The sequence below is a fragment of the Budorcas taxicolor genome, chromosome 14, assembly GCF_023091745.1.
Source record: "Budorcas taxicolor isolate Tak-1 chromosome 14, Takin1.1, whole genome shotgun sequence".
NCBI classification, from domain to species: Eukaryota; Metazoa; Chordata; class Mammalia; order Artiodactyla; family Bovidae; genus Budorcas; species Budorcas taxicolor.
In genome coordinates, this window is record NC_068923.1 from 61,996,904 (window position 1) to 62,285,261 (window position 288,358).

Sequence of the window (288,358 nt, forward strand, 5' to 3'; positions counted from 1 at the left end):
ATTAAATTTTTCATGAAGTCATTTTGGTAATAGCATTTTAGTTTCTGAGTCAAACCTGATTTGTAGCCTAAATAACCAAGTCGTCATTTGCAGGTGTGAAGATAATCTTACTAGATCCCAGTACTGTTGGTTTAGGTGACCTCTGCAGTCATCTGATTCTGAAACGACTGGGTGAAACTGCCACTGTGAAATGTCATGTCACCAAAAGCTCAAAAGAAATTCATGTTTGGGAACACAAGTAAGAATTAAAGATTTTAAAATTTAAAAAAAAAAAAAAAGAAATGTGTGCTGTGAGCTCGGTTGCTCGGTTGTGTCTGGCCCTTTGCAACCTGGGGGACTGTGGACTCTGCTAGGCTCCTCTGTCCATGGCCTTTCCCAGGCAAGAATGCTACAGCGAGTTGCCATTTTCTTCTCCAGGGGATCTTCCGGACCTAGGGATCATCTCCTGTGTCTTCTGCATTACAGGCTGATTCTTAACTCTGAGCTACCTGGGCAGCCTCGAAAGAATCATGGAAGCAGTTAATTTTAAATAAAACAGCATGGGGCCACTGTTCTCTAGGCATTGGGCCGCTCCTTTCACAGTTTGTCTCATCTATACCTCTAGTTGTTTCCTGGAGGCAACAGGTGAATGTCTAGAATATTTGTGCTTTGGTGTCCAGGAAGCGTAAGAAGTGGGGCCAGCCACCTAGTTCTTATTCTGCTTAAACTCAAGGTTCTTAAGCTCCTTTAGGTGACTATAATCTTGGACTTCGTGGTTCTCTTGGGGAAATAGTGGTAAATTATCATGTCACACAAACCTGGAGTGATTTCCATTGGATAAAATGTGATTATATTATGTCTGAAAGTGAAAGTGAAGTCGCTCTGTCGTGTCTGACTCTGCGACCCCATGGACTGTAGCCTACCAGGCTCCTCCTTCCATGGGATTTTCCAGGCAAGAGTACTGGAGTGGGTTGCCACTTCCTTCTCCAGGGGATCTTCCCAACCCAGGGATCGAACCTGGTTCTCCCTCATTCCAGGCAGACGCTTTAACCTCTGAGCCACCTATTATGTCTGCTTGTGCCTAAAAAACAAATAGTAAATGTCCCATGAAATACATTAACACACACTACTTTTGAGTTTTTCTGTTAACATTTGTATCCTGCTTGTTCATTTTTTTGGAAGCCACGTGATGATAGAAGCCAAAGTCTTAAGAAAATATTAACCATGTGGAAGGTTTAAAACTGAATAGAATTTTTACCTATTAACTTTTGGTGCAAGATGAGCAACACACATCATTCTTCAATGTGTGAGATGGAATACCTTATTACATATTAAGGAGAGCAATTACCTTAGGTCAGGGTAGAATCTGCCACACTTGATTTCAACAGAGCATTGTTCTGCCTTATAAAAATACTCAATTTCGATGTGTGGATTCTCTGAAAAAGCCACAGTATTGTTTGATTGACTGTTTTTCATTTCTTCCATCCAGTCTTCTCAGGTAAGCGGGTTCCTTTAACCCCTTTTCAATTGCAGTTTTTCTATTTGTTAAAATAGGGCAAATAGATTCGTCACCGTTTCAGTGAGGGCTAAGTGAGAAAATTGTGTGAGCCGCGAAATGGATGGCTGGTAGAAAACAGATAATCAGCAAGTACCGCACTCTCCCACCTTTACTCAGCCTGTCTCTGTGGTCTCATGCAGCTGCCACGTCCTAGTGATACACTGAGCCTGCAGACGTGTCTTTGTTTTGCCCCTTTCTGACCCCACACCCCCACCAGAGTCCAAAACAGAGATTGCTCTCCTGTTTGCTTGTATGTGGGCCGTCTGTTGCTGTTTGCTCCTGTTGTGGTCTCTGACCTCTATTTAATCCGTTTGCTCTTTCAAATCTCTTGTCCAGAACTCTTATTTTCTTCTCCCTTCATTTCTCTTTTCTTCTTTCTTCTACGAATACCATCTTGCTACCAGCTTGGCACATCCTGGCTCGGCCAGAGTAGCCAACGACAACATTCTACTCCGTTGGATGGCTTGATTTGCCCTCAGAGAACAGCACCTGAAAGGAGTCCTCTCCTTACATTAAGTGTCCTCTGGTCCTGGCAGAGCAACTTCTGACTCTCTGAAAAATCACACACACACACACACACACACACACACACACACACACACACATATGCACGCACATACGCAAAAACTTATTATCTGGAAAATGCATAAATCTAAAATCTGTTCTTCAGTGAGCTATTACAAAATAAAATACACCTGTATAATGGTCTCTCATGTCAACAAAGAGACACTGCTGATGCCCTCCAGGTCCCCTCCTGTCCTGTTCTTTTCCCTTCACCAGAAGTTCATCACTCTCCTGACTGCTCACACTTTAGATTGATTTTGTGTATTTTGAGACATTGCATGCATTAACGCCCAGCATTCATAATGCATTAAAAGTATGCATCTTTTTATGTCTGACTTCTCATGCTCAACATTCCCATTAGTGAAATTCATCCATGTTGTTGTATGTAGTTTGTTTTTATTGCAGTATAATATCCTATTGTATGACCATACATTCCACTGTATTTGGAATTTTTGAACCTGTTCTGTTGATGTACACGAGCTGGTTCCAGTTTTGCCAATTCAAATAATGATGTTGTGAGTATTCCTGCGAATGTGTGTGTGCGTACACGTGTGTGCATCCTCACATTTTTAAATTGAACTTCTGGTTTTATGTCATTCCAGATGCTTTAAGTTGCTAGGAGTCTGATCCAGATGTTTGAGATTTTACTGTATTCTTTTATATTCCAGCTTATTCCTTTAAAAGACAAACGTGTGTCTATTTTTATACACTATGCTATTAATAGAGACTTTTAGATTTTGGAATATTAGAAGATACGTGGTAAAAATTTTTGAATAAAATATATATGTATAAATGCATGTAGTTGTAAACATTAGTATATTAATATATCATAAATACATTAAGTACCATATGATATTCACATATAGGACAAATAATCATGCAGATATATGAACTTCTAAAATTCATTTTACTGATTACAGGCATTATTGCAGGTTTATTACTATATGCTGCTGCTGCTGCTGCTAAGTCGCTTCAGTCGTGTCCGACTGTGTGCGACCCCATAGACGGCAGCCCACCAGGCTCCCCCGTCCCTGGGATTCTCCAGGCAAGAACACTGGAGGGGGTTGCCATTTCCTTCTCCAATGCATGAAAGTGAAAAGTGAAAGTGAAGTCACTCAGTCGTGTCCGACTCCTAGCGACCCCATGGACTGCAGCCTACCAGGCTCCTCCATCCAGGGGATTTTCCAGGCAAGACTACTGGAGTGGGGTGCCATTGCCTTCTCCATATTACTATATAGAATGTACTTAATTTTTAATGACCTTTCCTCTAATTAAGTAATTCAGTCCACAAATATTTTCAGTATGTAAATTTATGTAGACATATATATGTATAGAACTCAAATCAACCCAACATAGTTGTGTGATTCACAGTTTCAAAAAAATAAATAAATTAAATAGTTCTTGCTTCTTAATACTTATGCATTTATTGCTCTGTGACCATAGATCCAGAACAATGATATCTGATTCTTTGTTAAGCCTTAAATAATGTCAAAATTAGTACTTTGAGTCCCTATGTGTTTTGATTTTGTTTGTTACTAGTTGTGTTAATGATGGGGCATCCCAGTTGGGCTCAGTGGTAAAGAATCCGCCTGCTAATACAGGAGACATGGGTTTAATGCCTGGATTGGGAAGATCCCCTGGAGAAGGGAAAGACAACCCACAGCAGTATTCTTGTCTGGGAAATTCCATGGACAGAGGAGCCTGGCAGGCTACAGTCCGTGAGGTCTCCAAGAGTCTGACATGACTCAGTGACTAAACAACAACAGTGTGTTAACAAGACCACTATAAAAACATTATCCTAGCTTTTATTCTTGTGAGACTAATGTCCAGAGAGTCAGGCCTTCCTCGAAGAGATAAACACTAGGTAGAACTTTCTAAGTGTGCTAATTCCCATCTATCCAATAAGGACTTTGGTGAGTGTTTATTCTGTTTGGTAGGCTAGCCTAGTGGGGAGGGCCATGTTAGTATCACTGAACTTTTAAAACCCTTGTATGTCCCTTGACTTAACGTGCTACGCTATTTCCCTCTAATGGTCATTATCAGAGTGTGCTGATACAATAATACTTTCATTGTTAATAATGAGAGTGTGTTATAGCCTCTGCCAATCGTTGATAATGTATAATATATAAATATGTGAATTAATTTTTATCAGTTTTTATTAACATAGTCACTGACTTCAAGGACATGAGTTTGAGCAAACTCTGGGAGATAGTGAAGGACAGGGAAGCCTGGTGTTTATGGGGTCTGAAAGGGTCAGACACGACTTAGCAACTGAACAACAATGCATGAATGGGTCTATTAATACTTTAATTGACATTGATAATATTAATAATGGTATTTTCTCGTCTGGGGGACTTTATAGCCTCCTGAGATGTGTATGTGCTTAGTCGCTCAGTCGTGTCTGACTCTTTATGACCCCAAGAACTGTAGCCCACCAGGCTCCTCTGTCCATGGAGATTCCCCAGGCAAGAATACTGGAGTGGGTAGCCATGCCCTTCTCCAGGGGATCTTCCCAACCCAGAGATCAAATCCAGGTCTTCCGCATTGCAGGCAGATTCTTTACCATCTGAGCCACCAGGGAAGCCCTTACTGAGGTAGCCTAAACCGTAAACAAATAATTACACTGTGTTGTGGCAAGTACTTCAAATGGAGACATGCATACACTGCCACAGATGATAGTGGAAAAGACTCAACTTTCGCCCAGGAAAATTGTGAAGACCTTTGTAGAAGTGAATCCAGGTAGAGACTTGAATAATTTGGTAGCTTTAGTCATGTGCTGGGTATTAGGAGGACAATTCAAAAGTTAGGATAACACTGTAGTCCATGAGAATGTTGAGAAGATTGTATATTTGCTTGCCACAAGGATAGAACCAATCAAGTACATTAAGTGCATTTGATGGTAATCTTTGTAAAATGTTATCAGGTAGTTTCAACAGTTTTATGTCTGTGAATGCCTTGCTTAATTATGGTTCATAAAAATGTTAGAGGATTTGTGAGAAATGCAATGGTAAACCAATTTTGGTTTTAGATTCCTTCAGACTTAACTCTTCTATGTCCTAAGCCTCTGACCTCACTCAGCAAGTTGATCTAACTTTTCTAAGTCTTAGTTACTTCGGCTGTAAAATGTGAACAATAATAGTATCTTACTTAAAGAATTGTTGAAAATAAAAATCAAAGGAGATAATACATTCCTGGCATAGTGCCCAGCTCATGGTAACAATGTAGGAAATCTTTTGTATTAACGAAAAATTTAGGTTATGATATACATTAACGTTCACAATTGTCAGCCTAAAAAGTCTAGTTCTGAATTTTGTTTTCTTTCAAAATTTGATTAGATTTTGAAGGAATTATTTGTAAAACACCCGAATCTGGAATTATATAAATATATATATATTTTTTCCTTTACTCTTGTTGTGACAGGTGTCTACAACAAGATTGACAGAGAAAAGAAATTACTAGTTGGGGTGCAGGTGGTGAAAATCTTTTCCAAAGATGTATGTGTATGTGTGTGTGTGTGTTTAGATAGATTCTTAAGTTTATGTTGAACTTGAATGTGAATACTGAATAGACTAGCTGTATAAAGTATTTAATGAGTGAGCCTGTTTCTGCCCTTATTAATCCTGCAGCCCCACTCATATGCATCACATCACCATTCTTTCTCGATTGGTGAATGGTGAAGGAGGCGCTCTGGGGTCCAAGAGTAACCTGAATACGTGCTGGTCCTCTCACGCTTGGCCCTCACTGTGACCTCACTCCTATGCTGGCTTTGAGTTTAAAATTAACTTCAAATTAATTCCCTGTTTCACATTTACTTTGGCATCTACCCAGCTATTTCTATTTTTAAATTTATTTTTAATCTTTTGTTTTCATCTTTGGGGGTAAGGGGAAACCAGTAACAGTAGAACAAAATCCAAGAGCCCAAGAAGCTAGAGCCTTTGATTTGCAAGGGTGATGTAGGGAGTCTGCCCTCCATATAGGTCGTTTCTCTTCTATATTACCCAGAAACACAAACCAGATTCTATCAAGCTTTATAGGAAAGGATGCAGTCACGTACTTAGTACTAAGACACATGTTTCCTGACAATGGTTCAGACATTAGTTCTATCTTTTATTACGAGTAGAGATGAATCTGGAAGCAGAGACTGAGCTGGGAGTGGGGTTTGCATGTGGGTTAGATCTATTCTGTCCAGTATTTTCAAGCAATTGAGAACCACTGATGCTACTGTAGAGTCCCTCAGTACAATTCTGGGTCATTCTCTAATCTTTGTCCACATACTGTAGCTCCCTAACTCTTTGCCATATTTCTGTTCCTAATTTTAATCAGATAAATTTTAAGTTATTAAAAAAATCCTTTATGCAGTTATATCTGTGTAAACTGTTAAGCTCAGAGATACACTGGGCTTATATCCATACATGCTTATGCATATATGATTTGGATGTCAGAGACTGTAATGTGCATTGATGTTTATCTCATGCATTTTTTTCCCTTGGCCTTCCAGCATGACTGTGATCTCTACCATTACACATTCGGTTGAAATACTGAATCTAAATCTTTAATGATAATAGAACATGATCTTCTTTTAATGTTTATAAACAGGCTGGAAAAAAATACAAAACCCTTCAAAATGGTCTACTTCATATCAAAACATCTCAGTTTTCTTGCCAATTAATGAAGGGATACTTATTTTGTTTTAAAACATCATGTATTATTTTATGTAATATTTTAGAAATTTTACATATGTGTAAGACAGGAAGACAATTACTGTACAGAGCAGCATCCGGCACCGGGCCCGGCAGAACATTAGTGTTGTTGGTAAATGGCAGTAGGTGACTTAAAGCCAAATGCGATTGGGAAATTCCAGTCCAAATAGAACAGACTTCCCCGCTGTATAACTCCCAGGATTTTTCAGAGCTGTAGTAGCTAATGTACACTGTACATCTGTGAAGAGGCAAGTATAAAGTATACAGTTTCCATTAAACTTACTTTGAACAAAGAACTTCCTTACATTTCTTTTTAAAAAACTAGTATCATTGAAAGAACATAGAGAAAATTCTTGAATTTCTTCTTGTCAGCTGTACTTAAGAAGTTATCATAGTAAAATTCCAGATAGAGCCTAGCTAAATTTGGGGTAAGCATGGGAAGACTGTCCTGAAATAATTGTTTATTTTAAAAGAAAGTCTTACAAATTATGAAGGAATTCTGTGTGTACTTTTTTTTCCCTACATACATAGAGCTTTTGTCATCCTAGGAGTCATAAAAAAGTGATTTAACGTATTCTACTATAATAAGTTGCTTTCCAGTTTTAAAATATTTTCTGTTTAAAACAGGACCAGTTTTCTTTGGAAAATTTCAATGTACTTAAAAAGAAAAAAAAGATGAATGATTCCATCCTGTGTCTGTAAAGTTTTTTTGTTTTCATTAGAAGAGAAAATGATGCTGAGTTGCTTACCTTAAGCATTTAGCAATAACTAGGGTAAAATGGGCTTCCCCAGTAGTACTCAGCTGGTAAAGAATCTGCCTTTGATGCAGGAGATCCCAGTTCGATTCCTGGTTCAGGAAGAAGAGGACAGTCTGGGAAGAGATATCATGGAGAAGGGATAGGATACCCACTCCTGTATTCTTGGGCTTCCCTGGTGGCTCAGACAGTAAAGAATCCACCTGCAGTGTGGGTAGACTTGGGTTCAGTACCTGGGTTGGGAAGATCCCCTGGAGGAGGGCATGGCAACCCACTCCAGAGGAGCCTGGTGGGGTACAGCTCATGGAGTGGCAAAGAGTTGGACCCAACTGAACGATTAAGCACAGCACACAGGGTGGTATATAAACCAGATGTCACATCATTAGTGTGTTCTTTGGGCTTTTCTGGTGGTTGTAAAGAATTTGCCTACAATGCAGGAGACTGTGTTCAATCCCTGGGTGAGGAAGATCCCCTTGGAGATTGGAATGGCTACTCACTCCAATATTCTTGTTTATAGAATTCCATGGACAGAGGGGCCTCAGTCCATGGGGTTGCGAAGTGTCAGACCCAACTGAGCAACTAACACACTGTGTTCTTCATTACACAGTGTGAAAGATATCCATCAGTACTGTTTATTAACTTAAATGAGCCTTTAAAAATACATTCTAAACAAAGATCCCTGGCCTCTTGGAACTTACATACAGAGCAGCAGACACTCTGAACTTACTTTTAATTCTCTTTATTGCCTGTATGCATTTGCTGATATCTCATGATATTTGTGCCTTACCTGGCAGGTTATTTATTGAACTGTTAGTATCTAATGGTGAGAGTTTTTAAGCTGCTTCCTTTGGTGCCTTAGGGATGAACAAGTAGAGGTTTTCAAGCTACTTACCAGTAACTTGTTGTTGCTATGTTAATAATAATGTTGTAAGCAAGAACCGTTAAATTTATGTTCCCATCACTGGCTATTTTTTGTATGTATATATATATATAGAAGGCAAGGGCACCCCACTCCAGCACTCTTGCCTGGAAAATCCCATGGATGGAAGAGCCTGGTGGTCTGCAGTCCATGGGGTCGCTAACAGTCGGACACGACTGAGCGACTTCACTTTGACTTTTCACTTTCATGCATTGGAGAAGGAAATGGCAACCCACTCCAGTGGTCTTGCCTGGAGAATCCCAGGGACAGGGGAGCCTGGTGGGCTGCCGTCTATGGGGTCGCACAGAGTCGGACACGACTGAAGCGACTTAGCAGCAGCAGCAGCATATACATTTGTATATATGCATACACATTTATATATATATATACACATTATTATGAGTTATATATGACATTTGTTAAATTTCATATTATGAAAAATTATATTTAACACAGAAAGTGAAGTTAACACAGAACTACATATAATATAAATTAATATTTTAAAATGTGTGTATGTGTGTGTGTGTGTGTGTGTGTGTGTGTATGTGTGCGTGTGTGTACACAAAGGACTTCCCTTGTGGCTCATCTGGTAAAGAATCTGCCTGCAGTGCGGGTGACCTGGGTTTGATCTCTGGGTTGGGAAGATCCCTTGGAGAAGGGAAAGGCTGCTGCTGCTGCTGCTGCTAAGTCGCTTCAGTCGTGTCCGACTCTGTGCGACCCCATAGACGGCAGCCCACCAGGCTCCCCTGTCCCTGGGATTCTCCAGGCAACACTGGAGTGAGTTGCCATTTCCTTCTCCAATGCATGAAAGGGAAAAGGGAAAGTGAAGTTGCTCAGTCGTGTCTGACTCCGTATTCTGGCCTGGAGAATTCCATGGACTGTATAATCCTTGGGGTCCCAAAGAGTCAGACAGGACTGAGCGACTTTTGCTTTCTTATATATAAAACCAGTATTAGCTCTCAATATCCTTCATGGCAATTGTTTTAATCTTGTATCTGGTTTTGTACTCTTAAAAAAATGAAGAAAATCGCAATGAAGAGTAGCCCTGGCTCTCCTCAACTAAAAAGAAAACCCGTGCATAGCAGTGAAGACCCAGCACAGCCAAAAACAAATGATTTTTAAAACATGAGCCAAAACTCTGCCTAATACGCTTGGTTAAGCAGTTATGTGACGATGGTGAGCATTCTTATTGAATTGTCATGGCATGCATCCGTTAGATTCACCATATTGTACATGCATGTTAATTTACCAAATGGATTTGCAGTGACTGATACAGATTTCTTATGGGAGGACTGAGACAGCTGTTTGCCAGTTACAGAGCTGGATTTAGGTAATTGAGACTTTCTTTTCAATTGAACAACAGATTGGAAAACAGACAAAGCAACATTGATATATTAAAAGTAAACTACCTTTAATATACAAAGATGTATTTTGGCAAATGCTAGGAAGAAAGTCAAAGGCATTCCTACAGAGCACAACACTAATTATTTTTGTTATCAGTAGAAATCCAATTTACATACAAATGAAATGTCAATTTCTCTCATAACCATCTAGATAAAGAGATGCATGCATACTTTTCCATGAGCTGTTCTTTTTGAACTGAAGTGCTATGTTTGGGTCTTTGCCCTTGGACCAGTTGGAACAGTCTCAGTTTAACAAAGAAGAAAGGATAAAGTTGAGCCTGGCTCAGGCAAACATGCAAAGTCGGATTGGCCTGTTTGAATCAACAGTTGTCATTGTAGATTTTTTTAAATTGTTTTTTTTTTTTTTTCTTGGAGAGGAAAACAAAAGGAAGAATGACATATGTATGGGCAATGAATAGTAATGTTTCTTAATTTGCTTAGTGAAATTGTGATCTTATTCAAATCAGAGTTTTTAATACATTTGCCTCTCACCTGTTATGAAGGGGAAAATAATGATCCTTTCTCTTTGATTTTCCATAATGTACACTTACTCTGTTTCAGTTTTCCCATTAATGAAGTAGGCGCATGCTTCATTTTTTTCAGGTATATCCTACAGTTTCATTTAGACTTTTAAATGTCTAAAAGTCTTTAAAGTCAAACTCCACCCCCCCCAGTTTTTTTTTGTAATTGTTTAATAGTAAGTACTTACTGAAATTCTTTCTCTAAGATGTATATATATACATGGATACTCATTTTGGCAAATATGACATTATTACTTATTTAGTCGACTATCTCCTTTTACCTAGACTAGTACATTTGATATGAGATATTTAAAATATAGAGCACATAGCATGATGAAATAAAAGCCTAATAAAATGTATTTGGGCCAGCATCAGAACTCTTTGAAATCGGATATCTAAATAGTGTGCATTTTATCTCACTAAAGCTCTGGTTAGTTCTAGTGTCCAGATGACTATTAATGGGCTTTGTGCTCTGAAGCATATGTTAATAGAAGTGATCATTATGGATTAATTTGATGTGAATTAATAAGAGATTTATTTGATGGGAGTTGTTTGAAGGTGATGACATTTAAATCTCAAAAGGATTTAAGATGTCCAAAAATACCTTTAAAGATTCAGGAATAATCAATTCAGAGAGAGCAAATTAAATAGACATGGATAGCAAAGAACAGAATTTGACATTGGGTTTATGAAGTCTGAAGCAGTTTACAAAAAAAGTGACCTACCATTGAAGTAGAAACAGAAAACTTTAAACTCGAGCAATTCTTGGGTTTGCGATTGGATAAACAATGTCCTCTTGCGTTTTATAGTTCACTTAAGCGATCTGATTTTGATCTGTATATACGGAGTAGACAGGATTCAAGTTTTTTCCCTCTAAACCAATGAGCAAACACATATGTTCTTTAAAAACTGAACTTTATATGTTGTTCATATGGAAGCTATCTAGTTTGCCAAGAGCCCAAGAGTCGACCTTCCTTTTATTTTGCTATCATTTGCTTAATTCTTTAAATTCTTTGTGGGGGACTTTTGATCAAAAGAAACAGTTTGCTTTTCTTTTTTTCTTCTTTCCTTTTTATTTTTCTCTTTAATAAACGCTACAAGAAATGTGTAGTTAATAACTCAATACTCTTGGGCTGTTGATACAAACAAGCCTGGAAGAAACATATATTAAGGAGAAGACTATCATATCTTTTCTTTTTGTGTTAAGCTTTGATTTTAAATCCTTGAGAGTTTTATGATCTGGAAAAACAAGAAGAAGATGTCATCTGGTATTATATATTATGATGATAAGAACTGCTACTTATAATTCAAATCATACTCAGCAGGATTAGAGATTGAGGTGAGATTACATCATCTTGCTTCTCTAATTATCAGTTTTGTTCAGGTTTTATGTATATTATACACATATACTATATATACATATATATATAAACCAAATTTCATATCATTAGTGTTTGTTCATTACATAGTTTGAAGGATATTCATCAGTACTATTTTTTAACTTAAATGAACTTTTAAAAATACATACTTGGAACTTGATGCATGAATCAGGGCACTCAAAATTGGTGCTCTGGGATAACCCAGAGAGATGGGGTGGGGAGGGAGGAGGGAGTGGAGTTCAGGATGGGGGGACACATGTGCACCCATGGCTGATTCATGTTGGCTTATGGCAAAAATCACAATTATTGTAATAAAAGTATTTAAAAAATTAAAAAAATACATACTTGGAACTTGGAGAGTGACACTCCAAAGTTACTTTTAATTCCCTTTCATTGCCTGTATGCATTTGCTGATTTCTCATAATATTTGTGCCTTACTTGATAGGTAGGTACTCATTTTAGGTTTTTTTTTTTGAGCAAAAGAAGTTCCATATAATTTTTTCTTTATTTTTTGAAAAACATCCTTCCTCTCTTAAACTGATGACAAATATTAAAAGTGAAGTCCTCTTGCTTTCTGTGTTCAGCAACCACATAGGTGATGCTGGATGTACAGTTGTTGAATGAATGAATGGAAGTTGGAGGAAATGGAGAAGTGAATGGTAGGTATCAGTGATATTTAGGCCACCCTTAGTTGCTGATGGCTTAGTGTTTTGTAGTCTTTCAAGGAAATTGAGTAATGGGAAAACTATAAAGTGCCTAAGCCATTAGCCAGCATCATCATAGAGTCTCAGAGGCAGAGTGCAGGTTAGAAATAACTTATTATAATTCCCTCGTTATACACATAAGTAGAGAGGTTCTGAGAAAGAAAGGGGCTTGCCCTTGATTACATCAGCAGATGATTTGAATCAGGTTCAGAAACTGGCTGCATGGTCTCTGTAACGCTTCTACCTTCTTAAAGAGGTTTTGATTCTTTACTGTGTTTAGGATCAAGTTGCCACAAAGAGCGTAGAGGAGTTATCTCTTACCTTCAAGGAGTTTCTCTTCAAATGGAACTGAAACTTCACCCTCATCTGCATTGAATGGTTGTGTGATCTCAGCTCTCTTTTAAAATTACTGTGAGAGTTTATTCCTTTGATAGGATATTTATTTTGATTATCTACGACAGGGTTATTTTGAGCAAGTGTATTCCATAAATATATGTGTGTACATGGGCTTTCTTGGTGGCTCAGTGTTAAAGAACCTGCCTGCCACTGCTGGAGACGTAAGAGACATGGGTTTGATTCCTGGGTCAGGGAGATCCCCTGGAGGGGGGCATGGCAACCCACTCCAGTATTCTTGCTTGGAGGATCCCATGGACAGAGGAGCCTGATGGGCTACAGTCCATAGGGTCTCAAAGAGTCGGACACGACTGAAGTGACTTAGCATGCACGCATGTATGCATGCATGTGTGTATACGTTTAGATATTCATATGGATGAAATAAAACTAAATAGTGGGCAGTTCAGAATATCTGGGTAATAATAGAAAACATATTCTTTTGGTTCTAAAGGTGCCATTTTGAGAACATAAGTCACAGTTGTTTATAGAAAAAAATTTTTTTCCTTGTATATTTAAGCATTTTAATCAGTGAGATAAAGTAGTTACTAGAATTCTATTTTAAGCTCTAATGCTGATTATTTCCACTGCATAAACCTGTCCAAGTAATACTGCAACACAGAAATAGTGTGGTATCCTTTTTCTTTCTTATAGTAAACTCTCTCACTAAAAATGCAAAGAAAACTTTTAGATTTAAGTTTTAAGATAGGAGGAAATAATAGAAATTGAGATTTTTTGCAAATGGGATTTCATATCTCAGTAATAAAAATTAATACAGATAGAGCATTTTTAGGGAGCTAAATTTATTTTGAACCTGCTTAGCTGTCATGGCACATAATAGTATTCATGAGTTAGTATAGGTGGAAAATGATATAAATATGGGAGTGCTCACTATCACCCTCTGCATCCCTAGCCAGTTCCCCAGTCAGTTTTTATCTCATAATTAAACAGAGGACTGAAGTTGTCACTTTTGAGCTTTGTAGTGCCATTCAGATTCTTCAGCTTCTTTGTCCATTCACTTTTTATTCATATATTGCCCTGTTGTCTAAATGACTGTCTATAGTGGACCTACTTTGATTGGCATTTTGAAATTTTGTGGGAGTCAGTGTGAGGAATATTGCTGTATAATAGAATGAAAAAGTTTAAGAGTTGCCAAAACTGATGACTAAGGTACACTGATGTTGATTATACATATATATATGGTTTCATAGGTGGCACCAAGGGTAAAAAACCCACCTGCCAGTGCAAAAGACTCAAGAGACAGAGTCGATTCTTAGGTTGGGAAGGTCCCCTGGAGGAGGGCATGGCAACCCACTCCAATATTCTTACCTAGAGAATTCCATGGACAGAGGAGCCTGTTGGGCTCTAGTCCATAGGGTTGCAAAGAGTCTAATACAGACTAAAGGACTTGGCATTCACATTCACACACACACACACACACACACACACACACACACAGTACATCTGTTCAATTATATTATGATCCTACCCCAAAACTTTCATTCAGACAATTTAAAAATGATGATATAAGGATGATTAAATGCTGGTTCAGTCATAGCTTTACAATTGTATTTATGAAAATGAAAATATAACACTTACAAAATAGATAAAAAGGTAACAGATAACGTGTAACATTTCTGTAACTCTTGGTAAGGTGTACTTAGATCTGATACAGAGTTCCTTATGACATTGCGATAGTTCTCTTCTCAGCCTCACGGTATACATACACTGGTACTACGAATCTGGAGGAAGCTGGTAATGGGTACCACTCCCTGTCTTTTAGCTGTGACTGTGCAGCATTGGCAGGTGTACTTTGTATCTTTTCCAGAAGCAGATCCCCTCTATAATTATTAATTAAGATGTTTTATCCCCACCCCAGTATAGGTAAGTATTGTGATTCTTAGGTTTCAGGGGGAGTTCAAGCTTAACTAATTTTGCCAACATCACAGTCAGCTGTGAAAATGACTTCTGTAATCTTTTATATCGTGTTCCTCCTTCTCCTGCTGCTTTATTAAAACCCAGCAGAGGGAGAAAATCTTGCCCAAGCTTTGCTCCTGCTTTTATCAGGTATCTTTCAAGCAGCCTGCAGTGCTGGCATATTAATGTATTTTAGGTGTGATCCATTCAAATATGTTTACATCATTTAGGAAGGAAAATTTTGTTTTGTTTTGTTTTGCAGATGTACAGATCAGCTCTCAAAATGTCTTCTGTGTCTTCTGAGCATCTTCTAAGACAATTGCATTAGCCCTCCTGCTAGTTGACTAATAGAATTAATAATTGTAAAAAGCACTCTAAAGCCACATGCCTTATGAAGTCAATGCTGGGTATGATTTTACAAGTATGTGATCTATTTTTTCAAGTGAAAATGTTAACTGGAAAAGTTCTTGGCACACAGTACAACATCATGCAATCTGTTATTTGTCTTAGAGATAATAACTTGAGGGTGGGTCTAGTCTTATGGTATCTAACTTATGAGTTGCTAGGGGAGTTTCTTCCACTTAAAAGTATTGCAAATGTGCTTATATTTACATAATATGTCATTCTGAAAAATTATGGCGATATCATTCCAGTAAAAAATTATTTTTTCTGTAACTACTTCAAAGTGTAGTCAACTAAATTAACCACGATTTTTTTAAAAAAGCAACTAAAAAGAACATGCCCCCTCCCTCCACAGCAAAAAAAAAAAAAAAAAACCCAAAAAACTAAGTGACCTTTCTGATGCTTCTTTGAAGTTTTAGCAGTTTAACATTCTTTGCAATGTATATTATTAAGGGCCTTATTCAGTGACTCATACGAGTTGTAAAGGTCTGTTCTTGGGTGGAAGAAGGCGCTGAAATTTGGAAGGATGATAATTTAAGCAAATCATATGGTCTCTCAATCAAGATAAATGCTTGTTGAATAGTTTTTTAACTATAACCAATTACTTCATGATGATAATAAATTAGCAAGATCCATGTATTTTTGGGAAAATATATTAATTTTTCAATTATTAGCACATTACTATCTGTTCATCTCTAATAAATGTTTTATCTTAGTTCCATTGCTAGTAAGATCTCACTGTTTTTCTCATCTCCTTGACCTTGATATGTGGGCACAAACCATTTTGGGGTTTCCTTGGTGGCTCAGTGGTAAAGTATCTGCCTGCAATGTAGGAAACATGGGTTCGATCCTTGGGTCTGGAAGATCCTCTGGAGAAGGAAATGGCAAACCACTCCAGCATTCTTGCCTGGGAAATCCCTTGGCCAGAGGAGCCTGGTGAACCACAGTCCGTGGGGTTGCAAAAGAGTTGGGCATGATATAGTGATTAAACAACAACAACAAAATAAACCATTTTCTTTTCATTTTAATGGAAGGATAATCTTAATGAATTGGATTATTTCACCCTCTTTTCTTCATGAATCCTGACTTTCATGTAGATTTTTGTCTTTTCTATATAGCTGATGTATGTCATTTTGGTGCATCACTGTTGGATTTTATTTATATCATGGAAGCAATGTTAAATCCAATGGAAAAACAAACAGGAAATTCTGGAGGGAAAGGCGTGATGTCATCACATTTTTGTATGTAGGAATGGCTGATACTCTGTAAATTCGGATTTCCTTTTCTGTAGGTCAAGTTAAAGCAGTATATTTTTTACTCAAACTCTTTTATTTTAGGCCCTAGCTTATTTCTCAAGCTTCCCTTTTATTCTCTTTTTTTTCTTTCCTTCTTCGTTTTCCCTTTGTTGACTACCAGTGAAACTGCCTTCCAGTCTTCCATTCATTGGTACAAGTTCCCAAGCACTGTCTCTTCTGACAGAAAAATAGAAGTCTCCTAAAATGTCAACATCAACAAATGAGACATTAAAATGCAAGTGTTATAAGAGAAATTATTTAACCAGTGTTCCATTTTTTTTTTTAAATGATGGTTACATGGCTTAGTTAACTTTAGGAGCTAGTGATAGTGACACCAAGGTAAAGACCACACTCCATCCCCTATCCCCGTGCCAGGCTGGCTTACATGGTTCATGACTATCACCTTCCCTTGAAACTGCAGCCTTTCATCCTATAGGTAGGCGTTTTCTTTTTGGTTGTTATTATTCTATGTGAGAGAGTCTATGGATATTTGATGACTGATGTTTCTGGAATATAAGAAAAGCAGTGTATTCTCTTAAGTACAGTTATACTATTTGTGACATTATTCAAAAAAGTGAATTTTTACTTTCTAACCAATTCCTTATTCTATCTAGTGAAAAAAATTTTGCATAAGCAGCTTTTCACAAGCAAAGATTTACCCGCATATCCAAAGCCAGTGTGGTTCTTCAGCACTTGAGAGAAATTATACATGAGAACAACTAAAATGTGCTGTTGATTTGGATTCTCCAGTAGAGGACATTTTGGATAATCATGATGTAACTATCTTAAATCTGCCCTTGTGGTAATGTCAGCTAGTAAAGAAGGCTTGGTTTATTGGTCTACAGGTGAATTTTTCTGAGAGACAGTTGGGGTGATGTGTACAGAGTCGTTTCAGTTGTTTGGTTGGAGAATTAAGGAACACAGGCCATGACCATCAGTTCTCCACAAGGCTTTGTTGCTGCATTCTTTTATTGACAGGATACAATTTGTTTCTTAGCTCCTTAGAGATAACTCCCTTAGAGTTCTGATTCATTAGACTCCCCTCAGTTTTCTTCTGTGGACCCTAAAGGCACAGTTGAGCTAGCATGTGAAGGTGTACCAGAGGCAACTGCTAACAGTTTGCCAGAATGACAATGTCACGTGGTTCACCTGAAGTCAGTTGTCAATTTCCATTGTGTTCCTAATGGTGGGATTGGTATTGTTTCCACTACACTGTGCCTGGAAACCTTAAGTAGGTTTCCATCATGCTGGATGGAGTACTAGCAAAGCCCAGCCTGGTCACTTTGATGTGTACCAGGTCCCCCTTCTTTCAGGCAAGCCCCCTCAAAAGAGGGCTTAACATAATTTATCGGTAGGGTAGAGATGAAACGTTTGTTATCCTCCATTCCTAAAAGTAAAGAGTCATTTTTCACTTTGTTTATAACATGCTCTTTCTGTCTTTTGACTCTGAGGATATTTTGGTTAAAACTATATTTATATCTTGGTTGCACGGTGTCTAACAGTATCGAGTTTCACTTTATAGTTGTTTATATACACATATACATATAATATAAATAAACACAAAATATATATTCTGTAAATATAAACAACTATATATACTCTATAAACATAACATGTGTACATATTACACATAGTATATAACATGGATAAATATAGACACATTTATCTATCAACTCTAACTGAAGAAAGAAACTGAGCAAAAAATGTAATTGCCAGGCAAGATTAACTTATAGGAAGGATAGAGCTAGTAATAATAGTTAATACCTTGATATTCATGAAACCATTTTAAAGTAATAAATGAGCCACCCTTTGTGACAAAAATAATTCTGAATGTAAATTGTTGGCTTCAGTTTCACTTTTATGCTATTTTTAAAACTGATTTTTTTTTCCTAGAGACAATTTTTTGTTCTGTGCCTTAAAAAGCCTTGAATAGAGTAAGGAAATTGTTCTCGATTAGATTACATGCTTGCAAATTTCAAATAACCCTGTATCTTCCTTCCCCTTGTGTTTTTACAGATATGGTCCGGAAAAAGAACCCCCCTCTGAGAAACATTGCTAGTGAAGGCGAGGGTCAGACCCTGGAGCCTGTCGGTACAGAAAGCAAGGGACCTGGAAAGAACAAAGAATTTTCTGCAGATCAGATGTCAGAAAATACGGATCAGAGTGATGCTACAGAACTGAATAATAAGGAGGAACATAGCTTGCATGTCCAGAATCCATCTTCTAGCAGCAAGAAGGATTTGAAAAGCTCAGTCCTGAGTGAGAAGGCTGGCTTTAATTATGAAAGCCCCAGTAAGGGAGGAAACCTTCCCTCCTATTCACATGATGAGGTGACAGAGAGAAATATGTTGGCTTTCTCATCTCCAGCTGCTGGGGGAGTCTGTGAGCCCTTGAAGTCTCCTCAAAGAGCAGAGGCAGATGACCCTCAAGATATGGCCTGCACCCCATCAGGGGACTCATTGGAGATGAAGGAAGATCAGAAGATGTCACCGAAGGCTACAGAGGAAACAGGGCAAGCGCAGAGTGGTCAAGCCAATTGTCAAGGCTCAAGCCCAGTTTCAGTGGCCTCAAAAAACCCACAAGTGCCTTCAGATGGGGGTGTCAGACTGAATAAATCGAAAACTGACGTACTGGTTAATGACAACCCAGACCCGGCACCTCTGTCTCCAGAGCTTCAGGACTTTAAATGCAATATCTGTGGATATGGTTACTATGGCAACGACCCCACAGATCTGATTAAGCACTTCCGAAAGTATCACTTAGGACTGCATAACCGCACCAGGCAGGATGCTGAGCTGGACAGCAAAATCTTGGCCCTTCATAACATGGTGCAGTTCAGCCATTCCAAAGACTTCCAGAAAGTCAACCGATCTGTGCTTTCTGGTGTGTTGCAGGATATCAGTTCCTCAAGGCCTGTTTTACTAAACGGGACCTATGATGTACAGGTTTGTGCTTTGTATTGTGATCTCTTTGTACAGGGAAAGTTATCAGTAATGAAATGTGAAATCTTACATGCATGTTAAAGTCAAGCTTCCAATATCGAAGGGGTAGCCTGCTTGATGAAGCAGAAGAGACAGACACATTTGTTTGATCCAAATGTGTGTTCAAGAGTTATCTTTAGCCTCTCATCATGGAAGCTAATCCCAACATTTCTATTAGGCTGGGAAAAGTCTTTTCATGGAATTAGCTAGGCTTCATATTTCTGAACATATTTCATGGTCATTTGATGTTTTCAGAGTCTTCCAAAAATGGCACTAATCTTTACGGTTTGACATGATAGTAATTCATGCTTTGTTCTAGTTTTAGATTATAAAAATTGGCTATAGTGTTTCCTTCAAGGAGAGTCTTTCCTTCAAGGAGAGTCTTTCCTGTGTCTTGGATGAGGATTTGATTTTACGCTGAACTGGACCAGAATTGGGTCACACTGGTGGGTGCAGAGATGTACTACTGAAAAGCAACATAATTGCAAATGAAACTTTGGAAATAAAATTTTACATTGATTCAGAAAGAAGTCAATGTGATTGTAAGTACTAGGGACACCAGAATGACCTTGGTGTGGACCAGTAAAGCATTCCTTATTGTATTTAAGGAAAATGGCAATTTATGAAAGCATTTAGTAGTAATTTAGATATCTACTTTTATTAAAAATGGCATACCTTTTTGATCTGCCCTCTGTATTAGTTTATGGCATATGTGAGATGAAAAAAGAATCTACCATTTGAAATAGAATGAAATGCAGAACGGACGCTTAAGTAATGTATTCATTTCATTTTAGCAATTTTAGTATAGTTGACACTGATGATCAGCTTGAGAAAGTGTATTAGTTTCTGTTATAGTCTGTAGATTTTTATTGTATTATTAGGCCAGGGATTTCAAAACATATTAGGTTTAATGTTAACCTTCTTCAGGAGTGATTAGAAGAAGTACCAGAGAACTAATGAAATTGCATCACACTTTATTTGACCTCCTCAATCCCTGAAAATATCAGTTATTTTTATCAACTCAGTAGTTATAACACATTTGTTCTAGACCTCTCTTTTGACCTAGTGCCAATTAAGAAAGGCAGGAGAAGAGGTTATATATAACAGGTAGTGAATATATTTTGCAATGCTTGTAAGAGGGATCAGAAGAGAAATTTCCACGTCCTTTAAAAATGTCAGAATGGCAGTCTTATCACTTTAAGGGAGAAATAAAGAAGATATAAAAACTCCAGTTTCATCTTTGGAAAGCTCTCTTAAAAATTCCATCTTACTTTGTGAATTTCCACAAATAGAATGATTTCTGTGGCGTAGCAAATTAAGCCAACATAGTTATTATGCATGAAAGCTACATGCTTTGAACTGCTGTCTTATTAAAGATCATTTCACTGTCTTATGTCAGATACACTTTGCTGTCAAACCATGATTGGAAAGCAAATACGTGTCTTAGATAAAAGGGTTAGAAGTGAATAATGTTAGTATGTGAAATGGTGTTTTACAATTAGTGAGGAATATGATGTTAATACCTGGATTTCCGGTCAGAGTTTCAGTTTGTTCACTCTGGGGACAACTTCTAAGGAAAGCTGATCCTGGCTGTCAGGAAGGCTCTGAAACCAAGATTACTAAGGGCCTATAGTTTGGAAGAATTTAGATTTTTAAACACACTTCCATTTCCCCCAAACAGTTATTTGTTAGGTTCCTAGTTATTTATAGTAAAGTTTATGTTTGGGTAGAATGAGCTGGACACTTTTCCTGGGCAGTGATTTTAGAAATAAAACAGATGTGGGAGCTATCTGAGTTTGAACTAATAGAACTAGAAAGAAAACAGCTGATCCTAGACTCTGCTGTCTCCTAAATCCTTGCGGCAGCGCCCAGTAAAGAAGACAGAAATGGTAGATCATCACATTCAAGGAGATAATCTTGTTAAAATAATTTTTTTCCCTCCCAAAGAGAAATAATATGGTTAAAAATTGGAAACAGCGATCTATGGAAAAAGTGGATGATTCTTTCGAAGCAATGATTGGAGAGAGAAACCAGCCTAAAGAGAGTTAACTTTCTTCAGTTTGGGAAAAGGCCACTGAATGTACTTTAGGCCAAATGCTAATCTTGAATACTTCATACACACACCAGATGTTGATGTAGAAACATGTCTGAAGATAAATAACTTATTAATATTTTTATGCTGAAATAAATATCAGATAGCTTCCCTATATGCGCAAATTGAATAAAAGCACATCTGAATTCCGCCCCCTCCTTTTCATCCACATATGTTTGTGTTGCTGAAATGCCATTTGAGAGGTTCTTTCCTTGGCATGTGAACTGTGTGGAGACTAAAAGCTGTAGGAAGTAAAATGCTGACTGTAGAATTTCTTTAATGCAGTTTTGTCAGAAATTGATAGCAAATTAATGGCTTGTGTGTATTCTGATAGAAAGATGTTGGTAAATATGAGGATTACAGAGAAATAGTCATTTCATTCCAGGAATTATTAAAGTTAATCTGTAATTTAAGCCAGTTGAAGTAATAGATGAGCAATTCATTCATCTTTTTCAATTAACTTTTTTTTTTAACATTCAGGACAGTTGGTGGTTAATGAGAGATTTATGACATTTTAGGCCAAGAAAAAAAGGAACAGAAGCCAAAAATAGAGGACTTAAGAACTCTGTGGCTTTGATCTATATTTTGGTTTGACATGAATGGTTTTAAATAATTTGAACTGACCTGAGTGCAGGCATGATATATAGGGTTGGGGGGAAAAGATATAACTGAAACAAATTTGAAGATTTCTAGTTTCAAATTCAGATTATTTGACATCTATTTGGCTTTAATAATTGAAGTTTGGACATGTTTGTAACTGACCGTTTCCACTTCTGTGTAAATTTTATTATACATCATGAAGTCAAAGAATTACAGATTTGTAAAAAAAAAAAATGTCAAATAAGAATGTCTTTTTCTCCTTCATAATCAAAAAATCTCCAGCCAGATAATGGACATCATTTCAAAGGTTCATCATAAAATCAAGACAGGCATTTCTGAGCCTGTTGAATTCAGATCCCTCTTGCCCCCCGCCCCTCCCACACCGTGAGGTAGCATACCCAGCCCTGAAATCAGAAGACAAATATTGATCTTTTCCAGGAAGAAACAAGGAAAGATATAATGGCTAGCTTAAGACTCATGGACTTGACCAGGATGTTATTTTCTCAATTTTTAAATTTCCCCTGCATGTTTTATCAATTACTGTGCTTAAATTTTTAAAAATAATGGATGCAACATGATGGATGCAACCCTTTATGTAATTTTTGCTACCTGTGTTCAGCCTTTAAGGCTCACCAATAATAGGAGAAGAGATTGAGCTCTTCTAAAAGTAATTACAGCCTCTTTCTTTTTAATCTGCTTTATTATGCTTGTATTTAAACCATTGCTGAGTGGAGGCCTGAGTTGTTAAACACGGATGTTGCTGTTTCATTGGGGCTTAATGTGCGGTGCATTAGGGTGTTTGCGTCATCTTTATGGGGGAGCTCTTAGCCCTCAGATCAGGTTATAAAAGCCGGAGTCTTGTCAAGTTGTGCTTCCCACGGGAAAGTGTTTAAGCTAGCTCAAGTTTATAAATGCTCATGATGTGTATGTTGCCTTTACATATTAGGAAACCTTCCCTATTATTCTGCATTATTCAGGCCTCTAAGAAGGGAGCTACAGGATGCCAGCTACTAAATTCATTTTAACCCTGAAAGAAATTTTTAAGGTTAGCAGAAGAATCTCAGTGACTGTCTTGTGTTTGAGCTAGGAGCACTACGTTTCTGTTTTATAAATATATTTTTAGCAGAATTGCACAGTATGTCATGTTAGAAGCAAGAAGAACAGATTTTCAAGCTAGGAAGTCATCTTCTGTATTTGTATTTTCAATATATTTAACTCTATGAGCTTTATAAGGTTCTTAACATGTTCCCATACACTCCTTTGAACAGGGGATTACAGTTTGGTCTGGGGAAAAAAGAGAAAAATCCAGAGAACATTCATCTCATTTTGGTTGATTTTGACTTTTCTTGAATTTTAACCTCCAAATATTTATTTATTTGCCTTCTGTTTCCTTTGATCTGGAGCAAGGGGGAAGTTGTGGAGCTTAGGAGGTTCTCTTGCTTTGTTTTTCTGAGTTGAGGACAATTGCATTTAAAAAAAACCAAAAACTGGTGAATGAGACTTGAATCACTTCAGATTCTCTCTAGAGTACAGAGTGTTTGGTCTGTGAAGCCATACTTATTTTTCAGGACTGTGTCTCTTTAACAAGTGATAAAGTGTGCAAAATAAAACATATGCTCAAGCTAAGGCTGTAAAAGCAAAGCAGAAGCAAAGTTCTGGCATTTACCAGGTTATTTTCATCATGAAGATAACTGAGCTGGATAATGTAGCCACCCGGGTAGAACAGAATAGTTTGACCATTTTCACTAATCCTTTTACCTGCATGATGGTTAAATCTCCATTGGGCTTTGTTACAGGAGGGTCAGACTGATAAATGTCAACCCTTCTTGGATTTTCAGTTTATTTGCTATCGTTTGGAGAACATGTATCACTTTCTTGACTGTTTGTATTCCTCTCTAGGCAGAATGTTTAGAAGAAGGAATCATGGCTATCCGTGCATTCAATCCAATTTAGCATTATTCAACTCTTAAAAAAAATTTTATCCCCAAATGGCATGTTCTGCTAGCCATATCAAGTCAGCAGATTATTCAGTGTTTTTGTTTCTTGGGTCATTGTCATTACAGCATATACACAGCTGTTGGAGACACAGACACATATGGAGTGTACTAACCCCAGGAAAGTTGGGAGAAGGAGAGCAGTTCTCTTTCATTTTCTGATTTCCTTTATGGAGTCTGTTTCTGAGAATCATTAGCCCGTAGACCTCTTGAGTTCTTCATGATAGGATTCTAAAGCTTAAAGTCAGTGTTAATAAGCATGTTCAGAATATCGAAGAAGACCTTGTTTAATTTTAATTCAAAATCAAATGTAAAATTTATTTTTCTGTATTACTTTAAATTTGACCAATCCTTCTTTTATTTTTTTAGCTTATATAATCAAAACTACATGTATGTCCTGTTTTTTCCCCCAATTTTGGATTTAGTCCTAATAATAGCTAGCATTTATTAAGGGATTCTTATATTTGCGTATAGACCTAAGCTCTGTACATGTATTAAATAACTCATCTTCATAAAAACCCTTGAGGTTGACACTACCATTATGTCCATTTTAGAAAAGGAGGGAGTAAGCGTAGAGGAAAGTAACCTGCCCAGGTTCACAGAGTTGTGGAAGTGGGTCAGTGGGATGTAAACCAGGGTAAATAGGCTATAGAAAATATCTTCACAACCGCTGTGATATAAGGCCTTCTCAACTGTAAGACTGAGTTTACTCCAACCAGAAAAGCAAACAGGCCAAGGGAGGAGATATAAGATGGTACGCTAGATCTGTTTGATTCATATTCTCTAGTCACATTGAATTTGGGGACTTCAGCGATTTTGCGAGACTTTGAATTTGGGGACTTTGTGATGGTCTCTTATCCAGTCTCTGTAGTGTGATGCTGCTTTATTTGAACTTACTAGCTTGGAGAAGGAAATGACAACCCACTCCAGTGTTCTTGCCTGGAGGATCCCAGGGACGGGGGAGCCTGGTGGGCTGCCGTCTATGGGTCGCATAGAGTCGGACACGACTGAAGCGACTTAGCAGCTTATGGTTGAAATCATTGAAAAGGTAATGAGTTTTGCTGATATGTCTTTTTCAATTACTGTGATTCATTTTCACTGGTACGTTGGCTACAGAAAATACTTCTGATAGAGTGCGTAAGGGCCAAATTTTGATTTCATCAATTAAGGATACAGTCTTTTATCCCCATATTTAGGGACACTTTGTCCATGTATTTGATATACTTCATATTCCTCTTGTTTGAAGGACTTATTTTTAGGAATTTATGAGTTAATAGATGATCTCAGAGTTGTATTCCCCTCTTCTGGTTATGAGGCACAATTTAGGTTGGTTTTTCTGTGAAGATTCAATGTTAAGGAGATGCATCCAGTTTCCATATGTTTTTAAAGTTCTGTAATTAGGTTTTATTCTTTGCCTACAAGTAAGTATAGGAATGGGTGTGGAGGCAGAGACGTTCAGAATGCCCTTAGCATGTCTAATTTGTGTCATTCCCCATCACGTGCTCAGAGCTGTGTGAAGTGTCTGGCTCCTAAAAGCAAAGTAAGTTGGGGCTACCATGAGGAACTTAGGAATTCTGCTTGTCCAGCATTGCTCCTTTAATATTTAGATGACCTGTTGATATCAAAGAGCACATGCGTTCTTTCATGTGTCCAGTAACATATTGGGAATCTTATAATAAAGAGTAGCTTATTCTAAGACCTGTTTTTCCAGCTGATGGGCAAGTCAGTTCAGTTCAGTTCAGTCGCTCAGTCGTGTCCGACTCTTTGCGACCCTATGAATCGCAGCACGCCAGGCCTCCCTGTCCATCACCAACTCCCGTTCACTCAGACTCACATCCATCGAGTTGGTGATGCCATCCAGCCATCTCATCCTCTGTCGTCCCCTTCTCCTCCTGCCCCCAATCCCTCCCAGCATCAGAGTCTTTTCCGATAGCTCTGCCTCGATATTCCATCTGGCATCTCAAAGTCAACACGTGTAGAGGTAAAGTTGTTAGCTGTTTTCCTGAAACAACTTTGTGTTCCTGTCCTTTTTTTTCTAGGTTCCTATTTTCAAGTCAGGCTGGAAATGTCAGTTGCCTTGGGTGTCTTCCTGATTTTTATCTCTCCAAACAATGGAACGATTTGTCCTGTCTTTCCTCTTTATTCCTTCCCCGGCTCCACCCTTAATGTTTTCTTAGCACATTCTTAATGGTTTCTTTGCTTATTTTCTTTCTCATTCTGTTTCCTTCTGTTCCTTTCCCTGCTCAACTCCTACCTCCTTCTCTCCTCTCCTTTTCCTGTTTCTTTCTGTTCTTTTCCCTCTTTCCTTCCTCTTTCTCTGTCCTTCCGTTCCTCCATCTCTTCTCATACCCTTCCTTCTCCCCTCCCTCCCTTCCTTCCTTTCTTTAATCTTTAAAAATTCCACTTATCAGTCTTCTTGTGTTTTGTAGAGTCTAAAAAACTAGATTATTTAAATTATACTTGCATAATTAAATTTTCCATAAATTTTTATTAAACATTATTTTAAGTATACTTGTATAATTCAATGTGACATCACTTTTCCAAATTCTCTCTCAGCCCCCAAATTCCTCCATGTTTCCTGAGAGCAGCCTGCACTGTATCATCCTCGTTTATGTTTTACTCATTTTGTTTCCTGTACCTGAAAGGCCTGTCTGAGATCACCACCTTTGAGTCTCACCCCAAATGCCAACTCATCTGTCCATAGCTCAGTTGTCACCTCCTTTCAGAAACCTTTGCAGACCAGTCAGGGTAAGTTAGGTGCTTTTCCTCTGTGTGATCATGGAACGTGGTACATCTTGAGCAGAAGTACATATTCCACTGTTGTCATTTATTTAGCTGGGAGTTTTCTGCACTGAAATGCAGACTGTTGGGGGTTTGGGATTTTGTCATTTCTTTGAGTCTTTTCAGTGCTTGGCATGTAGTAGGCATGCCACGAATCACCATTCCCTGAAGGAAGGATGTTCCACAGTGATTCAGCTCTCATTTCCCATTAAGACCCTCTTTAGAACAAACACAATTAATATTTATCTCCATTCTGAGCCAGCAGTGATGGCAAATCAGATGCAGGAAAGGAGTGTTATGGATAATGGACTCAGCCTTATCATCCACTTACACTGCATTTTCAGTTTTCTTTTGCATATTTTCTCCTAAGAGATTATCTTCTAAATTAGTGAGACTGACTTGAAGGTTTACTGGTTTTCTGTCTCTCCAAAACCAAATAACCATAGAAAATTAAATTGATATTATGCTGAGTAAAATGAGAAAAACCAGTTTGAGATAGACTGTTTATTACTGTAATCGAAAAAATTTATTATAAAAATGCAGATAATTAAGAATGGGCAGTATTTAACCCTTATATTTGCCCCTTCTACCAATTCAAGTTACGGATCCACTCCCCGCCCCGCCCCCGCCGCACCTGCCCAAATAGTTGGCTTTTGTAAATCCAAATGACAAGGTTGTTTATGGGATTTATTCTGGCTATATATATATATGTATGTGATATATGATAACACGAGACTGAGCTGATTGCCATTTAATTATGTTTGTTATTGAAATTTTAAATATTTAATTTCCATCAAAGATACATCGTTGAAGTGCACTCTATATTCTGCAGTGTTTTTTTGAAGCACTGTACAACACAGAAACACCCCCGATGTAGATTAGCGCTTTGATCCTGAATTTAGTTATTTTCAGCCATGATGGGCCCTGACAGATTTCTTTACATTATTTGTGAGTTTAGTATTTTAACAGTGATTTTTAACAACTTAACTTTTTATTGTCAAGAATTTACTTTTTTGATGATCAACCAGTAACCTCAAGTCCTTTTAAATTAGTACCCTCCTAATTGTTTCTGTTGCTATCAATTATAGTACTTGAAAATGAACCACATGTGAGGAAGTTTGTATTTAGTTCAAACAACTCTTTTTGTTCCATTGAAAATAAGTACATTTACTAAAGTGTCATTTTAAAGAGTTCTGAGGCTTTCAAAGATCCTTCCCTTTGACATATTCTTTTAGATATGATTCTTACTAGTTTTTGTTCCATATTATTAGAAGGAAAGAACTAAATTGAGGTTAAAGACCTTGAAAAAGAGTCAACCTATTATATTTTTAACTTCTGTAGTGAAACAATTTTGTGAAAAGCCATATGTAGATAAATTATAAATGAAAGATGTGGAACAAACTACATGGAAGGAAGAGTTTTTAGAACTGAGGTTAAAATAGAATAAAAAGATGTCATAGTCCTCCATCAGTAAAAAACAACTTATAATAAAATCTGTTCCTTTTCATGCCTTAACAGGTATCTTGGGTGTTTCTGTATAACTCTGATTCACAAGTGAATGGCTCCATAATCCGTTTGTTTTGGGTGAAAGATGCAATTTGTCTCATTGTTTAAAGAAGCCCATTTGTCATGTTGAGTTAATGACAATAAGGCTATGAGTTACTATAGCCCCCATATCCCAAGTAGGTGGGAGATTTCATATCTCTGGTAACTAATTCATTCATTCAAGCAAAGGGTATCGTTCTCCTGCTTACTTCCAAAGATGAATGAGATGCCATTCATTCGGTCTGGTCCAAAAAGGAATGTAAATGAAAGCATTAGCTTAGTAACAACTGAATTGAGCTTCTCTGTTTACAGTTAAGAATACTAGCAGTGACAAGTATTTGAGTTTGACTTTACTACTTCCCCTTCTGTTTAGTCATTTCAAGTGGCCGGGGAAATTCATGAGATAGTTCATTTTATTAAATAATAGTTTCATTCATGTGAATAGTACTGTAGAGTGTGCTGTCTGACATGGTATTCACCGGCTACATGTGGCTATTTATATTTCAGTTAATTAAATTTATGAAAGAGTCATTAAAACAACTTAAATTTAAAAAAAAATCAGTTCTTCATTTGCACTAGCACCGTTTCAAGTGCTTAATAACCACATGTGGCTAGTGCCTGCCATGTTCAACAGGGTAGACAACTACAGAACATTCCCATCAGCTCAAAGAATTCTAGACTGATCTAGACTTTGCAAATAACTTTCAAGTGCATTCTATCACTTGATCCTCCTAATAATCCTAAAAAGTGGCAAGGCGTACGGTATTCTTTCTACCCTTAAAGATGAGGAAACTGAGATTCCAGAAGGTTAAATAATGTGTCTTTTCACAGAATTCGTCTTGAGACTTCCCTTGAGAGGAAACAAATGTAAGTAAAGATAAACACAAATGAATAAAATATTTTCTCTATAAATTTTTATCATAAAATATAAGTATTTTTTAAAGAGCTTTTAAATAATTAATTAACTAATTTAGTTCTGGCTGCGCTGAGCCTTTGTTCCTGCAGTGGCTTTCCTCCAGTTGCAGTGAACAGGGCCACTCTTTAGTTGTGGTGCTCACGCTTCTCTTGGCAGTGACGTCTCTCGTTTCTGGGCGGGGTCTCTAGGGCATGCAGGCTTCAGTAGTGGTGCCCAGGCTTAGTTGCACCAAGGTATGTGGGAGCTTCCCAGATCAGGGATCACACCTGTGTCTCCTGCGTTGGCCAGCAGATTCTTTTCCATTGAGCCTCCAGGGAAGTCCTCAATATAGGTAATTTAAAAACAGAGGTGTGGTCTAGTTTGTTTACTTCTGATCTCTATTAGAGAGACAAGGTGTCAGTTTTGGCCCAAACAGAATTTGCAGTTTAAAAGGAATTTTAAAATGTGGATATCTGTATCTAAGGCATTGCTGGATTAACGGATTCTTATTAGAGTTCTGGTTAGCAAAAGAGGAAACATTAAAGTTTATACTCTTTATTCTGCTGTGATCTCTTTTTAGTATAGTCATAGCTAGGGAATAAGTTGTTTTCTATCACAATGTCTGGGTTCAACCGCTTGGAAAGTTGCAAATAATTCTCTGAAAGTGTAGGTGCTGTTCCCTGGCAAGAAGATTAAATAAACTTTTGCTGCAAAACATTGATTTTGCATTAACTGTTCTTGCTGTGTATTTGGGTTTAATCTAGAAAAGAGTTGTTTTAAGTCAACATTTGTGAATCATGAAATTAAATGGACATGGTTGATAGTCTTAAGTATGGTGTCCTAAAATAAGAAATTATATTTTATTTCCAAATGACAGTTAAATGATATACATCAGTCATATTTTGCCACATCTCTTATAATGTATAAAAATGGCCACAGATGTAGCCTTAAAATCTTCTTTTTGAAAGAGAAAAGAAATAGAACACTGAGTAATTATGTTTACTAAAGTTGACTTTTATAATATATAGGATATGTAATTCCAATAGTGTATTAACTTTTAATAATATGTAATACTAATGTGATTAAATACTGTTTACCAGGAAGGCAAATAGATAATCCATATATGTCAGTATTGTTGTTCTTTTCATTAAATGAGATCCTTGTGTTATTGGTTGTTTGAAGGACAGTGAATAATATGAAGGCAGTTTTTAGCATAAAGTATATAACCATTAAAAGCATCCTAAAAAACGGAGCTCGCTCAGTAGCTCAATACTTATAGAATCCACCTGCCAGGCAGGGGACACAGGTTTGATCCCTGGATTGGGACGATCCCCTGGAGTAGGGCATGGCAACCCACTCCAGTATTTTCACCTGGAGAATCCCATGGACAGAGGAGCCTGGCGGGCTATAGTCCATAGGGTTGCAAAGAGTCTGACCCGACTGAAGCAACTGAGCATAGCTGCACACTGTTTAGACAGATAGACACTACCAATTCAAAAAATTTAATACACTTTTCACAGTAGTTTAATTAATTCCAGACCAAAAAGTTTAACTGGCAGTTTTTGGTATGAAATGTCCTGTTCAGTCTTTCTTAGCATGGATTTTCTGACTCTTAAAGTTGATGTCAACTACTGAAAGAGATATTGTGATGCTTCATAGTCATTTTAATTCATTTCAAAATTTTAACTTTAGGGCTTTCTTAACACTGTATGAGCTCTTTGCTCAGCCCTTGCAGTGTGGACATGAAACATGAGGCTTGAAGATTGCAAAATCAAAGAAATAGTGATGATGTGTCGTGGTTTCTCAGGAATCCTTGTTCTACAAGCAATAGTTCAAAACATTTTCTGTTAGGGAAACTCGGCAACTCTGAAGAAACATGGTAGCTCGGAGAAGCATATTTCCATCTTGAGAGCTTCTACACTGGTTTTCTTTGCCTACATTAGAGAAGATGGGAATAATTTTGAATTTGTGCCTTTTGATTCAAGTTGAAGTTTCTGAACCAAGTACCTGAGTAGGTGGCATGCCATTGAAAGGTTTCATTTTGTTTTTGAAAGCAAGGTTCTTCTCATTTCTACTGAATTAGAAAATGGAGGAATTTTACAGTGTTATACATTACATTTCACTGCAAGTTTTATTTGCTTTGGTTTCTAAAATGCTAGTTAGAGTGGTGATTAGACTTATCTTGTGTGGTCTGGCCTCGACATCTTTTACACCAGTGATTAATTGTCAGATTGCTGCCTGGGAGGGTGCCCCCAGTCTTGCCCTTCCGATTAGATGATGCTCTGCTGTCAACAGACTGCAATCTGGGGGTTTGCCGTGGTAAATTTAGACATTGTCTAAAGTGAAACATTGTCGTCTTCGATTAAGGACTGTGGGAGTCCTTTGTAATTTATTATCTTAATGTACAGTAAATGTTGAGCCGTTGGTGTGTTCATGCACATCTTCTCAAACTGTAATAGTGGAAGTAAGTTTAAAGGTTGCCCCCAAGGAGGCAGCTGTTGACCAGAGAGGTTAAGTCATTCTATCCAGGTCATACCCCTCTTTAAGTGGCAGAATGGACTTCTGTCTTGGTCCTGTGCAATAGTGTACAGCCATGTCTCTCAATGTGCTAAAGGAATATTATTTGCATGTTAAGTAGAATCTTTTAAATGATTTTGAGATGCTTGAGACTTTTTCTCATGGAGTGAATTGGATATGAGCAGTGATCACACATGTCATTTTTGAGCAGCTGTGAAAGAAGGAAGAACACAATTATGCCACGTGCTTAATCTGTTACATCTGGTTGCTGGAAAATTTTTAAAAATTCCCCTGATTGTTAAAAAAGGAAATTTCTCCCCCTTTGGACCAGTTCTGTCAAAACTCCTTCAAACCATGAATTTTGACTGTTGGGTGCTGGCACTCAGTTGAGCCGCCTGGTATGGTGTACCCAGAGAAGAGTTTTATATAAAATGCCCTTTGAAGGCTGTGGTTGCCCTAGCACTATATACATTTTTTTAAAAATTTTGGATAGGAAACCAAGCTGTTGTGATTTTTATGGTGGAATTATTTTATTTTAGTCCTTGACTGTCCCCATAACCAGCTCATCAGAGCAGCTGAGTCTTTGCTATGAGACAGAGCCTTCATCAAATAAGGCTCATGAAGCTTTTCTTCATTTTATTTGTCCTAGATTGGGAAACATTTTATTAAATTCCTTACCTTAGTCCTCCTTCACCAAGATTTCAAGCCCAGCGATTTCATTTTACTTTCAGTCTAACTGCGTACTTGGGCTTTATCCATGAACCGTTTTGTGTGGTCATTTAGCACTTTTATTTTACCCGAAACATAGACTTCATCTTTGCAGCCTCATTGCCATAGGAACTGAACACAGGATTTCCTTGGAGGGCGCCTGCATTGAGTAATCTCTGAGCAATTGCCTCTGGTTTTGACAGCAACCCTTAGCTTTGTGACAAGAAATCCCCAGTGATTTGGATGCTTCTGCGGGATTTGAAGGAGGCAGTCTTAAAACCTCTAATTGAAAGTCATCTTCTTAGTCTTTTGTTTAAAAGTATATATTATTAACTCCTTTGAATTCATTATAGTACTTTTATTACTTACCTTCATCTGATACTTTGGCCAAAAATGTTTAGCATAATGAGCTTCTCAGAGAGTGGCTATTGAGTAATGAAGAGTGAATTTCTTTGGCTCTAATTATTCAAGTGATTTCATAATAAGCAGAAGCAGTATTGTATTTTTTGATGTAGAATACCTAGCAGTGTCGCCTCCACCCGCCTACAGAGAACACTGAATTAGTGATACCTTTAAAGTAACATCCATGTCTTCTCTGCCAGGTCACTTCAGGTGGAACATTCATTGGCATCGGCCGGAAGACCCCAGATTGCCAAGGAAACACCAAGTATTTCCGCTGTAAATTCTGCAATTTCACTTACATGGGCAACTCATCAACAGAACTAGAACAACATTTTCTTCAGACTCACCCGAACAAAATAAAAGCTTCTCTCCCCTCCTCTGAGGGTGCAAAACCTTCAGAGAAAAACTCTAACAAATCCATCCCAGCAGTCCGGTCTGGTGATGCTGGAGACCTGGGCAAATGGCAGGACAAGATCACAGTCAAGGCGGTAGATGACACACCCGTTGGTTACTCAGTGCCCATCAAGCCCCTTGACTCGAGACAAAATGGTACAGAGGCCACCAGTTACTACTGGTGTAAGTTTTGTAGCTTCAGCTGTGAGTCCTCGAGCTCACTGAAGTTGCTGGAACATTACGGGAAGCAGCATGGTGGAGCGCAGTCAGGCGGCCTTAATCCAGAATTGAATGATAAGCTTTCCAGGGGCTCTGTCATTAATCAGAACGACCTAGCCAAAAGCGCAGAAGGGGAGCCAATGACCAAGGCAGACAAGGGCTCTGGTGGGGTGAAGAAGAAGGACTTCTCCAGCAAGGGAGCCGAGGATAATGTGGTCACGAGCTACAACTGTCAGTTCTGTGACTTTCGATATTCCAAGAGCCATGGCCCCGACGTCATTGTGGTGGGGCCACTTCTTCGCCATTATCAACAGCTCCATAACATTCATAAGTGTACCATTAAACACTGTCCATTCTGTCCCAGAGGCCTTTGCAGCCCAGAAAAGCACCTTGGAGAAATTACTTATCCATTCGCTTGTAGAAAAAGCAATTGTTCCCACTGTGCGCTCTTGCTTTTGCACTTGTCTCCTGGGGCGGCCGGAAGCTCGCGAGTCAAGCACCAGTGCCACCAATGCTCGTTCTCCACCCCCGACGTGGATGTGCTCCTCTTTCATTATGAGAGCGCGCACGAGTCCCAGGCATCGGATGTCAAGCAAGAAGGCAGTCACCTGCAAGGACCAGACGGGCAGCCGGCTGTCAAGGAAAGCAAAGAACACTCATGTACCAAATGTGATTTCATCACCCAGGTGGAAGAAGAGATTTCCCGACACTACAGGTAAGCCATGGGTTGGTGGGGGGACGACATAGTCAGGAGAAAATGATAGAAATTATCCAGAGGGCTGACCCAAGAATTGTAGGGAATGATTGTGGTGACCGGGGGAAGTTATAGAACAAGGTTGTGTTCTATAAAATCATAGAAACTGAAGATTTCATGTTGCTAGACATGATAACCCTAGATTTTAATTGGGTCACTTATTTCAGACTGTTTAGACTTCTGTTTCATACCTGTTTTATACCAGCTACTGAATATATTTTAAAATTCACAATGATGCTGATAATGCTGATGGGTTTACCACAATTTGTTTCTTTGCCCTTGCTAAGTGTGACCCCGTATCCCATGACTTTTCATGAAGCAGCTTCCAGATGAAAGATGCCACCATAATACTTTCTATTCTCTGTTCCAGCTGGGAAACAATTCACTTGAGAACATATTGCTTATTTTGCTTTTCAGATGAAATCAGACATTCTTCTAGCTTAAAAAAAATTAAGTGACATCCTTGTTTTGCATACAGACGGTAGTCTGAAGGTGAGAATTGGGTTTCTCTACACTCTGAATGAGTAAAGCTGCTTAAGTGTTTCGGATTCTTAAATAGATGTAGGGTGTATTAATGTTTCCCTTCTCCCTTCATCCTGTTCTCATTGTAGACATTAACTTTTCCAATTAATCTTTCATGCTTTCTAGAGATGACTTAGAATTCATGTCTTTATTTATGTATTCATTCCTTAACTTACTCCAAAAATATGCACATTGCCAAGGCATTGATATAAAAAGGAAAAGAAGAGAAACATAGATGGTGCCCTTATGGAACTTATGGTTTAGTAGGGAAGATCTTAGCAGCTTATTGTAAGAGTGAAGAGTTTCAGAAAAGATGGAAGTGGAGAACACTGTGCATTTGGATATAGTGACAATATAGCCCAATATGGTAAAGGAGGAAATGTCTCCTCTAGGAAGGGGCATTTAAACTGAGACTGGGTTATAAGTAGGAATTAGTTCCACAAAATCTTTGTAGTATAGTGCATTCAGATAGTATAGTGCATTTTCTTGTCATTGTGCTTCTAAGCATCAAAGTAAAGAGCTTTATTTACTATTTTCAAGAGCTTTTCCATATGCAGATTCAATATCCTAGTTAAAAAGTCTAGTTATTTAAATGTTCACATCCCGAGATTTTGAATAGTTCCTCTCATTCTTTTCAGAGAAGGCAATGGCAACCCACTCCAGTACTCTTGCCTGGAAAATCACATGGATGGAGGTGCCTGGTGGGCTGCAGTCCATGGGGTCGCTAAGAGTCGGAGACGACTGAGCGACTTCACTTTCATTTTTCACTTTCATGTACTGGAGAAGGAAATGGCAGCCCACTCCAGTGTTCTTGCCTCATTCTTTTATAAGTTCTGTGTTCGTACTGGTGTATGTATGTTTTCTCAGTCACCAGTAATGAAGCAGTTTATGTCCAACAATAGGCTAATAATGTTAGATGTTAATTTGAAGAGCATCCTAATGTTCACAGTGAATCTAAATGTTCAGAAAACACTTCCTTTAGATTTACACTGTTTAATTTATAAGGTCCGCCCTGGGAAAAACACAGTCCTGCAATCAAATATGTGTTCACACTTGCAGTGAGTGTTTTTGGCTCTTTTGATGTTAGCTGCATGCTAATTTATTTCTGGGGCAGGCAGACGTTAACTTTCTTCCCAGCCCTGTTAGTATACATACTGTGCATATACATTGCTTAAGCGATACAAAAATTAGATAACTCATTGTTTGTTTTTTTTTTTAAGGAGGAGGCTTTTTTAAATCATGAAGATATTAGCTAATATACACACAAACACACACACAGATATATGTAGATACCTGATCCCTTGAATGAGTGACTTTTTTTGAGGAAGGTGAGGCCACTGCTTAAAAACTTGGCTGGAAAAATAGAGATTACATGTTTTGGTTAAACAGACAAAAATCTCTTAAGAAATAAAATATTAATAAAAATATTATTGAATAATCTGGGTTTAGTTAATATTCAGTAATGAAAGTGAGCTCCAGAGACTAGTCTCTGTTTTGTTCACTGTTGTTTCTGCACGATTTAGCGTAGTGCCCAGCGAAGTGATGGGTACTCACTGAGTATTTAAATAGAGGAAATCCCAGTGAGATTTTGCCTTCACAGTAGTTATGAATAAGTAAAAATCTCCATAGTGAGTTTTAGTTTAATCTTTGATTATTGAATGGTCTTGGAACCCTTCTGAGGACTCACAAAATGATACTATATTTTGAATGTAAATCAACCTCTCAGCATTTTATTAGATTAAAACAAAATTAGCACTGCTTGTCTCTAAAACATTATAATACTCTTGCACTTATTTTTAAAACCTAATGTAGTTTGTGTGGTCCTAGGTCCTTTAGGGTGCTGAGTAGTTTATCTAGAGTCAGAGTTCTTATAGAAATATTCTAAACGTGGACACTTAAGTTTCAGGAGTCACAGCTCAGTAAGAAGTATAAAGAGAGAAAAAACAAACAAAAAGAAGTATAAAGAAACTCTACTGAAAGTTGAACATTGGAGGCTCCAGGGATATAAAAGGAAGTAATCCATGAATGTTGAAAACATTATTTGCTATCAAAGCACTTTCCCAAAATGCCAATTTTGAAGATACTATAAGAGGAGATGTTTACTACATCACGACAGTTTCTAGTTAAATTTTTATTTATTCATATTACTCATGTTGGGAAAATTTTACCATAATTCTGTTATTACTATGGAATATTCTAGACTTTTGAGTACTTTATATACAAGGCTTACAATGTAATAAAAAGATAGCATAAGTGGGAAGCTATACAATGTGTAAAATGATGTAGCTATGAAATAGCTATAGCTGAGAAGCAAGAGAGTTGATTTAAAGCTATCAGAGAAAAACCTCAGTGAGGATTTCATCCCACGGGCCTTTTCCCAAAGAACCAGGTTTAATCTGAGTTGAACTTCCAACATTATTCAGTTAGTAAGTGAAATTTGACCAATTTGCCTTTCTTTATGTTTTATATTTACTTATGATCTCCCATACTTCACATCATGACAAAGTTGTTATGTTCCACTCTTTGAATTTGTTTCTCATACTCCATTTTTTTAAATATATATTATTTCATTAACCAGCCTGCCCATTCTCTAACTGACTTATTTTCTTCTTCAGAATTTTCAGTGTTATAATTTAATGCTTTTGGTGTTATAGGAGGAATATATCCGTACAAAGCAATTACACCAGATAACACATACTTCTTAGTGACATGTTAGATTTCCATGAATTAGGAGAAAAGCAACTATGCCAGATAAAACATACTTCTTAGTGACATGTTAGACTTTCATGAATTAGGAGAAGTTTCTGAAATTTTCTTTTCTCCCCTTCACCAAAAGGGAGCTAAACCCAGTCTGGGGAGAGCAAACGGGCAATGCAAGTTTGTACAGAGGGCAAATACTGACATTGGCATTGCAGTCATATTGAGACTAAGCCTGCGATCACTGGCAGAGAGAGGGTGTTGAGTTCAAGAGTTTCACTGTAAGCTGGCATCATGAAGGTGACTAATGTGATTCCATATTACTGCCTTCTTTTTGAGTCCTGTCAGAGGTATACAGAAATTTGTTTCTAGCAAGATACTCCAGTTTACACCTCCATGTTTTGGATGGCCCAAGATAAACCTCATATGAGCTCCCCATTAGAACAGGTCACTATACAGGCAAGGCTATAAATGCTACATGTGAAATCTGTAGAAAATGCAAATAATAGCTTTAGATACCCAGAAACTTCCAATCAACAGTTTTCATTGAGAAAATAATAATTAATGAATGTTTAAATAAATGAAAATTACACTTATAAATTGATCAAGCTACAAGAAACTATAAATAGCCAGGAATATTAAAAAAAGAAACAAAAGCATTTTTGAATGAACACTATAATTACTGAAGTTTAAATCATATGCATAGGAGAAGTAACAGATCGGCAAATGAATGAGAACAATTGAGTTAATCAAAAGTTAAATCTGGAGGTATTAGCCAGAATACTTTAAAGGAGGGGAGAGGGATGGAAAATATCAGTGGTGGTTATTAAGATATGAAAATACAAGATGTTCTAACATGAATCTAATTAGAGTCCCAGAAGAAAATAATATCGAATGGAAGATAGGCAATCAATATTTGTGGAGATAATGGCAGAAGAGTTTTTAACACTGATGTAAAACATAAGGTGAGGTGAAGTCACTCAGTGGTGTCCGACTCTTTGCAACCCCGTGGACTGTAACCTACTAGGCTTCTCCGTCCATGGGATTCTCCAGGCAAGAATACTGGAGTGGGTTGCCATTTCCTTCTCCAAGGGATCTTCCCGACCCAGGGATCGAACCTGGGTCTCCCGCATTGGAGGCAGACGCTTTAATCTCTGAGCCACCAGGGAAGCGATGAAAAACATAAAATACAGATACAAAGTAGGATACCATATACTATGTAGATATGTAGATTTTTCTTGACTTTTGATGGGTTTTGTTGTTGTTGAGTCACTAAACTGTGTCTGACACTTTGGAACCCCATGAACTCTAGCCCCCCAGGCTCCTCTGCCCATGGGAAGAATACTGGAGTATTTCCCGTGGAAGAATACTGGAGTGGGTTGCCATTTCCTTCTCCTGGGGATCTTCCCAACCCAGGGTTTGATCCTGTGTTGCCTACATTGGCAGGTGGATTCTTTACCACTGAACCACCTGGGAAGCCCAGTATAAAGCCTGTTTTATAATGAAATGATGAATATTTTATGTAATTCATTGACTATTGTATTGAAAGTGAAAATAAAGAATGGTTGGGTCCAGAATGGTTGTAACTTCATTGGTTGTTTTTCTCATGGTCACATGAATGACTGGGAGCTGGGGCACCCTGCTGAGCCCAGCACCATTGTATTACAAATCCTGTGTATCAACACCCCAGGAAAAGATCCAAATTAAAAATGCAAAGTACAGTTTGTACTGAATGCTTTTGGCTTTTGCACTATCCTAAAAGGTTGAAAGATTGTAAGTCAAGTCATCATAAGTAGAGGACTATCTGTATGCAAATAAATTCAGTCATAGACTGTTGGAGTAAAAATTATAATGCCAAGGCAGAGAGATTCCTTAGAGCAGTTAAAGAGAAACAACAGCTCAACTATTCAGAAAACAGTTTTTGGTTAATAGCAGATTTTTATCAGCAATAGTGGAAACCAGAAGAGAGAAGAATACTGTTCACAGTTTTGAAGGGGGAAAAAAAAAGTTTACCTAGCGTTGTCTACTTGTCAAAACTACCTTTCAAAACTAAGAGAAAAGACATTTTCACATAAACGAAGACCAGGGAATGGTGAATAATTATATTTAACAACCATAGCATGCCTAATTTATGCAATTATAAAGGGGTGGACTGAGATATTAGGCAACACTATTATGTTTATTTGCAGGGAGATTGATCAGAAGTAGGGTGTTCTAAGGTGCTTGAGTTGTCTGGAGTTAGAATTTTGTTATGCATATTTTATTAGTTTTAGGGATAGCTAGTGAAAGAGTGGGCTTTCCTGGTGGCTCAGAGGTCAAGAATCTGCCTCCCAACGCAGGCTATGTGGGTTTGATCCTTGGGTAGGGACGATCCTTGGGAGAAGGAAATGGCAACTTGCTCTAGTATTCTTGCATGGAGAATTCCATGGACAGAGGAGCCTAGTGGGCTACAGTTCATGGTGTCATAAAATAGTTGGACAGGACTTAACAACTAAATAACAGCAACAAAGGAAAGAGTAGGAGATGAGTACATGACTTCCAAAGCTCTAGAGGAGCAAAATGGACAACAAAATAGAGAACACCCATCAAATTCAATCTTTTTTTAATGGCAAAAGAGGATACATGGGGAAAAGTGGACAAATAGAATTTTTTTTAAAAGATGGTAAAAGGTCCATATATCAAATATCTTGAACCTGTGGGATTAAACTTTCCACTTAAAAATATTATCAGACATATTAAAAAAGAATATTTAACTAAAGCTCTGTATAGGTTACACACTTAAAGCATAAGGCTGAGAGTTTGAAAGAACAAAATGTAGCAAGTTATAGGAGCAAATACAGACCAAATAAAACTTGAGGTAGCTTTATTAATCTCATACAGTTTAGACTCTTAAAAAGCGTATGTGGGATAAGTCATTACCAATGAGAAGAGGTTCAGTTCATCAGCAAGATATATTAATTACTGATATATAAAATATGAATATAAAAATATATATGTGAGGCAAAAATTAATTAAGAATTACAGAGAAAATATGACGAACCACAAAGAATAAGACAAAAATATAAGACAAATAATTATGACAAAAAATATATAACAGGTAAAAAAATGGATAAAGTAGATAATATTTGCCAGTGCTTATGAAGCACAGGCTGGAATCAAGGTTGCCGGGAGAAATATCAATAACCTCAGATATGCAGATGATACCACCCTTATGATAGAAAGTGAAGACGAACTGAAGAGCCTCTTGATGAAAGTGAAAGAGGAGAGTGAAAAACCTGGCTAGAAACTCAACAATCATGAAACTAAGATCATGGCATCTGGTCCCATCACTTCATGGCAATCAACTGGGGAAACAATGGGGAAGATGGGGAGGAATGAATATGGGGAAACAATGGAAACAGTGAGAGACTTAATTTTCTTAATTTTCTCAAAATCACTGTGGATGGTGACGCAGCCATGAAATTAAAAGATGCTTGCTCCTTGGAAGAAAAGCTATGACCAACATAGACAGCATATTAAAAAGCAGAGATATTACTTTGCCAACAAAGGTCTGTCTAGTCAAAGCTATGATTTTTCCAGTAGTCATGTATGAATGTGAGAGTTGGACTATAAAGAAAGCTGAGTGCCAAAGAATTGATGCTTTTGAACTGTGGTGTTGGAAAAGACCCTTAAGAGTCCCTTGGACTGCAAGGCTATCCAACCAGTCCATCCTAAAGGAAATCAGTCTTGAATATTCATTGGAAGGACTGATGCTGAAGCTGAAGCTCCAATACTTTGGCCACCTGATGTGAAGAACTGACTCAAAGACAGGAGGAGAAGGGGACGATAGAGGATGAGGTGATTGGATGGCATCACTGACTCAACGGACATGACTTTGAGCAAACTCTGGGAGTTGGTGATGGATAGGGAAGCCCGGCGTGCTGCAGTCCATGGGGTTGCAACGAGTCAGACACGACTGAGTGACTGAACTGAACTGATGACTTTATAAAGTGAATTTATCAGATTCTGGCAATATCAGATGCCCATATTCCCAAAGATCACATAATTTCAACCCTCAGAAGGCAACTTCTTGTTTGGGACCACTAGTAAACAAGTGAAAAAATGTTCAGAGTAGCATTTTTTTAAAGAGCAGAACAACCAAAACAAAAATAAAAAACCGAAACAAACAAGAAAAGACCTCATAATTCATAAGAGATTAGTTACATGACTTGCAGATTTTTCATACATGGAATATTATGCAACAGTGAATTTGAATAAATGACAACTGAGTACAACGTGAATGTCTGTAAAATTTTGACTGAATAAAAACAAATCAAAGGCAGCTATTTGTAGCTTCACACCATTACAGAGTTCAAAAACCAGCAAAACAAAACTATATACATATATTCACATATATTTACAAATGTTTACACTGTATATGTGCATTACATTTATATACATACATTGAACTGCACCATAAATATTATTTTTCCTCCATAAATAATATTTTCCCCTTTTTGTATATATATGTGTACATAGACTGTATCAGTCTGAATCTCTGTATATGTGAAGAATATATATATATCATATTTTACGATTCTGTAATTATGTTCCAGTTTTCACTTTTTGCCAAACCTGTTTATAAATGTGTATATAATGTGTGTGTACACATGTGTGACTAACATTATACAATAAAATTTTAAGATAAAAATGAGGCATCAGTTCTCATCATATACATATACAACAAACAATTGAATAAATATTTAACTTCCCTTATCATCTGGCTTCCCTGGTGGCTCAGAGATTAAAGTGTCTGCCTGCAATGCAGGAGACCTGGGTTCGATCCCTGGGTCAGGAAGATCCCCTGGAGAAGGAAATGGCAGGCCACTCTAGTATTCTTGCCTGGAGAATCCCATGGACGGAGGAGCCTGGTGGGCTACGGTCGCAGTCAGACACGACTGAGCGAGCGACTTAACAACTGATGACTTATCATTAAGGAACTACTTGAAAATCAATGATATTGTCATTATCTACTTAACTAGAATGTGGAAAAATGTACATATTTTTTGGTAGTATATGTGATGACAAATATCTATCTGTTCAGAGTTAAAGTTTGTTAAACAGTGAATATTTTACACATAAAATATATATATCTCAGGTTGAAGGAAATAGCATTAGATGCAGTAGCTGATTAAAATAATGTAGCTACTCTACAATTTCTATCTTAAAAGAGCTCTGAGAAGGAGCATGAACTCTGTGCCCTGCTAGTTCTGAAGAATAGATTTTATGATAGGCACATAATTATCAACACATCTGAAAAAGCTAAGTACAGAGTGCATTAGTACAGTTTCCGAAAGGGTGAGTACCATAATAGTAACATCTACATTTGTGTCTTTTACGTGTCATGTTCTTTTGAACAGTACATAATAAATCAGTTGCCTGCAAGACTTTGAAATAAAGTTGAAAATTCCCATTGTGGCACAAAAAGTTACCCAGGATGATATAGTTCATTAAGAAAATAACCCACAATTGTATTACCTTTATTTGGACACATAATTTGTTAGAAATTTCAAATTTGATGGTCCTGAAGACTTTATACAAGAACAATTATTAAGTCTTGGAATAAGATGTGTTAATCATGATTTCCATTTCATATTATGTAAATTATGTATTATGTAATTTATTTCCCACATTTTGTTTACTGTCTAATGGAAAGATTTATCTTTCTATTTTGAACATTTGATAGGGACATCTTATTTTTGAAAGTGAATCATAAATCGAGATTTTTTTTTTCAGATATGACATTAGTTGTGTTTTCTCCTTCCATGTGAAGGTGAAATCACCCCACACTCTTCTAAAAAAAGGTCCAGCTACTCCAAATGAATAAATACTCATCAGATCATTTCATTTAAGAAATACAGGATGAGCAGCTCGAATGGAATCTTACTCATTCAGAATTTCTGTTTTCATTAGATTATATATTATCTACTGCCCTTTGCACTTGACTAAGGCTGAATATTCAATTTTCAACATTTAAAAGTTGATTGAACTGGTTATCCACCTACACATCTGTAATTCCTTTTCTTTTTGTCCCTCAAATACTCTCTTCACATGCTTTTCATTCCGACGTTCAGCAGCGCTGGTTACTTCAAGTGCCACACCTGTAGACTTAAGACACAAAATATGACTCATTTTATTAGCTGTCACATCTACTGAACTATATTTCAATTAAATCACTTCATTTACTCTGCTTTTGTGACAACTTATTTGTCGGTATTTGTTTACCTAGTTACCAAAAAATACCTTGAAGTCTTAGTGGACTAGTATTTATACTTTATTCATTTACTTTGATGTTCATTTAGTCATTGAGGCAGAAAAACTGTGCTTAAAATTACTGAAAGTGAAATACAGGTTGCTGGGTAAAGGAGAACTTTTTAAATGACGGCAAAAAAAAAGGAGAAAGGAGAAAAACAAAGTGCTGCTTAGAGCTGACTCCACAAATATTGTGAGCTGTTCATTATGAAAATTGAAATATACAGATATTATCAGAGTAGAGCAAAAGAGTAGCCTCTTAGCTGATTTTTCTAGAATTTAGAAAACCTCAGTTCTTTATGAATTGTGAAAATAATTTTTAATCTCTACTAATGAATGAAACACTTCTACTAGAATAAAAGGCACTGAAATATGAATGGATCTGAAATAAATGCTTTTTATAACACAGGAAAACTCTTGTCAAGTAGGATAAGGAAAAATCATTTTTTCTCTGCGAAATTTAAGTCACTTGAATCAAGTACGATTTGATTTTTTTATGCAGCTTGATCCAGTTTTCTCTGGAGGCAAAAGATGATTGTCTCTTTTATCAGAGTTGATTGTCTTCATTGTCTTTGCATTGGACAAATTGAGATTTTATGAAAGTATATCAGAAACATTGCATGGGACATACTTACACTAAAATATTTGCATATTTTCTGAAATTCACATTTAACTGGGCATCCTGTGTTTTATCTGACAGCCATGGCAGGGCTATCTACAGAATGATATCTTTTTTCTTCAGGTAGCATGAAGAGAGTGTTTGCTATCCAGATGGCAGCAGAGTATAGAATTTAAATGAACGCAAATATATTTGCAGTGTCTTTTAAATTAGTTTTGCTTAATGTAGCTAGAGATAGAAGTTCTAGAAGTTTTAAAGTAATAAAGACTTTATTCAGTGGGCCACTCAAAATATGCCATCTGCAAAATGTCTGTGTACTTCTTCGTATTTCTCTGCTGTGTTATGACTCTATGTATTAAGTCTAGTGTTCCCTGGGCTGTGGTGGTTCATTCCTTTGGTTATTAAATAAGATATTTATTGATGCTCTGGATGTTCTGGGTGGGGTGGAAGGATGTGTGGGCTTTGATCTTGATTTTCAGGCAATTACAATACAACTGTAAAGCAAGACCCACATGGTTATTTTTTAAATGAGAGCTTTTTAAGTGATGAAATAAATCTTTTTATGCCATCACTTAAATCAAAGGCCATTTTAATAAAAAGCAATGTGAAAAAAATCTTCAGAGGATGACAAAGTTTTGTAGCTCAGAAGATGGTAGGTTTACTCTTGGGTTGAGTCATTTGCGAAGTTTTTATGGATGAGAAGGTAGTTAAGGTGGATCTTGAGAAATGAAGGGAAAATTCTCTGAACCTTTTAGAGGTTTTTATATTAACACTGATAAAATGAAATGCATGTAAGGAGGTTAGAGCAGAGTCCAAACTAATGTAGTTTGTCAATGACTAAACTTTTACTCTTCAGTAATGTTTTTAATATTAGGGATTAAAAAAATCTTTTTATTTTTGGGGGAACACAGCAGTATGTTGAAGGTCTTTTCAGTTATTGTTGAGAGAGTAACACAAGTCAGAGAATATGCCCAAATCTTTCAGGAACTAGTTCCTGAATAAGTTAGTAACATTGCCTCTACCGTCTACCACGTACATATAGGAGTAACTGTGGACCTGAGCTAAAATGCTGTATCATGCCCTCCATATTCTTTTATGAATTGGCTTGTCTGTACTTCACATTCTTATTTTATGAAGTAGGGATGGAAATAGATACTTTGTGTGATTGTTGTCGGATAATATATATAAATGGCCTAGCACTAAAGAATACTGAAAGATGAGCCCCAAACAGTGAAATAAAGAAGATGAATTACTGTTTGGGGATTATGCTTGACAATGTCATGTTTATAGTTTGAGCTTATAAAGCTGTTAGGGTTGACTCTCAGAGGTGGGAGTATGTGCTTTAAGAGAGAAAATGATGTTGCTCATCATAAAGAATTCATTTGGGAATGTTCTTCTATCAAATACTGAGTATGTATACTGTGAGTTCATTCCAGTCTAACTAAGACTCATCTTGACTTATTTCTGACCATGGTTTCATGACTCCTGCTAGGTAAGGTGTGGTCTGGGAACCAAAAGCGTCAGCATCATCTGGGATTTTGTAAGAAACAGACTATTGGGTTCCACGCCAGGGTCCCGAAATCAAACCTTGAATTAGAATGAGATTCCTAGGTGATTTTTCTGAATGTTTAAGCACTAAAGAATACTGGGCTTAAGAATAACTGTTCAGATGTTAGCATAGGTGATTGAAAAGTTCATGTAGCACCTTTTGAAAATAATGCCTTTTTTTTTTTTTTTACTATATTTCTTATCATTTATTTGGTGAATATTATACAGAGAAAGAATTCCTTCAGTTCTCTGGAGTATTATGCAGCAAATGCCTTTTCTGCTTCACCTAGTGGTGTTCAATGGCCTGAAAGATGGAGTGCTTTAGCAGTTACTGCTTAATTGTCAAGCTTTGCTCTCTTTTCATTAATAGTAGTCACACTCAGAATATGATTCTAAATAACATAGAGAGTAAAGGCATTACCTGTGCTTTATTAGATTCAGTTGTTTAGAACCAGGATATATCTGCTAATGTAGTTTGTGACTAGCTCTGCATGAGTGTCCCCTGAAGACTGCTTAAAATTCAGATTCTCAGGTTATGCCCAGAGAGCTTCACTTAGGCATCTGTGAAATGCTGGAGACGTGGATTCGATCCCTGGGTGGGTATGATCCCCTGGAGGAGGAAAGGGCAACCCACTCCAGTATTTTTGCCTGGAAACTGCCATGGAGAGAGAATCCTGGTGGGCTATAGTCAGTGGGGTCGCAAAGAGTTGGTATGACTGAGCATAGAGCACAGAGGCTCTGGAATCTGTATAGCTAAGAAACTTCTTCAGTTGCTGCACTGAATGCATCCCATTTTGCAAAACATTGCTGTAGTTGGTCTTACTTCTGTCCATTAGAAGAACTTTCCCTTTCCCTCATGTTTTCATTTTTTATCCCCCATGTTTTCATTGTCAATATTGCCAGTGATTTCATTAATTTTTATATAAAGTTAAAAATTTAGGCAACTGAGGATAGAAAAACAGAACATCTGTCTGGAAGGTGGCAGTGAAGTCGCTCAGTCTTGTCCAACTCTTTGCCACCCCATGAAGTGTAGCCTACTAGGCTCCTCAATCCATGGGATTTTCCAGGCAAGAGTACTGGAAGGTAGTAGCCCTGTATTCTTGAGTTAATGTAGACGAAATGGACAAGACACTGTTACTCCATTTTACTTATCTGTAAAATAGGCTTTATACATCAGTGGAATGTGAGATCACTAAGGGTGAGTGCTTTGAAGTCTTCAAAAGAAAGGTGTGTACGTTAAGTTTGTTATTGCCACCTTGCTTTAATATCCTTCCTGTTAATATGTGTTTTTCTTTTCAATGTAAAACCCAGTTCTCACTGAAGACTTATCTCTACAGTTTCTGTCTTCTTCCTGCTTTATTATACAGTTGCATTCAGACAGTCCTCCAGTCCGTCTTGGTTTTACCTTGATCAATCAGAATAGGAGCTCCTCTGTGGGCATATCAGAACAGCTCTTGCTGAGACTCATAAGAAATCAGAGTTGTTTGTTGGGGTAGGAACTTGGAACTAGAAAACCTAGAAGTCCCAGACATCTTGTTTCAGTGTGATACTTTGTGATGAATTAACTGCCTAGACAAGACACCCAGAACTCTTTGTATATTTAGGTGGACTTGTCAGTCAAATACTGGCTAAAGGTTAAGTATATTCATCTTTGTTTGGTGAAGGAATAGGTTGGTTCAAGGATGTTTCTAGATTGCAGTGTAAAGTAGATAATTGATGGCAGATAATCTTAGTTACTGAGATATATTACTAGATATAGTGTGGTTTTAAACCACCTTACTGAATACACTCACAATGCATCCCCACCTCTGAAGATTGTAATAAAGCACAGGTAATGCCATTTCCATCTTTGTTATTCAGAATTTTAAGATTATGGATAATAATACTCATACTATTATTGAAAAAAGAGTAAGACTTGACAATTAAGTAAACTGCTAAACTGCCTCATCTTTGAGGCATTGAATACCACTAGGTGAAGCTGAAAAGGCATAAAATACATTCTACCTGGTAATGTCTTAAAGAATCTTCTAGGAAATAAACAGTTTTAAGAGTGATGTCTATCATGGTTAAGGTACATGGGAGAATAGAAACGAATGATACCAAATTACCGTTTGGTACAATACCAAACCAAAGTTTCAGCTCCTTTGAATGGAGTATGGGATGCAGATTCACATATAAGCTGCCCTTTGTTTAATTTTAGGATTTATATTGATTAAATCATATCAGAGATTTTCATTTTGCAGGTGAGGAAATTGAGGCTGGTTCAGTAAACATCCAAAGTTGCATATAGAGTAAAATACAGAGCCAAGACCGAAATTTAGGCATTCTGATTCTAGCATCTCTTAAGTGGACTAAATTGCTCCTCTAGTAAGAACTGTGAGTCCGCTGTTTTAAAATAATTTTGTCATGTCATACTCGAGAATCTTTTATTTCCTCTCCTGTTTGTTGAATCTTTCTCCTTGTTGCCCTGAAATGAATTGTCTTTATTTCTTGAAATAACATCACTGTAATTCTCGGGAACATTTGTCCTTTGGAATTTTTTGGTCCTTTGGTAGAAGTAGCAATGGCCGTTTATAGTTTTAGTTTATAGGCACGGATTTCATCACAGACTTTAAGCAGAGACTCCACCATGTCAGGGAAACCATTAGCATACTTGCCAGAGTAGGTAGTGAGCTCATTAGAACTGTCTTGGGATGTAGGTCAATCAGAGCTTTTGAACGTGCTTCCTGATGGTGGGTTTTGTTTATGTTTAATTTTCCGGATTGAATAGATCATGTGGTATATCTTCAGTAGGGTATTTCCTGGGTATATTTAGACTTTTAACCATTCTGATAATTCATTTTTATCTGTCTGATCAAGCTTTGTAAAGCTAAGCTAACAATTTGGGGATACAGTTCGAGTTTAGGAGTTTATATTCCATTGGATGATAAGCAGATATATAGTTAGTGGTAGGAAAGTTCTCTGAATGAAGTTCCCAGATATTCTAAGTCCGAGATTTTGGGTCTTGCCTATTGTCCTTTGTGATCTTAATTCTGTTTCAAGTTTTCTGGCTTTGATTTTGGTGGCAAGATTCATGTGTATATTTTCTCCTTAACAGCTGGCTTTTTTCACTTGAGAATAATTTATCTTAATATTATATTTTTATGGTCAATTCATTTATCATTTATTGTATATCTTCTTTTTTTACTTTTGCTGCTTAATGAAGAAAAATAAGAGAAAAAAGATTGAAAACAGCCTCCTTAAAAAGTAAAACTTTATCCTTATTTATTCAACCAAATGTAGGCTCTTAATGATAAGATAATCATGTACTGAGTTAATTGCTCTCAGCAAATATTGGTGGAGAGTTTGTTACATGTCTTAATACGTTTGAGTTTTGCTTCCTTAAAATGAGAATGCTGTTTTGGATTCTCAGCCATCAGACAGGTCTCGGAATGAAGTCATCTAATACGGAAACTATTAAAGTCCCAAAGCTATTAGAGCACACATTTAACTAAGCTACCCTTCTGCTTATAGCCTTACATTTGCTTCCCTTTCTCTGAAGACACCTATCTCCTTGCCATGGTCCACACAGCTCTAGCTGATCCTCAAGCTTGTTGATTATTAGCTTTCTCTTACTTATTCCTCTCAAACATCAGTGGCCTCTTATAGTATCTCAGATTTGCTAGAATGTACTGCCCTTTCCCCTCCCTCCTTCTCCTCCAAGGATAGCTCTTTTCTATCATTTCTTTGATGTGCTTCCCTCAGAAAGGCCTTCCTGGCATCCTTAAGGAGCCCTTCCACCCCACTTTCACCCCATCCATTTCATTCTTAGCGTTTATCACTCTTTATCCTCACATATTTATTTATAGTCTAATGTGAAGCTTGTCATTTCTGACTAGACTGTAAACACCAGGTGGACAAAGACTGCATGCCTTGTATTCCCCAGTGTGTACCCTGTGCCTAGCAGAGTAATACCGTGATGGTTATCTACAGATTACATAGAGGAGTACCTATTTTGCCTGAGCATTGAGCAATAGGTCTCAAAACTTATTTTGTTACTTTATTTCAAGTTGTAACTCCTAACGTATTATATCAATGCAGTAGCAAGTGTTTCACATGGTCGTTTAATTAGAGAGCCATGCAGGGTTTTTACAATTAAAGAATGTATGCCTCATTCTGAGTTGTTTGTGCACCTTTCCAGTATGCCTTTTAGGATACACTGCCTCTGTTCTTCTTTATTAAACAAACATTTGTCTTCATTTAACAGTTACTGTTCTGTCTTTAGCAGCAGGAGATGTTACAAAAGCCAACAATAAGGTCTCCTTGTTTTATGCCTTATAAAAAGAAAACACATACATAAACCCACATTCACACATCCTCCTTGAATGAATATATTTGTACAGCACCTATCATGCTGCTTGGCACCCAAGAGATACTCACTTGGTCGAATGTTCATAAGTCCTTAGAGTTAAAAAAACTTTGTCTTAAAAGTTTTTGAGCTTCTGATATATCTTACTTACTAGATTATATAGGGTGCATGCTCAGTTGCTCAGTTGTGTCTGACTTTTTGTATCCTGGACAGTAACCCACCAGACTCCTCTGTCCATGGGATTTTCTAAGCAAGAATACTGCAGTGGGTTGCCATTTTCTCCTCCAGAGGATCTTTCTGACCTAGGGATCAATCGAACCTGCATCTCCTGCATTGGCAGTTGGATTCTTTACCACTGAGCCTCCTGGGAAGCCCTAGCTTACATAGGGTAGTCAACTACATTTGTTTGATTCAGTGGATTTGAATTTATGATAGAAAAGAACATTGTAATCAGTTTGGCATAATTTATTTTCATTTGTATAAAGGCTGTATAGAATACTTCAGCACACTAGAAATGTATGTATATTTAGCGTGAAAAATATCTGTTTAGTTTAAATAAGCAGAAACAGAAAAAGTCCATTGATGATCTCAGGTGTAAAAATTTATGAATTGCTTTTAAATAATATAGAACTGATGATTATGCAGTCACGGTAAAATGAACAGAGCAGGTCCTTCAATAATAAAGCACATCAACCAGTTTTAATCGTGGCTCGGCTGGTGTGTATACACAGAAGTGTGTGTGTGTGTTCATATCCCTGCTATTGCTAATATAACAAATGGGAATAGTGCATGCCTTACCTCGAAATAAGAGGCCAGTTCAGTGTATGCCAGTTTCTGGGTGCTGAGAAGACTGTATTTTGTTCTGCCCATTACATTACAGGGGATAAAATTCAGGTGCTTGAAGACGATTTTTTTAAGCTGTCTGTGTGCTAGATTCCGAGTGACGGTTTTCTTCTCCTGCAGGAGAGCACACAGCTGCTACAAATGCCGTCAGTGCAGTTTTACAGCTGCGGAGACTCAGTCACTACTGGAGCACTTCAACACTGTTCACTGCCAGGAGCAGGACAGCACTACAGCCAACGGCGAAGAGGACGGCCATGCCGTCTCCACCATCAAGGAGGAGCCCAAGATTGACCTCAAGGTCTACAGTCTGCTCAATCCAGACTCTAAAATGGGAGAGCCCGTTGCTGAGAGTGTGGTGAAGAGGGAGAAGCTCGAAGACAAGGATGGGCTAAAAGAAAAGGCTTGGGCTGAGAGTTCAAGCGATGACCTGCGCAGCGTGACTTGGAGAGGGGCGGACATCCTACGGGGAAGCCCCTCTTATACCCAAGCCAGCCTGGGACTCCTGACCCCTGTGTCCGGCCCCCAGGAGCAGACGAAGACTCTGAGGGATAGCCCCAACGTCGAGGCTGCCCACCTGGCGCGCCCTATTTACGGCTTGGCTGTGGACACCAAGGGCTTCCTGCAGGGGGCGCCCGCGGGCGGAGAGAAGGCCGGCGCCCTCCCCCACCAGTATCCCGCGTCTGGAGAGAGCAAGTCCAAGGATGAATCCCAGTCCCTGTTACGGGTAGGAAGGTTTCATTTTTTAAAATAATCCTTTTTATCTTAAAGGGAAAGCTGGGGGAGCCCACATTCTCCAGAGTTAGTATCATGCATTTAACCAAGTGCAACTAAATGATGCGTGTCAATCTGGGGGTTTATAGGTAATCCGGCCGAAGTCGGAGGAAGCAGCTGCCGGGCGTTTGTGTGTACGCGACACGCACTTGATCGTGTGGGGTAGAAGCCACTTGTTTGTCATTGCGTTCAGCTCTGATTGAATGTTTGTTAGTCATTCCTGGTGGTTATGCAACACGGCGAGGGTGCTTTTGGAAAAGGGAGGCTCGAAATCCCAGAAGGATACATATCTGTTACCTTAAAATGACAAAATGGCTTTGAAGTTTTGAAGTGGTGTGACACAGTTGATGGTTAATAAGGAATGTAGCAGAGATGTAAATCACTAAGAATGCAAAGCCCTTGGTGAGATATGAATACAAAAATGTGGTGTTTTTAAAACTCACAGTATAGTTACATACACATCCTAGTTGTGTTATTGCAAAAAGGAGGGAAAAAAATGAGATAGACCTAAGTGTGAATGCTGTGAAGAGTATCCAAAGAAGAGAACCATAAATTATATATTATTGGGTTCTTGTAGGGAGAAAGACATAGTCCCACCTGAAAAAAAACAAAAGCTCTCTAAGATCCTTGAGCACTCTCTTCATGCTGTGTAGACTGTGACTTGTCAAGGAATATTTCAGATTTTGAAAATTCATGAGCTCCCAGTGGAGTGATACTTACTTTTTGCCTAAGGCACCACCACTTCAGCATCTCACCTTGACTCTGAGAAAGTTTTGAACTTTCAGGCTGATTTCAAAGCTTTGTTCCTGCATGGAAGGTAGGATCAGAAACACCGGATAACCTTTACAAAAGAGCTGATTAGGAAATACAGTTCAGCCAGCCCAGTGCTGACCTGGAAGTTAGAGACCACTGAGTTCTCTTTGGATGTATTCTGAGGAGAAAAATTACTTTTTCCAAGGGTGGCTTGGATGCTCTTCTCTCATTTCCTACAGAGTCTCTAAAGCCTCTCTATGAGTTTTCTGTAGTAGCATTAAGAAATGCCCCTTAGAGGAGCACTGCTGCTGCTGCTGCTGCTAAGTCGCTTCAGTCGTGTCCGACTCTGTGCGACCCCATAGACGGCAGCCCACCAGGCTCCCCTGTCCCTGGGATTCTCCAGGCAAGACCACTGGAGTGGGTTGCCATTTCCTTCTCCAATGCATGAAAGTGAAAAGTGAAGTCACTCAGTCGTGTCCAACTCTTAGCGACCTCATGGACCGCAGCCTACCAGGCTCCTCCGGCCATGGGATTTCCCAGGCAAAAGTACTGGAGTGGGGTGCCATTGCCTTACAGCACAGTTAATTGTAAAAGCTGTTACCTTTCCTGTCTGCAGTCAAGCCCTGAAGCTAAGGAAGGGCTTGAAAGCAGAAGAGGAGATGCCTTCTTGTGCACTGAGAGACAATCCTTCCTGCCTACCAGGAAGGAGCTAATTGAACTAAGTAACTCTGGAAAGAAGAGAAATAGTTTCTGTGCTTTTCAAGTGGGTACTCAATTTAGGGAGCTTCTTTCTTATAATATGCATTTTATCATTGTACATGCTCATCATTTTCTTAGGGAGTCAGAACTCTTCTGATCTCAAGTGGCTAAAAGCCAGGAAGGACATGCCCTAGGATTTTTAAATTTTAGGTTGCATCTTGACAGTGTGGTGGAATTGATGGCCTTACATATGTATCACCAGAGCTTCCATGCTTCCCCCACCCCTGCCTCCCACTTAACAATGTTTTTTCATCCATGACATCTTCATTTGGTATCAAATTATGTGACGCTTTTAGACTGTTTCTGGAATGTTACCTCTTCTGCCTCTCTTTGTATACACTTAAGAATCTGGAGTGAGCAGTAATTTATGAAGTAAATTATGAAGTAATTTATGATGCATTGCAGCCTAAAATCTGAGCAGGATTGTTCTATTCTTTAAGCAGCCTGAGGATGATAATACTTTTCAAAAAAAATTGTTTTTCTCAATTCCTCCACTTCCTTAATTCCCTGATTTCAACTTTCTGTTGCATCATTTCAACTGTCTTTTCAGTTCCTCTGCATTAGATGCTGAAGTAGGAAATCTTCAGCGAGAGGCTACCTAACTATGTTTTATAATGCCTATCAGATTCCTCACTGTAGGGTTTGTGATACTTAAAGGCCATCATCTACTAAATTTTGAGAGCTGACCCCCAGAAATATATATACATATATATATATATATACACACACACACAGAGACATATAATATATATATATTTTTAAAGTGTCTTGGGTCATTCTGTAATTTCAGTAAAATTTGAATCTTTAAAATTTGTATTTTCATTGGAATTGGCTCATGGTTTTGAAAGTCATCCATTTTATTAGACGTTTGGGACAGTAAGTGTTAGCTGATTTGATTTATTATGAAATATTTAGGGTATAACTGAATTTAAAAATTGTAATGTGCACATAAATTGCTGATTAACCTTTTAAGATGCTTGTAAGAATTAAGAAGCAGAGCCCATTCTGATTGTGAATTTGACCAGAATTTTACTTTCATTCTAATTGTGAATTTGACCAGAATTTTACTTTGGTGGTAAAAATTAGTGTCACTAAGTTACCATGGCAAATACATACTTCTCAGTTCTTTTCTCTGCCATTAGCCAGAGGAAACCGAAAAGAATATCGCCATCATATTTACTAAGGCCAAAACAAAGTACTTTAATTGTGTAATTTTCGAGGTCCCACAAAAATTTATAAATACACAATTGAAATATGCAAACAATTTAAATGTTTTAAATGAAAATTTATAGTGGTCTTTGTAAATATATATCTACAGAATATTATCCATACCTGAATTTAAATAGTAGAATGGAACTTGAAATTAACTTGCTGTTTGGCATGTTTGTTTCAAAATAGTAAGAGATTTAAGAAATGGAAAATAGATTTTAAAGTAATTTTTTAAATTAAGTAGTCTATCTGATATATCAGTAATAGAACAAGTATATTTATAAATACATTTATTCATGTAGTTTCTAATACTAAAATAAAAACTTGACCATCATCTTTGACTACTGTGCAGAGTGGTATCGAGAATTAAGTATGGAAAATATTAATTTGAAATAGTTTAACACTATGCTGGTAAATAATGGAAACATTTTTTAACACATTATTAACTGGGGGATTTTTGCAGAAACTAACGCCTGTGGCATTAATACATCTCCCGTCAATAATGTGTTAAGAGTAAGCTGACTGGAGATAGGGTTATGTTACAAAGCATGTAGTTATAATGTTGCTTGCAGTGTACTGGTTTTTCTGATACTTGTTTTTAACTGGTTTTAGTTATGAAATTTTGCTGCACTCCAAGTGAGGAAGGAAATATAAGAATCACAGAGAAGAGCTCAAGTTTCAAAACATTCGTTAGTTTTCTTCACTTCTTTTTTCTCTTTCCTTTTTTCATAGATCAGTGTTTGGCTTTTAATTTTATACTCAGTGGCAGCTCATATATGTGTATTTTCATTTGGTGTATGTCTTTAGATTTCCCTTGTATGAAATTGATCTTGTTATAAAAATGTCTAAATAATGTATGTGACCTGTGTTTATCATTGTGCTTTGAATATGGCAGGGAACACATTAACATAAGCTTCATCTTGTAAATTGTTTTATGAAAATTGGGTTTTTCTGTGGATTAACAGTATTTCTATAAATCATTTTTCCCTTTTATGAGTAGAAATATTAAACCCTGTAGATGCTTTGCTAGAAATAGTCCAAGTGTACAGGTAAACTTCAACTGTTCCTCTTTTAAAACTTCTAGATCTTGTAAAACATGAATAAGCTCCTGAAAATGTTTTGAATATGCATCATTGAAGTTTAGCTCCGTGAATAGGTTAACATATTTAATACTGCCTTGCTGAAAGCAAAATTAATTGGTTTTGTATTCAAATAGATGTTCCCTTCTCATTTTAAACTAAACAGCCTAGTATAGTCGTAACTCAGTGTAGTCAGGTGCTCTTTTCTGACTAGCATCTGGTAGAAATTTTATTTTCACAAGGGTGTTGTTTATTTGGTAGCTTTCTTATGCAGATGTAACTGTATTCATTTTATTATTTCCTGGTTGAGAAATTCTAGGTTTCATTCTTGTAATTAACGTTTTAGATTGGACTGTATAACACAGAAAGCTTTGTCTTTTAGCTGATAACCACATTAAAAGAAACCAAACACCCGTCATTAAATTTCACAAAGATTTTGCCAAAGTCAAATACATTTAAAAAAAAATTTTTAAATAAAATGCAGACATATAAACATTTGATTGGGAGATCTTTACTTTATGTAGTAAACTTCTCAATGTCATGTCAGAATAGAATGTCGCAGTCAGATAACTGATAGTCTCTAATTCTTCCATCAGTGCAAATGCCCTAGTTATCAGTCCACTCTGCTCTTGCACCTAGGTGAAATATAAATCTCTTTGTGATTGATTTTAGTTTGCAGTGTGCATTTATTTATGGAAGTTTGTCCAATTAGCACGTATATTTTGCACTGCTTGGTTTTGACAGAGATGTCTGGCCAGGGCTGTGGAGTTGAGTTTCATGTTCTGGGTGTTGAGATCCAAGTTGAACCATTGGCTCAAAGAAAGGGCCTCCCAGGATCCTGTTCATCTGTATCCCAGAGAGGATTACGATGCCAGCCATCCTCCCAAGAGTGCTGAGCAACTTAGTTAATTAATGTTTGTCAGGCCATTTGAGATTGTCAGATGCAGAGTTCTAGATAAGTGCAAAGGAGTATGATGATTTGTTCGTTTTGTAAATGTGATACCAAGACAGTACAAAGCAGGTGTTAATTTCCCTCTTTCTTCAGCAGCGTTAAATTTATAGTTTAAAGATTGTTGATACCGGACAGTCTATTGAGATGCAAAAATGTTCTTTTGGGGACAGTCCATTGGCAGCCAAACAGACGTTTAAACAAGCAACATTGTTGAATGCCTCTACAACCACTGACAGAAGATCGCAGGAACTTCTTTTAAACTAAAGATGATCTTTAGTGAGAAGTCTGATGTTTACTGTTTTGCTTCATGTTTAATGAAAATAGAAGCAGCTATCATTTAAGTATTGTTGTTTTAACAGAGTGTTTAGGTACATAAGTATTTTCCTGACGCCATTTGAATTTTTTACTTGCATATGTCAAATACCATAGAGAAGGTCTAAACCAGGACAAATGGGGAGTATGTACTTCCCTGATCATTAGCTAGGAAATAGTAGTTTATAAGCCATGTTGGTGAAGTTTCTTTTGAGGTAACTGTTGATATTTGTTTTGCCTAAGAATAAAATATTAAAAATCATTGACTCTATCCAGAGATGAACAATCCTTGTAAGATTATGATTTAAAACAGTATGATTTAAATTCAAGAATATAATAGGTTTATTTTAAAAATAGCAATCATTCATCCACTTAGTTTTTGTTTAATAGTGAACATAATCATTTTGTTTTTATTAAAGAAAAATCTAGGTAGCTTTTTTCCCCTTTATTAGCTATTTATCTTTTACATTTAATACACCATATTTGAAAGTAGATCACTACTAAAATCAACTTGATACGTATATGTTTGACCAGTGGGATTTTCTGTTATTCTACTTTCTTTCATTTAAGTCAGCTCCCCTGGCTCAAGTATTTTTTAAAAGTGCATTTTTTTTTCTCTTTTTTGTAACCTAGGCTTTTTGTGAAGTCTGGCATAGTTCTGCTGGCCCAGGTTTCTAAGGCAGGGGAAGCAGATGTATCTTTTAGTGAATTGGGCTGTAAGTTTGTAGTCACTGTGAAATGGTATCCTTCAGCACAGTTATCTGTTAATTATTTCCTGTATAACTATCTTTTGCTTGGCTTCCTATTTTTTTTCACAGACGGCATGAGTCAGAAGATAACAGGGCCCAAAAAGGACCCTATTGTTGAATGTTCTTAGATGTTGGAAGTGAACAGTATTCAGAAAGTGGCCCAAGTTTCAAGAGCACAGATGCAGAATGATTCAAAAGTGTGTCAGCCATGAGCTACACACAGCCTTGGAGTGAATCTTAATGTTCTGCTGGCAAAGTCCAGTCTGATGGATGGATGGATTTCATAGAAGTGTTGATTACTTAAAATCCAGGAAAATTTTTACCTTGGATTTCTGTGTGTTTTCTTATTTGCTTCCACCAAAAAAAAGAGAAAATATTGTTTTCATTGTTATATTCTTTTACTATCCTTTTCCTTTGATTCTGTTAGTGAATTTTCATTAAGTGTTTGTAGACAAGCATGTTGATTACTGGGATGGTCTACGAATAAACTCAAGGAAACTTGGCCAGCAGGACCTGGTGTGGTTGTGTTACTAGTTCAAGGAGATTCAGATAGTTTCAGTGAACTTCCAGGAAGCTGTTTCCTTTATTTTGGTGAAGCAGCATTTACATTTATGTTGTGTTGTGTTAGTTCCTCAGTGGTATCCGACTCTTTGTGACTCCATGGACTGGAGCCTGCCAGGCTCTCATTCATAGGTGTTTATGAAAGTGAAAGTGAAAGTAGCTTAGCTGTCTCCGACTCTTTGCGACCCTATGGACTATACAGTCCATGGAATTCTCCAGGCCAGAATATTGGAATGGGTTGCCATTTCCTTCTCCAGGGGATCTTCCCAATCCAGGGATCAAACCCAGGTCTCCTGCATTGCAGGCGGATTCTTTACCAGCTGAGCTACAAGGGAAGCCCTTATAGATGTTTATGTTTAACTATAATTTACAAGTAGAATAGAATCTCGATGATGACCTTATTTGGAAAAAATCCATAACATTCATCTTGTGATGTATTTTTATTCTGTTATCAGTGATTAGAAATAAGGCAAAGGAATCTTACTTTCATCTTATTTTTGTAAGGACAGGACATTTGTAAGTTGGGAGGTATCATCTCTCACACATAATTTTACATGTTAACCTGCCTTTTTAAAATGTTTCTCACCTTCCAAGATTTAATTTGGACATATTAATTATGAAAAGGACGAGTTGTTTCATACCTGGAAATTTACCTATCTGTAGGATCACGATTAACCAGCAAAACTAAGGATATACATCTATATTTCTAAAAGGGAAAATACAGTTTATAATGTTTAAATAAGAAAACACATGACTGATAGCATGTGTTGTCCCATGTTCAAGTTAACTGTCATCCAAACAGGTCAGTGTTAAGAGACACAATAAATAAATATTGCTTGGAAAATAATATCCTAGAAATATCTAATTAAGAATTAACTATTAAACTGAATTGACTGATGATGAATGCAGATAATTAAGAAAAAAGCAAATGATACTCATTAAGAGCTATTTCTTATGTGTATGAAAAATGACAAATATCTAATGGCCAGACAATGATACGATTTGCTTCCCTTATAGTACATGTGCAGTACAGTTTATTTTTTAGAGAATTTATTTCTAAGTAATATTTATGTTCTTAAGCAGAGTTGAATCATGTGTCTTAGTGAAAGCAGTTAGCTCAGATAGACTTACCTTTTGTAGGGGAAAAATCTCTTTATTTTGCTTGTTTTCGTTTTGCTTCCATGGATGATGTTTTCATTACTGTTTACAGTTTCTCAACCTAGTTTTTACATTCCTAGAGGTGTCTTGGATGGGGTGAATAATAGTATGGGCTTTGAGGGAATATAAGAGAGAAGAACTTAATTTTTCCTCTTAAAATATGAAATTTAATGATCTTTATTCTTACTTGTTGCTGAAATATTTACATTGATTCCATTAGAAAGTATTTTTCTTTTGTAGGATTTTCAGAATGTCAGATAGAATAGTCTTTCTTTACTACTTCTTAATAACTTATTAAAATGATAATTAAAAAAAAAACATTTTCTTGATTAACATTGAGTGTGATTGTTATAGCCTAAAAATACAGAAGCTCGTGCCTTTCTTAACCAATTAATGACATTTGTGAAGACATGTCTGTTGTCATTTACAAACAGGAGTTAAGTCAGACTTATATATAAAAATCTAAAAATTTACAAATGGAACATTTGAGAGAACTATTCCCCCTACTTGAAAATAATCATTTGCTTTAAAAATAAAACCTCAGTATAGGACTTTTAATATTTATTCCCTGAAATCTTAAAAAATGAAAATGTTACTTACTTATAACTTTTTAGAAGTCATCTGTTTTGCAAAGCATGCTACAATTGAAGCAATGTTGGCCATATTTTAGGAGATACACATTTGGTTAATTTAATTCCTCTTAAAAAGTCAGGAATTTACAATCTAAAATTTTCTTGATAATTCAAGAAAATATATCTACTTTGCCTGAATCATGTAACTGATTCAAGAAAAGTTGGAGGTTTTTAAAATGTGGTTTGTCCAAATGGTCAGTCTACAAATTAAATATCCAGTTACTATGCCTCTCAAAACTTTATGCTATAATATATCCAAATTATTCTTTAGTAATATGCTCAGCCCTCTCAAGTTACAGATGAGTTTGGAAGTGGGTGTGTTCCACCTTTAATGGAGTGTCTCTGGTTGTGATTCAGGCTTGAAAGGATTTTATTTTCCAGTAAAATTATACTTTATATTTTCTTCTTTACTTTTCTCTTGTGATGCAGTGGAAAGAGTACTGGATTGGAGGAAAAAGAGGCTTTGTGTTCTAGACTTACTTTGTGACTAACTAGCTGTGTGACCCTGGGTGAGTCACTCAATCTTAATGCCCTGTTTCCTTCTTTGGAAAATTATAGAGATAGAAGCATACAATTGCTCACATCTCTTTAAGATTGCAAACTCTGGGACCAAGCAAATTTTCTATAAAACCTTAAACATTTAGATCTGTGATACTTGAGTCAACTTTAAGACAAATATCTTAGTGATTCTAGTGTCCAAAGAGACATCATGTATTTGACATGCAAGTTTCTAATTTCCCTCTAATGGCTGACAACCCATAAATTATAAACAATGCGGTCTAAAATCTTCAACATTTGTATTATTGGGGCTTATCTTATACAAGAAAGCTCATTCTTTGACAATAACTTTGATTCAAAGAATCATGTTATTAAGGGGCCACTTATGAATGCCAATAAAGAGAAGTCTGCACAATGAGAAATAAGATAATTCTGGTGAGAATATGACATGTTTAAAGTCTATTTCCTCAGTTTCTTGGCATTGAGTGATGATGCCTGTTTTGTTCACAGTCAGATGTTCAAATCAGAATTTTGGATGCAGAAACTAATTTTAGTAGGTGGGGTGCAAATTTCTTATGAGTCCATGAATAGATTCTAATCCCAGCTGTTTCATTACAATTATAAAAATAAAATTGGCTGTGAATCATTCAAACTCTATTTAATGGATGTGAATAATTCAGTTTTGTCCCACTGAAATCTTTAAACTGTAAACCTATCTCAGATTCTTTATGCTCCTTCAGAGTTAATATCTCCAGCATTCTTACCTGGAGAATCTTGGACAGAGGAGGGGTGGGTTGCAAGAGTCGGACACGACCTAGCGACTCAACCACCACCACATTCAAGTATGAATTATTTGCAGTATTAATGGTCATGATGAAAAATAACATATTTGTACTCAGTCCCTGTGGGTTTCAGGAGAGGAGGTTGCCTCTAGGGTGGGGCTGATGATGAAAATGACAAGTTAGGGAAGGTCTATGAAAGAGAAAAGGATATCAGATTAGTGTTTGTTGACATTTTCTTTCCCATTAAAATATATATGTTCATTAGACATTTTGGAAAATATAAATAAGCAAAAGGAAGAAAATGACTACTCAACACTTTAATGTATCCCACACACACAAAAACATCCACATACAAACATAGATTTGTATGTTTATTTTTAAGTAGCCTTCAATTTCACTTTATAATAAATTATAAACATTTTTTCATATTAGTGTATATTCTGATACATCAGATTTACTGACTTCATAGTACTTCATTATGTACTGTACTGGTTGTACCAGAAAAGATGATTATTGATCCCCTTGTTGCCAGACTTTTAAGTTACTTCCAATTTTTGCTGTGGTAAATAGTCCTGCATTGAATATATTGTGACTACATAATTGTATCTTGCTTACAATTTTAAATTGTTCAAACTAGCTTCCCTAAAATCAGTTTTCTCTATGGGGTGACATAGTAGTGGAGTTAATGGCGAGTATAGGTTACTTTACCAGCCCTATGTGTATATATACTCTTCGAAAATGGGAAAACATTTTGCTCGTGAGAACTGCCTCAAAGTGGTAACTAGGAAATAACAAACCCCAACATTTCCTGTAAACATTATTATGGGGGAAAAGTTAATATGAGAGTTTGAATAAGGTACATTTCTGAAGCACCAACAGAGATTTAGTGATCTAGTTCACTTTTACGATTGAAAGATTCCTTAGTCATCTTGACATTCAAAGAATATTTAAATAGGGTAATGTACTGTAATGAGTCTTACAAGGTAAATATATATATATATATAGTATACATACATTATATTATACACATACATATATTTAAAATATACATATATCCTATATTTAATATTTAAAGGGATTTTACCGTCACCAAAACGATTCTTAAAGTTAATTTGTTTTGGCGATCACATAGAGTTAATGCCGGCAACTACTCAGTAAGGTACTTGGCACACACAGAAACTCTAAACTATTTGAATTTATTTTATTTTTCTCAAAGTTATTTACATAGTTTAAGGTAAGGTAAGAATGAAGCTCTGGTGTTAAAAGGAAGTGTAGAAAATCACTTTATTCTAAATCTCATTTTCATTTTCCTTTTCAGTCATCTCACTGCTATATGCAGAGTTCTTTCAAAGACTAGAGACTGTATGTATGTATAGTTCGTGAAATTTTAGCAATATACTCTTTTGTTTAGGGTTTTTGGTGCACAATTGGTTGTATGTGAATTTAAGTTAAGGATATACTCATTTAAATTAAGGATTTATTTTCAAGGAACCAACATGTTCTGGGATTCTCAAGGGGCACAGTGGTAAAGGATATGCCTGCCAATGCAGGAGATGTAAGAGATGCGGGTTCAATCCCTGGGTCAGGAAGATCCCCTGTGGAAGGAAATGACAACCTGCTCCAGGAATCTTGCCTGGAAAATTCCATGGACAGAGGAACCTGGTAGGCTACAGTCCATAGGTCACAAAGAGTCAGACACAACTGAACAACTGAGCATGAGCAACATGTGTTAAGCCAAACTAACCTAGACTCAGACTTGAAAGAACTAGAAATCCAAAGTAAATGATAACTTTGTAGAATAATTCCCTGATATATTGGTCTTTAATTTTTTTGTCCAATAAACAATAATTTAGCACCTACTTTGTTTCAGGAACCATGAAAGATCCTGTAAAGGGAATGGATATGAGTAAATTAGGGTTCTTACCTTCAGGTAATACACAATTATGTGTAGGTGATAAGCTCTGAAATTTTTATTTTAAAAGGAAATCAGGAATCATTAGGATTTGGAACAAATATATTTAGACAGACCTTTAACGTGATTAACATCTATCTCATTTTATATAGAATGGGGTGGATAGGTGGGCAGAATTGCAGACTGATTAAAGTCTACTCTGCTATCCCCTAGTCTACCCTCAGTTCAGTTCAGTTCAGTCGCTCAGTTGTGTCCAACTCTTTTTGACCCCATGAATCGCAGCACGCCAGGCCTCCCTGTCCATCACCAACTCCCGGAGTTCACTCAAACTCACGTCCATCAAGTCGGTGATGCCATCCAGCCATCTCATCCTCTCGTCCCCTTCTCCTCCTGCCCCCAATCCCTCCCAGCATCAGGGTCTTTTCCAATGAGTCAACTCTTTGCATGAGGTGGCCAAAGTATTGGAGTTTTAGCTTCAACATCAGTCCTTCCAAAGAACACCCAGGACTGATCTCCTTTAGAATGGACTGGTTGGATCTCCTTGCAGTCCAAGGGACTCTCAGGAGTCTTCTCCAACACCACAGTTGAAAAGCATCAATTCTTTGGTGCTCAGCTTTCTTCACAGTCCAGCTCTCACATCCATACATGACGACTGGAAAAATCATAGCCTTGACTAGATGGACCTTTGTTGGCAAAGTAATGTCTCTGCTTCTCAATATGCTATCTAAGAAAGTCAGTCTACTCTAGGGTAGTGAAAATGAGGTTAGTTTTGTAGATACGCTAGATGCAGAATATTTAAGAGTTGACAAAGTTGACACGTATGGGTGACCAAGAGGAGGAAAGTTGTGATGAATGAGGCTTAGAATTTGGATGATTGGAAGAGGGGACTAATCATAGCTAACATTTGATAATCACCAACTATGGGCCAGATTCTCCTTTCTGTTTGTAGTATCTCATTTAATCTTCATAGTAATCCATGACATAGAAGATATCTTTAACTCCATTTTGTAGAGGAAATAGGGCCTCAGAGAGATTAAGTCACTTGCCTCCTGAAGTCACCCAGCTAGTAAGTGACTGAGTCATGCCAGCCCATGTTCATATAGGCTTGGCTTCAAAGTCCACACTTTACTAAAGTGCTTTTCAATGAATGGTAGTGCTGTTAGCAGAACTCTGGTGTGAGCTATTTTGTGAGTGTTAAATAATGAAGCTAGTCTTACACCTACAAGGTTTGCAGGGCGTTCAGATGAAAATATCTAATGGCTAGCAAGAAATGCCTTCTCTTATGGGGAACGAGGGAGATGGAATGACTTCTAAATTAACCGACATTTATTTAATAATTGAATTTATGTTGAAAGCCTAGTTTGTACAAAATATTCTAGGAGTGACATCATCATGGACATGCTATGGATACTGTTTCTTGAAATCACTTGTAAACCAGTTTGGGAGATAATGTTCAGAAATATGATTAGGGTTTAAGGAAAGGCTTCCCTGGTGGCTCAATGATAAAGGATCTGCCTGCCAATGCAGGAGACCTGGGTTAGTGACTAAACAAAAACAACAAAAGGAAAGGAGTGCCAAGTGCCATGGAGTGGAACGAATTGTAGTATTTAATTTAATTTTTAGCATTTTTTATTGAAGTATATTTGATTTACAATGTTGTGTTAGCTTTAGGTATATAGTCCATTCAGTTCAGTCACTCAGTTGCATCTGACTTTTTCTGATCACATGGACTGCAGCATGCCAGGCTTCCTGTCCATCACCAACTCCTGAAGCTTACTCAAACTCATGTCCTTTGAGTTGATGATGCCATCCAACCGTCTCATCCTCTGTTGTCCCTTTCTCCCCCTGCCTTCAATCTTTCACAGCATCAGGGTCTTTTCTACTGAGTCAGTTCTTCACATCAAGTGACCAAAGTATTGGAGCTTCAGCCTCAGCTTCAGTCCTTCCAATGAGTATTTAGGAGTGATTTCCTTTAGGATAGACAGGTTGAATCTCCTTGCAGTCCAAGGAACTCTCAAGAGTCTTCTCCAACACCACAGTTCAAAAGCATCAATTCTTTTGCACTCAGTTTTCTTTATAGTCCAACTCTCACATCGTACATGACCACTGGAAAAACCATAGCCTTGACTAGACAGACTTTTGTTGACAAAGTAATGTCTCTGCTTTTTAATACACTGTCTAGGTTGATCATAGCTTTCCTTCCAATGAGCAAGCATCTTTTATTTTCATGGCTGCAGTCACCATCTGCAGTGATTTTGGAGTCCCCCCTCCCCACCAAAAAATCTTAAAACTCAGCATTCAGAAAACTAAGATCTTGGCATCTGGTCCAGTCACTTCATGGCAAATAGATGGGGAAATAATGGAAACAGTGAGGTATATAGTGATTCACCTAAAATGTGATTCACCTGTAAAGTGATTCATATGTATATGTATAAAACTGAATATATATATGTACATATATATATACACACACACACACTCTTTTTCAGATTCTTTTCCCTTATAGTTTATTACCAAGTGTTGAATATAGTTCCTTGTATAGTGTTATACAGTAGGTCCTTGTTGATTATCTATTTTATATACATAGTATATATGGGGCTTCCCTGGTGACTCAGATAGGAAAGAATCTGCCTGCAATGAGGGAGACATGGGTTTGATCCCTGGGTTGGGAAGATTCCCTGGAGGAGGGCATAGTAACCCATTCCAGTATTCTTTCCTGGAGAATCCCCATGGACAGAGGAGCCTGGTGGGCTACAGTCCATGGGGTCACAAAGAGTCAGACACAACTGAGTGACTAAGCAAAGCACATAGTGTACACACACACACACACACACACACACACACACACACACACACATAGTGGCATGCATATGTTAATCCCAAATTTAATTTTTTTAAGAGAAGAAAGTAATCTTTTCTTAATTGAGCCAGCAAGAAAAGTCTCCTGGAAGAGGTTTCTTATTGGCTGGTTCAAGAATAGTTGGGGTTTCAATAGATGGGCAAGGGATTACTGGGGTGCAAGTATGCAGTAAACCAACAAACAAGTGCTTTGGTGTTTGGAGAACTTGAGGAGCAATTGAAGTCCAAAAGCTAAGACAACTCAAAGGTGAGCTTTATAACTCTGGCTTAAAATATAGCATAGTAGGTGAGCCCTGCTGTAGAGTGACAGTTACTATTTTGACATATATGAGATTAAATTTTAAGGTCCTCGATATGGCCAAATTATTTGTTAATTGAAAGGATTCAGAAATTTGCAGAAACATTCATACCTCAGTGATCTTATTATTTGCACAATAAACTCAATGGAATGAATAAATTTTAGAGCAGAGTTGGGTTCTTTAAATCAGTCTGAAGTAAGAATTTAATTAATTCTTTAATTAGTATAAATAAGCAGCAGAAGCATCATTCTACTTTATATATGTATAGTGTATATAGCATACATGTAAATCACTTGTATTTAAATATAAATTAAAAATAATTCTTCATAGGGCCGTAATCTACATCTATTCAGAAGAAATATAAGTGAAAAAAACAACTTGAAAACCTGTTTAAAGCATATGCTGTACACACTGTACTAGTTTGATTGATTCATTATATATAAGAACTATTGTATTTTAGTTTTATTTATTGGTGTTCTGATTAACTCACTAATCATTTCTTTTAGCTTTAATCCTTCGGCTCATTTTCATGTCCTATTTAATGTATTTAGTCATTGAGAAAAGACAAATTCTTGCCTGTGATATGTCACCTGTTGTTTAATGGCTCAGACTGTTACATATCTTAATACTGTATTACATTAAGTCATTTTAAAAGCATTGCTTTTCCTTTTGTTTAAATTTCTTACTGTTCCCGGGATATTGGTAGGGGGGTTAATGGAAGTCTTAATTCAAATCTCCCAAGCTTCAAGGCTTTCAGTTTTTGTAAACAATTTGGATCTGAGAGATAGGTTTATGTCTTTTTACTCGTCTATTTACTGATTTAATGGTAATAAAAATAATAAGTTTTAAAATTTTTGTTGTAATAAGTATAAATTAAAATGCATTTAAAATCAACCACCATCCATTGTGTGATCACAGAATTTGTGGCAGTTTTTTAAAAAATTCACTGTAGCTAGATCATCATCTTTTAAAAGTAAACAAACTGTCTTCAGTGTACTGATATTCTTTTATTAAAGATAAGCCTTTTAAGTTCTATATCTAGACTGTTTCTAAGAGATTCTTTCTATACTCACAGGACTGTGAACTCTAATCATGACTCAATCAATCTCACTTGGTTCATAATTGCTAACCCCAAACCATAGGTGGGTAAAAGCTCTGAAATAGGTAAAGTCATAATACAGTTGAATTCTACACTTGGACCCATGAGCTTAGATTCATAAATTATCCATCTTTGTGACCAGACCAAACTAATTCTCCCATTTTGTGACTAGACACTGACTGCGCTATTCAGGTTCAGTTAGATGTCTTAACTGTTCTGTATTTAATGAATCAGATGAGTTTTATTTTTTATTTTTTTTTAATTTTTATTTTTACTTTATTTTACTTTACAGTACTGTATTGGTTTTGCCATGGCTTTGAGTTGGGATTCATATGGAATTGATCTCTAAGGACTAGTTTCCAATCCTTATGATTTTAATGTATGAATTTCATTGCAGTGTGTTAGGATTTTTGTGATATTCTCTGGACCTGAAATTGAGATCCACTGAAGTACTTCTGTGTGTGTGTGTGTGTGTGTGTTTCTGAGGTTTTTCCTCTGAAAGCCAAGGGGTATTTGGACAAGTTTGGAACACAATAGAGCAGTGATACGAGTGAAACAGCAAATACCAAATCTTATAATTTATCCCTTTGTGAATTTTTCTCACTTAATAGATTGTGGGCTCCTGAGAGAGAAGGGCTATGCCATTTTTATATTTCTGTTTCTCATCAGCCCTGACATATTGCTTATCTCATAGAAGGTCTAGAATCAATACATATTTAATTGAGTAGACTTCTATGAGGATATATGTACTTTTTTAAAATTTGAAAAAAAGAAAGTGAAAGTTAAGTCACTCAGTCGTGTCCAACTCTTTGCAACCCCATGGACTGTAGCCTACCAGGGTCCTCCGTCCATGGGATTTTCCAGGCAAGAATACTAAACCACCTTTTAAATTTCTGTGTGAGACTGCAGAACTGCTTGTATAATTTCCTACCATTAGGTTTATAATTACAGACATTAACATTTAAGTATCCTTTTTAGGACAAAAGGATTAGTTATTACTTATATGTATTTTTTCACGTATTTGGTGAGTTGTTTACTCTGAGTCAAAAAAATAATAAAAATATACCAGTTTGGGGTTTACATTAAAAATTGAGCTTTTTTGGACCATTTAAAATATGAACAGTTTTCTGATTTACCTGGTGAAATAGAGATTTCTCAGGGTTGACAGACTTTTTTGATATAGGAATCTACAGAATCAATCTGCCAAAGTGTTTCTGGGCTTAAGAGTTCCAGTGAAACCAGTTTATCTTTATTTTTAATTCACTTATCCAAAATGTATTTACTTTGTGTAAATTCTTTTTTTAAATGATAACTCTAAATTCCATTTTGGTTGAAATCAATCTTGTGCACAGCCAATGGTTTTATGGAGCATGAGGAATTGAACACTGAAGAAAGTTTCACTGTTCTCCACTGTTGCCTGTAAAGAAGGGGAGCATTACATACTGCGTTCAAAATAAGAGGGAATGGGCAATGGGACCCTTTATTTCAGTAATTTTATGATCAAGTTTGGATCAAAGGCTTATAAGACTAGAAAATGTGATGTGAGGAAGAGAAGGATATCATAGATGTTATTCCTTGAACATGGAGCATCCCATTTGCTAGAGACAAAACCCAGAAAGGAGAGTTTGAAAGCTTTTGTGAACTCAGGAATACATGTGTAGTTTGTACTAAAAACTTAATATCATCTCAATTTCCTTGCTTAGAAGAAATGAATTAAAGTATGAGTTGTGTCTGTGGAATTGAAATCTATAAAGTCAGAGAGCCTTGATCTTCAAATGGAGTTCTTTGTTTTCTTTGACCCTTGTAATCTGGGGAGAAGAGTGAGGAGGGGTATAACTGTAATGCAAGAGAAAGCTGGTGAGTTACTCTATTCTTAGCCCTGATGGTGTTGAATTTTGCCTAACTATAGTATTCCTCTGGTACCAGATTCATTGCCTTTCAGGGTTGGCATCCTACAGATAGGAAGGATTCATGAAGAAGTAGTCAAAATCAAGAAACTCTTTTGCTGCAGTCTTGCTCTGTACAGTTAGTTATTTTTGTCTGGGTGGTTTATAGAGATATAACTCCTTCAATCATCTAAATGTGATATAGTAAAAGTCATTTGCAGGAAGTGAAACTGTACTTGGTTACTTTTTTTCACTCAAAGGCTAATGTGATTAGCTCTAAAACATTTGTTCATCTTTTTATTCAGTATCTGAACTATGCCTATGGAAGACATATGGATTTAAATAGTACTTGGCTTACCATCTGCTGATAAGGGAAAGTGAGATGCTAAATCAGAGTGGCAGGAAAGTCTATTTCAGTAGAAGCTATTTCGATCTGAAATACTGTAGGCAATCTTACAGAGTATTTTAATTGGGATTATATTGATGTGTGTTAGTAAAAGGAGTATATTTGCTAGTATGGCTCAACTTAGATAATCATTAAATTTATTCAGAGATGTAGGGCAGGGCAAAATTTTCATCCCATTGATTGTAGCTATTTTCCCCCTAAAATAGTCATTTGTGGGAAAACCTTTCTAATTTAGTCTTTTGAGAGCAATGGTACATTGTATATGTCATACCAGAAATCAGAACTTAAAACATCAGCTTTTTAGATAAATTAATTAGATATTAAACAACAATTTATTCTTTTAATACATGCTTATTTGTTGAATATTTTATTGCAAACTGCATTTTTATAAACCCAGTTTAACTTTGGGGAGATTAGAAGAAGAAGAAAACAGAATATCTGTTTTACAATGATAAAATGCTGATATATAATGCTGAGAAATCAGTAATTATGCCAAATGTATGAGAGATGCGGGCTTGATCCCTTGGTTGGACAGATCCCTGAAGGAGGGTGTGGCAACTCCCTCCAGTATTTTTGCCTGGAGAAGAGGAGCCTGCTGGGCTCCAGAGACATATAGAGGAGCCTGGTGGGCTACAGTCCATAGGGTTTCAAAGAGTCGGTCATAACCAAAGTGACTTAGCACGCACACACATGCAAGCATGTATGTTTCAGGGTAAATTTTTGAGAATGTGAAGTCATGTAGGCGTTAAGAATTCTATGAAATACAGTATAGTTTGAATCATGTATAAGTATGTGCATAAACGTATATGTGTGTTTGTATATTATATATGTTTATAATCTTGATTAACTCTTACACCATGTCCATTTTTGTTTCTCAAGTTAATCTGTCATTCTTTTATAAAACATGTGTTTGGAAAATCACTTTTGGTTGAGTTGGTACATGGTTTCTGCCTCTTGAGAGAAAGTACAGTAAAAGGGTACTTCACTATGTCCAGGAATTATGCCAGTTGCCTTCACAGGCATAATCTCAGTTAATTCTCTGAACAACACTGTAATGCTGAACAGCTGCAACTCTATTTACAAGAAGGTGCAAAGGTATAGAGAAGTTGAGTAAATTGCTCCAAAATGACACAGTTAGTTAAGTTTGGAGGTTTTGTCCTTTGTGCATTGGGCTCAGTGCTCAGGCCAAGATGAATAAAAGTCCCTGACCTTGAACAAAATCTGTGAGATGACAGAAGCATAATGGTATGATGTTATTTTTTCTGGCTGCATCATGCAGGGTTTTTAGTTCCCCTGATCAGGGAGCAAACCTGTGCCACCTGCATTGGTTGGGAACATGGAGTCTTAACCACTAGACTGCCAGGGAAGTCCCAAAATGGGATGATTTTTAATGCAAAGGAAAAAGTGTAGCAGCAGAGAAGGCGGTACTGTGTGCAGGCAGTTATTTTGGTCTGAGACAAGACAAAGACACACTGGAGATGATGCCTGAACTGAATTTTGATTTGATGAACAAGATGGGACAAGAGGCCAGCAGAAGCCTGATGTGGGAGTCCTGAACTTGAGTCTGAGCTGTTTATCTAAAGCAGCACTTTACAGTCTAGTAGGAAGTTGCCACACATTTTATGGAGCACCTGAAGTGCCACTTGTTTGAACTGAAATAGGCACACCAAGATTCCTAAGACTGGATGTGAAAAAAGATCAATATTAAAATTATCATATTGTACAATTTTATATTAATTACAGTTTGAAATATGAGTATTTAAAATGTATTTACTGCAATAGATAAGCTTAATAATTTTGCTTTGATTCATTTAATTTGACTCACAGATTTAATAAAAAAGAGATGATTGAGTGGCTTGGAAACTTTAGCATTTTTGCAAAGTGTTACTTCTGTTGATACTTTTTTGTTGATGTGTTTGAGTTATTAAATTGACAGATTTTGGGTACACTGGTCTTTTTAAAGAAATTTTGGGCACCTCACCAATTTATTTCCACAGGAAAATATGAGTGAGGTCCTGAAATCTTATATATAATGCATCATTTCTTAGAACTGTTTTTTTTTTTAATTTAGAAACTTCACATCCAGTTTCTTGCAGGTAGGTTTATGGCTTTTCAGATATTTAAGACTATTTTCTACTCTGAAATAATTGCTCTTTTGAACTTAAATATTTTCTCAACTTTTTTTTTTTTTTTTTGCATAAGTATATATTTTTCAAGACGTGGAACCTCAGAAATTTCTGTTTTACTTTGTTTGGTACCAGCTGCCACCCCTGCCCCTGCCCCTGCCCCTGCCCAGCACCCACTGGCAGCTCAGATGGTAAAGAATCTGCCTGCAGTGCAGCAGACCAGGATTTGATCCCTGGGTCAGGAAGATCCTCTGGCGAAGGGAATGGCAACCTACTCCAGTATTCTTGCTTGGAGAATTCCGTGGACAGAGGAGACTGGCAGGCTGCAGTCTATGGGGTTGCAAAGAGTCGGACATGACTGAATGACTAACACACACAAAAGAAATTTATTACATGGAAATTTAGTACATTAATTTTCTTTACTAAGGACTCATAAGGATTAATTGAGAGATCTCAAACAGTCTGTAAACCCCAGATCTTACTGGGGTTGGCAAAATATAGGTCAGCATTGCAGGTTCTACCAAGAAGCTTTCCTTCCTTAGATTACAGGATGCAACTTCGTACTGAATGAACCCCATTCAGTTGACTTTGTGAAGTTCCACAGCCAGGTTTGGGTCTTAGACACAGAAAGTGTTTCTCAAAAGCGGTTGTTACATTTTGTAACTGTTCCCTCTTAGAAAGACCACAGTTAGGCTAGCAGCACAATATTGTCATTGATTTATTACAGACTAACCCAGGATTACTGATGAGTTAATGTCCTTTTCATATATCAGAGAAAAGCATTCTCCTATCTTTTTAAGTGAGAAAAAAACCAGGTTGCCATGTCAGTATTTGAATGTTGGTGATAGCTGATGGCCCACGCTCTGTAAACGCTTTTCTTATTTTTCCCCCCTCTTTATCTCCCATCTCCATTCTTCCTTTCATTCCCTTCTTTTAGCTAGTGTCTTGAGTATAATTCTATAACTACCCAGAAACTCTCTTTGCAAAGGAATGATTTGAAACCCAGCATCAGAGAGGAAATAGAGCCTAGCCTCTTACAACTAGGAGATCATTGATCCCAGTCCTTTCATCTCTACTGCTTCATGAACACTTGGAAGAGGAGTTATTTCACTTTGCTTTCCAGTCATCCTGAGAGAGTTGCAGGAAGTACAGGGAATCATATCCACTTTGTGGATTCGACAGTGGAAACAGCAATGGAATCAGTTCACATGAGAAGTCCACCTTGGTAATGAGAGGTATCTGGCATGCACTCTCCTCTACTGCCCATATTATATAGTTGTGACCTGGTGGGTGGTACCTATCTTAGCCAGGCTACTTGTTTCAGGGGTTTGGAAGAGACATTATGAACGCAGTTAGAACTTTAAGTCACTGTACCAGTGTTCCAAATTTTCTTTCTTGTATTTGCCTTGAATATGTTTCTGAATATATAGGAAGACTTTGTCTTGGATGTGTGTGTGTGTTTGTGTGTGTGTGTGTGTGTGTGTGTGTGTGTATGTGCACACAGTCAGTTGTGTCCGACTCTTTGTGACCCCCTGGACTGTAGCCCACCAGGTGCCTCTGTCCATAGGATTTCCCAGGCAAGAATACTGGAGCAGGTTGCCATTCCCTTCTCCAGGGTATCTTCCTGATCCAGAGATCAAACTCGCGTCTCTTGTGTCTCCTGCCTTGGCAGTCGGCTTCTTTACCACCGGCACCACCTGGGAAGCCCTTGTCTTGGATAGAGGTACCAAGTCACCACAATGTGGGCCTCTGATACCATTCTGATATTAGTGCTTTATATATTATAAATTAGCGTTTATAATTAACATTATAAATTAACTTACATTTTTGTCTAATTTTAATTTTTTTTTTTTAACTGAGCAACTTCCATCACTATTATAGAGAGTATTCTCAAAGATACCATGTTTACAGATTCTTCCAGGCTCCGTTCCTGGAAGTGTAATTTCTGTGTCAGAGGATATGCACATGAACACATGGGCAGGTAATGCTGGATTAGTCTCTTGTTTCTGGTATCAGCAGATGGTTGTGTCTATTCAGAATTTTGCTAGATCAGAATGGCATTGAAGATAGGAATGAAGAATCAATGGGTGGGAAAAAAAATGTGTGAAAGTAAGAATTCTTGTACTCACTTTTTCAGTTATGCTGATGTTTTAGTCCCTTGATGCCGTTTATCGAAGCCACTTCTTTTCTTCCTGTGGTGAATCATTTTATCCCTTGATCTTTCTGTCTTTAGAACAAGTATATTTTGGGTTTGACTGATAGCATATGACTTGACAGTGTCAACCAGCCTTTTCTTTCAAAAGTGCAAACTGCTACAGTTGTTAAGAATATTTAGGAACAAAAAATGTAAATTTTTTCAGATGAGTAAGATGTGCAGATGGATTTAAGGTAAAAAGTGAAAATGTAAATGCTGCAAATATACTTAAGTTATGGAAAGATTATCACACTTATCAGATGTCAGAGCAATGGCATTGTCTTGGTTTCTCAATTTTTCCTTCTGTTTTTCATCGTATTTTTTTTCTTTCATAGAACAGTGCAATGGATTTAGAGGTACTAGCCATTTTTAGCTACTTATTTTTGGAAAAGTTTTGATTTTTAACTAAACCTGGGTACATTGGAACTATATGCCTAGCCCGATTTTATTATCACTTCCGTAGCTGTCTTACATTTTTACAGATAGTCAGAGGCCCACATTGTGGTGACTTGGTGAAGAGTCATCATCCCTATTTGGAAGAATGAGTGGCAAAAGTGATGACATTCTGTTTCTTCTCACTGTTTTCTGATTTTTGGAGCACTGCCATTCTCCACATTTCCTCTGGCCCTAAGAATGCCAGCTGGCTATTTGCAAAAAGAAGAGGAAAGAAAGAAATGCAAAAACAACAACAAGAACCCAGAAACCATGGCTTAGGGAACCTGGATGCAGCCCTCTCTGAGTGCCCAGTAGCCTGGAGCTCATTGGCTAAGCTGTTTCTGCTGTTTTGATACTCTTCGCACCTGGATCCTGGCCATTTTCTATTCTGCCAACTGGCCTTGGTTGATAGATCAACTGTTCTCCTCTTTACTCCAGGCTTGGAGAAGCAGAAGTGTAGTTTCTCTCCATAGTTCTGACCTCCCTGCTTTGGAGAAGTCTTGTTGGAGATTTTATGTAATGAAGCCAGCCTGTCTAGATTGCTTCCATATAGCTCTTCTGATCATCTCCTAAGACCTCAAACAAAGGGGCTGCGTGACACGTAACCAGATAGACATGTACACACATAAATATGTACACACAAGCTTGTATAAATGATTGTATGGTTAGATATGAATGGGCACAATGCAGTGTGTCCGTTTGGCTTTAGGAGAGCATTTGATCATGCACTTGTCCACTTGTGTGTCATTGTAGAGGTATACCTCAAGGGAAAATAAAATTGCGAGGTAGACAGTGTTACTCATACATGAACTTAGAAATTCCTTCCGTTTGAAGTTTCAAGTTAATTTTTTTCATTTCTTTTAATTTGGTGTGATTAAAAAAAAATGTTGCCCTTTGGTGAAATCGAAATTATGGAGCATATGATGCTTTTTATTTTTTGGAGTTTTTTTTTTTTAATTGTACTGAATATGTGTATCAAATGGTACTGTGAATTACCTCAATAGCTTTTGCTCATAGGACCATTTTCTCAGCCAGCTCACCTTGGAAAGACACCTTCTGCAGTTTCCACCAAATTACAGAAGCCGAGACAATCGGGTGGAATTTTTTCTTTTCGTTTTGATTTACTCTGTGCTACTTGGCTTTGTAGTACTTGGCGAGCTCACTGACATATGTATGAAAGCACAGGCTCATGAAATGGAAAATAAAATCAAAACAGGAAACTCTACTATGTTTTGTAATAAAGAAAATAAGAAAAAATGCATTATTATTTTTTTTCCAATGCAGTTAAATCAAAAGAGACCGCTGATATTAACATTTATCTAATTAGTGTCTCTGCGGCGTAAAGCATCCTTCATCTTCATCCACTTCTTTTGACAGGTGTGTATTTTGTCAGACTTAACCAGCAGAATACACAGTTGGGATTTTGAAAATAGACTTTGCATCTTGTTGTAGGCCAGCCTGCTAAAAGATAGTGTTGGAAGAACCACTTGTGAGCGCCTTCTGAACTTAAAAAGAAAAACACCTGTGCTGTCAGCGGCGCTGCTTCCAATCCAGCAAACAGCTCACATTGTTATGTGCCATTTAACTGCTCTCTCTCTGTCAGCAGGAGTCTTTGTTTCACACCTGAGGGTTGTCAGGTCAGAGTCAGAATAAAACCCCAAAGTCTCTAACTTGAATTTCAACAGTGAATGAAGATGAGGATTTTTTTTTTTTCTTTTTTGCCAAGCCAATTTTGCAGTTCTGTGTATACCCAGGAGTCTCATATACCCATGTGGCAATACCGTGTTAAACATTATTTTTCCATAAGAATCTTCCTGTCACTCAGCCATATTCTAGAAACCTGGATGTTTATTAAAAATCTCTATTTATAGAATATGCAGAAATGTTTGACTGTCTTTGGTATGACCCTGTTGTTAACATTCAAGGGTATGTGCCATTATTTAGAAACCTATAAAAGTTACATCCATTGGGGTTAATGTTCAAAGCCTACGATGGATGTAGACAGTGGTCAGAGAAATACCCTTCTTCAAAAGGACAGACCTGTCTCATCAGTTCGTGTATGTGGCCTCTTGCTGTAGCAAATCGTGTTCCTCTTATCCAAGCCCGCTGCAGGAATGGACAGAAATCTGTCCATTCAATGTTGGGGTCCCAACATTATGAGGAGTTGGTTGAATTCAGCATTTTGGCACCCAAAACTGGAAGGAGATAATTGATGGCCCATACGGTATGTGTGTAATGGGTATTATCAGCTGTTTAAACATACACCAGTTATTTTCAAGCTTTCCAAACCCATCTGTCACCATATTGTCCAGTCACATGAAATAAATTGTCATTTCTCTCTGTATAAACTGATATGGTCCTAATTGACTTCTGCTTCAAACTTTTGTGTAAATAGACTTTCCATCATCAGGCTCTATTGTTTATTTGTTTCTGCTGTTGTTTCCCCTACCAGTCATTTATTGCAAAATTTTTGCACGTTTGAAAAAGGAGAAAAAAAAAAGCAGGTGAGGCTAGATGGCCACACCATTAAAAAGAAAGTGTTAAAGATACTAGATGTGGGATTAAAAGGCACCTTGTAAAAACGACAGCATAGATTCTTTTCTAACATGTATAGTTGAGTCAAGAAAAGCATAGTACATCTTCACTGTAAATCCAAATAAGGGTCTCATAGTGTCTCACTTAATCAGTGATATTTTCCTGTTTTCTTCTTCACAGTGTAAGGTGTGATTTGACATAAGTTCCTGGGCCTTTTAGCAATGTTGGCAGGCTTCATTCGTAACTGGGGAAGATAGGAGAGAGCTATGAGCACTTCTGTCTGCGAGAATGCGTAGGATGCTTCTAGTTCTCTAGAGAATTCTGTGGGGGCATTAGGAGGTGTGTAACTGAAGAGGAAAGTGCACTTTTTTTTTCCCCAGTGGTGGTAAAAGCAGATTTCTTGGTAACCGATTGATTCTCTGGTTCCTGAGTATGTTTTACCTCTGGCAATGTTAAATAAACCCAAGATTGCATTGGTTCCCCTCGGAGAGATATACTCCAGAAATACCCATTATCATTGCATGAGTTATCATAACACCTAATACCTCAGCTGGAGTTTAAGCGTTATGACAGTTAGGGGACTACAGTAAGTACAGTAAAGGCTTGGGAGGGCCTGTGAATACAAGTTTAAAAATCACGTGGTTGGCTCCCATAGAAGATTTAAATTGCTACAGTAAACGCCTGTGGTCACTTGGAAGTCTTAGATTTTCCAAGGAAATTAATGAACAAAGAGTATATCATTCTTCAGTTTCTATGAGTTTTCTTCTCTCTCTTTTGCATTTGCATAAGAGGAAATGAAACAGTACAAAATTTTAATTCTGCCCACCCCCCTTCAGCTAAACCACTGGTTTACTGATTATCAGAGGAGACTTTTATATTATGTTTTGAGCTCAGTTCCCTGGCTGCAGTTCACTCAACCTTGACGTAAATCTGAAATAAGTACTTTGTAAGGGGTTAGCCTTTTGTGCTGGGTGTGTGAGAAATCTTGCTGGACCAGGTTGGTCACAGAGAGCAGTGTCAAGTTGCCTTTCCTGAGGGGTGACTAAGAAGCAGCAGGAAAGCAAGGGGGAAATCTGCCAAAGCACACCCTCACCCTCCACTTCCAAAAGGTTTATTGTCCACCTTTGAAGGACTCCCAGTCCAGTTTCATGATAAGCATGTGTAGGGTGGTTATTTTTTCTTTTTGTTTTTCAAAAATTATCCAGTCATTGCTAGTGGGTACAGTGTGTCAGGACAGTAGACAAGAGTTTCATTCACAGAACCCACGTTTTTGTGTGGTGCTTGTTGAGGCTGGTTGCCTTTCCTTTAATCCATTTGATCGTGCTATTTGCCTTAGGTGATCAGCAACCTTTAATGTAAATCCTAGCCAATCTAATAAACCTAATGGAAAGAGAGGGGGAAAAAATGCATGAGCACACACACAGGAACCGTAGGCATGCCTTCATTGTTTATGTCTGTGTTGTCCTAGAGCGTAGATAAATTATATATCTCCTCCCCACCTTTGAAACAGCTGCTCTTCTTCTCTTTTAATTTTTGTTAAAGGAAGTACATTCTGTTGTCTAGAAAGAGAAGTATATTTTCTTATCAGTGCGCTGCCTCGCACTTAGAAACTTTTAAAAACATTCAAAATTTTGTTTAGTCCTGAATAGGGTCCATTTCCAGTTAGCCTGAAAGTTGTTTTAAATAAATCATGTTCCTAAAATCCAACCGAAAAATACTTTTCCCCTTCTATAAACTGCAGTACAGCTTTGGTGCAGCATTTTTTTTGGCAATCACACTGACTGACCAAAAAAGTCTCAGCTCTTTTTGGATAAAGAGAAGAAGGAATAATGCTAAGTCCAATTACAGATTTCTATTAAGCACCGACACTAAAAAAAATGATTTTTTAGTAAGAAACTTTAAAAAAATATCAAAAAATATCCCCCCAAAAGAACTATGACAAGAGTATTGATAAATAGCCATGTTCTTTCTCCATCAGAACAGTCAAGAGTCAAAGGGATATTGAGAACTTGAAAATACAGGGAATGGTCTCTCTGTTTCATATAAATACTTTTAAAACATCCTGCTGAGTTAGGATTTTCATTTTTAATATTATTGAGTTACTTAAAAAATCAAAATGTTTGTTAGAAGCATGAATTTTACCTGTTTGCAAACAAAAAGTACTTCTCATAATTACCTTCTTTGATCCTTTTATTATTCTATCAACTGTTTTTTGTTTTTTTTTTTTCCTTTTGGTCCACATTGCTAGAGTCTTGATGTATTGACATAGCTTGTTACTCAGGGAACTCTTACACAAGCACTAAAAGCATTTAAATCCTTTTTTGTCATTACGTTTTGAAAAATATTTTAGGATTTGTTGATCAAAATCTGCAAGTGGTTAAGGCACTTGGCTTCCTTTCCCTCAGCAAGCTTGGTTGAGGTTGATAACCACCAGCTTTTTTTTTTTTTTTCGCTAGCAATTGGAGACCTTTTTAGATGGTATATATATACTTTCAGTACTTCAGGATGTGCCTGGGAGTATTGTTTAGGGTGATCAGAACAGGTTACGTACTTTTCCTTGTATTTCTTGCTTTCTACCTTCAGTAGCTGTGCGTGATTTGAGCCAGTAACTTAAAGATGTATGTTGGGTGTGGTTGGATCTTGAGACATTATTCGTGTTATCCTTGTCACCTGTAGGAAGTTTCATTTAATCCATTTTGCTTGCATGGTCACCAAGGATAAAATTTTATTTTCATTACTTACTTTTGTTTTTTATACGCCTTCAAAATTGCACCCCATTTTGCTACTGGAGTTCTGTAGTAATTGAGGAAAAAATAAAAACAAAATGAAGTTGAGAACAAAATATCACCTTTCCTCCGACAGCTGATATAGAAGAATGTGGCTTGTCCTGTATTATTATTCAGACAGGCTTCCTAAAGTTGAACCGCATGGCTTTGTACAAGTAGCAAGTGCTGTGTGTGTGTGTGTGTGTGTGTGTGTGTGTTTATGTGCTCGCGCGCATGCGTGCATGTGTGCGTGAGTGTGCCAGGCACCACAGGCTTTATGTACAAATAGCCAAGATAATCCCCAGCCTTCATGGTGTTTTTAGTCTAATAGGGAGGATTAGCCATCATGCAAATGACTAGAATATAGGTTAATATTTGGTAAGTGTCAAAAGTGAATAATAAGCATTTCAAAAATAGATCTAACATTCACACTTATCTCACTTTCCACCATTTGGAGTTCTGTTTATAAAATGTTTTAAAACATTCAGATAGGAAAAAGTTGTGCTACTACAAAGAAATCATGGCATTGATTAATGTTAATGTTACTTTTGTCTTAATGAAAATAAAACTGTGCCTTTTGTACCCTGAGTTTTAGTAGATGTGTTAGAGGTGATAAGGAAAGGGAATGTCATTGTCAAAATGGTAAGGAAGTTTAGATTCCATCTTTTTAAAAATATTGAAGTATAGTTCATTTCAGGTGTACACCAAAGTGAAATCAGTTATATCCTTCTTCTTTACCTCCTAAAAGCAAGCTTTCTGCATTTGGGCTGAGGCTTTTTTTTGGTGTTCCCAACTCAGCAGGGACTTTCTGTCTGCTAAGCTGATGGTTCTTAATATTTCTCCAGTGAAAAGGGGAGGGAAAATAATTACTTGTTTCCTCACCAAGCTGTCTGCCAGGTAGCATTGTGAAAACACAAATATGCATATCTCTTTGGGGCATTTGTTCAGTCCAGTTTCTAAAAGACCCCTAAGTTCTGCCCAGAGCTGATAAAAGTAAAGTTTATAACTTAGCAGGCAGTTTACACCAGTTTACAAATTATTTTACCCACTCACAGTTGTCAACGTTTCTTTTAACTTTCCTTACAGTGCATGTAATTTTGCATTTGGGACTTCCCTAAAATGGATTCAGCAGCAATTCCCTGGAATGTTCAAAATAGTTCAAGGCACAGGGTAACCTAGATATTTAAACGGCCCCTTTACACCTTAGCAACGTGGTTGTTATGATTTTATGAAAACAGTCTTTGTTTCTTTTCTCTGCTAACTCCTGGCTTTAGTCAGCAAAGATTCCTCTGCCTCATTAATGTTGTAAGGACTCTAAATAAAATTTTTCTCCCTGGACTGCTTTTGGGACAGGCCAGATATTGATCGCTGATTTTAGCACTCATATTTTTCTGACCTGTTTTATAGTTGTGGGAAGTAGCTTTGGTAGATTTTGAATGCCCACAGTAATCCTTTTTCTATCTTTGGGAAATGATTTGTATAAGTATAAACTATTACTGAAAGAATCGTATAAAGAGACTTAAAATGCTGCTTACCCATCACGGGCTGTTATATAAAAACAACAGTTTGATGATTCACTTTTATATTAAGGATACGCATGGTGGGGGGGTATTGCACTTAAAACACAACTGTAAAGAATTTGAACTTTAGAATTTGAAATTTTTTGAGTGTTTGGAGATTGATGCCAAAGTTTATTTATAAACATGGCATTACCCGAAAAATGATGTCCTCTTGTGGTTCAAATAGGTTGATGCTGCATTTTTGCACACATTCAATAAACACATCAGCACCTACTAAGAGCAAGACTTTAGGCTGGGCACTGGCTAGTTGGGAGTAGACCAGGTAGAAATCGCTCTGCTCTTTAGGTAGTTACTTTGTTTTTGTATATCTTCACATTTAAGGCAGTAAACATAAAATATTTGTGGTGCGTGAGGCTTAATAATAAGTCAGAATAAGCTCACACCTACTTAAATCTTATTATAGCCCTAAAATTGACACTGTATGAATTGAGTGTTATCCAGAGAATCATTCAGTATGAAGATGAATGTCGAGATTTAAAATGCTAAAGCCTGGTTTTAGAAGACCAGTGAATAACATCCTCTCACTTGTGCATCAGTACTCTGAGTGCTGCTGGATAACATATTGATATGCAGATACCAAGCAAGGATGATAATAAATATGGCATTTTTATTCATATTAATACACTTGTGTAAAATAAATGGCTCAAACATCTTCATAAGATTTCAAAATGGATTTTGTCATTCATAAATAGTAATACATTTTGCAGTGCTGAAGCATTAACATGAAAGAGTAAAAGCAAGCTTTATCATGAGATTTTTATAGTGTTTAGTAGATTTTAAGACATGGGTATAATTCAAATAAAGCTCAAGCTCCTGTAAGGGCAACTAAAGACCACAGATATTCTAGCAGAAATGTTACCCTTTCAGATTAAATCTTTAGGTAGAGTGTCTGTAAAAAACAGTTGTTTTTAAAATCTCACCTCCCTGTCTTTTTTCCTTAAAAAAAAAAATGTATATATTAGCATTCCAAAGATTCTTGATCTTTTCTAGTATCAGCATTTGTTTTTACATTAGCAAGGTGCTTTCATGTATCTAGCAGGTTTGATTCTAGATAATTGGATGACCCTAAAAGCACATTCAATCCATCATAAAAATAAAATCTGTTACAGAAATTTATTTTTTTACAGATTCGCAAAATCTTAAATGTACAGAACCCCACTGACTAGATGGTAAGAAAAAAAACTAAGTATAGGCGAATATGGAGGAGTTTAAATCCATGAAGTGAATCTTATGCTATCACCAGTATTTTCTCATACTTAATTGCTAAAATGCTTTGCAGCAGTGAGAAATACTGAGGAAGAACGCTCTCTATGCCAGACTTTAACTTCGGATTCCACATAAGTCTGGTGCCAGGGTACCTAAGTGGATCTGGTCTCTGCTCCAGAGTCTGGTTTTCTCTGTGCATGTGTGTGTGTGTGTGTGTGTGTGTGTGTGTGTGTGTGTGTGTGTGTTAGTCACTCAGTTGTGTCTGACTCTTTGCAATCCCATGGACTGCAGCCCGCCAGGTTCCTCTGTCCATGGGATTCTCTAGGCAAGAATACTGGAGTGGGTTGCCAGTTCCTTCTCCAGGGGAATCTTCCTGACCCAGGGATTGAATCTGGGTCTCCGCCAGTTTGCAGGCAGATTCTTTACAGTCTGAGCCACCAGGGAAGAGCTGGAATAGCTGTATTTAAACACTGAGCTGCCATTGTTTCCTCTCCTTGTCTTCAGTTCAGTTCAGTCTTTCAGTTGTGTCCAACTTTTTACGACCCCATGGACTGCAGCATGCCAGGCTTCCGGCTTCCCTGTCCATCACCTACTCCCAGAGCTTACTCAAACTCATGTCCATCGAGTCGGTGATGCCATCCAACCATCTCATCCTCTATCATCCCTTTCTCCTCCCACCTTCAATCATTCCCAGTATCAGGGTCTTTTCAAATGAGTCAGTTCTTCACATCAGGTGGCCAAAAGTTTTGGAGCTTCAGCATCAGCCCTTCCAATGAATATTCAGGACTGATTTCCTTTAGGATTGACTGGTTTGGTCTCCTTGTTTACTGATTTCATTTATAATAATCTAAAAATTCAAGAGCTTTCACTAGAAGCCAATAGTAGATTTTATTTTATGAGCCTTTCTCAATGTTAACAATGAATGACTGCTGTCTTTATCAATAGTGTAAATTAATTTACTCAAATATTATTTACCATCATGTGCCCATTTATCCCTGGTCATAGGCCATAGTTTATAGACTATCCCAGAAAGTTTAAGCATATAATGCTTAATCTTTCATTTGTGTCAACAAGAAGGGCACTCCTAAACTGAATTCACAAAACAGATTCAGTTTAGGATTGCTCTTGTGGTTAGGAATCTGGTTCCTTGAGTCCCAGTGTTAGATTTTCTTGGTCACCACCACTTATGTATATCATAATTACTAATGTTACATTAAGATTTAGAAGTAGTACTTCTGTGTGTCATAGTGTCGCTGACATATGGGGCTTCCCTGATGGTCCAGTGGGTAAAGAATCCACCTGCAAAGCAGGAGACACAGGTTCACTCCCTGGGTCAGGAAGATCTCCTAGAGGAAGAAATGGCAACCCGTTCCAGTATTCTTGCCTGGAAAATCCCATGGACAGAGGAGCCCGGTGGGCTACAGTCCAAGTATTCACAAAGAGTCGGACGTGACTTAGCATGTACAAACACACAGTGTCACTGACAAGCGCATATTTCTTAGCAATATTCTTCCCAAATCTTGAGATGAAAGACAGACAATAGTTATGATGATTGAAGCATGCTGTGATGTTAGGAGCGGGCACAGTCATAGAATTTTCTGTTTACAGGTCATATTTGCTCATCTTCATGGGTCTAGTGTAGGCTTTTTACATTTGGTGGGGAAGAGCAGAAAGTTTCAATGTGGTTTCATTCATCCTCCTGTGAATTTGGAAACCGTGAGAATGGGAAATAGTGTCTTAAGTAAACAGTATATGTCAGTGCTGAACCTATATCCTTTGCATAGACTGACATATTAATTACCGGGGTCAGAGTTGCCAAGGCTATGATTGTAAGCATCTTGAAAATATGGCATGTCGGTGTACTTAGCATCATAACATTTTTAAAATGCCACTAGACATGGTTGAGATCCTAGGTAGATGATTTCCCAAATTAATTAGGTCTTGAGATTTACCAAATGGACGTTTGTGTGTAAAGGAGCAAAAAGTATCAGGAATATATAACAATAGGATGTGCTTCGTGGCTTAAGAAGCATGCAGTCTGTTTTGGAAGGAAGAACATAGGCCTGTGGATTGGCATAGGAATGACAGTGGCCCTCCCTTTTAATAGATATGGTATCAGTGTGCCAGTTGAATGTGGAAAGAACACAGAATAAAGGATATTGATTTTCAAGACCTGTACAATAAATGTTGGGATTGGAGCCAGAGTCAGTCCTACTAACTAGGTATGGAGGCTTTGCAGAAGTAGTGAAGTGAAGTGTTAGTTGCTAAGTCATGTCCAACTCTTTGCGACCTCATGGACTGTAACCTACCAGGCTCATCTGTCCATGGAATTCTCCAGGCAAGAATACCGAAGTGGGTTACCATTCCCTTCTCCAGGGAATCTTTCTGACCCAGGGATCAAACTCGGGTCTCTTGTATTGCAGGCAGATTCTTTGCCCTCTGAGCCACCAGGAAAGTCCTAGGATTAGTAGTAGCCAATATAAATAGGTTACTTTTTTGTCAGTAAAGAAAAAGAAATTGGAGATTTAGAATATCAAGGTTTTTCAAAACAACCATTCAAAAAAATGTATACCCTGCAGTTTTTTGATTATCGTTCTTAAAAGACCTCATTTTTCCAAAGACAAGTTCAGAACTTTTGGGGGGAAGCCATAATAGCCAACATGAACCTTGATATCTTCAGGTTGCCAGTATATTAAGTTAATCTTTTTTTCCCCTAATGTTGTAAACATTGATTTTAAAAAATACTGAATGGTTAATCTTTTACTGTCTGTATTTGAGATCAGTACGCAGAGTTGTTGGATTATATTGAAATCACACTTACTCTTTAAAGTTCTGTAGGAGGAATAAGCCTCATCTAGGCAGAAGGTGTTGTGTGCTGGCTGCTGGCTTGCATATGTGGAAATTGACTGATATAAGCTCCGCCCACCTGCCCACATGCTGATGTTATGTGTCAGTGTCCTGGCCCCTCAGCCTTAATGGGTTCACTGGGATGGGGGATAGATAATTACTTGCCAAAGGAATCTGATTTTTAAAAATTCATGGAAAAGGTCACAAGTGCTTGATAACATATTGGAAACATTATGAATGACTGTGAATTTTCCTTTTTCATTTTTAATCATTACTAAAGAACTCTCGGTGTCGAAGTGAGAAACACAAATGTCGAAATAATCTGTTTTCTTTACCCTGGATGCTCCTACGTTTGGAACGTGTGACCTGGTAGTAAAAACTCTTAATTGAAACTCTACTTAGTATTTTCCTGAAAGTTATAACAGCAAGGTTAACAGAGAGGGGAGGGGGAACAAAAACTGTCATTTTCACTGTTAATAAATCATTTGGAATCATCTGTTCCGAAGAGCTTGACCTGTGAAAGCTCAGTGCCTGTTGTGCTGTGTTTGCCTTTGACAGTTAATAGCGTCTAGGGTTCGGGTGTTTAGGGAATGTGATTCCTAAAGATATTTGGGGAAGCGATAAGGAGGTGTCTGTAACCACCAACTGGAAGAATGGCTCAGTGTTTGAGGTGGAACCGTTTATGTTCACCTCTTGGCCCTGCTTCATTCATGCTCGTTATCCAGCTGGTCTCCATCTCCCTGGTCCTTCCTTTGTCCCTCTCCTCACCTACCCCAGGCCTCCTGTTTCCCGTGTCACATCATCATACCTCTCAGAGGGCCTTCTCTGAACCTGTGCCACCTGGAGCGTCCGCCCATTTATCTCTGAGCTCCATTGACTTGCCTCTTTCTCTCATCTCTTTGGAAGACTTATCTCTGTTAATTTATTTCTGCTTCTATTATTACATTGATAACTCACACCTTTAACCAGACACTGAGGGGTGTGCTGTTGAACTGAGGTGAATCTTTAATTCAAGACAGTGTTACTTACCACCCTCATTTGCTGGAATGTGTAGCTGTTTTTGCACATAATGATTGCATGGATATCTCAGTTTAAGATTTAAAAATGAAGTACAGTTCAGCTTTGTCAGCTTAGATCAATTATTTTATGTGGCATGGTGTTTTATCATGTTTTTGGAGTAAGATTGGTTCTGAGAGAGGCGTGGTCTTTGAATTCAAGGCCATAGAAATGCCCTTCTATTGGTGCCTTGGGTTTAGAGTGGGGCTCTGTGTGGGGCTGGGAGGTCTGACTGTCTGGTCTTTTTTAAAGGTTGCTTTTTAAGATGGGTGGGCAGGTGGGGCGTCACCCCACGTCTACTCTGAGTGCTTGAGAAGAAGAAGCCTCTCCTTTTATTCATTAATGCCTAGGAATGCTGAGCCAGTTTTACAGATTTTCCTTTGTTTATTTTGCATTAAACTTAAGAATGCTTTAGAGGAATTAATTTGGTGAATAAGAAATACTATATTAATACTCACATGGAAATCTGTATTAGTATTCCATACTGTTGAACATTCCACAATATTAGCATTATCTATGTAAAATTAAAAATGTTTTCCTAAAAGCAGTAGACAAAGAAATGTGGAGGATTTTAGGAAAAAATAATAAATTCTTAAGTGTCTATACATTTAGAAATTGAGTTTAGCAAATATTTAGTTATCAGAGTCTGATAATACTAATTATACTAATAATACTGATAATAATAATTGTACAAGGAAGATCATGAACCTCAAATATTCCCTGTTTATAATCAGATCAGAAAATTAGATATTGTTTTTCCAAAGGCCAGCTCTTACTGTTAAAGAATTCAGTAATACTTATATTAATTTACTTACTTCTCTGCTGCTGTGAAAAAGAGGAAAAACATTCAGAGTTTCTGAATATCAGTAATGTCTATCATCATTATATTTTAACCTAGAAAAATAAATGGATTGGAAATGAATGCCCTTAATATATGTCGTGATGTTTGCACTTTCCTAATTTGTCTATTTACTTGTTTTTTATTGCTATTTATTTATAAAAGTAACCTCCACTTAGTAAGGAGGAAAATAGAATATTGCAAAATAACATTTATGATCACAAACAGCAATAATGCTTTTCTATTCTAGAAAGTATTAGTATGTTATGTATTTGTATGCTAAGAAAGGAAGAAATATGAGCTACTTTTTGAAAAATTGACATACATCTGTCTTTAGAGTGAGCTAAAGATTAGGAATGTAGCAAGGCTTTATTTACTCATTCCTTTTTTATTTTAATAAATAGGTTTTAGAGCATTTACTCTAAATGAGCCAGACACTGATCTGGGCATTAAAATTACAAATTGAAAGAGTGTTAGTTATAATAATGTAACAGAACATATACAGTTTTGATATTATTTAAAAAAATAATTTTTATGTAAAGTTACAGTTGTCCCATTATGATTAGGACACACGCTTTGAGTTCCTTTCGCTGTTGCAACACATTTGTAAAGAGGCTTCTCTTCTCTTGTTGTCGTTTAGTCACTAAGTCCTGTCTGGGTTTTTTGATCCAAGGGACTGTGGCCCTCCAGGCTCCTCTGTCCATGGGGTTTTCCAGGCAAGAATACTGGAGTGAGTTGCCATTTCCTTCTCCAGGGGATTTTCCCGAATCCGTGTCTCCTGCATTGGCAGGTGAATTCTTTACTACTGAGCCACCTGTAGAACACCTCATTTCCCTATTAGATGGTGATGCCTTTTTACACTTCAGCATTCTGAAACCAGGGTGGAGGGGGTGTAGCCTGTGACCATTGTACTAGGTCAAATTTGATTAGTCATTTCTTGGATAGACCTTCTCCACTGGATTTTGCCAGGATTAAAGTTTGAAGGTGAGAGTGCTTTGAAGAAAAAAGTAAGTGCTGACAGATACTGTGTCTTCAATCACTTGTGTAAAAGGGAGATTGTAAGCTTTACAAGAATTAAGTTGGAACACTTTTTGTAACAACGAAATTGTTACAGAAATTAAAAGAAGTGTTAATGGTATAGCTCAATGACAGTGCAGTTGTGAGTTATTTTTAGTTAACTGGCTAAAAGTTACTGTGCTGTAGTTTTGAATTTAAAATGCTAATTTATTTCTATACCCTAAGAAAGGGATGTATTACTGTAAACCACTGTCACCCATTGTGTAATATGGTTAGAAATTTCTGTTGAAAAATTATCCTTAAAATTCTTCGTTTAATATGCATTTTATTTTATACTCAATGATAACCGAGCAGAATTGCTATTTTCTTCTGATATGAACCAGCAGAACAGCTGATCAGAGTATATCCTATGTGTCTCTTTTTTAAAAGAGAAATGAAGTAACTCTCCCAAGAAATTCCAGCATTTTCAGATTACAAAGCACATTATGTAACTTCATACACTAGTGTGGATGTCAGGACATTCTTTAATTTTTTTGGAAAGGCCTTGTAGCACACTTAATCTGCCGATCCTTTCCGGGGGGAGGAAGGGTAGAAGCATATCCTGTTAGATTTGGTGACATAAAGGTCAAAAGATAAACTGTAAGTGATACCTATGTTTATTTTTTTGACAGTGTTAAATTAGCAACCCCTCAGACCTCTCCCGGAGAAGTACAACCTGAGTAATTGAACATGTCACTAGGGAGTATGCTTGGTTAAGCTGATTCCTATTATGTTGACTTGTCAGGGGCCAATAATTAAAGCTGAAGAGCTATGCTCATTAGTGTCTGCAAGATGATTCAAAGAGTAAGAGGGAGAAGTCCTTGAGGCACACCTGCAAAAGGCAGGCGTTGCATGGAGGTGAGAGCAGACAAACTGGCTTGCTTTTCTGCTGTGTTAGCGACCCAGCTCTAAAAGGGAGCCACTAAATTAAGTGTTGCAAATGTATTCCCCTCAGCTTCGATTTTAGAATGCATTTACTTCTGCCTTTGAACATAATTTTGTTCCTTGTAATCATATTCTGCTCAATTATGTTTTTAATGCTATATACGATGTTTTAGAAAATAGATACAAGTCTATTCAAAAGCACTTTTAAAAAATTTTATGCGAGTAATCATTTCATTCATTTTACTGGAAGCATCACAATAATCAAAATCTGCTTTGCTTCTTTGAACTCTCAGTACCCTGCATGTAAAGCATGTGAGTTATCCAGCTTTGATGATAAAGGTTTTAGCAGCATACATTTGTCACATTTACTTTGCAGAAATGGACATATTTAATGTATATTTAACGTGAACCAAAGCACATGTACGTGAGCTTTTGCTCCAGAGAAGCCTAGAAGAAAAGACAATATATATAGTAGGTGTAGATTTTAAACTTAATCACAACTTGAGCGAAGCTATGGGTTTTTTCTGGAACAACCCATATTTTCCAGCACTGGAATTGTATGGGAACTTGAATTGTGAAGCCATGAAAAGTTTTTGTTCCTCTTCTTTTGAAACTTGCCTTAGATAGGCTCAGTTTTTGCAACCCCATCATGGAATCATGGAATCCTTGCATACTTTGGAAAATTAGGACAGATAATTTGTTGAACATATATATTTTTTTCCTTCTGTAATCTGGTTTTGAAAACAAAAATGTCTGGGATTGGTGAACTAGCCTTTTTGTTTCCAGTGTTGTGTCTATGAAATCTATCCTTCATACTTCAGCTGGAGGGATGTACCTGTCTTTTTACAAGTCTTCAGAATTAAGGCTGGAGTCCCCTTAGCACAGAGGTCACCTGTATTATGTATCCTTAGGATTCAGTCTTGAGGAGGCTCTTTGTGAACCTGAAGTTCATGGAGCTTGTATCACTGAAAAACCATCTTAGAATGAAATTGTCTGTGTTTCTCTCTCCTCCAGTTGAGGAGCAGGGACTGATTCTTGTTAATGTTTTTTTGCATTAACAGTGGTTGAAGCGCAGTACAAGTTGGTTAAAGTTAGTCTAGGTGCAAAAGAGACCTTCAGGAATAGTTACAGATTTCCAAGAATACCAAGGGCTTTAGAAATCAATTAGAACAACCTCCTCCCCAGTGCCAAGAATTCCTTACATGATGTTCTTTAACAGAGCCTTACCAGGCTTGATAGATTTCTTGTGTTAGGAAGATTACTACTTTGCAAAGCAGCTGTTTCTTGATTGGGCAACTCCAGTTGATAATGATAACACATGGCAGTTAAAAGGACTGTACTGTACATGAATTTTCATTTTCATGAGTGAGGCACAGATTATTATCACCTTCCTTTTAAAGATAAAGATGCTGAACTTCAGAGAGGTCAAATGACTTCCCCAAAGTCCCACAGCTACTTCCTGGCTGAGCTGGCTTGCCAGGGGGAGGTGGGGGAGTCCACGTGTGTCTGACTTAAGAGCTGGAATGCTTGGCTGTTAAACCCACACCACAACTACCTCTCTCTGTTATTGTTACAAAGCTATTTTTGATGACTTTTCTTTCCAAAAGCCCACTGTTAGAGATATTTAAGACTCCACAAATTATTTGTTACCACTAGAAATTTTTCTTGATTCTTTTTTGGTAAACAACGAGAGGCTTTTGCCACATTTGTTATCCGTTCAAGCTTCTGAGGTCAACATCGCCCATCAGATTGTTGCTGCATAGTTGTAACTTGAAAAGCACTACCCCAAACAAGTGGCTTCCTTGAGCTTCTCCAGTTAAGCTCAATTTTACATTTACTCTTTCGTGTATTTTATGTCTTACTCTGAAGGGCTGCTTTTAAAAAGATATTGTAGTGAAAAGTCTGCTTGACCAAGATTCCTAAATCTGTATTAACTCGTTGGAAAAACTTGGGTGAGCCACACAATGAAAGTATAATCCTTTAGCTGTCAAAGGAGGGTGGGCGAATCCTTTTTCTTTGAATCTTCTAGGGTTGATATTATAAAGTGGCCTGTATATGAGAACACTTTTTATCAATGCATGTATTGAAACTTCTTGCTCTTCCTTAGAGGTGCTTATGGTATTGATGTTCTCACTTTATACAGTATGATATTTCCTATAACCTGTCATATTGGAAAAATAACCAATAAATAGTGCCTCTTGTGGCAATAGTACAATGTTGAGTACACACTCATTTTCATGAAGATTGACAGTGCTTGAATTTAAAAGGCTCTGTCCTAAGCCTTGAGCAGTTTCTCTTAAAGCTTCCTCATAGTGGGGTAGTTGGGACAGGTGGGCAGGATGGAAAGATGTTTAATTAAACATTTTCATTTTTAAGTGAATTTATTGATTAAAACTAGAAATAGTTCAGCTTCCACCCAACTCATAAATTTCAAAGATTTCTCTTTGCAGTAGAATGAGATAAACCAATTATATATTCGGCTCAGTATGTCTCTCATCTGTTCCTTTAAAAAATGTTAAAGCGCCATTGAACCAGTTTTTATGGTACTATTAATCAGTGTAATCAGTATTAATACACTACTTTACCAGCTCAGTGCCACTTGTCAGTAATATGACAGGGCAAATTTTACATCTACTTCACAAAGGCTTTCATCTATTGGGGGGAAAAAAAGGAGATCAGGATTTTAATTGTTAGCAATCAGAAGCCTATGTGATTAAGATTGGCATTCTGAACAAGACACATCAGAGATTTTATTGGCAATATTTTTCATCCCTTACTAATTCTTTTGTGAATTTGAATATAGTCTTATTTACCAATATCTTGAATCTTTAATTATAGATCCACTGGAAAGTAATACACCTGTTAGAAAGATAAAAGAATTTGATGTTCAGGATTTTCAAATGTGATTTCAACCTGCCTCCTTCCCCCTTATGTCTTGGTTTGTAGGTTTATAAAACATATGTTCCACTTCCTCAGTCCTCCAAGTGAATCTTACTGATTGGGTTTATAATAGTCCTACTTTAAGCTTTGATTTCTTTAGGTTTCAGCTTGTTATGAGTAAGTGTTTTCTGTGAAAATAGAAGTGATTCTTCGAGGCTGCTGCTGCTGCTGCTGAGTCGCTTCAGTCGTGTCTGACTCTGTGCGACCCCATAGACGGCAGCCCACCAGGCTCCCCAGGCCCTGGGATTCTCCAGGCAAGAACACTGAAGTGGGTTGCCATTTCCTTCTCCAATGCATGAAAGTGAAAAGTGAAAGTGAAGTCGCTCAGTCTTGTTCGCCTCTTAGTGACCCCATGGACTGCAGCCCATCAGGCTCCTCCATCCATGGGATTTTCCAGGCAATAGTACCAGAGTGGGGTGCCATTGCCTTCTCCGGATTCTTTGAGGAGCCACATGTTAATTTCTTTCTTGCATTTTTACCCTAGTACAATTTAACTTTTAGGTGATTATTTAGCTGTTCAAAGCAGAGAACAAGATCCAAACGAAAAATCCAGGTAAGTATAATAGGCCCAGAATGATGGAGAGATGGCCACCGTAAAGGCTACCACTGTTCAGGGGTGAAGCCTATACTCGTCTGACAGCAGATCCAGATCTCTTTACAGGGAATCTGATGCGAGAAAGCAGGGAGAGAAGAGGGAGCCAAAAAGTTCTGTTTTTCCCAAAGCTGATTGTGATGGTTGCTTCCCATCTTGACCACTGAATAATGTGTGGTGCTTTTAATGACCAGAAGACCAAGTCAGTTGCTTTAGATTCCAGAGCTAGTGTTAAGAGTTCACACCAAAGTCGCTCTGCAGCACAGCCCATGAACTTAAACCCCAAGCTTCACCGGCCCAGTTGAAAGCTAGAGGGACTCACTGGATGATGTCAGTTTAGCACAGAGAATGACAAAATAAGGGGAGGGGCTTCACTGGTGGTCCTGTGGTTAAGTATCCACCTTGCAGTGCAAGGGACACCCATTTGATCCCTGGTCTGGGAAGATCGCACATGCCGTGGGGCAGCAGAGCCGGTGTGCCGCAACTGCTGAGCCTGGGCTCTAGAGCCCACAAGCCACAACTACCGAAGCCTGTGTGCCTAGAGCCCGTGCTCTACAACAAGGAAGCCACCGCAGTGAGGAGCCCACGCACCACAACAAAAGGTAGCCCCCTCTCACTGCAACTAGACAAAGCCCCCGTGTGACACAAAGACCCACCACACCAGTAAATAAATCTTAAAAAATAAAATAGAGAGAAGGGAAAAGAGAGAACCTTCCTGCCTTGATTTAAAACAAAAAATAATGATAGTCATTTTAACAAACTATGGGTAATAAAAACATCTTTTGATTGTTTGCTATTTGATATGGCATTTTCATGATTTTACCAGACATGAATTATACTGTTTGATATATTTCTTAATTTAATTAAAAAGTAAAATTAAGTAAACTTCCTGTCATTTGGATGCTAGGTTAAAACCCTAATTTCTTGGAAATTACAAAGTCAGTGATAAACTTCAAATGTAGTTGACAACTGTACTGACAGTTTTATTAGTTAAACATTTGAAGTGGGCCTTTGTGGGGAGCATTAACACGGGATTCAGATTTTTTTGCTCAGAATTATTAAATAACTGCCTCTTGCCTGTACTTGTGGACATCTGTTGTCTTTTCACCATTCTTGATCTAGATCTAGAATGAACCTCTTCATGTTTAAAAGTTAGCCAATTTCCGTCAAGGTAGAAGTTGTTTATTCATCTTACAGCCATGTTATGCATTTAACTGCTTTGCCCAAGTTTATGATGTCTGTTTGTATTAAATAATTATAATTGTAGGTAATTTTGAAAAAATGTAAAGTCAATTTATGGAAGTACTAATTTAGCTAAACGTTAAAAGCTCTGTGCAAGTTAGCTATATTTTTACATGCCAAGATTATTACATTTATACTTCTTTCCTACTTTATCCATTGGGCATATAGTGTTTTCTTTCCTTGAAACACTAAGGATAAAAGATGTCAAATTCAGAGTGACTTGTAGAACCAATACTATTATGTAAGATCTGTTATATTTCTGCAATTAAATAGCATCCCAAGGGTTACTTACTGACATTGAATACTGATTTGATTGCTAGAGGAAAGTCACTGATTGGTATAAGGTTTTTATGGTTTTTTGTTTGTTTGCATTGCACTTTTTGTAGGTAGCAGTGATTCTTGCTCAAAACATATTGCAAATGACTTTCAAATATTTGTGTATGCATGCATGTTTTTATACATAGATATGTGTGTATTACATGAAATGGTTTAATTGTATATTACATATATATATATTTCAATTTGTGACTTTTTTTCTTTTGAAAGTTACTTTTGCCCACTCTTGGCATTTTCTTTTTTGGGCATTTTTAAAATAGGTTTTGGCATATCAGTAATATCAGGTCAAGTTTACAGTTTGGACTGTTTGAAAGGGCTTTTTTGTTTTTCCTAGAGGGAGGAATGATAATAAATAATAAAGGTATTATAATGTCATTGTTGTATATATATATTTTCAGATTAGAAAATGTTTTGTATTGTTTTCAGGTTTATTGTATGTATTCTGTGATATCTAGAGATAAAAGAATCAAAATTGGTGAAGTGAGTTTTAATATGTGCATTTCACTTACACAACTTCATATTCACTTTCCCTTCTTAGAACCTGTTCTTGAAATGAAATAGTGAAGCCATTTGTCCTAAAACTAACTTTGAATAATGGATTTATAATGTGTAATTAAAATACACTTTGAGGTTGATTGTTGAGAGATCATTGGTTAATTGGGTTATTTTAATAAATCCTAACTAAATCACCTACAATATGCATAATGAAATGACTACTGAGTTTTAATATAATCATTTTTAGTAAGTATAGAATATTATATAGATCTGTTCAGTTGTTTTTATTTTGGCTTTAGTTTCAAGTAGTTTCAAGAGTAAAATAACTGACATCACTGAATGTTTTATAACATTTTAATGATTACCTGTTCTTTAAAATTGTTCAATGGTGTCTCATGTTGAAGGCCCTTAGCTATAGTAAAGAAGAGATATGGATTATGTAGATAAGAATTAGAAACACATTTTAAAAAACAGTGTTAACTATTGAATAGTTTTGAATTCCTTGACCATCCAGTCAAAGTACTACTGAATAGAGGATAGAAAAGTATAATTCATGTGGTTTAATCACACAGGTTACTACACTGACATCACTAGAAGGAACTTTAATATTAGATCCACAGACAGCAGTATCTTAGGTTTCTTAATTTCAGTATCCTTGCTCATCAAGATTTTATTCCATATGTTGGACTGCATGTGATAGAAGTAATTTCTGACAGAGAGAAAAACAAAGTGAAAGTATTGTAAGGAACTACTTTCTCAAATTATGCATAAGCATCCACTTGAGAAATTACGTATAAGACCTGCAAGTGATGAGACTGATAAAGAGGATCTTGTTTGGAGAATTCTCATAAAAAACAGTTGTTAGAATTATTTCACCTTAAGGGACAATGCATAAGCATTTGGACATCATGTATTCTTTATATTTTAAAATGAGTGTATTTAACGCTGGGAACTTTTCTCCTCCTTCTTCTCTGTACTGTTGCCCTTCTCCTGCTCCTCCAGTTAGGTTCACTTACTCGTAAGTTCTGAAGTCTTTTTGTGGTTCACAAAAAGCGAAAACCAAAAATCCCACAGAAGTTACACTTTCCTGGAGAATGAAGTGACTGAATGTAATAAAATGAGTCATTTGAACTAGTACAGATGTTAAAGCATTAGTGGACTTTAGTGACTCTGTCAGGCAAAAATGGCTAAAAAATGGTTTAAAAAGGGTTAGGTTCATGTTGGTATAAATACCTGCATGTTAGTGTAGGTGTTGTCCGTTTAGTGGATTTTCTGAGGTTGCTGGATGCCTGTTAATTTTATTGAGTAAAATAATACGGTACAAATTTTAGCTACTCTTTTCAGGTATAATTAGAAGAAATTCTTCCCACACTGAAATGTTAGCTACAGCACTAACTGGCATCTCACCTGATGCTGGGGAGACACAGGAACGAGAATTCAGTGCCGTCCTAACATTCCCACATGTGTGCAATCCAACATCATCTAGGTCAGGACTACAGAGTTCCCGAGGACCAGATGGGAAAGCATGTTAATTCATCAAGTCTTCACGGCAATCCCATGACGTAGATACTACTATCCCATCTTACAGATGAAGGAAATAAGGTCTGGAGAAGACAAGGGACTACTTGGTAATGGGCTGGAATTTGAATTTGAGATTGGGTACCGGATCTTTCCTCTTAAGCCCCAGTTTCTTCTGGTTCCTTCCCATTGTTACAGCCACCAAACTGATGGTTCAGGGATTAAGAGGTATTCCTCTATTGGCCTGAAATTTCCTTTAAATCATCTGATAACTTAAGAGGATTTAATTTCATGTTTAAAGTACATTTTTAGTTCATTTTGCCTTGATAAATTGTAACTAATGATTTGGAAAAAAAAATCCATGGCCTTCTTGTTGAGGATATTTGCGTTTTCATGTTTTATTGTTAAGGCTGCTGTCAGTACTATGTTGAACATACGTGCCTGGTTGCTCAGTCACAAATGACTCTTTGCAACTGCATGGACTGTAGCCCCCCAGGCACCTCTGTTCATGGAATTTTCCAAGCAAGAATACTGGAGTGGGTTGCCATTTCCTCCTCCAGGGGATCTTCCCAAACCAGGGATCCAATCTCATCTCTTATGTCTTCTGTGGTGCAAGCAGATTCTTTACCACTGAGCCATCAGGGAAGCCCATGCTGGACAGACAGGGGCATCTAGAACATGCTCTTAGAGCAGTTTCAGGGAAATCATTCTCCAAACTGTTGTCAGAGAAACACATGAGGATTTTATAAGATGAGTAAATGATCAACACACTGAGAGGGCCATTTAAAAAATCCAAAAATAAATTAGACTAATTGTCTTGAAGCATCATTTCATTTTTGCTTCATTTTAATTTGACCTACTCATCATTCATAGAAAGAGAAAAGACTTCTGGCCTCAGACAAGTTACTAAAATGCATCTTGGTGAAGGAAAAAATAGGTTCACCATTTTTCAGTTTGATAAAGAGCCTCAATTTTTAAAATCTTTATGGTATAAAATATTTTTGATTTTTCTTTGCATAAAGTAAAATCAAAGACATAGTATTTTCAAAAATTAACAGTTCTTTCAGAGGAAAAATCACAGTTGACTAAAAAATTTAAAAAATGAAATTTTAAGCAGTGTTTGAAGAGTTAATGACTTGGCAGTTTTTAAGTTACTACTTATCTTCAATGAAACAAAATTTGCAAAAACTTGATATTAGATGTGGATGTTCATAATCCAGGGCTTCCTCAGTGGCTCAGTGGTAACGAATCCGCCTGCCAATGCAGCAGACGTGGGTTCAGTCCCTGGGTCTGGAAGATCCCCTGGAAAAGGAAATGGCAACCCACTCCAGTATTCTTGCCTGGGAAATCTCATGCACCGAGGAGCCTCACAAGCTACAGTCCTGGCTTCGCAAAAGAGCTGGACGTGACTTATCAACTAAAACAACAAAATACATAACCAACAACAAAAGCAACCAAACTCATAAACTGAAATTTAATCTAATCCTTATCACCTCAGTGTTGTATCTTAGCATCTTTGAAGCTGTATCTTTTTCTATAAAACCAATCCTGCCTCCATAGGAGATGACAATGGAAATAAAACAGTTGTACAACTTGCTCATTTTCCCCACACACTTCAGCTGCTGTTGAAAATATCCCAAGTCTTTTATTTTATTTTATTTTTTTCCTCTCTCTCCTTTGGGCCTCCACATCCCTTAGGATGTCAACCTGCTTAAAAAACTGCTGTAATGACTTCATGACATTGTTTGTGTCAAGCTTCAAACATTCGGAGAGTATGGATTCTCTGTTTTTTGCAGGTAACAAATAGAAGGCAGAGGTTTTGTTCTTGGATTTTGTTCAGTAAATTGAAAAGAGTAATAACTAGAGCCGGTGTTTTTCCTGGTGGAACTATGATTGTTTTGGAGGAGGTCATATTGTGAGACTGAAAATTGTTTAATTATAGCATTGACAGTTCTCTCGTAATAATAATAGTTAGTATTTATATAGCCTGTTTCATCTTCAAAGCATTTCCTAAGCACTAATTAATTCTCACAACATGCCTGTGAGGGTGGGTATCATCATCCCCATTTGACGGATGTGAAAATTGATGCAACCAAGTTAAGAGTCTTGCCATAAGCCATTCTGGGAAGTCAGAATTTAAAACCAGGATGCAAAGGCAGGAGTAGCTGATGCTTAAATCCCCTTCCTTAGCTCTGAATTAAGGTTCCTCCCTATCTTCTCTTTTTTTTTTTTTTTTTCAGTCCTGGAAAGGACTCAGTGTGTTTTCCTTTTCAACCTTCCTCTTTGAGAGTAGTTTTTTTAACACTGCCCCAGAAATAAATAAATCATCTTAGTATAACAGCTTTAAAGACCTAATATGTCTAATCAGGATATAAATATTTCGGAAAGTCAGGAAATGAATTAGGTTTGGGTGCAAGAAAGGATTCCAAATTACATTTTGTCTAATAAATATTGCATCTGTAAACAGTAAAAGTAATGATAGTGATTAGTTAACAGTATCAAATAAAACGTACATTTAAAATGAACCTGACCGGGCATTTTTGTGTCATCCTGACTGATGTGTACACAGTCCATTCTTTGAAAAATCAAGGCACTCATTTGAATTGTAAATTGCCAACATTGTAGATTGTAAATTGCAGTAGTCTTATTGTGCTGAGATGTGACAAATTACAAATGGAATATTGGCTGGGCTTCCATGTCGTGCATTTCTCCTCCTCTCGCTGCTTCTATCACCATTAATCTCTTTCGCAGAAGCCACATGGAGAATTGCTCTGGACGTGGAAAGGACATTAAGTCGCACTGTTGGCTTTTGCAGGGCACTGGGTGGCTTCTCTGACCTCTAACTTTTCATACTGGTGTAATTCAGTACACTGCTACTCATGTTGGGCCCTGCTCTGTGTGCATATAAGAAGTTCTGGCATAGTTTATGGCTGACAGCTCACTTAATAAATATTGTGTTACAGTCTAGAATTTTGGCTATAATGTGTCAAATATATCTTAAAATGGAATATGGTCCTTTAAAAAAATCCATATCAGAATGATAAACTGTATCAAGGATGAGTGGATTCTTAGTCCAGTCTCTCATTTCACAAGTGAAGAACCTGACGTTGAATGCTCTTTAATAAAGATTAATTTTTGAATATGAGGCCACCTGTGTAACTGTCGGAGCTCAACAGTGTAGTGTTTCCACGTGGAATGCTTGACCTCTGGACCTATTTAATTTTTCTAATTGTGAACTTGTCATCTTAAAACACAAATAATTTGTGCATATAACTTTGGAAGTGTGTCTACATATAGAAGTTACACTTTAGCTGGGCAATATGAAATGCTTCTACTGCCTTGGCCTCACCCATGAAAATTGGTTCTGCTAGAATAAAGATTATCATAACTTGTTTTTAATGGTTCATAGTGAAAGCATTAAGGTATATTGAGTGAAAATGAAGTGGAAAAGTTTGCACTGTGATGATAAAGAAAGATACATATTAAGCTGATACAGTAGAAACCCTCTTACTCCATCTCCCTTTAGCCAGTGCTCCCTAGATCTGTGGCCACACCACATGCTGAGTAACTCCAGGTAGTAGACTGTATTCTCTAATGTAATCTACATACACTTCCGGTACTGCTATTTGACTTGTTTATGCGCCAAGAGTCAGTGGGGATAGTTCTAAACCTGTTAGGGCTTTGGAACTTACTATCCTATTTACATAGATAAATAGTATATGAAGTTATGACATTTAAGAATGAGAAGAAAGTTCTTCCATGACTGCAGCAGTAAATGCTTTAGAAAGATTTAATAAAGTATATCACTTGAAGATTCAGATTGTGTGGGTGATAGAATTTTAAAAGAAAGATTAAGTAAAAAATCATAAACATTTGGAAATCTTAGTGGACCCATTATGTGCATGGATTTATGTAAGAAGGATAACTCGGTATTTAATATAAAGATTGGTGCAAAATATATTTTATATGTTCTAGCGTATGACAAATGATTTAATTGAATATTGTAAAAACCAATTAAGATACAAAATAATACTATATATGTGGCACTTATAATGATTCCTCACTTTAACTGGCTTCTTTGGACTCTGCTGGTGAGGTGACTTCTACAGTTATTGGTCTTATTCATGCACATAAAATCAACAGTCTCCAGCTGGTTGCTTTGAGTGTAGTTAGTTTTATATTATTACTGATTTTTAAATATCCTTTGATATTTTCTACATTTTCTTACAAATTATATACTTTCCCAGCAGTATTCTGCTGTGATGATAGCATTTGTGTATTTTACACTATTGGTATTGATTAGTGTGTCTGTTATGCACTTTCACTATTTTGTACAAAAAGATGTTAATGTTTCTTTCCTGATGGAGTTCATAATCCAGGAGACATACAACCAGATGATAAATTCTAGATTTTGAGAAATGAAGCGAGAGACAGGCTCAGGAACACAGCAAACACTATTGCAGTCGAGAAAGAAATGGTGTATGGAATTTGCCAAATCATACCCAATTCTCTTTAAACAGAAGAATAATCGACACAGACTTTGAGGAGTGAAAGAAACGTGATTCCTGGGAGCAGGTTTTCAAATGCTTCATGATAGGCCCTTGAGACGGGATGAATTATCCAGGAAAATGAAAATTGGGAGAGGCTGGGATTGGACCTAAGGATTTGGAAATGGTGGTGAAAATGGATTAATTGAAGCTAAAAAGATTGAATTAGATTCCAGAGGTTTTTTGGGTTTTTTTTAGCTTTACATTAGAAACTAGATTGAGCTTGACCCTGATTCCCATCACCTTTCCTGGTAATGCTTGTTGATACTTTGCCAGTGAATGAACCTCTTGTGCTGTGTTATAGACAGCTCTCTGCTGATGCATTGTGTGCAGTGGAGTGAGGAGGGACTCTCTGATTCCTTTTCCTTCTGTTTCCAGTATCTGACACAGTATAGGCCAGCAGCAAATTTCACCTGAATGCAACAAGTCACAATCTAGAGCACTGTTTTAACATACTTACTTTTAGGTTGACTCAGTTTTAACACGATGTGATATTTATAGGCATCTATAATTCACTGTATATGCATTTGTTTTTTCTTTCCCTTGTGGTTTGCTTTGATGTAGATCCTCATGGTAAGTGAATGCTTTACTTTTTTGATGCTGTGTTGGCAAGATTGGTTGAAAAAACAAAAGCTTAAATGTAGAAGAACAGAGTCCAAACTCTAGATCTTCCTGCCTCTTACTAGCTCAGTGGCCACAAATAGGTTACTTTGGATTAATTGTCTGTAAAATATGAGTTATTATTCCTGCCTTTCAGTATTTTTTAATACTTACAAATAGAAATGATTAAATTAGAATATTTCAAGGATATGGTATCCAGCACATAGTATGTTCTTTGTAAATGTTTTCTGATTCTAAATATTGCTTGCAGAAAAATGAATACATCTCAAGAAATATTTGAAAGATCATTTTTTTATTTTCTGAAACTGTGGAAAATTTGACACGATTCCACACTTAAACATTACTTCCTCATGGTCATTTACATATTGTATTATCTTCCTTATGATTTCATATATATGTGTGTGTGTGTGTGTGTGTATATATATATATATATAAGAAACTTCCTTATGAAATCATAAGGAAGATAATACAATTACATATATATATACACACACACATATACACATTCATACATATATATGGCAAAAAAAGGCCTGAAATACTGAGAAGTACAAAATGGCAATACTATTGCAATTCATGAACATTTCCCAAATTTGCTGTCAAGACAGTCTGTAAAATGTGTCATTTGTGTATCCTGTTCATAGAACAAACAAAATAATACTTAATAATATAATAATATACAGTATTAAATCCCCCTGGGAAAAGAGTTGGTTTTAAATACTTTGAAAAGAAACTTTCAAGTTAGTGATTTACACAGTTAATTATAAACAACAAGGCTTGTAATTAAGTGTTGCCATTTCGGGTGGAATTGGTTTCACCCATCACTAATCCGTCTATCCTTGTCTTTGGCCTTTGAGAGATTACAGGAAAATGCACACGATGAAAAGTTTAACTTGTCAAGTATAAATTTAGATGCAAAGTCCGGAATATCAAACACCACAAGTGATAATTATCACCACCTGGAAATAATTTGTACCACTGAGTTAGTAACGAATTCTCCCTTTCTGCTGATAGAGAGTATTTAACCTCCTGATCATCGAAGCACTCCCTGCAGTTTACAGTGATGTATCTTGTGGTTCATTCCCAGTAGTCAACATAGCACCAAGCAATTAGTAGAACACTGGAGGATAAGTGTTAGATTTGTAAAATGTGACGAAGATTAAACCAGGAGCAAATTAGAAGCAAGGATAATCAGCAGTCCAGTCTTTAAGTTACCTGAAGTCCAGCCAGCTCAGTTACCTGTTACTTCAGGTGTCAACAAAGCCTGGACCTTTTGTTTAACCAATGAATAAATAAAAATTTAAATAGCTGGATTTTCTGGATTATAGCTTAATATCTTACAGACACATTTTCATCTATATTAAAAAATCTTTTTGAAGTCATGAGATGTGCTTATTTTATAGAGAAATCTCAAAGCATGGAGATCAGAGAATATTTTTTATAAGAAATAAATATGGATTTTAAATACATTTTGCATAGTTGATCTGAAAAGTGAAAGTGTTAGTCATTTGTTTGTGTCCGGCCCTTTGAGACCCATGGGCTGTAGCTTGTCAGTCTCCTCTGTCCATGGAATTCTCTAGGCAAGAATACTGGAGTGGGTGGGCAGCCATTCCCTTCTCCAGGGGATCTTCCTGACCCAGGGATCGAACCCAGGTCTCCTGCACTGCTGGCAGTTTCTTAACTCTCTGAGCTTCCAGGAAAGCTCAGTAGTTGACCTACTTAGACTTACTCCAGAGTTTGGGAGGCAAATGTTTTTATTCCCTGATGGCTTTTTATATATGATTGAGTTTCTTTGTTTTATTGAATTTTTGTGATTGTTAATAGGATTTCTGTAGGGCACTCTGTAAGCAGAGTTGATTTTGAAATTTTTGACTGCTTGTGTTTAACAAGATTTGATTTCCATTCTCAAACATTTACATGTATAATTCTGAGAACACATTTTATTTAACACAATATAGTAAACAAAATGAATCATAACTATGAACATTTCCAAAGGCATTTGTTGGATAAGTTTTTATAAAAAGAAAAAAACTAAGCTACATGTGAAAGACTTATGAGTGGAAGAAGTTAGGTGTTTGAAGTTAGCTTCCCAGTTGATTTGAAATTATAGATTTTTTAAAAGAAGTCATCTAATAGAAATTTTAAAACAGCTTTCATTTATCTAATGAGAGAAGATAGAAGAAAATCAGATATGTGTGAGCTGCCTCTGTAGCTCTGTAATAACATTTTCCTCATGATATATGATGTGATGTGGAAACTTTTTGCTAACGTGTCAAACAAAATTGACTTTTCTCCAAAGGCAATTATTATTTTATTTTAATAGATTTTAAAGGAAAGACCTTCACAATATAAATGCAGACCTTTGAATGTGTGTTAATATTTTTAAAATTATGAAATATTAAAAATACATCTATTGCTTAACAATGAAAAGGAAAGAAACTTCAGCTGTGTTTTGTAAGCACTTACTTAACTTCCAGACATTACAATAAAATGCAGCGTTTATTGCTGTTCAGTCACTAAGTTGTGTCTGACTCTTTGCTTCCCCTTGGACTGTATCATGCCAGGCTTCTCTGTCTTTCACAGTCTCCTGGAGTTTGCTCAAACTCATATCCATTGAGTAGGTGATGCCATCCAACCATCTCATCCACTGTCACTCCATTCTCCTGCCCTCAATCTTTCCCTGCATCAGGGTCTTTACTAATGAGTCGGCTCTTTGAATCAGGTGGCCAAAGTATGGGAACTTCAGCTTTAGCATCATCATATTAAGTATCAATTTGGATTATATTCATGACCAGATTGATTGGAAAACTAGAATCACTTAAATTAATACTGACTTTTATATTGATTAAAATAAGGAAATGAAAGAACACACACAAAAGTACATTGGTGAAAATGTGGAGTAGTTTGAAACTATGTAAATGATATTTTACAATCCTGTGAAGTGTGATTGTGTGGCAACTTAGGTTAACTTTTAAGATATGCCTTAAAAGTTCAAGGTTCGGTGAACTGCATTATATAAATATTTGCTTGTTCCTGTGTCGTGTTCCTGTATGCATTTGAGTGGTTTGGTAACAGATACCTTAGTACTTTACCGTTAGCTACCTCAGTGATTTCATATTTTGAATAAGAATTATCTGATTTTACTCTTTGTGTATTTGTCACTCAGTCGTGTCCAAACTGTTGTGACACCTCATGGACTGTAGCCCGTCAGCCTCTATTTAGAATTTAATTTTAAGAAATTCTGTTATGACAGGAAATGATAGGTTTCTTGACTGTATGTATCTATTTGTGTAATAGTGGGTAGTATAATCCCTCAAAGTGAAATGTGAAATTTTGGGGTTTAAAATACTACTCACACTCATATGCTACAGTTTCTTAAATAACAGTTAAGATTTAAGATGAGCTGAAGTACTAACTTTATCTTATATTCAAAGCAGGTGAATCAAAAGTCTTGGCTGTGATGTACGATAAGTTTTTACTCTAGATATTTTTTTTCCTTTTAATTTTTTTTTCACCTTCTAAAACCTAAGACATTGATTTTGGGGAGACAGCAGGGGAAGTTCCTAGTGAATTTTTGACTTTATAGAGAGTATTTCTGTCTTACTTAAATAATTTTTAGAAATGGTAATTGAAAAAGAATATATAATGCAGTTTATTTCTGCACGTTTCTCTCCTTTGGATTCGGTTCCTGTCAGTTAGTATCATGTCTTTAACATTTTCTGAAATCTTTGTTGTTGATTTACTTGCGATATCTTGGTCTGTAGAAAAGAGGCAAGAAAAGGATTGACTTTTGAGGCATTATCATTTTTCCTTTTACATAATACAAACCTTAAATGGAAAAAATGTTTTTATCTTCAGAAGTCTTTTGCTGTATGTTATAGACTGAATGTTTGTGTCCCATGTAAATTCATATGTTTCAGCTGTAACCCTCCCCTCACCCCAATCATGTGATGGTATTTGGAGACAGAGCTTTTGGGAAGTAATTAAGGTTAGATGTGGTCATGAGGGTGGAAAGTGAAAACGAAAGTGTTTAGTTGTTCAGTCCTGTCTGACTCTTTGCAACCCCCATAGACTATAGCCTACCAAGCTCCTCTGTCCATGGGATTCTCCAGGCAAGAATACTGGAGTGGGTTGCCATTCCCTTCTCCAGAGGATCTTCCTGACCCAGGGATGGAACCCTGATCTCCTGCATTGCAAGCACATGACGGTGGGACCCTGGTCTAACAGGATTAGTGCTTTTTAAAGAAGAGACTCAGAGAGCTTGCTACTGCTCTACATGGGTGCCTACAAAGGAGAGCTCATGTGAGCACAGAAGCAAAAATGCAGCTGTCTATAAACTGGAAAGAGAGTCTTTACCAGAAACTGAACTCTGTTGAATCTTTGATTTTGGACTTTCCAGCCACCAGAGAGGTGAGAAAATAAGTTTCTGTTGTTTAAGCCACCCAGTCTATTGCACTTTTAATGGCAGCTTGAGATGACTAGGATACCATGTTCAGAGGGAGTTTAAAATGAAAATTTTAAGTTAACAAAATAATGTAACTATTTTTGCTAGTCAGGAAAAGAAAATATATAGGTAGTTGGTAGGAAACTTTTATGGTAGGCATTATTTTATGTAGGCCTGATTTTCTAATTATGTAGGCATTATTTTCTCTTAAAATTGGACACTTAAAATATTTTAACTTAATCACTGTCTTTTGGAAACCTATTTTCAAAAAGACAAGTTACATGTAGGAAATGGGGTCCTTCAAATTTGGCACTGTTCACAGCCTGATTAGGGGGTAGTCTGAGAGAGAATGGATACATACAAGGGCTTCACAGGTGGTCTAGTGGTAAAGAACATGCCTGCCAATGCAGGAGACATAAGAGACATGAGTTCGATCCCTGGGTTGAGAAGATTCTCTGGAGGGAGGTCATAGCAGCCCACTCCAGTATTCTTACCTGAAGAATCCTATGGACAGGGGAGCCTGGCAGGCCACAGTCCATAGGATCGCAGGGAGTTGGGCACTACTGAAGTGACTTAGCACGCTCTCATAGATACATACATATGTATGGCTGTTCAACTGAAACTGTCACAACATTGTGTGTTAATCAGGCTATACTCCAATACAAAATAAAAAGTTTAATAAAATAATTTGGCCCTGTTTGGGGTCAAAGCTTTCATATAGGCCCTCCATGTTTGACACTGTAGATGGATTTTAATCACTGGCAACATTTCAAATACTGAGCTCATTTTCCACTGACTTCCATTTACAATGGAGTGGGAAAGTACAGGGGAGGTATAGAGTATTGTGGACAACCTAACAGATAACTTCACAACTTAAGGCTATGAATCTTCCATCTTGGAGCCCTTAACAAACTGCTGAAAGTTTTATCAGGCTTGAATTTACTCTCAGATTCTCAGCATTCACCATTGTCGCTGCAATATAAAAATTTGGACCATCCAGTAAAATTAGAGTGCAGAGATTAGAACCCCTCACCTTGTTTTTCATTTTCTGTACTCATATCTCACATCTGATTGATCACTCATTTGTGTTCTCATCCACTTTTTTGGTTTGGGCCTTGTTCTCTCTTCTAAACTTTCACAACTGGTGAACTTCTCTTGCCTTTGGGTTTGCTCTCTGTAATCCATCGTCCACGCTGCCAGCGGAGTCATCTTTATGAAATCTGATCATGATCCTGTTTTGCTCTTGCTGAAAGCCCATCACTGCCTTATCAACGTGGCATGCAGATCTCTTCAGGGGCTGGCCACTCTCATACAGCTCATCTCCTGACATCCCCCTTTCATATTTCGCCATCCAGTGAGATGAACTCATTTACTAATCAAAAATTTTAAGCCCTTTTTGTGCAGCCAGAGATACTAAGGTAATTAACATGCTGTGCCTGTGTTCTGAAGGGTGGTGGTTATGATCATATTCATGCTTCAGAACTCAGCCCAGCTACTCATGTCCAAGTGGAACCTTTCTCTGACCGGTCCTACTGTTAGATGATAACTCTGTCTGTGGACCTTACTGATAGTTCTAAAATTGCACCATAGTGTCATTAGTTGTTTATGGCCCTATTACCCTTCTAGACTCTGAGCTTTTAAGACAGAGGGTATGTCCTATCCATGTGTTCTGATGCCAAGCTTAGTGCTTGACTAAAGTAGTCATTCAGTCAGTGTTTGTAGAATTTATTGCCCTGGAAAATGTTTGAAAAGCCTGTCTTTGAATTGTATCTTCTTCATCTATTCTTTGATTTATAGTTTTTAATCATTAAAAATATTTGGTGTATCATTGCCAGAAATATATAAAAATTACACTCCAATTTCAGTTCCACTTCCTTCCTAGACCATGTGGACTTGTTTCAGAAATATTGGGCCAATTGTAGCTAACTTTAGCAGAAAGTCATGGCTCAGACATGTACTGTCCAGTGTCCAGTTATCCAATGTGAGGATTATTTTGTAAATTGTGACTCCTCCAGTATTTTTTTTTCCTAAGAAAATCTCAGTCTCTTCAGTGTCAGTAACCTTTGCACTCCTTTCTCTTCAGCTTTTTGAGGATGTGCAGTATTTCAGATTTCATCACTCCGTACAAAGACATCCCCTGAAAACAGAGAACTTAGAAACCTCAGTCTTTGACCGCATCTTCCCATTCTTTCTTTGACCTTATCAGTTTTCTCCATCTTTCTGAAAGGATGCCCAGTCTATGCATCATCAGATGTTTGTATGCTCTTTCTCTGCTGCTGGCCCTCCACGGATGTTACAGTCCTTGCACAGATCTTTATTTGATTACCTATGATGTTCTTCACCAGTGAGGGTCTTCTCTTGCTTCTACTCTTTTTGGTTACCATTCTAAACTCTCTCTCTCTCTTTTTTTTTTTTTTTTTGTAAATAATTGCTTCTGTTTTATTGCAAGAGCTTCTGGAGCTTCATCTCATCCAAACAGGAAGAGGAGCTCTCCCACTTCTTTCTAAACTAGTCTTTTTATTCCTTTGATCTCTTCTCCTGACTTTTTCATCAGTCCTTCCTTCTCGGTCTTCCTTTCTGCCAATCTGTTTGCATCTGTAAAACTATATTAAATTACCCCCTATCTTATTAACATTTGACTCTGACATTATTTGGGTTTTTTTGTTTTTTCCCTTCAGTTCCCCGCCTCTCAATTTTGAGAGATGTCTGGAGCTGAAAGTTTAGTATCATAGCTAGTGGGTTCAGCAACGCCTGTGGCATTGACATGTTACTCAATGACAGTTCTGTCAGGTAGCCCTACTTACCAGACTCATTCTTTCCAAGGATACTTTGGTATTAGTTTAGTATTGGTAGTTAGTTAGGACTAGGCAGTCTGCCGTCCTCAGGAAACCCCCACCTGTTTCAGCCTACATGATTGTTTTCTTCTCTGCCTTTCTTTTCAGTGCCTATCATTTGCTAATTCATAAAATCACTCCACCAGAAGTTCTTTAAGCACCTTATATGTTTTGATATGAAAATTATTTACATATTCTTTTAGGGCAATTGGCATGCTTAAGAAAGTGGTTATGTTTCTAATGTAGTTACTACCTTTATCTTGATATTACTTCATGTTTTCACATTGATATGCACATGTTTCTAAGTTTGATAAGTATGATCACTCCATTTCTCTTCCTTCTTACCCAGGACCACACAGCTGGCTCGTTTCCTCATACTGGTTAAATGCTCTTTCTAAACCGACTCCCTGGGTTATTCATGCCTGATTTCCCTCAAGCAGACTGCATGTCCTACTGTGGCTGGACTTTATCTTTAATTCACCTTATCTCCTCTAAAATGGCACTAGTGGTAATGAACCTGCCTGCCAACGCAGAAGACACAGGAGACGCAGGTTCGATCCTTGGGTTGGGAAGATCTCCTGAAGAAGGAAATGGCACCCCACTCTCACCATTCTTGCCTAGAAAATTCCATAGATAGCCTGCTGGGCTACAGTCCATGGGGTCGCAAAGAGTGAAACACAACTGAGAGAATAAGCAGCAGCCTCGAAAATATTCAGCACAGGACTAGATGTGGAGTTGACACATGGTGATGTATGTCAGCATCTTTAAAAAATATCTAGGGACTTCCCTTGGTGGTCTAATAAGATTAAGAATCAGCCTTTCAATATAGGGTATGAGGGTTTGATTCCTAGTCAGGGAGCTAAGACCCACATGCTGTGGGGCACCTAAGCCCACAAGCCACAGCTACTGGACCCATACACTCTAGAGCCTGCATGTAGCAACTAAGACCCAATGCAGCCACATGTTTTTTTTTTTAAAGAAAACATTTTAAAAAATTAAATAAAAAGAAAATATTGAAAAGTCATGTAAGATACATGTTGACATATTCTTCGTGATGGAATATTATAATGGAATTAAAGTTATTTTCAGAGAATAATGACAGAAAATGCTTGGATTATGAAATGTGTTCAAAAAAGAAGGCTTCAGAAACTAATAACATGAGGGATTTTTTTTTTTAAACCATTGTTATTTCAATGGGGGAAAATATAGGAAGCAGGTAAGCATTCTCAGCTTTTCCTTTTTTTTTTCTTTCTTTACCCCAGCCCTCATAGATTTGAATACTCTAAGTACCTATGCTGATTTAATTTTGCAGGGATTTTCTGAACACAGAGCACCTTTATATATCCCTGCCACTGGTTGTTAGTTATCTGTTTCTGTGAGCTTGTATCCTGTGCATTTTGAGGACCTGTGCTTTCCAAGTGCTGGTTTACCAAATGCTGAACACTAGTGTTATCAAGTAACTACCTGGTGTTGATCTCTCAACATCATGGGTACTGTTTGCACAAGAGTAAATACACCAAAGACTTCCTGTGATGTACTACAGATTTAGTGCTGTGGAAACAACTTGTAGATGTTTCCACTCCCACATGAATGGGATGCAAAGTTGGTGTGAAGTCTTTCTGCGGGATAAGCCTTCTATTCTTATTCGAGAGTTAGTTGTAGATGCTGATTGCCTGAAGGTGTCCTATAAAGGCACTTATTTTCTTCTGTATAAGTTCTGTAAATGCTAAAGACAGCTCTTTTTCACCAATTTCCAGATTGTGTCTTTTAATAACTATAAAGATATGGGGATGGTTGTAATAATGAAAATATATATGTGTAATTTTCAATCTACATGTTGTATATACAGTTGTTACTTTAAAATTTTTACTGAGATCAGATTATTTAAAACCACGGTAAAACTTTGCATAGGTGTTTGATAGTGTCCTCTTAGATTTCACACATTTGCTCACCTTACCACTCTTAGGTACGCCATTTCTGTGCCTTCTCTGCTAGAAAGTTCAGTTCAGTTCAGTCGCTCAGTCGTGTCTGACTCTTTGTGACCCCGTGGACTGCAGCACGCCAGGCTTCCCTGTCCATCACCAACTCCCAGAGTTTACTCAGACTCATGTCCTTTGAGTTGGTGATGCCATCCAACCACCTCATCCTCTGTCATCTCCTCCTCCTGCCTTCAATCTCTCCCATGATGCTGGGAGAGATTCAAATGAGTCAGTTCTTCGCACCAGGTGGCCAAAGTATTGGAGTTTCAGCTTCAACACCAGTCCTTCCAATGAACACCAAGGACTGAGCTCCTTTAGGATGGACTAGTTGGATCTCCTTGCAGTCCAAGGGACTCTCAAGAGTCTTCTCCAACACCACAGTTCAAAAGCATCAATTTCTTCAGCGCTCAGCTTTCTTTATAGTCTAGCTCTTACATCGATACATAACCACTGGAAAAACCATAGCTTTGACTAGACAGACCTTTGTTGGCAAACTAATGTCTCTGCTTTTTAATAGGCTGTCTAGGTTGGTCATAACTTTTCTTCCAAGGAGCAAGTGTCTTTTAATTTCATGGCTGCAGTCACCATTTGCAGTGATTTTGAACACCAAAAAATAAAGTCTGTCACTGTTTTCACTGTTTCCCCATCTATTTGCCATGAAGTGATGGGACCAGATGCCGTGATCTTCATTTTCTGAATGTTGAGTTTTAAGGCAACTTTTTCAACTCCTCTTTCACTTTCATCAAGAGGCTCTTCGGTTCTTCTTCTTCATATTCATTCTTTCCTTAAAGCCAGTTGGCCAACATGTCTTCTTTCTGCCAGTTTTCATATCTATTTCCTCTTATTCCCAGTGTCACCATACCAGCTTGGTTCTTCATCATCTCTTTTTAGCATCACTTCCTCAATGTTATAACCACAGTCTGCAGTGATATTATTCTTGATTCCACTTCTTTGCATAGTGTCTTTAACTGTCACTCTTCTATGCGTTGATTTGTGCTCATAATATTTAGCTGCTTGTAAAGTAAAATTAAGTAAAAATAAAAATTAAAAAAAATATTTAGCTGCTCTATGTTATGTGAGTTTATTCTGATTTCATTCAAATTCTATTTTGAAATAGCCTATATAAGAATTATAAATAAATACTTTGTTACCTCACCTTTATATCCTGCATGTTGCATCATCGTTAATCTGAATAGTGTTAGATCTAAAGCTCTTGTTTTCTTTTATAAGGGTTAAAGTGATTAGTGGTTGAAGACATACCTATTAGCTAGACCATTGTTTATGTACTGGGTTAGTTTTGAACTTTGTTTTTTTTTTGTTTGTTTTTTTTCATTTATTGCTTATCCACCTAAGATTTTAGCACCATTCTGAGGATAGTAGCTGGATTAATAATGACCAGTGAGGTTGCAAGTATTATGTGAATATATTATCCAAATACAAAAGTGAAATCAGGAGTGTTTGAATCTTTATCATCACTTAAAACTGAAAGTCAGTTTTGCTTTTGTATCGTTATGAAATCAGATTCTCTTGGTTGTAATACTGACACCCTTCCTTCCTGGCTATAGGAAGGCTTTACTCTCCGAGTATCGTGAGAGTTGAAAGAATATATATATAAACTCAATTCAATGCAATATCTGCTGAGATTAAGTGTTCAATGCATGTTAGTTATTACTGTAATCAATGCCCTATTATAGATGTGCATTGGACGTAGAGTTACTTAACAAAAGATTAGTTTAACGACTTTTGTCACTTGAATTTCCCAGTTTACAAGTTACCATGCTTAGTAAAAGGTTAGTTTTAAGTTTTACATTCTCATTAAAGGGCATGTCTTTTATCTTATCTATTTAGGTAATTTACTTTTTTTCCTTCAGTGATGGCTTCTTAATGCTAAATCAGAGAGAAGACAAGTAAAAATAGGCTCAGGCACATTTCAAACTATTGTGTTGGGGCTCTACCAACAAGTAATTACTTATGCTTTGATTTTTTTCCCCAGTTTTACCTATCCATTGAAATCTAAGATGGTTGGAAGTAAAATTGTCCTTATTTCCTTGATAAAGGAATAGGAATGCTCTAACTTGGGGTGTCTTAGATTCTGACACTTTGAGAATGGATAACAGTGACCGTTTGATTTTTACCTGGACAGAACAGTTTATCTCAACTCTCTTGGCTCAAAGGAGGTAATGTCAGCTGAAATAGAAAACCAGAATGGCTTCTTTTTATTAATGCTCAATTATCTCGAGTGTTTGTGGAGGTGAATATCTCCTCATCTACTAACTGCATTTTTTTAAGTTGACTTTTCTCCTCAGGACCATTTTCAAGTGAAGGTGTAATTGGCTACCTTTACCTCATATAGCTTCAGCTTTATTATTAATTGCCCATTGGTGTATTAGAAAGTAAAGGAGTACAGTTATAACTGTTCTTTTATTCTCTTTGTTCCAAGCCTACCACTGAATTTTTCTTTCTTTCCTTGTTTTCTTTTCTTTTATATAGGAACTCAGCATGAAAGGTGTGGGGAGATTGAATGCATTATTGGTTAGATTGTCAGAAAAAGTATGATCCTTAAACATTCATTCTTCTGACTTCAGTAGTGAACAGACCCTCACATTTCGGGTTAAATTATTTCACCTTCTGCATGAAATATATCATTTTGCATATCTGAAAAATATATACTGATATACTTACCTAAATGATATCATTCTTAGGCAGAGCACACATTTCCTTAAGAGACAGGAAATTAGAGGATAAAAATTTAAGTGACTGCTAAAATTTAAAAAAAGAAAAAGCTGAAGTCAGAATGAAAAAAATGGCTGAGGGTTGAAATCTCTGTTTACATCACTTATATAGTCAACACCTTCATATTAAACTCTTGAATCCACAAGTAATGAAAATTCAAATTTATTATGAACTTGATATCCCCTGGAATACATGGATATGAAATGCACAGTCTTCATACCTTCCCTAAGGGTGCTGGACCCTCAGGAGAAACACATTAATATATACACTTTGGAGAGTAAGTAGGTAGCTGGGAAAATTTTGTAAGAGGAAGCCTCACACCAATATCTCTCTCCTATGAATTAAAACATTCAGATTCTCTTTACTAAAAATTTCTGGTAGAAGACCAAATTTGAATTATTGTTCAAAATTGGGCTACTGGGCAGTGTTTCAAGGGTCAGTTTTGCAATTAATCCTTATGTGACTAGCTAATTTATTGCTAGTAGAAACAAATAGTCTGGTTCTTTGCCACATAATTTAAGGCAGGGCAAGCTGGGGATTCCTTTTCTAATGTACTAGAACTAATGTTTTGTCTTTAGCACATAGTTTATGGCCTTCTCTTAAGAGTTTGTGATTTTTAATTGTGATTTCATTATTTTTTTAATTTCTAGTTCTTAGCCTGTTCTCTCTCCTCTCTCTTCACTCTTTCAAAGTTAATTCTGTTAACCTCCTTTTAACTTTTTTGTCTTTGTCCAAATTATAGAAGTAGTGTTTTGCTGGAAAACAAAACAAAGAAATTCAGGCTGCTGAAAGATAATAATAACACTAGTGTTTTATTTCTGTGTTATCTACTAGTTGGAAAATCTTCAGATTATAGAAAAACATGAAACCATTTACCTCAGATTGGGGATGGAACTTTAACTCATGTGCTGGGACTCTAACCCACATGGCTAGGACTTGAACCCAGCAAAACCCTGCTTGGGGCTTGAACCCACATGGCTGGGACTCAAACCCACCTAAAACCGTGTTTGGAACTTGAACCCATGTGGCTGGGACTCAAACCCAGCCAAAACCCTGTTTGGAACTTTAATCTAGCTGAAACCCACAATACTTGCTTTCAGGACATAGTGAAGTTCAGGTTCTTGGTGTCTCATCCTGGAAATAATTCAGTGAGACACAAAGTGTTAAGTAGGAAATGGATTTATTTAGATTTGGAGAGAAGCACTCATCAGGCAGAGTGTGGGCCATGGCAGAGGGTGAGTGTGGCCATGAAATGTCATGGTTAGTTTTTGTAGGCTGGGTAATGTCATATGCTAATGAATGGGAGGGTTATTCCAACTATTTTGGGAGAAGGGGTGGAGATTTCCAGGATTTGGGACACTGCCCACTCCTTGGTCATTTGATAGAGCCTTGGAACCGTCATGGCACCTCTGGGTGTGTCATTTCATTTGCTGATGGAAGATCAAGGTCTAGTCTTGTCTGCCATTTTGGTTCTATCTGATTATAATTGGTTTATGTTGTGCCCTTGGGCTATGTCATTCTTTCAAAAGTTGTGCCCTACCCCTTTCCCTCCTGTTACAAATAGACCCCAAAGCAATCCATTACAGCATTATCAGTATAAATAAATGACCCAGAAATTTCTTGAGTATTTTACATGTTTCCATTTTAACCTTATTTAATCTGATATTGTAAAATCTTTCCAATTAGTTTCCTACTCTCCATTATTTCTCACTGTTTACTGCCAGTCTTACCATAGTTATTTTAGATGAAAGATTTGCTTGGTAGGCAATTGTCATTGTTGTTTTTTTTTAAGTTTTATTTGTTAGTCATACCAAACAAAAGAACCCTATTTTGATTCCCACTCCTACAGACCTCTCTAAATTTCAGTATATTTAGACTCTCCCTGTCTCTACTCTCCAAAGAATTTTCTGTAATGTTGGAAATTTTCTGTAATCTGTGCTGTCCAAATAGTCTCATGTCTCTATTGCACCCAACAGAACTTTTTATTATATTTAATTTTATTTATTTTTAAAGTCTTTATTGAATTTGTTACAATATTGTTTTATTTTGTGTTTTGTGGTGTTTTTTTGGCCACTTGGCATGTGAAATCTTAGCTCCCTGATCAGGGATCTAACCTATATCCCCTGCATTGAAAGGTGAAGTCTTAACCACTGGACCACCAAACAAGTTTCCTATGTTTAGTTTTAATTATTTTAAATTTAAGCAGCCATATATGGCTAGTGGCTACCATAGTAAAGATTTCAGCTCTAGAAAATCATTCTTTATTACCACTGTGCTAGTATATGTCCAGGCTATTAAATTCATCAAATACTTTGTTATTAAATTAAAACAATATGATAGGTTTATAAGACCTAATCTCTATTAGTCTCAGACTAACACATATTTCATATCTTTTAATTGTATTTTAGAAACAAAGAACTTATGGTCTGTGTAATACCTGTGACATTTATGTTGTGTTGCTGCTGCTAAGTCACTTCAGTTGTGTCCGACTCTGTGCCACCCCATAGACAGCAGCCCAACAGGCTCCCCCGTCCCTGGGATTCTCCAGGCAAGAACACTGGAGTGGGTTGCCATTTCCTCCTCCAATGCATGAAAGTGAAAAGTGAAAGTGAAGTCACTCAGTTGTGTTCGACTCTTAGCGACCCCATGGACTGCAGCCCACCAGGCTCTCCTCCATCCATGGGATTTTCCAGGCAAGAGTACTGGAGTGGGGTGCCATTGCCTTCTCCGTTTATGTTGTCTAGCTAAATACCATTAAAAAACTGAAGCTTCTTCCTTTTCATTATATCATTGACTCTTTCTCTTCATACTTTCTCTGAGACCTTGATTCGTCAATTATTTCCCTTTATTGTATCTTTATTTTCTACCTTCTTACATACCTATTAACATAAAATGTCTCCAATAATACCTTAACAAGACCCTGGTATTCAGAGGAGATTATAAACTCCATGAGGACAGGGACCTTGTTGGGTGTGTTATGGTTCCAGGGCTTAGTTCAATGCCTGAGTATTGCAGGAAAGTGGAAGTGAAAGTGTTAGTCACTCAGTCTTGTCTGATACTTTGGGACCCCATGGACTGTAGTGGGCCAGGCTACTCTGTCCATGGAATTCTCCAGGCAGGAATACTGGAGTGGGTTCCATTGCCTTCTCCAGGGCATCTTCCCAACCCAGGGATGGAACCCAGGTCTCCTGCTTTGCAGGCAGATTCTTTACCAACTGAGCCTGCACAGTTTCATTTTGTGAATGAAGAAACAAATGTTACTGCCTACTGTCTAACCCAGTGTGGTATAAAGACATGGCTTCAAAGTCAACTTCAAACTTAACATTTCTGAATTTCATTCTTCATACATAAAATGAAAAAAATTTTATTTTTAAATTTGAACCATAGATAAGAAACTAAAGAAAAATGGACTATTGTATTATAATAAACCGAAATCTCCTAAAGGACAAATTGTAGAACATGACAAATAGTAGTGTCTCATATTTGTTAAATAAATGACTTTCACTGATGTTACAGTTGGTATTAATTTATGAATGCGAATGAAGTAAATTGCAATTTATGATGGCCAACTCTCAAAATTTCTCATACATTTATGAAAATAATCAATATTATTGGATTTTTAAAATTATTGCTCTGTTTATTCTGTTGTATCATTTTAATCTTGAGCAGTGTATGATTGGTCAAACTTTGACATGCTAGGTCAAAATCCATAGCACTTGTGTTTGCATCAGAGTGTTGAAAATAACTGTAAGGACAAATAAAAGGAATAATTATATGGTGTTACATCATATCTCTTGCTTCGGAAGCTTTGATTCTACCCACTTACTCATGTTACTGAGGTGTTAACAAAAATGAAGGCTATGATTTTCAGGAATCTTATCATATAGTCAGGCTGAATGGTTATTACTATTATACCCATAAACTATAAAATGTGTTTCTGTTGCTATTTTCCATCACATCTCCACCATTTTTATGAAGAAGTATCTTCCCTGTGGGTTAAAAGTGTCTGTGCTTATGAGCATAATCTTGGCCCAAGGATGGGGATCACTGTGTGAATCTTTTGAAATATAGAGTCTGCTTTCCTGGTTTCTTAAAAACGCAGGCAAATCATCATTGTATCTGGGTTTAGAAGTAAAATTTAATTTGTAGGACACTAAGTTAATAACATTTTCTCATATAGGCTTTCTGTGTTTTATGGGAATGTTTTCAACTGTATACAGTGCCATGTGTACGTAGGGAGAAGAGTAAGTCTGATTTCATTGAATTCAGAGTACACCAAAATACCTAACCAGAAGCTTGTCCTTAATACTTAGTTTATGGTACAGTGTTACGATTTAATGCTCAGATAAAATGCATCAGATGCTTTCAGAAAAGTTTGATACATTTTTTTTATCTTTAATCAATGAGCTTCTATATATTAGCCAGAAAAAAAAAAAAAAACCCACCAGCTTTAAAGGACAGAGTTGTCCTTAGGCTTCTTCATTAGAAGTCATACTAAGATCTATATAAAAGTTGGAGAAATTCTGTATTTTAGAATGGGATTATAACCACTATTCTAAAGTTATTTAAAGCCAGTTAACTTTGATCACTGGTCTGAGCTGGTAAATTTTTGTTGATGACATTAAGATAGTTATTCAGTGCCAGTTAATGTAATTGCATTTGTAGACCAGTTTGAAAAATGTCACCAATGTTTTAATACTGTCTCTGTATTATTTGAGAACTTTCTATCCGTTGTGTATTTACTACAGATTTATGTTTGAGAGGAAGAGTTGATACTAATACAAATGGCATGTGCCTCTTTGAATCTTATTCTTAGAAATACGAAGAAAATGTAACCAAAACAAATGTTAGGATTATGTGAACTTTGTGGTATGAAACAATTCAGTAGTCTGTCAACACGTGCCAGTTATTGCTGAAGAATACAAAATAAAATGGCCCACTTAATGTCAAATCCTTGCTTAATGTGTATACTTAACATCTATATAGGCAGATAAAATAAATTTCACTCACTTCTCTGACTATATTAATAACTTAATCATAGTCATGATTCAAAAATAAATTCAATTTGTATGGCTTTTTAGGAAGTTAGAATAAAAAGAAACTTTCTGGACCCAGTGTGTTTTTGGTTGAAACTTTTTTGTATTTTGAATTTGACAATAACCTTCTTAACCATCCAGTGCCAACAATTCATTACAATTCATAACTGATTTGAATATCATTTTTGGTGGCTCATTGGTGAGTTAGAAATGAAGCCTCCTTATTTACCAGCTGAACCTTAACTGGAGACTTAACCCATGTATAAGCAGACAGCATTATTATAATACTCTTTCAGGCAGTGATTTTGTTGAGATTGGCTTATCAGTAGTAAAGTCCTAGTCTCTAAAAAAACATCCTGATATTCAGATTGGAATTTTAGAAGTAGATTAATGATCTTTCAAACTAGAGTTTGCAGAGTTAGGGACAGCTTTCCATGTGGTTTTCATGGACAGATCGAAGGAACCTGGCTTCTGGATATTGTGTATGATAAAAGACATAGCCATCACATATCCACAATCTTAGCATGTTATCTCTCTGAAGGTTAAGACAATCTCCTGGGCGCCAAATATTGGAGTAATAAGTCCAAGGCTAGTCTCCTTGGATGCTTCTTTCAATTTAGCAAAGCACCTTAAACTTTTAGGCTTCCTGCCTTGCCCTGTCTTTTACATTTCTTATATATTTTTGGCCTGTAAAGCTTACATATTTGGGGCTGTGTTATAATATTCTGAGTATAGTCTCTTTTCTCTCTGAATTTAAGATCTGATTTCTGAAAAGTGAAATGGAAAGGGTATCAGGGAGAAGCTTTGGATGACTAAGATAGGACCAAGCTGCCTGAGAAACAATAGCATGGCTATCCATTAATCAAAATGATAGTACAAATTTCTAAATTAACATGTCAGGTGAAAGTTGCTCAGTTGTGTCCAACTCTTTGCAACCCCATGAATTATGCAGTCCATGGAATTTTCCAGGCCAGAATACTGGAGTGGGTAGCCTTTCTCTTCTCCAGGGCATCTTTCCAACCCAGGGATTGAACCCAGCTCTCCCACATTGCAGGCACATTCTTTACCAGCTGAGCCACAAGGGAAGCCCTAAATTAACATAGAAGTAACATAATCATAAGGAACCAGAGATCTTTTAGAATCAAGGGCATACCAGAAAAAGCTCAAAGCATAGAAACTTATTCTGGTGAACAGAAAGTTAAAAAATAACCTTTTACTAACCTTTAGTCAGAACAGACTAAATGCTCTAAGACCAGTTTATCATTTTAGCAGAGATTAAAAATAGATCTGATTTTGCATTAATTTATGGTGAGAAAGGATTCACAGGCTCTTTTTATTTTGTGCTGTTTTATGAGTAAGTCTATCAAGTTGCCAAAATTAACACATTTTATTACTTTTTCAGGCTTGTTATTTTCTGATATTATTAAACTGATGGAAATAACGTTTCCTACCCTCAATTCTTACACAACTTATTGCTGACACTCAAGCTTTATCTTTTATTATACTTGGTCATATTTTGGAGTGACCAGACACTTCACTTTGGAAACTACTTTTTTTTTTGTTTTAACTCTCCTTGGTAGACAAAGAACATATTCTATAACTCGCTTGCTCAGTTAGACTTTTCTGCCACTATTGTTTACATGAAATCTTAATCACCATATTAACTATAACATTTAACCAAATTAAGTAATTTCTGTTTCACAGAGAGTGCTAAGAGGTAGATTTGAGATATGGCTATTACTCACAACCATTTTATCAGATTTGCAAAGCTCACAAATGCTCTCACATGATTTTCTGCATTCACATTCATTGATTTTATGCTTTTGTTAAGTGGAAAAATGAATACTTTTATAAAATGGCTCACAGATATAGTGATGCTGCAATTTTGACAAATTGATGATAAGTTTAGAAATACCTCATCTTACTTAGATATTTACTAGTTATCTAAAGATTCATTAACTTAATTATGTTTAGCCTGACAAACTACAGAATGTAATTATTTTTGATACATAATATTATTATTATTTACATTTTTCTCAGTCCTAGACATAATGTTGGAAAAACATTAGCATTTAAATTTAAGACAGCAATGAAACTAGAATCATTAAAAATAAAAGCAATATTTTTAATTTTTCAAAAAAAAAATAGTTTAGGAATTTCAGGTTAACTGGTTTCTTTATGATGACCTTCCCTGGTAGCTTAGCTGGTAAAGCTGTTGTAAAGAATCCACCTTCAATGCAGGAGACCGGGGTTCAATCCCTGGGTTCGGAAGATTCACTGGAGAAGGGAAAGGCTAACCCACTTCAGTATTCTGGCCTGGAGAATTCCATGGACTGTATAGTTCGTGGGGGTCACAAAGGATCGGACATGACTGAGCGACTTTCACTTTATGAGGATACAAAACTAAATTTTATAAAAAATGAAATGTAATCTTGAATTATACTTACCATCAATAAAATTAGGGAAAGATACGTAGTATTCAAACCAAAATGGTCGCAGCAATCATAGTAATCTAAAAATGTGCATCAAGTATGTGCTTAGTTGCTCAATTGTGTCGGACTCTTTACGACCCCGTGGCATGTAGCCCACCAGGCTCCTCTATCCATGGAGATTCTCCAGGCAAGAAGACTGGAATGGGTTGCCATGCCCTTCTCCAGGGGATCTTCCCAACCCAGGGATTGAACCCAGGTCTTCCACATTGCAGGCAGATTCTTTACGGATTGAACCACCAGGGAAGCCCTCAATTATATAAACCTCAATTATATAAACCTGGATTTGTATTCTTACGTTAAAATGCTCAGAGCTAGCAGATTCTATGAGGAGTGCAGTTTTTTTTTTTTAAAGACGAACTTATTAAATGTTAGAAGTTCAATTTCTTTATTTTCTTAAAATCTGGAAGCATTGGAATGAATGCCATTATACATCTCTCAAATGCAATCATAACACATCTCATTTAACTTTGACAGTATTGTATACTTTATTAATACACTCTGGATATAGGAAATTATTTACTGTATAAATTCACACAAATTAATTAAGTCCATTCTTAGAGAAGCATAGAAACAGAGTTTTCAGCTTCAATTCTTTAGCTCATCCATGTGTCAAGAGTAAATAAACACAAAAGTCACTGGTAGAGATCAGAAATCTTTGTTCTATTTTCTATGGATTTGAAACATATTGCTGCACAAATAAATCGACATAAGAGGCTGACAAAGTAGAATTTCTGTTGTCTCATACCCAACAGAGAATAGAACCCTAGTACTTGTGTTTTAGTCACTAAGTTGTGTCCTACACTTTTGAGACTCCGTGGACTGTAGCCCATCAGGCTCCTTTGTCCGTGGGATTTCCCAAGCAAGAATACTGGAGCCAGTTGCATTTCCTTCTCCAGGAGATCTTTCTGACCCAGGGATCGAACCCATGTCTTCTGTATTGACAGGCAAATTCTTTACCACTGAGCCTCCTTGGGGAGATCCCCCAATGGTCAGCAATAGGATTCCCTGTAGTTGGTTATCTCTAAAGGGGATAACTTATTTACTATGTACACTTTAGAACCAGAACCAAATAAGCTAGCCAAAGACCAAAAACAAAACCAGGAAGAGAAACAAAGAACTATTAAACCAAAAGTTTTATTGTTGTGTGGGATTCACTTCTGGAACCAAAAGCAGAGTGCCTTTGCTTAACTACTTCTGGAAGATCGGTCCCCTCAGGTATCTCAGTGGAATCTCCAAAATTGTCCAAGAATAATTTTAGGAAAAGTTAAAACAGTGTACTTGCACAAATATAAGCACATTTTAAAGATTTTTTAAAAACTGATTAATAAGAGAACCAGGAAGATGACAAAGCTGGTTTGAAGGAAAATTAGAGGAACATGAATTACATAAGTCCCTCCGGAATAACAGTCTGACTTAGGGACCAGACCTAGTGTCCAGTAGGACAATGGAACAGAGCCTTTGGGGTTATCATTTCTTTTGGAAAGAAAATTAACATGTAACTTCACAGAATCTAAGTCTTTAACAGTAAATAGCAAAGTCAAACAATACATTCCCCTAGATAATTCACTAATTCTTATTGAGCCTTTAAATAATCCCCCAGTATGTAATTGAAAGAATATGCTACTTACTTCTTATTTGACCTTATTCCCAAGTTTTGGATAATTTTTCATAATAGAGCTGAGAAAAAAATTTTAATGTCAGCTTAAAAATGTGCTTGTTAAAATTAGGTCTTCAGTTCTTTTAAGATCTCCATGAACAATAAATTTAACTACTGATAGACTGTCCTTTGGAGAAGGTGATGGCACCCCACTCCAGTACTCTTGCCTGGCAAATCCCATGGACGGAGGAGCCTGGTAGGCTGCAGTCCATGGGGTCGCTAAGAGTTGGACACGACTGAGCAACTTCCCTTTCACTTTTCACGTTCATGCGTTGGAGAGGGAATTGGCAACCCATTCCAGTGTTCTTGCCTGGAGAATCCCAGGGACGGGGGAGCCTGGTGGGCTGCCGTCTATGGGGTCTCACAGAGTCGGACACGACTGAAGCGACTTAGCGGCAGCAGCAGCAGCAGCAGACTGTCCTTACCATCTATTTCAGGCTTCCCAGGTGTTCAGTTCAGTTCAGTTCAGTTGCTCAGTTGTGTCCAACTGTTTGCAACCCCATGAATTGCAGCATGCCAGGCCTCCCTGTCCATTACCAACTCCCGGAGTTCATTCAAACTCTTGTCCCTCAAGTTGGTGATGCTATCCAGCCATCTCATCCTCTGTCGTCCCCTTCCCTTCCTGCCCCCAATCCCTCCCAGCGTCAGAGTCTTTTCCAATGAGTCAACTCTTTGTATGAGCTAGCCAAAGTATTGGAGTTTCAGCTTTAGCGTCAGTCCATCCAAAGAACACCCAGGGTTGATGTCCTTTAGGATGGACTTGTTGGATCTCCTTGCAGTCCAAGGGACTCTCAAGAGTTTTCTCTAACACCACAGTTCAAAGCATCAGTTTTTCAGCACTCAGCTTTCTTCATAGTCCAACTCTCACATCCATACATGACCACTGGAAAAACCATAGCCTTGACTAGACAGACCTTTGTTGGCAAAGTAATGTCTCTGAATTTTAATATGCTATCTAGGTTGGTCATAACTTCCCTTCCAAGGAGTAAGCATCTTTTAATTTCATGGCTTCAGTCACCATCTGCAGTGATTTTGGAGCCCCCCAAAATAAAGTCTGACTCTGTTTCCACTATTTCCTCATCTATTTGCCATGAAATGATGGGACCAGATGCCATGATCTTAGTTTTCTGAACATTGAGCTTTAAGCCAACTTTGTCACTCTCCTCTTTCACTTTCATCAAGAAGCTTTTTCGTTCCTCTTCACTTTCTGCCATAAGGGTGGTGTCATCTGCATATCTGAGGTTATTGATATTTCTCCTACCAATCTTGATTCCAGCTTGTGCTTCCTCCAGCCCAACGTTTCTCATGATGTGCTCTGCATATAACTTAGATAAGCAGGGTGACAGTATACAGCCTTGACATACACCTTTCCCTATTTGGAACCAGTCTGTTGTTCCATGTCCAGTTCTAACTGTTGCTTCCTGACCTGCGTATAGATTTCTCAAGAGGCAGGTCAGGGCGTCTGGTATTCCCATCACTTTCAGAATTTTCCACAGTTGATTGTGATCCACACAGTCAAAGACTTTGGCATAGTCAATACAGCAGAAATAGATGTTTTTCTGAAACTCTCTTTTGCTTTTTCGATGATCCAGCAGATGTTGGCAATTTGATCTCTGGTTCCTCTGCCTTTTCTAAAACCAGTTTGAACATCTGGAATTTCACGGTTCACATTTTGCTGAAGCCTGGCTTGAAGAATTTTGAGCATTACTTTACTAGCATGTGAGATGAGTGCAATGGTTACTAGTGATAAAGAATCTTCCTGCCAATGCAGAGGACATGAGATGTGAGTTCAATGCCTGGGTTGGGAAGATCCCCTGGAAGAGGACATCACAACTCACTCCTGTATTCTTACCTGGAGAATGCCATGGACAGAGGAGCTTGGCAGGCTGCAGTCCCTAGGGTTGCACAGAGTCAGAAATGACTGAAGTGACTTAGCATGCGTGCACACACACCATCTAGTCGTGTCCGACTCTTTGCAACCCCATGGACTGTAGCCTACCAGGCTCTTCAGTCCATGGAATTTTCCAGGCAAGAATACTGGAGTCGGTTGCCATTTCCTTCTCCAAGTTCATTTATACAAAGCCTTAAGTGGCTTGACCAAGCATCAAGAATCTATTGTTAGTTATGGGAAGTAGAGTTGGAAGATGCATGATCTGAGATGAACCAGGTTAGTGCCCAGTCGTGTGTCCTTTCTGTGTTAACTCTTCCTGCTCCTTAGTCTATTTCTTTTGGTCTCCTAGTGCACAAAGTATATTTCTGTGCATATATACAGAACATTCCTGGAATTTAAACCTAAGGATAATCATCTTGAAACTGCTGACAGGATCAAAACCCTTTATAATTAACACTGCCAATCACAATCAGGGCATATAGTAATGCTGCTTTTTTAAAGTATTTCCACCTTTTCTGTTTTGATAAATTAGCAGAACAATCATGATTACATTGACATTGAAGAGGTACGTATATGAATCAGTGTCTGAATTCTAGATGTGAGTCTCTCCCACCCCACTTTGCTGAATTGAATAGTTTAGATGGAATCAAGTGGAAACTAGAAATGCCATGAACTGCTGCCAAAATAGTTAGGAATTTTGTAAGAGGTATTTCTTGAAAAGCGTATTCTAGGTTTCTGTGTTTAATAATTAGTATTTTTGAATTTTGGAAAAACCTTATATCCATTATAATTGACCCTTTTCTTTTGAAATGTCAAAACCTTACTCCTTCACCTGTGTTTTTAATAAATACATAATTCAAGTAACATACTTTGGTTTTTGTATTTTTTTTAATCTTTTTACATTATCATAATTGTCTTTAGAAAGTTAGCCAAAGGTTTTTAATTTAAAGTTGTAATATAGAAAATATTTTTATGTGTACTGGATTTCATGGCTAAATAATTTAGTATTTTTTGTTGGCTTCACATCTATTGTATATTTAAATACATTGGAAAGAGCAAAATGCACATACTTTTAAATTGCAGCTCTTGAGGTTTTTAAACCAATGAGCATCTATTGAAATGGACTTAGAGTCACTGAATAAATTATGTTGAAAGAGAACCCTTTTTATTAGATTATAGTTTATTCCAAACCTCTAACTGGAACAGATTTCTAAAGACAACATATTTCAAATTTACATTGTGGGCTTCAAAGTTAATTAAAAATTTAAGTTCAAGGGATTACTCTAATGGGCATTTATGAGAGTAGATCCTCCCTAGGAATATTGCTAAGAAATTATATTCATATGAAGAATGTGTTTCTACGTAGTTGTATAGAGTGTGCCTTAAGGACTGAAATTTGACTTAGTTTCCATGACACATTTGGTTTTGGGGTTTCTCCTGTCAAGTTCGCTGTCCAGGAGAATACTACTTTTAAGTTAACAACAACAACAAGAATAAAAAGCAGATAAAGTTGAAATATATTATTATAAAAATAATACATTAAGATGAAGATGAAATATTAATGGATTTTTCATCATTGAAATGGGCACGAGTATGTATGTACATTGAGATGGTTCCTGCCTTTTAGGAAAATGCTACACAGTGGCACATAATATACATGACCTTGATACTCACAGAAGGTCAATAGTGTTTATGACATACCTTTACACATCATATGTATACTGTATGAACAGTATTTGTGTCTATTGATGTTATGAGAGAATAAGTTTATGTTTCTATCTGATTATTTACTTTTAGTTGGCAGATAGTGCTACAGTGATGGATAGTTATCATCACTCTTCCAATCTACTAATTTTAAATTTTTTTCCAATGGTCAAACTGTTTCTTTAACTTAATGACAAGTATATTCCTGTCCCTAATAAATTTCTCCATTTTGATTAGCATCTACAGGGTGAATCTAGATTTTGTGGTGCCTTAATTAAAGCTTACAAAAATTAGAGGCCTTCCTTTAAGAAGAATATTTCATAATAATGGATATGCAATTGGGCTAAAAATGAGTATATATTTAGAATGAGAAAATAAATCACAGTACATTGCAGAATTTTTAAAGTTGACAAGTCCCATAACTATCATGAAAATCTAGAAGAATAGTTATGTTGTTGACTATCTTCCTGACCATCTCTCTAATCCCTTTCTCTCACATTCTTGTCTGTCCTGATCTTTGAACACCTTATCACAAGCCAAGAATTTTGTAACACTTTCAAGAGAGAGAATAGCTTTTTGCTTTAGCCTGGATAATCAAAGTTTGTCTTATATGAAAGATCTTTTGTTTCGTTTATCTTGCACTAGATTCATTCTTATTATGCTCTCTTGGAGTCATACTAAATAGTCAAATAATCATAATTAACTCAAATATGGGTCCAAAACAATTGCAGAAGTAAATGCTAAGTCATTCAACAACTAAGGAAGCCATAAAGGTCATGGTGAAGAGTAGGGTCTGGAGTCAGTTAACCCCACTTTGAAACTGATGAAGGATTGTCAGGGCTTGAGTTCTTCTCTCCAAAGTGGTCTGGAAATCAGAATTTGGAGGGTTAAACTTTAGTATAGTTAGAACACCAGGCGTGTTTAAAGTTGTTTTTTTTTTCAAGCAGAAATATATAATATTTAATATATTAATACATTAATTCAAACCATTTATCTGACTTTTTTCCCATATATATAGAATCCTGGAAGCTTCTCCCTATACTCTTGTTATCATTTTAATGCTGTCCTTGGTAATTAGGTCTTCAGAACCCATGTGAAGTCCTTCAGCTTGTTACTCTGCCTCATGTTAATAGTGACTCTATCAGAATCATAGGAGAAAAAGGTCCTCAGGTTGGGGCCCTTGATCTTCTTTCCTCCTATGAGCAGAAAAAGCAAGTATCTTCCAGGGAAGATGTGTGTTCATGCACAGACTTTCAAAAAGTGAAGCTTTTGCATGATTTGAATAAGAAAGTAATTAGAATACCCATCTAAATGATAATAAGAATTCATTGAGTACAGACTGGCAGTTTGAAGCTTATGGGAAGAAACGGATTTCGTATTTAAAACAATTTGTTAGAAATATCAAAGCAGAAATCTTTCCTATTTTTGACAAACAAGGTGATTGTTTTAGATTTAGATGAACTATGGTATATTGGTTTAAAGGTGCAAAAGTCTCAGATTATCTTCTTGCTTTAGGAATGTACATATCAAAGACTGGAAAATGATTATTTTTTACCACTACCTTTTTCCTGTAATGATAAAATGAAATAGAACATTCTTCCTCACCTTTTGCTTGCAACCCCATGGACTGCAGCACACCAGGCTCCTCTGTCCCCTTCTCTACTCTACTCTCATAGAGTTTGCTCAAATTCATGGCCATTGAGTCAGTGATGATATCTAACCATCTCAACCACTGCCGCCCGCTTCTCCTTTTACCTTCACTCTTCCCCAGCATTAGAGTCTTTTCCAATGATTCACTTTGCTGTAGAGTAGAAATTGACATTGTAAAGCAACTATACTCCAGTAACAATTTTTAAAAAGAGCATCAGTGTTTTAGTCTGGGCCTCAAATGATCTTGTTCATGCTGTTTCTACTTGATGGGCCTCAGTGCTCTGTCCTGGGAAATGGGACTAATTATATATATACCTTGCTTACTTCTAAGTTCGTTGTGAGGATCCAATGATAAAATGTGTGTGAAAATGGAAATCAAATTGCTATTAATGTTGTCATCCCTACATTGGCTGTTGTTGTTTAGAGATATTAACAAGATGTTACGCAATGATTAAACTTCTAAATGGGCTTCTCTGGTGGCTCAGTAGTAAAAGGATCCTCTTGCAGAATACTCAGACACAGGTTTAATACCTGGGTTAGGGAGATCCCCTGAAGAAGGAAATGGCAACCTGCTTCAGTATTCTTGCCTGGAAAATTCCATGGACAGAGGAGCCTGGCAGGCTACAGTCCAAGGGGTTGCCAAGAGTCGGATACCATTGAGCACACGTGCACAAATTTTTAAATCCTGTTCTATATGATGTGTATCATTGATCATATTCTTTGTTGTTGGACTAAAGTTCTCAACAGCAGCATTACTGACATTCTAGGCCAGATGACTCTTTGTTGAGAGGTGCTATCCTGTGCATTGTAGCATAGCAGCACCCCTGACCTCTACCCACTAGAGGCCAGTAGCATCCTCCCTGCCCAGTGTGACACTGAAAAATGGCTCTAGTCTTTGCCAAATGTCCTTTTATGGCAAAATCACCCCAGTTTGAGAGCCGCTGGGTTACCGTAAAGTGGAAGGTCTTAGATCAGTTGGTTACTGAACAGACAATCAAAAAAGAAAAAGAGGTGGGTGAGCTAAAGGAAACAGCTATTTAAAACATGAATACCTTAAGCACATATTGCAGCTGAAACAAGCAGAACATGACCGAGGTTTTCTCTTGAGTCAACACTACTGACCGTAGTCTTACCTTCTCTTTGTTTCCTAAACCAACCCTTTTACATATTTTTTCCAGTTTTGGATATCTGATTTTTAACAATTGGATAAAAACAGAAAGGCAGTTTTGAAATTATTTCAGAGTAGAAGTTGTAGGAGAAGCAAAACACTTTTCCCTCTACCCTTCTAGGTGTTTGGCTGAAACAGCCCTGTAATAAAGACAGACTAACTAATAGGAGAAAAACAAACAAGAAATTTAACAACATGTAGACCTCTTGTATGCTTGGGAGATACCCAGAACAACTGGATAACTCTGCAAATTGGCCCAAACGACCACTTTAAATACCACCTCCAGCTAAAGACAGAAGAAGATGTTTGGGGAGAGAGTTGGTGGTGGTGGTGTGAGGGGAGGTGTGGAGCCAATTTTGAGAGAAACCAGAAAAAGCACAGCAAACCAGGCTAAAGTTGTCATGCAAATCCAAGTCCTTGGTTTTTCCTTTGATAAGAGTTTCCAGAGGTTTAGAGTCAGTCATTCTTCTCTTCCTCCAGGAGACACGTCTATAAATGGAGAGAAGTATTAGTCACTCAGTTGTGTCTGACTCTTCGCAACCCCATGGACTGTAACCCACCAGGCTTCTCTGTCCATGGGATTCTCCAGGCAAGAATACTGGAGTGGGTTGTCATTCCCTTCTCCAGGGGATCTTCCCCACTGAGGGACTAAACACCGGTCTCCTGCATTGCAGGCAAATTCTTTACCATCTGAGCCACCAGGAGATATCTCTTGTAAATATCTTTTATAAAAGGGTATCTTCTCAATTTTCAGAGCTTCTGATGTGTTTACTGTTTGTTTGTTTGTTTTTTCCTCTAATAACCAGTTGAAAGTAATCTGTACCAAAGAACTATGTTTTGGACTGGTGTATTTTGCTCCCTTTTATCCTCTGGATATTATAACTTTTCTTATTTTTCTATACAAATCATCTGTAGCCAAACCAATGTTAATTTTGTGGCAGCTCATCTTTTTTAAGTCTTTTCAAAGATTTTAACTTACTTTACATGAAGATATCAAATATCCGTTTCTTAAATTTCTTAGGAATACTGACTAGAGGTCAACAAGAAATATAAAATTTAGAGACAAGTCAAAAAACATATTTAAGTTCCAGTATTAAATATTTTAGATTCATTTTCCATTTGAATGGAGCAGTTTGCCATTTCCTTCTCCATACACTGTGAATGTGAAACACTTGAGTCAGTTCAGTTCAGTGGCTCAGTCCGTCTGACTCTTTGTGACCCCATGGACTGTAGCACTCCAGGCCTCCCTGTCCATCACCAACTCCTGGAGTGTGTGCAAACTCATGTCCATTGAGTCAATGATGCCATCCTACCATTTCATCTTCTGATGTCCCCTTCTCCTCTTGCCTTCAGTCTTTCCCAGCATCAGGGTCTTTTCCAGTGAGTTAGTTCGCATCAGGTGGCCAGAGTATTGGAGCTTCAGCATCGGTCCCTCCAATGAATATTCAGGTAAAACACTTAAGGCTTATTAAAAGAGTCATTATGAATATCTTGAGGGCTTCCCTGGTGGTCAGATGCTGAAGAGTCTGCCTGCAATGCAAGAGAGCCAGGTTCAATCCCTGGGTCGAGAAGATGCCCTGGAGAAGGAAATGGCTACCCACTTCAGTATTCTTGCCTGGAGAATTTCATGGACATAGGAGCCTGGCGAGCTACAGTACATGGGGTCACAAAGAATTGCACATGACTGAGCCACTAACACGTTAGTTCGGTTACATGAAAAACAAAAAGAGAGGGATTGATCCGTATGTTTATACTAATGCTACATACCAAACTAGTTACATTTAAAGTCATAGGAAAACGGTATCTGGCATTTAATTTAATTTATACTTCATGGCAAAATGCATAGTTTTGAGTATTCTGCAGATTATTAAATTATTTCAGCGTAAAATGGTGAACTAATTCTAACTTTTAAACTAAACTTGTAAAATAAATAAATAAATAAATAAAATAAACTTGTTAATGTCACTTCATTAAGTTTCTGAATCTGTTTGGATCATAGTTGTCAAAGAAGAGTTTAGTCTTTGAGAATGTCAGATCTCCTTGACTTCTGCAAGATGGTGTCACAGGGGTGACACCACCAAGATCTTTGTGTCATTTATGCTGCATAAAAAAGTAAAGAGTTTGGAAAATGAGGCTAGGTCTTTGTATTCCAGCTGGACTGCCTTCAGCTTACTCAATGGCCCTGGAAAAGTTACTTCATTTTTCTTAAGTCTGCAACAAATTTCTCTTCTATACCAGCTTAATTATATCAAATATGTACTTGTATGTCATCTCTGGAGATTCCTTTTGGCTTTTTGCTCTACTATTCTTTGTCATACAAGAACCATATTAGGAAAAAAAAAAAAAAAAACCACACCAAAATATATCCTGTTTTTCTTATATTGGAATTGACACATTACAGTGTAAAGATCTTGTGATGGTAGAGGTCATGCATTTGAACATGAGAATATTAATGGAACCACAGTCATTTCCTATCCTTGCCTGGGAAGTAATTTTTCCCATTCTGCTGTTTTTTTGTGTCCCTGCTGTTTATTTGAAAGGCTAAAGTGAAATGTCTTTAGAATTATGGCGTGTAATAGTTCACTGCAAAATTAAACTATAATGTGTATAAATGAGAAGTAACATCAGTATGGCAAATTTAAATCATAGTATAAATAATGATAATCATAATAACTTAAGGATATTTTAAAAATAATTTATAGATGAAACTATTAAAAATCATAATAGCTTGAGAGTTGACCATGGGATAAGAAAGAAGGGAAGGGGAGGTTCCTGTTAAACATATGCTTTATCTAATAAAAACAAATTTTAAACACTCATTATACTTACTGCTGTATTTTCAGTGAAGATCCTTGAAGTGGTCAAGATATTTTCACTCTGATTTTGTTTTTGATTTTTACATCAAAATAGTATTTTTCTTTTTGGATTTAACATGTTCACATCCTTCTCTTGCTTTGAGATTCCTTAGATATTGATCTGTCTATTCAGTTTAATTCTTGATACTATTTATTTTCATCCAGTTTCTAGTGTAAGTAGGAGGTAAGTGGTAGCTGTGAATTAATTGAGAAGGTTCTACAGAGAAAGTACTGAGTCAGGTTCAGCCTTGCATTTTTGCAGGCATTCTGGGGCTTGGATGACTTAGCAAGACCACGCCTGCCCCTGGGGCAGCAGGCTGGAGATGAGGACTGGCCCTTTGTGGGTCAGACTATAGAAGCGGATATCAGATTGCAGAGTGGCATGTGACAGAGCCACGGGAAAAGAAGAAATTAGAAAAATCATGGAAAAAAATGGACTTTAGGTTTTAGAGTTCCAAACTCTGGTAACGAAGTCACAAAGGCAGAAGTGACACTTCTGAAAAGGAAGTAGAGTGAATTCTGGGAAGAGCAAGGGAAAGTTGGCCTCTGTATGAGCAGGACTGATTCGCTTCGGAAAGAGGATCACTATGGGGTTGAGGTGAAGATTTGCACTGATAAAAAGTGTTCTAAAATCAGATGGTGGGAACTTCCCTGTTGGTCCAGTGGTTAAAACTCTGTGCTTCCAATGCAGGGGGCTAGAGTTCGATCTCTAGCCCGATATCCCACATGCTACAAGGCAGAGCCAAAAAAACTTAAAACCAGACTGTGATGAAAAGGTTGCTTAACTGTATAAGTGTTCTAAAATCCAAGGATGGAAGAAAGATAATACTCCTATGGAGGCCACCTTTTTTGAAAAAAAAATTATAGGGAATCTGCAGTCCATGAGGTTGCAAAGAGTTGGACATGACTGAGTGACTGAACTGAACTGATTTATGGAATTTAACATATTCACACAAAATTCAAGGGAACTAAATTGTGACTAAAACCTAACATTATGGTGTGTGTGTATGTTACACAAAGAGAGTATGGATATAAGTGTTACCATTTCTTGTGTCTGGTTCCATAAATTAGATAATGGACTTCTTAGAAACAGGAACCAGGCCTTATTCATTACTTTTTGTGTGGCATTCCCACTCCTCATAACAGCATTTGGGTCAGAGTAGTTAGATATTTTGAGAGGTGAAATGATAGTTAAGATTCTAATATATGTTGAGATGTGTTTGATGCAATACTAGACCAGCCTTATTAGGACATATATGTAAGATATATTTTTAGAGGCATGTATACAATAACCTGGGGTTCCCAGGTGGCGCTAGAGGTAAAGAATTCACCTGCCAATGCAGGAGACATAAGAAACTTGGGGTTCAATCCCTGGATTGGGAAGATCCCCTGGAGGAGGGCCTGGCAATTCACTTCAATATTCTTGCCTAGAGAATCTCATGGACAGAGGAGCCTAGTGGGCCATGGTTGATGGAGTCACAAAGAGTCGGACATGACTGAAGTGACTTTGTACACATGCATGCACTCACACAATAATCTTACTTTTCAATGTGTTGGAGAAGTCTCTTGAGAATCCCTTGGACTACAAGGAGATCAAGCCAATCAATTCTAAAGTAAATCAGTCCTGAATATTAATTGGATTGACTGATGCTTAAACTGAAGCTCCAATACTTTGGCCACCTGATGTGAAGAACTGACTCATTAGAAAAGACCCTGATGCAGGAAAAGACTGAAGGCAGGAGGAGAAGGGGATGACAGAAGATGAGATGGTTGGGTGGCATCACTGACTCGATGAACATGAGTTTGAGCGAGCTCCAGGAGTAGATGGACAGGGAAGTCTGGTGTGTTGCAGTCCATAAGGTTGCAAAGATTCAGACATAACTGAGTGACTGAACTGAACTGATTTATGGAATTTAACATATGCACACAAAATTCAAAGGCGCTAAATTGTGACTAAAATCTAAGGCTTTGGTGTGTGTATGTTAGTCTGTTGTATCTGACTCTTTGTGACCCCATGGACTGTAACCCATTGTGCTACTGTTTATGGGATTTCCCAGACAAGAATACTGAAGTGGTTGCCATTCCCTTCTCCAAGGCTGTGGTAGATAATGACACATAAATAAAATTATTTATTATATATAAGCATATGTTTTATATATGTGTGCATATATATATGCGCATATATATATGTTTTGGTGGAGGCAGAGATAGAAAATATAGTATTCTCTGACCAAAAATATGATGGTGATTCATTGAACATTTTCACTCATGAAAATAGCTTCTTTAGCTCAGGGGGGAAAGAAAGAAGTGATGCATTCATCTTTCAAATCCATATTGGAGGAGAGGACTGTATAGTTATTTCTGGAAACAGTCTTCAGAGAACAATGAGTTTCTTCCCTTCATGATCAGCTCCATTTTAAATTATATCAAATTCATGAAGAATAGGGGCCAAACTTTGAATTTATAGTCTGCAGATTTCCATTTTTAAAAGCAAAGTAGTTCCTGAGGAATGCAGATTTTTTTTTTAAAAAAAGGCAACTAAAACCTCAAAAATTCTCTCCTTTTTGTCTTCTGGTGCTTAAAAAAGTACATGAACATACTGTTTTTAAATTTAGGCTTAAAAAAAAAAATGTCCTCATGCTGAGTTCCTGTTTGCCAAGTTTCAGCTTGGAGAGAATTTTTATAGCTTTTATAAACCCCTGAAAATAGAAAAATTTAAGTGGAAATCCTTACACATTCTTAGTAAGGGCCAGAAATCTTGCCACCTTTTGAGAATGAAGGTAGCTTTTCATTGTTTAAAGATGGTGGCAATGGCTTGTCATCATAGTTTTTTCTAAAGACAAAATTTTGTTTAGCTGTAAATTTAATATGTTAAATTTTACATGGGATAAATATTTAAAAATTTTAAAACGCATTTATCTTCAACTAAGTGTAGTTATGTGGTGAAGCCTTTGTGTTATCCATTTTGTGATGTCACATATAGTTTAACTTCTTAATTAAATATAACTTGTGTTTTAGCTGCTAAATATGGTTTAGATTCACTGTGGAAGTTGAATTTGTCGTGGTTGAATTGATTATGGCTGAATATCTTTGACAGTATAAAAGATCCCCTGTAAAAATCCTTGTTCTCTCATTTTTATCATGTAAACCAAAGAGTCCTTTGTCCTTTGGGGAAACCAAGAATATGTCAGGTCTTTATTGCATCCCAAATCTGTTGTGGGAATTTTATGACATTGGAACCCAAAGTCTCACTTCCAGAGTGATAGATAGCATGTGGTACTTTACTGCAAATAGGGATCAATTTTAGTTCGGCAAACAGAAAGGGAGAGTAACTGATTGAAACTTTGGACACAGGGGACATGTTCTGGGAGGCAGATACCCAACAGACAGTTGGTCATTTTTGTCTGGACCCAAACAAAATTGAAGACATACTGCCAAACAAAGATCAATCAAATGCATGCATACTCTTTTGGTTGTCTCCTGAAAAAACAAAAACAAAAACAAAAACCACCGGGAAAAAAAAAACGGTCTCTAAGCAGCAATATATATATTTATTTTAAAGAAAATCTGATAGCGCATAATGTTAATCATGTAGAAAATTTACAGATAAGTTTTGTTGCAGCACATAATTCAGATTGAAAGAGACAAAAGTCCTTCTTTTCCCTGATACATGTCTGTGGCTTTTTTCCTCCACCGGAAAGGCAATAATTTCAGATTTGGCAGGAGCTATGCTTTTTAAACTCTTGACATGCATAGCCTTTGGCACAAGTGCCCCTAAAAGAAGGCCAAACAATTTGATGAAGGACAACTTTAAAGGGAAAAAAAAAAGTAAAACAAACTACTCTAAGACTAATATTTAGTCCTTGAAACAGGTGCATGAATTAGTGATCCAATATTGCTTGACTACGTCCTTAAAATCCTTTACATTTATTTCTTCAATTGAATGAGACTTTCTAACATCTGTATCTGGAACTAATTCTGATAACCTTGACATTCAAAACGGAGATAAAGGATAGATAGCTTTCCTCAAAATGCTTCAATATGGCAGGAGGAATTATCTAATATTGATGAATAAAGCAATGTGACATGTGTGCTGAATTCTGAATCGACTTGTTGAGCTATGTAAGAGGTAAAAGAAGGACTTATTTTCAAGATGTGAAATGCATTGGGAAAAGCCAAGGTCAAAGCTAAAACAGGACTCCCTGCAAAAAATTTTCAATCTTAGTGAAAATCTTTCAATAAGAAATTGACAGTTGAGGAACAGTGTCATTGTCAGAAGTTTAACATTCTTTTCAGAGCCTAACAGACAAAGTCCCAGAGAACTGAGTTGTAATAATAGCTACTTTAAAATTTATGGCTTGGGAAGAACAGATTAATTTTTGGAGGAGAGCCTGAATTATAGAGGGCTGACCTGAGCTCTGGTATGAGTGATCAGTGAGTTCAGTGTCTGCAACTCTAGGATTTTAAGAACCCTTAAAGGTTCCTTGTTAGCTATTGGGAAAAAAAAATCATAGAGGATAAATCTGTTACAAGCCAAGTTATGTATATGTGTTTATATGGCTTTATACTTCCAGTGTTTCTTTAAAGAGAAGAACCATGGGGAAATGGCACATGGAAGTGTATTTCCAGATGTGTATGAGAAGATGTAACTGGACTGGGCTTTGAAGAATTGGGAAGTCTAAGATAAGTGGAATGGATTGGTTATAGTGTGGATACAAGCGGAAGATGCAAGTTATATGGTTCAGTGATAAAGAATCCACCTGCCAATGCAGGAGACACAAGAGACACAAGTTCTATCCCTGGGTCAGGAAGATCCCCTGGAGAAGGAAATGGCAACCTGCTGTGTATTCTTGCCTGGGATATCCCATGGCGAGAGGAGCCTAGGGGGCTATAGTCCATAGGGTCAAAAAGTCAGACATGATTGAGCATGCATTCTTTCAAATCCAGGAGATCTTTTCTTTAAGGAATTAGCCTTGAAGACACAGAGTTAGAAACCTTGAGTATCATGCTAAAAGAATCGAACTTTGGTTAAGAGTAGAGCCACTGATGAAATTCCCTGGTGGCTCAGTATAAAGAACGCTTGCCAGTGCAGGAGATGTAGGTTTAATCCCTGGGTCAGAAAGATAACCCTGGAGAAAGGAATGGAACCATGTCTATGGGTTTTCCAGACAAGAATACTGGAGTGAGTTGCCATTTCCTTCTCCAAGGGATCTTCCTGACCCAGGGATCAAACCCACATCTCCTGCTTTGGCAGGTGGATGCTTTACCACTGAGCCACCATGGAAGCCTATGAGGTCATATCTTGAAACATTTATTACTTATTCCTTAGCTTGCTAGAAGTTTAATTCAGCATAAGGAGTCACTGAGAGGAATTTTTAAATCATAAAGGAGAATATTTACTGGGACACTTTTTACTTAGTTCAAGAGAAAGAAAGACAGGCCCCAAATGCTGCACTGTATAAAACTTGCCTTAGAAGTGACCTGTCTTTCCAGGATATGCTGAACGATGCATTAGACACAAATCCTCCAGGAAAGTCAATCAGGAGGTGGAGAGTATTTTGGATTCACTTCCAAATGGCACTGGCCTCTGAGTTCTGCAGTAGGGAGCTAAAATTCTAGAGAGGTCTGGGTTCAGAAACAATAGCAGAGTTACCAGAAAAGGTTTTCTAGCTTCTCTTTCTTATGCCATTCAACAAGATTTAGAAGGAAATACAGCCAAATTTAATGGTCATTACCTGATGAAAAACAGACATCCTTTGGATTATCTTCATGAAGTACTGAGCAGGACTAAATGCAATTAGAAGACTCCACTGAGGCCAAGATGGTTGAGGAGTCACAGAAAAACTATTGCATATGAAATATGGTCCCAGTGTATTTAGGTAACCCATGTGTTTTCAAAATAGTATTATAGGAAAAGCATAAGGAGCAACTAACTGTGCTGTGAAGAGCACATTAGATTTGTCAATTTAGTATACTATGAAGTTAGTGTTTTCAGGTTTGGAGAATTTTGCTTTCAGTCAGCTCCTCAAAGAATGGAGGAATCCTTCAAACTTGCTTATCATCCTTTCTTTATATTCTACCCCTTCATTCTTCATTATGATATCATTTTTTTCCAAAGAAAGTTCATGCCATAAACATTGATTCCATTATATTAGTGATAGATGACAGTTTTTGTTTTTAAAGTGACAAATTCCTTGTGTATATTTGTATTAAACTTGGGTTTAGTCCTCGTGTTGAACCAGTGATTTTTGCATGAATTGAAATAGGGCACCTATCTATCTAATTTGAATAATTATGGTAAGGTGGTCATTACTATTAAAGAGAAACTGATGTTTTACCTTTTTATTTCAGAAAGGCAAGTTATTAGTCTTTTTTGTAAGAAACAGAGTACAAAAATTATTGTGATCAGAGCCTCCTTTTGAAAAGCTAGACCAACTCTTTCCTGCACACCAGCCGTGGAATGGCAAGACAATTTAGTAACTTAAGCAGTCATTAGGATTCACAGCCTATACAGAGGCTTCACCCTCGGGCCAGACCTATCGTAGTTGTAAGAAAATGATTTATGTGTTGTAATAAATGTTACTTCTCAATCTGTTTGCTTGTTCAATGGTTTGAGGTCCCCAAAGAAAAGGTCTATCTCAAATTAGGACTGGCATGTATTATCTGTCAACTTTATATAGTACTGTAAAAGTCATTCAGCTGACAGTAATATTAGCAGAATGTTTTATAGGTTTTGTACTGTGTGAAGCTTTGTATGGGTGAGGAGAGGCGATGGGTCTGTGGGGCTCTGTAGTCCGGGATAAAGTTGCGTGTAGATGAGTCGTTTCAATGCTTCTCTGTAAATGAACATCTGGCTCCCATATTGATTCCATGTGTGAAAATGAGATCAGCCCATATAATGACCAGAATCAATCAGACTTCAGCTGAGGAGTAACATACACTGGCCTTGATTTGTTAGACAACCAGAATTGGCAGCACCTTGCATAATTTGGCACCAATTGACAAAGATTAGGCTCTTTGGGGGCCTGGGTGGTTATTAATTTGAAACCCCCCTTAAATATTTTGCAGAGTAAAATCAGCTGTAACTTATTTGTACCAACCCCCTCCGTTTCATACTCGCTCTAATTGTTTTAGACAAACAAGTGAGCTTGCGGCCTGTTCGCTTTACACAGGAAGACATGAATTCTTTGATCCATACAATATTCTTTAGCTCAACCTTGGAGCTATTTACTGAGGAGATTTATTTGCAGACAGACAGTAGAACAGTTCTTTGTGAGCAGAAATGAGTACAGCTTCCATGGGTTTTCAGCTCGTATTTCGGCTACTTACTGTAAGAGATAAAACTGAGCCGTTTTTATTTTTAACCTGAACAATTCTTTTTTAAATGTATTTTTGAAAACCAAATTAGACTCAACCTTCCCATTTTCTCCTCACCTTTTAGAGGTCGAACTCAGAGAATGATCAGATATCATTTCATGTTTGTGCTTTGCACAATCATGAAGAAAAAAAAATTGAAAGTTTTAAACAGCATAGACATTAACAGTAAATATTTTACAAATAGGACTTCTTAATTTCTGAGTATACAGGGAACTACCTGTTCTGTAGTAATAGTAGATATTTGAATAAAAGAGAAGCTATAATTGTCCAAATATAATTTTAAAAATTGATTGTTGTTGCCCAACAGTTTTAAAGATACAGACTCTTTTCTTTGAATTTAGGTCATCCTGTTTAGGTAAGTAGCAAAACCCATGGGCTTCCCAGGTGGCGCAGTGATAAGGAATCTGCCTGCCAATGCAGGAGGCAGAGGAGATACGAGTTTGATCCCTGAGTCTGGAAGATCCTGTGGAGAAGGATAATGGCTACCCATTTTAGCATTCTTGCCTGGGAATCCACAGACAGAGGAGCCTGGCGGGCTACAGTCCACAGGGTCACAAAGAGTTTGATACAGCTTATGCATACACACATGCTAAACCAATATTTAATGTTTCCTTCCAATTAAATTGTTTCCTTCCAATTAAATAAGAGTTATTTGAACAAAACCTCTCTAAATGCTTTCTATATAATGGACCAGACAATGCAATAGTAACAATGACATGACAGTTCTATAAATGTCATTTTATAATGCTGTAAGATAAGAGCTCCATTAAGACTATTTGATTTCTACTTAGAGAAATTTGAGTTATGAAATCAACTCTAGGGATAATTTTCAATTCTTAATTATCTCTGACAATTTATTTCTAAACTATATTCTCTTTTGTTATCTCAGAACTTCATTTCCTGGGCCTCTTGATAACCTAGTATATGAAAAGTCGAATCCCTCTTTTATTTTTTTTTCCCATACAGATTTGTAAATTATAATTTAAAATATGTTTCTTTAGAGAAAAGTTATGATCTTCTGATTTTATCTCCTTGTCACTTAGGTTATTAAATCATATATGTCATTCTTTCCCTTACATTTTCTTTTGAATAATTTATTAACAGCATTTTAGAAAGCTGTGTGACATCATATAAATCTTTGTAGCTGGTTAACAGGTAGACTGGTCTCACTGAAAAAACAAAACTGTTTTGACTCAAAAAATAATCACATATTAATGAAATGTTTTATTTTCTAAAATTAAGTTGTGGATTAATGTTGATAGATCTTCAGATTTTCATTATAGTTTTGAAATACTCTCCTTTCCACCTGCTTAGAAAGCTACAAATAAAGAAATAAAACTTTGGGAACAAAGCATTTGCAGACAGTTAAACACACACACACACATATTTAAATCAGGAAGCTTTTAAGTCTAAACAAGCATTCAGTCTGTAAGTCATCATTTTTCAAAATCTTTCAAATTGCCTCCATAAGGCTTAAGACCTAACTTTGGTAAACAAAGGTGTCTAAGTTTTTGCCAATACTTTACAAGATCACTTTGCAAGAATGATGTATAAAGATTTTGGAACAAATGCATACCTCTCGTAAGTAGTTAGATTATTTGTTACTTGTTAAAAGGATTAAGAGAAAGTTTTAAGAAATGCTTGTATGTATAGGTAGAAATGGGCATGGCAAAGGGTTTTGTAATTTCAGGCCATTTAACTAACACATCACAAGTAACACTTATGAAAGATAACGCTATCAAGACGTCACATGCGGTTGACATTTTAGAAGAAGAAGGAATGTGTGGTTGTGTCACACATTAAAACAGTTTTGGCACACATGCATTTTCCTGACTCTTACGTCTAGCCTTAGGTAAGAGTTCTTACATATTAAAAATATTACCACCGTGATTTCAAAGTGAGGCCAAGTCCTTTTAGGGGAATGTGTGATAATTTACCGTCCTGTCTACACTGTAAGTGAAACCATGTTAACAGCAGCCGTGCATAAACATGGTTTTCGTTATATTTCAAACATGGTGTGGACAGCTTTATATTTCATAAGACACTTCTTTCTTGTCTTTTTTGGTACATTGGTTGATTTGGCATAATTCTTTCCTTGAAAGCATCCATAAATGGTAATTGATAATGACAATAACCTTCAGAGCATTCTACCAGATACCCTGAGAAGGACTGTCTTTTATTTCGCATTTATTTACAGAGGCTTGCTGAACTTGGTAAGACATATCTTTTTTTTTGCCGGAATAACAGATGATAACGGCTCTCAACTTGGATCTGATGGCATGTATCTTGTACCTTACAAAAAATGTCAACCAAAGTCCCCCACACAGTTGCCATATCTTTTACAGTGAATGATTTTCTTATACCTGAATAAGTTCTCCCTTTTACTTTATTTCAATTTTATTTTATTTTAAGTGTTACTTGAATATATATGAGCTAGCTGTGAATGAATTCTTGAGGTAGGTGTTCATGTATTAAAAAGCAACAATCTTTGGGGGATTTCAGAAATAAATATGCCTAGCAGATAATAATTTCATGGAAAATGACTCAGCACTATCAGTATCACTCATAACCACATGGGCTGACCTATGTTAAGAAAATCATTTCCCTTAACAAGATTTTTGAAGCTGCCTATTCTACCACTTGTTTTTATTAAAAAAAAAAAAATGTATTTAAAGGTTGGGAAAAAACCAATTCTCCAATTGAGAGCTTTGACTTTTGTGCATGAGAGCAGTGAATGATAAGAACAAAAGTTTACATTCTAATGATGGAAGGGATCTTGAATACTCTGAAATCATCTGCACTTCATGTTTTAGGTGGTACAAGTCATTCGCTCATGATCCTGTTCCACCCATGTATCATTCAGTAGCTTAAAACAAAAAGGAAATAAAAAAAGGAGTATGGAAATGGTTGCTTTTATAGTAGTCCTCAAACATTCCAGAATTTCTCAACCGATGGTGCCTTGTTCCCATTCCTTTTGTCGTAGGATATCTTGGACTTTGCAACTCCTATTTTAGGACAGGCTAAAACAGACTAAATATTTATATATGTATCTATGTGTGTGTATTTTTGATACACAGTCTAAGTGAGACCTAATAATTTTCTGAAAGTAGAAGCATTGTAGTGGAGTTGACCCACAAGTTTTGGTGACCGGTTAGCTATGAGAAGGGTTTGAGGAATGATGAAAAGGATGCAGGGCTTCCCAAGTGGCTCAGTGGACACGGGTTCAATCCTTGGGTCAGGAAGATCCCCTGGAGTAGGAAATGGCAACCTACTCCAGTATTCTTGCCTGGAAAATTCCATGGATAGAGGAGCCTGGGAGGCTACAGTCCATGGGATCACAAAGAGTTGGACACAACTGAGCACACACACAGAAAGGATGCGAGGAAGTTACCCTGCCTGAGATGGGAAGCGTGGGACCAATAAGCAAGTTGTATAACTTTAAAAAAGCTCTTGGAAAAATATGTAAGTTGTCATCTATAATGGTAAGGGTACATAAATTTAATGCACCATCATGATTATACCAAATAAGGGAAAACATGGTTTTCATTGCAATAGTAAGTTGGTGGTACAAATTGCATTACCATGCTAAGAAAGGAATGTTTGTTCTTTTCTGTTAACCCAGAAATAACTCCAGAATCAATCAAGATGAGGACAAAATGCAATTGTTTGTATATTTGCATCCTTGCTAATAAATGAATATGTTTTGCCTCTTTCAAAGTTATTTTTAACTTTTTCATTTTGTCAACCAGAATTACAATTTTTCTAGAGCTGAGGCAATTTTAAGAAGCTTGACCCAGCCATCTAATTTTAAATAAAACTGAATTCTGTCCGGCATTTTAGTTTGAAGATACCCTGTATATATGTATTTACCCTATATTTTTCTCTATTTCAGGATATTTAAATTTATTCCATTATGATTTATTTATGAAATATTTGTAATTAATATTAAATATTATTAAAATTATTTCTAGTAATTTTGAAGGAGGCTTTTTCTTAAAATGTAGAAAATAAGAGGATTTTATCCAAACCTGTGATTAGATTTGAACTATTTCTTTTGACTGTTGTGTTTTTTAAAAAAATCACTTGAGTACAGCCTTTTTGACAGGCAGCGCTGAACTTTGGTTGAATTGTATAGTAATTCACCAATATCTTAAGTGTCAATCTTAGAATATTTTGAATACAAAGAGAAACACCATCCAGTAGGGTTTTAGCATTACATTATATATCAAGGAAGCCAGAGTATTTCTGGGTATTTACATTGAAGACTTATGAAAATAAATTATCTAAAAAAAAATTATTCACTATGAGTAATGATGACTATGCATCCTGCAAACTTGGGCAAACTCCAGGAGATGGTGAGGGACACGTGTGCTGCAGTCCATTGGGTCATGAAGAATTGGACAGGGCTTGATGACTGAAAACAACAAAAAATAAAATTTTAGATAAATGAGATGCCATTTTAAAAAGTGTGTACATGCACATATATGTGTACTTTTGAAATTCTAAGCATGATTAGTTGACTTATTGTTTTTAACAGTTTCATTATTGTACCTAGTTGTTTGTTTAACACTGGAACACACTGCATTTTTTTGAGCATCTCCTGTGGGCCAAACACAGTATATTGTTTCTAGATATTTTATTTCCACTCTGGACTTTGCTGTGGGCTTGAATACCGTATAAGCTGGAATATCAGAGAGCCTTCAGGTGCTTGGACACCTCAGACCTTGTGAATGTCCCCATTTCTGTTCTGTGGCCTCTGTTTAACTTTCTCTTGTGTTTTGCCTGAATCCTCCATCAAAGAGGTAAGGGGGAGCCAATGACTGGCGGTAGTAAACCTTTCGTTATTCTAGTTTCTGAAGTTAAGGCTGATTAGTGCCCTGGCCTCCAAGGTATTCTCATCTGCTTTCAGCTGCTGGAGTCTATCCTCTGTGGACTTTCTCGTTTTGATCATTGTGATTTAGGAAACTAAAACCGTAGCTTGGAGGAGACTGTGGTGACTTACCTGACCTTGCCCTGGTCTTCTGACTATTTTGCTCTATCAAGAAAAAAATGGGCTCAAATTTGTAGCATATCCTAAGTGGATGACTTTATTCTTCTAGATCAGCGGTCCTCAATGTTTTTGGCACCAGGGATCAGTTTCCTGGAAGACAGTTTTTCCACAGATGGGTGGTGTGGGATAGTTTGGGGATGATTCAAGGGCATTACATTGATTGTGTGATTTATTTCTATTATTATTATTACATCAGTTCCACCTCAGATCATCAGTTACTAGGTCCCAGAGGTTGGGGACCCCTGTTTTAGATGATTCCATTCTTAACTCATTTGTAGTCTACATAGGAGAATTTATTTCCCATATAGTTAAGTATGTGTTGGCTCTATAATGCCAGGAAGGTAGATTTGGAAGGTGGCTCAGATGGTTAAGAATCAGCCTGTGATGTGAAAGACCTGGGTTCGATACCTGGGTTGGGAAGATCCCTTGGAGAAGGGCATAGCAACCCACTCCAGTATTCTTGCCTGGAGAATCCCCATGGACAGAGGAGCCCAGTGGGCTACAGTCCATGGGGTTGCAAAGAGTCAGACACCACTGAGTGACTAAGCACAGCTTGATAGTGAATCACTGAAAATTTAACCAGGGGAGGGACAAGACTGAATCTGCATTTTAGGATTCTGCAGGCAGTGATGGTGTCCAGATAAGAAGATACCAATTAGAAATCAATAGAAGTCCTGAATTAAGACAATGGAATAAATTTAGAGAAGGGTAATTTCTGAGAAATTTAAGAGATTAAGTTACCTAGAGTTGGTGAAGATTAGATACAACTTGTGAGAAAATGACCTCCTATTTTCCCCTGGCTGACAGTGTGAAAAAAAATATACCATTACAAAGATAGAGAACTAAGACATATTTTTTTTTGGGGGGGGGGGGTGAGTGGGTGGGAATCATCTTAATGATAATAATATTGTTTGTTTGTCTTTGAATTTCACATGTTTGGGTCCACTCCTTAAAACTGTAAGTGGATGAGAAAGTGGCTCCAAGTAGAGATTCTTATTTTGACTATACAAATTCGGAAATTAGGGGTATTTAAGATTTAGTTGAAATCACAGGCATAAAGAGATTTCTCATTTATGTTCAAAGCTTCAAGTAGAGTTTGTGGATACCTAGGTTATAGCAGTTACACTATATCATCTTTTTTATTTGCATATTAATCTCCCCACTAGCTGTAAATACCTTGAGGCCAGAATCGTCTTTCTTCCTTTTAATGTCTCTAACCACCTAATATAGTACCTGGAACATGGGCAGGTATTCAATTATGTGTTTAGTGAATGAATAAATAAACAAATATATGAGTTAACCCAGGAAGCATAAAGTAAGGAGGGACTCTGAGAAAAGTATGGTTAGGAATCATAGAACTAATTCTGAAGAGTAATCCCATGATATTGATGACAGCTTGAAGAGACTGGTGGCTATAGCTACAACCAAGGGAGGAGTTAAGAATTCAGTGTTCCAGGTCACAAGGCTCCTTATGTGCTGTACCCCTGACTCTGTGAGAAAGAGCAATGGAAGAAATCACCCCATTGCTAGATCTTTACGCACACTGGGGGGATGTTTGGTTCACATGCTTGAGGTTTGGGATTCTCTGTCACTGTCAGGAATGTATGCTATGACTGAACTATATTGGCATTAAAACCAAGTTCATCATGTGTTTATATACAAGTTAGCTGAATACCGATGACCTCTTTCTATGTTTTTCCCACATCAAATGATCAAGTGGCAGAAATGTTTTTTAAAAGTACGGTTTTTCTTTCTACAGAAATTATTTGAAGGTACAAACATTTAGCATGAAGATTCTTGCGGAATTCATTAAGGAGGTGTTAATAACAGTATGTTAGTTAGTTGCTGTTGCACTAGAGGAGGTGGCTAGCTAAGACAAATCTGATTAGACAGAACCCTGCTCTGTTTGGTAATGACAGAAGGATGGCATTGAACTTAAGTAACTTAAGGAATAAATCCAGCATTTGCTGAAAGCCCTTTATGTTTAACCCAGTGTCACAAATAACGCCACATGGTATCCCAGCTCCCTATATTCAGCCCAACTGTATGAAAATATCTTTATACTGCATAATCAGTTATGTTGCTCAGACTTAGAAAACAAACTCAATAATTTATTTTAATCTGTGTTCATTAAATTTTGTTTAACCTACAAGAATAATGAAGCAGCATTTCTTCTGCCCCCAGGAAATAGTATGGAAACACTTCAGACAGACTGACTCCATTACTAAAGAAAACTGTTTCGGGAGACACCCCTAACTTATGGTTTTGATTAAAGGTTCTTCTTGCATTCTTATTGCTTTTAACTTTTCTGTTGTTTGTTGTAAAACCTGACCTATAAAAGATCTCAATTTGAAAATCTTAGACTTCTAAAACCTAGAAAATTTTTCCTACAAAAAATAGCAAATATTCTCTTGAGGGTAAAGAGCACACAGACAGAAAAATGAAGGAAAGAAAAAGAAACCTAGTATTAAAACACAGGAAACCTGTTGGCCCTGGTTAATCTTATTTTTGTGTATTATTATTAAAAAAAAAATCATTTTGTTTTCCAAAGAAGCAGGACATATTGATTCATCATTAGTACATACATGTCACTAGCATAGAGCACCTTCCACTTGCTGGAAATTTTTGTTCAGTAATCTTCAAATGCATTATAAAAAAGTGAGCACAATTTTATTGGGAGAGAAATTGTAATAAATTTGAGTCAGTTGCCCTTTGTTATTTATCAACATAATTTCAGAGTTTAGGAAATAACCAAGAAGTATGTCATCGCTGAACCTGCATAATACTTATGCCAAAGTAGCTCTTCATCCATTCCTGAATTTACTCCTCTATTAAATAAAAATGGGAATAATAATGATTATATCACAGATTCTGCTTGAGACATAAGAATATTGTTAAGTGCAAAAAAATATGTGATTTCTGAGGGCTTTATCATTTTTGGATATAAAGGTACTTCATTTTTTAAAAGCCTTTAATATCGTAATAAGTAGGCTAAAAGGATGAGTAAACATTTCTAGTTTATGGGATTTATTTTGAGGTCTACCACACTTGCCAGGTGGTAAATACTTGTGATAGAAACAGGTTGCTTTATTACAACTTCAGTAAACAACCGTGACTGGCTCATTTCTGTCTGGAGTTATATGTGTTTTCTTTTAGTGATAAGAAGTATATTTGTGATGAATCATAGTTCCATCAACCCTCCTGGCATTTCCTCAAAGAACTACATGGCATGAAGTTCCTTTTGGTTTGATTTTCTTTACTTTGTGTAACACGAACCTTTTGTTTCAAATACGTGAAACTCCACACTACAAGACTCAAGTATATATTCATAGCTTCTACTACATGTGTTTCTGGCTTGTTAAGTCCTGCTGCTGCTGCTGCTAAGTCGCTTCAGTCGTGTCTGACTCTGTGCGACCCCATAGATGGCAGCCCACCAGGCTCCCCCGTCCCTGGGATTCTCCAGGCAAGAACGCTGGAGTGGTTGCCATTTCCTTCTCCAATGCATGAAAGTGAAAAGTGAAAGGGAAGTTGTTCAGTCGTGTCCAACTCTTCACGACCCCATGGACTGCAGCCTACCAGGCTCCTCCGTCCATGGGATTTTCCAGGGAAGAGTACTGGAGTGGGGTGCCATCGCCTTCTCCAAGTCAAGTCCTACATAAGTGAATTCTCCAAATTCTGAAATTATTCCCCAACATTAAAACTGGAAAAAAAGGGTTTGAGGAGAAGTATTCCTAAAGTGTTTGGTAAACTACCTAGTTAAAGTCAGTGAGACAACTGTGGTATCTTTTTTGATTCTTAGTATCATAAGGTAGCTAGCAGCACCCATTGCTTTCTACACTGCACCTTTCTTACATGGTTTTTGCTTTTGTCTTTTTATTCAACAGATGACTAGTATTTCTGCCTTGCTAGTGATGTTAGATACCTTCTTTACCCTACACCTATGCCTTTCTCTTTTGATGTCTCCAATCTGCTAAGGACTTCAAACTGTAAAGAGAAAAGAGAATCTGATCAATTGATACAGTCAGTTTTATTGATAGTCAATTGTATTTTTAATAAAGGCATGACCTTCATGTTTCCTTCCATCTGTTTTGACTAAGAAGATTTTATCTTTTGCATGTTTATCTTAATTTTGGAGACAAGAATTTATTTCATCCTTGATTTTGAACTTCAAGATTATTCCTACAGAGAGTAGGGTGAAAGAACCAACATAACTTTCCACCTTGGAATTGATTGTCTTCTCCAACAGTAAGATTTTGTGTTCAAAAGAGCAAAGAAATCTTAGGTGAAGCACATTCACTTGCTGATTTTCATAATAATTTGCCAACCTTTGTCTGTAGCTGTTAAACACTAGCTTCAGGTATCTTAGTATAATATAGACTCAGGGGGTGGAGGCATGCCTAGGGTCATGAATTCTTAATTCCACTGTAAGATATTTAACATTTGTTACTAAACTGACATTGTTCTAGGAAGACACTGGGGATACAGTGAACAAAAAAATCCTCAATTTCATGGAGCTCTTTTAAATGCTAAGACATCACCAATAATATAAGGTCTTTTTTTTAATGTCTTTGTTCCTGCTCAGATTAAGGTCATAAAGTTAACTGAAAAAGACAAAACAATAATAAATGTTATTCTTGATGAAGTTTTTTCCCCTCTCTTATCTATACTCTAGGAATATTTGTGTCTCTCAAAATTCTCTTGGCAACTCTTATATTTATTATAAACAAAATTTTATAAATCTCCAACTTCCTATATTCTAAACTCCTTGTAGGCAAGGTCCGTCTCTTTTAAATATTCCCCTATTTCCTATAGGGTTTTGTACATGAAATAAGCTCAGATATTGATAAAGCTCATCCAAGCTCCTAGTTCCTTGACAGCATTGAGAATGTCTTTTTTTTTTTTTAGTGTTGATGACATCTATAAACACTCAATATATGCTGACTTCATATGTATTCCTGTGATATTTTAATATCACAAGGATGCATCTTGTTGGCATATACCCACCATCAAAACCTAAGCTTACAATAGATGCCTTCTACAGAGGCTTATTCATGTAACATACTTTTAGCCTCTGATATTTTTGTGTCATACATATTGTCAAAAATTGAGCAAACAGATGGTTTGTCTTCTTTGAAACTGAACAACATGAAATGGGAAAATATTTGCTTAGGTCCCATGGTTATGCCCCAGACAGAACTGGTAGAGTTATCCCTTCCCCTTTAATTACTTTTTCTAGCTTGCTTGTGTGCAATTTCCTCTGCTTTTCAGAAGAATTAAAACTTGAGGACCCTTGAGCCCACGATCTCTAGACTTGATATACTCTACAACCATCATAAGTAAGGGAAGGAGGGAACAGATGCATTCTATGGCACAAAACAAGCACTGAATTAGATTAATACTGTGTTTGTGCATGGATGCTAAATTGCCTCATCATTTCTGACTCTTTGTGAGTCCATGGACTGTAGCTTGCCAGGCTCTTCTAGGTAAGAATTCTGGAGTGGGTTGCCATTTCCTTCTCCAAATTCTGTGTTCACTTAGAGAAATAATCCCTGAGCAAAGTGAAGATAATATTTGATACCTACATTTTTTACCTTAACTTTCTAAAGTTGTATCTTTAGTTTTTTTCCCTTGCTTTGGACCCAAGAGAACACTTCTTGAGACAAAAGGTATTTTTTGAGATTGACATTTGCAAATGATTTAGCATCGAAACTTTATAAGCAGCAAAAGTTGGTGTGGGAGGTATGTATAAATATAAAAATACAATTTTAGAAGCACATAAAATACATTTAAAAGTTTGATTTGAAATTAAGGTACAAATGTAGGAAATTGATGTTATAACACATATTTATTGCAACTTCGCTGTATGTACTGTTTGAAAATTCATAATTCAGTGGGTTTGTTGATGTTGCTTTTTTTAGTTATGAAGTTGGCCTTATACTTTCTTCACAGTATTAAGAAATTCACTCTACCTCATTTTTCTGTAAGGCCTGACCAGAAAAAAAATGCTGACAGCAAAGTTTACTATATTTTTTTCCCTTCCCTGGTTATGTAGTAGTAAACGATAGCCATTATATTTCAGAATTAAAAAACCAAGTCCTTGCATACTTTTTAAGACAAACTTGTTATAGGATATTAACCGCATTTAAAGTCTTTATCTTCTTTAGTGCCTAAATGATTCATTCTTCTGTCTTTTAACATTAATGTTAATATGTAGCAAAATAGTTACCCATTTGGAGCAGAAAGAAATCTTATCCAGATGTAGGCTGTGTTTTTTATATTTAAAAATTGCTTGTTATATTTTAAAGACTTTATAGCTTATTGTCATAATACAAGGTCTAGAAAATGCTCTTTATTTCCAAGGTGATCCATTGATTGGAAAGAACTTGAATTTTGGAAGGAAAGAGGTGGATACAAATCCTGTTCTGTTAATCAGTGCCTGAGTCTTGTTGCGAGTTCCTTAGTTTCTTAGACTTTTTAAGTTGGGATTTTATTTTCCATCTAGTAGAAATAGCACCTATTTGTGAATAATTATTGTAAGTGTTTTTTCAGATGCAGGTTTTTAACATGTTGTAGTTGTTCAACAGATACAGTTATTAACTTATTATATGAGATGTGAGAAACAATGGGAGGAGTTGATGGGGTGGTGGTGATGGGAAGAGGACTCTTAAGGTGTTGAATCATTGACTATAAAGTGACGATTGGAACTAATCATCCAGAAAAGTAACTAAGAGACTCCAACTACTCCCTTTTTGAAGATACCTCCAAATTTAAGAAACATCATGCTTAATTCAGGCTTCCTAGGTAGTGCTAGTGGTAAAGAATCCACCTGCCAATGCAGGAAACACAGGAGACACAATTTGATCCCTGGATTGGGAGGATCCCTTGCAGGATGGCATGACAACCATTCCAGTTTTCTTGGCTGGAGAATCTCATGGACAGAAGAGCCTGAGAGGCTACAGTCCAATGTGTCATGAAGAATCAGACACAACTGAAGCGACTTAGCAGGCACACACGTATGCTTGTCACCTTAAAATTTGGACTCTATAGAATTTTGTTTGAACTGTATGGTGAGCTCAGAATAAGCCATTCAATTCAGTTCAGTCGCTTAGTCATGTCCGACTCTTTGCGACCCCATGAATCGCAGCAAACCAGGCCTCCCTGTCCATCACCAACTCCTGGAGTTCTCTCAGACTCACATCAGTCGAGTCAGTGATGCCATCCAGCCATCTCATCCTCTGTCGTCCCCTTCTCCTCCTGCCCCAGAGTCTTTTCCAATGAATCAATTCTTCACATGAGGTGGCCAGAGTACTGGAGTACTGCTTTAGCATCATTCCTTCCAAAGAAATCCCAGGGCTGATCTCCTTCAGAATGGACTGGTTGGATCTCCTTGCAGTCCAAGGGACTCTCAAGAGTTTTCTCCAGCACCACAGTTCAAAAGCATCAATTCTTCGACCCTCAGCCTTCTTCACAGTCCAACTCTCACATCCATACATGAATGCTGGAAAAACCATAGCCTTGACTAGACGGACCTTGGCAAGGTAATGTCTCTGCTTTTGAGTATGCTCTCTAGGTTGGTCATAGCTTTCCTTTCAAGGAGTAAGCGTCTTTTAATTTCATGGCTACATTCACCATCTGCAGTGATTTTGGAGCCCCCCAAAATAAAGTCAGCCACTGCTTCCACTGTTTCCCCATCTATTTCCCATGAAGTGATGGGACCGGATGCCATGATCTTCGTTTTCTGAATGTTGAGCTTTAAGCCAACTTTTTTACTTTCCTCTTTCACTTTCATCAAGAAGCTTTTTCGTTCCTCTTCACTTTCTGCCATAAGGGTGGTGTCATCTGCATATCTGAGGTTATTGATATTTCTCCTTGCAATCTTGATTCCAGCTTGTGCTTCTTCCAGCCCAGCGTTTCTCATGATGTACTCTGCATAGAAGTTAAATAAGCAGGGTGACAATATACAGCCCTGATGTACTCCTTTTCCTATTTGGAACCAGTCTGTTGTTCCATGTCCAGTTCTGACTGTTGCTTCCTGACCTGCATATAGATTTCTCAAGAAGCAGGTCAAGTGGTCTGGTATTCCCATCGCTTTCAGAATTTTCCACAGTTTATTTTGATCCACACAGTCAAAGGCTTTGGCATAGTCAATAAAGCAGAAATAGATGTTTTTCTGGAACTCTCCTGCTTTTTCGATGATCCAGCGGATGTTGGCAATTTGACCTCTGGTTCCTCTGCCTTTTCTAAAACCAGCTTGTACATCTGGAAGTTCACGACTCACGTATTGCTGAAGCCTGGCTTGAAGAATTTTGAGCATTACTTTACTAGCGTGTGAGATGAGTGCAATTGTGTAGTAGTTTGATCATTCTTTGGCATTGCCTTTCTTTGGGATTGGAAGGAAAACTGACCTTTTCCAGTCCTGTGACAACTGCTGAGTTTTCCAAATTTTTTGGCATATTGAGTGCAGCACTTTCACAGCATCATCTTTCAGGATTTGAAATAGCTCAACTGGAATTACATCACCTCCACTAGCTTTGTTTGTCGTGATGCTTTCTAAGGCCCACTTGACTTCACATTCCAGGATGTCTGGCTCTAGATGAGTGATCACACCATCATGATTATCTTGGTCTTGAAGATCTTTTTTGTACAGTTCTTCTGTGTATTCTTGCCACCTCTTCTTACTATCTTCTGCTTCTGTTAGGTCCATACTATTTCTGTCCTTTATCGAGCCCATCTTTGCATGAAATGTTCCCTTGGTATCTCTAATTTTCTTGAAGAGATCTCTAGTCTTTCCTGTTCTGTTGGTTTTCTTTTTCTGTTTCTTTGCATTGATCTCTGAGGAAGGCTTTCTTATCTCTTCTTGCTATTCTTTGGAACTCTGCATTCATATGCTTATATCTTTCCTTTTCTCCTTTGCTTTTCACATCTCTTCTTTTCACAGCTATTTGTAAGGCCTCCTCAGATAGCCATTTTGCTTTTTTGCATTTCTTTTCCGTGGGGATGATCTTGATCCCTGTCTCCTGTACAATTTCAGGAACCTCAGTCCATCAGGCACTCTATCTATCAGATCTAGGCACTTAAATCTATTTCTCACTTCCACTGTATAATCATAAGGGATTTGATTTAGGTTATACCTGAATGGTCTAGTGGTTTTCCTTACTTTCTTCAATTTAAGTCTGAATTTGGCAATAAGGTGTTCATGATCTGAGCCACAGTCAGCTCCTGGTCTTGTTTTTGTTGACTGTATAGAGCTTCTCTATAAGCCATTACTCAGGTTAAATCTGGTCATCCGATTTTCCTGTAGCCCTTTCATAGATTTTTATTTCATGTTGCACAGGTAATGGAGAAACATGTTTAGTAACTGAGAAGGTAAATCAGTACTATTTTGTACAAGCAGTTGCTCTCTTTGTTTGTTATTTCTGTCCTTCAAATGAAAAACACTTTATTTCAAATTCTTTAGGAATAGGAAAAAGTTTCAATAAGATCCCATTCAAAAGGTGATTAACTCAGACCCTAATTTTTTTTTCCTGCAGTTTCCACCATAATTTAGCTTTTATTTTTCTGACGTAAGATCTCTTAGACTATAGTACAGGTTTCATCACAGAAGTAAATAACAGCATGTTTCCTTGGGAGCAATTGAACAACAGAATAAAACAGTACTTACTGTTTTTTGAAAGTTGTGTCAGATTGTCATGGTAATACAGAGTTGCCTTATGTTGTCATAGCAACCAGAATTATAAAACGGATTTAAAGAGGATGAAGAGATACCCTTTGGTGTTGCGATTCCTTTAACTTTAAAGGTTTCATTCCTCCTCTACTTCTGTTGATTTCATTTTGCTTCTTCTTCTTTTTTTTTTTTTGGTAAAATGTAGAAGGGGAACTGTGGCTAGAGGGAATAATGGGAACCCACCCATACTTTTTCCCAAATGAAGAGTTGCAGCATAAAGGCCTCAGTCATCACATTTTCTTTGAGCCAGGTAGGATACAGGGTCTGGAACACGGAATCAGATAAACTGCTGTGTCAAGCCATCCCAACCCCAAGCAAGAGGAAGTCTCAACTCAAAGTGGGTTGAAAAGGTATTTCATCTTTCTTTATGATTATTCATGACTTTTCTTTCAAGCAAAAACATCCCAGTCTTCCTCTGAACAAAAAAAGCAATATTGGGCTTTGGGAGCTGATTCATCAACTAGATCAGGCTTTGGGGAAGACTGTTTTTTCTCTGTAATTAGAATGATTTCGGTCATTAGACTTGTTCAAGAGGTTAAACTTTGACCCTTGAGGTGAAAAACTAATTTCAATGCTAAACCATTTCCATTATTCCACAGTAGGGACCAAAAAAAAAAAGGAGCTTTACAAGGCTATTGAGATATTTGTTGCTGGTCTGCAGAATGCATGCAATGACAGATTCTACAAATAGTAACGACTAAAAAAAAATAATAATAAGCATGTTAAATATAAAACTTTGCTGAAAATCATTGTTTTAAGTATGTTTTCTCTTCACGCAACCCTTACCCTCTTGGCATGAGCAGTTTGCTTTCATGCTCTTTGTTGCTGCGTTGCCTCCTCTCGACTTGCAAGTTGCAGCAAGTCTTAGACATTAATAGTGGCCAGGTAGCATAATACTATTTTTAATGAATGTCTGTTTTCTATTCTTTACCGTGCTTTCTTTGGAGAGAGGCCCACGAAACAAAGTATTAAGAAAACACACTGCTGCCCTGGAATGTGTGTATTAGCTGCAGATTATTTCCTATTAGCAGATTAGCTGCAAGGCTATTGGCTCAGAAAGGTCTTTGAGAGTATTTTGTTTTGTAACTGATTCAAGCCATGGGAGAGAATTGCCACCATGATTGGAAAGAAGAATTAGCTACTGTTGCCATGGACACTGGAGTTCACAGTCCCATTGTTAAATCTAGTGCTTGAGAATGAGATGCCCCAGCATGAGTTCAAGCTTTGTTAATGAAATGATCGAATATATTTTTTCGGAGCTGTGACAGAATCTTGTGAAAGACACACATGAAATACATTTTGGCTACAGAAAACTTTTGTTTTCTGTATAATTCCGCGTTTTCCACTAAGATAATTCCCTGCTATAGCACTTCATGGCAAATAATACCTGCATCTCTAAATCTTTAATTAGCTTTGTAATACATAACCATTTAGAACATATCTTTGAAAATTATGTTTTGGTCAAACATATAAAAATGACATCAAAATGCAAATGTTCAAATAATTAGACGAACTATACCAGTATGCAGCAGTATAAATAATGATGGCATTATACATGAGATGTATCTTTAAAAATGTCTTTGTAGAAACATGGAGATCAAAGCCACCAGTATGTTTTAAAGGTGGGCTGTAAACCACGGTGTGACATACAGTAGATGTCAATTTTTAAAACTCGAAAAAATTTGTGGAAGTTAAAGACTAGTGGCTCATTATGATGATGTGGGGGAAAACTTGTGAAGTTCAAAGAGAAAGTGACAAAATGTTATCAGCCCCAAACTTCTGCTAATAGTCCAGTCAACAGCTATTTAAGTGCAGGCTAAATGCCAAGCATAATGTTCTACACTTCAAAGAGAGCTTGTGGTCTTAACCAGGCTTCCCTTTTTTATATCTTACCCCTCCTTTCCATCAAAACCACTTCTGTTCCATTTTTTTCACCTTTATAATACTGTTTCATTCATTTACTTTTCAGAAAGATGTAGGTCCCAATCATGTTTCTGCCACTTACTCTTCAGTGTGACTTTGGGTCGATTAACTGTCTAAGTCTTAGTTTCCTCATCTATCAAATAGGATGGCAAGAGCACCTACCCCCCATAGAGATTCATGGATTAAATTAAATAAAAATGATAAATTTAGTGATGTCTGGTGCTTGGCATTCAGTAAATACAATTATTTCCTCAAAAAGTCAGTGGTTCCTATTTCTCACAAGATGCCTATATATTCTAGCAATGAAACTTGGGCTATTCCTGCTAATTTATATGCCTGTCCAGTTACTTGTGAAAATGTATCTAGTTATTATCCTGATTACCTCCCAAATGTATTTCACAAGCATTCTCAACTCTTTGCTTAGCAAAGTCCCTTTTTAGGAGTTCCCTTGCTTACCCCTCTTTTTTTTCTACCTAAGGTCAATATTTTCTTTAAGATCCATAGTCTCTGAAGTATTCCTGACTAATCCAGCCTCCTTCCCCCACTTTTTAAAATTTATTTCTCAGTATTTTTTTTTCAAAGATTTAAATATGTATATTAGAAGCCCAGTGAGAACTGGTTTGAAGTTAGACTCTTAAACTCTTCAAAATCGTCAGGCCCTCCTTGGAGTATTTCATTTATGAAAGAAAGATCGCAAAAAGTAAGTATATCCCAAGGATATTAGCTTTCCACCGATTTCATTTATTTTAAACATTTGAATTAACCACTTTGTGCTTGGCTTTGTTCTTCGTTGCTTAACCTGTTACCGGTTGGGTTAACTTGTCCTCTGGATATGTATCATCAGACAATAAATAATTCTAATGGCCTCATTGCTGCCGGGTTCTCGTCGGTAGGGAAGGCAGCATTACCAAGCTTTCCGTGAGGCTTTCTGTTGGCACTGTGAGGGGAGAGACCACAGCCAAGCCAAAGCAAAAGGACAAAAGCAAACCAACAGTACTTCAAAATGAGTTGAGTAACAATAGGATCTGTTATTGGACTGTACATACTCTCTCTTCAGTGGAATATCTTAGAATCTAAGATTCATGCGGTTAATTCCTTTATTTGGAGGTAAAATCTGGCAAATGCAGCTACCTGTGACATGAAAAAGACAGACACAAAGGTCTCATGAAAGAGGATAGTGAGTAACAAAGCTGCACAAAAAGGAGTTGGAACCAGCTTCAGCAAAGTCTAATTACTAAACAGTGGAAGTACAGATGTCTACTTCGTTTATCTTCCAGTTAGCACTTCAGAAGAAAAGAGAGTTGTTAACCATAAACTGACATCCTAAATGATACACTGAAAAATTTTTTCTGAAAAATTAAAATGGAGAATATTTGTTCCAGTAATTTGTCGTTGTTTCATTATGCCGTGTTTAGATAATAATGGAATTGGATTATTGAGTACAAAGGATACTGCCAGGTTTGTAGTCAAAGAGCTGTCAGTCTATCCTCGATTTAATCTGGATGGAGGAATGATTGATTTCCAGGTTACAAAATTTTGGCAGATTAGTTTTTGGTTTTTTTTTTTTTTAGTCCTTGATAGTATTTTAAAGGAAAGTTTCATTAGAAGATAATCACAGTTTCAAATTCCATGAGATTAATTGTGTGGTCTGGGAGAATGGAATTATATGGGCAGATCAACCTGCAACTGTTGGCAACAACAATAAAAGATAAACACAAGTTTTAAGAGCAGAAATGTCCTTTGACTCAAGGAAGGATATAAAATAAAAGACTAAAAAAATGCTGGTTACTGTACTGAATGCACAGTCTCTTTTAGTGGAAGTAGGTATACTCTGGGATTCCAAATTGTTCGACTTTTATCTGTTGTCTGTATTAGGAAAAGAGTTGTCTTTCTTTACATAAACACATATTTCATACAGATGCATGTATAGGGTATGTTCTTTATGGATTTTAGGATGCAAATTATAATTGAAAGATTATGAATAAATGTAATGGCATAATCAACTATGCTTATTTATCCTCACAATAAAGATATTTTAAATTATCCTCACCTTTTAAGGAAAAATTGTAATGCAAAGAGTTATTTTACAGACTTACTTCTTGCTTATTATAATTTCTGGGCTTTATGAGAATTGAAACGGTTAAGAATTCCCTATAAAACTTGGTGATGTCCCAGAAAAATGCCCTTGTTTTATTTAGTAAGATAAAATGTTTATTTGACCGAACCTCTATATGTGCTTTGCACTGATAACTATATAAAAATACAGGTGTACAGCAAAATGTAGCAATAGCCATCAGACAAATTCCATAGACATTATTTCATTCTTTCTTCTTCTTCACAATTTATTAGGTAAAAATGGGACATTAGAGGATCAGTGACTTTTCCCTAGCAGAGGACAGAGGGACACAAGGCAATGCAATGTATCTTTATGTATAGCATAGGAAATGGCTTTTAAAAAAATCAAGCTTAAGATGAATCAAGAAACATTACTTTCTTATAAGGAATTAATATAAGAAAATAAGAAACATACTGCTAGAGATATAAAAATGGTAAAATACCATGCACTTGCTTTTGAGTGTTTTTAGAAAACAGTTTAAATGATTCAGAAAGCTGTAACTTTATGGAAACTCATTTAAAAGGTTGAATTCATACTTCTAGGGATTCTAACAAAAGTATATTTCCGATAGCATTTATTGTTGTATTCAAAATGTCACAGGCGCATTTTTTTCTTCCTGCTTAAAGCCACACTTGGCTTTGAAATTAGAACATAATGTGTCCTCAGAGCATCATAACTCATGATCTTTTGATACAAGTAAATGAAAACAAAATGCGTGCTCTTTAATTAATGTTTAAAAATCTCACTCTGTATTAGTAAACCCAGAAATATTTGAATGCCGAACTGAATTCTGTTGCTGGCTGTAAACTTTTTAATTAGAAAAGATTGAATGCTGCAAGAATTCTGCTTCTTTTCTAAAACGCAGAATGGGGAGAAGCTTTGCTTTTCCTTAAAAACTTGTTGCTTTCTAAAACCAGTAAAACTCTCAACCAGAGTTTTAGTTTTGGTTTTGTATGTTGGGAATAACTGGGCAATGTGGCTGCACAAAAATGAAATAAGAAAATACATCCCCACATGCTGTGATGAAAAATGCTAGCATTTTAATAGCATCCCATATATCTCATCTGTTTCTAAATGAAAATGTATGTACCACGTAATTCACTTGAGACTAGGTATGTATCCAAGTTTAAACACAGTGGGAGGTGGATATGGATATGAAGACTAAACTAAGTCATATAGATTGTTATCCTGTAGACAAAGGGTGTCCTTATAATACAGAGTAAAAATCATCAGAATTGTACTCTTAGAGAATAGGAATGCTGTCACTATTAAAAAAAAAAACAAGAAGTCGTTGTGACATACCAAAAAGAGTATGTAGTTATTCTTATGGGAACATTTTTAAGTATTGAAACATACATACCTTAACCTCAACTGTGTGTGTGTGTGTGTGTGTGTGTGTGTGTGCTGTCATGTCCAACTCTTTGCAACCCTATGGGCAGAGTAGCTCACCAGGCTCCCCCATCCATGTAATTTTCCAGGCCAAGAATACAGGAGTGGGTTGCCATTTCTAACTCCAAGGGACCTTCCTGACCCAGGGATCAAACCCACGTCTCTTGTGTCTCTTCCATTGACAGGCGGATTCTTTACCACTGCAGTGCCGGAGAAGCCCTACCTCAATTTTAGTAAGCCTCAATGACTTATGAGCTTATTATTGTAATTCTGAATTATCCAGTCTGTATCACTAAATATCTTGTCCTCCGCCTTTGGGTATAAATTCTCCAAAGCCATCTTAAATAAAAAGGAAGGATTTGGTCTCTGAAAGATTCAAGAGGGACTCTTTTAAAAACTGTCCGGGGACTTCCCGGGCAGACCACTGGTTAAGACTTCCCTTTCCATTGCAAGGGTTGTGGGTTTGATCCCTGATCAGGAAACTAAGATCCCACATGCCTCACAGCCAAAAATGAAAAACATAAAACTGAAGCAATATTGTAACAAAAATCAATACAGACTTTAAAAAGTGGTTCACATTAAAAAAAAAAAAAAAAACTTTAAGAAATAATAAATAGCCAGTTACTCACTGGTTGTCTCACTTATACTAAAACTAACTAAATTGATGGATCACTGTGATGCTCCCCCAACACATACACAATAACAATTTAAAAAGAAAAATAACAATTCTTTTAAAAAATCAAGAGAAACATGCTTTCTCTTCCTCTTTATGGATGGTCCTGAGGGAGTTACTTTAGCTTTGTGCCTTGTTCCTAGTCCTGGAAGTGGGAAACAGGCTACATTTTGACTTTTAGATATGGCTTTAGATTCTCTGCTTACACTTCTGCTATTACTATTCACGTATACAAATAGTTCTTTCATTCATTTCGGTTTTACTTCTTCACTGAAACTATCGCAGCTGTTACAACTTTTATTATTTTTTATGAGAAAAACATGTCATTAATTGCTAGTCACTTGACCCATCACATGAGGCAGGGCATCGTGTCATAGCCTATAAGGTTTAGGTAGATTGCTTCTGGGAACGTAGTAAGCCACACCTTATTGTGTCATGAAACGGCTAAACTGTTCCCTTTGCTACTAATATTACTAGGAGCTGAAATGAAGCATTAGGCATAGTTTCCTGTATTGTGTATGTCATTTTTACCACTTCATATTTTATTAGCGAATTTATGATGGTGAACCAGCTTTTCTCAGTATATGAGTAATTAGGAAGTTGTGGAAGCTGAGAATGGTAGCACACATTTTTATTAAAACTGGAAGTGAGATGTACAATTTGCAAATTTCACTTTATGCAAGCAGGTTAATTCTTTATTGGGTTTATCCGAAAGAACTAATTTTCAGACTCATTTTTTAACGTCTTTCATGTCAAAGCCATGGCTATAATTGGGTTATAAAGATGTCTCCATATGTGGAAAGGCAATATTTCTTAATCTTTTGAGTCCGTGCCCTTTTCTTTTTGATGAATATGAAAACCCTCATCTGTTCCATTACTAGACTCTCTATCCATGTTCCAATCAAGAACCACTATTCCTGAGGTTTAATAAATACCAGAAAACACAAACAATCCATTGAGAATTTTTAAAAAATAGTCTGTTATTCTTGACTTCAGATTTACAGTAACATCTTCCAATTTGCTACCTTTGTTTGTATGAGAGAAATAGTGTTTCCTCTGTAGAGTACCTTTAACAACAATAGAGAGTGTGGATTTTTTTTAAAGAGTGAATAATAAAAATAGGAGCTTATTTTCACATAGTGTTCTCTATTGTGCTCCATTCTGAGCACTATACATATATTATCTTTTTACTTCCTGAGAACCCTGTGTCTTATTACTAGACTCATTCTATTCATGAGGAAACAGCTGTGGAGAAGTTTGTTTCAGGTTTGTATTCTGACTTTGTTTCTTTCATGGATATTACCTTTTCTTCAGTCTTTCTTTCTTGCACAAAAATTCAAATTGTGCTGGACTCACTCTCTTTTCTTCTCGTCCATCTCTCATCTGTCATCTTTCTTGCTTATTCAACAGTGCTAGGCTTTGCGACAGCAAACTTAGCATTGTTCTACATGATTTTTTTTTTTTTTTTTACTTTTTTACTTTCTGCTTTTTCTTAGAACATTCAGAAAACTAAGATCATGGCATCCAGTCCCATCACTTCATGGCAAATAGATGGGGAAACAGTGAAAACAGTGGCTGGCTTTATTTTTGTGGGCTCTAAAATCACTGCAGATGGTGACTGCAGCCATGAAATTAAAAGACACTTACTCCTTGGAAGGAAAGTTGTGACCAACCTAGATAGCATATTCAAAAGCAGAGACATTACTTTGCCAATTAAAGTCCGTCTAGTCAAGGCCATGCTTTTTCCAGTGGTCATTTATGGATGTGAGAGTTGGTCTGTGAAGAAAGCTGAGTGCCGAAGAATTGATGCTTTTGAACTGTGGTGTTGGAGAAGACTCTCGAGAGTCCCTTGAACTGCAAGGAGATCCAACCAGTTCATCCTAAAGGAGATCAGTCCTGGGTGTTCATTGGAAGGACCGATGCTGAAGCTGAAACTCTAATACTTTGGCCACCTCATGCGAAGAGTTAACTTATTGGAAAAGACTGTGATGCTGGGAGGGATTGGGGGCAGGAGAAGAAGGGAACGACAGTGGATGAGATTGCTGGATGGCATCACCCACTCGATGGACATGAGTTTGACTGAACTCCGGGAGTTGGTGATGGACAGGGAGGCCTGGTGTGCTGCGGTTCATGGGGTCACAAAGAGTTGGACACAACTGAGTGACTGAACTGAACTGAGAGCTCCTTCAAGGCGTGGTGTTTGTCTGATGTATAGCTATTACTAGCCATGTGCCTGGCACATAGGGTGTATCCAATGAAGGTTTGTTTGCATGAATGGACTGCAAAGATTCCACTGCCCTCTAAAGTAGAAATGAACGTCTCCCAGTGTGATGAAAAGAACAGTGGAATCTAGTTTTTCAATTATGTCACAGTGAATTTCTTTCATTGCCCTTGCTGACCATAGGCCTCTTTCCTTCTCTCTCTCCCCCAACACTTTTGGCCTTGTCACATGGCTTGTGAGATCTCAGTTCCCTGGCCAAGGATTGAACCCTCACCCCCCTGCAGTGGGAAGCGTGGAGTCCTAATTCCTGGGCTGCCAGGGAGTTCCCTTCCTTCTCTTTTGATGCAGTGCCTGTGGTCTATTACCTGGCCTTCCTGGTCTCTATTCTCTCCTGTCCTCCCAGCGATTTCTGCCAGATAACATTCCCAGATCATATCATGTTCTAGCTCAAACCCTTCTGATGACTCAGGCTGTCACTTAGATTGTCATTGAGCTATATTTCCTATGTCCCCGTGCCTTGTTCCCTCAACTCCACACTAAAATCTGGCAAGTATTGTGGCAAAATTCTTTACCATTTTCCTCCAGAGTGGCCATACATCATATTGATTGTATCAGTTGACAACAATGTATTTCTGTATCTATTCAGGAAGCATGGGATACATAAAAAGCTAAAGAAGCAGTACAGCCCAGGGAAAGCATAGGAAGAGCTCAGCTCGGTGATATGTGATGACCTAGATGGGTGGGATGGGGGTGGTGTTGGAGGGAGGGCTCAAGAGGAAGGGGATATATTTATGCGTGGGTGCCTGCTAAGTTGCTTCAGTCGTGTCTGACTCTTTGTGACCCCATAGTCTGGACTGTAGCCCACCAAGCTCCTCTGTCCATGGAATTCTCCAGGCCAAGAATATTGGAGTGGATGGCCATGCCCTCCTCCAGGGGATCTTCCTCACCCAGAGATTAAACCCACGTTGCTTGTGTCTCCTGCATTAGCAGGCAGGTTCTTTACCATTCGCACCACCTGGGAAGCCCAGATATGTGTATACATACAGCTGATTCACTTTGTTATACAGCAGAAACTAACACAACATTGTAAAGCAATTATACTCCAATTATTAAAAAGGAGACAATTATAAGTGAAAACTAAAGAGTCATATTACTTTCCTACTGCTGTGTAACAGATGACACACTAGCAGTGTAAGATAACATAAGTCTATCCCCTCACAGTTTCTGTAGGTCAGGAGAGTGGATGCTGCTTAGGGTCTAACGGAGCTGACACTGAGGTGTTATCTATAGCTGTAGTTTTCACCTAGACTCAGAGACCTCCTATGAGCTCACTCGCTGTTGACAGTTCATCTCTCTGCAGCTGTAGTACTGAGGTACCATTTTCCTTCTATTCTTAGCTGTTGGCCAGGGACCACTCTCAGCTCTTAACTGGCAGTTCCTTGCCCTGCGGCCTCCATGATTGTTTGGTTTCTTCCAGGCAAGGTGGGCTACATCTCTCTGAATTTTTCTTCTGAGACCAGCCAGAGAAAGCTCTTTGTTTTTATAGCACTGATGGGATTAGCTCAGACTACCTGGATAATCTCCCCATCATAAGGTCAACTGATTTGGGACTTTACTTACATCTGCAAAAACCCTTCACAGCGATACCAAGGTCAGTGTTACTGAGTGACCAGAGAAGGTGTGTGTCAGTCAGGGCAGCCAGGAGTCCTGGGGGCCCATTTTAGGGCTCTGCTTATTCCAGAGAGTTCCAAATTCCATCATCTCACAAAGAAGTGTAGGTCTCAGGATAACGGGTTCTACAAGACTTCTTTCATTCAATTAGTATTTCTGGAATTTCTCTTAAATACATCAAGCACTACTCTAGGAGTTTTTGAGGTCTCTTTCCACGACATAAAATTGGGAAACTAATATAGAGTGTGTGTGTGTGTGCTCACTCAGTCTACCAATAATTAAATGATGTTTAATTATTAAAATGTTATTATTTATTTTTGTTATTTAATAATAATTATTATTATTACTGTTGTTTAATTGCTCAGTCATGTCTGACTCTTTGCGATCTCATGGACTATAGACTGCCAGGCTCCTCTCTCCATGGAATTTCCCAGGCAAGAATACTGGAGTGGTTTGCCATTTCCTTTTCCAAGTGATCTTCCTGACCCAGGGGTCTAACCTGCATCTCCTACTTTGACAGGCAGATTCTTTACTGCTCAATTACTGGGGAAGCGCTAACTAATATAACATCTTCCCTCAAATACCAAATTTTGAAGATGGTATTGTAGAAAGTGTTATTTTACAGAAGTAATACATTTGTGATGTTAATTTAATTGAAGCTGAATCACTGAAGTATTCTCAAGAATATTTTCATGATATATTTCAAAACAAATAACATGGAAGCAACACTCTAAACACCTGAAAAAAAACAGGACAAGGATTTAGGAAACCTGACCTCTAGTCTCTGTTTTCATCTTGTGGGTAATATTTGAAATGTTTGGAATATCTTGATACTGTAGATATTTCTTCTGTTGTATTGACTTACTTCTCCCAGGTTAGTGTTACAAGACTAAAAGTTGCAAATCTTTATGAAATATTGACTATTCTCACTTCTATTGAATCTTTAAATATTGAATATTAGATATTTAAAATGAATATACACATATTGTGATAGTATGTTTACGTACGTCTTCTCTGTCAGAACCTTATTTTAGGCTTAAGCTAAAAAGCATTACATGCCGTTACTCATTATGTTGAAAATGAAGAGTGCTTAGATTTTCTAGCTGGGAAGTAGTCTCCCTTGTTTTGAGATATACAGATGTTGGTTTATTTTAATGAAAAAAGATGCTTTCACTGTATAAAAGATTTGACTTTTGATGACCTCATCCCATTCTATAGCAAGAAAAAATTGTTATTTTTTCTCCAGAATTACAAGATTATAATGATTGAAGAGGGGAAGACATATTTTATAAAGTAACTATGAGTCAAACACACTTTTCCATGTGAGAATATTTGAAACTGGGAAATAGCCTCCCTTGTTCTCAGTTTTTCTTTGTCTGGAGGAAAGTCCATTCTTGTTACTTACATCCCTTTCAAACCAGCACTCATTTTAGAGGCTACTGGGAACCAATAATAGTGTGGTTTCTTTGCTGTGTTACACTGTGTGTATGAAATTTGCAGCCTGGTATATATGTGTACCTGTAGCTGACTTACAATTAAAAAAAAAAAAAAAAGGTAGGTAGTCCCTTTTCACATATACCTGCGGTGTGTATCTACAAAGGGTTGGGAACCAGACAGACCAGAATTTGAATATTGACTTTGCGGCTCACAAGCTGAGTGAACTAAGGCTAGTTTCTTGTCTCTGGGTGTAAATCACATCTGTAAAATGGTGATAGCTATTTCTTTATCATGGAATACTTAGAATGAAATATAATGGTTTAGGTACCTAGCATTATGTCTAGGACATTCTAATGACAAATACTTTATCATTTCCCTCCACCTGTCTTTTTATAAGTCATCATCATATGTCTATTTTGATAACAAACTCTTTATTTATTAGCAAATAGTTACTGTTTATTCTGTGTTGAGATCTCCGTGGGGTTACATAAGACTTGGCCTCTGCCCACAAAGAGGACTAGACCAGCTTCGATGCAAGAAATTCAAGACAGTTAAATAATCCTCATGAAAATGTCAAATTGCAACTGCTTATTACAGAAGATAGTAAATTGTATTACAAGTTACACTGTTCACATGGAAATAATTACTTTAGTCTTCTTTCTGGGTTTTGCCATGGCTTTCCATTCATTTTGGTTGCAGTTAAGGTGGGATTCTTTCATCTGAAATGCCCACAGGATATGGATCCTGGCTATTTAAGTTATGTTCTTATTTCCTTTGCTGCTGGAACTGTGTTGATGGTCAACTGACGCTGTTCTCATACTCTCTATATTTGATGTTTGCGGAAAGGAGCCAAAAAGAATTCAAAGGCGTTACCTTGCCTTAGGGACTTCCGTCTATTAAATTGATGTCTTCCAACTTTGCTGGGATTCGAAAAACACTAAAAGGCCCATGTTTATGCAGTTTTGACTTGAAAGTTGGGAGGTGGGTGTGCTTTCCTAGTAACGTGCTGTTTGCAAGAGAAGATGTAGCCATTACTCATGATTTAATGCATTGTTTCTTGCCATAAGGATTTTAGATATTCTTGGTAATTGGAGCGAGGAAAACTGCTCTGTAAACTGCAAAATTAATTCTTTATTACCATGAGATTTTGTGTCAGAATTGACCTGTACATTAAATTATGGTTTAATGGAATCAGTTTTCATATGGAGGCTTGAGTTTCATCTTACGCATAACCAAAATGTGTCAAGCTAGGGCTCTAAATAAATGTCCAAATATGTATATGGTTACCCTCATTTTTAATCATGCGTTTTTTAAATCCCTATTGAACAGTTAGTTTTCATTTAAAACTGATAATCAAATGGCAAAGTTAATTTGGAGAATGTCCCAGTGAAATATACCAGTTTGGTGTCCTGACTGAGCCCCTTATTTATGCTGAGTCTTTAGCCCAAGGATTTTTTATCTCCTCTGTCTTTGCTTAGCATTTTCTGAAATATATGAAAAGCACTATCCTATCCTCCCCTATATTCTGTTTGTTTGTATCATTATACTTTCTTCCTGATCATATTGAAATTTCCCAAGAACCGTCTTTCATCTTTGTATTCATCATAGCACCTTTCGTAGCATCTCATCTGAAGCAGTACTCAGTACAATATTTGTTCATCAGACCCTTAAGGGTAAAGTTTGATATTTGAACTATATCAAAACATTTTAGAAAAACTCAGAGGAAAGGAAAACAGTCACTTTCTCAGCAGATGTATGTATTCAGGTTTCCAGTGTTCAGTGTTCCTGAAAGCCGTCCTAAACATTGTCAGTTTCTGTTCTGCAAACAGTAATCCTCTTTATTTGTAATGAGCCGACAGGAGCTTCACACAGTGAAAGTAGTTGCTCATACTTTGGCATGAATCAAGTTCTCATCATAGTTTTTATGCCCTAGTTTTTGGATGATCCAGTTCAGCTAGATGAGGTGCTCTAATGCTTAAGTTATGAAACAATCTTGTTTCATTTCCAGCATATTCTCCCACCCTTGTGATTGTTAAGGACAACTAAGATTATAATTAGTATTGGAATTTTTGTGGGAGAATGGTTGAAATAGCTTAAGATCAAAGTACTGTTTGGGATAAAATGAGGTATTGGTAAGCAGCTCTATGTGCTCCATTTCCTAGCACCAGAAAAGTTTTAAGACAGATTGAAATTTAAACTCTGTGTTATTGGATGAATAGTGTTAATACTTGGCTAGGGTCATGCTTTGCTTCTTAATTTGTTTCATTAATTCTCAGCAGCAACCAGCCTTTTGAAGTTATTTGTAAACCTGAAATTTTTGATCTAAAAATGGGCAAACAAGTCAAACCTGTCTATATCTTATTTACCAAATAGTTACCTTTCTCTGAATCTGTCCTTTCCTTTGATTCTTGGGGGAAAGGAATGGCACTTAGAAAAATATCAACAGCAAAGAAGAAAAAGCAAATACCAACACATTGCAAATAATAAATCACACCTAATATTTCTCTTTGTGGTGGTGAAAAAGAAGCATAGCATTTGATATTTTATTTTAGTCTAGAATGCTTAAAAATATTTTGTAGTCAACCTTTTTCCTAACCAATGTTAATAAATTTGTCTACTTATCTTAATGGTTGAAATGCACATAAATTTAGTGTTCTTATTGATTCAAATCATTAGCATGAAAAAATCACACAACAGCAAGTCCTGTTAACTAATTACTTGGCTCTTCAGAAGAGGTTCATCACATATGAATATTATCATTTATAGAGAGGAATCTTTTCAAAGAAGGCTTTTATTTAAAACTTATTAATGAAAGGAATTTTTAAAAATAGATACATGCATATGTTAGAAATTGTTTCTGAGGGTTATGTATGCATCCTTAACATGCATTCATCTTATAGTGAGAGATTATGAATTAACATAGTTTCCCAATTTGATGCAATGTTCCAGATTTTTGATCTTTGGAAGCATTAAGTAGAATAAAGGAAAAAACAAATGAATTAAAAGGAAGAAATAAAATGAATCTCTTCAGTCCTGGGTGTTCATTGGAAGGACTGATGCTGAAGCTGAAACTCCAGTACTTTGGCCACCTGATGCAAAGAGCTGACTCATTTTAAAAGACCCTGATGCTGGGAAAGATTGAGAGCAGGAGAAGGGGACGACAGAGGATGAGATGGTTGGATGGCATCACTGACTCGATGAACATGGGTTTGGGTGGACTCCGGGAGTTGGTGATGGACAGGGAGGCCTGGCATGCTGCGGTTCATGGGGTCGCAAAGAGTCGGACATGATTGAGCAACTGAACTGAACTGAATTTACCAGATTAAAAACTCAGCATGCCTAGAAGCCATCAGGCTTCCCATTCCTTATAACATTGATCCTTCGTACTGAAATTATCCAGACATAGAATATAATCTGTTAACTGACATTTTCCCTTCTAAACTCTATAAATAAATTTGGACACTTGTATAGCCATTTCATGTTGAGTTCTTACGTATAAATGTCTTAATAATAATAGCTGCCACTTATTGAACGCTTCCTTTATGCTGAGCAGTCTGCTAAATGGTTTGTATAGTATTTCATTTAATCTTCCTTTTAAAAGCTATAGATTAGGTGGAGCAGCTCAGAAAGGAAACATGAATTTCCTAAGATCACATACTTCTAAATGGAATTAAGATTTGTGTAGCTGGTGATCTGACTTACATGTTCATCTTCAGTTTGAGCAAAAGAAAATCCCTGAACATGTTCAAACTTCTTCATCTATATAAAGCAAGTGGAAGTAAATGCTATGGAATTTAAATGTTTAAATATGAATAAAACTATCCCTCTTCCACCTCTCAGTGGTTCTTTGGAGAGTTGAAAATCATCACAGGGTCTAAGCACTGGGAAGTTGTTTAGTCCTTTCTGCCCACAGCACTATTGAAAGGACTTTCTGATGCCATGATCAGATGCTTTTGGGAGGAATCTTCTAAGAAATACATTTGGACTTTATGTCATGTTTTCATCGCTTATTTTTCTGGCTTCAATTATTTATTAAATGTGAAATCTGTGACAAGCTTTAATATAAAAGCTTTTTCTTTGCTACCCATTTATTCCTGTAATATATAGATAGATAAATAGGTATTTTAGCTGTCAGTGGTTTATGATGCCATTAAATATAGAGAAATACACATAAAAAGGGGTATACTAGGTATGTGTACTCAGTTGTTCATTTGTGTCCAGTTCATTGTGACCCCATGAACTGTAGCCGGCCAGGCTCCTCTGTCCATGGAATTTTCCAGGCACGAACACTGGAGTGGATTGCCATTTCCTACTCTGATATTAGGCATAAGATTTTAGAAAAGATAAAGTACTTTAAGAAATTCACAGAGGTCTTATTTTGTGTGTGTGTTGAATACCGATCATCAACATTTCTAGATCAGAAACATTTCACAAGGAAAGGAGATATTTTCCCTTGATTTTACTTTCTTCTTCATACAGATCACTGTATTTTTTCCTATGTCAAGCAGCTCCAGGCCAGGTACTCTTTACTCCCAAAATCTTTTCCAAGTCAAAGGAATCTTTAACTCAATACTTTATCACCTGAATAGTGATATCTGTCCGCTTGTGCCTCTTAGACTAGACTTGAAGTTATGTAAGATCAACATTTGACTCACTCATAATCTTGGGTAAGTGCTCAATTAGTGTTTGTTGACTGAATGGGTATTTATTATTTTAAATAATAAGTCTTTTAATTGTGTGCATGAGTTGTTGCTAAGCTGCTTCAGTCATGTCCAACTCTATGCGACCCTATGGACCATGCCCCCACCCAGGCTTCTCTGCCCACAGGATTCTCCAGGCGTGAATACTGGAATCGGTTGCCATGCCCTGCTCCAGGGGGTCTTCCCGACCCAGGGATCAAACCCGTGTTTCTTATGTGTTGGCATTCAGGTTCTTTACCACTAGTGCCACCATACTTAATTTTTTAAAACTGTCTTCTCACATAACTTGAAAAGATAAACTCAAGTCAGGAAATTCTGCCTGATGTGTTATTTTATTTTCATAACACTAAGGCCTTGCACATAGTATATGTTCAAAACCTGTTAGTTGAAAGTTAGCTGAATTCCATTTTCAAAGCAGAATTTCCTAACATGTCTTCTGTGCCCATGTAGAAAATCTTTGTGCTTCACCTGCAAGCACATAGAAAGTAAACATCGAGAAAGAGCTAGTAATGTTTCTAGTCTTTAAGATTCAATTTACAGGGACTTTCCTGGTGGTCCAGTGGCTAAGACTCCATGGTCCCAATATAGAGGACCCTATTTTGATCCCTGATTGGGGAACCAGATATCATAAGCTGCAACTTGAAGTTTGCATGCCACAACCAAGACCTGATGCAGTCAAATAAATAAATAATTTTTTTTGGAAAACGTTCAGTTTATAGCTTTTGGAGGGGGGGTGGAAAAGGGTATATGGCACGAAAACTGAGCCAGTAGAATTCAAAAATAGAAGAAATACAGTTGACCAATTAAGGATATTACGTGAGTTTTATTCTCATTATTTACAAAAGGAATATACATTTGGAGGATGAAATTCTGTTTTTCTACCTATGTTGTATAGGTAAGAGCTAGTGAGTACTCTGATGATGTAAACTGATGTATCCTTTTGGAGATCTATTTGACAATACATAACAGAATTTTAAATACACGTACCTTGCTAGAAATCCTGCTCATCTACTTTTTCTAGTAATTTGGTCAAATACGAAACATGTGGAAGTTCATCATATTGTTTCTGTTAGAGAAAGAAAAGGGGGAAGGGAAGCAGAAGAAGATAATGGGTAAAGGGAAGAGGATTGGAAGCAATTTATAGCCTGGATTTTGCTAAATACACCATTGATACTATGGAATGGACCCCTATGTACACATGTGAAAGGACAGTGCAGATTACTCTGTATTTATTGATATGAATGATGTTAAACGAGAAAAAAAAGTATAGATTGAAGAAACAACCTTTTTAGTAAAATCTTATTGCCCTTTGAATATATGCTGTGTGATACTGGGATACAGGAATGGAGACAAGAGACTATGTTCTAATGGAACTTACTACTATGTAACTCTGAGCCTGGGGAGCAGTGGATATTTTATGCTCAAAAGATGTGACTTGGTTCCAAAATTGTGGGTCTAAGCTGGAGAAGCATCAATATATCTGTAATACTAAACCATATTGGAGTTCATTGGTTATAAATTTATCTCTATGGTAGAGCTTCCAGATCAGTCTTTAGTCAGAATTTCTAATAGCTGGGAGGAAGTCATTGGAATGGCAGTTGAGAGATACCTAAAAACCTTCCCCTATAAGATGATGATACAGAAGCAGTTTTAGGCTTTTGAAGACCTCTGTAAGATGTGAAGCAAGCCAACTAGTCCAGAGCTAATGATATATAAGCCATTGGAACAGCACAGTAGGATATTGATACCCACTGGCATATCTCTATTTCATGCTCAGTAAATATGTTCCTTAGTGCTCTTGTCAGCTTTCTTTCTGTAACATATTAGTTTTTTATAAATTCATTAATCTTCCAAGTTTTATGCTTTCTTCCATATCAGTATTTTCTAAATCCATATCCAGAAATGATAAATAGTATTCTGGTATTTCTGTGACACATTTCTCTCAATCTCTTCAGGGTGTTATTTCAATTTTTTAACTTAGTAGGAAAGGTATAGGGTTTTCCTAGGTGGTACTAGTGGTAAAGAACATGCCTGCCCATGCAGGAGACACAAGAGACATGGGGTTTGGTCCTTGGGTTGGGAAGATCCCTAGAGGAGGAAATGAAAGCCCACTCCAGTCTTCGCCTTGGGAATCCCATGGACAGAGGAGCCTGGCAAATTACAGTTCACGAACAGTGGGACACCGCTGAAGCGACTTAGCATGTAGCACGTAGGAAAAGTATGGATAGTAAGGAAATTATTCTGACTAACTTTAGCATATTACTATGTTTCTGTAATAGTGTCCATAAAATGTAAGGTTATTTTGTGATGTGATATTTTTTGTATTATCAAAGTATCACTTATTATCAATTATCGATAGTTTATTATTTTTGAAAAATGCACACATGTTAAGGAACTATGTTATTTACAATATATTTGTTAGGTAGAGGAAAAGTAAGCATGGAAGTGTGGTAAGCAGTCTTTGAGTCTAATTTTGAGTCTATTTTCAGAAATAGTAATATTCTTTATTCACTGTTAAGACTTTGGATAGAAATCAAGGGCATCATATCAGCTGCAGCTCCCAATATTGTATGGTTCTCTGTTTTGCTTCATCCTGTTGGTCCTTTGAAGCTCAAACATTTATGTAATTTATAATTTTGTGCAAATATTGAGGACCTAGATTTACAAAATCTATATAAACCAAGCTCTGCTGCTTGCTTGTTAGACAAAAATGAAATTTCCGCCTAGCTCTTCCTCGCATTTTTTAATTAGAATTACTTGTTTATTACAATATGGCTTTCTTCAGAAATAGATGCTCTGAAGCAAAAGAGGAACCACAAGCTATATGTTCAATAGAAGGTTGATTAGTTGGCCAAACTTCAGTAGTGGGAGCCTGCCATGCTTCCTAGGGAAATAATTCCTTCTGTGAAAGTTTATTGTGCTAATTACTAGTCCCAACTTGAGTTTAGTATTGCCAACAATTGTTTTAGAGCTGCTTTTGAATCAGCTGCATAACAAATTGTGTATATTTCCTGTGCCTAAACAAAAATGGATTTTCTGAACATCCATTTGTGGTCAAGTGTATATTATCATTAAAGATCTACAACTTTGTGGGTTTTTTTTTTTTTCTTTTTTAAACCTTCCCTGCTTCAAGTTCATCGAGCTATGAAACTAGAGCACATCATAAACAATAAATATGGGAAAGGTGGTATACATGAAACTCCTTTCATATAGTGAGATAGGTGATGACATTGAATGGTAATTGATAGCAAAGCATTCCTGGAGTATGTTTATTGTGTTTCTTCATGAGGCACAGTCCTGGGTTTAAATGATAACTATTGAGGTAGCACTGTTAAAGTGTATGACAGGCAAAATATAAACTGGGAATAACAGAATCTTGAGATAATTTTTTTTAAGTACATGGCCATTAACATGTCATTTTTTAAGATTAAACTGCTTTCTTTTCAAATTTCGTGATCCTTATCAGGCTTTTGTTCTGTGTGCAGTACCTTAAAGGTGTTTATGCAGTTATGATGGTTTCCAAGAAGAATTTCAAATTGGTACCAACTATTTGCAAAAATCGAGTGATCCAGGTTTCATAACGAAAGGAAAAGGTGAAAGAAGTAGGAACTGTGTGTGTGTGTGTCTATGTGTTTTCTTTATAATGAACAGAATAATAAAAATCTCCTAAAATTACTTGCCGTCATCCCTAGAAGCTATTCAAATTCATGCTAAATTTATAAATAGTACATGACTCAATATGTGTTTTATGATAAGAAAAGTTCATAAAGTAATGCTTTTGTTATGGTAGTCTTTTAAATACCATTTATACATTTTTTATGAACCCGATTTTTCACTTAATCCTCTGCTTTATGCACTTTGAGTTTAAAAAGTCCTGCAGTAAAAAGTTATTGTCTTTAGCTTTCCATATTTTAGTTCAGGAAGAAAACCGTTTCATTCTCCTCTTGATTTTAATTTTCTTTTGAATCTGGGAAGCCATTACTTTTTTTTCTTAGTGACCAGAGAGGCCTGCACCATTATGGTCTGCTATTTTTATAACCTGTGGGCAAAGAGAATTTTTATCTCTAATAGTCTTTTAAGTAGAGTACAAAATCCACCTGCACAACTTTTAAAAACTCCCTTTCCCCAAAGTTTTTTTTTTCCACTTCTTTAAATTTCCTTTGCTTGAAACTGAAAATTTCCCTTGACTTTCCATATACAAATTACAGAAATACTTTTAACTCCCTTCGTAGTTTGATAAATGAAATTTACAGGCTGCTTAGTTGGCAGTATCATTGTACATTATATTGTTTCTGCTTACTAATGAGTCACTTTGAAATAAAACTTTTCACTCTTCTAAGAGGAGAGTAAAGAACTGTTCTCTCTTCTCACTAATAATGGAATGGTAGAAAGTGTAACAGAAATGCACAAGCCAGTTCTAGAATAGTATCAATTGCTAAAGGAAGCTTTGCAAAGGAATGTGAATTCTCCTCCTCCTTATCCCTCTCATCTTTTCCTCCCATCCATCCACTCTAGAATATGTTGTCATGACTCTGTGAATTTATTTATGGTCCTAAATAAAGTTTTTTCAAAGGACATTTTGAGCTTCTTTCTATCATGACAGTGATGGAAATAAATTGTTTTGCGAATTGCTTTTCAGTAACTTAAAATTTTTCAACTGATTTTTTCTTTCTTTTTTTGGAATGAGGGGGAATATTTATTTCCCCATGGCTACCAGAATTGTTACATTAGTTCATTAGTTTAGTAAGATTTTGTAATGCTAAACTCTTGGCAATCCATAGTGAACAATTTTCAGTAAATATCACAGAAAATTCTCTTACAGGACTCCTACTGGCTAAATCATGAAAATAATTCAAAATTATTTATTTAAGAGTTCACAGTGTAATAATTCTCAAATCTCTGAATTATGGACAAGTATCACAAAAGAGACTCTCCCCAGCACACTATGGTTATACGGTTTATAGAACAAAATATTTCATCAAAACCTGGCATCTTCCTTTATTGTTGGTTTTGCGACTCATAATTTGAATGATTTTGAAATTTTTGTAGCAGAAAGTTTTGCTTCCTCATCTCTCTCAGAAAGACATATTTCTAGTGCTGAAAATCAAAACAACTCCTTAGAGCCCAAAGTCAGAAAACATAGCTTATTCCAGACCACTTCTCTAAATATTAATGTAACTTAACATGAATCACACATAACATATACTGCTCCTTTGTGCTGGAAATGCCACACTTTTTATAGCCATTGCTGAACAGCTAGGGTAATAGGAACCAAAGTCGTAAAGCAGTAATTAATATACTTCAGAAGTGAGCTGTTTTATTGGGTAGATGCTAATTAAGGATGATAGATGGCAGTGATTGAAATAGGCATAAACCATTTGGTCAACACAAGTGAAAGGTCAGGTATCATCTTGAATGCTTTAATTAAGGAGGCTTTGTCCCCACCCCCACCTTTTAAATATCCAGAGAAACATGGAAGGAAAGATCCACTGTAACTAAAAGGGAAACAATGTGTGGTGCATATCCTAGGCGTCTGAGGGTGGATACATATATGTTAAAACTTTTGGTGGTTCTGACTCCCCATGAAATTGCATCATTCTCTGCAAACAGATCGCATTAGTGCTTTCTGACCCTGGCGCATTAGTGCTTTCTGACCCTGGCACAAGTCAGTCAGATATTTATGGCATTTTTGCATTAATCATAGAAGTACTGCATTATGTTATGGAGACTACTGCTGCCCACATTTAAAGTAAAGATGCTATGCCCAAAAATAAACTCTGAAAAGTGAGGAACTGGCTCAAGATCGGCTCCATCTAATGGAATGCTTACTATCTATGAGTTCATCTGTAATACAGAATGAAAGGAACTTCACCAGAATGCAGACCAATAAAACCTAATACGTTTTCACATATTTGGCATAGAGATTATGAGCGGTAGATATGTTAGTTATTAACTTTAATTTAGTAGCTGCCTGTTACCCATTTGGTTACATTTGTTTGCTTTTTGTCTTTCTTGAATGATATATACTGCTGTCATTATGTTTAATAGAAAGATTCTTTCATTTCAGTGGCTAATGTTAAAATATCTTAAATAACTGGTCTTTGGTAAAATAACATTCACGAGACAAAACAAAGGCAATTTTTTTCAACCAAACTAATGCCTGATTATAATAACACAAGTACTTGTTATTCTGTCCATATTATATACATAACATCCATAGGTAAGCTTATAGTTAGACAACAGTCTTTTGTGGAATTGTCTGCCAACACATATAATTATATTTTTGATATGTAAAAGCATGCAATAAAATGTTTATATACGTGCAAAACAAGGATAAGTAAACAGAATTCTGCATTTTCCATTTGGGATAGTGATTCAATCTTGCATAGAATTATTTTAATTGTTGCATGATATTATTTCTCATTTCAGTGTTTTAGCCCAGTACTGGAAAGGACATTAAGTTTAAGGAAGTGTGATTCAAGATTGCTGATCCATAGAATGTTCCACTGTCTGAGCAGAAGCCCTAATAATACTGCTAAAAAAAAGAATAAAGAGTAAAAGTTCCTACAGTTACTGACTAGGCAAGCAAAGAGTAAAAAGAGACATCATCCTTTAAAATCCTGTCCTTATCACCCAATCATAGAGAGAGTTAAGCTATCAATGACCAAAGCATGTACAAGGCTGGACATGGACGTATTCAATCTGATTTCAGTAATAACCTTTTATGAAATAAATCTCCAAGTTTATATTTCAAAAAGTTTTCAGAGGAAACTGGACTAGGGCTGTAACCAGCGGGAGGCACTGATGTGGTGTAGTGATCAAATTTTTTTTTTTTTTAAATCCTGAGTGTATATAAGTCATGGGCTTCTTGGTGGCCCAGTGATAAAGAACCTCCTTGCTAAAGCTGGAGATGCACGTTTGATCCCTAGGTCGGAAAGATCCCCAGGAGAAGGAAATGGCAACCCACTCCAGTATTCTTGCCTGGGAAATCCCAGGACAGAGGAACAGAGGAAATCCACAGACAGAGGAACCTGGAGTCCATGGTGTTGCAAAAGAGTTGGACACAACTTAGCGAGTAAACAACAACAATGTATAACCGATAGATAGTCTTTGGAAGAGAAATGATAATATAATTGTGGCTAGATCCATTTGGGCATTATGGGCAAAGGCATAGCTAGAAAAACCTTTTTCCTCAAATAGCCAATTTACTGAAGACAACACCAGGCACTGTCTTCTTACCACCGGTTAATGACGTTCTAGTTAATTTGTAACTTGCACAATATCTGTTCTGGCAGTTGCTGCCAAGCACATTGCAGATCAAGGAGCCTGTTATGCAACTGTGAGTAAGAATCTTGGGCCACTTCACACTATTTCATCTTGCCAGTTGGGAGGTTTTTTTTTTTTGATTGTGCATATGTGTGTGTGTTAAATAAAGTCTAATGACATTTAAGCAAACAAGTAATGGACTCTGCAGATCCCCTTTCCAAAATATATCATGAGTTCTTTAATTTCTAATTGCTCCATTTGTGCATGGATCCTTTGGAAGAAGGAAACATCGGTATACATACACTTTACTTCTGCTTTTCAAAATGATAGGCCAGCAAGGTAGCCATTCTGTTCTGCTGATCAGTTTTTTTGTGTGCTATTGAGGAGTAAGAAGCTTTTTACAAAGACATTTCCATTTCACTTTGACGTAGGATTTTTTTTTTTATTATTGTTCAGTGGAGAGTCGCTCTAATCTGAAAATTCTCCATAACTCAAATACTGTAACCACACAGTTCATATGTGGCTCATGGAAGCCTGGAAACACTGCCTACTTTTTCCACCCTGTCCTTCAAAATCCATTTTACTGCTTCTGCCACTTATTCTGGGAGTCGACATTCATCCAGATGTACTATTTGCTGGTTCCTATGTTCAAGGGAAATTATTTTTATTTCTGGAACATTTCTCTCTCCTAAAATCCTGGATTAAATTAAGCAAATATCCCATATATGTAAATAAACGTTTAATTAAGCAGAGTGGGTAACAATGTCAGAAACAATAAAACGGATGATTTGTCAGAAATAAACTGCAGGGCATCTGATCCTTTGAAGATAATGGAAAGTTGACTATTTAAAAACATGAACTGAAAATATATAGAGATGGATCTTGATGAGTTCCAGTTACCTAAATTACTGTGGCCTGAATATTTTGAGAAGTAAAACTTGAAAACAAAAACAGAGGTCTAGTGTGTCACTTCTCATCAGTAAAGCGTTCTACAGCAAATAGTAGTAGAATCTTCATGGGCAATTTCTGTAGGTGAGAAAACTCTAGAGTGTCGGCCATGAAAAGGGAAGGTGGGGTTATTCTTCTCTGGTACAGCAGGACCTCACTTGGATACCATTTCTTTTACACCCAAGTTGACAAAGGTTTTTCTTCAATCAAAAGAAGTTCGTTTATGATCAGTCTGGAGGAAAATGATGATATCTCTCGCTAAGATAGCAGAGAAGGTTTCAGTGTGCTCCAAGCATGGAGTTAATTTACATGGCAAGGTAAGTGTATCAGGAAGGAGTTTGATGTGTAAGGCTGGTGTCTTATCCTGTTGAATGTCGCTCTCATTCCCTAGAGTGACTTTATAAGGTGCCAGCAATCACGTTCCATTCCATCCTCTTTCATAGCTATCCACATCATTTTCAATGTTGTAAATGATGCCTCCTCATTTTTTTCATGTCTTCTTACTCTCTGTCTGGGCTTCCCAGGTGTTGCTAGTGGTAAAGAACCCACATTACCAATGCAGGAGACATAAGAAATGTGGGTTTGATCCCTGAGTTGAGAAGATTCCCCTGGAAGAAAGCATGGCAAACCACTCTAGTATTCTTGTCTGGAGATCCCATGGACAGAGAAGCCTAGCAGGCTAAAGTCCGTGGGGTCGTGAAGAGTCAGACACAACTGAAGCAACTTAGCATGCATGCATGCACTCTCTGTCTAGGGTCTGCTGCTGCTGCTAAGTCGCTTCAGTCGTGTCCGACTCTGTGCGACTCCATAGATGGCAGCCCACCAGGCTCTCCCGTCCCTGGGATTCTCCAGGCAAGAACACTGGAGTGGGTTGCCATTTCCTTCTCCAATGCATGAAAGTGAAAAGTGAAAGTGAAGTTGCTCAGTCGTGTCCGACTCCTAGCAACCCCATGGACTGCAGCCTACCAGGCTCCTCTGTCCATGGGGTTTTCTAGGCAAGAGTACTGGAGTGGGGTGCCATTGCCTTCTCTGGTCTAGGGTCTGAGATACACATATATCAATTTGGATCCTTTCGAAAAAGAGTTTAGAATAAATAGGGTTTATTTATGTTTAAAGAGCAAATTAGGAGGACTTCCCTGGAAGTCCAGTGGTTAAAAGACTTCCCCTTCCAATGCAGGGGGTGCAGGTTCAATCCCTGGTCTCAGAGCTAAGATCTCACATGCCTCCCAGTCAAAGAAACTGAAACATAAAACAGAAACAATATTGTAACAAATTCAATAAAGAGCTTAAAAATGGACCACATCAAAAAATATTTGAAGAGCTATCTAGGAATATATATATTTTAAACTAAAGGCCAAATTCCTTTTTTTTCAAGGGGGTTCCTCCATTCACACCTCTGTACTACTGACTTCCTAGCAAGGCAGTTTCTGGATCAGTTTTGGTCACACAGCAGGTTTTGCCCTCCCTGTTTTGTCACTTTTCCTTCCACATACCAGACTGCTTTTTCTTTTTCTTTTTAAAGATGGGGCCAAAAAAAAAAAAAAGGACACTACCACTCTAAATGAGGGTATCAAGTAATGTCAAACCTGATTTTTAATGTTGTAACTTCTCCAAATTTTTGATATGTTCATTCTGGTCATTTTGTATATGATTTTTGAGTGAAATAAGAACCTAATATGGGAATATGATTCAACATTTAAGAAAATTCAAACCTGGCTTCAAATACAGGTCTACGGTGAGATCTTACTAACTGTTACACTATACGATTACAATGAGAAAATTATTTTTATCCAATTCTGAGGGGAGGTCTATTAAAGTAGTGCACAATTTCAGAGTAGTTCTCTAGAGATGAACTTTTTTATGGTAAAATGAAGCAATGTAACATAATGCAAATCATACTACCGTTACAAAAAGGAAATTAAAGTTGGAAGAATGTGTCCAAATATTGTGAAAGATGAGAAATCAAACTTTATTACTTTATTTTTAGAATTTGCAAAGATGTTCCACTGCAGAAATGCCTCTGGGCATTTGTGAAATGGGAGGGAAAGAAAAAGAGCAGTTATACCAACATGCTGTAGCTTCAGCCTTCGGCCCCTCCTCTTTGCTTTCATCCTGAGCCTGCCTTACCCTGACAGTTCTGTCTGCACAAGGCAAGAGCCAGCCAGTATCTGTTCAAAAGAGTTTTGTGATTTCATATGTTTCCCAGTGTGTAAGCTCTTCGGCATACTAATTGTTTCTCATGTTGAAACTAGATTGTGTTTCATTAGAAACCCTTCATCACTTTGTTGAAGAGTTTGCGTTAAGGTTTCAGAAAAATTATCAGACTCTCAAACCTGTAGGGAAAGGAAAAAAAGCATAGTATATTTGTCAGTAGTTTCCTTTTCCAAATATATTAGGATGCACTTTATGATATTACAAAGTAATGTTTCCCTTTAATCTTTTCATCAAACTCCTGATGTCAGTTGCTTAAAAAAATAAAATCAGCACGATCTGCTGTTTGTGTTTGCTTTGTCTGTGGCATCACACAGGTATTAGTCAATTCATTTTTTAAAAGTTTAAAAAGTCAAACAAAAGTGCCTGTAGCTACTACTTTCTAATGACTGAAGCCAGATTATAATTTATAAGTTAAAACTAAAATATTGAGTTTTTGTTTTATCTCCAAATTAATGTATGGAAAGTTTATGGGTGTAACAGCTTGTGAGTTCTGGACTGAATTCGAATGCATAAGCAGAGTTGGTGCTACGTGTTTTAACTACCTGCTTCTGTAGAGGTAGCCTTAATGATTTAAAGTCTCAAGCTCTGTATCTCCACCCTTGAGTGCAGTAAATGTCTCAATGATTTTTTTCAGATTTAAAATACATATTTAATTTTTAATTGCACTATAATAAGTTTCAGAGACTCCAATTAATTTTGTCAATTACTGCTTTTTTATAACAACTATAGTATTTGTGAGCCTTTATAATCTAAAGTGAAATGAGCCCTCATCTTCAGATTTTATAAATGTGAGCCCAAAGCTTCTATGTCATAGTCAGTTCTTATGTGTGTAATAATAGAATCATATCTTTGCACAGAAAGTAGATATGCTCAATTCATTCCCACAAGTTCAATCTTAAGAATATCACTAAGGACAGTTTATGTATCTTTTCTATTATATATATATATATGTCATCGATATTACATATAAAATTTAAATATTTTATATGTAATATTAAAATATATATAATATATAAAGTGTATTTTTATATATGGTGAATAGATGTATATAAGAGAATACACAAAGATTTATTTTTTAGATCACTTTAATATTTGAGAATGTCAGGAACTTACAGCTCTATCCTATTTCCTTCGTCCTTCAGAATTCTAACTAGCTAAGCTGCTGCCTTTGATGGTTTCTGTTGGCCGAGGCAGAGAAAGCCAAATGTATTATAAAAATTTATATTGAAAACTCTTAATAATGAGTTTAAGCATACATTTTTGATGCCTGGGACTGTGTTGAATTGGTTTCCAAAGGCATTTAGAATTTTTCTTAAACCCTGGAGAAATGCCTTTTGAAATACTACCCTGATTTACCAACAAAACACAGCAATTATAATAGGACACATTGTAAAGATTTTTAATTTTCCATTTGTGATCTTATATTCTTTGGTGGTTAAGTCTTTAAACCCCTACTCTCAAGTGAAATTGGAAAGTTCTTAAGAAAAGAAAGCTGTTGTTACAGAGTCTAGGGTAGGGAAGAATAATTACACATAGCTTTTTGATAAACACTCTAAATTGTGCTTCAAAGGACAGATGTGGCTTTAATAATCTGAAACATTTGCATTTTCAGATTAAACTTTGCTTGATTGCATTGTACTTGATATGTGTACTTGAATCTATATGTTAAACGTTATACTTTGATATAGCACATCTTGTTTGACTTTGTTCCTATGATCTGACAAGCTTCATTATATAATAAACTAGTTTAAATAAATCTTAAAGACATAAAAGTGTTCCTGACAGTAAGAAAAAATTTAAAGCACACAAATGATATATCGGTTAGATGTTCCAGAGAGAGTCAAAGTTTTTTCATTCAAATCTTTGAACATGTGTTTTGAATAAAGCTGTAAGGCATTTTCCAGTAACCAGTGTTGTATTACAAAAATGAGTAAAGTAAAACAAAAGGAAAACATGTTTCAACATTTTATTCAGTATTGTCACATATTGTTGCACGTTTCCTGCTGGAAGTCAATGTGACATTTGTAATGCTAATTTTTCAAACCTAACCTTTTATATCATATAAAATATTACTGATATTATTGTACTTTTGTCAGACAAGCACAAATCATGAATACTCCATCAGAGTTCAAATGGGTTCCTAATAGTTTGTGTACAATTACATAGCAGCTCTGATGTAAATCCTTCATTATAATTTTTGAATTTTTCTACTAAATTCCATGTAAGAATAACCAATAATAAGCAGGTTACAGAATATTTGACCCAATATTGTAGCCTTTTATACAGGGTCAAAACCAGGAAATAACATCACTATAGTTAAACTGATTGTCGGAGTGGACAAAGTGTTTGGGTAATATAATCTCGTGATGTAATGAAAATAAAAAGCAAGAAGTTTACTTAAAAGTAGGAAATTCCATGCTCTATTACTAGGCCTTTTTACTCTTTTTCTTTTATTTGAAAATTAATAACTTAGCAGACTCTGAAGTGCAGAAATACATCAGGACATCTATTTGGCTATTTTGCTTTTCATAATAAACAGCTGTCAGGCGCTAATACATAGCAGTAAAGGGGCAAAGTGCTGAGCATGTACAAACAATTTCACTATTTAAAATGCCAAATTGGGGAGAGAGGTACTTAAAAATCTAGCTATGAACTAATTTAGAGAAAGATGGATATAATTTATTTGAATGTTATATTTTGTTATATTATATATTTTAGTAAAATATTAGCTTTGGAACCAAAGCTGCAGCATGTACTTTGTAAGCTATCATTAACAGCCCGTGTCTATGAGGGAAAGCTACCTCTTTTGAAATAAGGAAAACTGAAATTTAATATTCATGCTGGGGACTGTTCCCTTTTTACAATGTTAATTTAGGAAGTTGTTGTAAAATTTTAAATTTTACAATTACATTGTTTTGAATAATTGATAGCCTAAAATCAATGCAACACTTTAGCCTGTTCCTTTAGCAAAGCTGGGAGTTCTTATAATGAGGGTTTCCAGGTCGGACATGGGTATTTGGTTTCATACACTGAGTGTGGTCAGCAGCTGGCCAGCCTCCCTTGCACCACTCCGTGGGGTCCCCAGTCTGACCCTAAGGTTAGGAGTATTTACGTGAATTCTGTCATTGTTGTGTCTAGGAATTTAGACAGAATTTATGAGGAGTGTGGCAAAATACATTACTTTTCATTTCACTATCCCCCGAAGATAAAATAATTAATGTTTCTTAGAAAACAGTGAACATGTCTTTTCCTTGGTGTTTGAGTTGGTTATACTAAATTTCATTTTTATATCCAGCTGTTGTTTTTTAGTATCTTATGTTCAGTCTACGTGAGGGAAATTGTGGTTGTCGCGTAGGTTTCTACCTAAGCTTTGTGGCACGTGGCTTCCACGATTCATGCCCTGCCTGGATAGACCCATGAATAGTTCTGAGGGAACATATCTGAATAGCCAAGCCAAAGTCAATATCATGAACTCTGATTTGGATGGTGTTTCAGCTTGCTCAAAGTTTGGTTATAGAAATGATCTTATTTCAGCTAACAGCAAGATAAAGAAGAGAGAGCAGGTGTAAAATAAATAATGCCCTTATTTTATGAATGAGAAAGTTGAGGCTCAAAATGGGTCAACATTTTGGGTTAGCAAATGAAGGATTATACATTTAGTCAAATGAGGGTGTAATTGTGTGTTTAGTGTATGACTTTCGGGCAGTGTCCTGTCTGGTTCATCATGAATCCCCCATGCCTCCTTTACCTGGAATGATATTTCATACGTGCTCAATGAGGGCATCGGATGAATAAACCAAGACTAAAAGCAGGAGCCTGACTGTCATCTTCCTCTGTGGGTGTAGGCTCCAGACGTGTGTATTCTTTTTTGGCGAGGTATACATGCATGTCTCTGAGAGATTTCTAGAGATGGTGAAAAAGGAAGTAACTCTTCCCTTTGTAAAATTTTGTTTGTGAACCTAAGATACAATAACAGTTAACATTTTTTGTGTCCTCACTGTGTGCCAGATACTTTTGTAAGCATTTTACATGCAGCAAGTCACTTAAGCTGAACAGCTCTATGAAGTAGATAACCATTGTCTTCTCTGTTTTATAAAAGGAGATGACTGAGTGGAGTTGAATAACTTGCCCGAGGTCACAAGACAAGAGCAGTCGTCCCAAGCTCCAGCTGTGACCACTGCAGTATACTGCCTCTTGCTATCTTATGTATTTCTTTATTGGTTTAAGTCATCATATGAAGGAGCTGTGACTGGTCACAGTGATTCTGCTACTTGGGCAGCTGCTAGATCGTTTGCAGAGATTTTTTTTTTGTGCTCTCTGATTGCTTGGGAACAATCTTGTTCCTTGGGGGCCAGTTTTGATGACCCAAGGCATTGTTGAAACTGAGATATTTCTTCAAGGTACTCTCCTGATGAACTTTGTTTCCTTCTGGCTGTGAGCTTTGCTCTTTGGGAACAAAAAAGATACACATCCAATTAGGATCATTGTTATCCCTTGTATACGAAAAAGAAGCAAAGTATTGGAAACAGGCAAACAGGAGGTATCTACTCCATTGATAGTAGGTTTGCTTTGTTTACTTGTGTGTATTGTTTGTTTGCTTTAAGGTGAGAATCTGTTAGAGTATAGTTTCATTACGTTTTTTTTTTATGTGTTCAAATTCATTCCTAATTTTAAAAAATGAAGGAACATAAATCTTGACCTACAGACAGTCACTAAATATCTTGAACTTAGCACTGATGGGTTCAAGAATAAAGTTTGTGCAGGCAGTTTTTATTCATAGCCTGGAACAATCATATTCTCTTTTTTACCCATCTAACAGATTAATAGAGACAAGTTACTTAGAAGGAAAACTTTATAATGTTTTTTTTTAACTTCAGAAAGTCCTTAGAGACCAACTAGATTGAAAAAAATCTGAAGCATAGAAATATTAATTGACTTGAGAGATACCACAAAGATAGCTGGTTCAGGTGTTCATTAGTTCGAGAAACTTTTACAGAATGCCTGCCAGGGGGAGGAAACCTTAAGTGTTGCTGGAGGCACATAGACAGTGTCCACTAGGGATTCATGGTCTTTAGAGGGAAGGTATCTGAGTAAACAAATAATTATAATATGAACTATTAATTGCCTTAAAAAAGATGGCATTGATGGTCTGCCTCTACCTATGTATCACCTATGTATCTACCTATGGATGTATGTGACTATCTGTCTTGATTCATATCTATCTACCTGTGTATGTATATAAGTATTTATCTGTCTCTATATCTCCTTCATACATGTAAAGCATTTAGCACCGTACCTGGCACATAAAGAGCTCTTAATAAATAGTATTTGTGTGATCTTACTACCTATGGTTCCCAGATTTTTCATTGTGTTTTATAGCATTTAAAGAGAATTCTGCCAGGACTGCTTGTTCACCCCTTCTGTTTGTGAAACTACGAAACCTTACTTAAAGTACTCTGGCAAAATTGTTAACTGCTTGGCTACTGCAGGGCCTTATAAATACTCCTGTATGTATACTTATTTGGCCATCATTGAATTATTTGTTATGTAGTTTGGCCTCAGCTACAAGAAAGACTTCTGTATATCAGGCACTGGATCTTACTCATATGTGTATGCTCAGGGCTTAGAATATAGTAGGCGATCAATGGCTGTTTGTTGATTGAATTAATGCATCTCACAAGGGTTCAGCTAGGTGCATGGCGAGGACAGGCGGTGGAGATTGTAGAGACATTAGTTGTCCAAACTGCTCCTTAGACCTTTCTTTGAATGAAAGCAATTTTGAAGCTTCCAGAATGAGAATATCATGGTATTGATTGTAAGGCTTGACTTGGTTACAAAGGCTTAGCTCTTAACTCATTTCTAGATCACATGACTGACTCCTTTTATTATTTTGCCACCATGTGATGTCCCTGCAATCTAATGGCAAAATTCTGCTCTAAAATGATATTCGTGGGACTTCCCTGACAGCCCAGTGATTAGGATTCTGCATGTCCATTGCACAGAGGAAGGATTAGTTACTTAGTTCCCAGTTGGGAAACTAAGATCCCACATGCCACACAATATTTTGAACCTGATATGGTGTATGGTGTGGGGGGGTGGGGGGAGGGCTTTACTGTGTAAAATAAGAAGGTAATATTTAGAAAAGGAAAATTATTTTTTAATCTACAGTCTGATCATAAATTTGACTGAGAAGATGATTATATTTAAAGATTTACAGTTCATTCAATTATCAATTATTTATTGAACACTTACTATGTGCAGGCCACTTTAGGCACTCATGTAATCAAAAGAGACAAAGGTCCCTCTCTGCTCAATACCTTTCTGATATTTTTAAAAAATGAATTCCTAACTTGTAGCTAGTTTATTTGACAAGAACACACTAGTGTGTTATTAAAGTACATATTATATATGTATGTTGCCCATAATTCCACACTTGGTCTTTGTTGCTAAATCATGTCCAACTCTTTGTGACCCCAGGGATTGTAGCCCACCAGACTCCTCTGTCCGTGGAGTTTTCCAAGCAGGAATACTGGAATAGGTTGCCATTGCCGTTTCCAGGGGATTTTCCCCACTCAGGGATCGAACCCAGGTCTCCTGCATTGCGGGCAGTCTATTTTCTGACTGAGCCACCAGGGAAACCCGTATTACATAGTTTCAACTTGTATAATATCTATACATGATTTTGGCACTATTTTTACTCAACTGTGTTCAAAAAAGACATGTATATACATTTATTATAACTCTATGCTGACAAAATCCTAGCTTCAGAGACATTTGGATAACTTCAGTGGTCTGAATTTGATTATGCTCTCCATAAGGGGAACAATCAAAGTAGTGTATGGGGATTTCATAGTGTAACTCCAGTAAAATCAAAGAGAACTCTGCACACCTAAACACCTGTTCATGATTCAGAAATTCAGGCAGGCAGTTCCACTTAAAAGATCACTAAATCAGCAGTCTAAAAGCCTTTGGAGGTCATAGTTTTACCATCTCACATGCTTTCTCATTTAACTTTGTCATTCTACAAACCCATTATTACTGGTAAGAAAATTACACAATTCTTTTACCCCAGTTATGATTCTAGAGGTTTTGATGCTGTTTGAAGTAAGACTCAAAAACTAAGTAAATTGGGGACTATGTTAGAAATATCACCAACTGGAACTTTGGGAAAAATAGTGAACTGCTGGCTGCCCTCAAATATAAATTGGTTAAAAAAAAGATAAACTTTAAGACTTCCAAGACTTGTGAACAAGCTGTGAATCTTTAATGGGTAAAAAGCACTTATTTTGGCCTGTGACATTACAATGACTTGAAATCCATTTGGAAAACTAATAGCAACCAATTAATTAATTGCTTTCATTCATAGTGACTCTTACATTTTAGTTTTTCATGGACCCTGTCTAGCTCTTAGAGTGTTTTAAGTTCTACTCCATTTTCAGAATTATGTATGCTGGTATTTTACTGTACACTGCTCCGAAGTTTTATTTTCTACCATGAAGAAAAAATGTTAAATAAGGTAAAATGTAAATGAGGCAATAAATGGCTATTTAAGATTTTTTAAGGATCCTAGACTATGAACTGTTTGTCTGTTTACTATAAATTATAAGTTAACTTCAGTTGGTTAACACCAACACTTGACTTTATATTTCAACAGTTAGCTTAAGTCAATAATATGCAATGGAAAAGCACAAACCTGCATTAACAGTTGGCCTTCACAACTAATTTAATAGTTTTGTCTTTTATTATATTTTAAAACTAGAATTTAAACATAGTTTTGGAAAGATTTGTTTTCTTTTTAAAGGCAAATAGTTTTCAATTCTTCATAAGTGATTTTAATTTAAAATAGAATTACCAATGTCTATCATAATCAACCGATACTCTGCTCTTTCAAAATGAATTCTCTAGGTGCTAAATTCTGTGTTCTTCTATGCTTCCCTGGTGCTGGATATACCAGGATATACCAGTACCAGGTACTGCCTTGGTTAATACTGCCTCATTAAATACATAATTACTTGTATTTTAAGTCTCATCTGATTAATTTTCTACAAATGTATTATTAAAATTTGAATTGAAGTTTGGCAGCATTATTTCCTAGAATCATAGCCAATGGGAATGAAGGGCCTATCTATATAATGTATCCAGCCCTTTCTGTTTACAGATGAGACCCACAGACATGTAGTGAATATCCAACAGCAACTGCATACTGGGCTTCGATTTTGCCTATTTGGTTCAGCTGGTCACTTCAAATTGCTATTGGTGATATGATTAGATAGATTTATGTATGTTAAGAAGACTACACTATGGTGGCTCTTTTGAATTAGACTACTCATTTAAGAGACCTCTAGGTTCACATGTGCCATACACCATTTACAAAACAAAGTTTTCTGAGCAACTCAATAGTGTTTCTATTTTTGGAACACTGTAAACAGTCTAAGAGCACAGCCTCCTGTGAGCCATTCTGTAAGCTACCAGATCATATCCCTAGGGAACCCCCTCTTTGACTGCCCCCCTTCCATTTCCTCACATCCAGTGATTGAATGTCAGGGTCGAAAAGGAACTTAAAAGTCATGTGACTTCAGGCAGTGCTGGAATTTGTCTTGAATTTAACCCTTCCTTCTGGTTGCCGCTGCTTAGTCATCAGAACCTCATGGACTTCCTAAACAGACTGCAATTTTTACTTCTCCAATTTATAGCCCATACTTCCCACAAATGTATATGCCTAACACAAAGACTGGAGAAGGCAATGGCAACCCACTCCAGTACTCTTGCCTGGAAAATCCCATGGACAGAGGAGCCTGGTAGGCTGCAGTCCATGGGGTTGCTAAGAGTTAGACACGACTGAGCGACTTCACTTTCACTTTTCACTTTCATGCATTGGAGAAGGAAATGACAACCCACTCCAGTGTTCTTGCCTGGAGAAACCCAGGGACGGGGGAGCCTGGTGGGCTGCCGTCTGTGGGGTCAGACAGAGTCGGACATGATTGAAGCAACTTAGCAGCAGCAGCAGCAACAACACACAAACAGATTATATTATATCCAGCTCAAAACCCCTTAATTGTCCTCCTTGTTTTAAGTAGTCACACCAACTCTTTTATTGAGCTATTCCATTCCCTTCTCCCCATAGGTACTAACCCACTGCCCTTCCTGCTTTGATAGTCACTAAACTCTTCTGTTTGGCGCCTGATGGGCTGCCATCTATGGGGTCGCACAGAGTTGGACAGACTGAAGTGACTTAGCTGCAGCAGCAGTACTGCTCACCATTCCCATCGTTATAAATGTTGAATCTGAGCCAGCCTTGATGGCATTTTTGTTTTTGCTTTTTCTTAACCTTTCAAGTGAACCTACCAATATTTTAATCAAGCTAAACTAACCTAAATTGTTTACCGTTTAAAGTAAAGCTACTATGCTTTATCTAATCAGTCTCAATGAACCACTTCCTCTTCTTTGCATCAATACTGTTTTGGGTGCATACTGTACTTTCTCTCTTCATGCTTTTTTCTTTCTTTTTTTCTTAGGACAACAGTGTTTTAGCATTTCTGTTCTCTCCAGAGCATTTGAATAGTGTGTTTTTCTCCCCACTAGAATGAAAGCAAGAATTTTTGTCTAATTTTTTTGTGTGTGTTCTGTCCCCAGATTACAGGATACCTTGTAGGCTCTCAGTGAGCACTTCTTGCACGCGTGCTGAGTCACTTCAATCGTGTCTGACTCTTTGCAACCTCATGGACTGTAGCCCACTAGGCTTCTCTGTCCATAGGATTCTCCAGGCAAGAATACTGGGTTGCCATTTTCTTCTCCAGGGGATCTTCCTGACCCAGGGATTGAACCCATGTCTTTACCATTAGCACCTGCTGAGAAGCCCAGACACTCCTTAGAGGAGCACATAACTGTGCTCATTCCTAGATGCTGCACTGTATTAATTTGAATAGAACACCTCTTGAGAAAATGTGTTTTCATGTGCTTTATTAAAATTTTCCTAAGTCATTCTCTTAGCAAATTTCTTTATAAATATAAATGCAAATGAACTTAAATGGTGAGAGTTTTATTATATCGAAGAAAGAAGAAAGAAATATGTCCATGCATGTTTCTTTGAATTTTCTTAGGGAATAAAATAGAGGAGATACATATTTTTCTTATTTTTTTATGATTTGCTTAAAGATATACTAGGAAATATTCTAGACAACCTTCCCAAATAATATACTGAGAAATATTCCAGATGATCTTCCAACATATAAACCTTAATATGACCATTGCCAAAGTGAGTAGTTTGGACAAGATTTCTAAAATATTTTGAATTTTTTCTTAATCCCCAAATGTTATTCATTTGAATATTGTAAAATAAAAGGTAGAAAACACATCTTAAAAGTTAACAACATCTTATAGGTTAATTAGATATTCAGGATATAATTCAAGTCCCATACCAGAATAAGAATTTAGGAATGAAAAACAATATCAATTCTGAATCATCAAGAAAGAAGGGAACTAAAAATTTCAAAGTTCCGAAGGAACACCCTGAGAAGTTAAACCATATAATTCAAGGTCAGCTAGAATAAAATAGGATGTCTGCAGAGGTTCATCATAGATTGTCTAATTTTTAATCTAGAAAAATGTGCAATTACTTATAGAAATATAATACCTCTTTTATAAACTGTGAAAGAAAGTATTTTCCTCTTTCAAAAAGAAGCCATATGGTATAGAAGAAAAAGAATTTCGGCTTTGGGGGGGTGAGGGGAGTCTCAGATTTGAAGCTTATTAGATGATTGTATGGTCTCTCAGCCATGTTTCAAAATCTGGAAAATAAGTTGTTTCACCTGTATAGGTTTGCTCTGGTGTTCAGCCAGGATTCCCCAAGATATCTTAATTGTGCAAGTCCAGCGAAGGCCTCTTTCACTTTTCACTTTCATGCATTGGAGAAGGAAATGGCAATCCACTCCAGTATTCTTGCCTGGACAATCCCAGGGACGGGGGAGCCTGGTGGGCTGCCATCTATAGGGTCGCACAGAGTCGGACACGACTGAAGCGACTTAGCAGCAGCAGCAGCAGCAGCAGTGAAGCCCTAAGAATTCCATTCAGCCTTCTCTCTTCACAGCTTTACTTATACATAATTATACAGATTGAACATCCTTGCAAGGTTTGAAAAAATGTTTTCACTGATACAAAAAATGTTTGAATACCACAGAAATAATGTATATAAGCCATAAATGATCATGCACTCAAATTATAGCTTCCATGATTTGGTAGCACATCTAAACCTGTTAATCATTGAATACATGAACCTCCTATTAATAAATTGTAACCTCTTGGGTCATGTGGATGAAATGGAATTTATGGAATTTATGTGGAATTAAACTCTGATGCAGGTATTGCTACAACCTGAGGTTTTAACTCGCTTAATTTTTTTTTGCCTTTGTTGAAACCGGTGCCATTAAAATAGGTCAGTGTGGAACTGAGCAGTGAGAACAACTATAAAGACAATTATATGCTGTAAAGTACAAGAAAAATAATGTGAAAATACCAACAGACCTTTGGCATCATTCAAAGCCAGGAATGAATTCTCAAGACTTTTAAAAACACAAAAGAACTTGGAACAAATGATGGTGTTTAAGTTGACCAAGATACTATAACCATTCTTAGAAATAAATCTGTATACTCTCTGGAAGTCAAAAGCTTATAGAGACCTCACTTACATCTCTGCTAACTAATCTAATAATAGACTCTTATGAAAAGTTTAGGAAATGGGAATACATTTTTAAAGTATAGAGCGTTTAAGGTATAATGTTGGTAATACAAAAGATTTACATTTCATGCTTACAACAATTTTTGGAGAGAAGAATCTTCTAATGTTCTTTCATTCTGTTGTATAGAATTCTTTTCTTTGCAAACATTCTATATTTTAAGATAATTATGTGAATTTCATGAGAATGATACAATAAAATTGAACTTAGCCAGCTTCCACCTCATAGAGTTAGTTAATGAGGAGTGCTACAGGATTTACAAATAATCCAATCCATCAAAGCATAGTGATAATAATATCACTGTTGACTACATCAGATTGAGATTAATCAAGCATCAGTGTCTTGGGCTCTGGAAAAAATATTAAGTAATAGAGCATTCTATCACTGCAGTAGTGTGAATGCTGATGAAAGAACTGGTGGTTAGAATCCTCTTGTGGAATTAAATGTCAAAACAACTTATACACAGTGGAGCTTACTTTGCATAAAAGCCAAAAACCTTGAAAAACTTAAAAGACAAACAGTCATAGCATGGAAGTACAGTAGTACAAGTAGAATAATTAAAAACATTACTAGAAGACTATTTGAATGTTTTTAAGCCAGCCAATTTGAATTACTGTATCCAAGGTGATATTCAAATATTGAGTAGACAATACAGGAGACACCAATCAGTCATACAGACACACTGTGTGGTACATCTTAGTCCAGTGTAAGTTCACACACGGTGCAAAATTGTACAAGATGGAGAGGCTTCATAATGCATAGAAAAGTCTATTAATGGCTTTTATGAACAGTGTAGATTACATGACACTTTCAACTTTATACATTTATGTATTTGAATATTTTATATTTTAACATTACTTCTAAACTTTATTTTTAAATAAATCTTTTTAATTAAAAAAAAAAAGTAAGTAGACCCCAATATCCAAAGATTACAGAGTACCATCTTAGAAGTCCTATCATAGGCTGAAGCCTAGGGATTTATTCACATTTTAATAGTAACCAAGGTGACACTAATAAATAGAGGAGTTTGGGAATGACCAGACTAGACACCCTGTTTCAGCTTAACTCAGAATGGATGACCAAGTGAGTAAATTCCCTTGCAAGTAGAGATTTCTCTTACTCAGAAAAAGAATTAACTTGGGTAAAGAGCCAAATGTATATACTCTGCAATAAAAATTATCTCAGTGCAAACAGCAGTTCATAGGTATTATGTAGTCAAATTTATCCAAATCAATTGCCTGTTTATAGTTTGGGTACTTTAGAGATTGGCAGTCTTTTATAGCTGACACTGCAGTAGCTACATGGCTCTGTGCAGGTGTTTTGAAAACCAAGTTCATTTTAATGTGTCTTTAGTAGTTGCTGTTGATAGAGCTGATGTGGCTTTCCCAGGGTGCCAAGCCCACAAATGGGTTTCACGTCTTGAACTAGCTTTCAGCTTTATCTAAGACACGTGATGACACGCGATGAATTGTCTGAAGGCAGGTGTGGAACAGGCTCACTGAAATATCTACACGGAGCAGGGGGGTGGTGCATGCACACATGTGCGTGTGCACACACACACACACACACACACACACAGATATTCTTATTAGCAAAATTGAGAAACAGATCCAAAATCATCGAGGGGATTTTTTTTTATTTTGTTTTTGTGTTTTGCCAGTGAACGCTGAACCGATGTGACTGCATCCAACTTTAGGTTTAGAAATGAGGGATAAAGGACATGTAAAACTCTAATGATGGCTAATACTCTTTTCCAAACATCCACTGAGATTTTTTGGTTTTGTTTGTTTTGTTTTCTGTTAGCCTAGGTTTGTTTTTTGTTTTTTTTTTTAATTTTTTTATTTTTTTACCTAGGTTTGTTAAAACTGTTTCCGTACTGATATATCTAGAGCGTTATTAATGGTGATACGACATTTTATATGTCAGGCTCTTGAAATGATTTAGGTAAAAGAGACATTAGTTTCCTCCGTTTCAACCAAAATGATAAATTCTTACATTACATCTGTGCTCAAGGAAATGCCACTAATATCGTCTCATTTATATAAATACTTGTCAGGTGACTGCCTAATTTTCTAAGCATCTGAGCCTTCTCCAAGCTTGCCAGGGCCACGGGACTTGGAAGTTTCTTTGTATTTCAGCCTGTGGCATCAAACATAGCTTCCCCCTACACCCCCACCCCATACTGAAAAGCAGTTTGAATGTTATCACATCAAAGGAAAGATGCCATTGTCTGTGAACTGTCTTAGATCTGTCAGAATAAATCAATTATGGGACTGAATTCATTTGAGTTACCATTTCTTCCAAACAAGAGACAACCCCTCTCCCCTATTTCCTTCTCAGAAATGTAAATATATAATATATATTGTGTGTGTTTGGTGAAAAGATACCAGTAAAGTGATAACATCTGGCTGGAGAGAAACACTGCCAGCTAAGGAATGGTTTCCTCTCTGCGGGTCTGACCAGAGTCTGATGCTGTGCAGATGTGCGCCCAGGCCTGACTGTAGAAGTTATAAACATTGTCATAACATTGTTCGACTTCTCTAGTATTTCCTGTCTTCTGCTTAGCACTTTATTACTGAGTCTGGCCCGCCGCCAAGTGAAATGCAGGGAGTTAGGGCCTCTGGCTTGAAATTTAAAACAAGTCCAGAATTCATTGGGTTTAATTTGATAGGCGAACTCCGATAACTCACACTTGTTAAAATAAAGCCGCTTACTATTCAAGTTAGATTTACACAGCTTTGAGAGAACACGGGAGAAGTGGGGGGTGGGGGTGGGGGGGGACACACATTTTTCAGGACTTTAATATTGGCTTTTAGCTCTGGGTTTTCGAGGTGGGAGTGGGGGAGGGAGGAGGATGCTGAGCGAGGAACAGCTGATTCAGAAGCTGGACAGCTTACAGCAAACTTGTGTTCATTTCCTGTATTAGATGCAGTTCCCTGGGCACAGAATGGGTCTTTCTTTCAACACTTCTGAGCACGTTCTTTCTCTTGGCTCATTTTCAGATTAGGAAGGCCGCATGAGGCTCATTGCCTATATACATCATAACAAAATGGTGAGGTGCAAACAAACGAATGGTACAACCACCCGGCTGATTTTCTGCACAGGGTGTCTTCTGCCAGGGTGGAACAGAACGTCACCGAAGCAACAGCATGAAGACATGTTAACCCGATTTTCCCTGTAATGTATACATGATTGATTGGCAATTTTTGGACCACAGGCTGTGGTTAGGATTACATCAATCAGGAAGCAGTAACTCTGGAGGGGCTTCCCTTAAGTGACCCAGAGTTTATTGGCCAAAGTGGTTGCATTTTTGCTGTCTGTTCCTTTCATGTGTTCATCAGTCCCATTCTTGTTTGACGTGTGGTATCCGTGCATGAGATAGGTCATTTTTTTCTCCTTTTATCCCCGTTTGTCACTTAAAATGCAAAACGACGCACTTAGTACAATGTCTGGTACACATAAGGCACCAATTTTAAAAAAAGGAATGAATTTTGAATGAATGAGAGGTGAATAGGGAAACAGGAGTACGTTTAAGTGTGCATGCAACTGGATTTAGCTTGGATACCCTTCAGAAGTGGTTCAGATCCCTCTGTGAGTTAATGGCATGCCAGACGTTTACCTGGAGAGCATCACTGACCTTAATAGAGCTCTGCACATATAAATATATCAGTTAACATCAATATGCAGTTTTTAACTTCCTTCCATAATTGTGTTACATCATGTAATCCTAATAAATAAAATTAAAAGTGAATATATGAAAAAAATAGGCTAGAGGAGGAATTTGCTGGGTGCTGGACATCCTCTATGTTCAAACACACCACACTTTCAAGGGTAGTAGGAAAAATTTCATCTGCAATGTGCCATCCAAGTTCTGATTACGATCTCTGTTGTTTGCTGGGTTTCCATAATGGTCTTGAACGTATATAACTTACTGTGTTCCCCAAAGGATGTGTTATGGATCCATGAAATTTTTGTAAGGTGTGAATACTAGAAAACTGTCCCAAGGCTCTGCTGTTAATTTATTTTTCTTGCGGAGGAGGCAAGAATGAGACACATGTGAGCAGAACCACTTTTCCCTACTCTGATTTTTTCATGTGTAATGGGTGTTGAGGATGCATGGGTGACACGTGAGTTACAGTTCATAACTCCAGAGAAGAAAACATGTTCCTGACACAGATTTTCCAGGCAGCCAGATTCTAAACTTATAAAACGGAAAGGTAGAAAAGAGCAACATGCGTACTGTGACTTTCAAGTTCAAGGTTAAAAGTTGTTTTCAAAAGAGAGCATTAGCTAGTGATTTCTGTGGACTCGGTCCTCACAAAATCATTGGCGCTTAATTGTATTATCTAATTTTTGGACATGGAATGTAAGGCAGTTGAAAGTTAAATAGCGTGAAGAATGAAAAGCATGTTCAAAGCATTTAAGATGGTCAGCAAGGCCTGTGCCGTTCACAGCAGCTCCTGCAGACCTAGAAGGATTCTAAATACCAATCATCTAATCACATCGGGTTTGGAATTCAGTTTCTGGCTCCACAGCACGATCAGAACAGATGTTTCCCAGGCTGCATAGGTGGGTGCAAGAAATGAATTTCAGAAATAACTCACTCAATGTACAATCAGATTTTGGTAACAAAACTTTGGACCCGTACTTCTCAGAATTCTCCATTACACACAGGCTAGTGGCTCAGAGCTAGATATGCTTGTCGATAATAGTCCATTACATTCCCATAGACTTGTTTTTTTCACACAAGAAATTTCCTCTTTTTTCCTCTTCCAAGTGTTGTGTGTGTGTGTATTTTTTTTTTTTAATCACATATTACTTTGGCATCTCCGAGTGAAGACAACATGCATTTTATAGTATTATGTGTGAAGTTCAAAGTATTTCCTGTTATTTGGGACTGTTGCTTTGACCGTTATTTTTCTTCCAACAGTCTGATGGGAACGCAGCATTAATTATGTATGCCTTTATTGGAATGATCAAGTGAAACAACTTGCTGGTGTTTACCGGTCTCCTTTGAATATTAAGTAGGCAGATAAGGAAAGCTCACCTTAATATTGATGCTCTTAATCTCTGGTAGCCTGTTACAAAAGGGATATGTGGCAAAGAATACAGATGAGAAATCATGAAATCTTGGTAGGGGGCCAGCAGACCTGGAGCTGGCTGCTGAAATGGTAAGAATGCAGCTTTCTGCTGTCAGAATCAACATTACTCAGACAGTTGCAGAAGCTCTGAAGCCTTTGGATTTGTTTGCAATGAGAGATTTGTTGTGGATTTTTAACAAGGCTCATGTGTGTGTGCCATGCTTAGTAAATATTGGCCTTCAGGGTATTTTGCAGTCACGCTGACTGGACTGTTAGTTTCCCCAAACTGCAAAGTGAAGAAAATCCATTTTCCCGATTTTGTTGCCACTGAGATTGCATCATAAGTTTTGTAGTACAAAAGCAAAATTAAATCTAGCAAAAAATCTTCAGAGCACTGGAAAAGCGATCAGGAAAAAGCATAATACCTGTGATTATATAAACGAATGGGCCTCAAAAGGATCTATAGAAGTATTTCATAGTTAAATAATTCAAAATAAAGTAGCTGAAACATTTTGGTTTTTTTAAAAATAGGGGAAATGAATAACATCATAAGTATTATGACTAATGTAATTGGTAACCTTTTTCGATATTATGGTATATTGAACATACTTTTAAAAGCTTACCAAAATTAATTTTATAAAAAGTAAATCAGAAATAACCATGATAATATATGTGAACCTCATCCTATCACCAGATGTTCTCTTCTTTTATATATAAATTCTATTCCATGGCAGGTTTTCCTCCAGCAGATGAGACAATATTGGCAATTATTTGTACTCTAATGACTACCCAGGTGGCTTAGTAGTAAAGAATCCACCTGCCAATGAAGGAGATGCAGGTTCAGTCCCTGGGTCAGGAAGATTCCCTGGAGAAGGAAATGGCAACCCACTCCAGTATTCTCACCTGAGAAATCCCATGGACAGCGAAGCCTGGCAGGCTGCAGACTGTGGGGTTGCAAAGAGTTGGATATGACTTAACGATTAAACAACAACAACGAAACAACAAAAATATGTACTCGAGGATTACTTGATATTTTTTAAATCGATATTTAAAAGTCACTTTCAAAGGGTGATCACATTCCATTTGGTCTTTAAGAAAGAATTTCAGGACCTATCACCATGTGTCGAGGGCAAACTAGCATTGGAAGGCTAAAGGTCTTATTATAATTGTTTAACTCTGAAGAGATCCTAAAAATGAAGCTATCTGGCAGAACTAGGGTGCTTATATACTTTATGTTCTTTCAGAAAATAATCAACAGTCCTATAAAAACACACACACAACAGGACCGAAACACTCCAACTTGTGATATGTTGGTGGTGAAGAGATGCATTTAGAGACACACATTTCAGCATGGATTTTAGAAACTTTCTCTGGCCTACATTTTCTTCCAGAGGCCTTATGCATGGAAGAATAACCGGAAAGAGGGTAGTTTTCCATATGTTGTCCATTTGGCTGTCAGCGCTTGTTCTGACGAAAAAGGAACAAGGTCTTGAGTGACTGCTAGTCTGTCTTAAAGTATGGTAATGAGGCTAATTAGGAGAGACGAGAGCCCAGCTAGATTTGTGAAGGCAATTATCCATCTAGCTTTTGTGCCATGCTTTATCTTTATCAGATCCCTCTTCTCTAATTTTGTCATTTCTCAAACATCACAAGAATAATGAAAGTGTCTAAAGCAATATGATCAGTGTGGTTGGTAGAAAAGAATAAAATATATTAATGAAATTCTGTGAACCTGCTTTCTATTTGGACTCTTCCAAAATAAAGATTTGGAGCATAGCTAAGATAGTTCTTGCTAGTAGTGTTGTTCTTTAGTTTACAGAAATGAAAATTAATTGCGCTTTATTATTATGAATCTATATATCTTCTTTGGTAAGTGAACAGTATTTTGCTTGGTCCTTTTATGTTAGTCATCATGGCAAGTTAGTAATTTAGTGAACTTGAAAGGAAAAGACATCAGAGGCTTGCAAAGCAAGCATAAAATGTATTCTCTTTTATGTGATTTAGAAAGTTGAGACATTTTAGTCTCTGTTTTCAAAGGTTTAATACATTTTAACTTTGACAACAATTATGAAAGTAAACTAATGGACAGATCTCTACATAGCGATTTCATAGCAGATGACATCAAACATACGTTTCATTTGTTCTAAGTATTTAATCACAGAAGTTAACAGTTAAAACACTTGTCTTAAAAACAAAAAAAACCTGCCGATTTATTTCTGAATAGTGCTATTGACATTTCTTCTGAGATATATAAAATATGGCCTTCTAAGAGCATCACATTAGTTCTAAAGTGTAACTAATTTTAACCCTCTCACATCAAAAGAAGAAACCTAGAGTTATTGAAGATTATGCTAAATGTTTAAAAGTTTACAAACTCATAGAAAAAGAGATGAGACTTGGGTTTATCAGAGGCGAGAAAGGGAGAATTGCAGGAGGGTGGTCCAAAGGTACAAACTGCCAGTTATAAGTAAGAACTAGGGATGCTTACCTTGCAACAGAACGCTTATAGTTAACACTGCTGCCTGATGTATGGATAGGAAAATTAAGAGAGTCAGTGAGAGTTTTCATCACAGGAGATTTTTTTTTCTTTTTTCTGTTTTTGTTTTTTTTTTTGAATCTATATGAAATGATGGATAGTTACAGGAACCTTTTGTGGTAATCATTTCACAATATTTGTAAACCAAATCATCATGCTGTGTGCCTTAAACTTACACAGTGATGTATGTCAATTACTTCTCAATACAATTGCAGGGGATTGGCTCAAGAAAAACAAGGGTTAGCTTAATCAGATAAAACCCCAAACTGGGTTTGATTGGTAATTGTTTATGCCCACATTGCATCTTGGGTCTTGGGCATACATTATATTACTTTTAGCATATTTTATGATAATTTTTATTACTTCTCTTTTTCATACAAAAGTTCATCAGCCTGTAAGCTTCTTATAGACATAAAGGAAGAATTTGGGATAGAGTTGTTTCTGTTTGGTAGAATTAATGGAAAATCTAATAAGCAAAGAACAGCATATAGGCAGATAATCCAAATTGCTAAACAAGTTTCCTACATATGAAATTCCAATCCCTTCAAGTAATTCAATAGCAAATAAGAAAAACTCCATTTTATTTCATGTTTCAATGATCACAAAGGAGCAGGTATGGGACAAAGGTGTAGCTAAGTAGGTTTGATAAAGAACTTGTAGCAGAACTTGAACTTGGATTTGAGCAAAATCCGACCAAAGCTGAAGGACTTAGAAGTGACTCAAACTTGAACATGTATGAGAATCACTAGGGGACCTCATTAAAAATACAGATTCCAGATAGAATTATAGACCTTATAACTAGTGGTTCTGATTCAGTGGGTCTTGGATGGGGTAAAAGACCACACATTTTTCAGCAAGTAATCCTGGGTCATTTTGATGCTGGTGCTATGATGGACCACACTTTGAGAATCTAGCTCAAGAGATTTACCATCCCAAATAACAGGGCAAGGCTAAGGGGTGAAAATCAGGAGGAAAACTGAACTTAAAGCACAGGAAGACATTGCAGGAAAGCAGAAAGGAGGACTGAATCGACAACTTCATAAACTACATTCTACTGGGTTGAAGAATTTGCGTGCGTACTCAGTCACTTCAGTCGTGTCCTACTCTTTGCAACTCCATGGAGCCCTGCCAGGCTACAGTATCCATGGAATTCTCCAGGTAAGAATGCTGGAGTGGGTTGCCATGCCCTCCTCCAGGGGATCCCCAACCCAGAAGTCAAACCTGAGTCTCCTGCATTGCAGGCAGATTCTTTACTGCTCAGCCACCGAGGAAGCCCTAAAAAGGGTTGAAGTATAAAAATAAAGTGGAATTACATAAGGTCCAATCTATAATCCTGCTTCGTCAGAATGAGATTTTGTCATCCCCATAACTGGTTCATGATTGTAGTCTGTAAACTAGTTCTAGCATTTGGGAATTCTCGAATAGGCAGGGATAGAGAGAGAATGCAGAATAAAAACGAAATTGGGAGAATGCTTACATCAGGAACTGAAAAATATAAGTGATTAGAAACCATGCCACCAGCAGGGAACCAAGAATTTTAGAGGAGAAAAAACAAGGAAACTAAATTGATGCAAGATTCTTTCTCCGAACTGAAGCAGCCTTTTGCCTCAGGCCCAGGTCACTTTCCTGATTGTTTTTCAAACAGGAACCAAACTCAATACAATTCCGTGGGGTCTTGCAGGTGGGAGCAGGTAATTAGAAGCAGCTGGTGCAGGTGAAAAACAGATTAGGGGAAGCAATCTTTTTTTTTTCTTTTTTCTTATTTTGGTTTGATAGTAAATAAAATATTTTCTTATAGGGGGAACGAGTAATAAACATATACTAGTAATGTATACACGGCACGTTGCTTTTTATGTAAATAGTATTTCTACAATAGCTTGAAACACTTACCTGAGTGTTTTAAACATTCTCAATATACACATCCATAAATTTTTTAATGAACTCTATAAAGGAATACTTGGCAAAGGTGAAACAAACTGCAACTTATATACCCACACCCAGCATCACAACATCCACATGTGTGCAAGCCCAGTTATCATTTTATGGCACTTTCATCCAAATTCAAAATTTTAAAGTAGTGTTTGAAAGGAAAAATTATTGCAACAAAGAATAGTATTTACTTAATGGGAAAACCATCATGATAAATATATGCATCCTATATTCATCCTTTATAAGTTAATCCATGAGTGAAATTGAGGTTAATGACTTGCTGCATTTTATATGAAAAGCTTTATGCATTGACATTTATAGGTAAATCTCTTAAGTCTGTAATGGCAGTGTAGCAGTAATGTATTATTTTAGTGATTTCTCTCTGGTGACTCCATCTCTCTTTACATAAATTTAGTCTTTTGAAACAGCCATGTTTTGAAAGAAAGATTATCTATAAGTTAAATCAGTGACCTCCTTTTCTTGAGTTTAGAAATTGAGCTTTTAATTCTTGTCAGTTCTTTACGGAACAAAGTTTTGTTTCATTTAATTAAAAGTCAGTTTCCCACCTCCTAGAATTCACAGTCTAATACAGAAAAATAACTCCATTTTTCATTGGCTGTTTTTGTTCCCTTAAGTGAAAAAGGGATTTTGATGCAATTTAATTCCAACATCTCTGGACCACCTTAAAGAGGAATGTGATTTCAGGTGCATGATTAGAGAGTAGAGAAGGTTTCAACAGGACTCCCTGTTGAAGGGAAAGTTGGGAGATAATGGAGAAAAGGTTAAGTAGAAAGAGAAAATAAAATGTTTATTTAGCTGGTAAGGTTGGTTATGAGAGCATAAGGGCAATAAAGCAAGTTACCTGGCTTAGAAGAAGTGCTGGAAGCCACCACTTTTTAGCACAGAATGCTTCTTGAAATCTGGACTGTTAGCCTGGGCTTTGAAGGTTACAGCAGGTTTTAGAAGGTTGAGAGGAGGGGAGAAAACAGTACATGAAAATGCACTGAGCTGGGAATGTACAACATCTGTGTGAGAAACTTGGAGTAAACTGGTTTACTTGGAGGGTTCAAGGAAGGGTGCCTGCATGTATGCGTGCTCAGTCATTTCAATTGTGTCTGACTCTTTGTGACCCCGTGGACTGTAGCCCATCAGGCTCCTCTGTCCATGGGATTTTCATGCAAGAATACTAGAATGGGTTGCCATGCCCTCCTCCAGGGGGTCTTCTGAACCAGGGATTGAACCCATGTCTCTGGGCATTGCAAAAGGATTCTTTACCACTGGGCCTTAGGGGAAGCCTCTCAAGGAAGTGTAGGAGAAGCTAATTAGAAAATCTAGATTGTGAAGAGCCTTAAGAATGTGGAACAAGTAATTTTGGAATTTATTGATTGACTTGTGAAAAGATGAAAGTTATGAAAAAAGAAGTGGTAAGTGTTAAGATTGTCTTCAGATAATTAATCTAGAAATGGTACTGTTAGTGGATAGGAAAGTAATAGAGTCACACAAATAATGAGGAAAAGGAGGAACCAGTTGTCAAAAAACAAAGATTTTCTTTGAACAGTTATTGGGTTTTGAGATGATTTTTTTAAAGCATGATTTAATTGAATAATAAGCACTAGTGATTTGCAAAACATTTTTAAATGAACCCCCAAGAGTGTGTGTCCTCTGGCCTTTATTAGCTCATGGTTTCATGGAAGTAGCCATATTCACCAACAATACAACTGAGCGACTTCAATTTCACTTTTCACTTTCCTGCATTGGAGAGGGAAATGGTAACCCACTCCAGTGTTCTTGCCTGGAGAATCCCAGGGATGGGGGAGCCTGGTGGACTGCCGTCTATGGGGTCGCACAGAGTTGGACACGACTGAAGCGACTTAGCAGCAGCAGCAGCACAGAAAACTTATACTTTGAAAATGTTAGAACTACCAGCAAAATGAAATGAGAGAATGTTGGAAAGACAGATCTTTCTTCTTGAAAGAGGAGGTAGAAGTGTTTTGTGCTGGACCTAGAAAGATGGATAAGAATAACTTAAGTTGGCTTCATTCTTCATTCATTCATGGATTTAACAGAACTTTGTAAAGCATCTGCTCTATTGCAGGTACTTTGTTGAACACTAAACAGGGTGATTAAAAAAAAAAGGCACAGTCTCCATGAGAAAATAAAGACTGGCAAGTACAGAGTCTAAGTGAATGACATGTGATCCCAAGTGGATGGAGCTAATGATGGATGTGAGGGAGTTTGTAGAAGATTAGATGGTAAAGATCAGCTAGAACAAATGGGGAAGGGAGGTGGGTACTCAGTCACATTGTTCACTGAATGATGGAGAACTTTAAAAGTTTGGGGAGACGGGGGGATCTGTATTTCAGATTTTGAAGACGTTGTAGAGATACTCTAAAGTCAGAGATAATCTAATTTACAATATTTATTTACAGAGAGATTTCATTTTAGATGATCATCAGTCACAGGAGGTATGAGCTTTCTAACCTTGAGTAACAGAAAAAGACTGAAATCATAGTTATAACAACTATCACTTATTGAGTACTGGCAATGGCGCCCCACTCCAGTACTCTTGCCTGGAAAATCCCATGGATGGAGGAGCCTGGTAGGCTGCAGTCCATGGGGTCGCTAAGAGTCAGGCACGACTGAGTGACTTCATTTTCACTTTTCACTTTCATGCATTGGAGAGGGAAATGGCAACCCACTCCAGTGTTCTTGCCTGGAGAATCCCAGGGAGAGAGGAGCCTGGTGGGCTGCCTCCTATGGGGTCGCACCGAGTCGGACACGACTGAAGCGACTTAGCAGCAGCAGCAGCAGCAGCAGCATTATCTAAGCACCGAATTAACTCCTTTACTCTGTAAAACAATCTGACAGGTACCATTATTATACCCTTTTTACAGATGAAGTAATGGATCAAAGTGAGTTTAAGCAACTCACCTGAGGTCACACAGGCTAACTAGGGTCAGATACAGGATGTGAATCCAGGCTGGCAGGCTCCAGTAACTCCAGATTATGAAGGCAACTCAGACAGAAAAGGCCTGGGATAACTAATATCAAAGGACTTGAAAGTTATCAATGCACAATTAAGTGCTTATGGGAGCTAAGCGGGTTGTCTAAATGCCAAGGCTCAGAGGTCCTGTGGGGAGGTGCCAAATACAGTTTCTAAAAGAGGCAGTCATAACCACCTCCACTGTGTCTTATCACGAGAGAGAATGAAACTAGCAACATTGGACTTTACAAGTTCCAATAAAACCTAGGGGGGAAAATGGATTTATGTGAGATCACCCAATTTTTAAATAGTGATAGCTAGTTGAAGTTTTCCTATTATGAGATTTTGTGTGGTCTACCTTCCTCCCACAAACACATCAGCAAACAATACAGGCTACACTGCCTAGATTGAGCTGTCTGCTCATCAGAAAGAGAACTCTAATTGACAATAAACCCTTTAAAATCTTTACATACATTATGTATATGTTTGTGAAGCCCCCTCTTTCTTGTCATGGACAAAAGTTAGAGAGTTTTCAAATATAGAACTCACTACAGTCTGCAGTTTTAGGTGAAAATTCCTACTGACTTGTCTCCCACATTTCTGCAAACAAAAACAGAATATCAGATGTATGTTCTTTCTTCAGAAAATCAGTGGGTGAAAATGTTTTATTGCTGTGCCCACACTGTGTCATCCACTCAGAGAATTTGATTGTTTATATAATTCTGGTGAATCTAAGTCTGACATTTGAAGTCAGTCCTCCAAGTTTTCAAATATCGACATGCCTTGCATGTTGTAAACTCAATAATGAACTTCACTCCAGTTATTTTTATACAATTTTACCCAGAAAAGTTAAAATATTAGTGATCCTGTGGGTCCATTCTTTGGCGTTGTGAACCATGGTAAGAAACTTGTGCATTTATGAAGAAGTTTAATAATAATAAAAAGCTATAAAGTTGTGTTAGTGCTTCAAAGGGAATAACATCAAAAACTTGTGGAGAAAAGCCACAGGCTACCATCAACCTCAAAACACACACACACACACACACACACACTTGGTTGGGAGACCTATTTTGGTAGAATGAAGCCTGGTTCACCAAAGAAGAGGGATAATGAGGCCATTTTTCATTATTTTCCCAGTGGATTTTAAAATAGTTACCTCATAAAATAAATAGTTTAAGTTTCCACATTACTTCTGCCTTTAATCTGTGCCTCTGATACAAATAAATGAGTGGGGATTTTTATACTCCCAAAGGTTTATACAGAGGCAAAGATGTTAAAAAGCATCCAAGGTGAATGTAACTTCTTGCTCCAAACAGGAGTTTACAGGATGCTCTGGTTGACAGAGGGAAGACACTTTATTAAAATGAATCTGTGAGTCGGTTTGTTTTTAGATGCATTGTTCAAGTAGAGGCTGCACTACCCAGTCATATCGTCATAGTGATGTGGCTCTCTATCTTGGACTTTGTCTAAGTGGAAGACTTTAAAACTGAACTGGGCTGCCCAGTGAAATATGCATTTGGAATGTGGGTTCCTATGGAAGAAGGTTGAACCCAAACTGCTTTTGATACAGACACTAGCAAGTCAGGGAAGGTGTTGAAGATCAGTACTAAGCTTTGATAAAATTAAAAACCCATGCACTAAAATTAGAAATCATTTACTGTCCTTGTTAAGAGGCAGCTGAATGAACCTAGCTATCTAACTAATAAACAGAAAGAGTCCACCTTGGCGAAGCTCTAATTACAGCCTCTGAACCTTTCAGTAAGTTTACAGCTTAAAACATCTGAGTGATTCTGCCTTTTGAAAGCCATGTGAAGTTAGAAAGGCGGCCTAATTAAAACAAATCTTGGATAAACCACTTCACGGAGATAGAAGTTTGATGGTTGGATATATCAAAAATTGTTACCAGATGTTGTGCCGAGGTCTTAACAGTTTAAAGATCATGAGGTTTTTTTGGGTTGTTTTTTTTTTTTTAAACAAAGCAAAAATATTCTAATTGAAGTTGTCAGCAGGAGTGAGACTAATATGCCTGTATTTGATTAAATAATAGTTTATTTAACATTCAGTGTGGCCCAAAATTGGCCAAGACAAAAGTCAGAAAACATTTTAGCCAGAAGACGTAAAGGAGAAACATAGCAGGCTGACAGCACTGTGTAGGTAACTCAGGCACTGTGGTTTCATCATGTCAGTTTTGAAACCATTTGCCCATCATCCTCATATGCCATACCGAACCACAGAATTGATTCTTTAATGTACTTTGTACTTTCCCCAAAAGAAAAGAAAGCTGGGAGACCAATGCAAACTTATTCTAAGACTTAGGGCTGAAACCCTGGAAAGCAAACATGGTGTCTCTTTCCATTATACAAATGTAAACGTCTATATTTTTAGGAGTTATGTGTGTGATGTAGACTGCTGTTCTGACTCTCACTGGGATGTGGGGGTTTTCTCTGTATAAAATAGAAGAGTGTAAGACCCACGTGGTCTGTAACAACTTGCAGGCACCTTTTCCTGATTACATGATAGGAGCACGTAACTACTTCCTTCCTCTTAGGCAGGCAGCTGTGCACGGCTCTCAGATGAAACCAAGCTTGTCCTCCTTTTGAAGAACTCAGAGTCTTGCCTCATGTACATAGCCCGTCCTCGTGACTTGAACCTCTGTCTCCCCTTCTGTCTTCTTCCTATGTACACACCCAGCCTTGCACCCGTGAACAGAGAGACTATAACTTGATTTTTCCAGAATAAACATTTTGGGCTTTTACTTGACATAAAATTTAAGAACTTGTCTGTATAGAATACTGGGGAATGGATGGATCTTTAAAAAATAATAAAATGGGTTTTCTACATAGTGGTCAATATCCGAGCTCTCATTTGCTCTTTATAATACACAGAGGTCTGGATTTTCAAAGTAAATTGCAGCTTACTCTGTGGCAATTATGAGAAGACAACTACACTAGAGGGTCATTAATCATTTAAACATTCAAATAAAACTCAATGTTTCCTTTTAGATCTGAAGTGCAGCCCATAACACAATCGAAATAACATTAATGGGAGAAGGGAATGAAAAGACAGAAAACAGCTGTTGCTTCCTGGGCCAGGGTGCCCTGGGCTCTAATCAGAGGGTGAGACACTGTATATAGTCAGGAGAGGACTCTGGTTGGTTCCTGTCCTTTCCTACCGTCTTGAGCTCTCTTAGTTTAAAGGAAGTTAGGGTGGATGTTCTTACATGTCATAACACTGCATTTCTGGACATTCAGCAGAAGAGACCAACGGCTGGAAGGTTTAGTTTTCCAGCTGTTGCAGAGGAGTGTTTAAAAGTTGCTTGTTAGCTGCAAAGTGCTAATAATAACGTAAACAGGGTACAGACTGTCCCCTGTAGCTAACGAGTAAAAGCTCTGCTCTTTAAATCTAACGTTTTCATTATGAAAATGAATTTCAGTTTTACCAGCGGTTTGCTTTAAAAACAAACTTGGTGAAGACCTGAAGGACATGACATAGTTAACCAAATGTGTCCTAGATGATAGCACGGAAAATCACTTACAGGCCAGTTGAAAAACTAATGACTCCATCATGTCCCTGCTCTGTTTGCCATTTTAACAAGTTCAGTTTCTGTCCGTTTGATAGCCTTTAAAATGCCCTGACATTGTGGTGTGACTTTTACTTTCACGTCCATTTCCTGTGTCCTCATTTTTCTTATCTTGTTAGTGTCCCTGAAAATGGCAATGGGATGTCATACCTTCTTTTTTAATTAAAAAAAAAAAAAGTGAAAATTTTCTAAGAGAGTAATAATTTGTTCCAGTTGAAAAATCATCCCAAGTAGAACCAGGCTACAATGTGGGTCTTTAGATTCCTAGGTTCCTGTGCTTGTCAGTATGCTGTGCCAGAAAATGGAAATCATAACACTTACCATCCTGAAAGGCTCACTTCTACTCCCCAGGCCCCCTGGGTGATGAGTTCCATTCCTAGTTTATAGAAACGATGACTGAAGCCAGTAAGGAACTCGTCACCTACACTCCAGCTCAGGCACTTTGTTGACTGTCTAATGTTAGCAAAAGAAACATATCTAATGCTATCTCCACAGGCAGTTAAGACCATTGGGACCCCTCCCTTCACAAAAAACAAACCTGAAAGTGCATTTTACTGAGTACTCAGCAAATATCCGTTAAGGGAGTGAAATCAACATGAGTTCATCCTACTATGAATATGTCTTACATTAGGACCGATCAGACGCCAGTCATCAGATCATGTTTTTAAGAACTGCCATAAGATGATCTTGGAGTGTTTCTTTTATTGGGAAATAAAGTTTTCTGTAGGGTCACCAGTGTATAATGCCTGAAACTTGAGTAGTCTGAAAAATGACAAATGAACAAAACAAAGAAACAAGAAAGGAGAAGGCTGGGAGAAGGGAGAGAGAGGGGAAGAAAGACAGGAAGAGGGAAAGGAGGGAGGAAATGTGAGTCTCAAAGCTGGTGAGGTCACTTCTGATCGTCTAGGAAAAGAATGAACTATTCATGGATTACTGGAACTGAGAGGGACCTTGGAGATCATTTGTTATTGACACTCTCTGCACTCCCTTTTATATAAATATATAAAGTGAGAAGAAGGGGACTAATTTATTGAACACCTTTTATGCAACTGGCATAATACAAGGTGTTCTACGTGCATTTTATTCATGACCCTTCAGAAAAGTTTGTTGTTGCTTAGTGTTTGCAGTCCGATTCTTTGCAACCCCATGGACTATAGCCCAACCAGGCTTCTCTGTCCACAGGCTTTCCCCGGCAAGAATACTGGAGTGGGTTGCCATTTTCTTTTCCAGGGGATCTTCCCAACCTAAGGATCGAACCCACTTCTGTGTTGGCAGGCAGATTCTTTACTGCTGAGCCACTAGGGAAGCCCTCAAAATTTGGGAACTTTTACTACTTTTTTCTGAATCAGAACCTATTGAGAAGCTCTCTCATAATTTTGTTAGATAGAGCACTTACCGGATCTTTGCTTATATGATTTCCCTAATAGATGGTGAGTACCTTGAGATGGTGGGTCTTGTCTTTTACAGCTGTGTGTCCATAGTATCAGCAAGGTGCTAGACACAGGGTACATATTCTATGAATGGTATCAAATATTAATGAGTGAGAAAATGAACTACAGATAAATATCCCCTGATTTTCCCTTTTGTATGTTTTATGGCCTTGGTGCTTATGCAGTCCTGTGCATGGAAGACTTCTCACTGCTAGATTTGCATGCTTTTAGCAGTAAGTGAGCCTTACACTCTTTATGCTCTTTAGACCTTTGAGTATCTTTTTGGGTGGTATCAGTTTGCTTTCATTTAGATGTAGAAAAAAATATGCCACATTTTAATATTTTAGCCTTAATACACTCATATTTCACTTGTAAAATAAACTTGCCATATTATAAGACACTTTCAGTTCATAGCAGAAAATAGAACTCATAGCTATTCTTTACCCTAGAAAGAATATAGAAAGTAGTCTCATGGTCTCTTTAACTCTGAATTATAACCCAGACAAACTAGAGACATATCTAGTGATGCAGAATTCAAACAGAAGTGTATACCAACTCCTTCAGGATACAAAGAGACCAAAAGTTGAAACTGATAGTGCATGGTTGTTGCCCACTGGGCTCCTCTGTCCATGGGATTCTCCCGAGGAGAATACTGGAGTGGGTTGTCAAGCCCTCCTCCAGGGGATCTTCCTGACCCAGGGATCGAACCCACATCTGTTACATCTCCTGCATTGGCAGGCAGATTCTTAACCACTAGCACCATAGCTAATCTAATATTTACAGTGTAAATATGAGTGATTATCAGAAGAGATGTATTTTTTTCCCCCAGTTCATTTGGGTATCTCACATGAAAGGAGGTAAGTCTTTCTTCTTGTCCATGTAATTATTCAGTCTTCCTAGCAGATAAAGGATGACACTTTTGTCAATTTTTTTGACATATGGGCCAATGGGATCAGTTATTGACCCATTAAATACTTTTTGATACTTGACACAGGATAGTAAATACACACACTCAGAAAACAATCTGATGCTACCTTTGTCATCATTGTGATACCTGAAAAGGTCTTTCGGTCTTTCAAGTACAGATAAACCTTCAGGGGAGTTCTCAGGTGTACTATACACAAGGACTTTTATTGTGAACTGTCCACACATATCCTGTATATTCATTGTGAACTAAGGAAACGGCATAGATTGAATCTCAAATCGTTAATCATGGCATCTGTCATCTGGGTATCCTTGCTTTTCATGCCAACAACGTTTTTCCAAGTTCTTCTAAACAGACTCTTTGGTGGTGTGTGATCATTATACTGTTTTCTCATAGTGTGGCTTTTGTAGAAAAAATAGAAAATAGCAAGGATCGATTTTATCAAGAAAGTTACATGAGAAGTGTAGATAATGATGAACCCTTTCAAGGATTAATCACACCAAAGAAAATACTAAATGGCTCCTGCTGCTGCTGCTGCTGCTGCTAAGTCGCTTCAGTTGTGTCCGACTCTGTGCGACCCCATAGACAGCAGCCCACCAGGCTCCCCTGTCCCTGGGATTGTCCAGGCAAGAACACTGGAGTGGGTTGCCATTTCCTATGGACTCCTAAAATGAGATCAGGATTGTCTCTGCTTAAGTAGAAATTCTCTGCTTACTAAAAGATTTCTCTACTGATAACATTCAGACGAGTGTGTGTGTGTGTTATAGAAGAAACTTATTTTACTTTTTTAATATTAACTTATTTTTAAGCCTCACTTCTGGGAGCAGTATTTGATTTTCTTTTGAGAATCCACACTTCCCTCATCTTTATTTCATCTAGTTCAGATGAAGCTGATTTTGCCCTAGATTGAGGGCTTATTTATGTATGTGCTTAGATCTATGTTACTCAGACAGGAAGTTGATTGAAAATGCCAAATCTCAGGTCCTGTTTCAGATCTACTAAATAAAAATTTACATTTTGATAAGACAAGTGATTTGTAACTCAGATTAAAGAAACTGCCCTAGACCTAATAAAGTAATCCAGGCATTTGTGGACTTACCTAGTGGCTCAATAGTAAAGAATCCCCCTGCCAATACAGGAGATCCCAGTTTGATCTCTGGGTCAGGAAGTTCCCCTGGAGAAAGATTTGGCAACCCAGTCCAGTATTCTTGATTGGAGAATTCCATGGACAGAGGAGCCTGGCGGTTTACAGTCCATGGGGACGCAAAAGTGTCAGACACAACTGAAGTGACTAAACAACAAGGCATTCCATCATACATTCCACCTGGCCATAGTGGGACAGGGACATTACCTGAGTTTGGCCAACAAGGCCCCCTATTTGGGGACACTGAGTTGAGCCAACAAGAAAGTATAATTCTTGTTTCCCCTTCACATATTCAGTTGAGCATATAATTTTCAATGTGCAACAGTGATGTCACCAAGGACAAGGTCTATATGAGTAAGACCATAGTCAACAAGGAGGAAACATATTCCAAAGAGGGAGACAAATTGTGCTCTCATGATAGTGTTTGAATCCTGGTTAAACTATGCCTAAAGTCAGGGTTTTTCCCAGTATTTTCAGTTGCATGAGTCAGATTTATCTTCATATTGATCTGGTTTGGGTTGTAGTTTCTGCCACAAGCAACTGAAAAAAAAACTAAAAGATACAGTGATGAGTAATGATTAAAAGCTTACTCACGTCCACCACCTACTTGCATGAGCTCCTAAGATCAGAGAGAGACAGAGTCTGTGTGTGAGTGTTTTTCACAGTTCACATTGGTTGCAGCACTTAGAAGCAAAGGAATCATAAAATTCTTGAGATTGAGACGTGTCTCCTTTCTTGCACCATCCCCTTAATTGCTTCATGTATATTTACCTTACCTTCCCTCAAAATTATAAACATTTCAAAGGCACTGAACTTTTCTTACATGAGGTGATAATTTAAAGTAATAAGACGTTTATAAATAAACATACTAGAACTTATACCAAGTGAGTGTAGGCTTTCAAAACCACCACCTGAGGAAGCTGCCAATTTATTCAGGTTTTGCTGACTTTGGAGAAAACAGTGTTGTGAGTCTTTAGAATAAAGATCACCACCAGTTTTTGAGCCATGAGATCACACCAATATGTTGCTAGTTGCGTCTAATTTTTACTAAAGTGACACTTCTGGGAACGATGTTCAACCGAGTCAGAACATGTTAATCCTGATGGACTAGTGTCAGCCCAGGGTCCCCAGAACTGAGGGGCCGTGATACCGCGGGAATCCCAGCTTTTCCCTGAGCACTCCCTGGGAACCACCACCATCTGTCAATAGTAATGAAGAGGCGGCTCCTGGCCTCAAAGCTGCTGCTGCTGCTGCTGCTAAGTGGCTTCAGTAGTGTCTGATTCTGTGCGACCCCATAGACGACAGCCCACCAGGCTCCCCCGTCCCTGGGATTCTCCAGGCAAGAACAGTGGAGTGGGTTGCCATTTCCTTCTCCAGTGCATGAAAGTGAAAAGTGAAAGTGAAGTCGCTCAGTCGTGCCCGACTCTTAGCAACCCCATGGACTGCAGCCTACCAGGCTCCTCTGTCCATGGATTTTCCAGGCAAGAGTACTGGAGCAGGGTGCCATTGCCTTCTCCGTGGCCTCATAGAGGGTCCCCTAAATTCTGCTCCTGCATACTGCAGACAGTGGGGTTCTGATTCTGATTAGTGTCCAGGCCATATGAATCCATTATAAGTTTTAGTAACACCCTTGATATTACCTGGGTGATTCTGCCATCTTATTCATCAACTTTCCTCTGAGCAAATTTTGCCTTATTCCAGAAATGAAATTGAGTCCAGAAAAGTAGATTTTTCTACTGCAGAGAGAAATGGTTTAATGAATGTTTATGACCTCTATGTGTGTGCATTCAGTCGTTCAGTCGTGTCTGACTCTTTGTGACCCCATGGAATATAACCTGCCAAGCTCCTCTGTCCATGGGATTTCCCGGGCAAGAATATTGGAGTGGGTTGCCATTTCCTCCTCCAGGGCATCTTCCCAACTCAGGGACTGAACCCACATCTTCTGCAGCTTCTGCATTGGCAAGGAGATTCTTTACCACTGAGCCAGCTAAGAAGCTCATATATACCTCTGAGCAACTTAGAAAGTAGAATTATGAGTTTAGATTCAGAGACCTTGTCATCTTTGTATAATAAAAAATGACTAGCAATAGTATTTACAAATAAGAGATGCATAATCTATAATGAACTAGGCAATAAGAACATGTTTCTCTTGCTCCTCACTGTGTTGTTGTGACTTGAGAGTTTTGATTTCATGCGAAGCAGGGAGTTTTCCTTTCTTTTCCTAAAAGGGGAAAGGAGGCCGAGTTTATAGAGAAGTGAATTCCTAAAGGAGAAAATCCTTTTATTGATTAAATATCAGGCGTTTAGGTTGTGAGTTTTTTCCTTTCCTGTCTGTGACTTCTCCACGCCAAGAAGATTTCAACAGGTAATAAACATCCAAAGAAATACAAGGGTGGAGAAGGCTGTGTGTTGGTTGTTAAGGAAAATCTAAATCAACTTAGAAGGAAGGTAAAGGAAACCAATGTTTATGGCTTGAACCAAAATAAATTTTATGTAGAGTTCCAATGGAAAATTGCACCAGTATCACCAAGTTAAAAATTATATATTTATCTAATAATAAAGCATGTCCAGTCATTTAAACTAAAACTTTAAGCTGAAAAATGTACTTGAATAATACTTTTGTGATAAAGACAATTTTTATGAAATATAATGTCTGTTATGATAATCTGGTATAAATTGCTTTGTTAGACTATTAAAGCAAAACCTCTCTGCTAATATTCTGGAATCACATTTCAATAGAATATTGCATAGTAAATAAAGTAAAAGAATGGATCAGCTTCCAAAAGCCCCTCTGTTAGAAGTGAATATGGTTTTCAGAATTTGTTTTGAAATATGAATTTCGGAACTACAGAAAGAAGATAAAACTTTAAATAATTTTATTATGTCTTGCATGTGTGCAGCTCAGTCACTGCGACCCCATGGACTGTAGCCCCGCTAGGCTCCTCTATCTGTGGGATTTTCCAGGCAAGGATAATGGAGTGAGTCGCCATGTCTTCCTCTAGGGCATCTTCCCAATCAAGGGATTGAACCCTTGTCTCTTGCGTCTCTTGCATTGGCAAGTGGACTCTTGACCACTGCACCACCCAGGACTCCCCTATTACATCCTAGTTAGTTAGTTAGTTAGTTAGTTAAGTCGCTCAGTTGTGTCCGTCTCTTTGTGACCCCATGAACTGTAGCCCATCAGGCTCTTCCATCCATGGGATTCTCCAGGCAAGAATACTGGAGTGGGTTGCCATTTCAATATTACATTCCCCTTACAGATTTGTCTAAATTTTTTTTTCCTAACTCAGAACAAACCTTTTAGAATCACCCACGTAGGATATATGTGTATGTGTATACATACACACAAAAGTGAGTATGAATATACGTATTCTGAGTTATTTATTGTGCTGTATGTGGACGTTAATTATGCATGCTCAATTATTAACAGCAATAGAAAGCTTGGTGTGATATAATAATCATTTTTAAATAATCCTAAATCTACTCAAGTTGAAAAGATTGTGACAGCAGGAGCCTAAACAGCTGCCCTGAGCAAAATAGACACTGCTTTCTTTGAAAGTTGAAAAGGAGAAAGGTAACAATTATCCCTGAGACACTGGAAACAGAGTTGTCTGATTTTTTTTTTTTTCCTCAAATGCCTCTGCCTCTTGTAAAAAGAACACTGTGCCCAGAATGAACTAGGCAGTGGTAAACCTCTCAGAAGCAGCACTCAGATAAGCAGATAATTAATGTATTAAAGGTGTAATTGAAATTATAAATAGCTTTCATATGTGCTTCTAGTACTGTGCAACAATTTGTTACTTGTCTGAGGTGCTTTCTTGAATTTTAAGTCACGATGCCATGTGGAGCCAAGGCAGAAAATAATTCTGCAACATAACTAGCTCTACAAGATGAAACTTGATACAGAATTGAGCAGGGGTAGAAACCATGATCGTTAAACATGTGTTTTGTCCCTTTATATTTCTTCCACAAATCCAGTGTTGCTTTTTATCATTAAGAGAATTCTGAATCAGACCAGTATCAGTTAAGTCAAACTATGTAGTTCCTATATGAAATCTATCTGTCTAGAGGTATTTTTAGCATAGATTAAAATTCCCAATGTGCTTACAAATTATTTGTCTGGTAAAAAGTTTAGAAAAAAAATTTCCCTTTGGTTGTCTAACTTAATCCTGATTTATATTTAGTTTTAAAAAATAAAAAACTACAGAGAACTAACCTAACAACTTTAAACATATTCTCATTTACAATGAGTGTATAATGGCATACACTTATTGGTGGGAGCTTTGAAAATCAGAACATTCAAAGGAATTGTTTCTCCATTTTAAAAACCATACCTCCTTATATTAATGAACTCGGTTCACTGTGATATTTTCAAATGCTTTCTGCATCACTTCCTTAATAGGCCACAAATGTTACTTTCATGTTCTTCTCTAAGTTTCAAAATAACTCCCTCAGATAGGAAATCATATTATTTTTCCATTTTTGATCCCTCTTTTCCCCTACCATCAATACTTTTGCCTTGGTAAATCAGTCTATTTTCATGCTTTCTTAAAACAAAAGTCAAGTTCGAGAAAGAATAGCACAGCTGTTTGAAATGTCATATCTTATAAAACAAATCTATTAGGAAGGTCAAATCCTGGAAGGGGTCAAGTTAATGATATAAGTGGAATAATTCGGTCATTTTCTGAAATTTGTAAACTTACAAACATTAAAGCCCTGCATTAGATTTGACTAATTAGCTAAACCTCTGCTAATGGTGATTTTCTTCCTTAAAAGTTAGGACTTTTATGTTTAAGGCACACTTTTCTTTACCTTTATTTTTTTCTTTTTGGTAATGTGCATTGCTTTGAATTTTAGTCTGGTACTAGTTAGTCCATTGTGTTTATTTTTAAATTATTGCCTTCGTTTGGGATGAATTTAAAAGAATCTGATTATTTCCATTCTTATTTTGCCAAAGAAATATACACATGGGCAACAAAGTGTACATATATGTATAATTCTAAGTATCTGTGTACATGTGTGTATAATATATATAATAAAATTAATAAAATAATAAAATCTTAGAAAATAGGTAGAAAAAGAGGGATGACCAAAGTCAGATCTAGCCACCTAACTTTTCCTTTGGCAAGTACATAACTTTTTGAAGCATATATCTACAAATTCCTTTGCATGCATGCTAAGTCACCTTAGTCATGTTCGACTCTTTGCAACCCTATAGACTGTAGCCCACCAGGCTTTTCTGTCCCTTGGATTCTCCAGGCAAGAATATTGGAGTGGGTTGCCATGCCCTCCTCCAGGGGATCTTCCCAACTCAAGGATTGAACCCACATCTCTTAGAGCTCCTGCATTGACAGGCAGGTTCTTTACCACTAGCGCCACCTGGGAATCCCATGAATTCCTTACATAAATGATTAATTCTTCATGAAATCTACCTGCTGGTTTCTTACATTCATTGATTCATTATTTCTGCCATTACACTTTTTCATCTAAAATATTTTATCTTGTTTTCTGTTATAAACTTTTTAGCTGGGAAAGTAGTAGAAGTTTGTGAGTTTTAAAGGCAGACATTTTAAAATATTAAGACCACCAGTCCCTAAAGTTTTTAAGTTATTAAGCTGGATGACCCTGAAACCACTTTACTTTAAAGAAATGTGTTCATGTAATCACACATATACATATTTTAAATATATGTTTATGTGCATATGAATATATTCTTTAAATGTAGTTTATTTGCATGTATATTTATACTTACATATGTGAATATATTATATATGTGTTTTATATATAGATACATAAAATAGTCCATGGGGTCACAAAGAGTTGGACATGACTGAAGCGACTAATCACATATGAAATAGAGAATGTCAAATTCCAAATGATTGTTTATGAACATAAATTTATCCAAAACTATTTCTTGTACAAAGTTTTCGGTTGTGATCTATATGAATTTAAGCAAATCACTTTATGTAATCTAGAAATAAATATCCATTGTCATATTTTGTGATAATATATACAATCTAAGTGATCACACCACATGAAAGGAAGAAAATTACATGCAGCTAGAATGAGTTATATATATAAGGGAACTTGACCTTAGCCGACAGTGTATTTCTTTATGTTCTAGAAAATTCCCAAGGCCACTTACTCCTTCTTCACATTTCTGTTTAACTTTAGGTTGAGAAATATGTATCTTTGACATACTTGTGAAACTTATGTAAGTGACTAAGTCATCACACACTGCTTTGTGTAATGAATCCTTTAAGGTCTTTTGGAACACAGTTGAAAAAGAAAGGAGAGAGAGCGGTCAAAAGACAGAAGGCAAGAGATAGATTTCTATTTTTTAAATGTATAATTAATGTTATATACTTCTTTAGGACAGTCATCTTTATTTGAGAGTTTTAGGATCACTATTCATACTTAAAATAAATATGAGGTCCTTTGTATATGTTTTCCTCATATTTACATAAATATGTAGCTACAAAGGTTGAGCTTTACATGTCCAAAGCTTATTCATTTATTCAGGAGCTTTGAAATCTAATATCTATTTATACTTATTATCTTCTGAAATTAAGAGAGAAAGGAATTTAATGCTCACTGAGTGTCTGATACATGTATTCTCTCATACAATTATATTTATGTTAATTTAGTGCATATATGCATTGAGAGAACTCTAACATAGTTATAAAAGTAAATCATGAAGTATTGATGTCTTATTTCCCACCTAATAAAATCAATATTTATTAGGCTGACATTGAAAACACTCTCTTAGGTACTCTTACTGCTTTTTTTCCTACAATCTTATGTACAAAGTAGTGAATTGTACTTACTCTCAACTCCCCAGAAAACTCATGGAATTTTTTTCCTTTAGTCTAACAACATCATTGATACTTTAGTTTCACTTATAAAATATTATATTGCTTTAATGAAAATAAAAGCAACTAGTGACATTTCACCATGTGTTAGTGCTGAAAATGTTTTAATGGATTCAGTTGTGTATGTGTGTATATATACACATATGTATGTGTATGTATATATCTGTTTTGTGTGTATATATACATGTATACACAAATACACACCAACATATGCCACTTCTACTAGTTCTGAAAATTGATCAGAAGCTCATATAAACAAAGCTCATTCCTCTTCTCTGCTGTCATATAATACATTGTTTAAATATGGTACAGAATTTATTAATTTTCTTTTATGTCTCATAAGCTGAAACTGTTTTCAATTTGAGTCCTATTTTCTGTGATAATGACCACCATTCATATTTCATGAATACAACTGTATTTTAAGTGATAACATTTTGATCACAGCATGTATGTATATGTACATATATGCGTACATTTTAACAGACTGTTTATTAAAATTAGCAGTATCCTCTCTGATAGAGGTCAATTCAGTAAAACTGTCAATAATTAAACATCAACTATGTGCAATGCACTGATAATACAAAAGATTAAAGTGAGGTGGGGGGGAAGCTCTTCAGAAGTCCCCAGTCCCTTAGGAGTGACATGCATTTGTAAATAACTGGAATCCAGCATTCTTTCTCCTGTACCTAAACTCTGGGAAGCAGGGCTGTTGGACCATTTAAAACAATTTAGTATGTGAAAGTCTAAGGTGGAATTGGCACTCTGAGTTCCAAAAGTTAAGCTTACACACTGACAACGGGTTACTTCTTATGAAGAAAAGTAGTTTTGATTTATTTGGGGTAAACTTATAAATGTGGAAAACAATTAAACCATTTGGGGGATCTCTCTTTTTTCTTTTATGTTTTTTAAATTTCAGCTTCTCTATGAATCTTTTTTTTTTTCAAATATTTTTAAGAGCTTAATAATTGAGGGTGTTTTGTTTTTTATTATTATTACTGTTATTCCACAACAAGGAGAAATGTTATTTCTTGTAGGTAAATGACAAAAAAATTAATTTAGGGTCCTTCCTTGCTTTAATTTATTTGCATCTTCTGCAGAGGTTGTAGACAGTTTAATAACCTTAATCCAGGGAAAAAATAATGCCAACAGAAAAATACATATATAAACCAGAGGGAGGATATAAGAAAGTCAAACAGGAGCTCTATATCAACCTAGAGGGGTGGGATGGGGAGGGAGATGGGAGGGAGTTTCAGAAGGGAGGGGATATATGTATACCTATGGCTGATTCATGTTGAGGTTTGACAGAAAACAGCAAAATTCTGTAAAGCAATTATTCTTCAACAAAAAAATAAATTTTAAACATATAGAAAGCAAAAAAACCCCACAAAAGTTCGTTGCTTTATTGCAATATCAGAGCCCCTCTCATGAAATAAAATCTCACTCATTAGGAGATTTGTGTCTCAGGATGTCCAGCCAGCCCTCAGTACTGGTTTCCTGGTATTCTGCTTGCTGTACGAAATGTCAAAGTCTGAAATGATTTTAACTGTTCCCTTTGGAAGGAATGACTGAGGGGTTGTCTCGAGAGAGAGTTCGTGGTGTGATGAGGTAGTTCTTGCTTTGGTACGTGATACAGTGTGATTAACAAACTCCAGATTGCACAGAGAAGTGGGTCAGAGCACAGGTTATTAAGTACAGTTCCCTACCCAAGACGATGTATTGCCTCACGCTGATATGGCAGGACTGGAGGGGGAATATATACATCTATATAAAAGCAAAGACAATCCTTGCTTTCTTCTTGAGCAGCTGCAGCCAGTCCCACTAATGGACGTGCAAAAGCAGAAACGAGCAGCCCAAGGTATGTGTTCATTTTTACAGATGGTACTGCAGACAAGTTGGTAATGGAAAAGGAAGTCGTGTACGTGAGCTTTTTGACCATGGGGGCGGGGAGTGGGGGACGACAGAAGGACAGCCCGATTACAGTACTTTCCTGTGTAATTGACCGTGTAAGTTATGGAAGAAGCAGTTTTCCCATGAAAGATTTCACTTATTACAAAATTACATCATTACTGTTAAGGAAATGCATAATTCCAAGTTGTCTTTTTAAAATAATGTCATTAAAACTTTAAAAATCAGCTTAGACATCCCTGTCTGCCCAGAGCCTCTATAATGAAATTATCCGCCAGAGTTGGATTTTACCTGTAACAGTTATAGCATCCTCATTTAAAGACAAATCTTTCATTTGAACAATGGCAAAATGTACTAGACACTTATTTTAAATCTTGGAAAAGTGTATTTAAATACCTGGTTTGGGGTCATGAAGAAATACAAAGTTGAATAAAAAATGAGATAGTATTTTAAAAGAATTATTTATAGATTCAGAAGTTAAATGAAGTTTAGGTTTATTTCCCTTAAGTCCACGCCCCCACCCCACCTCCGTGTATTTAAAAATCACAGAGAATGAAATGGTGTAAGAAGTATTACAGTATGGTCTAGTAAAGTTTTTAGTTATTTAGTTCAAATTGCATATTTGGTATCAGTGTCTCTTATTGATCCATTTGCAGATTTTTAACATAGTTCTTAACTGTTTCAAACTTCAGGATATTTAACTGTATTTCTATGCATTTTGTTGCTATTGTTAAGTGAAAATACGTGGCAAATACCATCTTTCTGCTGAGCAAACTGTATGCTATTTAATGTCTGATCTCAACTCAATACCCGGTAAAACATCTTTATAGAGTTATTTTAGGCTTTGCTCTTATATATATAATGAAATGTAAACTGTATCACACATGAAAAGTATCAGAGTCAACTGCACAGGCCACTGAAGAACATGTACTGATCTGATCAAGGACATAGACTGTATCTAATAATGGGGGAAATGTTTAAGGGAAAATAATTTAAAATACTTTCATATTATTCAAATCTGAGGAATTTGGTAAAATGACCTCATTTTTCAGAATTGGCAGTATTTGATCTTGAATAATGAGGATTCCACACATTGCAACAGCTCTCTGCCAAGGAACATACCAATATATAAAATAAGTCTAGTACATTGGTACCTGAACATGTGTGTTTACAGCACTCCTCAAAACCCCAGTGGCGTGTTTCCTGCCTGTCTCTAGCCATGACGAATACAAATGAGTTCCTGGTTCACAACTGCCTTCCCATGATGGCATTTCTAGGCACGAAGTCAGTGCACTAATTGTTGCTTTTCAACAGAGGCTTTGTTCACATATATTTTTCAGTTTTTAGTTTTTGAGACAACAGTATCAAACTCATGCACTGCACCCATCTGCCTTCCCCACACTACCCCTCCCTCTCCCAAATGCTACATTCCTCTGGCTTCCACTGAATCTTTCAACCTCAACACAGATCGTTGCCATATCTGATCAAGGATGAGTCATTTCTTTCTGGTACCTCAAAACTTGCATAGTTTAATCAGCTGTTATAGGGTGGTTTGAAGAGAGAAGGATTCGTCAAAGCTAAGCTATGGTGAAATATTTTTGGTAAAAATTCCCCAATCACTTCTTTAGTAATGGGACCTGAAACATGGTTAAGAACTGTGGCTCTGAAGTGAGAGATCTTACTATTTAGTATATGAAAAATGCTTCTAAGGCTTAGTTTTCTCACCTGTAAAGTGGATAGAATAACCATAATGATAATAATAATGGTAATAATAATTCCTGTGTCTTAGGTTTGTTTAGAGGATATCAAGTAAGGAAACTAAGTCTGTAGTGTATCATTCTACACAAAATAAATACTTGGTAAATATTAGATGTGTGATGGTGATTATTCAAAAAGGGACAAGAAGTAGTCACGCGAGTCTACCAGATAGCTGATTCAAAAATGGTGTTTATTCATGGCTGCGCTTGGTCTTTGCTGCTTTGTGGCTTTTCTCTCATTGCGGTGCACAGGCTTCTTTCTCATTGTGGTGGCTTCTCTTGCTGCAGAGTGCGGGCTCAGTAGTTGTGGTTGAGGGGCTTAGTTGCCCTGCAGCATGTGAAATCTTCCTAGACCAGAGATTGAACCGGTGTCCTTCTGCATGGGCAGGCAGATTCCTAACCACCAAACCACCAAGGAAGTCCCAAAAATGATTTTTAGAAAAAGTCATGTGTTTTTGCCTGGACTTAAGAGACTAGGATGTGTTTTTGACACTAGTTAAGTCAAAGAATCATTCACAATCTGTTACCTCGTCAGTAAAATGAGAGGATAACAATCCCTAGTAATTCATTTTCAATCCAAACTGAGATAATTATATTATGTCAGGAGTTCTTAACCTCATAATCCATGGGTACTCAGATCCATGTGAAATCTTTGGATGCATTTTATGAAGGACATTCTTTTGAACAGCCTGAAGTTATTTGCAAAATATTTTACATATCTTTTTTATTGTCGGGGGAGAGTGTCATAAATTTTATTGAAAGAGTTTATGACTCCCAAGAATGTTAGAAACCATTGATATAGATGTAAATTCCTTGAGGATGGTAACACTTCATTGACTAGTTATTATCTGTTAGCAAGTATGAAAAGAATTACTGATTATTATCTGTTATTTTCCTTTTCTTTCAAAATGACCATGTCATCATCATTATCTATCATAAACCAGTCCTACTTAGGTAATACATAAAATACCTCTATTTGTTTCTTAAATTAAGTGCTTCGAAGCTGAACCTTTTGAACTTTAGGCTTTTTCTAGAAAAGTCCCTATCACCAAGGTGCTTATTTTCTATACTGTGAAGAATTCCCACAATAAATGTTTGCCAAATATATTGTTTAAATAAAAATTGCAATAACTTTATTAAGATATAATTGATTCTCATATTCTCATGCTGAAATTTACTTAAGAAGTGCTAGAATTGTTTAACTGTGCCTCCAAAAAGCCCCCCTTTTTTCCCTTTTCAGTGTCAGATTTTGGCACTGGCGTAGAAGAAAGTCCCTGTTGAAACACTCTTGACCATTGTTGTAACTGAAGGAAAGGTGAAAACGGATCTGTGGTGGCAGAAATAGAAGCAATAAGAGGCTTGAGCAGTTCTTTCGACAACAGTGACTTTCACGTGGAATGAAAAGACAGTGTAGATATAAATCTTCAGCTATATTTTCAGCTGTCCAAATACATATTGCTGTAATGGCAGGACATTGTTACAGAAACAGCAGGGGTTAGAACTCCAAAGATCTGAGTTTTTCTAGTCCTAGTCTGTTAAGTAATTTGTGTATGACATCACATGTTTGCTTTGCTCATTTTCCAAATATGGAGTAAGTCTAAGTATGGAGATGGGGGTCCTTCAGACCTATGTAGTAGTTTATATTATCTGTACGATAAATTTATAAAATCAGAAGATTTGAAGAATCCATACAAATAATTTAAAATGTGGGATTTCCCCGGGGAACTCTCATTTTCTGCAATCCCGCGCCATGAGTCACCAATTGCATCTCAGAAGAAATGGAGCTAATCTGTTTTAACATGTCCTGATATATTGGGCAACTCCAGCGTGGTGACGTGTCAGTGGAAAAGTCTTGGGCACATTCATACCTGGGTACAATGTATGATTGCTAGAATATGAATTGCCTCATGTCCTGGAACAGAAGTTGTTCCATTGCTTCTAGCCAAAGATGTCAGTTTAGTTTACACTGGTCTCCATTAGCATTTCTGATGTGTTGAGGAAGTAAATTTAATAAGCAGGGTAAACAGGTTTTGTTTCCAAACTCTGAGATAGGTGATTATAATATGGATGCTTGGCTGAACCTTGTAGAGTCTCTTCAGTTTTCTGGCAAGAAATCTGAGGGCATAGAGGGCTGTTTTAAAGCAGGCATAGACTTGGTATACAGCCTGTTTCAACTGATTCTGTACAATTTTATTTGGAGCAAAAGTCAGCCAAGTTATTGATATCTATTGCTTTCTGTTGGCAAAGCTGTCTCCCTGCTCTTGCTAAAATACTGGCCAGCCTGTGCTTCTGATAAAATTCTGGCTGTGAATTTATTTAGGTGTTCATTGCAAGCCACTGTCTGTTTTAAGTTGTTTTAGGTGTGGTGTTCTTTATATTCTTTAGCCTCTGCTGGTGGGTAGTCAATAGTCAGTAAATTCCTTAATGGGGGTAAGTGGGAGAGAGTGACTTTCTCTGTCTCTTGGTGGTGAATAAGAGTGATAATGGCTAAAATATTACTTATCATTTATTCAATAGTTATTGAATTTCAATTTTATAGAGACTGTCATGAACACATTATTTAGTTTGTATCAACTCTTTTGGTGGTTGATAGGACATTATTACTGATGGGACAATAAGCAAGGTTCTTGTTTCTGAAACGACTAGACTATTATCCATTTTTATAAAGGAGCACAGAGAGTAAACCCTCTGATTATTAGATAACTTTCACCCTTTAAGTGAAATGTATTTGTGGGAGATGCTTTGGTTTCTTGAGAAATGTTTTCATATAATTTACATGAATTAAACTGTCACTATTCATCAACAGTCTCGGTTTTTATCATGTTGACTGTATATATGGTATGTTTTTAGCAGATTCTACTGTGAACAGAGAGATTACAGACCATGTCTGCCATATACTTCACTGTAACTCCAGCTTCTAGCACAGTGCCAGGCACATGGTGGACATTTAATAATTAGTCCCAAAACGGAATTGAATTATATTTACCACTAAAGTTTTATTACTACAAAGTTGTACCAAAAGATTCTATCATAGCCATCTGTACATTTCCCTAAAATGAAGTTCTCAAAAGATTCTTGATATAATCAAATAAACATAGAATTGTTTAAAGAGTTAAAAATATTTGAGGTGCATCCAGACTAACAGCACATATATCAAATTTCAAGTTGATTTGATTTAAAATGGCCAAGATATAAAACCATAAAAAATGTGAGTAAATACTCTGCCTATCAAGGCTTGTTATATAATTACATGGTTTCAGTATGGTTTTTATTCATAGAAAACTATTATAAAGGATCATTTCTGCACAGATAAACTTCTCCAATGGGGACTTTTAATATCTTGGAGATGAATTTCCATGACTCTAAATGTTAAACCACTTGAATGAATAATTCAATCAAATTTACTTTTTATTGATCAAATGAAATAAGTTCTGTTAATAATGAAATTTGAAAACCTTAAAATGTTTGCTTTTGGCTAATCTTCAAATAGTAAAATAAGCTATAAAAATAGCTGAACCAATTTAAAATCTTTTTCCCATTCTTGTTCTTTTCTAAGGACTCATCTGGGTTTACCAAAATATGTGTCAGCGCTTAACACAGAGGGATCTGTAATTGACTGAGGATTTAAGCTCCCTAAAAGCAAAACTTGAATCAGAAACTCTGAAAAAATTTAGTGATCATGATGCCTTACAGTAGTTAGCTGTGAGCCTAAAGACTAGAGGTTTCTTCTGTTAGTTATTTAGTCATTACACTGCTTGGTGCAATCTCCAGCAGGGAAAAGAAAAAAATATATATGTTGGATTTAAAATGTACTTTTATTAAAAGATGGTGTGTCATTTTCTGTTTCAAATCCTGGCATGGATGATTGTCCAGATTCATCACCTAACTTGCTGTTGTGAAAATCGGTATGGTGGTTACAATACATTTGAAATGTGGGAAGGAAAGAAGTGATCCAAAGAATTCTCAGTAATTGAAAAGCCTTGGAGATGCCGATCATGGGGGCTGGCCTCAGAATTCCTTGCAATGAACTAACTATTCCTATCACCACTCTTCCTTTTTCACATAGGAAATTACCAGCCAGCAGAAATAACATACAGGCCATACAGATTCGGCCTAAAAAGTTAGTGGGCAGATTATTTAAACTTGAAGTTAAATGTAGTCAGTGCCTTGTTGATCCCAGAATTTCCTCTTTAGACATTTTCCATTGAGGTGACTTTCATGTAGATTTGGGTTTTCTGCTGACAATCCTTCAGTCTTGCCCTCCATTGAAACCACATATAAATAGAAGGTGCACTTAGAGAAGGCCAGGGGCAGAGCATGCTATGACCATGCATAGCTTTGGATATGTAAGAGGACAGCTTTCCTTCAGCCTGAAAGGAGGGCCTTTCAGGTACACCTTCATGTTATCCACTAACTGCTTATTCCTATCATTTCCTCTCCCAGAAGTGTCTATATCCATATCTCTCAAAGGACAGTGCATATGTCTCCTGCACAAAGTCATGGAGGTTCAAATCATCATTAACACCTTTTTGGGGGGGGTGTCGCTCAGTTTCCAGTATCTTGGTTCCGTGGCCAGGGATTGAACCCACACCCTCAGCAGTGAAAGCACAGAGTCCTAACCACTGGATCACCAGGGAATCCCCTATTATTAACTCTTAAAAGCAGCTTGTAGGAAAAGAGAAACCATTTTATTATTTGAAACATACACATATACCATCAGCAATGCATGGCTCTAATGATGTGCATAAAGGAGAGGTAGAGCTTCATTCTTCCATTCAGTTCAGTTCAGTCACTCAGTCATGTCCGACTCTTTGTGACCCTATTAATTGCAGGACTTCAGGCTTCCCTGTCCATCACCAACTCACAGAGTTCACTCAAACTCAATCCATCGAGTCAGTGATGCCATCCAGCCATCTCATCCTCTGTTGTCCCCTTCACCTCCTGCCCCTAATCCCTCCCAGCATCAGAGTCTTTTCCTATGAGTCAGCTCTGCACATGAGGTGGCCAAAGTACTGGAGCTTCAGCTTTAGCATCATTCCTTCCAAAGAACACCCAGGACTGATCTCCTTTAGAATGGACTGGTCGGATCTCCTTGCAGTCCAAGGGACTCTCAAGAGTCTTCTCCAACACCACAGTCAAAAGCATCAATTCTTCGGCGTTCAGCTTTCTTCACAGTCCAACTCTTACATCCATACATGACCACTGGAAAAACCATAGCCTTGACTAGACCCACCTTTGTTGGCAAAGTAATGTCTCTGCTTTTGAATACGCTATCTAGGTTGGTCATAACTTTCCTTCCAAGGAATAAGCATCTTTTAATTTCATGGCTGCAATCACCATCTGCAGTGATTTTGGAGCCCCCCAAAATAAAGTCTGACACTGTTTCCCTATCTATTTCCCATGAAGTGATGGGACCAGATGCCATGATCTTCATTTTCTGAATGTTGAGCTTTAGGCCAACTTTTTCACTCTCCACTTTAACTTTCATCAAGAGGCTTTTTAATTCCTCTTCACTATCTGCCATAAGGGTGGTGTCATCTGCATATCTGAGGTTCTTGATATTTCTCCCGGCAATCTTGATTCCAGCTTGTGCTTCTTTCAGCCCAGGGTTTCTCATGATGTACTCTGCATAGAAGTTAAATAAGCAGGGTGACAATAAACAGCCTGGACGTACTCCTTTTCCTATTTGGAACCAGTCTGTTGTTCCACGTCCAGTTCTAACTGTCGCTTCCTGACCTGCATACAGGTTTCTCAAGAGGCAGGTCAGGTGGTCTGGTATTCCCATCTCTTTCAGAATTTTCCACAGTTTCTTGTGATCCACACAGTCAAAGGCTTTGGCATAGTCAATAAAGCAGAAATAGATGTTTTTCTGGAACTCTTTTGCTTTTTCGATGATCCAGCGGATGTTGGCAATTTGATCTCTGGTTCCTCTGCCATTTTTAAAACCAGCTTGAACATCTGGAAGTTCACAGTTCACGTATTGCTGAAGCCTAGCTTGGAGAATTTTGAGCATGACTTTACTAGCGTGTGAGATGGCCCTGACTTATATATTCAGGACTTAGCAGGTACCTGGCTTCAGCTGTTTCTCAAAGAGAGAGAGAGAGGGAAAAAAAAAAAAAGCCTGGAATGTAGAATTGGGAAAATTAACTCTCTTGATTTTCTTGTCTCCAATGTCATTAGCCATCTCTGCCCAACTGAAGATAAATTGGTCGATCCAAATGGGAGACATTTCTAGGAAATATTTTTTTAAAAAACTTTATTTTCAAAAATAAGAGTAATGACTAGTGATAAAAATCATTATTGCAAGAGAGATGATTTTCAACTTTAATAATATTTAGCCACTCAAGACAGACAGCACTGTCCTAGGTACTTATTACTTAGACTATTTGATGACTGTTAGGGGACATGATTTCTGTCTTTAACACAGTGTAAAGGAGAAAGACAAACTGTTTTAAAACTCTGTTGTGCCTGATAAACTGTGAATGAAATAAGGTCTTTAATGCCTTTCTTTCTCTTTAACAAGCTTGTTTTTAAAAAGTGAGGCAAGGGAGACTTCTATTTTGCTTCCTTTGGCAACAGACTTTTTCTCAGCACTTGATTGGGTTAAGGATGTTGGTGACGTGGGAAAAAATGCCATATTCGGTCCAGCTAGGTGACATTATGCATGGTGCAGCTTTTGCTGGGGTCAGGCTGTCGTCTGTGATGTGGTTGAGAGAGATGCATCATGGTCCACCATTCTGCAGTCACACAGCGAAGGACACTGCCCACTTCTCCCACTTACTCTGCTGCTTCCAAAATTTCCAAGTGCATCAAACATAGGGTTCTACAGTGCTTACCAAAGTGATACATTTGTTAGATGGGAGGTAACTAAATGTATGAAATATTTCTCACCTACCTCCTACTCTCTGCCCCCACACAAGTCCGCTCCTATTGAATTCTAGGTGTGAGCACCTAGGTATTTCACTCTGACTCAACTTTCCATTCTCATAGTTGATAAGAATGACACAAATGAAATGCACGTTCTGATACTCAACCGTATGCTTTAAGCATATCTAAAATGTAAAATAAGTAGATTAAGGTGATAAGAACAAAATAAAATATTTTTCTCGTAACAAAAGAAATACAGCTTAATCCCTAATGGATCGATGATGGATCGATAACTTGAGAGCCTTCTACATCCCTGATATTGTTTTAATTATACGTCCATTTGTCCACATTGATACTCACAGCAACTCACACTTTAAAGAGGGGGACATTTAAGTACTGCTAAGTTAAGTAATTCACTCAAAGTCGTACCCAGCAACTCAAGACAGAGGCATGTTTTGAATGCAAGCTGTCTGTCTCCTAAATCTATTAACCCCCATGCCATACTGACTCCAAATAAGTGAATCCAAATTAGTCTTGATGTATTTAAAATAAGATATGGTTTACCTAAAATATACCAGCCTCTATTGGAGCCTAAATGCTGCTTAAAGCAAGATGTGCCTGTGTAAAACCAGCACTGTAATTTCAGGATTTTCCCTCAAACTAATGAAGGGCATTTTCTTTGCAAGAGACTTAAGTGCAAAATTATGCAAGGTTGAAGCGTTCTCTGAAACCAGGATTACACCCACTTTGGCATGCCGCGTCAAGCAGCCAGGACGTAAGGAAAGAAAAGCAGGCTGCAGTGAATGGTTATACATTCAGGTTTGAGCCGCAGCCATATATGTGGGTTAGTTTCCAAATGGACATTTACATTGCCTTTATGTGGATCAAATTGGTGTTTATTTGCCAAACGTGTTATTTAGATCTCCGGGAAAAGACAGCATGGCCCCAGGGAAGTTTCACAATTATAACCTAACTAGGCTCCCCAACTTACCTCGGATAAAGGGGGCCCCAGAGTGTTTGATAAACACAAACTCTAATAGTTCATTGATTTGAGGGAAATAGCAGTCTGTCCTTTTGCAGTAGGTCCCTATTGGGACTTTGAGGACCAGTACCCAGTGTTTTGTTTTGAGACTGAGAAATTTATTATACGCTCCTGGTCCTGATTTGGGGGGTCAGGGGAGTAAGGAGAAAAGGGGAGCCAGAGATTATCTTTGTGAAAAATTTAGCTTTTATTACATCACCTGAAGTAGCACAACCTGCTACACTAATGAAATTGTGTTCTTGGTTGAAAAGGGCAATTGTTAGCTTGACTTTGTGCTCACTAAAAACATTCCCCCAATCTTGTTAAATTATTGCTCTCATTTCAGATTTTTATGGCTATGCAGCTTACCAGTCCTCATTTCTTTACGTTTCATTCATTTTCCTTGTATTGATGATTAATGGAGGATGTCGAATGTTAGAGTGAGCAGGCATCAGCAATTGCAAGATCATAATTAGTTTAGCTGACGAGGGCCTCTGATAGCACTTGCATCTGGATGGAAAAATTACCCTATAGGGAACTGGCTGCTCACCAGGTCTTTTTAGTGATACATTGTGAAACACCCGATGAATCAAATGCCCTTTCAATGCCAAGAAAGTGTTCCAGTCTTGAAGCCAAAATTATGTCTGCAGAAAGCTTTCCATTTGAAATGTATCAGAGTACAATTATAACCATTGTATTTTCTTGGCAGGGATACCCCTCGTCTACAGTATGGACTCAAGTTAAATAAATCGCCTAAATTTTATGAATCCCTGAAATTTTGACGTATAGTGTTTGTAATTTTAAATTTATCACAAAATTGGGTTCCAGCAAGACTTTTTCCACTCCTTATCTAACATGCATATTTTATCATTAAAGGCTTTGCTTCCTAGAGAAAAGAGAGCAGAGTTGCAATTCAGGCTGTCTTTTTTTTTTTTCCTTCTTCTTCTTCAGCCAGAGTTCCATTTCCTGCCTGTTAGTATTTGCGCCTATGAACACAGCCTGACTTTTGTTTCAATGAGAAGTTTAATGGAATCATTACTTGATAGCAAGAATGGAACAAGCAATGCTAATGATCTACTTTTAAATATTCTTGGATTATTTTTCAATCTGGTGATTAGAGAATTCAGTCCACTAAAATTTCAGAAACGCTTGTGATTTCCAAGTCTGAGTCAAATAAATAAATAGCCATTGATGTGACTATGTTGTTTGGCTTAAGCAGGCCCCTCATAAGGATTCTCATTAGTAATACTGTACTTCTAGTTGGCAGAAGTTTCTTCTGTTCCTCTCAGATTTGGGAGATAGAGGGTGTTCTCTTTCAGATTTTACAGGTGCAAATGAAAAATTAGAACTGAGTGTCTTGTTAGTGTCTTAATACTTATGTATGAATGACATCCAGAAAGACATGCATCAGGTTAAATTGTAAGTGGTTTACATGCTGCACTTATTCCAAGTTTGACTATATTTTGAAGCTCAGGTAGCCTGGGCTCCTATTTTTCCAAAATATATTTAACATATTGCCATGCTCTGTCTTTTGACTTTTGACACTTTTAAAAGGTATATTTTAGGGTTCAGCATTTAGGAGCCATCATTAAAGGCACAAACCCCAAAGTTCAAAAAGTTAAAGCTGTTTCTGTGAAAAGCCTTTGGTGTTGCACGCACCTCATCCATCACTGTAGGGTTAATTATAATGAAAATCAGTGGTGCCTATTAAACACAATTGAACCTGACCTCATTATGGGCAGTGTGGTTTTATACTGTCATTGTTGCTAGTCTAAAGACAAAACTCCTGGGTTGATTTGGTCTAACTCCACTGATCATGTGACTCACCTCTGACCTTGTATTTTTTTTTCCCCATTGCAGAGGCGCAGAGGCTCGGGTGTTTTTTGTGCCAATTGCTTGACCACAAAGACCTCTCTCTGGCGAAAGAATGCAAATGGCGGATATGTATGCAATGCGTGTGGTCTCTACCAGAAGCTTCACTCGGTAAGAACTTGTTAGATTGTTTCAGGAAAAGCTTTATAAAACAGCCTGGGCTGTGGTGTGATAAGTACCATTCCCTGGCTTGCGGTGCCTGCCCCTGCAGAGTTTAATCCAGTTGCTTTGAGCGCACTTGTGATTTATGGTGGACCAGCCTTAGATGTTATGGGGAGATTCATGTGAGATCATTACTAATGCATTATGTTTCTTTTGATATAAAAGAGGAAAATGATTGATTTCTGGGAACTTCACATAACTGATATGTGAATGAGTGGGTATCAGAATTCAGTGACATTAATTTAGGTAGAAAGGAGAAACTTTTAAAGCTCAAAAGTACATAAATTTTAAAAAAAAAAGCAAGAAGACTCTCCCATGTTCAGTATAAAATATATGGCAAGGGTAAAAATGCTTCTTTTCCAGTCTACTTTTGGAATTTGCAAGTGTCATCTAGGCTGGAAGTAGGACCAGTTCAGAAGAGTGGTTCTTCCTGGGACCGAGATGCCAGGTGACTCTCTCCAGGGCTTCCAGTGGCATCTGAGGGCTTGAAGAGCACACAGCAGAGCAGAGGAAGGTGCAGAAGTGTTCTGTGGTTTAAGATCTCTGGCTGGCTAGCTTCTATGACTCTCTGAGCTACGTCAGTTATTTCTAACCAAATTTTAGGTAGAATCTTATAATAAAATTTAAACTTACAAATCTCCCAGCTTTATGTGCAGTTGACTTCCTGAAGGATTTTTTTTTTTTTTCTTTTTGATTTAGAAAGTTTAGGGACTTCCCTGGTGGTCCAGTGGTTAAGGCTTTGCTTTCCAGTGCCAGGGGTACAGATTCATTCCCTGGTCAGGGAACTAAGATCCCACTACCTTTCAGCAGCTAAAAAACCAAAACATAAAACAGAAACAGTATTGCAACAAATTCCATAAAGTCTTAAAGTCCATAAAAATGGTCCACATCCCCCCCAAAAAATCTTAAAAAATAAAAAAAAAGTTTATCTGCTGACCAAAGCTGCCTTTAAAAATAGGAATGCCGCACTTAGTAAGCAAAAATCTGTTTCCTTCTGCCTTTTGCTTTTTGTTTGGCATTTTACCACAGCTCTGAGCACCAGCCAGTGAATAGAATGCAGCTACGGGGAATACAGTTTTAGACAAAATGTCCTCCCAAACGGACCACTGGAAGCACTCTTTTAAAAAATGCTTGCTGCCAACAAGACTAATTGGTAGTAAACTGTGAAAACCTTAGTTATTAGCATGTAGCTAGTAGAAGGAATCTCCTCCTACCATCATCACCTTACTTTTTTTAAGCCTTCACCATTTAAGCAAGCAATAAGCTTCCATTTAATGAGTACTGACATTAATGATTTTAATTGAATGCTGTCCAATCAAAGTCCAAATATTAATTAAACTACTGCTCTTCCAGGTTATGTTAATTTAACAACTGCAATATAAATGAAAAAAATTTTAACAATTATTTTAATATTCATCTCTCCAGAAATGTTTTTAATTTTGAGGGGTTTTTTAAATCATAAATTTCCTATACTTCTACTCCATGAATTCCATGGCCCTACATGCTCTTAGTTCTTATACATTTGTGCATAATAATTCTCTGATGTCTCTTTTATGGGCTGTAATTCCTTTACCTGTCACTTAAATATTGGTCTTCTTTAGGACTCTAAAACAGACACTATATTTCTTCTACTCTATTCTACAGGACAGAACTCTTCATTCCCTTGAGTTTTCCCATCAACTCCATATATTTACATTTTTTATAAATATAACCTTTATGTACAATACAATGCACAGATCTAATGTATAGTGTTCAGTGAGTTTTAATAGTGTCATCTTAATCAAAATATAAAATAGCATGTTTATCTTAGAAAGTTATCACGTAGCTGTTTTAAAATATACTATGTGTTAAAATATTGAATTGAATTTAAATATTATAATTAAATACAAGTTTTAAAATATATCAAAATTTGTGAAATTACCTAAAGCAGTGTTTAGAGGAATATTTTCAGCATTAAATGCTTAGATTCAAAAAGAAGGATAGAGATTAAATATGTATGTTTGAAATATGAGATCTTTATAAATCTGAAATTCTGAACAAAGTAAATGAACATGGACTATCCAGGGGACGTGACATTTTCATTCTAAAACGAGTAATTTGATGTTCAATAACAAGTGCGTTCTCCTTTTTCCTTCAAAATATCTTTGTGACAATAAAAACACTCCAAGAGGATTTGTGTTTTGTTTACACTTAAAAAATACTCTCTTGCATTAAGATGCATCATTTCCAGGTGTAATTCACAAATTACATAATGTTCATGTTCATATTTTATGTAGGGATTATTTCCTGATTTCAGTAATCTTTTAGAAAAAATCAGATTTTAGCCCATGTAAAGATTCTTTAAATTTTTAATTTGTAAATATGCAGTCACTTATTAAACATATTCTCTTGATTTTATAAATCAAAGTTAAAGCTCCTACTGCAAGTAAAGTTTTTATTATAGTCTTATCTATGGATTTTAGTCATGTAATATAAACACCTATTGAACATGTACATAAATACCAGTCATATCATACTTAAGCTGGGTGAAAGTCAGCATTCTATTTAAGTACAGAGTAGAATGACAGATAGGATATTTGAAGCAAGCCTACAAATAAATTTAGATTTTCAACAGAAAACAAATGCTTCACCTGTTAACAGGTAAAATCTTCCTTAATAGTAAGTACTTATATAATTAGAGGGAAAAAAATGAAAGTGGGAGTTTATTTAAAAAAAAAAAAAAAAAAAAAAACCTCTCACTGGATATGGCTTTGATCCTGAAGAATTCCAAGGTCAGAGGAGCCTGGCAGGCTATAGTCCGTGGAGTCACAAAGAGTCCCACGCAGCTGAGCAACTGTTGGGCTTCCCTAGAGGCTCTGATCATAAAGAATCTGCCTGCAGTGCAGGAGAACCATGTTCAATCCCTGGGTCAGGAAGATCCCCCAGAGAACGGAATGGCTTACCCCCTGCAGTATTCTTGCCTGGAGAATCCCATGGACAGAGGAGCCTGGCGGACTACAGTCCATGAGGTCAGAAAGATTTGGACACGGCTAAGCAACTAACAATTTCACTTTCACTTCACTTGATATGTTTCCTTACAGTTCTGTCAGTTTGCCTTTGATTATTTATATTCTGATGTTTAATATTATATATCCACACTTGCAGTTATTTAGGAGAATGTGTGTATTAGTCATCTGGGCCTTGACATAACAAACTACCGTAAACTGGATGTCTTAAAGAACAGACATTTATTTTCACAGTTCTAGAGGCCGGCAGTCTGAGATCAGGGTGTAGTGTGGTTGGGTTCTGGTGAGAGTCTCTTCCTGGCTTGTAGAAGGCTGCCTTTACTCTATGTCTGCATTTAATCTTGTGTGTTAATCACTCAGCTGTGTACGACTCTACAACCCCATGGACTGTAGTCCGCCAGGCTCCTCTGTCCATGGGATTCTCCAAGAATGCTGGAGGATAACCATTCCCTTCTCCAGGGAATCTTCCCACCTCAGGGATTGAACTCAGGTCTCCAACATTGCAGGCAGATTCTTTACCATCTGAGCCACCAGGAAAGCCCTCACTTAACCTTATTTACCTCCTAAAGATCTAATCTTCAGCTACAGTCACACTGGAGGGTAAGAGATTCAGTACATGAGTTGGAAGGGAGCATCTGGGGGATGGGGAGGAAGACATAGTTGTCTACAGCCTCGTATCATTTTTCCACAGTTGTCATCAAAACCGATCTCCTATGTTACTGTTGACGTCTTCTTGGTGCATGACTCAAAAGTTGAGAAATCTTTCAGAAAAATCACATTTCTTCAACTAACTTTCTATATCGTTTTATCACAAAATAATGCAATTCTGAAGTCTCTTGAGTTTGGAAAGGCTGTTTTCAAGTAGATTAAAGTTTTTCAGTCCTCTCTGTAAAGATGGGCATGATTTAATTAGGGTAAAAGAGTATGCTTTGGTTCTGTCCTCTGATCCTGCTCAGGGCCAAAGGAGGAGATTTAGTAAATCTATAACATAAAGCCTGTCTTTGCTTTGAACTTGAACATGGTTTATATTTGTGAGGAATTGTTAATGCATTTTAATGTATTTTTTAATGTTTTCCTTTTATGTATTGTGTGTGTGTTCCCTGCAGACTCCCAGGCCTTTAAACATCATTAAACAAAACAACGGTGAGCAGATTATTAGGAGAAGAACAAGAAAGCGCCTTAACCCAGAGGCACTTCAGGCCGAGCAGCTCAACAAACAGCAGAGGGCCGGCAGTGAGGAGCAGGTCAACGGCAGTCCCTTAGAGAGGCGGTCGGAAGATCACTTAACTGAAGGTCACCAGAGAGAAATTCCACTCCCCAGCCTGAGTAAATACGAAGCCCAGGGTTCATTGACTAAAAGCCATTCTGCTCAGCAGCCAGTCCTGGTCAGCCAAACTCTGGATATTCACAAAAGAATGCAACCTTTGCACATTCAGATAAAAAGTCCTCAGGAAAGTACTGGAGACCCAGGAAACAGTTCATCCGTATCTGAAGGGAAAGGAAGTTCTGAGAGAGGCAGTCCCATAGAAAAGTACATGAGACCCGCGAAGCACCCAAATTATTCACCACCAGGCAGCCCTATTGAAAAGTACCAGTATCCCCTTTTCGGACTTCCCTTTGTACATAATGACTTCCAGAGTGAAGCTGATTGGCTGCGGTTCTGGAGTAAATATAAGCTCTCCGTTCCTGGGAATCCGCACTACTTGAGTCACGTGCCTGGCCTACCAAATCCTTGCCAAAACTATGTGCCTTATCCCACCTTCAATCTGCCTCCTCATTTTTCAACTGTTGGATCAGACAATGACATTCCTCTAGATTTGGCGATCAAGCATTCCAGACCTGGGCCAACTGCGAATGGTGCCTCCAAGGAGAAAACGAAGGCACCGTCAAATGTAAAAAATGAAGGTCCCTTGAATGTAGTAAAAACAGAGAAAGTTGATAGAAGTACTCAAGATGAACTTTCAACAAAATGTGTGCACTGTGGCATTGTCTTTCTGGATGAAGTGATGTATGCTTTGCATATGAGTTGCCATGGTGACAGTGGACCTTTCCAGTGCAGCATATGCCAGCATCTTTGCACGGACAAATATGACTTCACAACTCATATCCAGAGGGGCCTGCATAGGAACAATGCACAAGTGGAAAAAAATGGAAAACCTAAAGAGTAAAACCTTAGCACTTAGCACAATTAAATAGAAATAGGTTTTCTTGATGGGAATTCAATAGCTTGTAATGTCTTATGAAGACCTATTAAAAAAAATACTTCATAGAGCCTGCCTTATCCAACATGAAATTCCCTTCTTTTATTATTCTTTCTTTTGATGAGTAGGTTACCAAGATTAAAAAGTGAGACAAATTTCAGTGAGAAAAAAAGAAAAAGGAAGATGGTTAATAGTCCTGATTTAGAACCTAGTAAGTCAAAACCATCTTGGTGAATGTGTACTGTGGAAACCATCCATAAGAAGTATCACCAGACTATAATTATGATGTTTGTTTAGAACGAGATCAAAGCTGTTTAGAATTTGGAAGGGTTTACATATTATGATCCTAAAGCAGTATTGGGCTGGCCATTGGCCCATTTGTTCAAAAACCCATAAATTATTGCCTCAGTTTCGAAGTATCATGAAATCCTAGGCAGATGAGGAGAAATTTAATCTCCAGGGCAGTGAAAGGAAAATGGCGCCCTCTTAGACGAGAATCCTCTCATAGATCATGTTTCAAATTTAGACCTAGAAATGCGAGCTGTGGTTAGGCTTGGGGAGAGAGCAGCGGGAGAAGTGACAGACGGTGGCACAATGATTTTGGCCAGCCCTGCCTGTACATACACATGCACACCCTCTCTGATATTTTTGTCCTTTAGATGTTCACATACTCCTTTCAAAACTAGTCCTCTTGTTTGCGGTTTAGGTTCATTTTGTCCAAATATATATGCATTTTTAAAAAACAATGTCCTCAGTGCTACATAGTAATTTTATTTTAGCCAGATCATTCTTTCTTGTATGTGATGAACCAGTTTGGGTTTGTTTTCTAAGCTTCCTTTGGGTCACTAATCTCATTTGGCATGTTCTAACTAAAGGGATCCCCTCAGTTCAAAAGACTAGATGGATACAAAAGTTCAGACCATGGCATTCACTGATGTAGAACACATGGTATTTCTCCACAAGGTAACCTGCTGTATTTATTTATTTTCTTTTGGTTTAAATATAATTTCCAAACTTTGTGGTCAGGCAGCGTCTAAGGTTACGTTACCACAGGCTGACAGTTGGTATATGTACCAATCAATTCCTCCATTAGATTTATACAGGTTTAGTTAAGTAGCATTAAATAGGATTCTTAGAAGTATGTTCTTCATAGTACTTTTAATACTTAAGGCTTTGTAAAACTATCCATGAAGGGAAAGCCTCAGCATAACTGCTCAGGGAAATAGGGCTAAATAACTGAACATTAAATAATTGGTTAAAGGTGCTGTTAGTCGAGCCTCAATGCTTGCTACACGGATGTATGTACAAGGACTGACTTTAATAATTTGCATTATATTGTCCCAACCAGTAGTTTATTTTTTGCCACGGAGATGTAGAAGATATTACAAGCTACTGGATGCACTGTCAGATTAACTTATTTCATTAAAGAAGTTGGGAGAACAAATAGGAAAAAAAAAACCTTATTTTTCTAGTAAATATTAATGTATTACATTTCAAATAATGGTGCCTGACATATTGAATAATTATTTTCTACAGTGTACGTATGCAACAAAGATATTCCATCATGCATTAGAGTCAGTTCTGACTCTGCCTAGCTGTTTACATTTGCAAATGTAGCAAACAAGGTAATGAAGCAACTATTTCTATTGCGGTAGATATCTTGTGTGTGTGTGTGTGTGTGTGTGTGTGTGTGTGTGTGTGTGTGTGTGTGTGTGTGCATTAAAATTGTAAACGGTAACATGAAACAAATGAACGTTCTTGAAAACAAGAAGGAAATGAAAATATTTTTATGCCTACTTAGGAAAAAAAGGGTAGCACTATTCATTCCAAGTACTTTTTTTTTTTTTAATTTTTAAGCTCTTAACTCACATTGTTATGCTTAAAATGATAAACATATATCCTCTTTTTATTGCTTTGTCTATGTTTCAGATGAAACATTTCAGAAATTATTTTGATAAGTGCTGCTGGAATCTGCAGCACTGATGTTTTTATTGCATTCTGTAGTCGCATTTGCACTCCATTTTTACATTAATTCGCAGTTGCTCTGTATTGTTTTGTTTGGGTTTTGTTTCTTCTTCCCAGTGCCAGGTCTTCGTTTCTTCAAGTTGGATGGCAGGTAGAGTTCAACCAGTTCGTGACTGTTGTAGTGAATGAAGTTCAAACTGTCTTTCTGATGCTGTGTTGTCATTTCCATTCTTGCATTTTTGTTTTCATGTAAAAAAAAAAAAAGAGAGAGAGAAAAAGAGAGAAAGAATCAGGACTAAGCCTTTTGCTTCAGTTTCACTTATAAAGGGTTGTTTTCTGATCTCACCTGTCAAGTAGCTCTCATATAATTCACATGAACCGAGATAAAGAGGTGAAATGAGGGGCTTTGACATTCAAATTAAGTGATGTCATTTATCTTTCTTAGGAATTTTGATGAATTCATCTCAAAATGTACAGGCAGATTGGAGAGGTGGCAATTAAAGATCTAAAGAGGCGATTTCCCAAACAACAAAACAGTATTTAATTTTCTTAGTGAAAGGACTAGAAACAAAGTGCACTGTGGCAATCCTCAAGCACCAGGATATGTGAACTGCTCAAATTAGAAAATACTCGAAGTTTGGTTAACTTGGGCAATAGTACAGATATGGCTTTTTGGGCAAAACTACTATTTAAGCAGTTTCTCCAGTATATCAGACACAAGTATGTTGTTCTTTATTGGCATATATGTCTCTTTATCTCATCATTTTTTTTTCCTCAGACACGCAAGTAGTAATGGTTAGTATTGGAAATACATATCACTATTCTTGGAATATTTATGGTCAGTCTACTGTAGGTAGAATATTCTTAGATAGCATTGTCAATAGATCTTATTCTGTATTCCTTTTATTATTGATTATTTTATTTTCATTTATTTTTTTCGTATTTTGATGGAGAAGAGGTTGGGCTATGAAAAACAATGAAAATTTATCAAAACACTAAAAGACCCCCTTTTTTTGATTTTTGAAAGCCTTTGTCCTAGCTCTCAAAATACATTTTTACAAAATTGATTGATTGGTATCTTTATTTTTATTTGGGTTTAGGATCTCTGAACTATTTTGTCTTAAATTGTGATTTTAAATGAGCTATTTAGATACTTAAAATCTTTTTTTTAAGGATTTTCAAGATGACTTAGGAATTTCTCTTCTTGGAAAAGGCTTTCCCTATGATAAAAACTATACGCTAGGTAAAATTGTATGTCATTTAAAAAACATACATCTTTTTAAAGTATGTGTCCAGATTCTGAATCGGGCTTTGGATCAAACTTTAAGCCAGGACCAGTTCATGCATTCTCATTCTCCTTTTTCTCACTCTTTCTCTCTTCATCTCTCACCCATATATTCATATTGTTGTTTGGGATAGAAGAATCTTAAAGAGCCAGCCCACCTCAGAAGATTGTGGATTGAGAGACACTACACTGAGTACATGAAAAAAGGATGGAGCTCTCATGGTTAATATGTTAACTCTAGTTCAAAGGAAAAGAGTGTGCCCATTCTTACTACATGACATATTGAGATGTTCTTTTAAAGAAATCAACTTTTAAGATAATGATGTTTTCTTCTAAACTGTTCTCTTTTAGTAAAGGTAGATTTTAGAAAACAAGCATGGGGTTTTTTTTTCTAAGGTAATATTAATGAGAAGAAGAGAAAAAGTGATTATCTTTAACAGCTCTTTGTTGAAGCCTGTGGTAGCACATTATGTTTATGATTGCACATGTGCACATAATCTATGATGATCCAATGCAAATACAGCTCCAAAAATATTAAATGTATATATTTTTAAATGCCTGAGGGTATACATTTTTCTTAATTAATTGAAGAGTGTCAATACTGCTACTAAAGTAATGACTAGCCTCCTGCTGTGTGGCCGCGAAACATCAAAGGTGACCTGTCTTAGGACCTCTGAAATGCCTGCCTGTTTAGTTCATGAACATGAACATAATTCTAGAGGGGGAAGATTGAACATCCCACGGTGGTAAAGAAGCTGACGGTCAGCTTCTGCACTGTATGCCAGCTTTTTGCCTAAAGTTTACTTTGAGCTCACAGCTTTCTGTCTTTGGGTTGAGAACCATGGCAAAAAAAAAAAAAATGCAAGGCATCTTTTGTGATCAAGTAAGTGAAAGCTTGCTGACTGTCCTAGATCACAGGAGAAAACAGAGGAATGAAATCAAATCCAAATATGAGACTAAAGATGCTAACCAAAGGTAGGTACTAAGTGGAATTCTATCAGCAGGCCACTATAAATGAGAGGAAGCTAGAGAGACAAGAACCAGGACTTTGAAGGGCTGTGTTATTTTCCCAAAGAAAGACTTGGCCAAGGGCAGAAGCCATGGCTTCGTTGCATAGCACTTCCTGTGGGTTTTCCATTGGCATTTCACCAACAGTGGACACACATGTTCCTGCTAACCATCAGTGATTTAGAAAGCATCCACAGTTATCTGCAGTAATTAGGACCAATGGAAGATGCTAGGGTTGAAGTGTGTCAAGTCAGGGATGAAGAAAATGTGAAATTCAAATTGGTCCACACATGGAAACTGGATAATGTATCCTAACGTGATGTTCTCTTGAAGGGAAAAGTAGAGCTAGAAATTTCACTCCATCCTACAGCAGAGAAAAGCAAAAGTAACTTTTACACAGAAATAACATTTAGCTTTCATCAGAGAAAATGGTCCTTCAAGACCCATGAGTCCCAAAACTGGATCCTAATTTTTACTCCTGGGTTTTTTGTTCATTATATGACCTGCAGCGAATCACTTTTTTTCTTTTTGTGCCTCAGGTTCCTCACCTGTAAAATGGAAAAAATATATTAATAATAATATTATTAGTAATAATAATGATGGTAATGTAGTACTTGTTTGTAAAGCACTTTGAGATCCTTGATTGAAAGGCACCTTGAGAGTGCCAAGTATTATTACATGGCCAAGGGGCTTATTTAAACTCTCAGTTCCCAAGGGCCAGGAAAGGTTGGGGTCGTTTTTTTTAAAGATGACCTGTAAATACCATAATCAGGCAGCCTATTGTGTTGACTATGAAGAGGCAAAACTATTACAAGGCTGATAAAACCATAGTTTCTTAATGGCTACCAACAAGGCAAATATCACAATAAGAAATGCCAAATTCTTTAAAGTGACAACATGAATAATTGGGGGGTGGGGATGGGGATGGGAAGCATCTCAATAATGCCAATGTAAAATTCACTTACAGCAATATTCACCAGCACAAAACGTCTTTCATACGGAATGATTTCATGTTGCTAAGAAAAAATTCAATTTGTAGTCCTGATTTGAATATTAGAATGTTGGCTATAATAGTTCTGTTCTTACAACACATGGAATTTTTTTTTGTTTTATTTAATTTTGTTTTCATAGTGCATGTTCATTTCTACTCACAAACATGTTCTTGGTGTATTTCTTATGCAAACAATCTTCAGGCAGCAAAGATGTCTGTTACATCTAAACTTGAATAATAAAGTTTTACCACCAGTTATACATGATGGTGTTGGTATGGTTTATATGGATTCACTTTCATCCATGTAGCAATGGGAAATTCAGACTGTTGTAACATATAGACAGGCTCTGATGAATTGAGATGGTGAATTCAAGTCACCATTTAAAAAAAAAAAAGAATAAGATTGAAAAAACCTGGATTCTCTCAACTTGTTTTGTTCTGCTTTGCTTTTTTTTTCTTCTTTTAACCAATCAATCTCTTATTGATAGATTTTGTGTAAAAAAATTATACACGTTTCTTTAGGAAGATTAACAATAAAAATCATGTTTATTTCAAAAACATTCATTGAGTATCACGTATTGAGTGTTGAGTACTGGATAATGATAATGTTATAATATGTAAAATAACCCTGCTTTTGAAGTCTAACTTTGTATACAATTTAGTATACCCATGAATATGATATAAAGATCCTGATAAATCATCTCAAGAAATTTATATTAATGTATTATATGCCTTATGTGTTGGCTTAAGATGAAATTAATCAGAGATTTCCTGAAGGTGGATTTTGAAAGACATGAGAGGCAGAAGAAAACCAGGTAGGCAAAGAAGACTCACCCATATGTTTATGACCAGAAGGAAAAAAAAAGGACAGGATGTGAAGTATATAAAGAACTCCTTGCTTCAGAAGATTTGTTTTGAAAATTTCAAGTTAATTACTGTCTACCCTCCTAGCACAAATATTTACTTCTCATTTTTTTGTGAATCCAAATTAACAAGTCCTTTTTTTTTTTTTTTTCTAGCTCTCTCTTTCCTCCCCTGCTTTGAAAACAGCAGATTGAGGGTCTGATCATAATGGTAATAAACTTGTTTCACAGCTGGAGGCAACATTCTCTAGATAAGTGTAGTAAAAACACTTAATATAATTTCTTTTCCTTATATAGCATTTGATGCTTCTCTGGGGAGAACTTTGCAGATAAAGTTAAATACACTCTGTTCTCACCCAGGACTGTCAGAATCCCACTCAAGCAGAACTATATGCCCATCAGCTCTTTACCCTTGTTTGAGGGGAGGGAAGAAGAGTGAGTCAGCGTGGACATCCCTCCCTTACCTTTTGGTCTTCCATCTCTCAGACGGTGGGGCTGGCCGCATCAGAAACACAGTGCACAAAAGGAGCAGTTAAATGGCCTGTAAGGGTGAAACTGGCTGGAGGGAACTTCAGGAACCACAGAGCTATATGTGATGTGTGTGCTAAGTTGTTTTGGTCATGTCTAACTCTTTACAACCCTATGGAGTTGGACATTCCTTAGCGACTAAATATATTGTTTAGTCGCAGAGTCATGTCCGACTCTTAACAACCCCATGGAGTGTAACCGCCAGGCTCCTCTGTGGGATTTTCCAGGCAATAAAATTGGAGTGGATTACCATTTCCTTCTCCAAGAGATCTTCCTGACCCAGGGATCAAATCTACACCTCTTCCATTGGCAGGCAGATTCTTTACTGAGCCACCTAAGGTAGCCTTTTCTCAGCTCTACAAATATTGCCAAGCTGACTTTCTTTCCCAGAGTTGAAGTTTTCAAGAAAAACTGGACAAAGGAAATTTTCTATGGAATCTGATTTTGAACGTCAGTGACAGCCTTTTTTTTTAAATACTGCAAGCCAAACAAAACACTTGTTCAGAATAAATTCCACCCCTAGACAGGCAGAGTGCATGTGACCCCTGGAGCATGAACAATAGTGAACTCTGGTAACTGGCAGGGAAGAAATTGGGCAAAGGGCTGAGGTTAGCTGTGGTTCCTCTGGGTTTTGTCTCGGGTCCCAGTGCATCCCTGCCGGGAAACCCAAAAGCACTGTGGCAGCACCTGCCTGACTCTTCCGCAGCCAAATTTGCTTTAGATGAAAAACATTTGCACAGGGGAGAAAAAAGCCCTATTTTTTTTTTTTAATCATGCTGCTAATTACTTTGTACTTCTGTTTTCCATCTTTGTAACCCCAACTACAATTTTTCTTTTTTTAAAAAAACACACTGGTAGAAAAAAATCTCCCAAACTATTTGAAGTTGCTAAAGTTAACGTCCAGTAATGCCCAAGATGTCCTTACTTCCCTCTCCAGTTCAGATTTTAGAGTGAAAATAACAGGGCTAGCAAAGGAAAGAAAACAGTGCGTGGGAAGGGAGGGGCTTTTTCATGATGCATAGAGTTGATCGTTTTAATGAATAAAGAATTTCTTCAAGTAAAAATAGGTGATTTGTATATGTGATCTTATTGTTAGGTTTATAATACTGTTCTCCAATATATTCAGGATATCGCATCTGAAATTCATTTTTCATAAATGTTGTGGTGCAGTTGACCCTTGAACAACATGCATTTGAGCTGCACAGGTCCTCTTATATGTGGGGTTTTTTTTGTTTTTAATAGTAAATATCCAAAGTACTATATGATCCATGGTTGGTGAAATATACATAGAAAGATCCTCAGATATAAAGGGATCACAGATATGCTGGACCAGCTATAAATTACATGTGTATTTTCAACTGCATGGAGGGTCAGCACCCCTAAAACCCGACTGTTAAGGGTCAATTATATTTACATAAAATATTTTTATGTGAGGTAACAACCCATTCAGCCAATATCCTGTTCAATAATTAACAAATATCATTAACTTTTTTCTTCAGGTAAGGAATAGAGACCAGGAGAGCAAGGGTTCTTAGAAAGTATAATAGAAATTCTTTATATTTCCATAAATAGAAGGTGCATTTCCAAGTTAAAATTGCATAAGCACTAAACTGTAAGCAATTTTCCAGGAGTATTCATGAACTCAAAAACCAACAGTAAATAACAGACATTTTCTCAGAGCATGCACTGTCTCTTACGTGAAAGCAATGTTTGCCACCACCCCCCACCCCCCCACCCCATCTTGTTTAGTATCAGTCAGCTCTTCTTATTTTGGGGGGAGGGGTGCCACATAGCATGTAGGGTCTTAGTTCCCTCACCAGTGAGGGATTGAACCTGTGCCCCCTGCAGAAGAGATGTGGCATCTTAACTACTGGACCTCCAGGGAAGTCCCCATCAGTCAGTTTTTAGAGTTGGTGTAAACTTTAAGCTTGAACCGGAGGCAGGGAGAAGGGGGAATGATTTCTGGATAATTCAAATGCATTACATTTTTTGTGCATGTTATTTCTATTAGTATCATGTGAGCTTCACCTCAGATCATCAGGCATTAGATACCAGAGGCTGGGGACCCCTACTCTAGAGAAAAAAGTAATGCAGATTAAAGGGAGATGAGTGAATGGATATCATATCATAGATTTTTTTTTCCAGAACTTTTATTTCCTTAGATATTTTCTTTCTACACAGCATAGATTACCCAGTGAATGAATTGATGTATCCTAAAAAGCATACATACACAAATGAGTTTACAAAGCTCAGTTCAATATCCTTATGATGGTTTGTTTTCTATAATTTTATCTTTTATAATTGCCTTTTTTTCTGTAACGAAGATATCATTGTCATTGTTTTGTTGTTTGTTGGTGATGACATGCAGTATAAACCCAGGTTTCATTCATTTATTCAACAAATAGTAATTGAGCCTTTCCTACATACCAGGGATTATTCCAGACATTTGGACTATCTCAATGAAAGAACACAAACCAAAATTCCTGTATCTATGGGAGGGAGAGAGATAACATACAGACACAATAAACAAACTATAAGTAACATGTTAGGTGGTAATAAATGCTCTAGCTCAGTGGTCTCCAACCATTTTGGCAGCAGGGGCCAGTTTTGTGGAAGAAAGTTTTTCCACTGACTGGAGGTGGGGAGGAGGGGGAATGGTTTCTGGATGATTCAAGTGCATTACATTTATTGTGCATGCTATTTCTATTATTATCACGTGAGCTCCACCTCAGATCATCAGGCATTAGATCCCAGAGGTTGGGGACCCTTGCTCTAGAGAAAAAAAAGTAATGCTGATTAAAGGGAGATGAGTGGATGGATGTCATATTCAATAGGCTAAACAGTTGAGCACTCCCTTGAGCCAAGACCTAAAGGAAGGACAGATAGAGTGAACAGCAGGTACAAAGGCACTAGGGTGAGAGAGTCTTCCTGGGAATTTTGAGAAAGATCAAGGAAGCCATGTGGCTGGGAAGGAGTAAGGTAGGGGGACAGAATTTAGAAATTCACTCAGAGAGAAAAACATTGAGGTGGGAGGAAATCAGACCATTTAGGACATGGTAAGCCACCTTGAGGACTATGACTTAATGCAAAGTGCAGACGTAGTTGTGTGTTTTTAGAAGAGGGTTGTTTTAATGGGACTCTCCTGTGATTGGAATAAATCATGGAAGTTATTTATGGAATAAATCATAATAGAAGAGAAGCCAGGAGACCGGTTGGAAGCTAGTTGAGTCATTTCTGCAAGAGATGTGAGGAACAGAACAGCACTTAAAATTCCAGACATCATTTTGGGAAGTAGAACAAAACTGGCTTGCCTGGATGTAGAGTGTGAGAGAAAGAGTCAAGAATTATGCTGAGATTTTTTTATCTGAGCCACTAGAAGAACAGATTTGATGGATCAGGTTTGGAGGGTGTAAGGAAAAGAGTTAAATTTAGGACAAGCTACATTTAAGATCCAAATGGAAAGGTCTAGCGGACTGTTAGGTCTATGAGTCTGGAGTTGGGAGTTGGAGCGGCATTAGCGTGTAGACAGTATTTAAAATCATGAGACCCGCTGAGATAATGTAGAAAGAGAACCATTAAAGAAGAAAATATGCCCAATATTTGTAGTCAGGGGAAGGAGACACAAGTGACAGAAACTGAAGAAGGAGGCTTTGAGATAAAAAGAAAATTGAGGTGTCTTGGAAACCAAGGAAAATAAAAATGTATCACTAAGGAAGGAGCAATTGACCTGGGTGATACTGTTAATAGGTAAAGTAGGATAAATACAGAGGATTGTCCACTAGTTTTAGCAACGTGAAAGGCACCAGCAGGGTAGGCGGCATCGTGTGTGAGGCCCGGAGCAGACTGAACGTGTGGGGCCCCCTTGTCTAAAAATTGAGAATTTCAGGCTGGTGACATCAGAGCACTCATGATGCTCCAGGCCCTGAGCAGCTGCACGGGTTATGTGCCCATGAAGCAGGCCCCAGTCAGTGGTGACATGGACTCGAGTACTTCGTTTGGAGAGGTGAGTGTGTCAGCCTGATGGAAGAAATTTAAGAAAATAGGAAGCGATTTGGAGACCTGAGCGTAGAAACAATTTGGGGAGATTTGGTGTAAAAAGGATCAGACCAAATAGAAAAAACGGTGATTACTGACAAGAGATACTGAAATCAGTAGAAAGTCTTTTTGTTTTAAGATGGGAGAAATAAGAATATGTTTCTTAGCTAAGTGTGTGTGGAGTGGGGGGACTTTATTCACCTGCACCAGAGAGAGGAAAAAATAGTTCTCTAATAGGTGAGTAGGTGAAAGAAGGTAGAATCTTATGCCCAAGTGGAAAGGATGGCTTTAGAAAAGAAGGGAGTTGTTTACCTTCATAGTCACATTTGGCAAAGGAGACAGTTTAGACACAGATGTCAGGAGTGTGAACGTGATTGTGGAGTTCCCCAAAAGCTTGATTTTCTCCATGAAATGTTTTTCTTGTGGCACTGCTGTTCTTGTTATTACGCCAGTCAGAACTCCAAAGCATTCCATTCAGAAAAAAGGCAACTTTATACATTAAACAAGCCAATATATTTTGCCTATATCTCAGTGATGTTCAGATATTTGGGTTAAGTCAAAAAACTGTCACTTGACTGAAAGTGAAAGCTTTAGATTCTCAGTGTATCTGATCTTTGTGACCCTATGGAATGTAGCTCTCCAGGCTCCTCTGTCCATAGAATTCTTCAGGCAAGAATATTAGAGTGGGTAGTCATTCCCTTCTCCAGGGGATCTTCCCCACCTGAAGACAGTATTTGATCTAAATTTAAACACTGCCCACATAAAAATTTCCCCCAACATGTTGATTTTGTTTAATTAGTTCAAAATATTAGTTTTGATTTTAATCCTACTTTTCAAAAGATAGCACGTACTTAGTTATGCTAATTACGAACACCACAGGAAGGATAACATTCTTAGTTTTTCTTCATACCATCTAATAAATTCCTAATGATACCCCCAGTAAAATGCAGGGTTTTTTACTAAATTTTCATTGTGGTTGTGATCGATTTTTTGAGTGAATGAATTCATGTTTGTTTAGTATTGATTTTGGACACAGAACTGTGCAAGACCAATAAAAGAAATAAAAGAAGTTCAAGATTGGTGCATATTTCTGGATTTTTACACACAACGGTCACGGGCATGCCTCAGAGATACTGCAGTTTTGGTTCCACACCACCACAATAAAGCGAATATTGCATAAAGTAGGTCACATGATTTTTTGTTTCCCAGTGCATATAAAATTTATCTGTGCTTTATACTGTAGTCTAAGTAAAGGAATAGCAAGAAGAGATAAGAAAGCCTTCTTCAGCGATCAATGCAAAGAAATAGAGGAAAACAACAGAATGGGAAAGACTAGAGATCTCTTCAAGAAAATTAGAGATACCAAGGGAACATTTCATGCAAAGATGGGCTCGATAAAGGACAGAAATGGTATGGACCTAACAGAAGCAGAAGATACTAATAAGAAGTGGCAAGAATACACAGAAGAACTGTACAAAAAAGATCTTCAAGACCAAGATAATCATGATGATGTGATCACTCACCTAGAGCCAGACATCCTGGAATGTGAAGTCAAGTGGGCCTTAGAAAGCATCACGACAAACAAAGCTAGTGGAGGTGATAGAATTCCAGCTGAGCTATTTCAAATCCTGAAAGATGATGCTGTGAAAGTGCTAACCTCTATATGCCAGCAGATTTGGAAAACTCAGCAGTGGCCACAGGACTGGAAAAGATCAGTTTTCATTCCAATCCCAAAGAAAAGCAATGCCAAAGAATGCTCAAACTATCGCACAATTGCAGTCATCTCACAAGCTAGTAAAGTAATGCTCAAAATTCTCCAAGCCAGGCTTTAGCAATACGTGAACCATGAACTTCCAGATGTTCAAGCTGGTTTTAGAAAAGGAACCAGAGGAACCAGAGATCAAATTGTCCACATCCGTTGGATCATCAAAAAAGCAAGAGAGTTCCAGAAAAACATCTATTTCTGCTTTATTGACTATGCCAAAGCCTTTGACTGTGTGGATCACAATAAAGTGTGGAAAATTCTGAAAGAGATGGGAATACCAGACCACCTAACCTGCCTCTTGAGAAATCTGTATGCAGGTCAGGAAGCAACAGTCAGAACTGGACATGGAACAACAGACTGGTTCCAAATAGGAAAAGGAGTACATCAAGGCTGTATATTGTTACCCTGCTTATTTAACTTCTATGCAGAGTACATCATGAGAAATGCTGGGCTGGAAGAACCACAAGCTGGAATCAAGATTGCAGGGAGAAATATCAGTAACCTCAGATATGCAGATGACACCACCCTTATGGCAGAAAGTGAAGAGGAACTAAAAAGCTTTATGAAGAAAGTGAAAGAGGAGAGTGAAAAAGTTGGCTTAAAGCTCAACATTCAGAAAACGAAGATGGTGTCATCTAGTCCCATCACTTCATGGGAAATAGATGAGGAAACAGTGGAAACAGTGTCAGACTTTATTTGGGGGGGCTCCAAAATCACTGCAGATGGTGATTGCAGCCATGAAATTAAAAGACGCTTACTCCTTGGAAGGAAAGTATGACCAACTTGGATAGCATATTCAAAAGCAGAGACATTACTTTGCCAACAAAGATCCATCTAGTCAAGGCTATGGTTTTTCTAGTGGTCATGTATGGATGTGAGAGTTGGACTGTGAAGAAAGCTGAGCACCGAAGAGCTGATGCTTTTGAACTGTGGTGTTGGAGAAGACTCTTGAGAGTCCCTTAGACTGCAAGGAGGTCCAACCAGTCCATTCTAAAGGAGATCAGTCCTGGGTGTTCTTTGGAAGGAATGATGCTAAAGCTGAAACTCCAATACTTTGGCCACCTCACGCGAAGAGTTGACTCATTGGAAAAGACTCTGATGCTGGGAGGGATTGAGGGCAGGAGGAGAAGGGGACAACAGAGGATGAGTTGGCTGGATGGCATCACCGACTCGATGGATGTGAGTTTGAGTGAACTCTGGGAGTTGTTGATGGACAGGCGTACTGCAACTGGAGGGTCACCAAGAGTCAGACACGACTGAGCGATTGAACTGAATTGAACTGAACTGAAGTGTATGATAACATTGTGTCTAAAAACAAGGTGCATGCCTTAATTAATACTTTATTGCTTAAAAAAATGCTAACCATCATGAGTCTTCAGCGAGTCATAATCTTTTTGCAATATAACATCAAATATCACTGATTACAGATCACCTTAACAAATATAATGAAAAAGTTTAAAATATTGCAAGAATTAACCAAAATGAGCCACCGAGACACAAAGCAAGACAATGTGGTTGGAAAAATGGTGCCAATAGAGTTGTTTGTGGCAGGGTTGCCATAAACCTTCAATTTGTAGAAAACAGTATCTGCCAAGCACAGTAAAGCAGAGGGCAATAAAACAAGATATGCCTGTACAGTGATTAAATGTTAATGTTGCTTAGTTATAAATCTTTTCTCATTTTGGTGTCTTTTCTGTACTTTAGTTGCTGCATTTCATTTCATTGTTTGTTTTAATACCCTTGATAAAAAGTCTTCCCATTATCTTAATAAAATTTTATTGAAATTTTAGGAGAAACTCATCTTTTATTCCCCTATGACTTTTAAAAATGAAGATAATATATTCAGTGGAAAGTCTTTAGTATTTTATAACAATACAACTTTTAAGTAACTTCTTAATTAACAGGGTAGCTTCTAAGAAAGCACTTCAGGAATGATACCTTACTGAAGGTGTCTATTTAATAGAGTAAAGGGCTTCCTGGGTGATGCTCGTGGTAAGAACCTGCCTGCCAATACAGAAGACGTAAGAGACGGGCGTTTGATCCCTGGGTCAGGAAGATCCCCTGGAGGAGAACATGGCAATCCTTTCCAGTAATCTTGCCTGGAGAATCTCATGGGCAGAGGAGCCTGGCAGGTTCCAGTCCATAGGGTCACAGAAAATCGGACAGGACTGAAGCGATTTAGCATGCACACGAGCTAATAGAGTGAACACCAAAACTTGAAAACAGAGAGCAAGTGAACATAAACAGCCCACAGAGGTATTATACAATGAAATTGGTTTTGTTTTTCCTACAGTGTTTTGCTCTTTAACTTTTAATCCTGCAATCAGCTGATGCAGTGTTAACAATGAGTTTTCCTTGCCAACAGCAGCTGTCCTTGCTCTGTAATCCAGCAATCATACTTCCTGTGTGCATGCAAACATGAATAGCTCCATAGGCAATGGCAGATCTTTACCATCATTGGCAAGCAGGATTAGAGTAGGTTGCCTGATGCCCTTATATGACTGACCGATGATGGCAATTTCAGTATTCTCAAATGCAGTGGAAAAACCTCTTTTTCTGAATTGATGCCAGCTGGCTCTGATTTCCCAGACAATCTCATATTTTAAGACCACAGTTAAGCTTTCCTTGACATGTTTGGTTGAAGCTGTCCACAGCAAAAGCATGGGGAAACGTTTCTCACTTGATGCCTTTGTGTCCTCGGCCATCTAGTCTCCTCTCCAACACCACCACCTTACTAGCCTCTTAACATCCAAAAGGGAATGAAACATCATTTACTTTTGAAGACATTGGATTCTGGATAATGCACAGTTTTCTTTGCCATTTTAAACCTTATGTCGTGGAGATGACTGAAGTGACTAAGCAGCAGCTGCAGCAGCATGAAACTACAAGTTTGGTACAAACACAACTTTCAGGAGTATTTTCTTTGAAATCAATAAGCTGAACTTAACAGACACTAAGCAGACATATTTTCATTTCAATTAAGTTTTAAAATAAATGCTTCATTTTAACAAGGCCCACTCCTGAATGTCTTTTTGCCAGACTATACTCACATGCACTCAAGTGCTGAGGCTGCCAAAACTTCCTCTTTTTAACCTTTCTGCCCCCAACCACTTTAACCTCAAAAACAAACTCTAAAGTGTTTTTAACTTAACAAGAATTGTTCTTTTCAAGACAAACAACAATGCACAACTCTGCTGATACCTAAATTCAGTTATAGAATGGTCTTTTACATAGAAATATATTTTTAATATTTCTTAAAGGTATAAACAACACACTAAATAGTACTGCTTATAGACACACACCATTGTCCCTGATGGTTTTTGATAACTGATCTCTTTAAGATGGACTAAGGGAATATAAATCAACATTTTATAAGCATTAATATATTCAGTCATGTTTTAAGTCTCTTTGATTTGAAAGGAAGACATGAAAGACAACAAAACAACAAAAAGCTTCACCTTAAAAGTTGTTTTAACTTGATTTCTTTTCTGGGCACGATTTTCTTGGAATTCTTGGGGAAATGTTATAAACAGTTCCCATAAAATCAAAGACTTGAGGTACTGATAATGAATATTTAGGATCCAATCAGCCATCAAGAGATTCTTTATTTTCCTTTCTAAAACTGTGTTTTTCCATTTTTTCCCCTAAGGGCATGTTTGTTTATTGACTATGTTTATTAATATAAATAAATACATGCTGCTACTTTGCATTTTGGTGAATCAGTTTGCATATAATCATTCATTTGCCACTTACCAAACACGCAGCGTTTACAAAAGCAGATAACCAAGACAGTCTGCTCTGTCTTAACATAAACTTAAAGAGCCGAGGCTGGCAGGTTCTTCAGGGCTTCTATATTCTTTCAAAGAACTGAGCTCTGCAGCGCCTAGGATCTGTTCATTTTCTATTTCCCAGATGACTAAATCAACCTGGCCTTATCCACAAATATTTCTAGAAATTCTGTTGGTTATGGGCACCATCTTTACAGATGGGATCCTCAGGTATGTGTTCCATCATAATGGATTTAGTGGTAAATAGAATAACTAGATCATTATTTAATTTTCAGATAGTCAAAACATAACTTCAAAATGTAACAAACAACAAACACATTCTCAGAGGCAGAGTGAATACAAGCAAAAGATTTAACGAACTCATTAAAGCAGGAACCAGCAATATGACAAAGCTGGTTCAAAAAAAGGATATGAAAGACTTTGGGGGGGGGGCACGAATGATGAAATAAGATTGCTAAATTAGATGCAAATATTTCATATTCTATTTGGCAATAATGATTATAACCTTTTGGGTTTTCTTCATTAGTGGGTAAGAATCATTGGCCTTTCTTCTGGTTAAAAACATAATTATGACTGATCATTTTTCTAAAGGTAATGTTGGTGCTGCTGCTAAGTTGCTTCAAAATAGCAATAATAGTTATACTGTCTTGGAGAGTAGGTAATAAACCTTTTATTTAGATCATGGCTTGAAAGTTCAATCAGTTATTTTTGCCCCATTTACCAATTTAGTTATTTTTTTCCTTAACAAAATATAGAAAAACCTGAAAAACGAAAACATTTTTATCTTTCCGCAATATATACTTTCTAAAAATAAAAGTTCCTTCTTCTTGTGAGTTGTTATGAACTATAGTTATATTAAACAACATGAATGGAGAATTTTCCAGAATTATAATTGTAATTAAATTTCATAATTTAAGTCTGAGATTACTCAAGATTTCTGTGATCAGTTATTTAAATAATCAGAAATGGAAAGAATAGTATAAAGAAAAAACCTAGCATATTTGAAGTATATATATGGGGAAGCATAAACAGGTAATTTTTATGTTTTAAGTAAGTGATGTCTCATGGAAATGTCACAGAAGACTAAAATTCAAGAACACTTCCCTCCTCTCACTGTATATTATCACTATAGCATCCTTCTTTTCCCAAGCACAAGGAATGTACAAAAAATTCTCCTTTGGACAAAGGATGATATTTACAATATTTCTCTTAGGAAATTACAACAAAATAATTCTCACACCCACTATTATTTATTCCTATTTCTGCTATTCTCGCCATTATTTTTTAAATAAGAGACTAATGCTACAGATGCTAATTACAGGCAATGTCTCCTCCAACCACTTGACTTTGGTCTATTTCAGAAAACTTTTCTGTATCTACCAGAAGAGGGCAGGGAAGGGAAGAGGAGGTAAAACTATACTAGAACAACCTTGCTGGTTAATCAGAGTCAGAGCTCATTTCTTCTTTGTTCTTAGCTTCTAGAATTGCATCTAGTAATAGTGAGCATTCAATAAGCATTTTTTTTTTTTTTTACATAAAATGGAACCACTGGTTAATGGCTCTAAAAATGTCTTCCAGAAGAGGTTTTAACAAAAAAGAGTAATATTTGGGGAATATTTGGGGATTAAAAGTCTTTAGAATTGCTTTCCTCTTTTCAATTTAGTACCTACTGAAACTATTTTAAACATAACAGTCAATGAACAGCATAGTTATTGATTAAATCATGAAGGGTTAAGGATCGAGGGTATTTAAGCAAGAACTTTGAATGGAGGGGAACAGTCTCAATCACAAAAATAAACACATGAGAAATTGCCAAACCCTTTTGTTGATTTCTTTCTTTCTTTTTTCTAACTGAAATGTATTTGATGAACAATATTACATGTCACAGGTGTACAATATGGTGACTCATAATTTTAAAGGCTGTACCCTGGTGGCTCAGTGGCAAAGAATCTGTCTGCCATGCAGGAGATGCAGGTTTGATCCGTGAGTCAGAAAGATCCCCCCGGAAAAGGAAATGGCAACCCACTCCAATATTTTGCCTGGGAAATCCTATGGACAGAGGAGCCTGGGGGCATTGCCAAGAGTCGGACTTAGCTACTAAAGAGGAAATGATACAACTCGGCTTATACTCCATGCATTTGTGAAGTAAACTCCCTAAAAATGCATAGCTGACCTTGTTATTCAGGTATTGAAAAGCTTCACACTTCCTGCTTATTTTACAGGATAAAACACAAGCCTATTTGCATTGTAAAACCTTCAGTGCCTGGCCCCCATAGATCTTCACAGCTCATCACATATTGCTCCTTAGTGGAAAGACACTGGTGCTCATTTCACAAGCACAGTGGGGACTCCTGGAATCTATATCACGACTTTTGATGCTGCCTCTGATAGGAGCGTCCTTCCCACATTTATTTGCCTGTCGTCCTCATTACTGAACTGTCAAGACTCAGATCAGGAACAATCTCAAGCATGACTTCTCTGAACACAGTACCGAAAATTCCCCTCCTCTGGATTTCCTGGCACACACCTCTTCCTTCGCTCACATCATACTGATAGTCATGCCCACCAAGAACCTCACTTGAAATGTGGCCAGTATGACTGAACAACTGATTTTTTTTTCATTTTACTGAAATTAAATAACCACATGTGGCTGGTTGTTGTACAAGGCAGTGAAGCCCTAGACCAGTCAAACAGTGCTGCTTTTATTGCTGTTGCTTTATTTGCTCTGTCATGTCAAGTCTTTTGCAGCCCCATGGGCTGTAGCCCACCAGGCTCCTCTGTCCATGGGATTTCCCAGACAAGAACACCAGAGCGGATTGCCATTTCCTTCTCCAGGAGATATTCCTGACCCAGGGATCGGTCCCACGTCTCCTGTACTGCAGATAGATTCTTTACTGCTGGGTCACCAGGGAAGCTCAGGGCTGCTTTACCATAGCGAAAATAACACCAGAAGCTTAATGTCCCTTCTTGCCTTTTGTTTCTATGCAAAAACCTCAGTAATTAATTATTAGCACTTTATGTGTATTAACTTTATAAGCATTAAAAAAGGTCATTTAAAAATCATTTTACTAATTTTTTGAATAATTTACTTTAGCAAATATATTAAAGTCATTTTATATAAGAATAATATCCCCCTGCCTCTGTAGTCAGCTGAATTATGCTTTACTCCATGGACCTTATAAACAACTATGAAAAATTGATTATACTTCATTTGATCTCGGGTTTACAGTATCAGAGTATTTGTGTCTTTCTGGACGTTATTGGTGGCTTTATATAACAAGGAGAAAGCAAAAGCTGTGAATAATTTTCAAACTTCAACCTTAATTTCAATATTTTAAAATTTAACTGACAAGGTAATTATCCCAGAAATTGTCCTAACTAAATGATTTGTGAAACTATGATTGTCCTATTAAAATGACAAAGTACTCAATCAGAGGAGAAAAAATGGTTCTCCAAGGTTCAGCCCTATTAAACAGGTTCTTTATATTATTATCCACTTCTCCTTTTGAATATAGACAGCTGTGTGTTCCTGGGTGCGTGAGAAAGAGTGTCACAACCAGAAGATGGGTAACGTTAAGGCAAAGCAGGGAAGCAGAGGGTGAAAAGGACTGAGTCTGTGGGGAGGTGGTTTGAGTGGAATCCCACAGGCCTCTGTCATGTGGTGGCAGTGATGAAAATCATTCAGTTGCCCACTCCCTACCTGCGTTCCTTCCTCTGCAAATGAGGATGATAATTTGACCTGTCATGCTGATCTGCGCTGGGCTACAGTAAAAACTCTCACATCTGAATTTTATAAAGCAACAGATGATACTTCTTGCTAACACACACTTTCAGATCAGCAAGGGTCTGTGTCCCATATCACGCTTACTCAAGGACATCCAGTAGAAACTGCAGTCACTTTCGGGAATATTTCCAGTCACATTGCAGAGGAGAAAGAGTGTGGGAAGGGTGTCTGCAGCAAGAGCGGTCTCCTAGACACAACCAGCATCACTTCCCCTCATAAATCACTGGCCAGAGGCAGCTTCAAGGCCCAGAGCGCAATCCTACCACATGTGCAAGAAGGAAGCCAAAATATCCAAGGACAAGGCTCTAATGGTTACCACAGTAATTATACCTATCTGTGTCCTAAGAGTTATTTCACACAGATTGCTTGGAGCAGGGACCTGAAGTTATTTTTATAAACTAACGGAAGAGTAAATGCATGAAGTGTGAAATTAGATGATTTTAATTTCATGTCAAACTAAATGATTTTAGGACTCCAGGTCTGCTAAAACCAACTCACCTGAGGGGAAAAGTTGAAAAGTTATCCAGAAAGTGAATAGTTTGCTTCCATCAGGTATGATCCACTTTAAAAGCCTAGGCTGATTTATAACTCCTTCATGCAAAAGAAGGGGCAATTATTCATTCATTTCTACATCCTACAAATATATACAAGCACTGTGTTAAGTGCTGGGGACACAAAGGTGAACAAAATAGAAATGGTGTCTGCCTTCAGGGGAGATTTGATATTAAATATATCACAGGCAAACAGTCACTCAAGATTATGATAAATGCTCCAGAGAATTTCCATATAGGTAATAGAATCAATGATAAGTATTTGGGAATTTTGCAGTTCTTTAAAGTATTGTTGTTATTGTTCAGTCACTAAGTTGTGTCTGACTCTTTGAGACCCTCCATGAACTGCAGCAAACCAAGCTTCTCTGTCCTTCACTATCTCCCAGAGTTTGCTCAAACTCGTGTCCATTGAGTTGGTGATGCCATCCAACCATCTCATCCCCTGTCGTCTCCTTCAACAACTTTCAATCTTTCCCAGCATCAGAATCTTTTCCAATTAGTTATGTTCTTTGCATCAGATGGCCAGTGTACTGGGGCTTCAGCATCAGCATTGGTCCTTCCAATGAATGTTCATTGGAAGGATTGATTTCCTTTAGGATTGACTGCTTTGATTTCTTACTGTATAGGAACTCCTTTGTCATACATACATATAGATACTGAACATCAACAAATCTTATGGCCATGACCTGTACTGCTACTGCTGCTGCTAAGTCGCTTCAGTCGTGTCCAACGCTGGTCGACCCCGTAGACGGCAGCCCACCAGGCTCCGCCGTCCCTGGGATTCTCCAGGCAAGAACACTGGAGTGGGTTGCCAGCAGAAATATATATTATTAAGGCATGATCTTAATAATATGAAGGTCCTCCCTCAGGACCTTACACATAAAGAAATCATCTTGATATGACATAGTAAATACCATGATTTAGATAAACTGAGGGACTACCTAAAACAGGGAGCTATACCCTACTGGGCAGAGAAGGCAATGGCACCCCACTCCAGTACTCTTGCCTGGAAAATCCCATGGAGAGAGGAGCCTGGAAGGCTGCAGTCCATGGGGTCGCTAAGAGTCGAACACGACTGAACGACTTCACTTTCACTTTTCACTTTCATGCATTGGAGAAGGAAATGGCAACCCACTCCAGTGTTCTTGCCAGGGACAGGAGAGCCTGGTGCGATGCCATCTATGGGGTTGCACAGAGTTAGACACGACTGAAGTGACTTAGCAGCAGCAGCAGCATACCCTACTGGGAGAGTGAACATGAGAAATAGCCTCAGGGAGGAGTATGCACTTGCAATCAGGTCTGATATACCATCAGGAGCTAACTAGACAAAGATGATGAAAACCATTCCAGGTGAAGCATGTGAAGAGGCATGAACTTGGAGGTGAATATTGTATATAAGAGGAATTACAAGCAATTCATTTTCTTATGAAGAGGAAATAGTATGCAGTCAGCCTGGAGATCCCACTAGGCCAGGTCAAGGAGTGTCCAATGCAATGTTGAGTTTGAGTTTTACACCAAAGGTTTTAGAGAGAAATTAAAAGTTAATAACTAAAGCAGATTTCTATTTTACAAAGACATATCTATTAGTAGGATGATTTGATGGGAAGTTGAGGTGGGGAAAGACAGACCAGTTAAGAGGTTTTTGCATCCATGACTCAGTGGGATTTATTTCAAGAATGTGAGGGTGAGTCAACATAAGAAAAAAAAATTAATGTGACTTTATTACATTAATAAAATAAAAGGAAAAAATCATACAATCATCTCAATCTATGTAGAAAAATCATCTGACAGTACTCAATACCTCTTCCTGATAAAAACACACAACACACCTAGAAAGGAAGGGAAATTCTTCAGTCTAATAAAAATAAAAATCTAAAAACCTATAGCTAGCATCATTCTTGGGCTTCCCTGGTAGCTCAGTGGTAAGGAATCCATTTGCAGTGCAGGAACCACAGGAGATGCGGGTTCAATCCCTGGATTGGGAAGATGCTCGAGTTAGAAAGGGCAACCCACTCTAGTATTCATGCCACGACAATCCCATGAACAAAAGTGCCTGGTAGGCTATAGTTCTGGAGACGGCAATGGCAGCCCACTCCAGTACTCTTGCCTGGAAAATCCCATGGACAGAGGAGCCTGGAAGGCTGCAGTCCATGGGGTCGCTAAGAGTCGAACACGACTGAGCGACTTCACTTTCACTTTTCACTTTCATGCATTGGAGAAGGAAATGGCAACCCACTCCAGTGTTCTTGCCTGGAGAACCCCAGGGATGGAGGAGCCTGGTGGGCTGCCGTCTATGGGGTCACACAGAGTCGGACAGGACTGAAATGATGCTTTGGAGTCACAAAGAGTTGAACACGACAGAGGGACTGAGCACCAGCATCATACTTAATGGTGAAGGAAGATTGAATGCCTTATCCTGATGACCAGAAGCAAGAGTAGGGTGCCCACTCTTGCTACCTCTATTCAGTATTGTACTGGAGGTGTAAGCCACATTAATCATGTAGGAAAATAAACAACCAGATTGAGGAAAAAAGAAGTGAAATTGTTCTATTATCAGATGACATGACGTTACATACAGAAAATCCTAAAGAATCCACTAAAAAAGATTAAAACAAATAAGCTCAGTAAAATTGTGGCACAACATATACCAAATCAATTATACAATAATAACAATATTATACAATATACAATAAAAATATAACAATAAGCTACCTCCCAACAATTAAGAAAAACTTTTATTTACAAAGTCATGCATGTTGTAATATCAGAATAAAATACTTAGGCCTAAATTAAACCAAAAAAGAGTACAACTTATGTTCAGAAAAGTACAAATTTCTTAAAGAAACTAAAGGTCTAAATAAATTGAAAGATGGCCCATATTCTTGGATTGAAAGTCTTATTATTGTTAAGACTGCAGTATTCCCAAATTTGTTCCATAGACTCAATTTGTTTCCTATAAGAATCCGGTTGACTTCTGTACAAAAATTGATGAGCTGATTCGAAAATTCATATGGAAATTCGAAAGGCCAAGAATAGCAAGACTAATCATGAAAATGAAGAACAAAGATTTAAACTTTCCAAATTTAAGTGAAGTGAAGTGAAGTCACTCAGTTGTGTCCAACTCTTCGTGACCCTGTGAACTGTAGCCCACCAGGCTCCTCCGTCCTTGGGATTCTCCAGGAAAGAATACTGGAGTGGGTTGCCATTTCCTTCTCCAGGGGAACTTTCCAACACAGGGCTCAAACCCAGGTCTCCTGCATTGCGGGCAGACGCTTTAACCTCTGAGCCAATAGGGTCTCTCCAAATTTAAAACTCAGTATGCAACTACAGAAGTCAAGACAGTGAGGTACTGTTATGAGAATAGCCACATGGATAAATGCAATAGAATTGAGAGTCAAGAAATAAACCCTTACATTTATAATTAGTTGATTTTCAACAAAGATGCCAACAGCAAATGATTTGGGGATAATTGGATACATACATGTAAAATAAAGAAGCTGAGCTATTCCCTCACAGCATATACAAAAAAAAAAGTTAACTCAAAATCTATCTAAGACCTAAGTTAAAAGCAAAAACATTAAAATTCTCAGAAGGAAACTTAGGTATTAATCTTTATGATCTTGAATTATGCAATGGTTCTTAGATAGAATACCAAAAGCATAATCAACCAAAGAAAATATAGATAAAAGGAACAGAGTTATCAATGAGCTGTGAAACATCTTCAAGAAGCCTAATATATGTAAAATTGGGAAGGAAACTGAGAGATGCAAAATATTAAAGAAATAACATCTAAAATATTTTTAAACTTGAAGACTATAAACCTACAAATTAAAGAAGCTCAATGAATTATAAACACACACATAAATGAAGGAAACTATACAAAGAAAATAAAATGATTTAAAAACACTTAGAAAAATGTTAAAAATGCCCATGGACAAAAAGAATATTATATACAATTGCAAAGATGAGAATGACTGCAGATTTCTTGGAAACAATACACGCAGGAGACAGTGGAATAGTATCTTTACAATAACGAAAGAAAAAATTGTCACCCAGAATTTTACCCTCGGTGAAAATCGCTGTCAAAACAAAAGTGAAATGAAAGCTTTTTCAGACATAAAAAAGATAAAAGATTTGCTTCAGACTGTTCTACAAGAAATGTTACAAGGAATCCACCAGGTGGAAGGAGATGATAACAGATGGAAAGCTGGATCTACATAGGCCATGAACAAAACTGAGACTAGTAAACATGTACCAGACAACAGATCATTGGTTGCTATGGCTGGGATGGATCCCAGGGAAAAGTTGGAAAGAGATATTACAATGAAATTTGAGGAAATTTGGAGAATGATGGATATGTTCATTGTCTTTATTATGGGGAATGGATTCATGAAAGTATTACTTGACAACATTTAATAAATTATACACCTTTACTATGTACAGTTCAGTTCAGTTCAGTCGCTCGGTTGCGTCTGACTCTTTGCGACCCCATGAATCGCAGCACGCCAGGCCTCCCTGTTCATCACCAACTCCCGGAGTTCACTCAGACACGTCCATCGAGTCAGTGATGTCATCCAGCCATCTCATCCTCTGTCGTCCCCTTCTCCTCCTGCCCCCAATCCCTCCCAGCATCAGAGTCTTTTCCAATGAGTCAACTCTTCACATGAGGTGGCCAAAGGACTGAAGTTTCAGCTTTAGCATCATTCCTTCCAAAGAAATCCCAGGGCTGATCTCCTTCAGAATGAACTGGTTGGATCTCCTTGCAGTCCAAGGGATTCTCAAGAGTCTTCTCCAACACCACAGTTCAAAAGCATCAATTCTTCGGTGCTCAGCCTTCTTCACAGTCCAACTCTCACATCCATACATGACCAGTCCAACTCTCACATCCATACATGACCACAGGAAAAACCACAGCCTTGACTAGACGGACCTTAGTCAGCAAAGTAATGTCTCTGCTTTTGAATATGCTATCTAGGTTGGTCATAACTTGCATATCAATTATGGCAAGGTAAGTCAGTTAAATAAACAGAAAAAAACTGAGTTGCCAACGAGATATTCAAGTATATCAGATTTAGATAAGAACAGTACAACAGGTAGCCCATTAGATATAAGGGTCTGTAAGTCAAGATTAAGAACTAGACTTTCAGAGTTATTTGCGTTCTGATATTCTTTGATTTGGGTTTTCTAGGTGGTGCTAGCCGTAAAGAATCTACCTGCCAATGCAGGAGATGCAAGAGACATGGGTTCCATCCCTGGGTCAGGAAGGAAAAGGCAACCCACTCCAGTATTCTTGCCTGGAAAAATTCCACAGACTGAGGAACCTGGTGGTCTATGCTCCATGGGGTTACAAAGAGTCAGACATGACTAAACAAAGCAAAACAAAAAAATTTTTGAATTGTAGAAGGGCATCATGTTTAGGGGGCTTCCCAGGTGGCGCTAGTGGTAAAGAACCTGCCTGCCAATGCAAGAGGCTTAAGAGATGCAGGTTTTTTTTTTTTTTTTTTTTTAAGTTTTTTATTTTTTTAATTTTAAAATCTTTAATTCTTACATGTGTTCCCAAACATGAACCCCCCTCCCACCTCCCTCCCCATAAGAGATGCGGGTTTGATCCCTGGTTAGGAAGATTCCCCGGAGAAGGCAATGGCAACACACTCCAGTACTCTTCCCTGGAAAATCCCACGGACGAAGGAGCCTGGTAGGCTACAGTCCATGGGGTCGCAAAGAGTCGAATACGACTGAGTGACTTCACTTTCACTTTTCACTTTCATGCATTGGAGAAGGAAATGGCAGCCCACTCCAGTGTTCTTGCCTGGAGAATCCCAGGGACGGCGGAGCCTGGTGGCCTGCCGTCTATGGGGTTGAACAGAGTCAGATACAACTGAAGCGACTTAGTAGGAAGATTCCCTGAAGGTGGGCATGGCAACCCACTATAGTTTTCTTGCCTGGAGAATCCCATGGAGAGAGGCACCTGGTGGGCTATAGTCCATAGAGTTGCAGAGTTGGACATGACTGAAGTGACTTGGCACATGTGCACACATCTTGCTTAGAAGCCTGTGTGTGGAGTCAGCCGACCTGACCTTAAACACTGCCTTTGCTATGTACTAGGCTTGTGACTTAAAATTATTCTTAAAAATTCTCCATACTTCATCTACAAATAAGCAGAATAATAATATGGATATCACAGATTCATTATATGAAGTTCTCAATAAACACTATACACACAACAGCAACAAAAGTCTTGGGAGTGAATTAGAGTTTATCTTGGAAGCAACATCTTAAAGCGGTGATTCATATCCTTTTTTTTTTAATTACTTATATCCTAAGAAGACTTTTTTATTCAAATTTAACTGCTTTACAATGTTGTGTTAGTTTCTGCTGTACAGCAAAGAGAATCAACCACACGTATACCTGTATCTCCTCCTTGTTACCACAGAGCATTAAGTAGAGTTCCTTGTGCTATATGGTAGATTCTCATTAGTTATCTGTTTTATAGGTAATAGTGTATATATGTCAATCCCAAACTCCTGATTCCTCTCACCCCTCTTTTCCCCCATTGGTATCCATGCATTTGTTCTCTATATCTGTGTCCCTATTTCTGCTTTGCAAATAGGTTCATCTGTACCTTTCTTCTGACTTCCCCAGTGGCTCAGTGGTAAAGAATCCACCTGCAGTGCAGGAGATGCAGGAGACAAGGGTTCGATCCCCAGAGAAAGGAACGGTAACCCACTCTATATTCTTGCCCGGAGAATTCCACGGACAGAGGAGCCTGGCAGGCTACAGTCCATGGGGTTGCAAAGAGTCAGACACGACTGAGTGACTAATAAACTAAATTTACTCTGGTAATCATGTTCAACATCTGCATATATCAAACCTTTATGTTGTACACCTAAAACTGATACAGTGTTTATGTCAATTATAGCTCAACTTTAAAAAAGGAAAAATACAGGCTTTGCCTTTTCATTTGTCGAATTTCTCTCATTTTTTTAAGCACAGTAGAAAAAGTGATTAGTATGCTGAACATTAGGAAACTGGTCACAATTTTCTTATATTAAATTCAGTGTTAAATGTGCATTCTGGTGTCATAGTTTGGTGGCAGTGAACTATAAATGACATAAGGATATCAAAAGACTTCTTCATGTGTAAGAGGCTCCATAAAGCTCTATCTACAGGAAGGCAGACTGACATATCTTATGTTGATACAAGGATCTTCTACTATCAAAAGTGTGAATTCTTACAAATTATAGATGCAGAAAGATCACACGTACCCACCTCTGAGTAGCTGAGCAGGAGAATATCCCTGTTGGGTGAGGATGGAAGAGGAATAGGTGAGGCCAGGAGGAGATCCAAAAGACCATCTAATCACTTGCTCCACCTCTCTTATGAGTTTTAACCAGATGCAAAACAAAGATACTATAAGCCACATATCGGTTAGCCTTCAGTTTTATCCTCCAAAGTACGAAGTTCACCATTCATCCTGTGTGGGAGGATAATGGCTTAGACTTAAAAGGAAAGTGAGCCAGTTAGCTTCTGTTTGAATTAAAAATCTCCTGTACAAGTAGTACAAGAGAGTTACCTAAATTGCCTGCCCATGCAGAGAAGGAGATGCTAGAACAGAGATGATGGAAATCTGGGTAACTGGTGAATAAAAGGCCCTTTCTGTTCTGTCTAGCACAGAAGTCTTCAAAGTGCAGTCTTAAGACCACAGTATCAACATCACTCATGACCCTGTTAGAAATGCAAATGCTTGGGCCCTAACCCCAGACTGCATGCGTGGGTGCTTCTACCGACTCTTTGTGACCCCATGAACTTTAGCCCTCCAGGCTCCTCAGTCCATGGGATTCTCCAGGAAAGAATACTGGAACTGAAGTGAAGTGAAGTGAAGTCGCTCAGTCGTGTCCGACTCTGCGACCCCATGGATTGTAGCCTACCAGGCTCCTTGGTCCATGGGATTTTCCAGACAAGAGTACTGGAGTGGGCTGCCACTGGCTTCTCCAGGAGAGAAGTGAAGAGGGGCTCATTTCTCCAGAGGCCAAAGTGGGAAGCTGAGAAGAAAAAAATTATTCTAACTGGGAAGAAGCTGACTGTTTATCTGAACATAAGGTCCACTCAAGCACCTGTCCATTGGTAAAATATGAATGATTTAAGATTCCACGATTGTGTAAATTTGCCTTTGCTTTCTGGCCACTTTGACCAGGGTTCTGAAAGATGCAGTATCTTTTTTTTAGTTGATAACACAATATTACTTTTAAAATGAAACAAAGCAGAGCTGTTTTTTTTGTCATTTCTTCTCAAGTATCTAAAAAAAAAAATACTTTTAATATTGAAAAGTCTTCAAAGTTTAATGTAAAGGTACCTCTTATGCCAGTAAGTTTCAATTTAAAAAAAAGAAAAGAAAAAGTGTATTCATTCTAAGTACATAGAAATCAGGAGACAGAAGACAATAGCCTGGATAAACAAACATATACATAAACGTTTAAAGACAGGCATTTTAAGCCAACTTTTGCACATCATTCCTTCATCAAATATTCAACCCTGGGTTGGGAAGATCCTCTGGAGAAAGAAATGACTACCCACTCCAGTATTCTGGCCTGGAGAATTCCATGGACTGTATAGAGAGTCCTTGGGGTCGCAAAGAGTCAGACACAACTGAGCGACTTTCACTCATCAGTTTCTTAATAGAATGAATGAGGGTTCGTTCTGTGGCAAAAGATAAGTTACTAAAGAATAGTTAAGAAAAGAAATGGAAGTCAGGTTAAAAAAATGAATTTAAAATTGAATAATCCTAAAAGTTGTTTTTTTTAGCAGAATGTTTTTGCTTCATTAGATGATAATAGGAATACTAGCATGTGGGGTATGTGTAGACAGAGAGAAAGAAAGTATGCTCAAATACATTTAAAAAATACTAATTTAAGCAAAGTGAAACAGCTTCCTTTTTTGCACAGCTCTTTAGAGGTTTTACATATGTTAATGTGCGTAAAGTTTCCCAGGTGTGATACATAGCACTTCTCAAATGTGTTTTACTATAGAATCCTTATTTCTCTACATACCTACCATCTCTGTACAGAACCATTTAGGAAAACAGTTACCCATCTTTGCTAAGTCTTAGTGGATGCTTACATCTCTGCCCACTAGTTTATATCAGTATGGAAACTTTACCATTCCCGATTATTTTAATTCCCAGTTGAATAATATAAATAGATATTTACTGAATAATTGAGAGTTATGAATAAATTTTACATAGCTTATCCATCTGTTATCACACCTGGATTTTTTGGCCTTGCCAACATCCTGTCTTCTTTGTTCTTTGGGTTTAGAGTATATGAAATTGGTTTTACATTCCATTTCAATAAACTTTAATAAAATACTTATATCAGGTTCAAATGGGAGTCAATACTGGTAATGAAATATTTAGGTTGGTGCAAAAGTAATTGTGGTTCAGACCCTGAATTTCAAATCATTATAACTAGGCTCAAGCACATCTTTAATGAAAATAGGAACCATTACAACCAACACATTTTTGCCAATAAGAAATGTTTGTTTATTCTTGTAGCATAAAAATCCATCCTTCAGGATTCAATGAACTCTTGGAATGCATTTTCTGCATCTTGCTGGTTGTGCAGAATTTTCCCTGCAAAAAGTTGTTGAGATGCTGGAAGAAGTGGTAGTCGGTTGGTGAGAGAGAGGTCAGGTGGGTATGGCAGATGAGGCAAAACTTCATAGCCCGATTCATTCAAAATTTGAAGCATTGATTATGCAATGTATGGTTGGGCATTGTCTCAGAGAAGAATTGGGCCCTTTCTGTTGACCAATGCTGGCTGCAGGCATTGCAGTTTTTGGTGCATCTCATCGACTGGCTGAGCATACTTCTCAGAAGTAATGGTTTCACCAGGATTCAGAAAGCTGTAGTAGATCGGACTGGCAGCAGACCACCAAACAGTGACCATGCCCCTATTTTTGGTGCAAATTTGACTTTGGGAAGTACTTTAAAGTTTCTTCTGGGTCCATCCTTGAGCTGGTCATTGCTGGTTATCATTTAAAATCCACTTGTCCTCGCACATCACAATCTGATTGAGAAATGGTTTGTTGTGGTTGCAGTGAATAAGAGAAGATGACATTTCAAAATTATGATTTTTTTTTATTTTTAGTTAGTTCATGAGACACCCACTTATTGAGCTTTTTCACCTTTACAGTTTGCTTCAAATGCCAAATGACCATAGAATGGTCAGTGTTGAGTTCTTCAGCAACTTCTCATGTTGTAAGAGGATCAACTTCAGTCATGGTCCTCAGTTGGTCGTTAACTTTTGATGGCTGGCCACAACACTCCTCATCTTCAAGTCTCTCATCTCCATTGAAAAACCTCATCAACCACCACTGCACCATACATTCATTAGCAGTTTGTGGGCCAAATGCATTATTGATGGTGTGAGTTGTCTCCACTGCTTTATGACCCATTTTGAAATCGAATAAGAAAATCGCCTGAATTTGCTTTTTGTCTAGCATTTCCATGGTCTAAAATACATATAAAATAAATGATAATTCATTAGGAAAAACATAAAACAATAAATGCACATTAAAATTATGTAAAACATAATCACCTTTATTTAAGAATGTATTGCAAAATCAAATGTCAAATTTCAAAAATGCAAAACTGCAATTACCTTTGCATCAACATAAGTACACTATTAAAACATGTTTCTTAGGAGTTACAGCATGGGTGAATCATATCTAGATGCAGAACCAGTGCTGCAAAGCACTTCACAACCAAAATCATGTAGAAAAATATTTTATTTGGAGCATCATTATCTACTCTTAAAGTAGGATAACATCTTTTACCTGTGGAAGTTTCTTTTTTCTGTTATACTTTTCCTTCTCACTTTATCCCTTCAAGTAGATAGTGAACCCATTACCTTAGAGAAAGAAAGCAACATGTCAAAAAGTAGAAAAAAGTGGTATCTTCAGGGCTTTTGATTTCCAAACATTTGATTTCCAATCTCCTTCAATCCACTAAGGAGATTTTACTTGATGCCTTTGAAGCAAACAGAGGGATAAATTTTTCTGCCCTGGATGAAAAGAGATGGAGCAGAATTATTGAGAAGCAGGACATAAGAAGAACCTAGAGGAAGGAATCCTAAACTTGGGAGCCCAGGAAAGTCCAGGGCAGCACTAAGACCTCAGAAAGGTATAGTGTGTCTAGATAAAGACTTGTTCAGATAGCTCCTCAGGGATTTTCATGTTCTAGTAAGGTTAGAAGGTAATGGGATTATTTCATTGCCATCAAGCCATGTGTTCAAGGACTGATGATTTATAGATCCTAGGAGTTTGAGGCTGATCCCAATGCCTTGTGAAAGTGAAAGTCACTCAGTCCTGTCTGACTCTTTGCGAACCCATGTGCTATACAGTCCATGCAATTCTCCAGGCAAAATACTGTAGTGGGTCGCCTTTCCCTTCTCCAGGTGATCTTCCCAACCCAGGGATTGAACCCAGGTCTCCCGCATTGCAGGTGGATTCTTTACCAATTGAGGTATCAGGGAAGCCCTATCAAATGCCTTGATACCATGTAAAAGCCTCAAACTTAGAAGTCCAGGGAAAGTAGAAACTCTAAAGTAACTAAGTTGCGATAATGCCAACAGGATAGTTTAATTATATTAATTGTCACTGGTGTTAATTATCCAAAGGAACAGAGGTTCAGTGCCAGCGTTTCTATGTGATAGCATTCTTGAAGGCAAGGTGATTCAGTGTGAGGAAATTAACAAGATGGCACCAGTCAGGCTCTCTTGCCCCATGCTCTCATGCCCTCTAGCCCCATGTTCTGGAAACAATGACTTTGCATGGTTGTGTAACAGCTCAGATCACTTATAGCACTGAGCATGCGCATTACGAGGTACTCGCTTGGCCACGGGCTACTTTTGTTCTGTAAGAATATATAAGCTTCACCTGGAACAGCCCTGCAGGGCTGTGTGCATTTATGTTATGTTATGTTATCTTATGTCTGCTGCTACAGCTGCTGCACCAGCCAGGAGAGAATAAATGTATCTGCAGTTCCTATGGCTCCTTGAATTTTCTTCCAGCCTCTTAGCTTGCACCTTGCCTACCATGGGTTCAGCGAACAGTGTGCTCAGTGAGACACAGTGAGACAATTGGCACTGTGAACAGGATCAGCAAGGCATCCAAGGAGGCCCATTTGGGTTGCAACTTAATGCTGGAGAAAGTGAAGAGATCAGAGCCCTTGACAAACGGACTGAGGTCTGATGAGCACTTTATGATGGTAGCTTTGTTTGATCCTGTTTAAGAATCCAATTCCCTATCAAGGGTGAATGTGTGGATTTAAAAAGTGTGCCTCGCATTCTTAAAGAAAAAAAAGTGTGCTATGCAGGGGCCAAATGGAAGAGTGACCTATATCTTTCTCACTTTAGTTGTACTGGGGTGTTTGTTTAACTCACATTTCTTAAATCTTATTGGTGCTGAGTTGGACACAAGAATACAGTGTTGAGACGTGCTTTATGGGAAAAGCAGACAAATAAATGAACAATTTCAATTTTTGTAATGAATGCAGAAGCAATGAGAAGCCCTAGGTTTTTAGGGTACCTCTATAAACAGCATGAGCATATCAGGGATTGAAACAATGAGAGCTTTGAACTGATTCTTTTAGAACAAGTAGGAGTTCCTGAGGAGGGCACCAGAGCTTAAAGCAGAGGATGAAACATTTGCAAAACCAACATAGCTTAGAACACTGGATGATGCTAGGGAGTTTGCTATTCCTGCAGTGTGAAACCTTTTTTAAAAAATATAATTTTATTTCTTTCTTTTTGTCTGTGCTGGGTCTTCGCTGCTGCCCGGGCTCTTCTCTAGGTGCAGCGAGTGAGGGCTGCTCTCTAGTTGCGGTGTGTAGGTTTCCCGCTGTAGAGGCTTCTCTTGTTGTGGAGCATGGGCTCTCAAGCGTGCGCTTTAGTAGCTTTTGCAGCACATGGGCTCAGTAGTTGCGGTTTCTGGGCTCTAGAGCACGGGCTCAATAGTTGTGGCACACAGGATTGGCTGCTGCGTGGCATGTGGGATCAGATGGAACCCGTGTCTCCTGCACTGGCAGGCAGGTTCTTTACCACTGAGCCACCAGGAAAGCCCTCCAGTGGGAAGTCTTTATTCAAGAACCACCAGAGAGAAGGAAGTCAAGCAGGATGAGTCAAATCAAAAACAGCCTAAACACCTTCATGATGTCTCCTCAGGTGAAAGTCTGACTCAAAGAATTTTAAGATAACTGATAATCAGATTAACGTTCCAGAAAGGTAAACTCCAGAGGTAAAGCAGAACATTTTGTAGGTAGAGAAATGCATGAGGACAGTGTAGTTGGAGACATTTGCATGCTTTAGGGAAGCAACGATGTGACCATGTTTGGGGACATGAAGGCAGTGCTCTGACGGTGAAGTTGAACATGGGAAATCAGTGAGAGAATGTTGAGGTTAAATAGTTCCAGCTGGGGTGAACAAGGGATTTCAGTAGAGTTGTTGCTGTTGTCCTACTCTTTGCAACCCCATGGATTTGCAGCACACCAGGCTTCCTGTCCCCCACCATCTCCCAGAGTTTGCTCAAGTTCATGTCCATTGAGTCAGTGATGCTATATAACTATTTCATCCTCTGCTACCCTCTTCTCCTTTTACCTTCAATCTTTCCCAGCATCAGGGTATTTTCCAATAAGTTGGCTTTTTGCACGAGGGGGCCAAAGTATTGGAGTTTCAGCTTCATCATCAGTCCTTCCAATGGATATCAGGGTTGATTTCCTCTAGGATTGACTGGTTGGATCTCCTTCTGTCCAAAGGACTCTCAAGGGTCTTCGCCAGCATCACAATTCAAAAACATCAATTCTTAGGTGCTCAGCCTTCCTTATAGTTCAGCTCTCAAATCCATGCATGACTACTGGAAAAACTTTTCAGTAGAGAAAGATATTTAAATCACTTTCTACATTTCTGGTACTAACTGGAGAACAAAGTGAGCGCAAAAGGAGGAGGAGGAGAGAAAGTGGGCACCACCACGTGACGTCAGTGGTCAGTCTGGGTCTCAGAGTGAAGACCGAGTGAAGCAGCACCTCTGCTGGATTGTAAAAGACATGAGATATCCCGTGCCCCCACTCCTCATCCCGCCTCCAGGATTTGGGTATTGAATAATATCACTGTCTAGCTACTTCCTTGGTGACTCAGGTGGTAGAGAATCTGCATGTAATGTGGGAGACCTGGGTTCAGTCCCTGGATCGGCAAGATCCCCTGGAGAAGGGAATGGCAATCCACTCCAGTATTCTTGCCTGGGGAATCCCAAGGACAGAGGAGCCTAGCAGGCTACAGCCCACGGGATTGCCGAGTTGGGCACAACTGAGCTAATGAACAAATCTTCAGCAGTTCCTATTGAATTTTTCAGCAATATTTAACATTTCCCTTTTCAATCATAATGTACTTTAAAAATATTTAAATAATATAGGAATTTATTTTAAGAAAGCTTAATAAAAACTTCTCTCAACCTCTCTCCCAGAAACCCATATTTCTCTCAACAGGTGACCACGGATAACACTCTTTCACAGATTTTTGTCAAGGTATTTATGTGTATCTAACACACATATAAATGTAAAAACAGTTTAATCATACTATAATACCTATCTGTTAACTACTATCACTGCCTTTTCCTTTTCTACTCCTGTTCTAATTAATAATATGACTTGGAGAGAGTCATATTTTAAAACACACACTTCTTCCTTGTTCACTTAAATCTTTGCACAGTATCCTGGGAATTTAATCACAATTTAGCTGTCTTTCTATTAATAGTTACTTAGTTGGATTCCATTTTTTCTGCCTAGTAAACAATACATAACGATCCGTTTCCATGCCTCTATGCACACCTGCAAATGTATTTCTCTAGATTAGAATCCTAGAAGTAGAATTATTGGATCAAGGAGTAAACATATTTTAAATTTTCATAAATACTGTCAAATTTCCCTCCACAAAGTATATTCCAATTTATATTCTCATCAATAGTGTATAACAGTTAGATCATTTTCTTCCTTTAACATTTTCTCTCTAATCCTTTTGTGCAAAAGCTCAGATTTTTCTTTACAGTTATCTTGCATCATGGATTTGGGTGGCATGTATGTGAGTATTATGGTTGAATGGGGCAAGGTGGGAAGAGTTTAAACAATCTTCATTTTCTTGCTTTGCATTATTTGTAAACAAATGTTTCTCATCATCTTTGTTAAAAATAGCTATATTATCCACAGTGCCTCATTACAAAACTTTTGCTATAGTGGGCATCATTATGGCCTTAATTCAATACTTACTTTAATATTTTATGTCTCTTCAAGAGCATTATGGAGGTTCTCACATGGAGTGAGTGTTTCTGGCATACTGTCGAAAAAAATATATTTCTCTTCCCTGTCAGAAAGTCAAGTCTTTGAGGCATATCTTCATACATAGAGTTCCAGTCAAGCTGAACTTATTTCAGTGTCTAATAGGTAAGGGTTACAGAGCAGAAGATATGAAAAAGAGGTGGCAAGAATACACAGAAGAACTGTACAAGAAACATCTTCACGACCAAGATAATCACGGTGGTCCAATCACTCACGTAGAGCCAGACGTCCTCGAATGTGAAGTCAAGTGGGCCTTAGAAAGCATCACTACAAACAAAGCTAGTGGAGGTGATGGCATTCCAGTTGAGCTATTTCAAATCCTGAAAGATGATGCTGTCAAAGTGCTGCACTCAATATGCCAGCAAATTTGGAAAACTCAGCAGTGGCCACAGGACTGAAAAAGGTCAGTTTTCATTCCAATCCCAAAGAAAGGCAATGCCAAAGAATGCTCAAACTACTGCACAATTGCACTCATCTCACATGCTAGTAAAGTTATGCTCAAAATTCTCCAAGCCAGGCTTCAGCAATATGTGAATCGTGAACTTCCAGATGTTCAAGTTGGTTTTAGAAAAGGCAGAGGAACCAGAGATCAAATTGCCAACATCTGCTGGATCATCGAAAAAGCAAGAGAGTTCCAGAAAAACATCTATTTCTGCTTTCTTGACTATGCCAAAGCCTTTGACTGTGTGGATCACAATGGAAAATTCTGAAAGAGATGGGAATACCAGACCACCTGACCTGCCTCTTGAGAAACCTATATGCAGGTCAGGAAGCAACAGTTAGAACTGGACATGAAATAACAGACTGGTTCCAAATATGAAAAGGAGTACGTCAAGGCTGTATATTGTCACCCTGTCTATTTAACTTCTATGCAGAATACATCATGAGACATGCTGGGCTGGAAGAAGCACAAGCTGGAGTCAAGATAGCCTGGAGAAATATCAGTAACCTCAGATATGCAGATGACACCACCATTATGGCAGAAAGTGAAGAGGAGCTAAAAAGCTTTTTGAAGAAAGTGAAAGAAGAGAGTGAAAAAGTTGGCTTAAAGCTCAACGTTCAGAAAACGAAGATCATGGCATCTGGTCCCATCACTTCATGGGAAATAGATGGGGAAACAGTGGAAACGGTGTCAGACTTTATTTTTGGGGGCTCCCAAATCACTGCAGATGGTGATTGCAGCCATGAAATTAAAAGACACTTGCTCCTTGGAAGGAAAGTTATGACCAATCTAGATAGCATATTGAAAAACAGAGACATTACTTTGCCAAAAAAGGTCCGTCTAGTCAAGACTATGGTTTTTCCTGTGGTCATGTATGGATGTGAGAGTTAGACTGTGAAGAAAGCTGAGCGCCGAAGAATTGTTGCTTTTGAACTGTGGTGTTGGAGAAGACTCTTGAGAGTCCCTTGGACTGCAAGGAGGTCCAACCAGTCCATTCTAAAGGAGATCAGTCCTGGGTGTGCATTGGAAGGACGGATGCTAAAGCTGAAACTCCAAAACTTTGGCCACCTCATGCGAAGAGTTGACTCACTGGAAAAGACCCTGATGCTGGGAGGGATTGGGGGCAGGAGGAGAAGGGGACGACAGAGGATGAGATGACTGGATGGCATCACTGACTCGACGGACGTCAGTCTGAGTGAACTCTGGGAGTTGGTGATGGACAGGGAGGCCTGGCGTGCTGCAATTCATGGGGTCGCAAAGAATCGGACATGACTGAACGACTGAACTGAACTGAACTGAACCGGTAAGGGACAGATTAAGGTCCGGTGTTAGAAATCTCTACTGATAGGCTGAAAGAGTGATAAACATTCTCTCTGGTTCCAAAACAGAGGGACGAACTGGAACTTTACTAAATTGACTTTTAATTACCAAATGCTCTTGTCTAAGTTTACTAGCCATAGGCTTTGTTATTTTTGTTATTTAGTTGCTAAGTCGTGTCTAACTCTTTGTTACCTCCATTGACTGTAGCCTGCCAGGTAAGAATACTGGAGTGAGTTGCCATTTCTTTCTTCAAAGAACCTTCCTGACCCAGAAATTGAATCTGCATCTTCTGCCTTGGCAGGTGAGTTCTTTACTACTGAGCCGCCTGGGAAGCAGCCACAGGCTTCCAGGCTTCCAGGCTTCTAAACTGGGTTGTCTCCTTTCTCAGAAGAGTCCCTCACAACTGGTGTTTCCCAAACCATCTTACTGCTCCTGGCTGCATGGCTTAAGGACCATCTCTCAAGACAGGATTTAATTAAGAGCCACGTGGATTAACATGAGTTCAAGTTCTGCACTTCTCTCTTTATCACCTGTAACTGAGATTTAACTTGGACTGAAATATAGATACCTTGCTGTTTGGATTATATTTATTTAGTCATCGTTTGATGCTGGAATGAAAACCCAAGAGAAATCATACCACCCCAATGTACTAAACTGAGTCTAGGAACGGCTAACAGCTCCTCTGCTGTGCCATGCACATCCTTTACCTACCTTTTGCTTTGCTGCGCCTTGTGGATTTTTTTAGAGCCTGACACTTCAGATGGTTTGGCGATTATGTCTAACCACCAACTGATCTATCCAGGCTGTTCCTACTTTTAAATGGTTAACTGAGACGAGGGTAAGCGTCTCATTTATCAGTCTTTTCCTGGTGAAGGGTAATTTTTCCTCTATTTTTAAAATAGTCTCTATTCATTTGGTTGTCAAGTAGTCCTCCCTGACTATGGGCACACAGGTTATTTATTGCCAAGCTAACTTTCTCTTTGCACAGGAAATCCCTGGGAAGGTAGGTTGGAAGCTGTGTCCCACCATCTTCAGGATCATTAGTGGCAGTGTAATATTTCGTGGCTGTCAGCCTCAGGCTCCTAGCATGGGAGAGGGGTCATCCTTCGGGGAGGACATAATGATCCCAGAATGCTGGCTGACAGGGTCTTGATCTGTGCTTTTATTATGTTCAATTTATCAGTCTCTTTGGAAAGAATTGATCATGGGACTCTTTTAAAACATTTGAAATCTTTGGATAAAAGCTCAGAGACAGGCTATTCCTATTTCCATTAATTTCATAATCAATGATGTCAATTTGTCACTGTTAATACTGTTTCCATGACCACTTTCCCCAGGCTTTCCTGAACTTAAAGGCTTCTAGATAAACTCCTCCTCCTCCCCCTCCACTTTTTTTTTTCCCCCTGATCTCAGTTTTCCTCATTCTGCTGACTATACTCAAATTTACTTCACCTTTTCCTGGCCATCAAAACTTTTTTTATGTTCTTGCAAACCATCATAGGATAGTTTACAATACCCAGTAAAGATGAATTTTTTGAAAGCTGACAACATGAATTATGACTGTCTGTTTTTAACTTTTTACATTTTACCCATGTGGTTAAGTTTAGCTTTTTGGATTTTCTCACAAAAGCTATATGTAAGCTTGTTTTTCAATTTACTGAGACATTCTTTTTATGACATCTCAAGTCTATCCAGTCCTGTGTGTATGATCGCTCTTGTATATTAGTAAGGCAAAACAAAACATAGTACTTCTGTATTTTATGTCTGAATAAAAACTATAATGATTTGTTAAAACTTCTGAATCTTAAAGATCACTAAATGTGGGTATGTAGCTGACACTGGTTAATTGTAGTCTGCCATTAACATGTCTAGATTGGAATATGGCATCTGCTTGGTAATATGGACAAACTTCACCACTCTGGGCTTCTGTTTTCTTATTCATAAATAGTTCTATTAATGTTAATTGAGACTTCACTGGCAGTCTAGTGGTTGACTCTGTGCTTCCACTGGAAGAGACACAGTTTCGGCCCCTAGCTGGGTAAAAAGATCCTGCATGCTGCGTGGCCTAAATAAATAAATTAATTTAAAAAAGTGTTTTTAAAAAGACTTTGAAACCCAGTGAATAACTAAAAAATACTGATACCCTAAGATTCTTTTAAAAATTAAGTGACAAAATGCTTGCAGATTATTTAGCATAGTACCTGATATAATAAGAGCCTGACACAGGTTATCTATAGTAATGATAGATAATAACTTCATAATAATGAGGTATAAAGTATAATCATAATGGTAATACTGTAAAAATATGCTATTCCTGGGTCCAGAATATCCCCTGGAGAAGGAAATGGCAACCCACTCCAGTATTCTTGCCTGGAAAATCCCATGGACAGAGGAGCCTGATGGGCTATAGTCCATGGTGTCCCAAGAGTCGGATACGATTTAGCAACTAAATCAAATCATGCTATCCAGGAAGTATAGTTCTCAGTTCCCTGGGCTAGATCTTCCTCTAGCATACAAACAAGAGTAGGCTTACAGATCACAAAAAGCCAGGAAACTGGGGAAGAGTATAGCCCTGGAGAAGGAAATGGCAACCAACTCCAATACTCTTTCCTGGAAAATCCCATGGACAGAGAAGCCTGGCAGGCTACAGTCCATGTGGTTGCAAAGAGTCAGACATGACGTAGGGACTGAACAGGCAGGCATATAGCCCTAACTAGAATTTTGCATTATTTTATTAGAAAAATTGAGGTATGTTTCATATGAGAATTCATAGAGAATTATTATACAGGAGGTAGTAGAGATCAATATGTTACTGTTAAGGAAGCATACTAGTTTTATAATTACTAAATTTACTAGGGCTTTTGGAGTGAGACATTTCTAATACCTTTACCACTGAGTATGATGATAGCTGTGGATTTGTCATATATAAAGCCTTTATTATGTTGAGACATGCTCCTTTTGGGCTTCCCTGGTACTCAGCTGGTAGAGAATCTGCCAGCAATGCAAGAGACCTTGATTGGGTTGCTGGGTCAGGAAGATCTCTTTAGGAGAAGGGATAGGCTACCCACTCCAGTATTCATGGACTTCCCTGGTGGCTCAGATGGTACAGAATCCACCTGTAATGCGGGAGACCTGTGTTCAATCCCTGGGTTGGGAAGATTGTCTGGAGGAGGGCATGGCTAACCATTCCTGTATTGTTACCTGGAGAATCCCCATGGACAGAGGAGCCTGGCAGGCTACAGTCCATGGGGTCGCAAAGAGTCAGACATGAGTAAGCACAGCACAGCATGCTCCTTTTATACCCAATTTTGTTGAGTTTTTATCATAAAAGATTCTGAATTTGGTCAAATGATTTTTATGTATCTATTAAAATAATCATATAATTTTTGTCTTTCATTATCTTAATGGGGTATATCATATTTATTGATTTGCATATCAGATTAAACTATCACTGCATTTCGGAGATAAATCCCATTTGATCATGGGCTAGAGCCAGTGTTCTGCACACACTCGGCTGTGGGGCCACCTGCAGATGCCTGTGTAGTGGCAGGGGCCAGCGGCAGCTGCACACATAATGGTGAGATCCAGGGCTGACTGGTTGCACTAGCAGCTATGGAAGCCCTGGCTGTCCGGGTGTGCTCTTGTGGTTACAGGGTGTCACCAAGGGCATGTGCATGGCAGTGGAGGCTGGTGACATGATTCAGGGTGTTGGGGTACAGGTGCATGGCTGGAGGATGCAGCAGAGTGATGCAGGTGAGTGATAAGGTGGAGGCTGAACCCACAAACCCTCTGGAGTGCACTCTCATATTTGCCAAGTCCCCCCTCCCTCCCCACCACACACACAGTTCTGGAGGTCCATGTCAAAAGTTGGCCAAGGGCCTGTCAGTGCACAACTAAAGGGACTAGCCCTCCTTAGCAGACCCAATGGTGAGGGTCAGCCACAGGGGTCAAGGGTGACTGTCTTGCCCTCCTGTAGCTGCAGAAGCTGGAGATGGCTGCATGGTATAAATTCTCCCAGCTTGGGGAGGGGATGAGGGAGGGTGCTGGGAGGGACTCAGGCTGGAGTCTGAGAACTTGAAAATCTGTGGGGTGAAAATGAATGAAATCTGCAGAGGGTCTTTGGCAGCTGTACTGTTAGTTTCTTCAGTGGTAAAGCAACTGGGGTGCTTGGCAGACCAGGTAACTGGGAACCTCAGCTACTCCCACTGTGTAGCTGGTATGCATCTCAGTTTTACTAGTCTCTGGGCGGGTTGAAACCAAAGTAGGGCATTTGTGTAGTGCCTGAAAGCCTTAGGAAGCTGGGCGTTAACCCACTCTCCCTTTCCTAGGGAGGGAAATGCTTTCTAGCTGGGAAGTTGCCACTTGGTGCTAAGCAGGCTCAAGGAATTAGGCTGCCAAGATGAAGTTGTTCTTCCTTCGTGTTTTTTATGGTTTTATTCTGTTGTTGGGTTGTAGTTTCTTGACTGGATTCCTCAGTTCTTCCAGAGCTGTTTCTGTTAATGGATAGCTGTCTAATTGTTGATCTTTTTTGGGGCGTGGAGTTTGAAGCCTCTTACACTGCCATCTTGGTGACATCTTCTTGAGTTCAAATTTATTAAATCAATTTGCTCATTGTCTTGTAAATGGGGAAAACACCAAACTAAAATATTCTTTATTACACTGATTAAGTTCAGTATTTATACATTTATTTTATTAAAATTTTTAAAAATTCATTTGTAATTGGAGGATAATCATTTTACGATGTTGTATTGGTGTCTGTCATACAACAATGTGAATCAGCCATAAGTATATACATATCCCCTCTCTCTTGAGCCTCCCTCCCACCCCATCCCCATCCCACCTGCTAGAGTACCAGGCTGATCTCCCTGAATTATACAGCAACTTTTCACTAGCTGTCTGTTTTTCATATGGTAATGTATATGTTTCAATGCTACTCTCTCAATTTGTTGCACCCTCTTCTTCCCCCACGGTGTTTAGAATCATAATTGGAGAAGTCTTTAAATAACCATCTACTTACGACTCTAACTCATATTACTAGACAAAAATCTCCTCAATTGGAAGTATAGGTAAGTATGTGTCTTAAAGCCAGGGACTTGGCTTTAAAATCAACCTGGGTACATGGTTGAGCAACTTATAGGGTGTAGTGGAATTGACACCTGTGTGACCACCCTTGGCCCTGGGGGCATGAGAACTGTTGAGTTCTCACATTGGGTTTCCCCTTCCATTCCCTAAGGGGACAATGCTGAGATGTATTTTATAAGGCCCTAGTTAGGGTACCTTGGGATTGGTGACCCACTTGGTAACAAACACTTGAACTGGTTACCAAGAAAGCACACTTTTTGGGGCTTAGGTTTTATGTTTGATGGGCTTTGTATTTTGATTTTTTTTGTCTGTTTAATTATTTTGATAACTATTCTTGGATGTGTTTAATGTAAAGAATTTTGTTTTTTTAATTTATAAAGCTATTTCCTAGGAAGAAAAGTTTTAAAAATATGGATCCAAGTATCTCAACATGACATATTTTAAAAAATAAATGGATATTCCAAATTTTAGTATCTGGGGGGAAATGTAATACTTTTATGTGTAACTATGCATTATATGATAAAATCTTTTATGTAGATAAACAAATCTAATTAATCTTATTTTCAATAACCTTCTGTCCCTTAGAGCTGGCATAAACTTTTACATTTTATTTGATCAATACTACCACATTATGATTCTTTCCCTCTTTTCCTTCAAAAATTTTAATAGTTTTTATGTATTTCAGAAGATGAATAGATTTCATTAACACTATTCTTTTTGTGAAATAATAGTCTTAAAATTAGCCTTAAAGTTGTATTTTAAAAGGCCTAATTGTTTAGAAGAAATATAGTTTCATCTTTGATTTTAAAGTTGAATTTTAAGAAGGTATTCACTATGCTTGTTCAGAAATTCATTCACTTAATCATACACTCCACTTTGATCGCAAATCTAAAAGTGACAAGGGAGTGAATTTTGATCAATTTAAGAAAGTACAACTCTGGGCTGAATAGTCTTATCCCCATATCTCACATTCTCTACAGCCATAAGGTTATTGTGATGCTTTTGAGCAGGGCTGTCATTTAAATATAGTTGTTGTTTAGTGGCTAAGTCATGTCCAGCTCTTTTGTGACCCCATGGACTGTTGCCTACCAGGCTTCTCTGTCCATGGGATTTCCAGGCAAGAATGCTGGTTGCCATTTCCTTCTCCAGGGAATCTTCCTAACTCAGGGGTCAAATCCTGCCTCTGCTGCATTGGCAGGTGAATTCTTTACCACTGAGCCATCAGGGAAGCCCATTTAATGCCTAAATTAGAATTTCCAAAACACAATGAATAATATTTTTAGTATAGATATGTCCCAAATACTGCATGGTATGTTCAAATTTAACTATGAACTTTTATTTGTTAGATCTTATCATCTTACCTTTGCATGATGAAAAAAAACATTACTCTTATTGAGTAACATTGTATTATACGCCAGTATGGATTTAATGAATTATGAGATGGGAAGTCTTCCACCCTAAACAGGTAAAATAAAAGCTTGATAGTCCCAGCATTTGCAGTAAATAAATATTGTGACTTCAACTATATTCGTCTTCAATGGTGTAGTCTAAGCCAACTAATTAAATCCCAAAATAAACTTTTTACAATTTACAAATAAGACTTTTTCCCCTCAAATTCGATTGGCTGTCATCCATTGGGCACTATCTACTGACTGCAGTAGGGTGCTGGTGTGTTGGATTCTTGAAGATAGTTATATCTGTTAGAACTCAGATGTGAATTTGCCTTATAATCAATTTCTTCAAAGTAGGTGTTTTCAACATTATTATGAAGATTACAAATGAAGGATTAAATTAACCCTTGTTGCAACACCACATACTATTTGGGTTCTTCTTACCATCCATTTCATTTAATTGGAAGAGGAATTTCAGCATGTGGCTAGATCTGTTACTGACTTTTAGTGCAGTAAAGAAGTTGTCTGGGAAGTCTCTATTCTAGTCATTTTGTTTTAGTTTTTCTCTTCTTTTTGTATAGAAAACCATTCTGCCTCTAAATAGAATTTAGCACTCTTTTTTGAACTGAAACTAACAAAGTCTCCACTTCTCTATTTGTAATTCAGGTCTCTGAGAGTAAGGGATGTATTTGCAAATATTTAGCACCTGCACCTCAATCTTTCATCTTCAAAAATTTTATTTTTATTTAAGAGTAGAGTATATGACCAAGAACAACAGTTTACAGTGTTCACTTGATTAAACAAAAACATTCATGGAATCCGAGTGGCTCCATCTGAAACAGACAGTTAAGACTGATGCAGTGTGGAAAGGATGTGGAATACAGAATTAATGTGAAGTATATGATTTGGCACTAGGAAGGCCTTATGAATACCATCAATTTGAGATTTTTTTAAAGTATCTAAATGTGTTTACACAGCTGGATATTCAGTTTCAGCTTGATTTCTTTTCTTCATGTTTCCAGGTTATTTACAAATGTGTTTCTCTCTGCTTTTTTCCTTTATGCATTTTATTTTCCAAGTTTGAATATTAAAACCTCAGATAGCAGCATAATATCGTGAAATACTTTCTGGGAGGTTTGTTTTTTGCTGTATTATCAGTATTAGAAAAAAAAAGGAGGCATCTGGAACATAAACATTTACTTAATATAATCTTACAGCTTTATCTAATTAAAGAAAATACTAATTCATTAAAAAATGCATTTCCATGTAGATGATTAATTTTTCTGTATCTTGGATCAGTGTTGGCAATATCTAAATTTTAGCAATATTCTGAACTAGCAACTTGCTTTAAATTTATATTTTCCTCTTTCTATATCTTTGATTATTGCCAGAATTCTTTAAACTTCATCTAAAGTCAGTGCAATGGAAGGGATGGAAAATGTGATGTGAATTTTAAGATCTCTGTCCTTGTCCCAGGCCCAATTGCTGGCTGTTTGATTTAGAGAAGTTATTTAACCTCTCCCTGCCCCAGATATCTCTCTTGTGAAATGGAGTGTTATTTTTCAACTGCCTCCTTCATTTAGTATCAGGAGGCCTAATGAGATAATGTGCCAGAATCGTTATCCTGAATCATCTTTTTTGGGAGAACGTAAGCTTGCAGGCACAAAGGCCAATCCATGCGAGCTGGATAGAGGCTTTCCTCTTCCATTAGTTACATGTAGATTGAGAATCTGCTGAAACTATTCTTGGACACAAAATCCACAAGGGCAGGCATGTACACAGAACAGAGAAGGGCAAAGCTTTGGGAAATCCAAGAAGAGATGGTGCTGTCGTCTAGGGGTAGGAACATGATCAGAAATCCATACAGACCTGCGTTAAAATATATCACCCACTATAGTGATTCATGTTCTGTTCACTGATGAATTTGTTAGAACATTGCCTGACACATAGCAGGAGTTCAGTAAATTTTTGGGTGGGGTAAATGAATTACTATGAGTTTATCTCTTCTGATGTGCTAGAATTCTTCCTCTAATTGACATTTAAAGTCTTTTTTCCCCCTTTGTGCTTAGAGGAATCTTTTCTTGCAAAGGTATTCAAATGCAGTACTTGCTTGACACCAGAGCATTTTTGCTGTCATTGTCCTGCTATTAATATGTGGTGTTTGTCTTTCATATATACCTATGGCTTGAGATGGTTTCTATGTACCATTGCTTTACTCCATTCCACAGAAGATTTTTCCAGTCAGAGAGAGCAAGAAATTCTGCTTCAATAAGCAAATCTGTTAGCAGGCAGGCAAAGAGAATACCTTGCATCTGGAGCTGGATCTTTCCCTTTGGCTGAGAATAAATCTGCCTGAAAAGGTGACTGCAGACAGAGCTGGAGAGAACATCTCTCTTTCGGCCCTCGAGGGAATGCGTATTCCCTGGCACAAAGGGGAAAATCAAAGTTTCTCATTCTTCCAAATGGACATGAGTGCATTTTTCCCCTTTACTAGTGGTTCCCAATCTGTTTTGGCTTGAGGCCCACCCCCGTCCCCGCTTCCTGTAATGTACTTTTACTAGAATTCCCATGGCAGCTGCTGCTCTTTTCTTTTCTTTTTTTTTTTTTGTAAGTCCTCTCTCTGTCTAAAGAAAACCTTAGTTAATAAATGTGTAAACTTTCTTTTTCTTAAACCCATGTGTCCGGCTGATGATCACATCATCTTTTCCAGATGATAGCAGTTTCAGTGACTTCACAGCCTCCCATGCATCCATGCACCCCCTGGGGTCCATTTCCATGCACTATCGTGAAACGTAACTCCACATTTCTATGCCAATTTTGCATGTTCATTTTTCCTCAAGATTTGTATATGGCATGTCTGGCAGCCAATAAAGGACAAAATAACAAATTATGGGTCAAAGACTTCTGCTTCTGGCATTAGGGAGGACCAGCTAGTCAGAGAACGCCCTGTCAGTATCAAACACCTAAAAAAAAATTGCTGGATTATATATGAAATCTTATTAAAAGCCTGGCTGAATGAGCAGTAAAATAAAGGAAATAATCAGTGCCCAGAAATGTTTAAGTCCAGATGTGTAAGCAAGTGCTAGGTTTGGCATCTGCCTGTGAGTAGCTCTGATCTCTGGTCTAGAGCGAGTTGTAACAGACACATGTTAGCAGAGGACAGCAGACAAGGCTGAGGGCCCAGGTTAGAGTATGAGAGATCAAGGCAAATCTTGAATAAAATTTAGACACCAAAGGATGACATATTTTTAAAGACGAAAACTCTTATGTAGAAGGCCAGGCATGCTTGTCTCTGCCAATGTTGACTCTTGGTGGGAACAGGAAAAAAGAGATCTTTGAAGATTCCTAACCACAACGTGGCATTCACAAAGATTTGCAGCTGAAATTTACACTGCTTTTGGGACCGTTCTCCAATCCCTGAACTACCCTCTTCCCCGCCGAAAAGGCTGAAAATGTAGCTTGATGTAGTCCTGGGTTGATATTACCTGCATGTGTGCCTGCGTGTGCTCAATTGTGTCCGACTGTTTGTGACCCCATGGACTGTAGCCCTCCATACTCCTTTCTTTTTGAGATTTCCCAGGCAAGAATACTGGAGTGGATTGCCAGTTCCTCCTCCAAGGAATCCTCCGGATCCAGGGATCAAATCTCCATCTCCCGCATTGCAGGTGGATTCTTTACCACTGAGCCACCCGGAAAGCTCAATACTGCACACTTAACAGTAGGAACATATTGGGTGGTTTTTTTGTTTTTTACATATGGGGTGTTAACAATCAGAACTAACTGTTGATCATAACACAGTTCACCCACTGCATACTGTCAAGCATTGTAGAAAGAACGGAAGGGCCTGGGAGGGGCTGGGTCTCAAGGGTCTCAAGGGTCTCAAGGCAGCCGCTGTGTACAAGTTGCCATGACAAATTTGGTTGTTGAACGATGAATGCAGGGATATCAGCCTTAGCCTTGCTAAGTCACTCAACTGTTCCGAGCCTTGGTTTCCTTCTTTTTTCTGGCCTGCTTACCTCACAGGGTTATAAAATAATGTCTGTGAAAACAATTTGTGTAAAAAACCAAGTAGCATTCAATGAAGGTCCAATTTTTAAACAGTTTTGCTTCAGTGTACCAGGTAATACTTTATGGTCTGAAATAGTTTAGTTAGTTCCTCAATGTGCCCAAAGTGGAGGTTTCATATGATTTTCTCATCTGAATTTCTATTGGATGAATAACGCTTGCTGTTAAAGGAAATGTGGTGAAAGATGGTCAGTAAAGTATGCTTTGGGGAGAAATTTCACAAAAAGCATAACTCTCTTCTTGGAACAAAGCTCTCACAAGTACTTAGAAATGGGGATGAATGGTGGAGGTGTTAATCAGGAAGGTGACAAGTCTGATGGTGGCGGTCTGGGGGGAGGGCCTGGTGGAAGAGGCGCCAATACCTTAGGAACTGCTGTAAAAACCAAAGGGAAAGCTGCTGAAAGGGGTGGTGAGTAAGCAGTTGGCCCCTGTCCTCCACAAAGGAAGAGAAGAGATCAAAGGGAAAGGTTAAAGCCAGTTAAAGGAAGAGATATCAAGGAAAGGCCAAACATTAAACCAAGGAACAAAAGACCCCCAAAATCCCGGCTGCACGTGGCCTGATCTCCACCTCTCGTATTAAGTAGGTCAAAGCTAAACTCTTTAAAGTGGTAACCATTTGTTTCCTTTTGTTGCCAGGAAATAGAGTCTGGGTCATAAAGCACCCCACTCCAGTACTCTTGCCTGGAAAATCCCATGGACAGAGGAGCCTGGTAGGCTGCAGTCCATGGGGTCGCTAAGAGTCGGATACGACTGAGCGACTTCACTTTCACTTTTCACTTTCATGCATTGGAGAAGGAAATGGCAACCCACTCCAGTGTTCTTACTGGAGAATCCCAGGGACGGGGGAGCCTGGTGGGCTGCCGTCTATGGGGTCGCACAGAGTCGGATACGAGTGAAGTGACTTAGGAGGAGCAGCAGGATGAAGAAGAGGGCTTCCCAGGTGGTGCTAGTGGTAAAGAGCCCCAGCCATGCAGGAGACATGAAAAATGCAGGTTCAATCCTTAGGTTGGGAAGATCTCCTGAAAGAGGGCACAGCAACCCACTTCAGTATTTTTGCCTGGAGAATCCTATGGACAGAGGAGCCTGGCGGGCTACAGCTCATAGGGTCACAAAGAGTTGGACAGGACTAAAGTGACATAGCACAGCACACAGAGTGAAGTAAGCTGTCAGTGACTGTGTGGGTCAATCCAAGAAAGGCTGCACTGGTGCAAAATTCGAGGTAAGTGGTGACACAGTCATCCAGTGAACCAGCTCTCTTTGCTGGTGCAGGCTGAAGTGTTCCAGAGTTTCCAAATAGCAGTGTCCTGAAAAAGCAGTGGAGTTGGAAGTGTGCAGTGCAGGAAGGCAAGCATGCCAGAGACTAGTCTTGGAAAATGCTTTTAAGTGAAAAAGACTAAGTTTCTATTTCAATTTTCTGTTATAGATTTTTTTGAAGTAAATCATTCTACATATATTTTTACTCGCACTTGATATAAGACTGAGAAACTCAGTTGTTGCTAGCACAGATTACTGAAAAAGCTAGTAGAAATTATGAGACAGCTTAAACTCTGCTAATCCCCCTTCCAGCCAACCTCTACTTCTGTGCCACCTCTGCTCAGAGAACTGACAAAGGAATGAGGGATATCTTTATGTCCCTGCCTAGAGTAGCATCATTTCTCTCTAGCAGTCCATTTTTATATCTTGGCTTCTTTTTTTTTTTTTTCTCCCTTTTCAGAGTCCCTTTTCTTGGAACTTCTGCATCATAACTTCCATTCCTCAAATTCTGAAAGCCTATGACCGTGACGGCTACCCTACCAAGATAATTTTTAAAATAATATGTGCTTAGTCACTTCAGTCATGTCTGACTCTTTGTGACCATATGGACTGTAACCCACGAGGCTCCTCTGTGCGTGGGATTCTCCTGGCAAGAACAGTGGAGTGGGTTGCCGTGCCCTTCCCCAGGGGATCTTCCCAATGCAGGGATCGAACCTGTGTCTCTTGTGTCTCCTGCATTAGCAGGCAGGTTTTTTTTTTTTACCACTAGCGCCACCTAGGAAGCTCTAAAATATTCTGCTGAGAGCTAAACCAGGGAGTATTAGGGGATTAACTTGCCTTTCCTCTCAGTTGCGTATATACAGGAAGCACTCTTTTATTATTATTATTATTATTATAAAATTACTTTTATTATCCATTTAGTTGCCTACATTAATACAGTAAACAATGACTCATAGTGCTAAATGTGTACAAGAACTTTG

General features: G+C 37.4%; 1 protein-coding gene and 1 pseudogene across 1 annotated transcript; one reads left to right on the plus strand and one right to left on the minus strand.

The window, feature by feature from the left end:
• The first annotated feature begins 15,173 nt into the window (after positions 1-15,173).
• TRPS1 (transcriptional repressor GATA binding 1) lies at positions 15,174-237,858 on the plus strand. The gene is made up of 6 exons (XM_052651820.1): positions 15,174-15,210; positions 18,503-19,431; positions 33,202-34,328; positions 51,356-51,959; positions 232,500-232,622; positions 236,785-237,858. The coding sequence occupies exons 1-6, from the start codon at positions 15,174-15,176 to the stop codon at positions 237,844-237,846; spliced, it is 3,882 nt and encodes a 1,293-aa protein (XP_052507780.1). The 3' UTR covers positions 237,847-237,858.
• Positions 237,859-267,923: 30,065 nt separating this feature from the next.
• LOC128059198 (histone-lysine N-methyltransferase SETMAR-like) lies at positions 267,924-268,948 on the minus strand (annotated as a pseudogene).
• Positions 268,949-288,358: the final 19,410 nt, after the last annotated feature.

Coding starts and splice junctions, on each gene's coding strand:
- TRPS1 (XM_052651820.1), top strand. CDS start 15,174: ATGCCTTATGAAGTCAATGCTGGGTATGATTTTACAA. Junction 15,211..18,502: donor TGCTGGGTATGATTTTACAA/GTATGTGATCTA, acceptor GTGTTTTTACAG/ATATGGTCCGGAAAAAGAAC. Junction 34,329..51,355: donor GAGATTTCCCGACACTACAG/GTAAGCCATGGG, acceptor CTTCTCCTGCAG/GAGAGCACACAGCTGCTACA.